Source organism: Ascaphus truei, chromosome 6 (genome assembly GCF_040206685.1).
Source record: "Ascaphus truei isolate aAscTru1 chromosome 6, aAscTru1.hap1, whole genome shotgun sequence".
NCBI classification, from domain to species: domain Eukaryota; kingdom Metazoa; phylum Chordata; class Amphibia; order Anura; family Ascaphidae; genus Ascaphus; species Ascaphus truei.
The window spans coordinates 105,106,352-105,394,709 of record NC_134488.1 but is presented as its reverse complement, the minus strand read 5'-3'; the positions used below and the strand labels follow the sequence as shown (position 1 = coordinate 105,394,709).

The window sequence follows — 288,358 nt, the reverse complement described above, 5'->3', positions numbered from 1 at the left end:
CCTGACCTACTGCAATCAAAGTTCCTATGACTTGGTGCCCCATCCATTGCCAATGGCGCTTGCCTTACTAATGAACTCTATTTTGTCTTCTGGAAAACTGCCAGAGTGGTTCCAGTCTTCAAAATTGGGGACAAAAATGTTGTCTCCAACTACAGCCCAATTTCTTCTCCTAATAGTATCCAAAGTCAACCAAAAATGTGTCCACTGCCAAATAAGCGATTTACTATAGCAAGACAAATTTCCTTAGCCAATTCCAATCAGGTTTTCGCCCAAACCACTAACCAGTGACTACCCTCTTAAAAGTTTGCAATTAGATCCAGTGTGGAATGGAATTGGGACAACTTACTTGTGCAATATTCCTAAATTTTGCAAAGGCTTTTGATACTGTTGATCATGTTATCTTGGTAAACAAACTTCATTGGTCTGTAATAGGGTAACATTCTTTAAACTGGTTTCACTCATACCTAGTGGGTAGATCCCAATATGTATCTATCTCGGGCTCTAGCTCTAACCTCTTGGATTTCACCTGTTGGTCCCGCAAGTCTCTGTTCTGGGACCCCTAATCTTTTCAGTTTTCATTAATGATCTTCCCACAGCTTGTAAGGCAGCTTCAATGCCCATGTATGCGGATGACACAATCTAATATGCACACAGCCATAGCCTCTCCGACCTTGGACACGTACTTCAATCTGATTTTTCAAGATTTGAATACTGGATTTCCCAAAACAAACAGTTTTTAAACACTGACAAAACTGTAACGATGGTATTTGGGGCTAAAGCTAAATCTCTAAAGCTTCCAATGACAGAGCTATAAATCAGTACTCACTCTGACACCATTCTAGCCCCTGTCACTAGTTAAAAAATCTTGGCATATGGCTTTACTCCCATTTAACATTTGGATACTCTGACATCCAAAACCTATGCCAAACTAGGTGTACTTTATAGGAACAAATCCTCCATAAACCCACAGATCAGGAAGCGCATAGCACAGCAGATGCTAATGCTAATTATAGACTATGGAGACATATAGTATAAGGTAGAGCACACGAAACCCATCTTAGCAAACTTGACACCACTCAATATGCTGCTTTGTCCTACATTGGAACTACAACACACAACACTGCAAAATGCTCCAAGACTAGATGTAGAGGTCCAACGAGGGGTGATGGCACACAGCAAATAGAAAAAATGTACAGCTCAGCACAAAAGGGTTAAAATAAAACCAATGTATTACTGTAGATGGGTGACTCTCTTACCCACAATCTGATCCCATGTCACCCATCTAATAAATTGGTTTTATTTTTATTCTTTTGTGCTAAGCGCTACATTTTGTTTCTATTTGCTGTGCGCCATCACCCCTTGTGGGACCTCTACATCTACTATCTACTGGATGGGAGCATGCTATTCAGTCAAGATGCTGTACAGACCCGCGCATCATGCAGTGAGTACTACCCCAATGTGGTTTTGATTCTTCAATATCCTTGATTAATGACATTTTATCATCATTGTCATTACTCTAGAGATACTACCTACTGGTGGTTAGGATTACTGGACAGACCAGCTTCAATCAGCTTAATCTGTTCATATTGTCCCTGCAACTACCTGTAGTAGGTTTGTTTTCCACATATTATGAGTATTATTGTGTTTATATACATCAGATCATTGGATTTAAGAAGTTATTAATTTCCCATATAACAACATTTCGATTGACTCAACACGATAATCTACATGTTTATTGACATTGAAAGATATATATCCTTCCTAATATCCTGTCGCACTGTTTCTTCTGACTTTTTAGTCTAATTTTTCTATTGCCCCAAGAACTAGATTGGCTATCGCTTGAGTCCAGATGCAAAGTAAATTTTTCCTGTCTTACCTTCAAATACATCTGGGAAAGCTACCCGTCTATTTGAACAAGCTCCTCACCCCTACCACACGCAGCACTTATCTGACATCTGACTCCAAAACACTGCTCATGGTCCCAAGGTTCAACAAGGATCAGGTTGCGCCTCCTTCTGTTACCGTCCACTTCATGTCTGGAACAATCTACCTGAGACTCTCAAAGCCACCTCCAGTATAAGTCATTTCAAGACTTCAGCTGTCTCACGTTAAATCTAGTCTATAACTGTTACATACGCTCGTAACAAATATTATCTTTAACTTTCCATGAAATGTCTGTACATATAATGTATAACCTCTGTTTAATTAAATGTAACCATGTATTTGTCATCATAACTCTGTGCCCAGGACATCCTTGAAAAAGAGACATAACTCTCAATGTATTACATCCTGGTAAAATATTTGATAAATAAACGTCAATTTAAAACGTGTACATTAGCAGCATTTAATCTGTGTCCTATGAGAAGCTCTTTCTAACGCCAGACAACATACGTTCTTGTCATCACTGACAGTACCAAGGTATGGAGTATACTGTATGTACAGCATCAAAACCCAAAGGGCATGTGAACGTAACTCCAGGACTCATGTGGAGAAGGAAACACGTATCTCTTAGTATAGCCTGTGAAATGTGGATTGAGGATGCAAAAAGAGGTGAGAAGAAAAGTGTGAGAGATGGAAGTGAAAAGATCAGACATATGGGCTCTTTAACAGATACACAATAAGATATTCTTACAGGTTTAGGAAGATGAGTTGAGGGCGCTTATTCTGGAAGTCAGAGGGTCACGTGGTGATGACTTAGCTCAGATAGTGTCAACTCGCCCTCTTTTCCAAGCACGACAAGGTCTGTATCTTTTCTTACTTTATTTTGGAGAAAGCAGGGAAAAACAGTCTCTTGTGTAGAGGTGTAGGTCTAAATATCTCTGTGTGTGCTTAGTAGTAAAGGGAGGTGAAAAGATAATCCTGCAGCACCATTACAGGGGTTACAGCGAGGTACTCACGAGTCCAGGGGAATGGTGGAAAAGAAATGGCAATGTATGCTGGGTAGTAAGATAGTCTGGGGACAGACCATCTGTGGGCAGAGCAGAGGGGGAGAGAGCAGACTAGCCCATTTGAGAGAAACGCTGGGGCTGCTATGGCAACTCACAGGAGTGTCTGGGGAAGCTACAACATGTAGCAATAATGTTGCATCTTTAATGCAGCAAGCTGCTGGGAGAGGGGAAATGGCACTGTATTTATCACACAAGCACTGTGTTTGTGTGCAGAGCCAAACACATACAGCTGGCACTAAGAAGCTGACAAGCAGGGCTGCGAGGAAAGGGGGGGGGGGTGAAACAGAAGTGCAGACAGGGGTATACCTGTTCCATGACAGCGCTAAGCAAGAAAACTATAACGAAAAGAAAGGATTCCTGGTGCAGGTTTTGCTATAAAAGCTGTGTAATACGGCAGGCATAACCATAAAGGGATCTATGTTAAAGTGGATAAGCAGCGAAAAGTGATAAACTATGAATGCTCATTTGCATGTCATTACCAAGAATCCCATGGCTACAGTAGGAGCACGTATGTTGTGTGATTATGGGGTAAGGCAGGTTTGTGGACATGCCTGCTACATGTGAAAGTGGTCATACAGTAAGTGTTCTTTATCCTTATGGTACATGTTTAAAACTTTTACTTTATCAAGTTAATAAACTTCCGGTGCATTTTTAGTGTATAACACATCAAGAGACCATATGATAGATAACAATGGCATAGTGAATGATAGTTACATGATGTAGTGTGTCTTGTTAACTATGCAAAGGTTATTTGTTATATTTATGTTTTGCAAGACTTTTTTATATGTGAGAGTTGCCTCTTTTAGCTTCGCTGTAGAGTTCTATAGGTATATGGGACAATAAAGATATAAATGCCCCCTACTATATTACGGTATAGCTGTATTTCTTCCACATGGTTGAATCCTCAATCGCCCCTTCACCTTGTGGCCATACTACCTTGTATTCTACATCTACACACGAAGCACCAAGACACAATTGTGGGTGAAAATTACCACAACATTTTATTCACAATCTTAAACATAGATTAGGATAACATTGCCAGCACCAGAGGTCCAGTCGAACTTGTACGCCAGGAACCAGATATACATGCTCAGTGGAACAATCCAAATTCCATAACCAACATTCCATGAGGACACCACCATGCCAGATTGTTCAGCATTGTGTATTAGTGCTGCCTCTACCTCCATGAGAGGACAGCACCAAACTCTGACACCAAGTGCTAGCTGTAGCACCACCTTTCTCTCCATGAGAGGATACACCGCTCTGCCGCATACCATTTAGCTGTAGCGCCAGCTATGTCAGCCTGAGTGGACACCACCACACGCTGTTGCCTAGCACGGGCAGTAGCAGCGCCTCTTCCCATCAATCCACCAACTAGTGGGAATGGGAGAGAGCCTCCTTTCTGACCCAATCTCCAGTGCATTCCTCTGGCAAGGTCTTTCCACTGCTGTGACAAAAAATTTTTTTTAGGATTTCTATACACCTAGCGTATATCTTTTTCTACTTATATATATACATATATATATATTTCAACACTGCCATTAATCCAGGATTACATACATACAAAGGTATGCTTGCAATAGGTTGCCAGGTCCATAAAAGCTTTATAGTACTACTTCCTACCTTACTACTTCCTACGTAAACTTTAATCCATTATTTTAGGGAAGCGGGAGGGTGTTACCAACTGCTCAGATTCCAAAATACGCAAATATTAAAGTTCCTCCCGTCTGACTTCCCCCTTGTGCCACCTCCCTCACACAGCCTTCTCCTCACTTAACACCATGCTTTCCACTTCTCCAACCACACCTGATTTATCATTTATTTCTCTTTAAACTAAGTGCTTTTTTGTCTGGCTTCACGTCATTAAAGGAGCATATGCTCTCCAAAAACAAAATCCCCTAGGTAGGTAGCAGGGGGTCTCCAGAGCTGAACCCCCATTAATTTCAGCTCTGGGACCCCCTGGTCCCATAGATATTTATCTTTGTAGTGGGTGCCGGTAGCAACTCCACAGGTTTAAATGTCCTGGTCACACAGGCCAATAGGAAGCCGCAAGGGATACTGACACGGCTTTAACCCGACATTATGATAGCCTTAACTAGCTCAGCCGAAGCTGCTGCCGGCACCCCCTATGGAGGTAAGTGTCTTGGGAAGCAGGGGGTTCCCAGAGCTGAAAGTAATGTGGCTCATCTTTGAAGGCCCCTTCCTTCAACCTATGAAAAAAAACACAAAAATCAAACCGGTCATGCCGCATTGGGCTTATGGCTCCAGGGCTTCCAGGTCTCCCAAACTGACTTCATTCACTCTATTGTCACGTCATACAGTGGTTAGCTGCAGACAAGGATTCTGGGTAGTGATATAAACAATGAGTACACAGGTGTTTCCACAATACAGAATCAGTGCCCAATCTCACACGGAGTCAAAAAGGATGAAACAACTGTCTTGGAGAAGGTCCAAATATTCTGTACTTCCTTGTTGTCCCAGGCTTTGATGTACAATCTGTGCATGTCCCAGGGAGACCATGTAAAAAAAAATAAGAAGCTAAAAGTGACATGGCACATGTGCTTATTTGCAGGTCACGTGGCAGAATCCTTAAGGTTCTATTGCCGTCACCATGCACATTGTCGGACGTTGGGTCTATTATATCTGGCGAGGCTACATCAGTATATATGTATCTGCTCCATTTATTGTTAAAAGCGCTTCACTCTATTCTGGAGATTCTTCGTTATGATGTCAGGCTGGGAGCACCAGACCGGATCCACTTACGGAGAGGTAGTATATCTTCCAGCATGACTCTGCAATGACTCCAAATGCGGTGGAGATGACTGGTACGTTGAAAGATTGCCTCTATGAACACATATAGTGGGTTGAACACACAGTGTGTGCAGTTCTTGTTCTTTATTATATTACACTTACAGAATCCGTCTATGGTGCTTAACTTACCACCGTCTTATAATGTGGCAAACGGGTGAATTAACTTGCAGGAGTGAGTTGCATTACCTGAGTTCATTATGTTAGCTTGTTGAAGTAAGTATTTTCTACCAATTCCCAACAGATCCGTCTTCACATCAGTATATCAAAAACACTTACAGTCTCCATTTTCAAACCCCACTCAGGGCCAGATACACTAAGCTTTCTTAAATCAGGGTAAATAACATAACTGTAGGTTATCTAAAATAGTAACAGACGTTATTTTCCCTGAGTTTAACTTAAATCTACTAAGCTGGTTATATGCAAAAACAACAGGCATATTATATATAATTGGCATAGAGTTAACATTAGGTTAATTTAGCACTACCTTGTGTTAGCTTTAAATAACCTGACGTTAATTCATGTCTTACCTATGGGCGGTGTTAGCTCACTCCAGACACTGAAATATGGGTTTTGTTGGAGAGAAGGAGAGAGAACCGTATTCTACTAGAGCCCAAAGTTCTATGTATATTCCCCCAAACACTCCTTTAAACAACACCTGCAGAGACACATGTGCACAAAAATCACACATGAGTTACCTGGCAGATACGGTATATTAATTTAAGTAATTTAAATATACTTTGCAGATCCATGTTAGCACTAACGGCTGGAAAAAAAACCCCCAGAAGTTGTCATAACTAACTATCATAACTATTAGTGCCAGAGGGGGCCTGGCAGCAGGGTGCAGCACCCCCTCTGGTACTTGCGATCACTTGATCGCTCCGTCACTGATGACCGAACGGAAGTGGATGAGTCCTCCTCTTCCGTTCCACTCCCTGGTAGATTTTTGTGAACCACAGGAGCACAGAAGATGATACTACAGTACCTCAATAGGACCTCAGGAGTGTCTGATCCCATTAGCTATGTCCATAGGCACCCAAAGGTTTAAGGAGTAGCACTGGGTTAACATTAGGTTTTTTTTGCTTTAGTGCATGGGCTTTACGATTAACCTAGCATTATTTGAGGTTAACGTCAGGTTAAATCGCCTACGGAGCTTAGTGCGTCTGACCTCAGTGGTTTTTAATAATTGATGAACTTAGTGAAATTGGACCCCGAATAATGGACTTCAAGTAATTGCGGCATACTCTCTGCTATTAATATCTGTTTATGCTGTAAAATACAACACTATGTAAAAATTCCTATCCATCACTTACCAATATTCCTCTCCCCGTCTGTTCTTTTGTTTTGTTTTATCATCTACCTTTGTCTTCAACCATTTGTTCACTTTCCTTGTATTTTGCATGTTTACATTACCCATATGCAAATATGTTATTAGCATTCTCTAGCTGTCAGCTAGAATTTGGGTGAGTTTTGTATTAACAGTATTTCTGTGTTGCCAGTTAAATGTTCCTGTACTCACTCATATATAAATAAGAATAACTTCCAGTGTGCTGAATTGTTAACCTGTATCTGTAATGAAATAGATGTGTAATTGTATATCTGTCTATATTTGTATGAAAGAAAGTACAATCAGAGCTTTGGCCTAGGACTAGAGTTTTCACCGGGGCCCACCAGGGTCCACCGTGTCCACGGCCTTGCAAGCCCCCCTCTCCCTCTTACACACCTCCTTGCTCTCTCATCCCCCCCCTCCCTCTCTTTTACACCCCCCGTTCAGTCAATCTACTCCCTCAATACCCCACTCCTCACACTCCCCCACAATAGCCACAGAATTCCCCACCACAATAGCCGCACAATTCCCTGCCCCACAATAGCCACACAATCCTCCCCACAATAGCCACACAATCATCCCTTCCCCACAATAGTCACACAATTCCCCACCTCCAATACATACACACAAAATAGCCACACAATCCTCCCTCCCTCCGACCCACAATAGACACAGACACACTTTTACTTTGGGGGGAGGCCTCCGGTGCGACGCCAGTCCCCCAAGTTGGGACGTGACTGCCAGGCTGGGCAAACTTCCGGCGCAGAAGGGGGGCCCACCGCAGCACCTTAGGAGAAGTGGGGCCTGGCAGCAATCAGAGGCTCGGCAGCCGGCTGCAAAAGGTGGGCCCGACCTCTGACCGAGCCTGGGACAGTTGTCCCAGCTCTCCCCCCTGTCAGTGGCCCTGAGTACTATACAGTATATATATATTATACATACACATCTAACACATGCACATGAAACTTGTATACATTCTAACACATATTTTGACACCAGACACACGCATGTGCCCTGAATCACCATGAAATAAACATAGAAATGTGAATTTTCAGCATCACACAACTAATGATCCCACCATTACTACATGCCAATATCAGAAAAAAAGCCATGTTCTATACATTCTTCACTTTTTCGCTAGGACAATTCTGCCATCTTGTGTCCAATGATTGGATTGCTTGGAAAGATATTGTTTGAATATCAGCAAACAGTACAGAAGGAAAGCTGTATGCTATTACACGAGTAGCGTTAGCATATACTAAACCACTAGCACAGGTTAGTGAAATAGTCACTGCAAGCTGATGTACGAATAAGAATACCTCTTTCTTAGAGAACGGTGACTATCCAGCACAATGGGGGTCATTCATTCAACTGCAATAGTGAGCCTATTGCCAATTTATTGTATGGGGCAGGTTCAGTGTCTGTTCCACTTCCACTCACTCTTCCCACTTCCTAACCTCTATGAGTACATTAAACCTTCCGGCTATACTATGTATATAAAAACACAGTTAATAAAAACACAGATACCCAACAAGCTCTGAGACAAAGATTCCCAAAGCTACTTCCAATGTGACAAAAATACACAGTGCAATACCTATATATTCTCTTGAAAAAAGGGTCATTTAGTTTAACCCTTTGGCCAAAGCGTCTTAAGCCTGCTGCCACTTTCAAGGCATGACTGTAGCAGGTCCTAACACTCCCCGTGTTAAAATTTGTATTAACCTGTATAATTACAGGAAGAATGATCACATTGGATCTGTTGTTTTTTTGTTGTATACTATGTATATCCTTAAATTATAAGCTTTCCTTGGCAGAGATTTCCATTGTCTGATCTTATGTTTCTTGGTCCTATTATAATATAATTCCATATATTGTATTTCTCTTTTGTTAAGCATTGTGTACATTGTTGTTGTTATATAAATGAAGGTCAGAGAGAAGTACAGGCACTACGATCTTTAAATCATATACTATTTGATGCTACTTACCTTACTCTGTATCCAATGGATAATCACCAGGAGTATCAGGACGGCCTGTGTTACAAGTAGCACTACTTCTTCAGGTATTGTCAGAAATCTGCTCATGTTTTTTTAAGTTTTTAATGTTTCTTCTATGTTCTTCTATGGTGTTCTGCTGTATTTGCAAATGCAAATTGTCCCTTTGGCTTTTGTTGTCATTTACCTTATCCACATTGTTTATAATGTATTTACCTTTCATTGTAACTTTGTAAAACGGTGCGTACATTGTTAGCGCTATATAAATAAAATGACACTTACCAGTAGATTTAGCCGCTTTATTGGAGAACATGGTTAAAGCAGCAATCCCGCGTAACTAAAACGCCTTCCCTTTAATTCAGCTTGGAAAAAAGTGAGTCCTCTGGAACTCAAGGGCGCTATTTTCAGTTCGGGTGACCCACCTGCTTCCAAAATGGTGAAGGTAGCAAAAAAAAAACTAGCAGCCGGGATAGCTGGTTTAAGACAAAACTACGCGACTGGAAGTAATGTGTTTTTCTTGCATGCTGCTGTGTTGGTTGTGACATCTTTTAGTATTGGAAATGTTTAGACTTTTCAGTTGCCATTACATTACATCAGGGCAATCATGTGAATCCCTTTTACTGTGGCTAAAAAACATTGAAGTCATTGACTTTGTAAATATTATTGTTACATTGTAAGGTATTTCAACGCCTTATATTGCACCCCTGAGATTTCACATGGAACTTCCACTTCAGCTGTCTTGGAACACATCAGGCTATTGTATTATCCAATCGATTCCAAATGGTGCTGGCAGCCTGTAGGCGGACGCTCACAGAGGTATGCAAGGGAGACTGGTTATGGTGAAATTAAATAAGGCTTTTATTGCGCCTGTTTCCTGTTTCCTTCAGGAAACCATCCAAACAAGGGGTAAACAAAGCTTCTATTCACTTGGGAGTATTTCTAGTGAAATACTATGCAGTCCACAACTCCCTTTAGATAAGCATGTCTCCCAGCCCCAAACATATATCATGAAATGAGCAGATATAAAAAGTTTTATAAATGAAAGTCTTATCTGTTCCTTGTGGTTTGGAGGGAAAATCTTCTCTGGTCATGGTTGCTACCTTTTCCTCAGGGTTTGTCAGCATTCAGGTTTAGAAGTTTCCCCTGTGTCTTGCAAGCAGCCTCTTCTGGTAGACTCAAGATGCCTGTCCTCATGTCAGTCTCACAAGTTGTGTGAGTCAGGGACAATCTCTGCTCTGTGGTCTTAAGATTGACAATCGTTTCTTTAGATATGTCTGTACCGATGTGCGGAACACGCCCCCTGCGGCGTGTTCCTTCCTTACCTGTTTGCTTCTGATCGCCGCCCTCTAGCTGCGAGTCAAGATCCTGTGTTTTTAAGGATTCCGAAGCAAACTACGCCATCTTGCTTCCTGGCAAATCCTGCCCTCCTCCTCCTGACAGGAAGTAAGCCTCTCTCTGACTTTCTCATTGCTTACAGCTGCTGCTTCCTTTAAATAGCACTCAGTGTCTACCTGTCTGGGTTCCTGCAAGTCCTACCATTGTATGCTGCTCCTGCCTGGACCTCCTTGGGATCTTTACTCATCTCCTGTGGATTCTGGAAGACTGGGACAGTCACTCAATTACTACTGAGGTTAGTTTGCTGTCGGGTAGTATAGGTACCTGCTTAGTAGGGTTCACCTTGACGTGGTGGCAGGCTTATAATTCCTTGGCCAATGGATTAGACTAAGAACACTTATGTTTATATTTAGTTTTGCTGCACTCTTCAGTTATTGGCACTATGCCTTTAAGGAGGCTGGACGTCCTCCAGGATGCACTCCACTATAGTGACCTTGTGCTTTGGATACTACCTCCCCTGCGCACGCACTCCCGCTCTGCTGTCAGAGCATGCGCGCACATGCAGCTGGATCACTCGTGTCTCTGAGCCAGGCACCGCACCTCCGGACGCGTCGCGCATTCTCCTGCGTGCGGCGTGGTCACGTGACGACGTGTGCCGATCCCTAGCTGCGCGGCAACTCTCTCCCTTCGTCTCCCCTGCGGTCTCCCCACCTCGCTACCGGGTCCTTCCCCTTCCCTGCGCTTGTGTGGAGAGCACAAGCGTCACAATGTCCAGCTCCTCAGTGAGACTGTGTAGTTCCTTTCTGGAAACTTCCAGGTCTGTGCGGCAGCTGTTGGTCTCATGATGTGAGGCATCCAGTGCCCTGTGGAGTGTCTGAACCTCTTTCTGAGATACGTCCACCTCTGTCCTGGCTAAAGAGTAAATTGTGAGCACATCTTTCTGTAGCCTCACGTTATTTTTCTGTAGCTTTGTGTAATCATCTTTCTTTTGTTTCAATTGTTCACGGAGCATATCACAGTCATGCCTGGCATTTTTCAGGGCATCTTCAGGGCTTGTCAAGGGATCGTCACTCACTGGTTCCGGCTCCACTTCCCTGGGATGGTTGGTTGAGGGTTCCTCACTGTTGGCCCCGGACAGACACTTCTTTGGGGTACACGACTTCTGCCTTGGGCCCTCTGGATATTCAGTTAACCGCGGGACGAATTCTCCATTTTCTCTAGGCTGCAGGGCAACTCAGTCCCCCTTTTCCTCCACAGGATCTGCAGACGTGTCTGTTCCTTCCACGGTAAGTGAAGAACCGCTTTTCTTTTTCCGCTTTTTTGTTTTGGATGACTCCGTCCCATCAGGAATACTGGGGTCTCCTTCTTTATTTGACACTTTAGCAGCTTCATTATATACGCCAGGCTTTTCTTGCAGTTGCTTTAGCTGACAGAAATATTGGGTGATCTGCTGCTCCCGCTCTTTCTCTTGTCGACCATATTCGTCATCATAGAGAGCAGTCTTTTTTGTTCGTGCCGAGTTCAGGCACCCCCACCATTCTTGGGGTGTTTTGTGGATGTGACTCAGTTCGGGTTCCCCGTAAGAGATGTCTTCCTCCTTATTGGACTAGAAGGGCCACTCTTTCGTGGGGTAGGGTTCATTACAGGAACGCTGCATCTTGTCCTCCATTTTGGGGCTCTCAGGTGTAGTTTTCTTCCTGACCTCAGGAGGTGCTATTGCAGCTGTTGCCACTGTATTTGCTAGAACCAATTGTGGTAGTCTTACAGGTGGGCATATTTTGCTTGTAGAGGTCGTGGCTCTCACAGGCATCTCTGTAGACTTTTTCTTTCTTGGATAAGTTTTACAATATCAGCAGTACTGTGCACGCATTTTCTCTCATCAGGTATACAGGATGTGCAGTTGCTAGGTAAAAACATCTATTTGCTTTACACCATTTACTTGCTAGGTATAATCTCTCATTAGGTATGCTGGCTTTGTAGTTGCTAGGAAAAAGCTTCTGTTTGCTTTACACCATTTACTTGCTAGGTGCAATCTCTCTGCTTCAGCCAAATAATGTGATTTTCTGCTTGAGTTCAGTCTCAACTTTGGGTATTATGACATTCACTCTTCACACTTTGAGATACCTTTAACACAGTTCAGCAATTCCTTTTTTATAGTAGGCAATTTTACCCTCAGCACTTGTTTACTGAAAATTCCCCTGCTTCAGCACAGTCTTGCATCAATTTTCACATTTTTCTGCATATACTCCATTCACAACTGGTAGTCCTATGCAGTGTGGCAGCCTTTACTTGCAGAATCAGTACCACTCGTGGGTCACCATCTGTATTCACTGCTTCAGCTAAACATTTGAAAACAACAAACGCCTATCCCTTTTAAGGGCTAACTCACTTCTTGAAGCCTGACTATGGCTGGAAGGCAAACCCCCTATTCCAATTAACATATTACACTTTATTGTGATAGGCAAATAAGGTTTACCTGCTTCAGCAGTCTCTCTCTCTCTCCTCTTGGGATTGGGGAAAAGAGTCCATCTGTGGTTTTGTAAGTTTCAGTGCAGTGTAAGTTTACTGCCTGGGTGTGTATCACTTTAACTATGGTCTCTGCTGCATGAGGTTTTTTTGTTTATGTTGCTCAGACTGTTTGTAGGCAAAAAGCATTAAAAAAAATTCACAACCAAACTCCGGTTTCCTTAACTTCAAGAACCACCTCTTGTCCCACTTCGGACACCATATGTAGGCGGACGCTCACAGAGGTATGCAAGGGAGACAGGTTATGGTGAAATTAAATAAGGCTTTTATTGCGCCTGTTTCCTTAACATCAGGAAACCATTCAAACAAGGGGTAAACAAAGCTTCTATTCACTTGGGAGTATTTCTAGTGAAATACTATGCAGTTCACAACTCCCTTTAGATACGCATGTCTCCTAGCCCCAAACATATATCATGAAATGAGCAGATATAAAAAGTTTTATAAATGAAAGTCTTATCTGTTCCTTGTGGTTTGGAGGGAAAATATTCTCTGGTCATGGTTGTTACCTTTTCCTCAGGGTTTGTCAGCATTCAGGTTTAGAAGTTTCCCCTGTGTCTTGCAAGCAGCCTCTTCTGGTACACTCAAGATGCCTGTCCCCATGTCAGTCTCAAAAGTTGTGAGACTGTTTGTGAGCTATTATTTGCCAAGAATAAAGTAGTACAATCTGCCATTGAACTCACCTTAAAGAAGCTTCTGAGGTTCTCAGTGAAAATTCGCTTCATTAGATGGGTGCAAATAAATGTCCCACTTTTCAGTTATATATCAAATAGACCTCGGTCCGGTTCTTTTCTCAATTTATACAGAGACAAATAAAACCCATATTTTACCGCATCATTTCAGTCAGTTACATCAGGTTCTCAGGCAAACCGTACATACAATATAGAACTTGGTTATAGAGCTGAGAATCTTCAGCTTGGCTGATGTTAAATGATTCTGAATTTCATCATCCAAGTACAATCCTTTTTTACACGTATTTTAACCATCTTAACATAGCAATTACTTGTTTTTCTCACTGTCAGACAAATGTCCTTAGTCAATCATCAACGTTAGAACAATGTTTCTTCATTTAGCAACATTTACTTTGATTTACAAATCTCCCTTGTTCTGTCACTAAGTAACTACAGTATAGGATTAACTTTGTTCCTAATCTTTCATTCTGATTTCTATTGCATTGTTGTACTAAGTAACTGTTTTTAACTACCCCAATATAATTTGTAACTCAATACTACTTTCCTTATTTTAACCAGTTACATGCTGAATATGTGTATATAAACAGTATAGCGTAAATATTATTCCGGCTTCAAATCGTCCTATCTTAATTTTCCCCTTAGTTCATAAATTAACTACTTACTAGCGGGTGGATTTCAAAACAAGAGATCTGTGGGTCTCATAAATCTACTACAACCTCTTCCTTGAATATTAAATGGCTATATGCTTTTTTTTATTGAGCACCTTGTTCTATCTTCCCCATTGGTTGTACTTGTACCTTCTTTTCTTATCTGTCTAGTTCTTTTCAAATATTGTGAGCGTGTATAGGCTTCACTGTAGGAGATCAATTGACACATTCTTGTGTTATGTAATGGAATAGTGTAATTCACTGATATGATGATGCGAGTGTTCGCTACACTTGTCATATTACACCTTCCTCTTCTCCCAACATACCCAGTCATATTAGCCCTTACTACTACTCTTCCACTTCCATTACCTGTTTTATGTACACATTGCTGATCTCCTTCAGTTATTGTTACTGTCCATACAGCTTCACTAGTGTCATTTAAATATGGTGGGTCACATACACATGCACTGTGCCAATAGAGGCCACCTTCTTGATCTTCACATGTATTCGCAACACTTAATTTTTATCCCACAATATATTCCCATAAAAGCATATACATCGTAACGTGAAATAGTGTGTGTCTCATGGTATGTTTACAAAGTTTCTTTGTTTTCTTTACCTTGCTTCCGATCTAGTCTTTCATCTTTGATCCTGGAAACGGTTGCTGTTCCTCTGATGGATCTGTGTCCTTTATCTGTGCTTCTGGTTTAGAAAATCATTTTTCTTCTTCTTTAGCCACTTCTGGACATCTGACATCTTTGGTTCCAAAAAGTGTCAGATACCATGGACCTTTTAATTTGATATGATTAGGGGGGAAATAAATTCTGGGTTGTCCGGTACTTTGTTTCCAAATGGGACTTCCGGGTTTCCAAATCCATCCTTCACCTGGGGAGAAAGTCAAGTACAGTATCAGGTTCTTGGCAGTGATATCTGTTTGTTCATATTTACCTGCCTTTACTTTGTATAATTTACATGAATCTATATATAGTGCTGTAATACACATATACATTACTGTGTAATACTGTACCTTTCTTTGGCTTTTGTGACCCAGTGTAACAAGTTTCTATACTATAATAATGATATTGATACATTTCTTTAAAATGTCAAAATTCTATCGGACCATACACTTTCTTTTATCTAATATTATTTCCCTCCCACCCTGCCCCCCACAAGATGAACTTTACTTTTTAAACCTTGTGCTTAAGATGTATTTTAGTTTCAGTCCTGATTCCTCTAAAAACAGCAAAAAAATAAATAAAAAAATATTTAAAACCTCCATGTGTTCTACTCAGGGGAGAACAATCTTTTTCTCCTGTGCCCCCCTGTGTCTGTGCACCCCCTCTCCCCCCCCCACCCCTCCATTACCTTGGTTCAGACGTTCTGGGGGTCATGACATCACGTTGTCATGGCAACGTGACGTCACATGATCACGAATGCATCATTTGATGCCACGTTGCATGGCGACATCTCCAGAAGCAGTCTGAGCCAAGGTAAGTGCAGTTTACAGAGGCCTTTGCCACTTACCCGACATTTAATTTAACTGCCTTCTGGAAACGTGTGGGGCCTCTGAAAACCCCAAGCCCCCACAGATAATCCCATGCCCCCCAGTTTGCGCACCCCTGTTCTACTTCATATATAATTTGTATCAAAAGATTATTCACATCTTGTAACACAGTATCTCCCAGGCCCAGGAGTTCAAAAACCTGTGCTAAGGTCTGGTAAAAATATGTTGATGAGCTATGGAATTACTATAGGCAAATAGAAGTCTATACTGGGAGTCATGGTGTAAAGAAATCTTAATAAAGGTGAACCCCATTATAACACAGTGCTCGGGGTCCACATAATGAGACCGTGTTATAACCAGGATTGCGAAATGGCCGTCGCACGAAGACTTACCCGGCATCTGAAGCTCTCTCCTCTCTGCAGCTCTCTCCTCTCTCCCTGCTACCTCAGGCTGCGTCCACGTGCGCGACGCACATCTCCAAAGTTGTTTTTTTGTTTGTTTAATAACATTCAATGTTTTATTGCTAATGGACACACACACCTCCCCCCACCACTAATAATTTTAGCATACCCTGCAGGAATCGAACCCATGACCCTTCGAACCCTGCACTAGACGTTAAGTTTGATAATAGAGTCAATGACACCACACAAATCCTACGGTGTAGCAGGTAAAACAAAGCTTCCATTGTCTGAAGGGTCATGGGTTTGATTCCTGCATGGTATGCTAAAATTATTTGTGGTGGGGGGAGTTGTGTGTGTCCGTTAACAATAAAGCATTGAATGTTAAGAAAAAAACCTTGGAGATTTGTGCCACGCACATGGACAAAGCCTGATGAAGCAGGGAGAGAGGAGAGAGCTGCAGATGCCTTGCACGGCGGCCATTTCGCAAAAAAAAACAAAAAACTTGCAGATGTTTTTAAATCGGGAGCCACTCTCAGACTGTGTTATAAGCGGATCCACGTTGCAGCAGATCACGCTATAATGGGGTTTAGCTGTATAATATTCTACACCCCTAATGGGTATTTCATACACTGTACGCAAACTTTTTTCTTTCCGTTCCCCTGCCTTCCCCCCCCCCCTTTCTCACCCTTCCCCCCTTACCTTCACTCCGGCATCGTCATTTGACATCACGATGCCATAACAACGCATTGCCATTTGACCCCACTTTGTCATGGCGATGTATCGCCAGAAGCCGCCGGAGAGCAGGTAAGATGCAGCTGAGGCCTCGTGCGCTCCCCCGGGATTTTATTTAAATGTTGTAGGGAAGAGCGTGGGGCCTCTGTACCCTGCCCCCAGAAAATGTCATGTACCCAGTGTGCACACCCATGCTGTAGAACACAGGCATAGTTTTTGCACAACGGTCAAATTGCAAACATTTTCTTTTAAAACATTACACTACTAAACGTTAAAATGTAATACCACATAGGTTTATCTTTACCTTTAGTATTCTTCAATCCGAAATCATTAAATGTTAGAGAGTGACATAATATTTCACTCCACAGCATCGAATAATTATTTCTTCATGCTATTTACTGTGATCTTCTAGAAACAAATAACAAAGAAAACATTTAGGAAGCTGTCCTCTTTTTCAGTGCAGAACACAGAAAAGATAAGACAATCAGAAATCATACTCCTGATTTGTAGCCAATTAATTAAATACGATCCTAAAAAATTATACCTTGTCATTGATACCAAAATCTACAGTAGATAATTGCATTTCTCTACACTCATATAGTGAGAAAAAAACTTAACTGTCTTGTTTCTTATTCCTGCAAAAAAAAATTTTTTAATAAGAATTTCCTTTTCTATTCTTATATATTCTATTATAACTAAACTGAATATTTTCATAATATATTTAGGAATGCATTCATTTTTTTAAACTGATCTAAAAACGACTTCTTCTTTTTTAGAATTCTAGCCAATTTCTTTCTGGATTAATGGTTAACTTGCATGTCTGTGAAGTGTACAGCTGCATGCATACTGTACCATTAAGGGAAGAAGGATGGTGTCTGCTGCTGCTGCTCTGTGTGCTGCAGATATTTACAAGGCATGTGAGATGAGAATTGCTTTTTGGTTCAGCATCAATCCCTATCCCTAAATTTCCTTGCAGTCTTTATATTTTTGAGGTAGAAGTGAAGAGAAAACTAGGAGAACAGCAAAAAGAAGGAGAACTGGAGGCGACTAGAAAAAATAACAAAATGTATCTAAGCATAATCCTAATTAAAAAGAGAAATCCTAATTAGAAAGAAGTTTCTCTTTTTAATAAGGATTATGCTTTAATAAATTTTTGTTATTTTTTCTAATGGCCTCCAGTTCCCCTTCTTTTTGCTGTGCTCCTAGTTTTCTCTTCACTTCTACCTCGTCACTGCTTACCTGGGGATGCACGCTACCTACGGATGCCTTCGGTTCACCTGTGGATGGTTTCATGAGTACGCCGACCATTGACTGCCATTTTACCGCTTTGTGCATCACTAGTGGAATCTTTCTGGCATTGCGTGGGTCTGCGGGTTCCCGTCGAGGGTCAGATTGTCCCCACCTCTGTAATCGCCTCACTGGCTTCAATCATCGCGGTTGCAGTTTTGCTCTGGTATTATATGTTCCTGGCTCCGGTACCTATAGGGTTAACTGTGGATGTCTCTGCGTGATGTACGCCTGTCTATGGGGTTGGTAGCGTCTACCATTGAGGTTTATTCCTCTATCTTGTCTTTATATTTTTGGTAATCTATTCTTCTCTTTCCACAAAGCATACTCTTTGTATTGTATTCCTGATTTAGTTCTAGGAATTTTGCAACAGCTTCTACAAATCTACACATCCTATCTTCTCAGGTGGTGTTAGGGGAATTTGGCCCTCAGCCTGTCTTTAGATAAAATCCATAGCAAAGACAATGTCCCCAGGGTTACTTACGTAAGCATGTAACAGATGCTTTCTACAGTATCTACATTAGGCATGGGTGTTAGGAAAATCCCTGTTGACTGAGATATATTCGTCCACACTGTCCTTTCATCAACTTTGTGATCCCTTCCTTGAGAGTGCTTAACCTGCACTGCAATAGACCTGGAGTGTCTCTCCTTGATCGCTTTGGTCTTGGTGGCCACAGATATGTTCCTCAGGTTCTAAAAAAATCTGTCCAATATTTTATTGATATAGTCATTTAGATCCTTCTCAAAAACTGATCTACTTCAGGAAAGTATCTTAAATCAACGGGTGCTTTCCCGGTATGCTTCTGGTCCGAATGTGTCTGTACACTTACATCAAGGTCTGGAGGGTTACCTGGGGAGTCTTCCTTGTCATAAGATGCATCCCCTCTCATGGACATCTGTGGGCTTTTCCTTTCTGCATTCCCCCTTCTGGAAGTGTATGAGGCACAGGGCTGGTTGGCTCGTCAAATGAAGATGGGTCTGGCTGGTTCACCATATGAAGGTTTTGCTTCATTAGATGGGTGCAATTAAATGTCCCACTTTTCAGTGATATATCAAATAGTCCACAGTCCGGTTATATTCTCAATTTATTCAGAGACAAATTGAACACATCTTTTACAGTATCATTACATCAGGTTTCCAGGAAAACTGTACATATAGAACTTGGTTATAGAGTGGAGAATCTTCAGCTTGGTTGATGTTAAATGATTCTGAATTCCATACATCCAATTACAATCCTTTATACACTTATCCCAACATAGCAATTACTTGTTTTTCTTACTGTCTGTCAAATGTTTCTTCATTTAGCAACATTTGCTTTGATTTACAAAATTCCCTTGTTCTGTCACTAAGTAACTATCGGATTAACTGTGTTCCTAATCTTTAAAACCGATCTCTATTGTATTGTTTTACTAAGTAACTATTTCTAACTACCCCAAGATAATTTCTAACTTAATATTATATTCCTTATTTTAACTAGTTAGGCTACGGCCCAAGTGGTCACAGTTGCACCCCGGAGCGCCTGCACCTGTTTCAGCCGCGACCTGTGGTCTGCGGCTGTGCTTTCAGAGCAGAGCAGGAGATCTGACAGGGGGGGTATGGCTGGGGCGCGGCCATGACGTCACGCGGCTGGTTGGCGCTCATTGGCTGAACTGCTACCATGACGTGGCCAATGCTTGGTCGCGCATCGCGGCTTGTGCACGCACACACGCCGTCTGGGGCCTGCCCCATAGAGTGTGCTGTGCCTGGTGTGCAACGCGCACGCCATCTCGCACGCTGCCGTGGCCACTGGGTATCTAGCCTTGCAGGCTGACTAAATATGTGTAATGTATAGACACTATAACATAATTATTATTCAGTCTTTAAATCGTGCTATCGTCACTCAGCTGCTGTATTTTGTAATCATTTGTATTAACTACTAGCTGAGAGACCCGACGTTGCCCGTGAGTTAAATTTCCTGCTCCCACCTCTCCCCCCTATTTGTGTGCTCCCCCTCTCCCACCCCCCAGAGGGAGGGAGGGACAGTGGACAGGAGGGGGGGGGGACAGTGGACAGGAGGGGGGGGACAGGAAGGAGGGGGGGGACAGGAGGGAGGGGGGGCAGTGGACAGGAGGGGGGGGACAGTGGACAGGAGGGGGGGACAGTGGGAGGTGAGGTGAGTGAGCGCTGGGGAGGGAGGTGAGGCCTTTTTTATAAGGGGGCTGGTAGCCATGAGTGTTTATTATAGACAGAGGGTGGCCCTCACCCCACACAAAGCATGTCCGCCCACTCTGTCTGACATTGACACACCGACTGGCTATGTCTGGATTCTGACTGACCCCGCAGCGCGGGTAAATCCTGTTGCCTCTCTGATAGAGGGAGCAACCGTCACGCGCCAAGGGCGGCAAGGGGTCGGGTCTTTGGGCAGGAAAACACGCACCTGACAGGAGCTGGGCGGGAACAGACCGCCTCACTATTGGCAATGCCGCCATCTTGTGTGACCTTACGCGAGTGCCCAGCAGAGGGGGTGAGCGCGCGGACAGTGGCGGGTCTTTGGGCGGGAAAACACGCACCTGACAGGAGCCGGGCGGGAACAGACCACCTCAGTATTGCCAACGACGCCATAGCCTGAGGAAAGAGAGAGCGACATCTGGTGGGAGCAGCTGCAGGAGGAAGGGGGTCCTTCTGGAGGCTGCCTGGCCACTGCCTGCCCCCCCCCCCCCCCCGCTGGGAGGGAAGGAAGTGCGCGCGCGCGCGTGTGTGCGTGTGTGTGTGTGTGTGTGTAGTGGCAGTTGGGTGACGTCAGAGCCACCAATCTGATTGGTCCTCAGCCTCTGGCCAATCAGATTCACCGCAGCTAGTACCAACCTTTCGATTTTATATATTAAGATTATATTTCAAGGAAAAGCTTGAGAAAGTTTTGCTGTGTTAGGATACTTTAATTTTTTCACTAGAATTATACATTTACGTTCTTGATAATTTGACACAAATTCATATGTTGGTCTCAACAGTATTACAGTAGTTTGCACGTAGTGCAGATATTCACTTTATTATTCATTTAAATGTGGGTCTGGCGCTGATTACCGGTGTATTGTTTATATAGGTGTAGACGCCCGAATCACTGAGCGCAGTTACGCTGATATTATATCTCTTGAAATTTCCTGATTGAACTTTTCATGTGAGACTACTGGGACTTTGCCATTGGGCTCTTTCCAGCTTTTGTACCTCTGATTTTTCATATTTTTTGGTATTTGTCTATACATATTCTTTTGTACATACTGTCTGTTTTGTACCTATTGCTAATTGCTATCAGTGTTGCATTAGTGTTCATTAAAGATAATTTGGGCAATGTCATGGTTTGCACAGTAGGGATTATTTATTTCACGTTTGGTGTTGTATCTTCAGTACCCAGGTACTATTTTGACTAGTTCGGGAGTTCCGTTGTGTATGCCACCAGCACTCACTGTTATGGCAGCTGGTTATTGTGTATGGGGTCTTCCACACTTTGTTAGCTGTTTTGCGGATGTTGGCATACTTATATATAAATATTTGTGTATTTTGTATGATGAATAAAATGTATTGGATTAACGGACTCCTGTCTGTGCGCCACACGCTGGAAGATTCCGTCTCATTCTTACGAGGGATTTGTTTTGGTGTGTATCGTGTGTGTATTTATCTTCTGTGTAAGCACCACCCCATGATTTCTTCGGTGAATATACGTATGTAGCCCCGGGTTTATTTTTCACTTGTTGACCCCCTTCCGCGAGTGCAGAGTGGTCGCGGGTGCTGCCGGAGGCAGCGACGGACCCGCCGGCACTTCGCAAGGGTGGGGGCCAGTGCAGGGAGCGCTCGGCATCCCTGGAGCTCCGGCGGCGTACCCGGCTAGCGGGGGCCGCCATGACACGTTGCGCGAGCATGCGCGGGATCGCGCATGCGCAGATAGGGGCATGGGGTTAAAGAAGGCCTTAGGAGATCGCGCGAGAGCAGGGTCAGCCAGAGAAAGGTTACGGCGGCCATTAGGCGTTCGTGCATGCACAGGGCAAGTGCGCACGCGGCCCCAATGCTATAGCAGCCTCCTGGGAACTACAACTCCCATGGAGCATAGCGAGGGCGACACCAGGTGTCTCATAGTGGCCAATGAGGGCCAAGGATTCTCAGCCCAGGAGATTGATACTTTTCGCGGGCTTAGAGGAATGGCAGTTGGAGCTGGGAGCAGGAAGGGGGAGGAAGGGTGCAGGGAGCAAGTGGCTCCTGCACCAGGTAAGGATCCCCAAGTCCCAGGCAGGCCCCAATCCCTGTTAGGGTAGTAGGTAGTACTGAGGGACAGCCCCTAGGTTAGGGACGCTGCCCCTAGGTGTGTGAGGGTGCAGGCTTGTCAGTGTCACGGCTGGTAGTGCTGTGTGCGCTGACAAGTAGGCACAGTGTATGCAGCGTGTGCTGTGTGTTGCTGCAGGTTGACTGTGCATGTGCAGTGGGTTGCTGCAGGTTGCCTGTGTGTATGCAGTGTGTTGGCTGCAGGCGTTAGGCTGAGTTAGCCAGAGGGGACCCAGGTGGGCACGGGATAGGTAGTGTGGGTGCAGGGGGTCAGTGACCCACCTGCAAAGGATAGGCTACCCCATAGGCCCTAGGAGTTTCCCTTGAAGTCACCATAGGTTGCTGTGCTGCAGGGACGGCCTATAGTGAGGGCGAGCATTACCCCTTACTGAGTACCAGTTAGGGACAAAGCACAGAGTTGCGGCGGTTGCAGTCATCTGGGACCAGACGGCTGGATACCGTGATATCTGGAGGCTACGTGTTGGAGGCGTCTGACCCTTTGTGAAGTTGTTGCCGATCACCGCCATGACCGGAAGGTATTATTACATCAAGTGCACCAACACCGGTCAACAGGCGCTGATCCCGCCTTAGGCGTAACTCTTTAGGGACACTGAGCGAGTGGCTAAAGAACTGAGCCTATACCAATATACTATATATGGACACGGTGTGTGGGGCACGCGGTGAAGGGACGGAGACGTTGCCCTGAAGAGGGTGGCAGCCGCTAAAGTTATACCGTTAGAGTATAAGTATATGTATGTGTTATTGCTACGTTGCATTCTCATTAGTAAAACCCAGTTACAATCATAGAGTGTTGTATGTTTCTTGCCCAGGGGAATCTCACATCACGGGGATCCTGGGTAAGTGGAGGTGCTGCGCTAACGAAATGTGTAAGTATTACCCCAGGCTCCCAGCTAGCGGAGGCTCAGATCTCCTGGAGCCGCAGGTGTTGTACAGCGACCAGTAGTTCCTTTGGGAGGGTTCAGAAAAAGGGCTACATTTGGAGGCGCTGCTGAGATATCAGACCTGGGGTGTCCGGTAATTTTTTTTTTTTCTAAATTGTCCTATTTTTGTTCGCCATGGGGAAGCCCTCAAGGCAGAGGAAGCCACGCGCTGAATTCCCGGCCGCGCGGGAAAATGTTGCTAACAGTTATCCGGGACTGGCGGGAAACCAAGAGCCCCGCCCCCACACTGTGAGTGAGCACAGTGAACAGCAATCAGCCATGTCTGTTCACCATGAGAGAGGTGACGGCTGCAGTAAAATACACCCTCAGTTGTATAGAGTCTGGTGAACAAGAGGAGTGAATGTAACCGTTATTTTGTGTCCATGCTTACAAAGGGACGTGAATATACCTGGTAGTGAGGACTTTGATGCCTATCAGCTACCGCGTGGGGTGTTCGTGACACAAGTGGAAGGGAAGAAGTGTCTCCAAGGTCCCTGTTCTAAATGTGATTTCCCCGGTTGTGAATTGACCTGGGGACCCCAGTGTGCCTGCTGTGGGGCACGGTTCCTGTGTCCCAAGCTGCCGCAGGCTACAGCACCGTCCGAGGAGGACACTGTTGCGGAAACGGATTATTCATCCCCCGAGAATGAGGTAGACTGCCAGGGGTTACACCCTAATGTGTATGTGCCCTGGCAAGCGCCAGGAATAGAGGACGTTGTGCTAGCGTGCCCCTGCCTGCAAGAAGCCCGTGCTCAGGGAGCCGTCCTGTCTCAGTTACCGCTCGACTTCAAGGAAATCGAGGTGGACGGAGAAACGTTTACACAGTGTTTTAGCCCCACTTGTGACTGTTCTAGAGGTGCACTGGCGTGGGATCCCAAATGTGACTGTTGCGGGGCCTGGTTCTTAAAGCCTTTCATAACCCCGGCTACGGAACCAGCAGAGAAAGAAGAGGAGGAGCCTGACCTCCCTACTAAAGTGAGTTATGCTGGTAATCAGTCTGTCCAAATTCCAGAGGCCTCGGGGACCCGTGTGTCCAGACCCATGTTGCAGACATGGTTCCAGACCCTCTCAAAGGGGACGTCCTAGTGGTAGAGCAGGAATCTCTGATGGCGGAACCTGCGGAGAAAGAGGCGCCTGATGGCTCTACCGAGGTGGGTGAAGCCGCTACCAGTCCACCTACCTCAGCTGTGGAGGTTGTGGAGGAGCCGTGTGCCCAATTGGACATTCTAGACTCCGGTCCCGAGCCGGAGGCGCCGAAAACAGAGCTACAGATGCTGGAACCCCAGATGTTGGTTCCAGACACGGTTCCCGAGCAGGAACCACCGAGGCCAGAACCGCTGATTCCGGAATCACAGGGTAAGGTGTCTATACGTAGAGACAAAACAGAGTAGGGGGAGCGAGGGATGAGTTAGACAAAACAGAGTAGGGGGAGCGAGGTAGACAAAACAGAGTAGGGGGAGCGAGGTAGACAAAACAGAGTAGGGGGAGCATCTATACCCCCATCTTCTTTTGGTTATTTCAGCGATCAACCGCCCGTAGTGATGCGCCTGCCGGCGGACCACTCTAGTGAAGTCACCGAGCCAACTAACTCAGCGGATACAGAGTCCGCTGTGGGCCCGTGTGCCTTACTGTGGCCAGTCCGGCCTACCACCGAGGTACCAGCGGTCCCAGGCTTGGGATAAGTACCTGGCGATGATGACAAGGGTGAATTGACTGCCCCAGGGGTGTCGGGTATGAGCTCCCCGGTGATCGTGGAGTCTGGCGGCTCCGAAGGTGGGGTCATCCGGGCGATGGGCTCACCCCGTCATCGCGTCCTGGCGGAGGTGTCCCCCTTAGAAGATAGCTGTCCAGTGGTGCGAGTGGACCCGTATCTACCGCCTATCGTTCAGGCGAAGACTACCGCTCCTGATCTGAGTGTGAGATCGTGCGCTCCAACCCAAGTGGTCCCAGGACTGGGATCCAACGCTCCCGATGTTCCAGCAAGTAAGTGGACTGCCCCAGAAGTGCCGGGGACCGGTCCCGAGACAGCCAAGGTGGGAACTGACAGCGTCCCCGAGGATCTGTTAGCCACCGTGAATCACGGCAGTGGTAAGGTATATACCCTTTACCCCCTGCCGGGTGAACCCGAGACGGTGAGGAGAAAGACATTGTCCATTGCTCGCTTCCCCGTGGAAGCTTCGCCAGTGTGTAGGAGCAAAGACTGTGAGAAGAAGGATTCAGGGAAGGTTGCCTCCTTTAAGCCCAAAAAGGAGCGCTCCATTCACCATGTAGTGGACCACGGGAAAGGTCCTGGTCTCCTGGCCTACCGCATCCATGCCGCGGATGGCCGGGTAAAGGCCTGGTTAAAGGACATTGTACTATTCCTTCTACGAGGGGGAGGAAGTAGTACAGAGCCGGTGACTGTTACTCCAGAACGTGCTCTTCAAGAGATTTTTCTGGGGGAGGCTCACGGACGCAAAAGTGAGGTACTCCCATCTGATCAGTTAAGGGCACTCCACTATGAGACTCAGCTGGCCTCGGGTATCCACGGGATGTTGTTGGGTACCAATGGGAAAAGGCAAGTTATGTGTGATATGATTTATGCCATGCATTTTTCATTATATAACTCTCTGTATGGTTGCTACCCAAGCGAGGTCGTTGGGATTCTACAAGGGGGAGAATGTAGCCCCAGGTTTATTTTTCACTTGCTGACCCCCCTCCGCGAGTGCCGAGTGGTTGCGGGTGCCGCCTGGAGGCAGCGACGGACCCGCCGGCACTTCGCGAGGGTGGGGGCCAGTGCAGGGAGCGTTCAGCCTCCCTGGAGCTCCGGCGGTGTACCCGGCTAGCAAGGGCCATCATGACACGTTGCGCGAGCATGCGCGGGATCACGCATGCGCAGATAGGGGCAGGGAGTTAAAGAAAGCCTTAGGAGATCCCGCGAGAGCAGGGTCAGCCAGAGAAAGGTTACGGCGGCCATTAGGCGTTCGTGCATGCACAGGGCAAGTGCGCACGCGGCCCCAATGCTATAGCAGCCTCCTGGGAACTACAACTCCCATGGAGCATAGCGAGGGCGACACCAGGTGTCTCATAGTGGCCAATGAGGGCCAAGGATTCTCAGCCCAGGAGATTGATACTTTTCGCGGGCTTAGAGGAATGGCAGTTGGAGCTGGGAGCAGGAAGGGGGAGGAAGGGTGCAGGGAGCAAGTGGCTCCTGCACCAGGTAAGGATCCCCAAGTCCCAGGCAGGCCCCAATCCCTGTTAGGGTAGTGGGTAGTACTGAGGGACAGCCCCTAGGTTAGGGACGCTGCCCTTAGGTGTGTGAGGGTGCAGGCTTGTCAGTGTCAAGGCTGGTAGTGCTGTGTGCGCTGACAAGTAGGCACAGTGTATGCAGCGTGTGCTGTGTGTTGCTGCAGGTTGACTGTGCGTGTGCAGTGGGTTGCTGCAGGTTGCCTGTGTGTATGCAGTGTGTTGGCTGCAGGCGTTAGGCTGAGTTAGCCAGAGGGGACCCGGGTGGGCACGGGATAGGTAGTGTGGGTGCAGGGGGTCAGTGACCCACCTGCATAGGATAGGCTACCTTGTAGGCCCTAGGAGTTTCCCCTGAAGTCACCATAGGTTGCTGTGCTGCAGGGACGGCCTATAGTGAGGGCGAGCATTACCCCTTACTGAGTACCAGTTAGGGACAAAGCACAGAGTTGCGGCGGTTGCAGTCATCTGGGACCAGACGGCTGGATACCGTGATATCTGGAGGCTACGTGTTGGAGGCGTCTGACCCTTTGTGAAGTTGTTGCCGGTCACCGCCGTGACCGGAAGGTATTATTAAATCAAGTGCACCAACACCGGTCAACAGGCGCTGATCCCGCCTTAGGCGTAACTCTTTAGGGACACTGAGCGAGTGGCTAAAGAACTGAGCCTATACCAATATACTATATATGGACACGGTGTGTGGGGCACGCGGTGAAGGGATGGAGACGTTGCCCTGAAGAGGGGGGCAGCAGCTAAAGTTATACCGTTAGACTCTAACGGTTAGAGTATATGTATATGTATGTGTTATTGCTACGTTGCATTCTCATTAGTAAAACCCAGTTACAATCATAGAGTGTTGTATGTTTCTTGCTCAGGGGAATCTCACATCACGGGGATCCTGGGTAAGTGGAGGCGCTGCGCTAACGAAATGTGTAAGTATTACCCCAGGCTCCCAGCTAGCGGAGGCTCAGATCTCCTGGAGCCGCAGGTGTTGTACAGCGACCAGTAGTTCCTTTGGGAGGGTTCAGAAAAAGGGCTACACGTATTATTAGGATGTTACACAGTGTGGCAGCTAGTGTGTTTAAGGTTTGTTTGTTATTTTTGTTTGGTGCGTTACCGTTATTTTGTTATCTATATATATATATTAATCTGTAATGTTTATTTACATGTGGCCTTAAGAATTTACATTTCCGGGTATAATACAATAGGGTTGTGCACTCACGAAAACATGATACTTGCCACCGGTTCTCAGCAAATGTGGTCCTGCAGCAAAGTGGGGCCCACCGGCCGTCCAGAGGAATAAGGAGGTTGGTACTCAAGTGGTCTTGGTAAAAATTACCAAAAGATTTATTTAAGGTAGATCGACGCTTCGGGCCGCTTGCGGGCCTTTCTCTTGGAAAAAGGCAAGAGAACCAAAACGTCAATATACCTTGAATGAATCTTTTTGATACTTTTTTTTTAACAAGACCACTTGAGTGCCAACCTCTTTATTCCTCATTTCCAGGTATATACACAGCCTGAACATACAGTATATTTCTAAGTACATATCTGATTGATTCTTTGATATATGCAAATACAAATGTCTAAGAAAATATGTATATATATTCACTAGGTTTCCACAAACCATACACTACTCCAGACGTTATCACAGTTAGTCCCAGAAGATGCTCCCTATGTTACGTTCTTTCCAATTGATGTGGAGTTAAGGGACCCCATCTGGATAACCTGCCTTAAGTACTCATTGGAAGAGGTGCCCTGTGGAACTTCAATGCTGCAATCACTTTTGAGTTCATAGGCAACTGTGTTCTTGCATTTGTGCCGTGGGGTTTGGGCAGGGGTCATATCTGTGTCTCTGAAGGAGAAGAAGTCATAGTGATCCACTGGAGTGTCCAGGTGCAGCACTGCGCTCAGAAGGGAAACAAAAAACACCAAGAAAGAACAGTGTGTGAATTGCATTAACGTGCTAACACACAACGTAGAACGACAGGCAGCACTAAGATGGAATAAAGGTTGTGTTTATACAGTAGCACAACGAATATAAAAATAATTGATGGTAACATTTGGAGGTTGCAATAAGAAATAGATAATCAACACCTGGAGGGATTACTCCTCTATGAGAGAATAATGACCTCACCCAGTTAGAGGAGATTGGATGAGTATTTATGTAGTGCTTCTGTTATCAATATTGTCTACAGCACTGGTGACATTTTAAAAGTATAGTGTGGGGTGGATTATTATTATTTTCTATCACGTGACAGAATTTAGGCGCGTGTTTACTCGAGAGCTGGAATATTCTTACGGTAAGTGTAAAAAAAGAGGGAAACTAGAGTGTAGGGAAAGAGAGCAGGTGTTTGAGAGAGTAATATAAAAAGAGAAATACATATGCACTGTAGTAGGCTATTTATGTAATAGGTATGTTCTCTCTTTATATTATGTCACTTCTCCTAATTAGGTTTTGCAGTTTAAATTTGACAAACTATTAAACATATCTTATTACGCCTGCCTTTAAAGCAGTACCCGGTTCTGCTCACGTTTCCTTTTTGAGGAGGTAAGTTATATTACCTGCAGCATTTCATGCAGTATTCCCCACCAGGAAAGAAGCTAGCCCTTCTTGCAGGGCCCTAACGGATCTTCTCCGTGTGTGTGTCTTTCACTTGCCCTTCAACTACGTAGTCACACAGTAAATGCAGCATAATTACAGGCTGGGACACACCAGTACAGGCTTCATAATATTGTCTCATTCATCGCATATTGCAGTTTGACATAGTATGCCATCATACATTAATTTCTCAAGCCATTAATATTTTGTGAAAAGTGCTTAAAACTGGAATGAGCTGTACTTGTTACTGGTCTGTTTCTTATTACCAAGGCCGCTGCGGGGGGGCCGGTGGCCAGAGCTGCATGTTGGCCCCTACCTGTGGCCAGGCCCCACTACCGGTCATGGCCAGGCCCCAGCTCTCCATCAGCCCCAGGCCTCTTCCTCGCTCTGTGTCCCACGCCGAGCTTCCAACGCTTGCGGTGCGTGACGGGCCTTTCTGACGTCAGCGCGCTTGAAGTAAGCTGGGCCTCTGCTTCCGGTGCGTGCTGACTTTGGAAGCTTGGTGTGTGACATAGTGTGGAAGAGGCCTGCAGCTGATGGTCAGGCCGGGCCCCCCACAGCCACCGGGCCCGGCCTGACCATCCCCAGGGTAAGTCTATTTTTTATATATGTATTGGGGGGGGGGGGGGTATTTTTATATGTATTGGGGGGGAGTGGGGGTCTTTTTATATGTATTGGGGGGGGTCTTTTTATTATGTATTGGGGGTTAGGGGGGGTCTTTTTTTATGTATTGGGGGTGGGGGTCTTTTTATTATGTATTTGGGGTTGGGGGGGATCTTTTCATTATGTATTGGGGGTCTTTTCATTATGTATTGGGGGTGGGTTTTTTTGGTATGTATTTTGTGGTGGGGATTGAGTGAGAGCGAGGTGGGAGGGAGTGAGGAAAAGAGGGAGTAAGAGTGAGACGCAGGGAAGATAAATACATGTGAGGCGGAGGGTGGGAGAGTGAAGAAGAGGGAGTGAGACAGAGGGGAGAGAAATACATGTGAAGAGGGGAAAAATAGAGGGGGCGCGTGAGGTGTGAATTGGGGAGTACCCCAAACGGGCGGAGATGGGGGAGTGCCCAGACGTAACTTTAGTCCTGGGCCCCGAGAAATCTGTATGCGGCCCTGCTTATTACTTCACATGTTTATCAGGGTACACACATTGAGATAAATATTCCAGTTATAAAGAGCTCTTGGAATGGTACAGAGACATAAAGAGATGACACATGAGCAAACAGGCGTGGGCATTACAATCCAACACATTAAACAGTATTCCTTGGTCTTATTTTTTTCTGGGGTTTTAAAGAATATTATTTAACAATATTAATAACTCGATTGTTAACACATTTCAGACTTATGTCAAAATGATATCTCAATATGATTGCCCCAATGTTTGAATATATTGCAGTTTGATAAAAGATCATTCTGATTTTGGAAATGTCAAGTCGGTACTTGTGAATATTCAGGAGAAAGGAGAATTCCCCGTCTAACCCCAAACCTGTTTCATACTGTATGAAATGTTTCAGTAAAACAGACAGCGAATCCCTGCGCTTCTCACTTTGGTATAGCAATAAATGGGGAATAATATATATATACTAGCTGAGAGACCCGGCGTTGCCCGGGATGTAAATGCGTAATAGGTAGTATTATTTATAAATCGTGGAACAAAAGGTGACTGTTTGTTGTAAAGGTTGGATAATAATATTGAAAAGAAAGATGGAAGAAAATGTAATACGATGTTGTATAAAAATGGTTTATTGTAACCACATCACAGTACAATGTATATTTTGGTGCCATAAGTGATGTAAAAATCTGAGTCGTGTGTCCTGCTAGGGTGTGAGGCGGCGGGTGGCGTGTGGGTTGTGAGTGCTGTCTGCGAGTGGGGGTCCTGCTAGGGTGTGAGGCGGCGGGTGGTGCGTGGGTTGTGAGTGCTGTCTGTGAGTGGGGGTCCTGCTAGGGTGTGAGGCGGCGGGTGGCGCGTGGTTTGTGAGTGCTGTCTGTGAGTGGGGGTCCTGCAAGGGTGTGAGGCGGCGGCTGGCGCGTGGGTTGTGAGTGCTGTCTGTGAGTGGGGGTCCTGCTAGGGTGTGAGGCGGTGGGTCAGTGATGTCGGTGCGTAGGGGCGGGAGGCAGCAGGTGTGTGGCGGCAGGTATGTGTCGAGTGTGGCGGGTGTCTGTTGAGTGCGTGCAGCGGCTGTGAGGCGGTGGGTGAAAGGCAGAGGCGGCCGGAGTAAGGGCGGGTGAAAGGCAGAGGCGGGGGTTGGGAGGCGGTAAGGCGGGCATGAAGGCGAAGGGCGGCGGGAAGGGGAGGAGGGGGTGGTGGAGGGGGGCAAGGGGTGGAGGAGGGGGGCAAGGGGTGGAGGAGGGGGGCAAGGGGTGGAGGAGGGGGGCAAGGGGTGGAGGAGGGGGGCAAGGGGTGGAGGAGGGGGGCAAGGGTTAGAGGAGGGGGGGGAAGGGTTAGAGGAGGGGGGGGAAGGGTTAGAGGAGGGGGGGGAAGGGTTAGAGGAGGGGGGGGAAGGGTTAGAGGAGGGGGGGGAAGGGTTAGAGGAGGGGGGGGGGAAGGGTTAGAGGAGGGGGGGGGGAAGGGTTAGAGGAGGGGGTGGAAGTGTGGGAGGGGGTGGGAGGGGAAAGGGGAAAAAGAGGTGGAGGGGGGGGAAGAGGAGCGGAGGGGGGGGTGGAAAGGGGAGCGGAGGGGGGGGGAAGGGGGGTGATGGGGGGGGGTGGAGGGGAGGTGTGGAGGGGGGGGAGATAAATGGGGAGGTGAAGGGGGGTGGAAGGGAGAAGTGGAGTGAGGGGAGGTGAGGGGAGGTGATCGGGGGTGAGGGGTGGGTGAGGGGAGGTGAAGGCCGCTCACTCACCCGTCCGGCAGGTCCCACGTGGATCTGAGGCGGGAGGCAGCGTGTTGTGGCCGCTCCCCCGCTGTGTCCCGGGCGCTCACTCGCTCCCCCGCTGACTGTAGCGGCGCCGGGGGGGGGGGGGGGTATCGGGGAGACACTGACACTGGAGGGGAGGGGGGGTGGAGGGGAGGTGAAGGGGGGGGTGGAGGAGAGGTGAAGGGGGGTGAAGGCCGCTCACTCACCCATCCGGCAGGTCCCACGTGGATCTGAGGCGGGAGGCAGCGTGTTGTGGCCGCTCCCCCGCTGTGTCCCGGGCGCCGCCATCTTGGGTACTCGGCGCCGCGAGGCAGCCTGCCTGGCCACTGGCTGTTCCCCCGCCGGGGAGGGGTGAGTTGTAGCGCCGGGGAGGGGGGGGCATGTATATGTGTGGGGGGGGGAGAGGTGGGAGATATAGAGGGGGGTCTCGCACGGCCGCTGACACTGGGTGGGGGGGGGGGCGCTGAAGGGGTAATAATAGTGTGTGTGTCCCGCTGACTGTAGCGGCGCCGGGGGAGGGGGGGGCGGGGTGAAAGCGCGGGAGACACGGGGAGAGGAGGAGGTGCGCGCGGGTGCTGCTAACACTGTGAGCTCCGCTAATGTAGGTAACACCCCCCCTACACACGTGTGTGTGTGTGTGTGTGTGTGTGTGTGTGTGTGTGTGTGTGTGTGTGTGTGTGTCTGTCACTGTGTGTGTGTGTGTCCCTGTGTCCCTGTGTGTGTGTGTGTCCCCCTGTGTGTGTGTGTGTGTCCCTGTGTGTGTTTGTGTCCCTGTGTGTGTGTCCCTGTGTGTGTGTGTGTGTCCCTGTGTGTGTGTGTCCTTGTGTGTGTGTGTCCCTGTGTGTCCTTTGGCCCGTCACTCCGCCTCAGGCCAATGAGAGGTGTGCGGGGGCGGGCGGGCCAAGGGACCAATGAGATTTCCCCTAGGGACACCGGACATCCAGGCAGGCATGCATGCATGCAGGCAGGCAAACATACAGTGCTTTCACTAATATAGTATAAGATATATATATATATATATATATATATATATATATATATATATATATATATATATATATATAGTGTTTTTACACTATATATATATATATCCCATTTATTGCTATGCCAAAGGGAGAAGCGCATGGATTCACTGTCTGTTTTTCACATTTGTATGGCCAATCCCTTCGCCAGCTGCGTGCTCCTTCCATGGAGAAGCGCTGTGAATATATATTTGTTTTACATGAAATGTTTCAGTATGCAGGATGGGATTAATAAAAGGTAAAATTGCTTTATTGCTGCCTAGCTCTTCTACCTTCCCACTTACTAGAGTTCTCCAAAGAATATAAAGAAATAAGCAATCATATGCTAATGTTCAATACAGTGTCATGCCTGGCTGCCTGCCTATGCGTAGCCTCATGGGAAACCAATGATATGTTCACAAAAAGACTTTGGTTGGTAACATTTAGAGCAGTGTTTCTCAACCCGGGTGTCTGGGGAAACACTCTGCCGGCTGCTCAGCAGGACATGTCACGTGCTATGTGGAGACCAAGAGACTGCGATCCGCCCCCACTCAGTCTCCTCTCTCAGCCCGGCAGAGAACAGAGGCGGATCACAGCCACCCTGCTCCACACAGCGTGGAACGCACTGGGAACATGGGAGAAAAGAGGGAAGGGGTGAGGGTTTGTTTTTGGGAGATGGGTGAGATAGCTTTGTGTGAGCAGAGGGAGGGAGGTGCAGGCTTTGCGGGAGGAGGGGAAGGTATTTGGGTGGAGAGGTGTATGTGATGGTTTTGTGTGGTGAGGAGGATGATGTGCGGTTTGTGGGTAGGTGAGTGATGTGTGTGTGTGTGTATGAGGTAAGGGGGTACGTGTGGGAGGAGAGAGTGGTCTGTATGGATTGGGGAAGGGCAAAGGTGAGTGGGGTGTGTGTATAAAGTATGAGATAAGTGGGGTAAGTGATAGCGAAAGGGAAGCAGTGTGCTATGTGAGAAGGGGGGCAGGTTGAATGGAGATTGTGTAGAGAAAAAGAGTGAGTATAAAGTGTGAGAAAGTGATAAATGTGGAGTGTATAATAAGGGTGCGAGGGTAGTGGTTTGTGTGTGTGAGGAGGGCGAGTGTGGTGCATGTGAGCGTGGTGTGGTCAGTGAGGTCTGATGAGTAGGGGTGCCCCTGCTCAACAAATGTTGAGAACCACTGATTTAGGGGGTTATTCATTAAACGGTGATAGTGCATATCGCAGTGTGAGGAGTGAAGTGTACAAACAGTCTGCATTTTAGCTTTGTAAACTATATTGCACATAAGTCAAAGGGCTCTTAGTGAATTCATCACCTAATAACGCCATACCTGGGTCTTCAAAGCCTTCTCCGTACAACCTGTGGTGGGAAAACATGTCCTCTTTATGCTGCCGACTATAGATACAATAGACTAGAATAAACAGGCAGGCAAGCACCCCAGCCATACCCAGGAACAGGGCAAGCAACTTGTTAGCTGCTCCAAAATTATTTTTGTTCTCGAAATCTGATAAATAAAAATGTAGTTTAGAATACAGGAATGCAACTTCAAATTCAATAACTGACACTCAAAAATAATATACCAGTGATAATGATTTTATTAAGTCCTTCTTACGATTCTCCTTCTATCTTCCTAAATGTAACAATTTAAAGAAAGCTTTTGATGTTCAAACTGTAAATAGACGTCACCAGAATATGAAAAAAATCCCCAAATGAAAGATAAATACATACAGAATAATAAACATATTAAAGCAGCATTCCATTCTTGGGTCACTTATGAAGCAAGAGGTCCCGGAAGCTGAATCCCGTTAATTTCAGAGGAATGCGACATTTGGTCGCTGCCAAACCTCCACCGGCGCTCCCCCGTCAAACTACTCACCGCTAGGACACCTCGCCACTTGATATGTCACCGCTCTGCTCCCCATCTTCGCTCTGGTCACCGCGGCCTCTTAGATCCCAGCTCCGATCCCGGCTCAGATGTCCTGCGCGGGACATTTAAAGATGGAGCGGCAGCAGTGCAGGATATCTGAGCGGGGATTGGAGCAGGGGGCGGAAATCAGAGTGGTGACGTGTCAAGTGGCGAGGTGTCCTGGCGGGGAGTTGTTCTGGCGGCGGAGCACCAGCGGAGGTCTGTCGTGGCCAAACATCATAGACCAAATTTCAGTGCCGGGGACCCCCTGGTTACTGAGATAATTGCCTTCAAAGGTGCCATAGCAAAATTGACAAATCTTTATTTAAAGCTGCAGTTCAAGCTGCCGTTTTTAAAAAAATATCTATATTTTTTCCCCATTCAATATGTGCATCAATACAATCTGCACACTGACAAGTGATTAGCTAAACTGCAGATCGATTCGTTCTCCTGTGATCGACTGTAATAGATCGCTTGCTCCGGGTTATTTAATTCAGTTCTTGCAAAGCATTCTGGGCAATGTAGTCCTGTAATATGATTGACTGGGCAGTTACTAGATACAATTGGTGCACTGCTAGGGAGTGGGCGGGGCTCAAGAGTCAGAGCCTACCAGAAGGGGAAGGGGGCTGTCACTTTGGAAATGCTTCCTACATTAGGCTGGGGCCATAGAGGGGTGAGGAGTTCCGAGCCGCGCTGACGCTGAGGCTCGCCTGCTGAAATCTGCACGATTTCATGCCCATGCAGGCGAGCCAGCGGGCGCGATCGGAGGCGGGGGGAGACTGAGGGAGGCGGGGCAGTGACGTCGCTGGGCCAATCGCCCGTGACGTCACGGCGCCGACGTCACGGCGCCGTGACGTTGACGCAGCTCTGCGCTGATTGGATGTTTTCAGCTGACAGAGCGCTGAAAAACAGCTTGGCTGTCGGCTGAAAACTCCAGCGCCTCAGCACGCCTGCGGGCGCTCGCGTGAGCCCCCTCTAAAGACATCCTCATGGAGGATGCAGGGGCTCAGCGCGGAGCGTCCGCACGGCTCAGCGCGGCCTGTCCTTCTATGGACTCGGCCTTAGAAACATTACAAATGTCTTTAAAACATTTTAAAAAAAGTTTTAAATGCTACAAGTATTTTCTCATAGTATTGATTTATTAAAACAAACCAGCAAAAAAAAAACATGTAGGATATTCCTTGAACTACTGCTTTAACCAACATCCAGACCCTGAAATAATGCCCTTGGAGGAGAGGGAGGGAGAGAGGGGGAGAGATTTATGTAGGGTAAGAGAGAGGGTTAAAGAAAGGGAGGGAGAGAAAGGGACAGAGACCACTTTTGTAGAGTACCAATGAGTTTTTTTTTTTTCATGTAATTCACAAATCGGGGCTAATAGTTTGCACATTTCTACGCTTTCATAGTGTACATTAACAGCAGCATGATGCATTCCTTCATAGCCACTGCAGTTAATAAGAGGTTATTAACAAGGCGATTTTATATATGTGCATTTTTCTCAACTAATCCAGGCTCTCCAGGTTGGTTTTCAATATTGCACACACCATATAGATTTCCGAATTAGTCCCCCTGGGCTGCGATTGCCTTTTTGCAGCTCTGAGAGTTTATTTAATAGCATGCCAATTTCAATTTCAACCGATACTACATTTGGTTTCTTTCCAGGGCTGCTTCAGTATCCCTTCACCCTTTATTAAATAGGGTAAAGAGGGCCACGGCTCTTTTTTGCAACAAAAAAAAAAACATTCGACGCACACTGTTAGGAGTATATTAAATTGGGCTCTATGTCTGCAGAGAGGAACTTCTCCTGGACTCTTCCTATAAGAACTCCCCAGATTACCAGCTGATGAGTGCACAGCAAGAGAGGTGAAAAATAGCCTGATACATGGATGCTTAGGGTGGAAATGCCTCGCTAAGGATCCATTGTGTTGCAGTGGGCTATTTGCATCAGTTTATACAAAGCCCCAGGAGTCAACACAGCTTGAAGGCAAATACACCACCGCACACTAACTAAATCTGCTTCCTTGGGAAAATAATTGCATATTTGAGGCAGGATGTACTTACAGTATATTATTTATGAATTTTTGCAGATGCTTCTTTGCAAAGATTCGCACTGTTCCTTGTTCTAAATTGGCTACCTGAATGTAACATTTGTACTGTAATTGGATGAGCTGGATGACACAATGGAAGCTGATACTGCAGTTGTTGTTGCTAGTTATTGTTATTTCTCATGCCAGACGTGTTTCATACAGATAACTATTAGTATCAGTCAACATTGTTGAGCGTATATTATTAAGTATATAATGACACAGTGTAGACCTTACATTTCTAAGATGGTAAAAGGACATGATTCCAAAATAGGTTTTCGGACAGTTCTGGATTAATTAACATGGTGCTGATCATCATACTATAAGATGCCTTGAGCTGCTATATTTTTTTTAGTGGGTCATTAATCAACCTCCATTCAAGTCAAGGCTGTGTAACATCAAAAGCGTCACATCATAAGTGTACATCAAAAGTGTCTACAAGAGTTAATCTTGGAGTTGAATTTGGAGGTGAAGATTGGAGGAAGATCTGGATTCTGCATTACAACTTTGCCACTGTGAGACATTAACTTTTAACATCTGTGATTTATTTGTACACTTTTATCCTCCAGTACCTTGGAACTCTCTCCTCCTGCATCTCACTATGCCCTCCCTATTTCTTTTTTTGTTTACTGTTTCCTCACTCCTTTGTGAGCATTTTTGTTCTCTACAACATCCCCACTCCCCACTGTAAGATTATTTATACACCTCTCTCCCAATAACTTCTTTACCCCTCAATAAAAAACACCCACTCAAATCCTCTATTCACACCCTCTATCTACTCCTTCCTGCTGCTGGGGATCTCCCCTAAGCCTGAAGCCAGACATACACACCTGATCTCACTCATGCCTCCCTGCCACCTCTTCCCCTGTAAATGGTGTTAACCTTTTCATTTAACACTGACCTTTCTTAAATTATACCCCACAAATCAAGCATCCCAATAACCTGCACTCATGGCTATTGTCCCACACTCAGTCACTCCTACCACCCATTGTGACCAAGCACTGCCATCTGCAGCACTTACTCCCTGACCTGCTGTCTCTGTAAGTTTCCCATTAAACCTCTTAGGCCTGGGACATAGTAGTGTGAGCAAGGCTGAGCCGTGCTGAGCCGCGCTCACACTCGGCACTGAGCCCCTGCAGCCGCAATGAGAGCGGATTTAGCAGGGGCTCGCGCACGCTTGCGGAAGCGTGTATCTCACCAAGTTTTGGCGCTCGCCGGAGCGCAGGGCCGGTCACGTGAGCGGTTCGCCCAATGAGGGAGAAGCAGCTCCGTGACGTCACTGGCCCGCGCCCAGACCCGCCCCCGACATGCCCACGGACAGCGCGCTGTGTAAGGCCAGGGAAAGCACCGCTTTCCTTGAGCCTCAGCGCGCCTCCGCACGGACACAATGTCTATGTCCCAGGCCTTAGATTGTAAGCTCTTCGGGGCAGGGATTTCCTTTCCTATTGTCTGATTTTGCTGCACTTATTGTATAATTATGATTCCCTGTACTGTATTCACTGTGAAGCACTGAGTACACTTTTGGCGATATATAAATAAAGACATACAATACAAAAGTCAATGGGTGATAACGCATTAACCTGTAATGGAACACGATGAGTCTAGGGATAAAGAGAATTAGAAATTGATAGTGTGATATACTGTTGAACTATCCATTACTTCCACATTGGGAAGTATAAAAAAAATTACAAGCAATTACATGCTTTGCCGTGATTAAAGATGTGTGAACCTTCAATATATGGTCGCAAACCATGCAAAATTGACCCGTTTTAGTTGCGAACAATACACGGCTCAGTGACAGTTCGCTTGCAATACGCCAAGTTTTAGTAAGAGGATATTCCATAAACTAAAATGGGGCTTTTGCGGGAGAGACGGAGAGAATCCTATTAAGTAGAGTACTTTGATATACCTTCCAAAACACTCCTCTGTACAACATGTAGAGAGATACCTGTGAACACACCTGAGATACCTGGGAAATCTGGCACTCTCCCACTCTGCCACTCTGCCACTCTCTGGTAAACAATATCTTCTTCTAAAGACTTGGCAAATTGCTTGTGAACTTTGACTGACCTGTGAATTTTGGCGAAGCTGCTAAATTATGGTGTAAATGAGTGATTTTTGCTAAATGTTTAGCTCTTTTTGGTTCGGTTAAAATGTTTTAACAAAAGTTTGAAAAATGCGAAAAATGTTTAGGAATGCCCGAATTTCTGGTATTCTCTTATAATGTTTCTCTGTCATTACAATCAATGTGACAAGTAAACAAAGCCATTTTATGAATGATTTTACAAAGGGCTATTTTTATGGGGGAACTCATCGGAACTTAGTTCTGTCCCTTTTAGAGAGATCAACAAAAAAATCCATATAATGATAAAGGGATTTATGTATCAACGAAACAGTGCAGCGATTCTATGGAAAAATAACTGCTATGTATCAAAGAAAAAATGATACGGTATTGATTTGAATGGGACTTTTTTCTTTGATGCATATAGTGCAGATATTTCACCCCACAATTGCACTAATTTTGCCTTGATACATAGACATCTATTAATAGGAATAAGCTTTGAACGGGTTGCAGTAAACAAAATCACTACTAATAAATTGTGTGTCTTCCTTCCTTTATTTAATACATTATGATGTCCCCAATTCTTTCCGCCTCTCTCCCCTTCTCTAGCATTCTTGCCTTCTCCTCACGTCAACTGACCTGCTCTCTTTCTTTCTTCTTCTGCTTTCTGTATAAACTTTATAGATATCTGACTCTCCTAATCTGCCACCAGGCTATGTGCATTACGATGTCACGTGCCAGATACATAGACTATCAGGTAGAATTAAAGTGATTAAATAAAAATAAATACAAAAAGAACACACAGGTGCCCATCCTCAGGGTCCCCTTAGTATACCTGCAAAGTGTTAGGTGTCTGGGTTTCATGGTCTTGGAGCTATGACCCAGACAGACAGACAGACAGACAGACTCTCTCTTTTATTATCATTATAGATGGAGCGGGGATATTGACTTAGAACTGATTCATACTGTTTCTGTCACCTTACTTTATTTAAATATGGATTACTTGTTGTAGTTTAGATACGATTTTCTCTTTGCTTAGAGTTCAGGCTTCTTTTTTTCTCCCGACAAAACCATTACCGCTTTTACAAAATATTGAAAGAGATGTTTAATCTCAATACAATGAAGATTCAATGTTGTTCTGAGAATCTCTAACAAAAATACACGTTTTTAACACTTTGAGAGCAATCAGAGATTCACAATGAACTCTTTGTGTGTTGCAGTTCTATCAATCAGTCATACTTGGCTTGAGGAAATAATACATTTGTCTTTTGATAGTCTGCCTATTCTGTGAAGGATAAATGTCTAACCACATGTCTAACAACATGTCTTTTTCATTTAAATATATGATATAAGTATCAGATCAGGGGCGGAACTAGTCAACAGTGGGCCCCAGTGCAAGTGGGGGAAAAAAGCCCCCCTCCGCCTCCCCTCCCCTACCTGTGGAGCAGGTGTGGCAGTAGAAGGGGGTGTACAGAGAGGGGGGGCTTTAGAAATGCCAGAACATTCTGGTAGCTAAAATAATGTCGGAACATCGGTCCGGCTCATGGAGGATAGGCCCCTAAAGGTGGTGGGACCTAGAGCAGTCGAACCAGCTGCACATATAGTAGTTCCGCCACTGATCCTGATAATAAAATCACCCCAGCTGAATAGCTGTTAAAACGAAGAGCTCTATTGCCAAGTTACCTTTTTGGTGATCCTTTTCCCCAACTCGTGTCTCATGAGCAATATCATCACCAGCTGATGTGTTCTCTAATTTTGTGGGCTTCCATATTTTATCATTAATCAAATTGTCTTTGTTGACATTAGTTATGTTTTCAGGTGTTGTCCAGCCAGGAAGAGATGAGAACGTTGAGGTTCCAAGGTTTTCACTGGAGTCTAACCAATCCGTACTGTTTGCATTCCATCCATGAGTGGTGTTATTGGCATCACTGATTAGACTGGGCATGTTGGGGGTGGCTGACAAAGAACCTGAGCTGCCAACTGTTGTGGAGCTGCCCATTTCATTAGAGGTGAGGTGGCTAGAAGGGTTTGATGTGTTCTGTGTAATCTGAAAGGTTTCAGGAGAGGATGAGTTACCTGCAGTTTCATGACTAAGATCAATTCTGCCATTACTGGATTCTGCGAGAGATGAATTGGTGCCACCACCGTTGCTAGTAATATTAGTATCAGACGTGTTGGATAATGTTCCCGGTCGTAAGCTGGAATCAGCAAATGTCAGCTCTGCACTACAGGAGAATAGCCAGATGGACAAAATATAGCATACAATCTCAGCTCCCATCTTGGCTTATCTCTCACCTGTTTAAAGCAAAGCATTTAGAAAATAGAAATCTATTAATTCACTTGCACTGTTTCAAGATTAAACGTTGATTCTCAGAGGAAGGAAGCAGGTAACAGGGTGGCTAGTTTTGTGTAGACAGGCATTGGTCCCTTACTTTTGTGGCAGTCACTAGTCCACAAATACATACCTACACGCCCCCTACGTTCTGCCTACGACATCCACTTTGCCTCCCACCTCATTACCTCCTCTCACTTCCGCCTGCAAGACTTCTCTCTCCTACCACTTGCCATCAGACTCTCCCCGAAGCTTTCAGATGTTCAAAAACTTCCAGAAAACTCACCTTTCCAAAGAAACGTACCGGCCATACTGAACCTCTAACATCCAACTCCTCTCCCCCTCCAGCCAAATTAGGCCCAGCTATGTAGCTGGACCAATCTCCACCCTATGTAAGATCCCCCTCACAAAAAAAACCCTTAATGACTTCAGCTGCCAGACTCGGCCATGTTCTAACCTGAGCTACACTTTATCGTACAATAAGCAGCCACCTTATCTTCTTATTTCAACAATGTCTCTCATTCCCTCTAGATTGTAAGCTCTTCACGAGCTGGGCCCTCATTACCTCTTTGTATCGGTTTGTGCATGTCAGTCCTCACCTGTAAACCGTTCATGTTTTTATAATATACATAACTTTGTACTGCGCTGCGGAATTTGTTGGCGCTTCACAAATAAACGATGATAATAATAATAGAGCATGGAATTACTTGATGATCATGAAAAAGATGTGTACTAGCTCCTGCCACTGGTGGCATCTTGGCCATCGTTAAGCCTGAGACAATAGTAATGCACCATGATTTATTTTTTAATAAATGATGGTGTAGGACAGGGGTGTGCAAACTGGGGGGGGTGCACAAGATTTTTTTTGGGGGGGGCACGGTGGTTACAGAGGCCCTGCGCTCTTCAGCGTGAGGCCTCTGTAACTCACTTACCTAAGTTCAGCCATAGCATTGCGGCGGTGTCATTTGACGCTGGATTAAAGGTAAGGGGGGGGGGGCGCGACACTGGGGGAGAGCAGGCAGGGGGGCACCGCACAGAAAGTTTGCACACCCTTGGTGTAGGATGTTGTACAATCCTCTACTTCTTGCTTCTGTGGCTTCCTCCATAGCATCTTCCTGTTGAACATTGGTAGTTCTTTATTCTATAAACTGCAGTAGTGCCAGATCAGTTTTGACTTGAGTGAGACTCTTCGTGCACCAGCGTCAGATCGACACTATCGCAGTTTATAGAATAGGGGCCCTACCGTTTATATTTCTCTCTCAGTACCAGTACACATTGTTGTAGTACAGCAAATAGTCTACTGGAGTAGTGCCGTTTTCTTTTTTGGAGGAGTAAGTAAACCGTCAGCTTATATCATACTGCGCATACTGAATAATTTGCCTCCCTCTCAGTCATATTATTACTACTAGTATTGAACATTGTCGTTGTAGTATGCCAAATACTAGTATACTGCAGTCACTCCAGTGGCCAAATTATAGGCTTTTTGATCAAACCCTGCATACATAGGGTAGCCTGCCTCTTCTAAATGCTGCTGCAGTTGACCTCCTTACTCTTAGCATGTATACGGCCACCACCACCTCCAACACACCTCACCCTTTGCTATGGAGGAAGAAAGCACACCCAATGGGGCAGTAACTGTCATATAGTCCCCTCCGCTATGTGCACTAGTCCACAATTTTACTATGGAAAATATCAAAAGCAACAACCTCTTGGTACAGGTGTAGAACAGCCAGTAGGAGAAAATGCTCTTCTGAGGTTTTTTTTTTCCAGCAAGGCTTAGCAGATTTTAGTAACTCACTACAGCCCTTGCTCTCTACAAAGCTAAAGGGCAGCATAGCCACTGCTAGCATTTCAGCCACTTTACTACTCAACAAGAGGGGCCTTTCTGTGTGCGTGACGGACTATGCACACCCGATGGAAAGCTTTGCGAAAGTGGGTTGGTGTATTGGACTATGCATAATTAGTACACCACATTTGTCTAACCATGCAAGAAGGTCCCTTTTCCCAAAGCTTATTTGCCCACAATTGGTAGCAGCTCATCATGCTGAAGCAGCCCACACAATCTCCTCATCATCATCATCACGATTGCTACCAAGCACATCCTTATGATGATGACCTTCAAAACCGTACCAGGAAGTGAGCCTTCTCTGATTGTGCTACAGTATGCCATCAATACTGCCAACACCACCTCCAACACATGGACCCCTTTGTCAGGGAGGAGGCACACTTCTCAGTTCTTTAACATGTAAGCTTATGACGGGTCATGTGCAGAGGTACCCAGATGAGTACCCACTTTTGTCTACGTCAGAAACAGGGTAAGAACTGCTCTTACTAGACCTACTGTAGATGTTGCTGCTGCTGGCCAAAGCCTCACTCTACAAGCTGTGCTTCTCCTCTCCCTACCTGAGCTATCTCTGCAGCACACAATGCAACCAACATATTCATTATACTCCTCCACCTCAATAGTTATAAGTTGTGTAATATTGCCTCCTCTCTTCCCCCTCCCCAGCCCCCCCATTGCAACTACAAGGGCCGTGCACTCTTGATGAGGAGGAGGAGGAGGACAAATAACATTGCCTAGCAGTGTGTGCTCTCTCTGAAGCTGACAATGAAAGTGTTGTTGGCGGTGGGCTTGTGAGGTTTTTATTTTTACTTTGACATATAGAATTGCTTTTTGATGTACTGCTAGTTGTGGTGGCCTGTGCTATCTGCTGCTCACAGTGATTATCACTTGCTGCTACTACAGACATTAACAGTTACACCATTGATCACATCCCTATCTCCTAATACCATCAGCAGTAGCAGATTTCAAATGTTGCCACCCGTAAACACTTATCCCGGGCATCCTCCTGCAGTGCCGCGGCATCAAATAATATGACACATTTCCATGACAACGTGACACCATGTGACATTGCAGCGTCATTTGATGCCAGAGAAGGAGGGTGGCGTGAAGGAGACGGTAAGAGACCTTTACAGAGGCCCCGCTCTCTCCTTCGGCAATCAGTCAGGGAGAGAGTGGGGCCTCTGTAAGCCGCCCCAAAATGTTGCCATTCTAGGCCTGGGCCGAATGGGAAATCTGCCACTGGTCACCAGTCACTTCCCTTGAGAGACACACACCTTTTGATACCCTTGCACTCCATGTGGCAGCAGCGTCCTCAGCAGAGCCCCTTTTCCATCTCACACTATCAGTAGCCAGGACACGTGCCTTGTTTGGCATAGATGGCTATTCTCTAAGTCACTTTGTGTGGAACCTTGTTCTTTTCTTACAACCTGTCCCACCCTCATAGGGGTCCGTTTGTCCTGACCCAAGGATGAGTTGGACTTTTGGTATAACCTTCCTTTCGGTTATATATTTCTTTTCACACACACGAAAGTTGCTTCTGGGTGTCAAATACAACTGCTGCTGTTTTTCAATGAGCAGTTACTAGTCTTTTCTCTGGGGTCATTAATAGCCTTTTCCTGCTGCTAACACGGCCATACTGAAACCCACCAGCACTCCATCTTCCCAGGCCCCCTTCTTTTTCCAATATAAACTAGGGCATTTATTAAATGATCCATTATGTATATTTAGAACTGGTATCATCCTTAACGCACAAACACAAGTTTAATAAACTCCAAATGTTTAAAGTGAACTTAATTGAAAATGCCATACCTGATGAATTTTAGAAAATTGTGACTTTTGTATTCAACACTAGCTGCAAAATTAAATCTCTAAAGGATGCTGATCTCTCGTGGAAAACATTGGAGAAGAGGAGTAACCAACACCTGCCGTATGTCCCCTGACAATGTGCTTGTTATTCATTTCTCCCAGGTCTCCCACCTGTTTAGAAAGCCTGTGCTTTTGTTTGTTATTCATTTATATATCTACAGTACTAATGCATCCCTTCTACCCTCAGGACACAAAACAGACTAAATTATACAAATAGTGAGGTTTACAATACGACTGGGTTATTTTTTCTGTCTGAACTTGGACTTAAAAATCATTCATTTAAGTCAATTCCAGACCCAGTTGGCATTACAAATCACTAACCCATACTTTTTGTATGACCACAATAGTCAAGTGAAGAAACGGATCACAACCACATGTAAGAATGAGCAAGCGATCATGAGGAGACACGAATAAAAATTACATTTATTATTTAAGTCTCATGGCCAAAAATAAATAAATAAAACACACCACATGCGCTTTTATCCAGGCACTTTTGACCATAGGCAGAAGACCCCAGTGGGGAAAGGAGATTTCAGTTAGTGAGAGTTTTCTCTCTCTCCCCTCCCCCCAGAAATTAAAAGCCTCTGTAACTAATTCTAAACTAGAGGAAAGGGTTAATATTTGATTTTAAAAATAAAATCCAAACAAGGATTTATAGATGAAATGGAGAGGGATGGATATGGTGTTCCATGCTTTTTTTTTTCTTTTACTGCATCCCATTTAAAAACTTAGTTGCATTGGGAAAGAGAAAAGAATACGAGGTCTGTTACTAAAACATGAATCAGCTCACTATGCAACAGAGTTCTTATTTAAAGAAAGGGGGGGGTGGAAGATAGGAGAGTAGGGATTCAATAAAAACCTGAAATAAATGATTGTACTGTCAGTTAGGGCGATCTTATTTGCTTCTCAGTCTCACTACAGTTTAGGCCTTACAATGTCCCCAGACTATAACATAGAATATTTACAGACTACCAATAGAAGGGGGGGCTATGTTAATCACCAGAGCTGCCAATTCATTGTGAAAATGCATTGAGCGGCGGTAGCTGCATACATCTACATGCACAGCAGCACCACCTGCGGAACCGAACAAAGATGGAACGCATTGGAGAAGCCTTTTACACTTACCACTGCTCTGGTAGAGAAACTTAGCTGCTCACTGTCTGCCTTTAATTTGTGGCAACTGAAAGGATTCTTGGTATAGAGGTATACAAGTAGGCCACGCCTCTAATCCAAGCCAGGTAATGTCTGTTTCTCTCACAGAGAGGAATGCGACAGACACACCCTTTGGGTAGTCACCTGCCTTAGATACTTGAGGCAAGGACTTGTCCCTGGAGTCCTATGACAGAAAGGCAGAACACAGCCAGCCTACACAACAAGTCTTTATTCAACCACACTGTCCTCACCTCTCAATTCAACAGGGCCCTTTCTCTGTTCCCCTTCGGTGGCAGCATAAGAGTTCAAGAGAGGTACCAAAAACACATTGCCTATCTGTAAGCAAGGTAGAGAAAGGACCCTATTGTAGCAGAGAGATTTATTCCCAAGACAAAAACGGAAATTTGAGGTTTAAAACTTTATTTTTATGCCTATAACATGTCGAGAAAAAAAAAAACAAATGTATTAAATAAATACATATTTGCACTCCTTTCCATCACTATGCAGGAAAACATATCTTGGCAGTAGCTACCAGTAATGGGGTCATCATTTCTAATTTTCTTTAACTCCATTAGAATCCATCTGAAACCTCCAATGGCCAACAGGAAGATGGGAATATCAAAAAAAAAAAAAAAAAAACAATGTGTGAAGTTGAAGGGGGAACTAGTGTCGACCAGCGCTGAAAGAAACCCCAAGTCCAGCTAGCAGAAGGAACATGGAAATACTCAGCAGAACTGTGATGACCACCATGCCGCCTGACCGTCCCTGCAGCCCGGATTTCATTTCCCTTGAGCTTTGAGGCATATCTGCAAGAGAAGCAGCACTGATCAGGCGATAAAGAAGTTTGAATCAACAGCCCCTTAATAAAGAAGATTGAAATATCCAACATCCTGAGTTTAATTTTCCAGCCTTGCCTGGATCTTAAGTAAATGTAACCACTCAAACCTTTTTATCAGATTGTTCTTTTCCTGCCATAAAACAGATGGCCGACATACAGTATCTTGCAAACAGGAGCAGAATGTTACAGACTTTACATTATATTTTTTAAGCTGCAGTTCAAGCTGCCGATTTTCTCATTTGAAATTTCCCCCCCCGTTCAATATGTGCATCAATACAATCTGCACACTGACAAGTTGCCGATCAATCCGTTCTCCTGTAATCACCAAAATCGGGTTTTATTTAATTCACTGTTAGGGCTGCACAAGAGTACCCAGGATGCAAAGTTCTGCGTGGAAGGTCATGTGATACAAATAAAAAAACCATGATATGCTGCACACCTTAAGAATTAAACCAAAAAGTATTACCGGTGCTGCTGGTTCAAGGATACCTGTCAAACATCCACTTGACCTGTGAAAAAGAGAGATCCAGCGCTCCACAGATTTTGCAAAATGTTCAAATTATTGCGCCATACATGTGTATGGCGCAATAAATTTGAACATTTTGCAAAATCCGTGGAGCGCTGGATCTCTCTTTTTCACAGGTCATGTGACCAGGCAGGTACTAGATACAATCGGTGCACTGCTAGAAAGAGGGCAGGGCTCAAGAGCCAGAGCCTGTCTCCGAAGAGGAAGGGAGTGTGACTTTGTAAATGGTTTCTATAGAAACAAAAGATGCTTGCTGCATTAGAATACATTAAAAATACATTTAAAAAAAAATAATATTTTTTAAGACCACAAGTTTTTTCTCATGATACAGGACCGATTAAAAAAAAAAAAAAAAAAAATTTAAAAAAATCACGTAGGATACTGCAGCTTTAAATAAAAGTTTGCACACTGGGCATGTTGCCTATTTAAAAAATAAATTTAAAATACAGATAATAATAATAATAATAATAAGAAGAAGAAGAATCTGAACGGACATGCTTCTCCCGAAGAACTAGTTCTCATTCACCGTCAAGACAAAATAATACTCACCACGGGTTTGAAAGGGCTCAGACCAGTTGGTATAAGCGATTTGTATCTTTGCAGCATTATATAACATGTAGCGAATCCTGTAATGAACACAACAGAATACAGCAAATTCCGCAGTGGCCCCACTCACTTGTAAAGATACGCTGCTCCCTCTGATGTCATGAGTTCAATAAGTAAAAGTGAACTGAAAGGGGCCAGTTACAGAAACATGGCGATTACAGGCAGTATTAAGCACTGTAATTAGCAGTCTAATCTATACGAAGCGGAAAGTAGGGGCAAAAAGATCAACATGAAACAATCAATGTGCATCCCAGTTACCATAAAATCCCACACTTCATTGTGTGAAACCAATTAATGTATCTTGTTCTGTATATAGAGTTTTGAAACTCTCGATGAGAGAATAAGTCAGAGGTGAGCAGAAACATTCTGGTCATTGTGATGTCAAACAAGCACAAAATGATAAGCAGATGCCACAGATTAGTCACCGGAGGGTATTACTACTGCTCAAAAGGTGGTGTAAAAAAAAAAAAAATTAAGTTTCAGATCTCAATGTGGCCATTTCTAAAAATCCAAAATGCTCTAGACTTTACAGCCACTATAGTCCACACAACCACCATGCTTGCTGCCCTACAGGGTATATAATGATACAGAGTATTCCCAACCAAATAAACTATACATGTGGGATAGTTTAATTTAACACACACCACAGTAATATTCAACTTTATTTTTACACCAAAGTGGTAAAAATAATAAAGTCAAGCGAGAGGTTAGCAGCAGAAATTATTGGTGGAGGAGGGTGGACTCCAGGGCAGAGTTTATGGAAACCATAGGTGTGTGGGGGGTGTGAGGTGGTGGGGGGTGTGGGGTGGCTTCACTAGAATTTGAATACATTCTTATCTCCCCTCTCAGAAATGCAGGGGGAAATGGTGTCCTAACTACAAGCCTTTGCTTTTTGGATTGCCAGAAATGGATGCAAAATTCATTTGGTGCAGTTCATCAAGCTATGGTGGATAACATTAGTTAAATGATAGATATTCAGTTGCAGGTTAGTTTATAAAGTAATATGGGGCAGCGCCACAAGGGGTTTCTCTGTTGCAATTCAAGTTAGAATCAAAACAAATGAAGTGTTTAAAATAAATGCTCTTAAAGTGTCACACTTAGCTTATATTAGCATTACATGTTTTAGGTTCCTTTCAGGGCCCTTTGCAGAAATATATTATACATTTGTGATGCTGGACTGTTTTGAAACCGGTTTCTATACTAATGTAACCTAGTGCCCCTGGCTATAGCCTTCCACTAGCCTCAACACCAAGTTGGGGTGAACAGGCCGTGTTGGGGTTAAACTCCTGCGCAGTGCCTAGATGGATACTTTTGCAGCCTGGATGGGTACTATGTTGCCAAATCCAGGGGCAAGCCTAATCCAGCAGTTGGAGTGTCATACCTAGGGAGAGTACTGACTTGGTCACACGTATGTGGAGTGATGCCTGCAAGTACCTGGACCTGCTCTGTTATGTAGCAGGGTTACAAGCCCTTTCCTACAGGTATAAAAGCTGACACTCCACCAAATTGAGTGGTGGATGGTTAGTGTGTCTTCCTTCCCTCAGGGGAGTGGGAGTGTTCCCCTAATGCCATCAGGGGGTGAGGGAGTTTAGGAGGGAAGCTTGGGGCCTCAAACCCTTGTATCTGCTTCAGGGAAAATGGAGGCTGTCATACCGTGTACCCAATAAAAGACATCCCTGTACCCAACATGCTGTGTCTGTGGAGAGAAGAATTGCCTGTGGGGACCATCCTGCTTCTAGCAGGATCCTCATGTGATGGAGGTGCTGCACCCTAGGAGGAAAAGCCTGCCTTGTTGCTGCTCCCACTCAACCTCCGCAGAGCAACTCAGACCTCCTGTAACAAGCAGGTGAGCTACAGCACCAGAGAAACACCATGTAGATCTCCCATGGGAGGGGAACAGGTGCTACATTAATAAGAATTTATATCACAACCTAATAATACGTTGCTATGGGGGCTTGATTCAAATATTACCAAGAATTGTGTGGGGATGTTTTTATTCGCCTCTTAATAGACATTTACCTATAACTGCGTCCGGGCAGAATCCCTTGGACACGGCTGCCATTAAGAGTGTCAATGTTTGGCCCAACCTGATATACAAACGGTTCAATCGTTTGATGATCTTTGAACATTGGGCTGCACTGTGGCACATTAAACCCCTGGGGGAGAACGTATGTTCTGTTATCACCTAAAAAGAGGGAAGATATAATCTGGATTAGTACGGTATTAACATTTCTGCTACCTTACTTCAGGGTCGCCAACGTCATACAAACCTCAGACCATGAGGCCTTCATATGGGATTAGTATTAACAGACTCCCGTTATATAACGTAATTTGCAGCAGAACACTCTGGATGAACTCAGGCATTCCATGTTGTTCTTCCAGGTGGACAGTTTGTTGCACAATAAAGCCATCTGGTGGCAAAGCTACCAGGAAATGTGTGTACAAACTACTTGGCATACAGTAAATGCAATTGTTCAAGACAATTGAAAGCTCTATATAGAGAAGCCTTTCTTAATGTTCACTTTACAAATCAACCTCACCTTTAAAAACCCATCTGGTGCAAAGGTTGGGAGCAGGATCATTTTACAAAAGAGTTAAAAGCTGCAATTCACCCACCACTTCCTTATGCAGAAGAATTAGAACCAAGGGTCCTCAAAGATGAACCATTACCCAGGGGCACCCAGGCATCTGACATACTTACCACTTTAGTTGCTGGTGCTCTTCCAGGATATTTAAAGATTGCCACATGGGGCATCCTATAGGAAGTTACTTCACCCTCCCCCGGACAGGTCTTCCTATTGACATGCGGAACCAAAGCCAATTTAATGGCAATTTTTAACTCCCAATAGGGAGGAAAAGCACCGGCAACTAGAAGCGGTTTCAAGTGCAGTCTCTTGAACAAGGGGGGCTTACCTGGAGTTAAAAATGGTACGGTTGAGCTCTAGGTACCCCTGATTCTAATGCCATTAAAAATAAAATAAGTGTATTGGCAAAAGAACAAAATACCAACGTTTTGATCCTTAAAGCAGGATCTTCATCAGGGCAGTATCTGATGTTGCAAGCACTTGTCTATATGTGCCAATGCTTTATTAGTGGTGTGCGTGTGCTGTACTGTAGGTAAGAGGTAGGACCAATAACCTGCCAACAATGTTTTACTACATTTGGATTTGATCTACTTAACAATTTCAATACAAAGTTACTGTATTAGGCATTGGTAATTGCATGGGGGGTGGAACTAGGCAGGTTACCATCAAGCGGTAAACCTGTGTGAGCCAGTTCTGATATAACTGATGGACCCGTAGCCAGGCACCGAATATAGGCCTCACTTTCCACAACAGCCTGAATATGGAGTAATGCGAACATACAACTTCCCTTATACACACACACGGCTCAAATGGTCTCACATGAGGGACCATATTTACAGAGCGGTGCAAGACACTGTACAGGCCACACCACAGCATATCTGGGCCAGGAAGCTCTTACTTCAAAGTAAAATTGGCAATTTCCACTCACCCCCTCTCCCCAATCTAAAATTGAGTTCATTTAATAATTCATTAAATCTCCATAGTTTCCCCAGCACACAATTTAGATTGTAAGCTCTTTTGGGCTGTGATTTTCTGCCCGGTCACACGCTTTTATATAAACAGGATGAAAAAGGTTCGCAGTTGAATTTTGAACTTTTGACAAAAATTTGCCAAAACCAGAGGGTGGGGGGGTTTGGGTGGAAAAAAAAAATCAATGATTTTGTTTGTTAAAATTGTGAAATGTTTGAATATGCGATCAGATACAAACATGCAAACGTTTGGGAGAAAATTTGAAAATTTCACAAATTAAAAAAAAAAAAAAAAAACTACTAAAAAAATTTATATAACCAAAATCAGAGAGTGCCCATCCTTACTTTCAGGTTTGTTTCACTTCTTCTATCAGAACACCCTGTATGCCGTCTATTTTATAAATTACTGCGCACGTGATCTATATCTCTATATCGCGCCGACAGTGTACATAATGCTCTACATAGAGTTTTCAGGCACAAGGAGCCCCTGCCCCATAGAGCAGTCTAATCTTGGGAACAGGGGCACACATACGAATCAATGAAATTAGTGGAAGTAGTGGGATTGATGGGGGGTACCATATACAGTATGGCTTCTTACCTATGGGCTGCACTTGAACCTGTATGGTTGAGGTCGTACGGTCAGCCACGGTTAAATCTAGAGCCTCATACATCCATTCTTCATAAAGGCAGTAAGCTGGACGAAGCCAGAGTAATGTCGATAGTTTGCGATCCTCAGAGTAAAGGGAGATCTTGTATTCTGAGGAAACCAGGAGGCATTACTGTAGCAAACATCAGGATTGTAGGTGAAGCACCAAAGCATAGCAAATACAAGGCTTTTTGACAAGAGCTAAATTTACACATTTTTTATTGTACTCGAGGTTATTATTATCAATAGCACTTATTTAGGGAGAGCATCAAATGGTTTGATTTGGAAAGAATTAGAAACGTACTAAACGTTTCACACAAGTCCGTGCCACTGGAGAATCGCGCAAAACTTTGCAATTATTTCCCCAAACTGGCACCTCAATAAGCATTAGAATTTTACCAGAAAAATCCCTTTTGTTTTTTTTACTGAAGAGAACGGCACCAGCTCGCACAGCCCTTTAAATATATGGGCATTTTGCATAATTTGAAGAAAGTTGTAGATTTTTTGCAAAAAGAAGTTAACCTTGTGCAAACTGAACTCTGAGACCGTAACACACCCTACAAATAATACTTTACCTACTAGTGCACTTTCCAGAGAAAATAAAGAGACTACATTATATGAAAAGTAAAAGCATAAAGAAAACCTTCAAAATGTCATATCATAGCCCTACCTGGCGTTGGCATGACCAGAAACAAGCTACTTGTAGTGCTTTTAAACCCCTTGTTTGCCAAATAAACGTAATCAGTAACTGGATAAAAGGATGATGGTGGAGTTAAGTGGAGATAATAGAAAGCGCTGTTGCCCGAGCAATGGGTGAACTAGCTTTCAGCGATTGAGGTGGTGTGGCGGACGCGTCACAAGGCTGGTTCGCCCTCATTGGCTGAACCACTCATGTGCCGCGTCGTCGCCCGATTCCAAAATCAGCAGCTAATTATACTGGATACTACATATTACAGGACTAAAAATGCGTGTCCTAATAGAGTAGCATTTCAAGGAGATTTATTCACGCCAAGCCAAGGGCACTCAACTCCAGCCCTCAAGACCCCCCCAACAGGTCAGGATATCCCTGCTTCAGGTGGCTCAATCAGTTCCTGTGTTCTGCATAAGTGGCTCAATCAAAGACTGAGCAACCTGTGCTGAAGCAGGGATATCCTGACCTGTTGGGGGGGGCCTTGATGACCGGAGTTGAGCACCCCTGCTCTGTTAGAATAATCAAAGCCATAAAGATATCCGATTATAATACCTGCAGAATATTCATTTTGAATAATTGATTAATAGCAAAGGGATGCAATTTCTAACATTGAGAAGTTTGATACGTTAAGGGAGGGGCTCAGGAGGCTGCCAACAATACACAGAAAGGCAAAACCTGTTACATTCAAGAAAGCAGCCAGCTAATTTAATTCATCATTTAACCCAAAGGGTTAATGGTAAAATTCACCCCCCCTCCCAAAAAAAAAAAAAAAACACACACAAAAAGGGATTATAAAAATAATAAAGTTCACTAGTTACACACACAACTTTAGGAGGTGGAAACTGAAGCATGCAGCAACTATAGGGTTAAATATTCATTCTAAAAATGTTCTTTACTCCTGCTCTATTTGCAATTCTAAAACGAAACATCTACTAAGGCAGGGGTGCTCAACTCAAGACAAGTTTTCAGGATATCCATGCTTCAGCACAGGCAGCTCAATCAGTAGCTCAGTCAACAACTAAGGCTGAGTCCCCAGTCAGCACTGTGGCACGCGCACCTGGCGGGGGGGCGGCGCGTGCACAGCGCTGCACCGCGATCTGCGGTCTGAGGGGAGAGGGAAGGTTTGCGATGGGAGGGGGCGTGGCTGTGGGTTTGCAGGGGCGTGGCCATGACATCATGTGGCTGTTCGCCCTCATTGGATGAACCGCCGGCGGGGGCATGGCCACACCTCCATCGCATATGCCAAACTCAAATTCCGCTGCCTGCCTGAAAACGTGTCGCGCACCGCTGGGGAAAGGTGCGCGACAAGGCAGGGACTGGGAGCGGAGGTACTGGGGGGTGGGGCTTGATCGTACCGTGCGCTGTAGTAGTTAGTGGGACCACAGCCTTAGCCCCTGAGTCGCCTGTGCTGAAACAGGGATATCAGAAAGTCTAATCTCTCAGGGGTCAAGACTCTAGAGCTGGGGGTGCCCAAAGTTTTCCCCCTGTACCAAATGATGCCGCAGTGTCATGTGACATCACGTTACCATGGAAACACATCACCGAAGACAAGGTAGGAGAAGTTACAGAAGCCTCGCGTGATCCCCAGCATTTACATGCCTTAGGGGATAGCACAGGACCTCTATAACCACCGCACCCTCCCTGGGAAACCTCACACACCCCAGTTTGCACACCCCTCCCCTGCTCTAGAGGACTGGAGTTGAGACTAAAGTCTGCCTGCTTCAAATGCCCTCCCTCCACCAGCACCTATCTACAAGTGGTTGCACTTGTATTCCCCGTGTTGTCAGTTAGATAGGGAAGTTTAGGAATGAATGCATCAAAACATGCCATTAAAATCACTTACTATCCAGAAGCATAGATTCACCATTGGAAATACTTATAGCAGATAGCAGGCAGATGCAACCAAGGCAGGACAGCTGCTTCATTTCTACACAATAACCACACACCCTGACCATAGACTTCACAGTCCACCCTATATAGAGGGTGTCAAATCAGTGGTTTAAAAAAATGATCTTCTAATTGGAAACACCTCTTACAAGTGACCCCTCCCACCCGCTCTAGGTCAAATTTAGAAAAGTCCTAGAACAGGAATACAAATGGAGTTGTGGGTATTGTATGTCTCATTAACACACTGGTGTGCAGTACAATGTTGAAGCTGAACACATCTGAATCGCAGGATCAGGATGGCTCAGTGTCAGGCTTAGCATTGCACTGTAAATATCACCATTCTATTCTACTATGGAAATCTGACACTGCCCCTTGTAATAGCCATGAGGTCTATGAATCAGGGCAATTTTAGAACAGAACAGGGCATTTTGAACTTGCACCTAGAGTCTGTATCCAAGTATTTTGCTCCAGTGTTGCCCTGTCTGCCCTATCTTGTACGCTAGGGAGTCAGTAGGAGGAGTTACACGGTGTACAGATTAATAATGAGATGTATCACATTCTGCATCTCTGCACCATTGTTTTTCCCTTTTATTTGCCCATCAAAATCCTCCGCATCTGAAGTAGTTTGAGTCTAAAGCCGCGTCCATGCTGAGCGCAACCACACGGGCGACCAAACACATTGAGGTCTATGCTCGCGTCCACGGTGGGCGCGCGGCCGGGTCACGTGAGCGGTTCGCCCAATGAGGGCGAACCAGCTCTGTGACGTCATCGGCCACACCTCCGACTCTCCTCCTCATTGCCAGGATCTCTAGTCCACAGATCGCTCAGTGACAGGCGCGCACAGCGCCAGGCGCTCTGGCACGCCTGCACCATGGACTCAGCCTTACATACAGCATCAGATGTGAGGAACTGTTTGTATGCCATAGCTTCAAAAATATCTAAACTGCATCCAAATACATAATTATCTATGTTTGTACATAGACCCTTACATGTTTAATGGGTTAAATGTAATTTTCGGGAGTTTCCATGATAACCAAATGCTTCAAAGGGTTTTTAGGAACTTAGTCTTAAATTCCCTTCGTTAAACTTAAGTTAATATCGCACACGTAAAAAAAAAAAAAGGGAATGCAGAGTTTAATTTTTATTAAAATCACTAAAAATGTTATCCTCATAAAATCTGCTCGGTCATAAAAAGAGTTAGCATATAAATTGCAGATACACATCACAAATTGCTTATCGCTAATTTAAGGGGTTTGTAATAGGATTTCTTAAAATACCCTATGGCATCGGTGCGCAAACGGGGGGGCGCGAGACTGACTGCGGGGGGCGCGAAGGCACTTAAATTAAGTGCTGGGGAAGCGGCGAAGGCCACTGTAAGACTTACTTATCTTGGTACCGGCGGCTTCTTAGACGTGACGTCATGATGCCGGAGCCGAGGTAAGCAGGGAGCGGGGGGCGCGGAGAGAGGGGAACTGCCGGCAGGGGGGCGCAGGGAAATAAGTTTGCGCCCCCCTGCCCTATGGCACAAAATAATTTACCCCATTAATGCCGGAGGCTACCGATGCATTGCCAAGGAATTCCTTCAGGCACCAGAGGGGTTAAAACAGCAAAACGTGAAAAATTCCTATGCTGTATGTTTTTTTTCGTTTTTGTTTTTTTAATAAATCAGTTCTATGATATTCGAGAATACTGTCTGCATTTTTTTTAAACTCCTAATGCCCTTTTCAATTATTTTTTTTAATGTACTGATCTTCCTTTCGCTGCACAGCAACCCAAAACTGGAACAACCTACCGGAGACTCTCACATCCAGCACCAGTTTAAGTTCTTTCAAAACTAAGGCTGTCCCACATTTTAATCTGGTCTGTAACTGTTACATACGCCTATAATATACATCTTCTCTAGCTGTGCATGCAATGTATTGTATATAATGTATACCCTGTTCATTTATGTAACTGCATTTGTAACCATGTATTATTTGTCATATTAACTATGCCCAGGACATACTTGAAAACGAGAGGTAACTCTCAATGTATTACTTCCTGGTAAAACATTTTATAAATAAAATAAATAAATAAAATTTACAAAGTCGCATCCATGACCTCTTTTGGAACAGGCTCTGACACGCACCTTTTTGAGCTCTGCACAGATCTGTTGCTGTGCTTCAAACAGCAGACTGTCTTTTACTCTGAGAGCTGGAACAATAATGTGTTACACTTTGTAATATGATGTTACAAAATGTGTTACACTTAGTAATGTTACATATCAGCAGCAACATTTCCCAGAATGCAGCACAAAGTTAGAAGGCGGCCATTTCGTTAGGCACACAATCTGGATTTTGACAGATTTATAACAGAAGCACCAAACAATTGCCTGTTTAGGTAAAACTGTAGAATTACACATTGCTGTCACATGCTTTACATATACAAATAATAAAAAAAAGAATGGGGAATGTAGTATTGCTGCTTTTAGAAACAGCAAAAACACTACAAATAAATCGCAAAATGCATAATAGCAATAAGTGCACATACTCAGCCTTTAGTAGCCCAAAACGCTAGCTAGTGATGGGCTGACCAAGCCTAGCTGGCTACTAAGGGGTTAAAATCCTAATATATTCTACAATGTTAATATTATTTATTTTTCTCTCCTATAGGTTGACTAGTCATAGCCCGCGCTTATAGTGCCGGCGACGTGACGTCGGCCGAAAACAAATACATTGCCGCCGCCGTGTGCGCTTATAGTGTACGCGATGGCGACAAGTGACGGAGCGACACTGCCGTTGCGAAAATCTGAAGCCGGCAAAATTAAATTTTTCAAATCAAATCAAATTGCCGGAATCCCGCGACCCCGCCGCCCGGCGAAACATAACTTTCGCCAGTGGCGACGGCGACGGGTGACGTCACCCGCCGTGTCGCCGTCGCCAACGACGGCACTATAGGCACGGCCTGAGCTTGCCTATGTCTACAATGGCCATTAAATACATAGGCAGATTCGGCTTAACAACAGACAGCCTGGGCTTGGTGATAAAAATTGGCGCTATTTGGGGCGGTCGTCCGATATTGCCAGGTATCAGAGTTTGGTGAATAAGTCATGAGCCAATCACCTTTTCACTTCTTGAGGTCTGGCAGCACCTGAGTGTATGATCGCCCCTGGCTGACGGAAACCAGAGCTGAACCATGCTACTATTAGCTCCTTACTGGTAGCAGTAGCCCCGGTGTTCTGATGACCTTGCAGCTTGACCTCTCGTGACGACTGTGTCGCCAGACAAATTATTTGCGGTTTTGAGAAAAATAATTCAGATGCCATTGTTAATCAAAGAAAATTACTTTTTATGGTGACGGTTACCATGCAAATACATTCATTTTCTACTGGAGACAAAAGTAAAAGTCTAACTTTAAGGATAATTTAAAAAAAAAAACGATTGCTTGATATTGCTTAATAGTAACCTACCTCCTGGGTGCCATAGCCCCTCCTTCACATTGCAATCACGTGATCGAGACATCACTGATGACGGGAACTGGAGTGCCAGACCCCATGATGTGATGGGCATCTAAAGGGTTAAACGTCAGGTAGCATAAAAGAAATGTCCACAAATTCACTCACTAATGTCCTTAACCTCTTCAGTTCCAGAGAAGACGGCAACTTATTGCAAAGCAGGTCCCCTCATGTAGCAAAAGGGTTAAGGGTGCAGACCCACTTGGCAACATTGGTGCTGTGATGAAGTGAAAGCACTCAGCCATGTAACACAAAACATGTCATATTTAAACAATAAGGTGAAACACTTAGGCGCTCCTACACATACAAACAATAACGTGACATATTCAAGTGACAATATTAATAAATCGTGAATATGTTAATAATAAGTGACTTTATGTAGTTGTGTTTTTTCTTTTTGTCGTTTGCATTTCTCCCATGCTCCCCCTGGATTTTTGAAGCACACAAAACATGTCACATACACGGCTTTCATTAGATATTTGTATCTAATACAGGGAACAATGCTGAAACAATTCCAAAGAGGCAGTGAAAAATATTTGCACATTAATATTTCTCCCAAATAGACTTACAGACAAATGTATTATTTGAATAAGGATTTAAATGGAGAAGTTAAATGCAATTAATTAGTTAAACATTTCTGGACCTAGTCATTGTAACTGCACTTTTCCAGTACTGACCTCTGTATAATATGTTCCATATGTCTGATATATACTTGGCCCTCAGCTCCTCAATGGAAGTCAGGGATAAAACTCATGATAGCATCTCCCATGTATTTAGTGCATTGTTGGCCAGCCCTGCACCAGCTATTAATAAGGATGTATAAATACGACCATGTCTGGAGAAGGACAGTGTAATAATGAGTACGACCTCCTAATAGAGAGAGCAAGAGGACAAAGGACCTAACCCAGGATAAATGGAAAATAACTCTAAATGCTGATTAGCCAAGTACTAGTTATGGAACATAAATAAGAAGACGAATGAAGGGAGAGTGCTGGGAATAGCATTGTCTTGTACATATGTATATTTTTATTTATATACCTCGTAGTGCCAAAAAAATAGAATACAGGGAATTACAATACAATAAGTGCATTAAACGTACAAGCACATAATAGCAGAAGGATCAAGTCTATGTGTAGCTAATTTTTATTCTGCTAACACATACACATCGCAATTATTAAAATGATACAAAATACCTTTTTACGTCCACTGAGGCAAATACCATTTTTTGTTGTAAACCAAAATATAACAAATGGTAGCGCTGATGTTACTTGACTGATTGCTTTCAGCTTCAATAGACATTTCCAAGTGGAATTGCCACAGCACCCATGGATGACGTCCTCGGGTTAACTGATTGTATTAAAGCTTTATGAAAATGTATGCAACAACCCTAAGGACACACATAAGCATATTGATGGACGTGCCCTCTGGAAAGGGCTGTGAGACACTGAAGGAACTGAGCCTGCTGAGTAGCCGAGCCTTCCCAGTCTGACGTACCAAAAGTAGCTGGAATTATCCTGAAGAGTACTTCATCGGTGTAAGGATCTCCAACATGGATGCTCCCTGACTTCGCTGCCTCTACCAACATGGCCACCGAGGCAGGAAGGCAGCTCCTGTTTGAACTGGATTGCTCATACCTGTCATCTCTATTTATAAGGCTCCTGTTGGATGTCCTGTTGCTGTTTTGTCTTCCTCCAGACTATTCTGCCTCTCTCCAGTCTTGACCCCCGGAACCAGACTCCACTATTCTACTGATTCAGGATTTAGATCCCAGGTTCGGGTCTGTCTATACTCTCCACCTCTGCCTAGCGGGTCTGTCTCCTTGACAGTACAAAGCGACGTACGAAAACGTAATAAAAGGGGACCCATGTAACCTGAGGGTCCTGAAGCAGTGACTAGGCTATGCAGGACAATATCCAGGGCATCATCACCCTTACTACCCTGCATTATCCTTTTCATTGAACACCACTTACACCACACTTTGCGAAGTAAAAAGTAACCTATAAAATTACAAAAAGGGCTATCCGTTGTCCATATAAATATCCGAAGCCTGCTGCCCAAATTGGATGAACTAAGGGCATGGTGCCTTTTTCAAAAGGCTAAAGCCATCATTCTCACTGAAACATGGCTAACTCCTAAAACCCATGATCAGGGCCGCCAACAGGGGGGGGTCTGCCGGGGTTGGTGTCCCGGACCCTGTGTGTCAGGGGACCCGGCCGCCCGGGCCCCCTTTGCGGCTGTGCCCCTCGACAAATCCGGTCGTCCGGTCACGACGGGCGACAGGATTTGGCGCGCTGGCAATCCGCCAAGCAGCGCATTGTTTTCTATCACAATAAAAAAAATCAAAATCAAAATCCCCCTACCTGATTGGTTTGGCACACTGCCAGGATTTTTTTTTTTGAGCCCACACCAAGCTCTATATGAGCTTGCAAAGCGAAACCTGCCTTTTCTTTAGGATCCTGCATGGAGCAAGTAAGGTAAGTACTGCTCCATGCCTCCCTTGCCTCTCATGCCCCCCTTAGCAGTGATTGCCCCGCTTTGCTGTGATTGCCCCTCTTAGCTGTGATTGCCCCCCCTTAGCTGCAATTGCCCCCCCTGCTCCGATTGCCCTCCCTTGCTCCGATTGCCCCCCTTGCTCCGATTGCCCCCCCTGCTCCGATTGCCCTCCCTTGCTCCGATTGCCCCCCTTGCTCCGATTGCCCCCCCTTGTGCCAATTGCCCCCCTTGCACCGATTACCCCCCTTGCTCCGATTGCCCCCCTTGCTCCGATTGCCCCCTTGCTCCAATTATCCCCCCCTTGCTCTGATTGTCTTCCCTTGCTCCGATTGCCCTCCCCCTTGCTCCATTGGCCCCCCTTACTCCAATGGCCCCCCTTGCTCCGATGCCCCCCTGTGTGCCCGTGTGTTCGTGTCTGTGTTTCCGTGTCTGTGTGTTCGTGTCCGTGTCTGTGTGTCCGTGTCTGTGTGAGTGTGTGAGTGTGTGTGTATGTGAATGAATACAGACACCAACCCACAGTCAGTCATAGTCACCCACCCGTGTCAGTCACTCACCCAAGTGTCACCCACCCAAGTGTCACCCACTCACCCAAGTGTCACCCACCCAAGTGTCAGTCACCGACCCACCCAAGTGTCAGTCACCCACCCACCCAAGAGTTCCCCACCCACCCAAGAGTCCATCAGCCACCCACCCCCTCACCCCCACCCCCACTCTCTCTCTGTCACCCACTCTCTCTCTCTCTCTGTCTCTTTCTCTCTATGTCTCTGTCTCTCTCTCTCTCTGTCTGTCTCTCTCTATCTCTGTCCCTCTCTATCGCTGTCTCTCTCTCTCTCTCTCTCTGTCTCTCTCTCCCCCACATTCTCTCTGTCTTATCTTAACTGCCCTATACCTATACTGAAATAACCTATACTGCTTTCTTCCACATCTGACTCAAGCTTCACACGGGAGACATCGGAATCCCGCCTAACACAGAAGACAGGTAGGGAACACCTCCCTCCAGTATATGACATTGCGGAATGAGGGTACCTGGACATTGAAGGACTCTGGATCAGGTAAGATCCCATGGGATTGCTGCTTTAGAAATTGTGAAGCGGGGGCATCCTGACACTGGTTAAGGGGTTCAGGAAAGTAGTCATTCACATCTGGCTTTTTTTTCCGATTAGTTAGGTCATCTGACATTTTACACACACACACACACACACACACACACACACACACACACACACACACACACACACACACACACACACACACACACACACACACACACACACACACACACACACCTGGTAACAGGGGGCCCTGGTTGTCCCGCATGGGGGTATAGGGGAATAACAGGACAGGCGTCTGGGGTCTTGCCCAAATTCTACTCACAGGTGCAGCGCCTCCATCTCGTGCAGCCCCCAGCTGTATGGGGTGAAGTCTCTGCAGAAGAATAACGTCCCCCTCCTCCCAATAGACTTCACTCTTATGCAGGAGGTATTATAAAAACTCAGGTTGCTTTATTTGGTCTTCCTGTATTCAGCAGCAGTTAATAGTCTCAGCTTTGAGGATGTCCCCCTCAGGATGTCCCTGGACCCACTCCCAGCCAAAGGGCACCGAGAATGGTCCTTGCTCTTCCCCTATCCCCTTGTGGGATAGGAGGTATTGGTTTCCCTCACCACTCCCCGGAGGGAGGCCTCAAGCCTGCCAGAGCCCTGACAGCTTAGTTGGGTAAACCTTGCCCCCCTCACTGTAGAGGCAGACTGGCTAAATCAGGAAGTACAATGCATAAATTACAGATTCAGTAGGCACCACCCCTGTGCCTCTGATTGGACACAAGGCCTGATATCACTACCTTCTCTGACTCACTGCACTGTAATGAGTGGGGAAAACCCACGATTACTCCTGGCAAACCCACCCTTACTAGGCTTTACTGCCAGGAGGAGGACAGAATAATAGCCCAAAACCTATCAGGGCTAGATATAGGATAAAGTATCTGTCGTCTAAATTTAGCATAGGTTGAACTTGATAGACATGTCTTTTTTCAACATCAAATCCTGAGATTATTACCTATTATAAGATTATTAGCTGTTTACAATATTTGCAGTCCCACTGGTATTATGTGCTCATTATCATCTAATAATAATAATTGTTTGTTCTTGTATACCGCTGCTAGTTTTACGTAGCGCTTTACAGAGACATTTTGTAGGCACAGGTCCCTGCCCCATAGAGCATACAATCTATGTTTTTGGTGCCTGAGGAACAGGGAGATAAAGTGACTTGCCCAAGGTCACAAGGAGCTGACACCGGGAATTGAACCAGGTGAACTCTGCTTCAAACTCAGTGCCAGTCAATGTGGGGATTGAGAGAGAATATGGGGGAGGGAACGGAGAGAATGGGGGGTGGGGAGGAAGGGAGAGAATGGGGGGATGGAGAGAGAATGGGGGAGGGGGGAGGGAGAGAGAATGGGGGAGGGGAGGGAGAGAGAATGGGGGAGGGAAGGGAGAGAAAATGGGGTGAGGGGAGGGACAGAGAATGGGAGGTAAGGGAGAAAATGGGGGTGTGGAGGAAGGGAGAGAATGGGGGTGGGGATGGAGAGAGAGAATGGGGGGTGGGAAGGGAGAGGAGAATGGGGAGGGATAATGGGGGACTGAAGGGAGTGGGAGAATGGGGGAGGGAAGGGAGAAAGAAAATGGGGAGGGAAGGGAGAGAGAGAATGGGGGAAGGTAGAAAGAGAAGAGGAACAGGTAGAATGAACAATACAGCATCATGGTGACGCTCCTAGATAAATATAATTATAATATTCATTTTTTAGTAATGCCATTTGTTGTATTAATAATTTTTTTATGTGTCCCGTTTTTTTTTTTCATTTTGAAAATCAGTTCACCCTACCAATAGGCAGACTAAGCAGACTAAGCACCAGCAAAGCAGGGGCACCACAAAACCTGAGATTTAAAAAAAAAAAAAAATTTGATATTTAAAAAAAAAACATCAAAGTAGTCACCTTGGGAAAAATCAAAACTTTTGTTACATTTTCTTACACTCCACTATACTGTATACTCTTTCTCCATTTTTATGTTCTATTTTATAACTTCTCCCCACCTAAACCAGGGGGTGTATTACTAACATAGATCGATATAATGCGAGGAAATCAGATCCTGTCGTGTGATGCAATAAATGTATGTTTAATTATTGATATATTTTTCTGAATTATATATACTTGATTAGTTTTTTTCTTCTTATATATTATGTATACCAAAAAGTGTGGTAACATTGACCCTTTGCGGACAACTTTGGCCCACCATGCAAAAAAAGTTGAGCAATTTTTAATTGAATATTAAACTCGAAATTTGGAAAATTTGTACATGTTGATTTGTAGGTCACAATAGTTGCAACATCTGCCATTTCTACTGTCATTCTCATTTTCAACGTTCGATGTTAGGACCGATGCAATTGTATATGTTAGGCTCGTTGCTGCATCCCTACTACGCTGCCAATGCATGGCTTTACATAACCCCCACATTTCACGCTTAATCTAATTTCAGTATGGTTTTGGGCGACGCGAGCCATAGAAAGGTTAGAATCTCTATACTAAGAATTTGTTTCAAATTGTTTATTTGTTTCAAATTTGTTTCAAAATTCAGTATTTCGTATGTACAAAACTTTTGTCTAATTTTCAATACTTTTTATTTATTTTTATTTACATTGAGAGTCACCTCTCGTTTTCAAGTATGTCCTGGGCACAGAGTTAATAGTTATAACAATACATGGTTACATTAAAAGAACAGATGTTCTACAGTCAATTCACAGACATTTCATGGACAGATAGAGTTGGAAAATTGGGTACAGGGGATAAAGGGCTGGTGAGTTTCAGATTGAAATAGAGAAGCTTTAACATCACCAAACATCAGCGAATGATAGCAAACAGCACACACCCTTTGCCTGCCCTATGGCTGCGCCAAAGGCTGTCCACCTTTGGGCGACGCAGATGTACACTGAAGGGGTTCAGAATGAATGCAGCTGCGAATACAAAGTTCTTTGTCCTCTTGGCTCATTAACATTCCAGTGGGTGGGGTTGATATTCCACAAATGTTAACCCTTAGCAAATGTTAACCCTTAGCACGCTGGTCCGGTGCAGAGGGGAGCAGCTCTTGGGGAGCCCAATCAGGCGTTCACCTTTGGGGCAACGCAGATGTACACTGAATATGTATATTGCAATTATTTTCAAAGCAAAAGTAAGTATTATACAGTTTTATTAGTAACTTTAAAAAACATCATGGTAATAATACCAAATATTTATGCGATCTTTATGAATTTTGGTAAATCAAAAATTAAGCAGTTTTTATTGAATTTGTAAAAAAAGAAGCTATTTTAATTTCAGCATACATGTAAGTTTTATGTCATTTCGAAAAATACAATTTTATTTTATAGTTTAGTATTGTTTTTATTTTAAATTACATATGGGGGGCGTCTCGGCCCTGTGTAGATCCAGCTCTCTTAAGTAGACGTATCATTAGGAACTTTAAGACTTTACAGAGAGGGCTTTTTAATAAATCACAACAGCCTCAATAGGGTCCTGTAAGTTGCAGTTCTGTTTGTATGTCTTTCATTACAGAAGAATGACGTCTGAACTCAAATATATTTATCTCCCAGACTCTAAATGTCATGGACAGAATCAACAAATTTGATTTATGACTCATTATGACTCGCCTATCAGCGCCTATTTTGCTCACAGCTCCAGTGTTCCGTGCTAACAACTCCCAAAAGCCAAACTTTGAATGAATTGTGAGAACTTAATATTTACCACTCAGCACCGATTGAAAACCACTGCAGAGCTGAGGTTCTGTTTACAGATTTGTGTAGATACTGCTGACAATTTATGAAGCAGTGACTGATCTGATCTCAAAACTTCATATACAGTACTGTACACCTTCTATGAATAAATTCATGGTGGCTTAGTAAAATATCTAAAGGCATGAGAAGATTTTAGGTAACCCCTTCATTACCAGGGGGGTCAGCATAGGGGTTAAGAAGTATATGAATAGAAGGAATAATATGGGATAATAATAATAATAATAATAATACGGATGAAGGAGTGTCTCAGTGAGTAAAAGGCACTGACTGAGAACAATGATGCAGAAGTTGAACCAGTGGACACTGGTGTCTGCTCCTTGTGACCTTGGGCTAATCATTTTATCTCCCTGTGCCTCAGAAAGCCAAAAATAGATGGTAAGCTCTATGGGGCAGGGACTCGTATCTGCAAAAAAAATCTATGTACAGCGCTGTGTACACTTTCAGCGTTATACAAGAGAGAGAAAAAAATTATTATTAAATGTTTCTGTCCATTATTTCCATTTTTTTTTATTTCGCACCATGAAAGTATCTGCGCTTTTACTGCTATAGATTCAGGTCTGAGCCCTTTAAATCTGAGATGCAGTATTTCATAACCACAGCCACATTTTCAATACAAAGGCAAATACTACAGACATAAATGGAAAATGTGTGTGAAAGAAGACGTGACCTATACACTTTACAGTGTAAACAGTGTCATGGGAGATGTGATTATATGTAAATTCAATTAATATAATAGTGATGGTTAACAGAGCAGAGATAAAACTGGTGAAAAGTCTAATGAACGATTTCCTTGAAGAGGAGGGGTTTTCTCTCAAATTGAGACAGTGGGTGTCTGGCACATTATGAGTAGATAGAAACGCTACTGATAGGTGGTATGTTTGATCATTTAATAGGTAGAGAACTGATAGGGAAGTAGAATTAAAACAAATATTTGGATGACTATAACATTATTATGTGCAGTGGTTTGAAAACGGAATACATAGGTCCAGATCAACAAAGTGATGCTAACCTTTAGCATATCTCTACTGGGCCATAGTGGGACATGGAAACAGGAAAATCATATAGAAAAGAGTTAGAGAAACCAAGACAGGTGAAGGGGCCAAGTAAGAGAAGAATGACCTTCTCATGGTGATGTTTAATGGAAAGACACTATGAGAGAGTGAGTGTAAGCAAAGAAGAGGCTGGCTGGTGGTGTGACTGGCTGGAGGTGTGACTGGCTGGTGGTGTGACAGGCTGGTGGTGTGACTGGCTGGTGTTGACTGGCTGGTGGTGTTGACTGGCTGGTGGTGTGACGGACTGGTGGTGTGACTGGCTTGTGGTGTGACGGACTGGTGGTGTGATGGGCTGGTGGTGTGATGGGCTGGTAGTGTGGCTGGTTGTGGTGTGATGGGCTGGTGATGTGACGGGCTGGTGGTGTGATGGGCTGGTGGTGTGACAGGCTGGTGGTGTGTCTGGCTGGTGGTGTGACGGGCTGGTGGTGTGACGGGCTGGTGGTGTGACATGCTGGTGGTGTGACAGGCTGGTGGTGTGTCTTGCTGGTGGTGTGATGGGCTGGTGGTGTGACTGGTTGGGGGTGTGATGGGCTGGTGGTGTGACTGGCTGGTGGTGTTACGGGCTAGTGGTGTGTCTAGCTGGTGGTGTGACGGGCTGGTGGTGTGACTGGTTGGTGATGTGATGGGCTGGTTGTGTGACTGGCTGGTGGTGTGACGGGCTGGTGGTGTGACTGGTTGGTGATGTGACGGGCTGGTGGTGTGACAGACTGGTGGTGTGACGGGCTGGTGGTGTGACAGGCTGGTGGTGTGTCTAGCTGGTGGTGTGACGGGGTGGTGGTGTGACTGGTTGGTGATGTGATGGGCTGGTTGTGTGACTGGCTGGTGGTGTGAAGGGCTGGTGGTGTGACTGGCTGGTGGTGTGACGGGCTGGTGGTGTGACCGGCTGGTGGTGTGACGGGCTGGTGGTGTGAGTGGTTGGTGGTGTGACGGGCTGGTGGTGTGACGGGCTGGTGGTGTGATGGGATGGTGGTGTGACTGGTTGGTGGTATGATGGGCTGGTGGTGTGACAGGATGGTGGTGTGACAGGATGGTGGTGTGACAGGCTGGTGGTGTGACAGGCTGGTGGTATGACAGGCTGGTGGTGTGACGGGCTGGTGGTGTGAGTGGTTGGTGGTGTGACGGGCTGGTGGTGTGACGGGCTGGTGGTGTGATGGGCTGGTGGTGTGACTGGTTGGTGGTATGATGGGCTGGTGGTGTGACTGGCTGGTGGTGTGACTGGCTGGTGGTGTGACTGGTTGGCGGTGTGACGGGCTGGTGGTGTGACTGGTTGGTGGTGTGATGGGCTTGTGGTGTGACGGGCTGGTGGTGTGACTGGCTGGTGTTGTGACTGGCTGGTGGTGTGGCGGGCTGGTGGTGTGACTTGTTGGTGGTGTGATGGGCTGGTTGGTGTGACTGGCTTGGGGTGTGACTGGTTGGTGGTGTGATGGGCTGGTGTTGTGACTGGCTGGTGTTGTGACTGGCTGGTGGTGTGACTGCTGTGATGACTCTGGAGACTCCTTCCCCTTCTGCTCCCTCTCTCCCATCTCCTGTCACCCCCTCTACTCCTTCCCACTCCTCTACCTTGCCTTATACCTCTCTCCCATTGCCTCAGCGCATACCCCGCAGGTCTCGCATACCCATGCGGTCCCTGAGCCCCTGATATAATGCACCCCGCTCCCTCTCTCCCACGGTGCCCGCATTGCCTTCCCCAGCTGTGCCCTCTACTTCCTTACCCTCTTCCAGTGTGGCATCTGCCGCGCGCCTGGTTGTGCGGCCAGTGCATGCCCCCTCTCAGCCCCTCCTCCTCTGGGCGCCGTGATGCGGCTGAGTCCTCCTCTTGCTCCCTGAGGGCCGTTTCCCTGGTGCAGCCGGTGCATGCGTCTCTTCTGCCCACAGAGGGCGCGCGCGCATCCCTCTCCTCTGGGCTCGGTTTCCCCGCTGCTTCCTCCCCTCACTCCTTGCAGGCTGTCTCTGTGCTGCAGCCTGTGCGCGCGCATTCTCTCCTTACAGAGGGCGCGCACACACGCTCCTCTTATCCTGGCTGTCATGTCTCCACCTCCCAAACCCTGCAGGCCATTCCCCTGTCTGTCTCTTCTGTCTCCTCCTCTTCTCTTCCTGACCTATCCCCATTGTCTCCCACTTCTCTCTCTACTCCTCCCCTCTATCCTATTGGTGTTCCCTCCTTTATTACCCCTGTCTGTTCACTTCTTCCTCGCTCTGCATAGTTCCTGTTTCCCTGTGTGTAGCTGACCTATGCTGTGCTCCCTCTACGTCCTTGCTGTTTCCTTGTTCCTGTATGCTCTTGGATTTCCCTAGCTCCTGACTCCTGCTTGTCCTGGACTACTCTGCTCTCTGGTACCCCTCTGAACCTTGCTATGCACTCCACTACGTTTACCTCTGGCTTCCTAGGACCTGGCTTGTACTCTGACGCCTCTACTCTCTCTACTCCTGGACATTGGCATACGGACACGACTATTCTCACGGACACCACCAAGCGTTGCAAGTATATTAACAACTCTCTTCCAACAGGCCCAACAACGCTATACCACACTCCAGGCTTGCTCCCACTGCTGTGGGTGTGTGGTGTCATACCGTTCCCACCTCAGTACTGGGGTCCTGTCAGGTCTGATGGCATACAGGCGTGACATTATGCAGAGCCCAACAAACGCAGACCCCCCTGAGGTGGGTACAAGTATTTCCATTGAGGCCTTACAATTTGTTAGCAATCAGCTGACCACTGTCTCCCAGCAATTGGCTACCTTTTCCCTTCAGGAGGGTTCCATGGCTTCTACGCCACCAGTGGCTACTACCTACGCCAGTTCTGGCCCACGGATTCCCTCTCCGAACTGCTATTATGGGGAACCCCACGCCTGCCGCGGTTTCTTAAACCAATGTGAGGTGCAGTTTGAGATGTCCCCCTCCCTGTTTCCAACTAGTCATGCTAAGATTGCATATATATACGCTCTCCTCACCGGGGACACTCTCGCTTGAGCCTCTCCCCTATGGGAGCGCAAATGTGAAGTAACGCAAGATTACTGTAACGGATCCGCACCTTAGTTTGCTGTTTGCTTTGCCTTACAGACATATGCAGCCCTGGAACACTGCTCCTGATCTTTGCTGCAGCTCCACCCTGGGTTCCCTCATTGAGGCAATGCTGTCACACACCCCTTCTGCTATTGGTTCACTGACCTTTAAAGACACCTTTCCCCCCACAATGCTTCCCCGCCGAGCATAACCCTTCTTGGTGGTCACAAGTGTTCTGCCACAAGCCCTAAGGCTTGGCTCTGTTGTGTACTAATCTCTCTAGTTCTATTTCGTAGTTCACGCAGAGGTCTTTTCCTGTTTCCTATGCTGAAGCGGAGTACTCTTCATGTTAACTTCAGATCCCTGTTTCCTGAGGCCGGCTGCTAGTCTCATGCAGTGGCATGTTAATAACATTTACCCTGATTTCTCCAGTCCTGACCATGGCTTGTCCACTGATGATGCTACCTTCTCCAGCCCCGACCCTGCTACATACGACTACAAACTGCGCAATCTGGATCAGCCTGCGCGGTCTAAGGTCGGTGCTTATACAACCCCACCTCAGCCACGCGGTCCGACCCAGGTTTGTGGCGAGCACAACCGTGACAATTACCCATTGTTCAGATGAGAGTTTCAACTTGTCTTTGATACTCCCGCACGGCGTGAGACAGCCGCCTTCTCCCTTTTTCATATTTCTCAGGGCCGAAGAGCAGCTGCCAAATACGCCATTGAGTTCCGTACGCTGGCCACCAAAGTAGAGTGGAATGATGAGGCCCTCACCGCCGCGTACTGGCACGGTCTCTCAGATACGTTGAAAGACGATCTTGCGACCCATACCCGGCCTACGTCCCTGAAAGAGTTAATCACTCTAAGCGTACGCATGGACCAGCGTACGCAGGAATGACGGCACGAAAGACACTGTTCCCATTCTTCTTTCCCACTTGTTTCTCACAGGCCGCCCACTACTCCTCTCCTGGCCCTGGAGGCATCGGAACCTATGCAGGTCGGCAGTCAACAACTCCAGGCAACCGAGAGGGCGCGGCGCCGCCAGAACAAGCTGTGTTTCTACTGTGCCTCATCAGAACATCGTCTCCAGAGTTGTCCCTTGAAGCCGGGAAACGGGCACACCCAGTAGAGGTAGAGGGGCTTCTACTGGGTACTGTCTCTCCTTGCCCCTCTCCTTCTGAAGTTCCCCCAAAGAAGTTTATGCTTCCAGCCATGCTGGAGGGTCCAAACCTTTGCGTAAAGGTTGAAGCTTTCCTCGATTCCGGATCGGGCGGTAATTTCCTGGACCAGAAGTACGCATTAGAGAATCACATTCCCATGGTCAGAAGGAAGAGCCCTGTTGGCCTTGAAGCCATCGACGGACGTCCCCTCCAGCCGGCATTCATCATTTAGGAGTCTATTCCTCTTACCTTGACTCTGGCTGATGGACATAAGGAGGTAATTATCTTCGACGTTTTTCAATCTCCTTCTGTGCAAATTATTGTAGGATTGCCTTGGCTTCAACTCCACAATCCGTGTATTGATTGGTCCGGCACTCTCCCTCTCCAGTGGCCCTCGTCCGCAGATGTTGTTCCCGCAGCGTCTCCCGTGGCTGTACTTGCCGGGCTGGACTCAGTTTCCACCAATCTATCATCCCTACCTGCAGTGTACCATAAGTACTTGGATGTTTTCAACAAGGTACAAGCAGAGGTTCTTCCCCCTCATCGTCCTTATGATTGTCCTGTCGACCTCATCCCTGGGACCATCTTGTCTAAGTCTTATCCGCTCTCCGTTCCAGAGACTGAGGCGATGACTACCTACATTCAGGAAAATTTGGAGAAGGGATTCATCCGTATTTCTACCTCCCCTGCCGGGGCTTGCTTCTTCTTTGTGAAGAAGAAGGATGGATCACTGAGGCCATGCATTGACTTCCGCGGTCTCAATAAGATCACGGTAAAGAACCGGTATCCTCTTCCGCTCATTTCTGAACTGTTCGATCTTCTCCAAGGGGTCTTTATCTTTTCAAAACTTGACCTAAGGGGTGCCTATAATCTCATTCGTATAATGGAAGGAGACGAGTGGAAAACAGCATTTAACACACGTTCTGGACATTAAGAATATCTTGTTATGCCCTTTGGATTGTGTAACGCTCCTGCCATGTTTCAGGAGTTCATGAACGATATTTTCCGTGATGTATTAGGAACTTTCGTCATAGTCTACTTAGACGATATCCTCATTTTTTCTAAAAATCTGGAGGAACACATTCAACACACCAAACTTGTGCTTTCCAGGCTTCGTTCTAATCTTCTTTATGCCAAGATGGAGAAATGCCTGTTCCACAAGACTTCTACTGCCTCCCTGGGCTATATCATATCCAGCCAAGGCTTTTCCATGGACCCAGAGAAGCTGAAGGCGGTCCTCGACTGGCCGCTCCCTAATTCACTCAAGGCGGTGCAGCGTTTTCTTGGCTTTGCCAATTATTACAGGAAGTTCATAAAAAAAATTCTATTACTCTTCCCATCACCGCCTTGACCAAGAAGGGCGCCGACATCTCATCCTGGTCACCCGAGGCCATCTCTGCCTTTGAGATTCTCAAGAAGGCATTCGTCTCTGCCCCCATCCTTCGTCATCCAGATACCTCCCTCCCATTTACCTTGGAGGTCGACGCCTCGGACGTAGGAGCTGGCGCAGTTCTTTCCCAGAGGACCTCTCCTCAAGAGAAACTTCATCCTTGTGGTTTTTTTTAAGGACGTTTTCAGCGGCCGAAAGGAATTATGATGTCAGTAACCGTGAACTTTTGGCCATAAAACTGGCTCTCCAAGAATGGAGACACCTTTTGTAAGGTTCCAAAGAACCTATCGCTATTCTCACCGACCACAAAAATTTGTTATATATTGAGGGGGCTCGTCACCTGGGTTCCCGCCAAGCCCGTTGGTCACTCTTCTTTTCCCGCTTCAACTACACCATCTCATATTTTCCGGGTACCAAAAATGTTAAAGCAGACGCTCTCTCACGTCAGTTCGCCACTGAGGCCGAAGCCAAGAAAGTTTCGGAGCCTATTCTCCCTGCCAAATGCAAAATTTCTGCTAACAACTTCGATGTGTTGGATGAGATCACCAAGGCTCAAGCCCATACTCCGAGCAGGTTCAGGGTACCAGAAGAACATCTATATGCAGCTCCACGCTTTCACCATAAAGTGTTACTTTGGGGTCATTCCTCTAGAGCTGTTGGGCATCCAGGTTTTAAAAGGATGGCAGATCTCATTAAACGGACTTTTTGGTGGCCTAAAATGAATCAAGACATTCTCGAATTTACCACCGCCTGCCCTGTATGTGCCCAGAGCAAGACATTCCATCATAAACCTTCTGGACTTCTTTTGCCTCCTCTCATTCCAGAACAACCCTGGAGACACATTTCAATGGACTTCATTGTTGAATTGCCCGTGTCCAAAGGGATGAACACCATTTTGGTCGTAGTAGACAGGTTTTCAAAACAGGCACATTTTATTCCCCTCAAGGGTCTCCCCAACTCTGCTACCTTGGCTGACGTTTTTTCCAGAGAGATTTTCAGGCTACATGGTGTCCCCATTTCTATCGTCTCAGATCGTGGATCCCAGTTCATTTCCAAATTCTGGCGGGCTTTTTCCCAAAGATTGGGCATATCTCTCTTGTTTTCCTCCTGATATCACCCACAAACCAATGGGCAGACTGAAAGGATGAACCAAACCTTGGAACAGTATCTAAGATGCTTCATTTCAGACTCACAAGATAACTGGGTGGATCTTTTGCCATTGGCCGAATTCGCCATAAACTCCCTGAAGAACGGATCTACTCAGCAGTCACCCTTCTTTATCAACTTTGATTTTCATCCCACTAGTCTTCCTCTGTCGCCTTCCCCTTCTGGTGTTCCTGCAGCCGACTCTCATATCGCCAACTTACAGGAATCCTGGAGAAAGATCCTCAAGACCTTAGAGTCTGCGGTTACCAAACAAAAGGTCAAAGTAGACCGTCACTGTCAAAAGGGTCCTTCCCTCAAACCTGGCAATCTGGTGTGGCTGTCTTCTAAAAATATTAGACTCAAAACTCCTTCACCCAAATTGTCTCCTAGATTCTTGGGACCATTTAAAATTTTGGAGAAAGTTAATCCAGTGGCCTATCGTCTCGATCTACCCCTCACTATGAAGGTTCCGTCCATGTTCCACGTGTCCCTCCTTAAAAAATATATCTCCAGTCGTCACCCCCCTCTCTGAAACCCAATCCAGTGTCCACCCTGGGCCAATAGGAGTACGAAGTACAATCCCTCATTGACTCTCGCTGGTCTAAGAATAAACTCCAATTTTTGGTACACTGGAAGGGCTACGGCCCTGAGGAACGTTCCTGGGTACCCGCACGCCATATTCATGCCCCAAGACTACTCTCACAGTTTCACCAGAAATTCCCCCTCAAGCCGTGGTTGGATCACTCGAAGATTGATCCTCAAGGGGGGGGATACTGTGATGACTCTGGAGATTCCTTCCCCTTCTGCTCCCTCTCTCCCATCTCCTGTCACCCCCTCTACTCCTTCCCACTTCTCTACCTTGCCTTATACCTCTCTCCCATTGCCTCAGCGCATACCCCGCAGGTCTCGCATACCCACGCGGTCCCTGAGCCCCTGCTATGATGCTCCCCGGCCCCTCTGTCCCGCGGTGCCCGCATTGCCTTCCCCAGCTTTGCCCTTTACTTCCTTACCCTCTTCCAGTGTGGCATCTGCCGCGCCTGGTTGTGCGTCCGGTGCGTGCCCCCTCTCAGCAAACGGGGGCGTGCTCCTCCTCTGGGCGCGGTGATGCGGCTGAGTCCTCCTCTCGCTCCCTGTGGGCCGTTTTCCTGGTGCAGCCGGTGCGTGCGTCTCTTCTGCCCACGGAGGGCGCGCGCGCATCCCTCTACTCTGGGCTTGGTTTCCCCACTGCTTCCTCCCCTCACTCCTTGCGGGCTGTCTCTGTGCTGCAGCCTGTGCACGCGCATTCTCTCCTTACAGAGGGTGCGCACACACGCTCCTCTTATCCTGGCTGTCATATCTCTGCCTCCCAAACCCTGCAGGCCATTCCCCTGTCTGTCTCTTCTGTCTCCTTCTCTTCTCTTCCTGACCTATCCCCATTGTCTCCCACTTCTCTCTCTACTCCTCCCTTCTTTCCTATTGGTGTTCCCTCCTTTATTACCCCTGTCTGTTCACTTCTTCCTCGCTCTGCATAGTTCCTGTTTCCCTGTGTGTACCTGACCTATGCTGTGCTCCCTCTAAGTCCTTGCTGTTTCCTTGTTCCTGTATGCTCTTGGATTTCCCTGGCTCCTGACTCCTGCTTGTCCTGGACTACTCTGCTCTCTGGTACCCCTCTGAACCTTGCTACGCACTCCACTACATTTACCTCTGGCTTCCTAGGACCTGGCTTGTACTCTGACAACTCTACTCTCTCTACTCCTGGACATTGGCATACGGACACGACTATTCTCACGGACACCCCCAAGCGTTGCAAGTATATTAACAACTCTCTTCCCACATGCCCAGCAACGCTATACCACACTCCGGGCTTGCTCCCACTGCTGTGGGTGTGTGGTGTCATACCGTTCCCACCTCAGTACTGGGGTCCTGCCAGGTCTGTGGGCATACAGGCGTGACAACCGGTTGGTGGTGTGATGTGCTGGTGTTCTGACTGGCTGGTGTTGTGACTGGCTGGTGTTGTGACTGGCTGGTGGTGTGACTGGCTGGTGGTGTGACTGGCTGGTGTTGTGACTGGCTGGTGGTGTGACTGGCTGGTGGTGTGACTGGCTGGTGGTGTGACTGGCTGGTGGTGTGACTGGCTGGTTGTGTGACTGGCTGGTGGTGTGACTGGCTGGTGGTGTGACTGGTTGGTGGTGTGATGGGCTGGTGGTGTGATGGGGTGGTGGTGTGACTGGCTGGTGGTCCTACTGTCATGATTGCTTTTACATTTTACTCTGGTGTCAATTTGATATGTTATAAGTCAAGTGTCCAAAAGGAGCATTGGACCTGTCCCTTCCTTCACATTACCCTAAGAGCTTAAAAAATACCACGAATCATGAAAAAGACTGAATACAGGATTGGGTTAAGTATGCCCATATTTAATAGCACATAAATTAAACAGTTTGATGTGCAAATCACTGACTTACGTGCTAAATGATTTACAATGCATTCAAGCCTCAGTCTGTACCAGGCTTTTTATAAAAAGGCCAAATACAGTTGTAGCAATTTTTTTTAAATTTTTTTTTAAAGAAGTGAAACTCCATCCTTCATAAATAAAAGCTCATTATCTTTAAACTTTGATTCGCTAATGACAGGAAAACTCAAGAATGACAACAGCAGTTTTTATGTCTTATTTTAACATCTTCTGTTTCTTGAACCAGTGACTCACACCCGGTCTCCGAACAGCAAATCATTAGCAAGCAATTGACGGCTCTCTCTGTAAACAATTAGCCCAGTCACTGCTGCATTTTTAACGAGGTCACCCTTAACCCCGTTGCAAGAGGTCAGAGGGCATCCTGGACATTTGATTTTGATATTGAAAATGAAATACACAGCAACAGGAAGACGAAAATGGGGGGAGAAACGAAGCAAGAGGTCCTTTGTTTCTGCTGACTTTGAATTAAAACTAACAGTATTGGCTGCTCTTGCTTCAGTCCTGACACTAGCCTCGCTCCCATAGCATTGCGAAGCGCACTCTTCTAATTTTTTTTGCATGTCATTATTCAATTCATTAGAGTGTTTCGTTTACCCCCTTCCGGAGGGCAGGCGATCTCTTGAGAAATGAACGCTAACAATAAAAAAAAAGTAACTTTTGCCTCTGCCTCCCTCTCTCCTCCCCCATGTCTCGACACTGGAACACGGCTTGATAGATGTGGAGAGATATCGGAGAGACCCTTACGAGCAAAGGTGACTGAGTCAATTTGGAGCATACGGATACAAACAGGGTTGCGTCACTTCTCATACATATAAATAGGAGACATGGGCAGTTATGAAAGAGCAAAGACTTCATTCCACCCCAACGTGGCATCTGAAAGCTACAAGTCCGGCAGATCAGAAGAAACACGATATTCAGGTAACTCTTATTTGTCTCATCACATTTTGTTCCTATTTAGTACGAGGCTTCCACTAATTTTTAACTTTGTCTCGAGGAACATAAGCCAGGAAGTTTTGATCAGAACTCTTTTTGGTGCTAAAGCTGTGCAGGTCTCTACACCAGCAAAGTGTCGGATGCTCACATACCGTAAACTTACAGAGCTGCTCACCCAAAACACTTTAGACTTGTTTAGGATTTGCCATCTACATGTTCTTAAAATTGAATATTTTTAGTGCAATCTTGATATTTGGTATATGCCACACGACATAGACAATATTTAATTAGCCCTCTGGCCAACGCAGATGTAGAAATAAGAGGCATTTATTGGCTGTCACAGAGTTCTTAAAGGAGAAATCCATGTAATTGCCTACATGTGTGTTTTTGAAATAAATCAGTTCAGTAGTATTAGATAATACTTACTGCATTTAAAAAAAATTATTCAACTCTTAATGCCATTTTTAATGAGTTTTAATGTAATGAGCATCTTTTGATTTCTATAGCAGGGTTTAGCTCACGTCCCCAGCAGTGCAAGATCTTTACAACAATTTCCTGTTTGGGATAATTTGTTGCCAATATGTCCAGCCTCTTGAGCTGCAAACTGTAACAATAGATAATGTTACCTTAGTAATATAGTAATATAAAAATCCATTGTAGCTGCTGAGTTACACTGACTGAAGGTTTGATTGAAACTGAAAGGCAGCCATTTAGTGAACCCAGGAAAGCAGAATCTTTGCTGATCGATTATGGGAAAACGAATTGATCAGCAGGTTAGGTAATTAGTTTTCAATAAAGGTTATCAAAGGCTGCAAATATTAAAAGAAAAATATATATTTTTTTTATTTTTTTTAAGTGCCGCTTTGGTTTTCTCTTTAAGAAGGAGATAGAATAAAAGAAAACAGAGCATTTTATTAAGGGAACAAATATTATGGTGACACAATTAAATTAACGTCACAAGAGTCGTTAAACCCCTTTGTAAATCCTTGTTTGTCTTACAGATGCAGCCACAAATATTAGAACTCTTGCCTTGGAAATTCTGGGGCAGTCTCACAGTAAATGCCTCAACATTGCTGCAACATTTCTGTGAGATTCTTAATGGCCCATCGGATTAACACAGCACGGGTCCCTGCAGTTCCATTCAGTTTGAATGGGACTGCAGGGACACTCCGCTGTGTTAATCCTATGGGCCATTAAGAATCTCATGGAAATGTTGAGGCATTTACTGTGAGACTGCCCCCAAATCTCCCAGAATTTCCCAGATACAAGTGTTCTAATACTCGTGGCTGCATCTGTATATCTGTCTGATTTTCTTCTCTTTGTGTATTGTTTATTTTTACACCCATGTCAGGTTATTGCAATCTCCTTTGGTTCCCAGTCGTTTGACTATATGTATGTCGAGAATTCTATGCACCTGTTGCCAACTCTGTGTGGTTTTCCGGGAGGGTATTCTTGACATACACTGAGTGTGTGTCAAGTGTTTCCCAACATATTTCAGGCATGAATAAAGTGTTGCAAAAAAACAGCCCTAGATTTATCAAATAAAATTGTTTTTCTTTAATAATTCTGATGCTGTTTTTTTTTCTTGCTCCTTTTTTTCCTATATATTCTCCCTGTTGGTGGGGAAAGTAGAATTGGTATTGGTTATAGGGATAACAAATGCATCAAGGACATAAAGCAAAGGGGTTGTGTATAAAGCTATAAAAAGGAGCAGAACTTTACACTGTCATGTTGTATTTTTTAAACACGTCTTATATTTGAAGCAGATGTGAAAGCCAATAAGATTTTTGACAATGAGAAGTGCTACAAAAACAATGAGTTTAGAAACAGATACAAATATGCGGATCTCATAAATTACTCCTAACAACATTTGCCAGATATTTCTACCAAGCAATCAGATTTCCTAAACAAGCTCTTCTACCTCTGATACACCCCGTGCTTCTAGGATGGGTTGTCCAATTGTCTTGCTCTCCCAGAAAATGTGACTGTAGACAATGTTTATACTGTAATTATGTTTGTGTCTTAATACATAGCCCCTCAGGAGTTTTAAATTAACTATTTAATAGGGGCATCCCAATAAACATTACAATAGCTTAATAATAGTTTGTATTATGGTATGGCCTTTCAGTTTCTAGACACTTTAAAGTTAGACTTCAGTGGCATTAATACAGCTGCTCCTGGTTCTGGGGTGGCAGATGGGCAGCACTGCAGCTTTCTGATGGTAGATGTGGTAATAGTATTGTTCAAGGTATGTGAAAATAAAGGGACTTACTTTATCATAACTTTTTCACCCCTGCTCCAAAGTGCTTCATTAAGAAGATATGAGCATTAACAATGTATTCATTTTAGTTATTTTTATTTATTTATAACAATATTTATACACCACCCTGAATATTGGTTAGTAAAACAATGGTGGGGTTTCATATGGAACATTTCATGTGTGGGAGCATTATGGTCGGGCTATGGGTTAGGTGTATTGAGAGCTTAGTTGGTTGGTGGGCATGGGTTGTGGTCAGGTCTCTGGACTTAGTCTTGTCGTGGCATGGTTATGGGTCTGACAGTTATAGAGGCCCTTTTGACATTAAAGTGATATATGCAAATGCTTGTCTAAATTAAAGTGTATAAGTTACTTTATCAATTGTGCAGAGTAAATGTGTATTTCAGTATTAGATGATACCTTTTTTTTTATAGATATTCAACAAAATACACAAATTCCCAATGCTACATCCAAAATGGCAAAAAATAGATAGTTAAATACTTTACTTTGTCTTCTCATAAATAAGGGTCATGTAGTTAATCTCTTTGGCCAGATCCTTATAAGTCTGCAGCCACATCACGGCAGGACCACACTGCAGGTTTTAACACTAGCTGTGAACGTTCTCATTTACCTTTGCAATGGAGGGACAAATGCCTTACTAGACCAACCTTCCCCAGGTGCATGAAAAACCCTGCTACTTAAATCGTAAGGGAAGAGTGAGCTTAAACCCAGGGAGGACGGCCCACCATCCTCCAAACAACTGTTACCAGTTGATATTTACAAACATACACAATCCCTGCAAGCTCTAACCCCAACACTACCACTTTCTGGGTGTTTGGGTTAGAACTTGCAGGGATTGTGTATGTTTAACAATTGATAATATAAGACAAGCTTTGAAGAGTTCTCCCTCTTCCTCGGGTCAACAATTTTGATTTACTGAGATTCCATGAGCTTAACACAGATATAAAAAGCAAGATAACAATCTAAGGCAGAGGGGATGGAGCAGGAATTGCACAGGGGATAGTAACTAAACAGACAAGACAATAAATGGATGAAAGGGATAGTGAGAAATGTGAAAAGCATGTAGGACCACATATCCATCAGCAGTGTTAATGGGGTGGGGTGCAGGGGGGGGGGAGGAGAGGGAGAAGGGTTTGAATTGTAAAATTAACAGAGGCAGGGAGAGACATTACAAAAAATGATGATAGTGTGTAAGAAACACATATCAGCATTAAGTCCTCTTTGTTTAGTATCCACAAACATTATTATTTTGAGTTCAAATGTTTTCCATTCGTGTATGTTTTTAAAAATTCCTTTGAGGATTTTGATTTTAAAGTCATTTATGGAATGATCTGGCTGTGAGAAGTGGTGTCCCACTGGAGTGCGGTATCCTCCTTCTTCATCATGTGTTATCATGTGTCTGTGCAGTATCTCCCTTCTTCATCATGTGTTATCATGTGTCTGTGCAGTATCTCCCTTCTTCATCATGTGTTATCATGTGTCTGTGCAGTATCTCCCTTCTTCATGGTGTGTTATCATGTGTCTGTGCAGTATCTCCCTTCTTCATGGTGTGTTATCATGTGTCTGTGCAGTATCTCCCTTCTTCATCATGTGTTATCATGTGTCTGTGCAGTATCTCCCTTCTTCATCATGTGTTATCATGTGTCTGTGCAGTATCTCCCTTCTTCATGGTGTGTTATCATGTGTCTGTGCAGTATCTCCCTTCTTCATCATGTGTTATCATGTGTCTGTGCAGTATCTCCCTTCTTAATGGTGTGTTATTGTCTGTCTGTGCAGAATCTCTCTTCTTCATGGTGTGTTATTGTGTGTCTGTGCAGTATCTCTCTTCTTCATGGTGTGTTATTGTGTGTCTGTGCAGTATCTCTCTTCTTCATGGTGTGTTATTGTGTGTCTGTGTAGTATCTATCTTCTTCATGGTGTGTTATTCTGTGTCTGTGCAGTATCTCTCTTCTTCATGGTGTGTTATTGTGTGTCTGTGCAGTATCTCTCTTCTTCATGGTGTGTTATTCTGTGTCTGTGCAGTATCTCTCTTCTTCATGGTGTGTTATTGTGTGTCTGTGTAGTATCTATCTTCTTCATGGTGTGTTATTGTGGGTCTGTGTAGGTTCATTCTGGTTTGAGTTTTTTTGGCTGGTTTCACAAATGTAGCATCCTAGATCACATTTTCTGCACTGAATCCTATTTACCTCGTTCCTGGATGTGCGGGATCTTGGCATACATGTTTGCAAAGTTTGCATCATATATTGTTGCATGGTCTTGTGTCATTCGCAGCATCCTTGAGTTTGTTATGAAGTTTTCTGTTGATTGACTTCTATCTGAGGTTTAGCGGTTGCCGGAATACAAGGATGGGGGGAGGTCAGCATGGGTCCCAGATGTTTGATTTATTTCCGCATTCCCTCCAGGGCAGGGTTGTATGGGGCCACTAGTGGTACGCATGTGGTTGTTTCTTTCTTTTTGTATTGGAACAGGTGTTCTCGTGGGGCTTTTAGTGCAGATGTGATAGTTTTGGCAACAGTCTTTGGCTTGTATTCCTTCTGTGTGAATGAATGATTCAGTCAGTGTTAGGAGGTGTCTGTTTCCGTCTTTAGTGTCAGAGCATATGCGGTGATGTCTTAAAGAGGCATCACCTAATACTACGTACCCGTTTACTCTGCACAACTGGACTAACACCACTAATTCTATTTAATATATCAATTGTGAATTGTATAGTTATAATAAGTGTATCATAATTGTAAGAGACAGAACATCTCATCTTATGAACTTTATATCTATGTGCTATGAAACTAAGAACGCAATTCTTACCGTTACATTGATTGTTAGTTAACCTCTGAACAGACTGTTTTAGTGTCCTGGATGTGTTTCATCACTATTATTTTTATTGTTTTCTGCTAATCTGCCGACATCTGATGAATAGACATGTGCGAACCTACCAAGATTCACAGGCGTTTCAATCAAACTTTCCAAAACATTCAAAAAGCCCACAACACTTTTGTTTAAAGCCAAAGATTCTGGTGAAAAGACCCAAATTGTTCGCCATTCATTATTTTGCTTTTTTTGTAAAGTTTAATTTGTCAAATTTCGAAAGCGAAAACAATCAGAAGAAATCGAACAGAGAACGGCCATTGACTTTTTAGCATTAAACTTCTTGCGAACATTTCCACCGGGGTAAACTTTTTTGCCGAATCAAAAGGGGTGAATTTTGCAAAGTTCACTAACGCATCTACTAACGTTCATCTACTAGTGGAGAATAGGCCAGTCATGAGATAGAATAGATAAGCACGTGCAAAGTGTGAGCAGGAAAACAGGTCTTACAATTATCTCTTCATGTTTACTCCTTACAGGGCATGGAAAGAGCTGCTGGGAGAACCTTCCTTCCCATCACAGCCCTTCTGGGGTGCTGCATTGTGTTGTCTTCTGCTGCCATCATTCCTACCCTCCGAAACCCAAACAGGTATGTTCCTCTAACCCAGGTGTGCTCAACTCCAGTCCTCAAGGTCCCCCCCACCCCAGACCCCCCCCCAAACAGGCCAGGTTTTCAGGATGTCCCAGCTTCAGCACAGGTGGCTCAATCAGAGGCTCATTCAAAGATTGAGCCTCTGATTGAGCCACCTATGCAGAAGCAGGGACTCACTGATCCACCTGTGCTGAAGCAGGAATATCCTGAAAACCTGACCTGTTGGGGTTGGGCTTGAGGACTGGTATTGAGCACCCTTGCTCTAACCCACCACATTTGTAATGTTCTCTATAGTACAGGACTTTTTCCTCTGTGCACTACTCTGTGTATTACTAATGGCGCTATATGAATAAAGACATACATACATACACACATACACACATACAGTACATACATACATACATACATAGAGTACATACATACACTACTTTACATGACAGGAGCATTCAAATCACAATGAATGGACCTAAATGCATTTTCAATGACCTTTTCAAAGTGACCCATATGTCGGTCATGTCCCAATTTGTCAGTATGTGGTATCTGTTTTTTTTTAACTATATACCAATTGTATTTTGACTGGTCAAGTCGCATTGTCTTCTCCAAGAGCCATAGGGATTGCTGTGTTTATTTCCAGTTTAGAGTATGGAAATGTAAGACAAGTCAACCCATATGTAAATCAGATTAAAAAAAAGGATAACTTTTATTGATTTAGGACTTCTGCATCTCCTATTGAAACTTGTCAGTCATATGCTAATTTATACAAGCAGTATCTAAAGCTGGGGGTGGGCGGCCGCAAGGGCGACCAACAGGTCCGGTTTTCAGGATATCCCTGCTTCAGCACAGGTTACTCAATCAACGACTGAGCCATTGATTGAGCCACCTGTGCTGAAGCAGCGATATCCTAAATTTCTGACCCCTTTGTATCCCTGGTCTAAAGGTTAACATTCCTAAACCGGAGGCAACAAAATGTTACTGCTCATTGAAGACATAGTGATGGGACTAGGTCTTTTATTTTTAGTACTTCTCCCAAAGTCCATCAGTAATTATCCTGTATGTTCAGTATTAGTATATTCTAGCTGCAGTGATATATTTTGCTCTATTGTGTCTCAAACCTTTTCATTCTTTGTTCTCCTACTCTAGGCTCTGGAAAAGAGATTTCTCTGACCAAACTCTTAGTAATACACGGCTCAACCCCCTCCTGTCCAGACCCGATTCCTGGGACCATCAGCTTCCCTCTATAACTCTGCATGACTGGAGTCTCAAAATGCTGTCCTCTGCTATGGTACCCAATGAACCCTCCGAGGAGAGAGGGAGGAAGCTCATCTTGCAGCCTGTCACCAGGCAGTTCTTGTTTGGCTCTAATGATGTCTCCAGAAAGGCATTGTCAGGTGACCCTGGGCTCAACAGGGGCATCGTTGACCAAAGCTGGCTGTCTCAATGGCCCACAAAGGAGGAGTTGGAGAAAAGAAACATCGTGGTGGCTGATGATGCCGCGTTCCGAGAGAAAAGCAAAATGCTGACTGCAATGGAAAGGCAAAAATGGCTTAACTCTTACATGCAAAAACTGCTGGTGGTTAATTCCAATTAACAGGGGTGTGGGAAAGCTGTTTTTTGTGTCATGTGTTTTCAAACCTATATTCCCTTTCAATAAAGATTGCATTTAGTTCTTGTTTTGATCCAAGTGCAAATATGATGACTGTGTATCTGTCAAGTATGGATGTATGTATGATTTTATATATATAGCGCCATTAATGTACATAGCGCTTCACAGCAGAAATACGCGTGACATAATACAAATAACAAATAATACAAATAACAGATCATGAGAATAAGTGCTTCAGACATAAAAGTAACACTTAGGAAAAGGAGTCCCTGCCCCGAAGAGATAACAATCTAATTGGTAGGTAGAACGTACAGAGACAGTAGGAGGGCATTCTGGTAAGTGCGTCTGCAGGGGGCCAAGATTTATGTATCATGTGTATAGTATTAGCCACGGTGCTTCTCATATGCTTCTTTAAGCAAGTGTGTCTTAAGGTGGGTCTTAAAGGTGGATAGAGAGGGTGCTAGTTGGGTATTGAGGGGAGGGGCATTCCAGAGGTGTGGGGCAGTAAGTGAGAAGGGTTTAAGGCGGGAGAGGGCTTTAGATACAAAGGCGGTAGAGAGAAGACATCTTGAGCAGAACGCAAGAGTCGTGATGGTGTATAGCGAGAAATTAGGGCTGAGATGTAAGGAGGGGCAGAAGAGTGTAAAGTTTTAAAAGTGAGGAGGAGAATTGAGTGCGAGATGCAGGATTTGATAGGAAGCCAGGAGAGGGATTTCAGCAGGGGAGACGCTGAGACAGATTTAGGAAAGAGTAGAGTGATTCTGGCAGCAGTGTTTAGGATAGATTGTAGGGCAGACAGGTGAGACCAGGAAGGCCGCACAACAGGATGTTACAGTAATCGAGACTGGAGAGAATGAGGGCCCGAGTCAGAGTTTTAGCAGTCGAGCAACAGAGGAAAGGGCGTATCTGTAATATTGCGGAGGAAAAAGCGACAGGTTTTAGGAACGTTTTGAATGTGAGAGGAGAATGTGAGAGAGGAGTTGAGTGTGACCCCTAGGCAGTGTGCTTGGGCTACTGGGTGAATTATAGTACTTCCAACAGTAATGTGGAAGGAGGTAGTAGGGCCAGATTTGGGAGGAAGTATGAGGAGCTCTGTTTTTGCCATGTTAAGTTTAAGTCGGCAGAGGGCCATCCATGATGATGCCGCAGAGAGACATTCTGAAACTTTGGTCTGTACAGCCAGGGTAAGGTCAGAGGTTGAAAAGTAAATTTGTGTGTCAACAGCATAGAGGTGATATTTAAACCCAAGAGATATGATTAGGTCGCCTAGAGAAAGTGTGTACAGAGAAAAGAGAAGATGTCCCAGGACAGAGCCCTGGGGTACCCCCACAGATAGATCGATAGAGGAGGAGGAGGTGTTAGCAGAAGAGACACTAAAATTATGATGTAGAGGTAAGAGGAGATCCAGGACAGAGCTTTGTTATGAATACCAAGAGTATGGAGAAGAAGGAGAAGAGGGTGGTCCACAGTGTCAAATGCTTCAGAGAGGTAGAGTAATATGAGCAGAGTGTAATGACCTCTGTCTTTAGCAGCATGGTGTTCATTAGTTATTTTAGTGAGGGCTGTTTCAGTGGAGTGAGCAGTGCGGAAGCCAGATTGTAGAGGGTCTAGGAGAGAATAAGTGTTGAGAAAGTGTAGCAAGCGAGAGAATACAAGACGTTCAAGGAGTTTAGAGGCAAAGGGCAGTAGGGAGACAGGTCGATAGTTAGAAAGACAGGTAGGGTCAAGCTTGCTGTTTTTGAGTAATGGTATAATTGTTGCATGTCTGTGGAGGATGGGATAAAATGTAGGACTTGGGAAGGTTTTTTATTTTTTATTTTCCCAAAGCCTACATTTTACTCCATCCTTCCCAGAATGACCACTGCCAAAGGAGTCTGGTGAATTCCCTTTATGTGAAACTTGTTTGAAACGGGCACAAGCCACTGTACGCTGTCGGACGCCGCTACATGCCGCCACCAGACGCCGCAGACCGGTGACATCACTGCATGAGGAGAAACAGCAAAGGGAGAACGCACTCACAGTGGTTCCTACTTACAGGCACAAGTCCTCAGGATGGATCGTGAGTAGGATTCCAATTTTAATTCACTTGGAGAAGTTGATTCCAATAGGAGATATTTTACACCAGCCCACTTCCAAGCTTTTTAGCTTATGCTGCATTTTATTGTTTTGTATCTTAATAACTTTATTCCAATAGGAGTTTTTCATTGATATAGTGTACTGGTCAGTTATTGTACCTAGCCAGATATATCTATATTGTTACCATTGGTGTTTTGTATGTTGTTTTCTTGTCATTTACATATGTTCATGATCGAGTGAGATAGCGGCAAGAAAACTTTGGACACTAGAAATTGGCGAAGTTCATCTGGATTCACCTACGGGGTTGGTTGGCCACACTACATCTTCTATTAGTTGTCATCTTTGGCGCCATATAGGACATTTGCTTAATTAAGCTCCTTTAACAAAGCCAACATATTAAGCAGTGAAATAACGTAGCACATCTCCTATAGCTACAGTATTTTCTGCTTATGTGAGAGTGACAGAATTTCTAGTAATGATTCCCGTTGTCTCTGCTCCAAATCTTGGTCTTTCTGAATCTCAAGGGACATAAATACCAACGAGTTTCATTCTTCAAGGCCACCTTTATTAGGATGTGCACATGAAACACAAAGAACAACATTGTAGACTTCCCCTACCCTTTGTTTTAAGAGTTACTTATCCACCAGCAATGTGCTGCCTAAGCTTTGTACAAATTTGAGCTTGACCAAGCATATAAAACACACTGTTTTTCCTAATAAAGACGAGGCAACCCATTTTCCAGGTGGACCCTTTACCTAATTTTGTTACATTAATAATAATAATAATAATAATAATAATAATAATATAATTGTTTCTCTTTTTGGTTAAACATAGAGAATAATGATGAGGGATTATTAACTTTTAAAAAAGTACATGAAAAGCAAAAAAACCATGAGGCATTTAGAACGGCAATCTGTAATAGAAGAGATGTCTCCCACAGTGATAGTGAACTGGTGAACTAAGAGTAACACGTCTGTTTCTTTTCTTGTTGAAAATGTAACTTGAAGTAGCTCCAACACCTGGAAAATCAGTTGTTGTTGATCTATATCAGGGGAAGCCAACTTCAGTCCGCAAGGGACACCAGCAGGTCAGGTTTTCAAGATGTCCCTGCTTCAGCACAGGTGGCTCAATCAGTGGCTACATTGTCCCTTTCACAATGTTAAAGGAATCCACCAAAGAGATAATGTAACAATAATACAGACACACCAATTATTTCATACTGACTCTATAGAGGATTTCACGTTGTTGTATCTGTAATATGACTGAAGTTTGTTATGAGGTTTGTTCATATTTCACTTTCTCTTTTAATAGATGAATTTTGCATGTTTTTTTTTTTTTTTCATTTATTCCTGATATTAGGTTGGAGAACAATTATGAGGTTCTCCACGCTGCAATGTTTATTTTAGCCACTTGAGGTCACTATTTGACCAGGTACAGCAATTCTTCCAGATAGAAAGTTTGTACACAAATAAGTGTAACACCTCTTCCCCTCCCCCCTGAAGGAACAGAAGAGGGCCACACAAAAGTGAGCCAATGTCTATTCAAATATTGTTTATCTGCATCTCTCACTTCCCTTGTTTCTCAGGGTGCTGGTATTGCCGCAGGGCTGGTATGGTAAGGATTAGAAGAAATGATTTTTATTGTTGAAAATTTTTATTACATTTTCCATAACAACAAAACATACTACATTTCACCAAGACCACAAAATACCAGTTTACAGTGATTACAATATTCCTTTACATTTAACAGTACACTAAACCCGTAAATAATATACAGTATTACAATTACATATACTTTAGACAATGACAAACAAAAACCTAAATTAAATTTGAAATCAATGTGTTAGTCCTATCTGCATCATGGATTTGTATTTCCCGCTGTACCTCTTCCCCTTTACCCACAGTTCCTTTTGTTGTTTCTTTGCTATACTGTAGGTCCTATGCTATACTGTAGGTCCTACTATACTGTAGTCCTAGTAAATACCATGACGTTTGACCAAAAGCCTCCGGCATCACAACCTCTTTGTCCCTGTCTGGTAACATTTCAATAAAGGGATCCCATTTTGTAAATAATGTTTTGGTCTTTAGCTCTTTATTGGTTTTGGCTTCCATTTGATCTAACATGAATAATTGTGTTAAATATTGGTTTAGCATCTCCACGTTAGGGGGAATATCCTTTATCCTTTGTAACATTATGTTTTTTCTGGCCGCCAATAATGTAATTTCTACGAATTTAGGTATTCTCACCCCGTTATTTATGATCTTCCATTCCTCCAAGTTGCCAAATATCAAAGAAACTGGTTCTTTAACCGCAGTTATGTTAATATTCTGCTGTATATAATCCTCATAATCTTAGGGCAGTCCCATAAGCAGTGTTTTGGGTCTGTTTTAGGTTGTTGGCATTTTGACATTTATTCCTGGATTTGTGTCTATCCTTTTAACTTATATTAAAAGCACAATATGCCCTGTGTGTCAGTTTTAGTTGCATCTCTCTGCACATTTCTGATATGATAAATGTTCTTGTTCTATCTAAACCAGTAAGTATTATATATATGTAACGGATTTTCTGGCCTAGCCTGACCCACCCAATCTCATATTGGCCCCTGTGGTCTAACCAGTCCCCATTACAGTGTAGTGTCTGGTGGTGCACCTGTTGGCAACAGGACTCCTGAGTCTCCCGCATGATGGTGTGTGGGGAATGCCAACCCAGACAGGCAGCTGAGGTAGTGTGTATGAGTCCTACCTATATCCAGTGCAGCGCCTCCACCTCATCAGGATCCCAGCGTCCGCTTGTGGATGGTCCTGGTGAGGAACTCCTCTGTGGTGCTCTCCTCTGTGTAATCACTCCACACTTACACACGAGGGTATGGTTTAACAGGATCATCTTTATTGACATGCGGCGGGCCAGCTGCCCCTCACAGTGGGTGTACTTAGCCTCTCATGTTCACCGCACTTCCCTTTGAAAGGTGTCCTGTCCCTAAATTGGTGGATTCCCTATCTCCCCTCAGGGAGATAGTCCCTGTGCCAGGTCCCTGGTCACAGTCTTATAAGCTGTCTCCTCCCAAACCTGCACTCAGACTTGCTCCTTGTCCCATAACAGCTTAGCAACAACTTCCAACACACTCCCTTCCAACAACTAACTTTTGAGCAGTGCTTTGCCTTATGTATCCTCTGGGGGCTGGCACAACTCTGACATCACTAATCATGGATTCAGAGCATGTGACCACTCCCATCCATACATAGGGCACCTCACCAGGGTGTGAGGGCAAACCTCCATAATTACTGCTGGCATGCCCATAACTTACCAGGGCTTACTGTCAGCAGGAGAGATGACCGTAGCCATTTTACAGCATGGTTACATATTATTCCACTATTTCCTTGAAATCTTTTTTCCAAAAACCTTGTGCAAAATCCTCTCATGAATTTTGTCTTTTACTAAATTGTATAAATCTGATATAGTGTATCTCACCTTTGTGGAAAGACTAAAGAAATGATCAAATACATTATTTGATAATACATCCTTTTTATAGTTCTCCAGTGATCTACAATAATGTGTCACCTGTACATACGAATAACCATGTGAACAAGGTATCTCCCTCTTTTCCTTTATTTACTTATAAAATGTTTTACCAGGAAGTCATTCATTGAGCGTTACCTCTCGTTTTCAAGTATGTCCTTTAGTTCATCAAAGGTAAGGAGCCTCTCCTGGTCTTCCTTCATCAAATGTACTGTGCACCTTAAGCCATTGCCTTCACACAATTGAAAGGATGGTTGATTTTGGCCTTAAAAAGCTGACATTTTGGATTGTTCTTTTACTTTATTTACAGGAACAACATATACACTTCTTCCTTGCATCGCTCATGCATCATTCCCCCCTTCTTTCCATTTGCTTTCACCATCTGTAGCAATCCAATGCTTGGCTGTGGCTGATCCTTCCTCCACTAGGATCCCTAGGCAGGGTGCCCTCTTGCATGAGGATGCTCACCCTATCACCCTATAAGAGCTACTCTGGGGTGATAATCTGAGGCCCTCACTGAGGAACCTCCTATAGAGTACCTGTCCATCCCTTCTTGTGGATGGAACACGCCTCAGGGCCATATAGAGGGACCCTGGTATCTAGGAATTACACTTTCCCTAAACTAAAAAACAACAAAATGGTCCTGATAGTAGCACACATATTTACAGTCTCACAAGACTTACATTATTTAGAATGACATCCCCCATCTTGGTTTCTTCATGGGATCTGAAAGCAGCAATACTACTGCACCGACACACTTTATTCGAGCAAATACCCAGTATGTACCTGGCAGATACCTGGAATGCGCCGCTCCTCACCTCTGACAAGCCCCGTTGCGTTTGCCTTCCCAGCCATGGTTCATACCTGGCTGACGGGCGGCTGATCTGTTAAATGATAATGATTAGGATTTAATAGGCTGCAATGCTTCGCGTGTCTACCAGATGGCATAAATTCATGAATTGTAATGCAGTATATATATATATACTGTGCAGTATTGCAGCCAGCGGGAATAAAATGCTTCAATCCCTGCCTGGAAAATACCTCAATGCACTCGGGCAGAAAACAGTCACAAACCTCAATACACCCAGGTTTACCCGAATTCGTGGGACTAGCCGAGCTCGAATAAAGTGTGTCGCCAGTGTACATTCTCCACTTTTTTTTATTGTTATTTTTATATGTAAAGCGTGTGACAATGTATATAATTCTACATTCTTACCTGAGCTGGCAATCGATTGGTGCTCTTGTTTATAAATCTGTCAAAATCCTTATGGTGTTATTAACATAATGGCTGCTTCGGTCAGTGTAACTCAGCAGCTACAATGTATCCTTATATTACTAGGTTAACAATATCTATTGTTACAGTTTACAGCTCAAACTGCTGGGAACATTGGCAAAAAAGTAACTCAAACAGGAAAGTGTTGCAAAGATCTTGCACTTCTTGGGAGGTGGGCTAACACCTGCTAAGAAAATCAAAGAATGCTTCAAAATTCATAAAAAATTTACATTAAGAGTTGAATAATAAAAAAATATGTACAGTATTATCTAAAAGTACAGAACTGACTTATTAAAAAAAACAAAAAAAAAACACATAAGATGTGACATGTTTTGCTGCTTGAAGCTAGAATGTCCCATCCCCTCTTTATGTACCACTGGTGACATCACCAATCACTATGGCTACTAGGAGAGGTGTATAACACCGCCCACCCCCCCCCCCCCCCCCCCCGGGACATGCCCAGGCGGTAGTTATGCCACTGGCCTTACGGCATCACACAACATACAGGGTTTCCACAGCAGCCAGGAGTTCTGGGTAATGACATTCAAATGAGTACTAATAGTGCACCACTTTTTGCTTCTTATCCATATTAACGTGGATCTCTTTCAGCTTAATCCTGGTATTATACACGGCTTTTACAGCAAAACTAAGGTCACCAAAGTGCATGGCCAGCAGACCTGCTCCCTGACAGCGGCAGACCTTCTCCAAACAAAGTTCCTTCGGCTGTACAAATAGAAAGGTGTTAAAGGACTCATGTCACGTATCCTTTGCATTGGGTCGGTTCAGTGGCAATTTAAGTGTGATCTTTAAATTCCCATTGGCAAAGCCCAACACATTTGTTTTTGGCAGTCTATGTGTATGATGATTTTTTTTTTTTTAAAGGTAGCAGAACTGGCTGTATTGTGTTGAATTGTTATTTTTTAATTACAGGTTTGAAGCTGGGGGTCTCCGGAGATGAACTGTGTTAATTTCAGCTCCGGGACCCCCCAGCTTCCAAAGATACTTCCCTCCGTAGCGGTGCCGGTATCTATGTGAAGTATAAATGTCCCGTGTCACACTGGCCAATGATGATGTCATGGCTTCCTATTGGCCAGCATAATGTGGCACATTTAAACCACCATTATGTTAGGGGAAAGACACCTCCTGTGGCGCTGAGGAAAGGTTTGGATGTGGTTGTAGACAAAGTTCCTTTCTGGATAGATTCCCTCAAGAGAAAGAGAAAAAACAAGCATAAACACTGCAATAGTGCAATACCCAGGGACAACTAGGATATATAAAGAGAGCAATTTAATACATGTTAAAAATGCATTTGTATCACAGCGCTATTTTTCACCTTTATTTCCACCACCATTATGTTAGGCACGCAGTTTCTCTGACTGTAGAGATACCGGCACACCTACGATGGTAAGTAATTCTGGAAGCAGGGGTCCCCCAGAACTGAAATTAACACAGTTCAGCTCCAGAGCCCTCCAGCTTCAATCCTGTTATTATTAATAATAATAATAATTTAAACTCAATGCAGAATATTCTGCTGCTTTAATATGGCATCAACACAAGTGCTTTATTTCTGATTGCTCACACGTTTTAGCCTATAATTAGAGAAATTTGTTCAAATATGCTACGTACATTTTAACACATTTTGGTAGATTTTACCTCTACCACTTAAATGTGGATAGATTTGAATGCCTTTCATGCAGGTATTTTTAAACAAATGATTACAAAGTTGCAAATTAATAACTGTTGGTATTTTCCTTTTTCACATTTGTCAGTATACAATTGGCACACTTTTGGTGCTCAGTCTGTACAAAATCATGTAGAACCTTGTTTACCGTAGGCATTTAAAATAAGCCATTGATAGAGTTTGAGTGACTATTAGTTGCATTTGGTTTTGTTATGTCTGGCCATGTCTTTGTTTGCTGACTGTTCTGCACCTGGAGGTTTCAGAGACCTATGCAGTGACTTGTTACACCTGCTGTGGTATGATGGGGTTCCCACAGTTGTACGAAGTTGTTGTAACGCTCATTGTCCAAGTTTACCTACTGAAGAGCGGGACTGTTATGAGCAGTGTTTATTGTAAAAAAAAACATTTTGGGTATCACCAAGTTAAAATAAAACATATTTAGAAGAGTTAAAGGTTCCTAAAATATATATTCTTTTTTTACATTAAATCTAATTTATTTTAATAATCTTTATAAATGCTACCAGTAATGTTTAAATATCTTCATTTGTGTCCGGGTGGAAGTAATGTTTGACAGCCTATGATAGCAAAGCCATCTCTCAAGGTCACAGTACTATGCATGATCGGTGGAGTCATGGCACGGTGACCTTGTCAGTCATCTAGGGCTGTTTCTCAAGTGTATCCTTCCTCTCCATCAGTGTTCCGCAGAAGTCCTTCTTGCACTCCTACTGAATGATATATGCATTAAGCACACTATGTAGAATTTTTACCGCAGAGAACGTGTCCTTCCTATTTCTAGGATATTGAAGAAAGACTCCTCAGTAATGCCAAGGCTCATGGTTCTCCTCTGTTAGAAAGACTGCTTGGAGTGCTAGAAAGCCCTATACAATTGTTGTTGACTAGTTAATGACTCGCTACTTTAAAAACTGTATTTTCGTCCATCACCATTAGCACCAGAACTAAGGACCAAGAACTATCTCCGAGTAACTTGCCGGACAATTATTCAGAAACAACTGTCAATTCCTAGGGTCATATTTCTTAACTGTGATATGCCGTCAGACTCATTACCGCACCATTACGGTTTATTTAAGTTAATGGCCATAAGGTGTCATGGCTTATCACTCTTTAGTAAATTTGCTGCACAATTCTAGAAACATATTCATTCAACGGATATAAGGTCAGGACAATACTTGGAAAGTGCAAGGGGTGATAAAATGAAGTATTTTGCAGTATTCAAAAAGAATTATACCGAACTTTCAGGGCTTGGGAAGTCATTCTTAAAGATGCAGTTCTACGAAACAGTAGTCAGATTGGGATCCTACCCGGGGACATTGAGCACCACTCATTTTGAATTTTATCACCCAGACTACTACTTTTTTGTTTGCAAACTTACTATTTCACTTCCTTTCAAACTAAAGTGCATTTTTTTTTTAAGCTAAAATATTGCCCTAATGCAGGGGTGCTCAGCTCTAATCCTCAAGCCCCCCACATCCCCCACTCTCAACAGGTCAGGTTTTCAGGATATCCCTGTTTCAGCACAGGTGGCGCAGTTAGTCAGTGCTTCAGCACAGGTGGCTCACAGGCTGAGTCTCTGATTGAGCCACCTGTGCTGAAGCTAGAATATCCTGAATGCCTGACCTGTTGGGGGGCTTCAGGAATGGTGTTGAGCAGTTCTGCACTAATGGGATGTTGTGTCACTACAATACTTTTCAAAATACACAGTGACCACTTTTTATAGGTTAAAATTAGATGAATGATGCTTAACCCCCTCCCCCCCCCCCCCCAGCTTATCACAGTTTAATAGACTCGCATATTTTTTTAACCCACTTGTTGCAAGAAGAGCCTTTGTTTGTAATTAGTTTACTGCAGTATACTGTACCTTTGCTAAAGAGAGTTGTTAGCAGCTCACCTGTGTTTAATTTGTGTCTTCAACAAAGAGACAGGAGACATACAGTATACAGGGGAATGAATGAGATCTGTATAGACACTGGTCACAATCATTAACCCTTTAGTTACTTCCAAGGCATTTCAGCACACTAAAGAAGATATGGAAACTAGTGTTCCAGTTCCTGAATGCAGGGAAGCCTAATCCTGATCATCAGGGGCAGATGTTTCTTTTTTGTCCCAAGACATTTTCAAAATGTTTATGTCCTAGGAAAGGGACAGAAAAAGGAAAGACAAACAGATTAAACTATTAAAAAAGAAGAGTGCCATGTATATTGTAAGTTTATACATATTTATTTACAAACACACTCAAACAGACATACTGTATAACATTCTGTTTTTAGCGAGACGGGACACAGAGGTGCTTAGAAATATATTGTTTGCTAAGGGTCTTTTTGCGTCAGACACTCAAGATCAGCAAGTGCTGTGTAGTGAGTCCTTCTGGCATAGAGTTTCTCATACTTGGTGTCATCACATTGTTGTATCAATCTTTCCACTCTATTCATGTCCTTATAAAGAGGCAAAGGAATAAACAAGTGTCTACTATGCCAGTGTGACATTCACTAAAGGACATCCCTGTCCGGGAAGGAACAGTCAGCAGCACCCAAAATATCCCAAACATTACCATACAACAGAAATATAGGGGCGCAAGAATTTACAATTCAAATGTAAGTATCTAATATATATATATATATATATATCATTTTTTTTTTTTACATTTAATTATTTATTTAATGTTTTATCAGGAAGTAATACATTGAGAGTTACCTCTCGTTTTCAAAATTATGATGACAAATACATAGTTACAAATACATAGTTACATAAGTGAATAGGGCTAAACATTATATACAAGACATTGCATGCACAGTTAGATATAATATATGTTATAGGCGAATGTGACAGTTACAGACCAGATTAAAATGTGAGACAACTTTAGTTTTGAAAGAATTTAGACTGGTGGTGGATGTGAGAGTTTCTGGTAGATTGTTCCAGTTTTGGGGTGCACGGTAAGAAAAGGAGGAGCGGCCGGATACTTTGCTGAACCTTGGGACCATGAACACTCTTTTGGAGTGAGATCTCAGACGATAAGTGCTGCATGTGGTAAGGGTGAGGAGCTTGTGCAGGTAGATGGGTAGCTTGCCCAGAAAGTATTTGAAGGCAAGACAAGAGAGATGAATTTTGCGCCTAGACTCAAGTGATGACCAATCTAGTTCTTTGAGCATTTCGCAGTGATGTGTGTTGTTGTAGCATTGGAGAACAAAATGGCAAATTGAATTGTAGAGGGTGTCAAGTTTGCTAAGGTGGGTTTGGAGTGCCGAGGCGTATACTATGTACCCATAGTCGAGAATTGGCGTTAGCATCTGCTGTGCGATACGCTTTCTGACCAGGAGACTTAGGGAGGATTTGTTCCTATAAAGTACACCTAGTTCGGCATAGGATTTGGATGTCAGGGTTATCAATGTGCATCCCAAATGTTAAATTGGAGTCAAACCATATGCCCAAGTATGTTAAACTAGTAACAGGAGTTAGGGTGGTATTAGCGTTGGTTCTGATCTGGAGCTCAGTCATTGGAAGCTTTAAAAGTTAAACCTGTTCCGAATTATACCCAAATGATCATGCCATAGACTCTCAGGTTGTAGAAGAGAAGATTATTGATAGATAGTGTGACAGAAACCAGGGGTTGGTAATAAACTCCATATACAGGGCTCCCAGGATACTGAACAGTTTCTGTCCTGTCTAAGCTGAACAGGGCAGCCTCGTGGTACAGGCACTCCATTCCACAGTTTGTCTGCTGCCTGTTTTCTGTCACCTGTCATGCTGATTAGAGTTCAGGTATATAAGACCTGTTTCCTGTTTCCTCTGGGCCCCGCCCAAGAGCCTGGAAGGCTGCTGAACTGCAGAGGGGTGAGAAAGCCTCTTTCCCAAATCGCTTCATTCATTCTGTTAGTTTGTCTAAAGACTGCAAAGGTACTTATTTTGTTGGTGGAAGTGGACAAGCCACTTCCAACTCTGAGTCAGGGACATCTAAGTTTAAGTTATCGCTCAGACGAGCAGCTTTTTGTTTGGCTTTGTTTTCTGTTTAAACTGTGGCAGTCTCAGTGCCTGGGACTGAATAAACCAGGCATAGCCTGTTTAAAGGAACAGTACGTGACGTCTCATCATTTAACCTACCCTAAAAGACCGTGTTCTAACAGTCCCGGACAGACGGCGGAGCCCCGGAGTAAGCCGTTTGTCACATATGGTGGAGAATGCGGGCAGAACACTAAAAGGTCTGGGGGTTAAAGAACTTTAAAGAAAAAAAAAAAAAAAAAGGTTTTTTTCTCTCTCTCCAAACAAGATGGAAGACGTGGTGAGTGCGCTGGTACGCAATGTCGCTGTCCAGAGAGACGCGAATGAAGCCCTGCAACAGGCGAATGCAAACCAGCAAGAGACAAACCGCTTGCTGAAAGAGGAGCAACAGCGGTTCGCTCAGGGCTTACAGCAGGAACTCGAGATCCTGAGGGAGACTATCAGTAACCTTCCACTGGCAGCGGCAGCCCCAGTTCCGAAAATGACCAGGGCAAGCCACTACCTTCAGAAGATGGGACCCTCGGATGATGTGGAAGCCTATCTTCTCACGTTTGAACGCACGGCACAGAGAGAGGGATGGCCAGAAGCTGAGTGGGCTGGTCTAATCGCACCCTTCCTAAGCGGCGAACCCCAGAAGGCTTACTTTGATCTAGAGCCAGCCGAAGCTAACGTCTATGCAAAATTGAAGTTCGAGATCCTCGCCCGCCTCGGCGTAACCACGGCTGTTCGCGCCCAAAGGTTTCACGCATGGTCCTTCACAATGGATAAAGCCACCCGAAGCCAGATGTATGACCTCATCCACCTCGCCCGGAAGTGGCTACAACCCGAGATCAACTCAGCAAGCCACATCGTGGAACGGTTGGTCATGGACCAGTTCTTGAGGAAACTTCCCTCTGCCTTACGCCATTGGGTCAGTCGGAGTGACCCCCACAATGCGGATGAGCTTGTGGCCCTCGTAGAAAGGTACAATGCAGCAGGAGAGCACCCACAACCCACAGTCGTGGAGCAACCCCACTACCCGAGGTTCCAGGACTCTTCCAGAGACGGTAAAAGGGTACCGGGGTTAAGGGGAGCTGAAGAGCGGCGACCACCTTCACGCAGCACCAGCAACAGTGGTTCGCACACTAAGGGCAATAGCCAACATGGGGAGCCGGGAAAAGGCTCTAAGTGGGACACAGACTATGTACCTAAATGTGTAAATTGTCATGAGAGGGGCCACACAGCAAAAATCTGCCCACTAAATGATGAGCCCATGCAATGCAACAGCGTGGAACCTTATTCGCTGTTGTCCCAATGTATGGGCCCTAGCCCAGAGGACCCCTTGAATAACCATCTGTGGGCATTTGTAAAGGTTAATGGTAAGAGGGTTCGGGCACTTCTTGACTCTGGGAGTATGGTCACACTAGTGTCCGAATACCTATTGCCCATTAAGAAGAAACAGGTAAACAGTTCACAAAGAGTGGCAATTTGTTGTATACATGGGGATAATCATGAATATTCCACTGTTGATGTTTTTTTTGAAACAGAATTTGGTTCTTTAGATTTCAAGGTGGGTGTTGTACCCAAACTGGCACATGATGTGTTAATAGGGACCGACTTTCCCCATTTTCTAAAAATGTGGTCCCCAGCTCAGAATAGCGCCCAGAGTTCAATAGCAGACCATAACGAAGTGTTAGAAGAAACAAATCCTTTCCCTTTTTCAGAAATGGAGGTTGACGAGGGCCCAAATAAGAAAGGGGAAAAGGAGGAGTGCTGTGAAATTCCCTTCCCCATCACTACTTTGGTAGGGAATACTCCAAATCAAGATGTTGATCAGGCACTTACCACCCCAGTACAGGATAAGACCCTCACTGACCTAGAGGTCAGTCCTGGGAGTTTTAAGAAGGCCCAGTGGGAGGACCCCACATTAGCGGTAGCAAGGGGAAATATACGGGACCAGAATAGTACTCATGGCCAACCAGATAGGTCACTTGCTTACCCCTACTTCGAGGTAGAGAACGACCTAGTATATCGGGTTGATAAAAGAAAATCAGTTACAACTAAACAATTGTTGATACCACGGACATTCCGTAACGTAGTATTACACCTCGCACATAGTCATCCATTGGGGGGACACCTAGGGGTGGAAAAGACAAAAGAAAAGGTTCTCCGAAGCTTTTATTGGCCTGGGGTTCTGGCAGAAATTACAAACTATTGTTCCTCATGCCCAGAATGTCAGATCACCGCCCCGTTCAAAGCATACCGCAGCCCATTGGTACCCCTTCCCATAATAGAGGTACCATTTGACCGGATTGCTATGGATCTAGTAGGACCCCTAATAAAGTCTGCTAGGGGACATCAGCATATATTGGTAATATTAGATTATGCTACCCGATATCCGGAGGCAGTTCCCCTACGTAGCACCTCTGCTAAAAACATAGCAAAAGAGTTAGTACTTCTGTTTTCCCGGGTCGGAATTCCTAAAGAGATCTTATCTGACCAGGGAACACCATTTATGTCCCAAGTAACAAAAGAGCTATGTAAACTCCTAAAAATCAAGCATCTCAGAACCTCAGTCTATCATCCACAAACAGATGGTTTAGTGGAAAGGTTCAATAAAACCTTAAAGAGCATGTTACGCCGGGCGGTCGATAAGGATGGGAAAAACTGGGACTGTTTGTTACCATACCTGTTATTTGCCATTAGGGAAGTTCCCCAGTCATCCACAGGCTTCTCCCCGTTTGAACTATTGTATGGCCGACATCCAAGGGGCTTACTGGATATAGCCAAAGAAACTTGGGAACACGAGGTTACCCCTTACAGAAGTGTAATAGAGCATGTTGCCCAAATGCAGGACCGCATTGCTGCAGTCCTACCCATAGTGAGGGAACACATGGAGAAAGCTCAAGAAGCACAAAGGAATACGTATAATAAGGGTGCTAGGGTCAGAATTTTTTTTCCAGGTGATAGGGTACTAGTTCTGGTTCCCACCGTGGAGAGTAAATTCCTTGCTAAATGGCATGGGCCATATGAGGTCTTGGAAAGAGTGGGAGAAGTAAATTATAGGGTAAGGCAGCCAGGTAGGAGGAAACCTGAGCAAATTTACCATATAAACCTACTCAAGCCCTGGAAAGATAGAGAGGTCTTGTTAACCCTAGTACCCCCAGGTCCGTCAGAGAATCAAGAAACTGACCCAGAGGTTAGCATAGCTGAAACACTGTCCGTGCATCAGAAACGAGAGGTCCAGAGTTTAGTGAGAAGGAACAAAGAAATCTTCTCTACACAGCCAGGTAAAACTAACGTAATTAAACATGACATAGTCTCTGAACCGGGGGTCCGAGTTAACCTTAAACCGTACCGAATCCCAGAGGCCAAGAGAGAGGCTATAAGTTTAGAGGTTAAAAAAATGCTAAAACTAGGCGTAATTGAGGAATCCCAAAGTGGGTGGAACAGCCCTATAGTTTTAGTCCCAAAGCCAGACGGTACAACAAGGTTTTGTAATGACTACCGGAAACTAAACGCGGTGTCAAAATTTGATACTTATCCTATGCCCAGGGTGGATGAACTTGTAGAGAGACTGGGCAAAGCCCGATATCTCACAACCCTAGACCTAACAAAAGGGTACTGGCAGGTTCCCCTCACAGAAAGGGCAAAAGAAAAAACAGCCTTCTCAACCCCAGACGGCCTCTTTCAATATAAGGTGCTGCCTTTTGGCTTACATGGAGCTCCCGCCACATTCCAAAGAATGATGGATAAAATTTTAAAACCACATGTTCGGTACGCTGCCGCCTACCTGGATGATGTGGTAATCCATAGTGAAGATTGGCAGTCCCACCTTCCAAAGGTCCAAGCTGTGCTCGACGCAGTTCGGTCTGCTGGACTAACTGCTAACCCCGCTAAATGCACTATTGGTCTGGAGGAGGCCAAGTATCTGGGGTATTCTATTGGTAGAGGGTTACTCAAACCACAAACACTCAAAGTAGAGGCGATACAAAATTGGCCAAGGCCAGTCACAAAAAAACAAGTAAGGACCTTTTTGGGGTTAATTGGCTACTATAGGAGGTTTATTCCCAATTTTGCAACTAAGGCAACCCCACTAACCGACCTCACAAAAGCAAGAGGACCGCTAATGGTAAAGTGGTCCCCCGAAGCCGAACAGGCCTTTAGAAGCCTGAAAGAAGCTCTCTGTGCCCAACCAGTGTTGGTCACACCTGACTTCTCCAAAGAGTTCGTAGTCCAAACCGACGCATCTGAGGTAGGGCTGGGGGCGGTACTCTCCCAGGAGTCTCAAGGGGAGGAGCACCCCATCCTTTATTTAAGTAGGAAACTAAATCCCCAGGAGAAAAATTACTCCATAGTCGAGAAAGAGTGTCTCGCAATAAAGTGGGCTGTAGAGACACTCAAGTATTATCTGTTGGGGAGAAAGTTCCGATTGGTCACAGATCATGCACCCCTTACCTGGATGTGTCAAAATAGGGAGAAGAACGCTAGGGTGACCAGGTGGTTCCTAAGCCTACAGCCCTTTAAATTTTCTGTGGAACACAGGTCGGGGCACAAACATGGCAATGCCGACGGGTTGTCAAGGATGCACTGCCTAATATCCATGGTCGCTCACCCCTCGAGGTCTGAGCTGGGGGGGAGGATATGTGACAGAAACCAGGGGTTGGTAATAAACTCCATATACAGGGCTCCCAGGATACTGAACAGTTTCTGTCCTGTCTAAGCTGAACAGGGCAGCCTCGTGGTACAGGCACTCCATTCCACAGTTTGTCTGCTGCCTGTTTTCTGTCACCTGTCATGCTGATTAGAGTTCAGGTATATAAGACCTGTTTCCTGTTTCCTCTGGGCCCCGCCCAAGAGCCTGGAAGGCTGCTGAACTGCAGAGGGGTGAGAAAGCCTCTTTCCCAAATCGCTTCATTCATTCTGTTAGTTTGTCTAAAGACTGCAAAGGTACTTATTTTGTTGGTGGAAGTGGACAAGCCACTTCCAACTCTGAGTCAGGGACATCTAAGTTTAAGTTATCGCTCAGACGAGCAGCTTTTTGTTTGGCTTTGTTTTCTGTTTAAACTGTGGCAGTCTCAGTGCCTGGGACTGAATAAACCAGGCATAGCCTGTTTAAAGGAACAGTACGTGACGTCTCATCATTTAACCTACCCTAAAAGACCGTGTTCTAACAGTCCCGGACAGACGGCGGAGCCCCGGAGTAAGCCGTTTGTCACAATAGATAGATAGAATAAGATAAATATATACATTCCTTTAATGAACTAAGCATAAAGCCATGAACACAGAAACTTATAGGCCTATGTTGAACTCTGTTTTAAAACAGTATATACAGATTTTGATGCCAAATGGCAAATAATACATTTGTAAGAAGAATGGCATGGGTCCAACTCATAAATCCAAAATTAGAAAGTCTACTATTGGTGACCTGATGAATGACCATCATAAATCAGCCGCCGTTTGTTATAAACTCTGAATTTCCGTTACAAATGCCTTTTATGTAAAACCAGTGAAGTTGACATTTTAAACTATCCCAGTTAACAGCGTTTTTAGAAGTCCCATAAGTGCTGATCATCTTACATGCAAATCCATGGACTGCTGGCTCAGAAGGGGATCCTTTTTTGGGGTGTGGGAATGATATCAGTGGAGATTACGTCAATTAGACATCCCATTCAATATGGAGTTTGTTGTAGACATTTTAACCGAGCTCTGAATATTAGAACTTTACATACAACATCTATTGTGGAAGAACAGCAATTTTGTGTCACATGGAGATACTCACTTTTGAGGTGTACAAATGGGCATAGATATTTTCTGAAAGTAGCTAAATGAGATTAAGGGGCTTATTCTACATGGAAACAAATGAGGAATTTCGGCTGAAAATATCACGATCGGCTGCTTTGATGGTTATAGAATAAGCCCTGTAGTCATCTTGCAATTGTAAAGTCGGCATTTGCTGTAGTGGTCAGAAAGAACCTCCTTAGTGGAGATGGGAGAAATGGTCAAAAGCCGTTTAGCGGAATTTTCTGAGCATTCCATTCAAACTCCGTTCCACTGGGTTAAATCCATTGGCGGATTGTGACCGTTTTAATCCATGCAGATTAATAAAATAACGCCATTGGATACAATCCGCTGGCGAGTTTTACCAATCCAATCTCTGGATTCCACTATCCGATGGTAGATTTTAAGAATCAAATCCGTGGATTGTTGAATCCACGGATTGGTTTCTTAAAATCCACCAGCAGATGGCGGAAGCCACGGATAATTGTGGATACGGAAGCCCGTAGAGACCAATAGGAGCCTGGAGCCAGGAGTGCCAGTAACCCGACGGTGACCGAGCCCAAGGAAAGCAGGTTCTTGGGTATCGAACAGGAAAGCAGTGGGGAAGGACAGTCCCCCCCGACGGAATGATCAAAGGCACTAACACTCCAAATCGACAAACTGAATGCTACCATAAAAGTACCAATAGAGGCACCAGTGCAGCACCGGGTGGATACAGGGACCAAGGATTGGCGAGGTCCGTGGAGCGGTGCCCTGGGGTAAGACAGCACTTACAAACTGCCGGTACATACATATAAAAAACAGCAATTAAGAGGATACATACAACCAAATAAATCTAATTACTTCAACTAAAGAAGGGTATTATTAATATACCATTTACTGGAAATAATCAACTACTCCATCACCAGGGAGATTGTACATATTGTATTACAAATATAATCACAAGACTTGATCAATTTCTATTAAATATGCAAATATCTATTCCCCTGCAAACAGAGATGGAGGAAAAAAAATATTTTTGAAAGACACCAAGTGGAAACGAAGTATCATTTAAAGATACACAGTGGAAACAAGTTATACTTCCAGACTGGATACTTTTTAACTTGGGTTGTGTCATACATATAATTTACTACACAGTAAGGACCTTTTTTTCTGGAAATCATTTATCCATATGCTATCAAATTACATGTAAAAGTCCTTCTGGTATTAAGGATATGAGGATATGTTTGTTTTATTTATTGCTTGTTGCTGTTAGCTTATGATTGTGTTCATACTTGAACAAGGTTTAGGTTGATCAAACGTACAGCTCGGTGTCATCATTTTTTGTAATATTATGATATTTGTATCTGCATATAGTATTTTCCTAAGAGATCCCGGTACCAATTGTTTCAAAGGAACATCGAGGGTTAATATAATAGGTGTTGTTTCATGCGCTAGGGTGTTTCATTCCTATCCGTTTTGCCCATTCACAAGGGAACTGAGCACCCCCTATTATTCACCTAAGCAGCAGAAATTAAACAACGACATTGTACTGCATTCCAACCACCCTATTGTAGGTAATTTACATTAGCGCCTCCAATATTTCTTTATTCTGCTTTTCCTTTATTGTCAATGCCTTAGCTAATTTGTACAGCAGAACATAAAGATAAAGAGCACCATCTCTCTCTCTCTCTCCTCTCTTCTCTCTCCTCTCTCCTCTCTCCTCTCTCCTCTCTTCTCTCTTCTCTCTTCTCTCTTCTCTCTCTCTTCTCTCTCTCTTCTCTCTCTCTTCTCTTTCTCTTCTCCTTCTCTTCTCCTTCTCTTCTCTTTCTCTTCTCTCTCTCTCTCTCCTTTTCCATGTCTTAGACAGGTCTGCAACCCCGCCTTTCACCATTATCACCCAGCACTTCCACTGCAACAAGGGATTCTGGGAAATGATATGCAAATGAGGATGGGGTTTACCATACTTAGTTAAGTTATGGTGGGTAAAAAAGTGACAAAAACCCTTCACAGCAAAGCATACTGTATATATATATTGTATTGTATGTCTTTATTTATATAGCGCCATTAATGTACATAGCGCTTCACAGCAGTAATACATGTGGTAATCAAATAAATGACAGATAATATAAATAACAGATCATGGGAATAAGCGTGTTATTCATATGCGTCTTTTTTTTTTTATAACTTTCCTTTTTATTTGGTAATACAGTTCATACAAGACATCACCACCCATTAACATACATTACTATATACCCATTTATGTCGGAAAAAAACAAAACTTTGACACATGACGACCGACAGACTAGACAAACTACATGTAAAGACACCCTAATGGGACAGACATGACATACCGGACTGGGGCGAGACACAGGGGGGGGAGGGGGGAAGATGAGGGGGCTCTGGAGGCTGTGTCCTTGAGGGGGAGGCACTGCGTCTTGATATGTGAACTTGCCGCTTCCGGTTTACCGTCTGGCGAGCCCTACTCTATCTGTCTCTATGTCTTTGTCTGGATTGGCCCGTCAAAGGAGAACGCATTCGCTATTATTAGTGCAAAATTGTGGCGGCGTCCACCCCCGGGATGTCTGTTTGGGCTAACTATGGGGCCCATATTTTTAGAAATTTGTGGCCAGAGTCGTTGACCCAACTCGTCAACTGTTCCATCTGGCAGACATGCCAAATTCTATTCCTGATTTGGGGTATCGTTGGTACTTCTTGTTGTTTCCACAATGCTGCGATCTCGCACCGCGTGGCGGTTGCGAAATGCGCAACCAATTTGTGTGTCACTTTGGACACGCCCTGAGGCCGTCTGCCCACTAGGAACAGCCACGGGTCCAGGGGGATCTCCAAATTGAGAATCCTTTGTAGCCACTCTCTGATAGATTCCCAAATCGGGACCACGTTCGGGCAGGACCACAGCATATGTTTCAGGTCAGCTCAGGTCAAAACAGTGCGGGGAATATCCCCTGACAAATTTAGATAGTTTTGCTGGTTAGTACCACCGCATTAGGACCTTATATGCGTTCTCCTTTAACGTGGCACATATTGAGCTTTTAGCTGCCGCTTGCAATATGTGGTTCCATTCCTCGTCCTCTAGTGTCTCTCCTAAATCTTTCTCCCATTGTCGCATGTATTTCAGTCCGGGAGCGTCTGCTGTCTCTGGACAGATCACCTCCCTATACATCCTAGAGGTTAGTCCCCTTGTGTCCGTTTCTCTAGAACACAGCTGTTCGAAATTGGTTCGTGCCGGACGAACTGGGAATTTATTATAGAATGCCCTGACCTGGAGGAATCTAAATAATTCTGAGTTTGGTAGATTTTTCTCTGCTTTAATTATGTTGAACGTCTTGATAAATTTCCTTCCCTCCAGGTTTTTCAATCTTAGATAACCCGCTTGCGTCCATTTTACAAAATTCATATGCTTCTTTAAGCAAGTGTGTATTAAGTTTGGTCTTAAAGGTGGATAGAGAGGGTGCTAGTCGGGTACTGAGGGGGAGGGCATTCCAGTGGTGTGGGGAAGCCAGTGAAAAAGGTTTAAGGCGGGAGAGGGCTTTAGATACAAAGGGGGTAGAAAGAAGACATCCTTGAGAAGAACGCAAGAGTCTGGATGGTGCATAACGAGAAATTAGGGCTGAGATGTAAGGAGGGGCAGAAGAGTGTAAAGCTTTAAAAGTGAGGAGAAGAATGGAGTGTGAGATGCGGGATTTGATCGGAAGCCAGGAGAGGGATTTCAGGAGGGGAGATGCTGAGACATATCTAGGAAAGAGTAGAGTGATTCTGGCAGCAGCGTTTAGGATAGACTGTAGGGGAGACAGGTGGTAGGCAGGAAGGCCGGACAGCAGGAGGTTACAGTAATCAAGACGAGAGAGAATGAGGGCCTGAGTCAGAGTTTTAGCAGTCGAGTAACAGAGGAAAGGGCGTATCTTAGTTATATTGCGGAGGAAAAAGCGACAGGTTTTAGAAATGTTTTGAATGTGAGGGGCGAATGTGAGAGAGGAGTCGAGAGTGACCCCTAGGCAGCGTGCTTGGGCTACTGGGTGAATGATGGTACTTCCAACAGTAATGTGGAAGGAGGTAGTAGGGCCAGGTTTGGGAGGAAGTATGAGGAGCTCTGTTTTAGCCATGTTGAGTTTAAGGCGACGGATGGCCATCCAGGATGATATAGTAGAGAGACATTCAGAAACTTTGGTTTGTACAGCAGGTGTAAGGTCGGGTGTTGAAAAGTATATTTGTGTGTCGTCAGCATAGAGGTGATATTTAAACCCAAAAAATGTTATTAGGTCACCTAGAGAGAGTGTATACAGAGAAAAGACAAGAGGTCCCAGGACAGAGCCCTGGGGTACCCCCACAGAGAGATCAATAGAGGAGGAGGAGGTGTTAGCAGAAGAGACACTGAAAGTACGAGGGGAGAGGTAGGATGAGATCCAGGATAGAGCTTTGTTCCGAATACCAAGAGTATGGAGAATGTGAAGGAGAAGAGGGTGGTCCACGATGTCAAATGCTGCAGAGAGGTCGAGTAATATGAGCAGAGTGTAATGACCTCTGTCTTTGGCAGCATGGAGGTCGTCAGTTATTTTAGTGAGGGCTGTTTCTGTGGAGTGAGCAGTGCGGAAGCCAGATTGTAGAGGGTCTAGGAGAGAATAGGTGTTGAGAAAATGGAGCAAGCGAGAGAATACAAGACGTTCAAGGAGTTTAGAGGCAAAAGGCAGGAGGGAGACAGGTCGATAGTTAGAAAGACAGGTAGGATCAAGCTTGCTGTTTTTGAGTAATGGTATGACTGTTGCATGTTTGAAGGAGGATGGAAAGGTTCCAGAGCAGAGGGAGGAGTTAAAAATGTGTGTGAGCGTAGGGATTATAGTAGGAGCAAGAGGTTTTAGGAGATGGGAGGGAATGGGGTCAAGAGGGCAAGTGGTAGAGGGAGAAGAGGCGATCAACAGCGACACATCCTCCTCTGAGACAGTGGAAAAAGAGTCAAGGAAGGCAGGAGGAGAGTTAGGAAGAGGTGTAGGATGGGATGAAGAAACAGAGGGGATGTTCTCGCGTATGGATTCCACCTTTTCCTTAAAATAGTCAGCAAAGTCCTGAGCGGAGATGGAGGAAGGAGAGGCAGCTGAGGGTGGTTTGAGTAGAGTATCAAAGACAGAGAACAGTCGGCGTGGGTTAGACTAGTGCATGTTGATTAGTGAAGAAAAGTAGGCTTATTTAGCTTGCGAGAGGGCAGAGTTGAAACAGGATAGCATAAATTTGTAGTGATGGAAGTCTGCGAGAGTATGAGATTTCCTCCAGAGGCGTTCAGGGGAATGAGTGGAGGAACGCAGCATGCGCGTGAGGGAATTTAGCCAGGGTCTAGGGTTAGAAGGGCGAGTGCGGCAGAGAGAAAGTGGGGCATGTAGATCAAGAGAGGAGGACAAGGCAGAGTTGTAGTTCCTGACCAGGTTGTCAGGGTCTGTAGCAGAGCTGAGAGAGGAGAGGGAGGAGTGTAAAGTGGACTCAAAGTCAGGTAAGTGAATAGAGCACAGGTTTCTGCAGAACCGGGGGGTAGATGGAGGTGGAGAATGGGAGAAGCGAGATAGAGAGAATGAGATGAGGTGATGGTCAGAGAGAGGAAAAGGGGAAATGGAGAAATCGGAGAGAGAGAAGTTTTTAGTGAAAACCAGGTCTAAGTAGTGGCCATCCTTGTGGGTGCTGGCTGCAGTCCACTGTTGAAAGCCAAAAGAAGAAGTTAGAGAAAGAAAGCGGAAGCCCAAGGGAGGGAGGGGTCATCAATGTGGCAATTGAAGTCCCCAAGGAGAAGAACAGGGGAGTCTGAGGAGAGAAAGAAAGAGAGCCAGGATTCAAAGTGAGAGAGAAAGGCAGAAGGGGGATGAGTAGAGGTAGGTGGGCGATAGATGACCACCACGTGGACAGGGAGAGGAGAGAAGATCTGGACTGTGTGAACCTCAAAGGAGGGAAAAGCAAGACATGGAGGAATAGGAAGAGTTCGGTAACGGCAGAGAGAGGAGAGCAGGAGCCTTACGCCTCCACCCCTGCCATCAGAGTGCGGAGTGTGGGAGAAGGAAAGGCCACCGTAGGAGAGGGCAGCTTCCAGAGCAGAGTCAGACTGAGTGAGCCAGGTCTCAGTTATAGCAAAGAGAAGCAGGGAGTGAGAGAGAGAAAGAAGTCATGCACAGAGAGGAACTTGTTAGAGAGGGAGCGAGCATTCCAAAGGGCACAGGAGAAAGGGAGAGAGGATGGAGGGTGGCAGGGGATGGGTATGAGGTTGGAGGGGCTAACACAGAAGGAGTAGAAGTTGCATGTGGGAGGCGAGGACGAGAGCAAGTAGAAATAAGGCAGGGACCAGGATTGGGAGAGATATCCCCAGAAGCAAGGAGGAGAAGCATGGATAGAAAGAGAATGTGTGAGGCTGATTTGTAGGGGTGTGTTTTAGTGCAGGGTGTATAGCTGTGGCTTGTCAGAGGGCGCAGGTAAGAAAGGAGTTCATGTGAACTGAAAAGTGGGGAAGAAAGGAGAGATGGAGATATATGAATAGAGTTAGAGACATAAGGAGACTGGTGAAAGGAAGTGCATAATTTGAAAATAAGTGAGGTTACAGCAAATATAAAAAATAAAGGTGGCATCACAGCAATAGTAATGTGTTGATGTGCCGTCTGGGATAGATGATATCCTCTTTTCCAACGTTGATCAAATGCAGGAATCAGAAGCAGAAGGTGTTGTCCACTTTTCCACTTCTTTTTGAACTTCCTTTTTAAACTTCAAATCTACTTGAAACATTTCTACTTAAAAGCATATCTGCTTAGAAGCATGGCTGCAGGCAGCAGTGGCTATATATATATATATATATATAATCAAAAAATAAATAGATGATACCGTTCTGTGGCTAACGAAATGCTTTTATTTGTGCGAGCTTTCGAGATACACTGATCTCTTCTTCCGGCGATGTTATAATGAATGAAGCAAGGATAACTTAAAAACAGTGTCTCTTGGAATGTTATCTGTGCTGTTCCTTCCCCCGGTGTGGATGTGTTTTATGGCTAGAGGTGTCAAAAGGTTACTGAAAGCAAGTGAAGAAAGAGTGTGTATGTGTATCAGTCTGAATAAAAAATGAATGGAGAGCCCACAGTATATACAGTGCTTTACACAAGGTGTAAAGGCGTGTGTATACATATATAGTGAGAAGAGAGAGATAATGAACCAGGTGACATTTGCAATACATTTAGCAAAAACGGCAAGCTTTGCATACACATTTTCCAAGCATAAGAAGTCAATATGTACAGTCACATGGCCCTTTATATACTGCCATTTCAGCAAAATCTGTATATATTTTTTTTTTCAAAAAAACATAAAAAATGTAGCACGAAAAATTCTCATAAAATAATGTATGAAATTTGCAGAATCTGCCACACAAATTACACTAGGATTCTATTTTTTTTTAAAGTATCTATATATGAACCAAAATGACTAGAACACATGAAAATAATCTATTTTGTCCCACATTACCTGGTTATAAAATGTACAGTTCTAGCCTATGCAATAGGTCCTAGATACTGTGCAGGTTGAGATACATGGCATTGGACCAATCAATGCTTCACAAATGTTGTCGTGCAGACATGTTGCAGATGGATTTTGCTTTCCAGACTTAAAAATAACCTCTATTCTTCTGACGTGGGATTTATTAAATAAAGTGATGCCTGCGCAGCGTGGAACGCATCAAGAAATGTCGTATTGGAGTGAAAATGTATCTCACACCCCGGGTACTTATCTCCACTAGTGATCCATGGCCTCACTTTAATATGCTGTAAACATTGAGTAAATCTCCTTTAAACTGACATGCATATGCAATTTTATTTACACTCTTTTAAAATAACCAGTTTTGCCAGGAGCTTTAATGTCATCAGACAATGCCCCATAAATAGAATATAGGACTGCTAAAACCCACCCACTCAGCTGCTACTTCTTCATTGTTTATAGCAATGTTTGTCGGTTTGTATTGTAATCCAGGGCGAGCCAGAAGAAGCCAACCTCCTGATCCTCAAAACGTTTTATTATTATTATTATTATTATTATTAATAACCACTTCTCTGCAAAATATTTCAGCAAAGCATTGACAGGTTAAGTCCTATTTTCCATCTTGCTGTAAAGCTTTATTAATGGTTGCTAATTGATAGGTGATACTGTGCTCATTTACACATCATTACCCAGAATCCCTGACTGCAGTGGATGCAGTGTATGCTAAGAGAATGGTGAAACGCAGGGTTGCAGACCTGCCTGAGACGTGTGTTTGCGCTCACAAGTGATATTTTTATTTACTGTACACTGTACAGTGGAGGGTTTTTGTTACCTTTTTTTACCCACCATAACATTTAATGTGTAGCTGAAACCTATCTCAGCCAGTATAAGCAGCCTCACACTGGTAAGGTTACTGGCAAGTCTTTAACTCCGGCTGTGTAATATGGCAGGTATAAATTTACAGGGGTCCATGTTAAAATGGATTAGAAGCAAAAAGTGACCCTGTGCTCATTTGCATGCTAATACCCAGAATTCCTGGCTGCTGTGGAAGCACTGTATGCTGTGAGATAATGGTGAACAGCAAGGTTTGAAACCTGTTTGGGACATGTGAATGTGCTCACAAGTGATATTTTTATTTTCTATATCTACACTGTATTGATATGTCTGTTTGAAAGGTATTTTTGATATATATTTTTCTGGATTGTCTGTATCCAAAAATCCTAATGTTTCTATTTCTTTTTTTTCCCTGCATGCTAAGAGATAATAATGACAAGTAACATTGCAGATCTGTCTGAGCCATGAGACTCTGCTCACAAGTTGTATTTTCGTTTGCTAATTGATAAAGAAAGTGTAGACGTATTAGTTGGATCAAAGCTGTACTTTGAAGTCCTTTCATAAACATTACAGGTACCCCCAAATTCAAAGTATAACAATTATTAAATACATGTTGATCTCCTCTGGATAATATTATCCAATGATGACCCAATTACTGATTTGATTAAAGGATAAAAGGAAAGCAGCCTTCAGTTGCAAATTATACAGTAGGGCTACCGGACAAGCTGTGTCCCGTTCCATGTAACCGTGTGCAAAGGCACCCACCATGTACCACATCATTGTACTGCACCATGTACCGTAGGTAAACTTTACATTACCAGACTCTACCACCACCAGTTTCATTAGCTTCAAGGTTTTGGTCCCCCTACAAAATGCAGCGGTTGGTATGAGCCTGGGCTTCCTTTTTGTGTGTGTCACATAGCGCTTGAGTCTCCTGATTGCAACAAAGCCGAATCACTATATTCCATTCTCTGGGGTCTAGGGGAGAAATTAGAGCGCTCGTCATTCATAAATAGGCCTATGAAGGGCCCCTTGAGTAGTGAAACACTGATGAGATCTCTCTCCTTCACAAAATGTCAAGAAGCTCTTCTGTCAACGGAGGACAGTTACGGCAGAAAATGATGAGATTAATCACAGCATTTACAGCCTAAAGAAGAACAAGACCATCTTGCATTGCATCAACGATTTGCTTAGCTCCACAATCGCAATCCTTTTTTATTTTTTTTTATTTTTTTTAAATTGCTGCATTTAGTGCTTAAAGTAGCAATCCAAGCGCTTTAAAAAAAAAAAAAATAATAACTTTTTAAAAACATTTTTTTATTTTTCTCTCTCCTAGTTGAGCAGAACAGCTGCAGGGAATTAATAGGGTTTAGCTCCGGAGATCCCCTGCTTCAATCCTATGTAAAAAAAATTAAAAAAAATGAAAAGAGGAAAATTATACTTGAATTGCCGCTTTAACTACACCTCAATACCTGTTTTTCTTTGTTTTTTATAATTAGCATTTCATGCATATTGATAACATATTCTGTACAATCCCATGAATATCTCCCAGTGAGGAGTGCAGTAGTGATTATATTTCCTTTAACTGAAGTCTGCTCCCAGACTGATTTTTTGGGCTCCTGAAGAAGTTATTCATACTGTATGTATAGATCGCTGATGTTGACACAGTTCTTTTCAAAAATGTTAGTGTGAATGTATTTAAAAACTAATGGTGCAATTTATTTGAAAAATAACTTTTTAACGTTTTTTCTTTATTCAATATTAAAGAGCATTTTGTAGTATTACAGTATTAAAGTATCACAGTATCACAGTATCACAGCATTACAGTATTACAGTATTAGACTCTCCAAAGGTGTTGCGCAAATCACAAATTTGTGAAGCTCAAGTGAAATTTGCCAAATTTTGCAAAAGCTGCTAAAATATTCACAAACTTTGGGGGTGAATTATGACTTTTCCCAATTTTGTGCAAATGGCATTTTCAGAAAACTTTCCTGAACTACCAAATTTCCACTTTTGCAACATAGTTATTTTGCTCAACTCCAGTAATATGATATGATATTTCTCCTACCATTTTTTGACTCTTTTTCATTACCTTTCTCCACCTTTTTGTCTTTCTTATCTCTTTATGTCCGCTGTTCACTAGGTTCTAATAAGGGGCATCGGAGCTCAATCCCGGCATTGCTAAGGCTTAGTGCAGAGGTGACCAACTGCAGTCCTCAAGGGCCACCAACAGGTCAGGTTTTAAGAATATATCTGCTTCAGCACAGGTGTATTATGTCTGTATGTTTATCTCTTTTTATATAGCGCCAAAGGTGTACTCAGCGCTTCACAGAGAATACATTACAGGAAATTATAATAATACAATATGTGCAGCAAAATCAGACAATAGCCTGTCCCAAAGAGCTTACAATCTAAGTGGTATGATGGGAGACTTACGGGCACAGCAGGTGAGGGAATAAGTGCAGTACATGGCAGTGCTTGGCCACAATGGTTGGCAGGAGTGAATGTGGGTGTGGGACAATAGCCATGAGTGCAGGCTATTGAGATGCTTGATTTATGAGGCAAGTTTTAAGGTTAGTCAGTATTAAATCAGATATGTTAACACCATTAGCAAGGGAACAGGTGGCAGGGAGGCGTGGGTGAGATAAGGTGTATCTATGGCTGGGTCCAGGATTAGGAGAGATATCCCCAGCAGCAGGAAGGAGTAGATAGAGAATGGGTGTGAGTAGAGGAATTGTGGGGGTGCTTTTTATTGCGGGGTAATGAAGTTGCTGGAAAAGAGGTGTATAAATAATGGTACAGTGTATGGGCACAGGCATAAGTGGAGTGGAGGAGAGAGGAAGAAATGTCGATAGGAGGGGTGTGGGGAAGTTGGAGAGAACAGAAACGTTTTGCAAATGAGTTAGGAAACAGTAAACAGCAAAGCAATAGGAAGGGCATAGTGATGTGCAGGAGGAGAGACTTCTCAGGTATTGGAGGATAGGAAGACTGCTAATTATCATAATGTCTTTAGTGCTGTCTTGCGCTCTGGCAGTTCGCTGATACACAGTTGGTATAGGTAGTCAAGCTGTATGTCGTCTGTGTATAGAGAGAAGATAGGGGAAACTGCCTCTAATACACTGATCGGGGCTAGGAGGTATTTTCTGTAATCCTTACCTCTATAGCCTGGTTTCCAATCTGGGCAAAAGTGTGCCGGTGCCGGTATCTTTATCCCGATCCAAGCAATGGTTGATGGGTAATTCAGCAGATGCGGGATTTCCCCTGATAATCCTCTCTCCTGGCGGGCGTCCTGGATGCAGCCGTATAATAGTAAAAAAAGAGAAAATATCCGGAGCCGCTGCGGTGTGCCGATAATCAGCGCACACAAATCCAACTTAAAGAAAAAAGACTTTATTGCTGCACACACATGGACAGGTAAACCATGTACTCCCCCTACGCGTTTCACGCCGCTATGGGCGCTTCGTCTAGGAGTGGGGAGGCATGGACTAAACACATTAAAAAACGGAGAGACCCAGGAAAAAAACAGTTGCCTCTTGTTGATTACAATCATGTAATTCTATATAGCAACCAATGAAATTTAGGGAGATAATTAACTCTCTAATTAAATCTATGTTACACAGGGGGATAAAACAAATCACATCGCAGTGGGAATAAAGTGTCCAAATAGATGGAATAGAAATCCAATGTTAGTACGCATTATAATATGTATTTAATCTGTATATAGTATCCAAAACCACATATATATATATAATATAATGTGATCCTTTGATGGAAGATATATATAAAGACACAACTTGTCCAATGAGAAGTATATATCCAATGTGTAACATATGAATAAAAGCATGGTAAAGTTAGTGAAGCAATGTTATATACGTTGTATCAGAAAGCTGACATGATCTGTGAGCTATTTGTCTGTTAAACACGGACTCTTCATGGCCTCAGACAACTTTTAACAAGAGGCAGCTGGATGGTCCCGGGTCTCTCAGTCTTTTAATATGTGTTTAGTCCATGGCTCCCCACTCCTAGACGAAGCGCCCATAGTGGCGTGAAACGCGTCGGGGGAGTACATGGTTTACCTGTCCATGTGTGTGCAGCAATAAAGCCTTTTTTCTTTAACTTGGATTCGTGTGCGCTGATTATCGTCACACCGCAGCGGCTCTGGATATTTTCTCTTTTTTTACTGCAAATTATCAGAGCGTTTACCAAGTCACGTTCTCACAGCTGCAGGGTTGTTGTTGTTGAAGTGCAGAGTCCAGATCTTCTTGTATTCTTCACCTCCAATTCTAACTCCAATATTAACTCCACAGAAACTTTATATGTGACACTTAAGATGTTAGACAGGTGGCTCAATCAGTGGCTCAGTCGTTGACTGGTTGAAGCAGGGATATCCTTAAAACCTGACCTGTTGGTGCCCCTTGAAGACTGGATGTGGCCACCACTGGCTTAGTGAATCTCCTTCTTTATGCTCTGATGTCACTCCTTGCACATTCATTAAGATATACACATTTTGGAAGCCTGTGCTAGCCGGTATCGTTTGAAGCACCAGTTCCTTGCGTTCACATCACAGCTACATTCATGCCTGCTGGATTTATTTCTAGTAGGTGTCAGCATCCACCTATAAAGGATAGCACCCTTAATATAAATGGTAGTTTCAGGGAAGTCAAATTCTCTATAATTTTATCCAGTTTTATAACTTAGCAAACTTAAGGGTAGCTCCTCAGAAGAGCGCTCATTTTTAAACATTCCGTTAATGTCGATTTAATGTATCCATATCCGTAACGCATATTCCCAAAGGTGCTTAGCGCACCGATGTCCTGGCATTTTCCTTCAAAATAATGCATTGATACATTTTAATGGCTTACTCATATGCAAATCATATGGTAACGAGCAGGTTACCTAACAACAGAGATCCTCAGACCTCTCTGTTCATGTTAGCGCATGGGAATAACACCACGATATTTAGCACCTTCCAAAAGCTGGCGTTGACTATATCCAGAACCCTGAGGAGCATTGAGTTATTTCAAGGAATAGCATAACAGCAATGTAATGATATAGGACTTTACCCTTTCGTTACAAAAAGTTTCATGTGACATACAAAGATATATATTAGGGATCATATAAAGGTCTGAAACACACCATAAACTAGATTATGGTTTTTAGGGATTAAAGTGATATTTGTGTTAACTAATATGGTATATAATGTAATAATGACTGTATAAAGTATGGGTGTACAATTATGTATATCTATACATACCTCAACAATAGAAATTAATATTTCATTTGTATTAATTTACCTTTAAAATAAATGAAGGCTGTACAGCCTGCATTTATTTTATTTGTACATTAATATACATGAAATATGAATTCATATTGTTGAGGTATGTATGGATATACGCTATTGTACATCCATACTTTATACAGTCATTATTACATTATATACCATATAATTAAGTAAAAAAGTTAATAAGTGAAAATGATACAATTCTCAATATTATAACAAGTTTGGCATTAGGTGTTGGTAATGCACATGAAAATATCAGTTAATAGCGCTGCCTTAATAACGCACATTAATGTTTGACCAATACGCATGCGCCGTGTATTGGAAAACGAATCTCAGCGCTACAATCATCCCCGTTCCTACAGGTAACTTAAGGATGCTGGCTTTGCTAATGGACCTTATTTATACCTATGATTAGCTTTGAGGATCCCCATTAAATTAAAATAACATACGTTACCTAACTAGGTAAGATAATATTATTTGCCCTTATTTAGCGCATTTCTGAGGATCTTACCCCTTAGATCCTTAAACCAAACTGCAAAATTTGCAAAAATCATGGAAAATATATTTGATGAATACTACTGTGTTTACTTGGTGGCAAAAGTCTTTTATTTTATGGTATAAGGCAATTCTATAAGGTCCTATTTGTGGCCATTTAAAGAGTCCCCACAAAAATATGAGCCAAACCCCTGAGCCAAACCTGCAGATACAACTTGAACTGATGTTTGGCTTTTATTAAACCTAAAATGTGAACTGAAACGGCGAGAGGTTTGGGAAATCCAACCTCATTATTAGGCATTTGAAGAACAGGCCTATTGTAAGTGATTTGAAAAACACATTTTCAAGAACTGATTGCTTATTTCTGTGTATTTGCAACATATTTTGTAGGCATATTTCCTCTTTTCAAGTACTAACTCTGCATATTATCTTCTGAATTGCATCCTTTCTGTCTCACTTGCTTCATCAAGTGATATGCAGAGTAGTTACTTGGAGTAATAAGAGGCGATAAGTATACATGTATCAAACAACGCATCGCCATCATTTTCTCTGTGTTTTTATGCATCAGTTCAACCATCAAGTCTAAAATGTCATTAACTTTGTATGGCTAAAATTGTATGTGTAAAGCACTGGAATGTTCAAAGGGCAGAGCTGTAGCAATGTACAGGGATCTTTAAGGCTGCCTTTTAAATAGCTCATTGTGTATCCCTCTCTTCTTATAACTCCTAGGCTCACCATGAGAACCCCATGTAGTGTGACAGTACTGGCCCTCTGCTGGGGAATGTGCATTGCAAAGTCCTTGCCGTACATACCTGAGCCTGAACTGAAGAGTGCAGGTGAGTGCTATTGTGAGTGAAAAGTGCTGGGAGACATTAATGTAACCCATGTTGCCCCACCCTGAGGGGGAATCACTGCGATTACCTGGTGCTACCTGTTGGTTCACAGGAAGGTCCTGAGTGTCCGCCGATGGTAGTGGGGACGAACAGGACAGGCTTTAGGGTTCTTTCTCAGTTCTTCACTCGGTGCAGCGCTTCCATTCCACGCAGGCCCCAACAGAGCTGGGTGCAGTCCCTGCAGGAACGCTCTCTGGTACTCTCCCTGATTAACTGCACTCTCAGGCAGGAGTATATAAAACAGGAACAGTCTTTATTCTTCAAACTGATCAGCCTGAAACAGGTACACTTGTATATGTCCCTGGACTCAACCCAGGGAGCTTGAGGCCCCAAAGGTCTAGCCTCTGCTCCCCTATTCCCTGGTGGAATAGGGGGTAGTATCCCACTCCCATGCGGGAGGGGAAGGAAGGTGGCCAGAGCCCTGGCTCCACACCTCCTACTCTCAGCACAGTACAGAACTCCTACTCAACAACTCACTAGAATTTGGATCTGCAGCACCTTGTGTACCCAGGGGGAGAGTCCTAGGTCTGAGCCCCTGATCCCCTGATAGGGCAGCACACAGGCCTTAGGCCCAACCCCCCCCCCCCCCTTGTCATTCAAGGGAGCTCCTTACTGCAGGGGAAACCCCAGATCAACCCTAACACTGCCTGCACATGGCTACACTAAGAAAAAAAAGACCCCCGACAGCAAGTCGTCATCAGGGCTATAGATCGCTAATCAGAATTGTCAGTGCCAGGGACGTTCAGAGCCAGCAAGCCGGTTAGAGAGGCATCACCAAAAGGGCAACGACCCCAGCGAGCGCTGAAAGTATTGCCGCCTACAGTAACTAGACTGCTATTCCAATAAGCAGACAGTGAAGTTGTTTAGAGAGGGTTTGCAGGTTGGATTCTGGATACCGTTTGTTGAGAAGGAAGGGGGTTCGAGCGGGGAAATCTAAAGGCTAGTTAGGGATCATTCAGCTATTGCCAAGAAGAACGTAACAAAGGAGGCGGCATTAGGAAAGATTGCAGGCCCATTTAAGGTCCAACTGCTGCAAGGGTTGAGAGTATCTCACAAAGGGGTGGTTCCTAAAATGGAGGTACCACCGCTGCTGAATAGAAGTCGGTTGTGTATTTAACTTTTCCTTTCGTCATGGAGGGTGAGTTGTTGGGCAATCATTTGACCAATCGGGAAGTGCTGTTCTGGTGTGACAAAAATGGGGTAGTTGAAGGTAGGCAGTCCATGGGTTGGCAGCATGGTCGCCTCCGATGGTAACGCTTTGAGAGATTTGGGACTGGGTTGTGTAAAGAGAAATACAGGCAAACCCCGCATTAACATACGCAATGGGACCGGAGCATGTATGTAAAGCGAAAATGTACTTAATGACGAACAGGACAGGCTTTAGGGTTCTTTCTCAGTTCTTCACTCGGTGCAGCGCTTCCATTCCACGCAGGCCCCAACAGAGCTGGGTGCAGTCCCTGCAGGAACGCTCTCTGGTACTCTCCCTGATTAACTGCACTCTCAGGCAGGAGTATATAAAACAGGAACAGTCTTTATTCTTCAAACTGATCAGCCTGAAACAGGTACACTTGTATATGTCCCTGGACTCAACCCAGGGAGCTTGAGGCCCCAAAGGTCAAGCCTCTGCTCCCCTATTCCCTGGTGGAATAGGGGGTAGTATCCCACTCCCATGCGGGAGGGGAAGGAAGGTGGCCAGAGCCCTGGCTCCACACCTCCTACTCTCAGCACAGAACAGAACTCCTACTCAACAACTCACTAGAATTTGGATCTGCAGCACCTTGTGTACCCAGGGGGAGAGTCCTAGGTCTGAGCCCCTGATCCCCTGATAGGGCAGCACACAGGCCTTAGGCTAAGGCCCCGCTCCCAGAGTCAGCGCACCTGCGCTGCTGACAGGCGGTGCGCTGAGATACACAGACCGCGATCTGCGGTCTGTAGGGAGCGGGAGCCGGAGCGGGAGGTGGGCGGGAGGTGGGAGGTTTGATCGGGAGGTGGGCGGGAGGTGGGAGGTTTGATCGGGAGGTGGGCGGGAGGTGGGAGGTTTGACAGGGAGGGGGGGCGTGGCTTGAGCGGAGGGACCCGCTACTCTCCCCCCCCCCTCCCTCCACGGACTCGGGCTGGAGCTGGAAGGTAAGTTTAAACACACACACGCAGGCACTCATTCATACACGCGCGCACACACACACACAGGCAGGCACTCACACACTCATACACACACACACGCGCGCACACACAGGCAGGCACTCACGCACTCATACACACACACACGCGCGCACACACAGGCAGGCACTCACGCACTCATACACACACACACACACACACACACACAGACAGAGGCAGGCACTCGGGCACACACACACACAGACAGGCACGCACTCAGACACACACACAGAGAAAGGCACTCACCTGCTTTCACTCCACACTCCTCCCCGCTCCCCGAAGCCTCTCCTCCTCCCGAAGCCTCCCCTCCCCATTGGCTCACAGCCACACACGTCACGCGTCAAAGCTAGAAAACACCATTCTCTGGTGTCTCCAGCGGCTGACGCGCTACAGCGTGTAGTGCTCTGTGCAGCCAGTGGGGACCGGGACCGGCTCGCGAGGATTCCCCTGCTGGTGGGGAACTCGCGACCCGCCGCCCGCGCCAACGAGCGCAGCGGGACCGAGGCCTTAGGCCCAACCCCCCCCCCCCCCTTGTCATTCAAGGGAGCTGCTTACTGCAGGGGAAACCCCAGATCAACCCTAACACTGCCTGCACATGGCTACACTAAGAAAAAAAAGACCCCTGACAGCAAGTCGTCATCAGGGCTATAGATCGCTAATCAGAATTGTCAGTGCCAGGGACGTTCAGAGCCAGCAAGCCGGTTAGAGAGGCATCACCAAAAGGGCAACGACCCCAGCGAGCGCTGAAAGTATTGCCGCCTACAGTAACTAGACTGCTATTCCAATAAGCAGACAGTGAAGTTGTTTAGAGAGGGTTTGCAGGTTGGATTCTGGATACCGTTTGTTGAGAAGGAAGGGGGTTCAAGCGGGGAAATCTAAAGGCTGGTTAGGGATCATTCAGCTATTGCCAAGAAGAACGTAACAAAGGAGGCGGCATTAGGAAAGATTGCAGGCCCATTCAAGGTCCAACTGCTGCAAGGGTTGAGAGTATCTCACAAAGGGGTGGTTCCTAAAATGGAGGTACCACCGCTGCTGAATAGAAGTCGGTTGTGTATTTAACTTTTCCTTTCGTCATGGAGGGTGAGTTGTTGGGCAATCATTTGACCAATCGGGAAGTGCTGTTCTGGTGTGACAAAAATGGGGTAGTTGAAGGTAGGCAGTCCATGGGTTGGCAGCATGGTCGCCTCCGATGGTAACGCTTTGAGAGATTTGGGACTGGGTTGTGTAAAGAGAAATACAGGCAAACCCCGCATTAACATACGCAATGGGACCGGAGCATGTATGTAAAGCGAAAATGTACTTAAAGTGAAGCACTACCTTTTTCCCACTTATCGATGCATGTACTGTACTACAATCGTCATATACGTGCATAACTGTTGTAAAGAACGCATGTGTAACAGGCTCTATAGTCTCCCCGCTTGCGCACAGCTTCGGTACAGGTAGGGAGCCGGTATTGCTGTTCAGGACGTGCCGACAGGCGCATGCGTGAGCTGCCATTTGCCTATTGAGTGAGATGTACTTACTCGCGAGTGTACTTAAAGTGAGTGTCCTTAAACCGGGGTATGCCTGTATTTGTTTTCAGGCAAGGCATGTCATAAGTGGAAAAAACAGTGATAGTGCACAGCTAATACCGTGATAATAGTGATGAAATTATATTATAATAGAGTGTATATATATATATATATAAACAATAGTGGTGACCTTATAGGTGTAGCTTCACTTTAAGTGTGTCTGCAGCCCTTCTTGAGAGGTGGCTCAGCACCCCGAGGACCTCGGAAGGCATGTCATAGACTTTACTAACAGTATTGCTAATTCATTCTCACAATTCAGGAGATTGGACCAGGAACGGCTTGGTGGAGTCAAATGTGCTGATCAGTGCTGTGGTACCTGGTGGCAAACCTATAATAGAGTTGATGCAGGCTTCAGTCGCTCCCGATGTGTGGGCTGCTTATGTTGCTGCCTGGAGCTGGGTGAGAGCATTGGCAATGTGGAGGCATTGGTGGTTTATATTTTGGATCTGTAGAGGTGGGGTTTGGCTGTCACGTCAGAGAAAAGGAAGCTAGGGGGCATATCCCATTTCCTTACATTGTTGGGCTTTGAGTTGCCACAAAAGCTTTTATAGTCCATAGGGCAGTTGCAGAGCTTAAGAGACTTTCGGCGAGCCAGGATGGTCAAAAACCCGTATCGCCGGAGTCTTAGAGGGTTTGGAGAAGGCTGTACTTTTGTATGCTGATCACTGTTCAAGGTAAGTTTGTTCAATGTGTTTTTTTTATCTAGCCTTTTTGCAGCAATGAGAATAGGTGAGTTAGTGTGCACTTCCAAGCGGGAAAGGTGGTGGTTTAGATAAGTAGGATAGTTTTCTGGCGGATAGCGTTGTGAACTCACTTGTTTGAATGGTCAAAAACAGACCAATTGGGTAGTGGGTATAGGTTTTGTTTAAACTGTTTGGGGGAGTAATACTTGCCCAGTGAGGAGGGTGAGAGGTTGTTCTTGGAGGTAAGGCCTGTAATAACTGAACTCTTCCTAATTCCTGCTCAGGGGGAACCGTTGTCTAGGTACCAGTTTCAGCCGGTGTGGTGCCTAGAGCATTTAGAACAGAGTGTTGATAGTTTTAGGACCTTTTATGTCTGGATAGATGCTGCAACTGAGACAGCTCGCTTGGGGCCCTGCAGTGATGTCATTTGACAGATAGACAGATGAGAATGAAATCGCTGTCGCAGCTACAGAATGTGTGTCTCTGAGTTTTGGGTGGTGTGTTTTACCTTGTTTATCTTGCACTTTGTGGTTCATGTATTAGATTCACTGGCTGCTATCTGGATAGTTGGAGACTCCTATGTGCCCTGGGCCTAAAAGAAGGCCGTGGTTTCCCCTTTACGGTGGAACTTGGGTTTCTAGGTTGGCCAGGCAATGTTTCTTTTTGATGGGGGAAGAGAATTGGTGTCAATTGTTACAGGAGGTGAAGTAACAACAATAACTAGTGAATTGCAGTGAATAAAAAAGGGGCCAGAATTGGATAGTTGTGCTGCAGTAACAGCAAGTATTGTCTGTGATTCAGAGTTAGAATGTAGGTCCCATTTGCAGCATGATTACCCCATGGCAGTAAAATACTAGCACAAGTACACAACAACCATTATGTGACCGTCCTGCACTTGCAAGAACATACAACACTATACAGCCCAGATGTGCGCCTGGCACGGCTATACTTTGTGGAACCGCCAGAGCCCCCTATTCATTTTGCCGTCTGGAAAAAAAAAGTTTCTCTTTATTCAAATGAATGGGAATAACATTCTCCCCAGCACGGGAAACATGTCTTCACAGCATATAGAAAAGGGCCCTGTGTGATTTAACAGAATGTAGCTGCTATGCTGGAACACATGCGATGGCTTTTACAATTGTTAACAGTGATCTCTGCAAATGTATAGTTACATGTGTTGCACCTTCAGTATAGACAAAAGGGGCAACATTGGTATATAGTAGAACAGGGGTGGCCAACTTAAGTCCTCAATGGCCACCAACAGGCCAGGTATTAAGGATATCTCTGCTTCGCCACAGGTGGCTCAATCAGTGGCTCAATCATTCTGACTGAGCCACTGACTGAGACAACTGTGCTGAAGCAGAGATATCCTTAAAACCTGACCTGGTGGTGGCCCTTGAAGACTGGAGTTGCCCCCCCCCCCCCCCCCCGGGTATAATACATTACATATGTGTAACAGTTGCTTGAACTTGAGATATGTTTATAGGGATCTGTGTTAGACATAAAGCAATGAACGTGTTTGGTTCTGATGCTGCTGGTGAAGGCACATTGGGAGTTTGTGATATATATTTTCTCAACCTGTTATTTCTTTATACATTTTTGTTGTCCAGAAAACCCCGGAGGTGAGAGTGATTCGGCCCTGACATTGGATATGTGTGATCTCATTGAACCTCTTCTGCTCTCATCTGTTGTGGACGTCCAAAATCAACAATATTATCCAAGCTCAGGAGACATCACCACCAGCAGCCGGGGGAAATCGAAACAGTACACAGAGGACATGCTAGCCAGCTTTTATTTCCTAGACCGTCGTCGAAGGCAGGCTCAAGTTGGTTATAATGTCAACTCATTTGGCTTACGTTTTGGCAAACGGGCAACTAAATTAAACTGGAACTCATTTGGGCTGCGTTTCGGCAGTAAGACGCATCTTTCTATCCCCATAAGTGCGCTGCATGAGTTATTCTGTTCTGAATAGTTCCAAGACTAGAAGCCCAGTTACGTCTCATTGTATGCAACCTATGTACAGTTAACATTTGGCAGTAGCTTGCATGTAACAACTATTTTCTCAGTCATGCATCATTATTTCCCATCAGTATATTTCCCAGATGCATGCACTCAATGCTTGTCAGTTGTTAAGACGCGTTACCTAGTAACCTAATTATAAAACGAGAGCCCTCGTGAGGAAGTGTGAGACGCTCTCTAAACTTCTCACAACAATGCTCATGAAAAAAATCCTTTTTAAAATGTACAGCACATCAGCAGATCTCTGTTTACTTGTGAAGCCAGGAGTGTGTAGAACGATTCTGCAAGTTGGTTAAAAAAACATTACCAATTGTTCAATCAACTGCTTCACTGCAGGAGAGTCCTGCATAGAATGGGTATAATAGTATCACATTAAATATAATCTTGTGGTCAGTGCAAAAATCTTTAAATAATGACCGTTTCCACGGCAACTGATTCAGGCACACATGCAACAATAAAAGCAAAGATAGCCGATATATCATCCCACCTGACCATATATTTTGCCTCACAAAAAGTACATCGTTGCAATGTTTGCTCTGGAGCATATGAAGAAGTTGTCTTCACGCGTTGCGGCAAATAACCTTTAAGTTACTCTGTGAAAAAGACCACTGAGTATTTGTTGCACATGTAATAGCTCTCCTGCGTGTCTCTGCTGCTTTCCAACTTCATCACATCATCTACTCAGACATTGTGGCCCATATTTGGTAAGTGGTGCTACACCATAAGACACCTTCCGATACCAGAAGTGAATGGGCCATAAAGGTGTCTTCCATTACTGTATGGTGTTGTATGGCATGGCACGCTTAGTAAGTATGGCCCAATGTGTTTTTGTGTCATTCACAATACAAAGTTCATATTGTATGTAGCATACGTAAGGTGACATAGTCGTGATGCACTGTGCTGTTACCACAATAAAGCGCTTTGTTTTTAAAGTTATTTATTGTATTTGAGTTTTACAGAAAGAAGTTTAAAAAAAATAGAACAAGACATTCATCCTGAAACGGGGAAATAGGTGGTTCACGAGTCACTTTCTTAAGTCAAGTTTTGAAGGTTATTAGTCTTCAGAATTTGACATCCCAGTCTTCAGTTAATAAAGTCAGATAGTATCATGTAAACTTGCCTCCAAATATATTTTTTTAGATAAGGTACGAACCAATGGCAGCATTCAACGGCGACACCGAATGCAGAATAAAGACTACGAACATTTGCTTGTGTTCATTTGAATGTATTTTCTAAGCACGTTATAACACTTCAGTGTCTTCATTAATGCAATTTCATGCATGTCGAATTGACTGTAAATCATTACAAATCAGGGGATTATGGTCTTGTAGTGGGACAATGCAAAAGAGCCGGTGTGAATGCTTGTATTCTGCTATTAGAGCTTTTTTTAAAGCTTGTCCACAGCTGATATATAATCTATGTTGAATATAAAAAAACAGTACCCATAGGCATTCCATTAACATACATAATATATACCATTTACCCTAGTGAAATCTGAAAAAAAAAACATGGCATCTAGAGTTATTCTAGTAATATATATATATATATATATATGGAGAAGATTTATCTTGGGAAGTGATTCTTCCATGAATACAGCAGCCCCCATCTCCTGCAATTACTATTGGTCGAAACAATTTATCTTGATTATATGGTCAATTTATTTTATTTTTTCCATCTACATTTTGCATCTATATTACGTGCTTAGCGCTGTTTTTTTTCTTTGTATATGTATGTATGTATATATATATATATATATATATATATATATATATATATATATATATATATATATATATATATATATAAAATTTATACAGATACTTAATTGAAAAAAAATCATAGTTTACATGGAATTGTTTTGCTACAAATTGAACTAGGATGATAAAACAAAGTAGCAATTACTACAGTCAATTGTCTGCTGAGAATGGATGGGACATATAAGAAAGTGTTGAGCACGGGTTGAGAAGACTCATATTTTTACCAACCATACACGCAGATATACAGGAAACCAGTTAGGTTTACATCTGCAAAGTCTTAGGGTAGAATTTACCAAGCTCCATTAAGGGATTAATGTGACACTACCCCCAGTTAGTCATGTATATTACCTTAACGTTACAAGCATAGCGTTAACTATAACAGACATTAGTCAAAATTAAATGCAAACGATATGCAAATGAGGCGTTATCATAGCCTCACCGATCCACTTAAGTCCGGTAAGGTTAACGCAGAATCTTAACGTTCCTTTATTAAAGTCATGGATCAACTTGTCGTTACTCCCATCCATACTCTGGAATAGTGATTTTGCAGTGTTTGGGTGGCTGGAACGCCACGGTTAAGGATGGTTTGCACTATTTTCATCTCCCCTTTTCTCCTTCTCTACTCCAGCAAATTATCTATTTTTGTGTCTGGATCGGAGTAACGCCAAGACGTACTTAACTTCACGTTACTAGAACATAACAAGACGCTATACTATAAATACAATCAGTTACGTTTGTGCTAATAAGATGTAGCACAGACATTTTATTGTAATTAGCTATGTAAATACTACATTAAGTCAGGAAACATAAAGTCCATTCCTGGTTTATGTAACGTCATGTTATGTTACCTGATTCCATGGAGTTTAGTGTATCTAGGCCTTCGCTCACATTAAGGCCTTCTAAAGTAAATTGGCCTTAAGCGGAGCTAAGGTTTGGCACCACTTCATTAATCTGGGTCTTAGTGTCCCTAAAAACCTGAAATAACCCCTTCACTAATGCAAACTGCTATAAAACATCTTCGGCCCAGATTGGCCAAAGCTGCGTTATTAACATAACGATGTTAAGTACTAACGGGTATTTTCAAAGCTCACTAATACAGTGCTAAGTGCTGCTTTTAGCCATAACAAGCCCTTGCGTTACTGTAATAGACGTTACTGCGAATGATATGCAAAAGAGCAACCTCTAGCAACACCTATCCAGGGCTCTGTTATAGTTAATGCAAGGATTTAATAATGCGTTATTAAGGTGGCGTTATTAAGGTGGCGTTACTCCAATCAAGACCCTGAACTATGGGTTTTGCTTTGAAAGAGAAAGACAGAGAAACCTATACACAAAAAGGACCATACCTGAGATACCTGGGAGATATGCTAATAGGAGTCATTAAAATATACTTTGCATATTCAATTAGCATATATCCCAGGTGTGCGACTTTCTGTGCATAGGTCTCTCTCCACGTGTCGTTTCAAGGTTGCTTTGAGGGGATATATACTGTACAGCACTTGGGACGCTAATAAAATAGAACCTCTCCTCTCTAACGGCTGTTCTTTTTGCATATCATTAGCTTTGTGCATTCACGTTAACCCCAAGGAACAGAGCGTTATGCGCCCTGACTTATCTTTGTGTATCTGGGCCTTAATTAGATACAGTATAGCTCCCCCAGACCGTTACGCTATGATTTAAGAAATCTATGTTCCTTGGCATGACTCTGATTCCTATGCAACATTATTTACTTCCTAAAATTCCAGAACCAGACTTGACTATGTATTTTGTGATAATGCCGTGAAGTGCTAGCACTGCTACCAGGGATGCAATGTTGACAAGGACTTGTACTATGCTTGGGATCTTGCTCAGTAATACTTGCTTTGCTGTAAAAAGTCAAAAAGGGGCAGGGGAATTCATCAGTTTTATATATGACTTTCTGTAGCATTTCCATTTGCTTCCCAGACAGTAGAAATGTGTGAATGTCATTAAATGTGTTTTGTAAATTTCTCTTAAATTTCATATTTTGCTGAATCTTTGCAAAAGGTCACAGTGCTCAACAGTTTTGGCAACTTTGAGCCCTTTCGCCAAAATGTTGTGAAAATGGCAGTATATAAGGGATCATGTGACCTCAATTTAGGGTTATGTGACCTTCAAATTAACTTGTAATGCAAATTTGTTTTTGAAGTTTGAACATTTTTTTAAACAACAAGGCACATTTTTTTCACAAACGTCAGTGAGAATTTCACACATCTCTAGCGGAGTTTAAAAAATATCCCATATTTGTGCAATTTTTTGCACTCTCTAAACAGATGATAAATAAGTCATATGAGTGGAAACAATACAAACTGGAATATTGGGAGAGAAAGGTGACATAAAAGGTCATGCTAAAGTAGAGTCAATCATTGAAAAAAACAGCATTTGCTGCTACAGGAAAAAAAAGTGACCTTGGGTAGGTCCTTCTAATGCAGACAAATACAACAATTTACAATACTCAACAATGCAAAGTGAAAAAAGGAAGCAAAACTATCGCAAGTAGAATGGTAAAAGTGTTAATTCTTTGGGCTGGGGATACACTGATCAAGTTAATGCAGGGAAAGGAATACTTAATCAGAATCATGTTTTGTAAATCTGTAGAGAAGGGATTCAGGTGTTCCCTGCTGCTCAGATAATTCAGGTACATAGTTTAAATAGCATCTAAAAGGTGTTTATGGAATCCACCCACAACTGGGTTGGACATAGGCCCCTATTTCATATGCTATGGTGTTTCTTCCCAGCGCTGGAGAAAAGTTCGGCTCCATTTAAAAGAATAGGATTAAAATATTCTTCAATAAAGGGAAGTCGTTTTACAGAATATTGATTAATTGTTGAATATATTGATTCGTATAAATATATATATAAAACTCAGCTCAGTTCCAAGAAATCTAATTACAAAGATTTATTTGCAGGCCTATGACAAAATAAGGACTAGATTCATTTTGTGATGGAAACATTTCTAGAAAACGTTAATATTAATAATAATGTATCACGCTGCATTCTTCTGTAGTAAGTAACAATATAAAGAGCATTGTCTATGAGACATCATCAAGTTCTCTAGAATTCCACATTTATTAATGCAGCCAATTTCATAACACCCATTAGCAATTAAAATCATTGTTTGTGACCTCCCTCCAAGTTCCAGTTAAATATATTTGCTTTCTCCTGAAGACTGAAGATGATTTTGCCGGAACATTATACTTACAGCACAATCTATGCTGTTTGCAGCAGAAAAATGAATTGTTCTGGGCACAATTTGGATGTGATTTAAATGAACCATGTATCTCAGTTGATAAGTAAAAGAAGTGGTGTATTAGCTGCCCTCAAAAAGCACAAAGAACACTAAAACAAATGTAAATCGCTTGCACTTAGATTGATGGTACTGTCTGATCTAGTCCAAGACACATGGGTTTATTTGGACTGAGCAGTTCAGCTGGTGTACAATTAAGTTTAGCTTTCTAGGCAATAGTGGGGGTAAGAACAGTTAGGAAGCTAGAATAAAGCACAGGCTGGTCTAAACTTGATTAATGGCATGTATAATACTTCATAGGTGATTGATACTTGATGGGCCAACAGAAAAATACTTACGGAGATAATTAAAATGTGTCAACCTTTCTTACACTTTAATGTTTGATTGATTTTAGAGATGTAAATATGTGCATGTATGTACAGGCTGTGGGTGTGTGGGGAGGTGTGTGTGGTGACACTAGGGCTGTGGGGATTCTTCAGAGATGAGCAGGGCCAAATGATCCAGAGCTCCAAGTTCTACAGGAAAAAAGACATTATATTCATTAAAACACAAATACAATAGTAATACTTTTTTTTTTAATCATGACAACCTATGAAAACAAATTAAAGGAGATCCACTTGTCAATGCATTTATTTCCACGTCGCCAGTTACAGGAAACGAGGGTGAAGTGAAACATTGGAGCTTGACTGCAATGTAATGAAATAGGTGGCATCACCTTTCAGGCGGAGGTAAGAGATGAACTCAAGGACAGTTTGAATGGTGTTTTCATCCAGAGAATTAAGCTGGTCGCCTACCAAAGAGCAGAAAGAAACTAGATACAGTAACTGGCAGTTTTTTTGCAACCACATAAAACGTAGTGCATGAGAAGCATCTACTACAACAGCACTGATTAGAACAAACTATATCATTCTGTTAATCATAACTTGTTCCTACTGTATACTACACAAAAGGTGGCACTGTATGCTCATTTGCATGTCATTACCCAGAATCCCTGGCTGTAGTGGAAGCACTGTATGCTGTGAGCTAATGAGGAAGAGCAGGGTTGCAGACCTGTCTGAGAAATGTGAATGTACTGATGTTTTTTATTTTATATACCTAAACTATATTGATATATGTCTGTTTGAAAGGTATTGTTGATCTTTTTCTGGATCGTCTATATCCAAAAATCCTATTGTTTCTGTTTCCTTTTTTTTCTTCTGCGGCGCACTTATACACTTGACACTGCACTTTGTCACTATATTCAGCATTCATATTAAGTCTAAGGTGACCCATATGCACTGAGATCAGTTCACTCCCTCTGGTCTGTACTTACCGTATGTATCTCTTCCAGTTTGGTAAAGGTCTTCTACTGCCTCCCTTTTCCCGGCCAGTCCTCCTTTGTCAGTCAGAGTCCGATGAGCATCTGCCCAAGACAAGAGACGGAAACAAAGATGTGTTCTACCACTTTGTATATACTAAACACCCATCTGCCAACAAAGCTACTACCTCTGACCAGCCTGAAGAATGGACTGCATGGTTTTAATGCCTGGCATCTGTGATAAACAGTTAAAATAAGGACAGAACATAGAACACAGACAGAGCCCAATGCTACTTCCAATGACACAAATACACAGTAAAGTACATATATATATAAGCAAAACATAGAGCGCACGCCCCTTAGTGTAAAACTGTAGCATTTAATGTTGGGGAAGGGTGGATGGAGGGATTAAAAACACTCACAAGGTAAAGGTATATATTAAGCAATATGTGATATATAATCACCACCAGGCATGTCCAAACTGCAGCAGGGAGTCCAAGATTCACTGGAATAGGTCATTCAAACAGCGCTGTCCCTCCGGTTCACTTGAAATCTTCCAAAGTCATTTGGTATCAGAGTTGGCCTTGAATTCACTGCATGTGCTCCCCGGCCGTAAAGGAGCACACAACGTGATGACGTAGTGTCGTAGGTTACGTCCCTGACGCATTTCGTCCCAACAAATGCAATCCCTTTGATAAAGTTGCATTTGGTGTGCAGGCTTAAGATACTTTGGCCAAAGCATCAAACTAAATGACCATATGTTTTTATTATATATATATATATATATATATATATATAATCAAAAAAATAAATAGATGATACCGTTCTGTGGCTAACGAAATGCTTTTATTTGTGCGAGCTTTCGAGATACACTGATCTCTTCTTCCGGCGATGTACAATGAATGAAGCAAGGATAACTTAAAAACAGTGTCTCTTGGAATGTTATCTGTGCTGTTCCTTCCCCCGTGTGGATGTGTTTTATGGCTAGAGGTGTCAAAGGGTAACTGAAAGCAAGTGAAGAAAGAGTGTGTACACTGGCGACACACTTTATTCGAGCTCGGCTAGTCCCACGAATTCGGGTATACCCGGGTGTATTGAGGTTTGTGACTGTATTCTGCCCGAGTGCATTGAGGTATTTTTCAGGCAGGGATTGAAGCATTTTATTCCCGCTGGCTGCAATACTGCACAGTATATATATATATACTGCATTACAATTCATGAATTTATGCCATCTGGTAGACACGCGAAGCATTGCAGCCTATTAAATCCTAATCATTATCATTTAACAGATCAGCCGCCCGTCAGCCAGGCATGAACCCAGGCTGGGAAGGCAAACGCAACGGGGCTTGTCAGAGGTGAGGAGCGGCGCATTCCAGGTATCTGCCAGGTACATACTGGGTATTTGCTCGAATAAAGTGTGTCGGTGCAGTATGTGTATCAGTGTGAATAAAAATGAATGGAGAGCCCACAGTATAAACAGTGCTCTACACAAGGTGTGTGTGGAGTGAGAGGGATATAAATGGTGTGGGTGGGTGTGGAAATGTCATTTAGAAGCAAAGTGGGATGGGGGTGAGCTTGGAACCTGGGAGGAGGAGCCACCCTTCCAATCAGCTGTGACCAGCTTATGTCACTGGAAGTAGCATTGGGCTCTGTCTGTGTTCTATGTTCTGTCCTTATTTTAACTGTATATTGCCATGCCCAGTAGCACTCCGTTTTGACACTCATGCATGTATATATATTGTGGCTACTTTGGGGGTATAAAAGGAGCTTACTGGTTTTCTCTGTTTTGTAATCTTGTCCAGCTGGTCACAGCTGATTGGAAGGGTGGCTCCTCCTCCCAGGTTCCAAGCTCACCCCCATCCCACTTTGCTTCTAAATGGTTAAGTATCACTGCTTTTCACCTTCTACACACGCAGGTCCATGCATGCAGTTTGGTTGCGACAAATCTAATTCAGATTGCTTTTCCTGGTACTATACAGGTAAATAAGAGCTTCAATCAAACTAAGAACTATGCAGCTAATCACAACAGCTTTATTATAAAGTTTTCTTCCTGGTATTATACAGGTTATTAAGAATTTGATTAGTGTTAGGAACTGCACAGATTTGGTCTACCTTGGCGTTTGGTGTGCAGGCTTAAGATACTTTGGCCAAAGCATCAAACTAAATGACCATATGTTTTTATTATATATATATATATATATATATATATATATATATATATATATATATATGTACTTTACACTGTGTATTTGTGTCATTGGAAGTAGCATTGGGCTCTGTCTGTGTTCTATGTTCTGTCCTTATTTTAACTGTATATTGCCATGCCCAGTAGCACTCCGTTTTGACACTCATGCATATATATATATATATATATATATATATATATATATATATATATATATATATATATAGTGGCTACTTTGGGGGTATAAAAGGAGCTTACTGGTTTTCTCTGTTTTGTAATCTGTGATCAACAGTCATAATAATGACACAACGTCTGTTTTGCTCATGGCAAATATTTTTGTTCTCTGCTTTATGAATTATATCAGGGGTGCACAAACTGGGGGGCAAGAGATTTTTGGGGGGCACCTGGCTGTTGCAGAGACCCCGGCTATTCCCCAAAGCATTTAATGCCGGGGGACAGCACGAGGCCTCTACAACTTCACTTACCGTGACTCAGTTGGCTTCGGCGATGCAGCGTCAAATGATGCCACAGGGTCATTTGACACTTCAGACCAGGTAAGGGGGCGCGAGCAGTGGGGGAGAGCAGGCAGGGGGGGTGCCAGACAAAAAGTTTGCTCACCCCTGAATGATATGATACTTTTACACTGTACAATTATCAGGACAGTGACATCATTGTAGATTACTGTATAAATGCACTAACTTGTTCATTTTGTTTTATATACCATTTTATTGCTCCATTAAAGTATTTCACCATTTATTTTATTTTGCCGCAAAATATATTGCGCCATAAGAAACAAACCGATAAATAATATTATGTTGCAGCTAAGCCTAAATAATGATTAAGAGGATCTGTTAAACCAAATTATATTACATTGTGAAGCAATTAGGAGAAGGGAAGAGAGCGATACAACTTTAACAAGGTGTCTATTCCGCAGAACTGGGGGTCCTGTCTGCAGAACTGGGGGTCCTGTCTGCAGAACTGGGGAGAAAAGAAATAAAAAACACCAGCAGGTTTAGCACAGAAAATTAATCCTATTGGAAGCCAGTTGTTGGCTGTAGTTTTGCCCCCGTTCTGCAGCTGGGAGACTTTGGTAAATAACCTCTGAGAGCCTCATTTTATAACCCACTGTAAAGGATTAATATGTGGCTTACAGTTCTACCATTTAATGCACACGCTTGCGCACTACTATTTCTTAGGGCTCCGGCAGCAAAGGTCCTTTTCTTTACTTTAGCGGTCAAATTGTTTGTCCCGTCACCTTCCCCATGGTTCATGATACAAGTTCGTAGCTGGGGCCATGTGGAACAATACGAATGCTAGGAATACAATTGAATGATATTCCAGTATGAGAATTATGGATAATAATTTAAATGCAACTTTAAATGGGCAATCACAAATTCTGCAAGGCTGATAACTATCTATGCGTGCTCTACTGTAATCACGCAAACTCACGGTATTCTTGTTAGTCATTTATATCACTGGGCAATCACGTTGCTAAGCAGCGTTTGACTGTATTTTTGTCACGCAACTACTCATATACCTTTATCTATTTCAGCTGTCAGTGTTTCCCAAGTAATGTCAGCCTTTTACTGTTACCTTTAGCTCTCAAATAAAATCCTATTCCATTATCCCATATTTATCGTTCGAATGACAAAAAGCTATAGGAAGGTGTGGTGTGCTGGCACCAGGGTTAAGCATCTATAGCAAAACTTTGCAATAATTCACAAACATCATCAAAATCGCAGATTATGCTAATGTTCATACCAAAAGTAGAAAAAGAAAGACTGTACTGTACAAAAATAAGATGTTGCAGATTTAAGCTGCAACAGGAGGAAAGAAAAGACAACTGTCTATCTATCTATCTATCTATCTATCTATCTATCTATCTATCTATCTATCTACAGTTGTGTGAAAAATAAAGTACACCCTCTTTGAATTCTATGGTTTTACATATCAGGACATAATAACAATCATCTGTTCCTTAGCAGGTTTTAAGATTAGGTAAATACAACCTCATATGAACAACAACACATGACATATTACACCGTGTAATTATTTATTTAACAAAAATAAAGCCAAAATGGAGAAGCTATGTGTGAAAAACTAATTACACCCTTACTGCTTCCATAGGAATTAAGATGCTAAGTAGCAGACAGGTGCTGCTAATCAAATGCCCTTGATTAATTGATCATCAGCAAGTGTGACCACCTCTATAAAAGCCGAAGTTTTAGCAGTTTGCTGGTCTGGAGCATTCAGGTGTGTGTTAACACACTTTCAGAGGACGCTCCGCTTGGGAACGTCAGTCCATTGCAGTGAGAAACCAAAGAGGCTGCCAAAGTAATGTCTAGCTGTACAATTGTGATCAGGTTAAAATAACTTAACTACACATCTGGCCGTTCCAGATCAGGATGTACCCGTAGTGCCCAACATTTCCAACTGGGAGTCCCAGAAATCCACCTGCTATAGAGATTGGTCTACACTCTGCACAGCAGCCAATAAAAACAGAGTAAGACATTCCCTTGCAGTGTTTACTCCAACACAGAGGATGTTCCAGGACGTTATGATATTGATAATAATGTATGTATGTATGTATTTGTTTTGGCACCGATCTTGGTACGCAGCGCTTTACAATTATTACAAATATTACAATGCAATTACAATAAAGACATAATATTGCAGATGCGATAAGTGCATTAACACAAAAATATAATATTTAGAGAAAGGAGTCACTGCCCCGAAGAGCTTACAATCTAATCAGCATGTGCGGAAAGTGGAAACAATACATTTTAGTGGGTTGTTTAAAGTGTGTATAAGAGTATAATGTAGTTTAGTGAGTAGTGGTTAACCTGGAATATTTAACACTTTTATTGAACAGGTGAGTTTTGAGATGTGCTTTGAAGTTAAAGAGAGAAGTACATTGAGAAGAAGGGTGTTCCAGGGCCAGGGTGCAGCATGTGAGATGGGTTTTGAAGTTAAAGACAGAAGTATAGTTGCTTAGTAGATGAGGTTAACAAACGACATACGTCCATCAAGTTCAACCTATGCTACATTTAGACGACAGATACATTATCCTATATTAGTATTTACAGTATATTGATCCAGAGGAAGGCCAACAAAAAACCCCAGTGAAATTTCATCTAATGATATCTCATAAGAGGAAAAAGTAATTAATGCCTGACACTAAATATTGGCAATCAGATTACTCCTTGGATCAACATCCTTCCCATATTTACTTATTTGGTATATCCCTGTATACCTTCCCTATCTAAAAAGATGTCCAACCTTTTTTTGAAGATATCTACTGTATCTGCCATCACAGTCTCCATGGGTAAGGATGTCCACATTTTAACTGCCCTTACTGTAAATAACCCCTTTCTTTGTTACTGGTGAAATCTTCTTTCCTCCAACCTTAAGGCCTGTTATATACAGCATGCGGCCGAGCGTTCCTATGCGAACGCGCGTGCACGTGCCGCATGCTTATCCCGTATATAGTGCCAGGAGCTGCAGGTAAGGTATATGTGTGTATATGTGTGTGCATGTGTGTGTATGTGTATGTATGTGTGAGTATATGTGTGTGCATGGGTTGTGTGAGTGAAAGGAAGTGCTAGATAAGATTTTTTTTAATGAAATAAACTTTAATAAAAAAAAAATTTTAACTTCTGCAATCATTCATACACAAACACACACACATCCATATAAACACACATCCACGCATACATGCATACATACACACACACACATACATACATTTGAGCGCAGGCAGCGGCGCAAAAAGATGAATTTCCTCATCTTCACAGCTGTCTGTCGGCTCCCCTCTCCCTGCCGTGCGCGCGGTCCTTCTATAGAAAGGCTGACTGACGTCAGCCAACTAAAAATCCGCGCTCATGGCACTATAGAATGTGCCTAAGGGATGACCCCGAGTCCTTTGTACTGCCCTTGGGATAAATAGTTCTTTTGAAAGCACCTTGTACAGTATAGTCGCCAAATATATTTGTATATACTTATCATATTCATTCTTAGAAGTCCCTTGTATAATGTAAACAAATGTAATTTAGCTAGCCTCTCCTCATAAATCAGATTATGCATCAGGACGTTTTTCCATTGCAACAATTCTAGGTGATAATTTACATAAAAAATAGAGTTATCATATAACATGGACTTAATATTCCATGGGCTTTATATTGTTGATTAACTCTATTTACACCTGCATTTACAATGGATGTCTTTACACAGACCATCAGACATAGCTTTCCATCAGGGCTCCACAGCTCTATATCTTTAATGATTACCAATGTACCTTAAATCACCTGTATTATTTACAGGTGGGTCAGAGGAGGGGCTATTTATACCTGTTACCAGCTTGCCCCTATTACACTCCTTGAGAAAGGACTGCATAGCCTGAAACGCGTGGGAGAATTGTCCTATGTTTTCATGTTTTTTGTTTTTTAATATGTAACTAATAAACTTTTTTAATTTTTTCTCTACCTGGTGAGTTGATCAATGCCCTCTTTTTTTGGATTTTTGCTTGTCTACCAATTTTTCTTCACTCTTATGCATCCCCTTTGTTATACTTCCCTTCCATCCATTGCCCATGTAATGCAAGATAAGATCTTGTTTGCCTTTGCAGCTACTGCATGACATTGGGCACTATTTCTAAGACTACTGTCTACAAGCACTCCTAAATCCTTCTCCATCGAGGATTCTCCAAATATATCCCCATTTAATTTGTTAATTGCCTGTTTATTCTTGTTTCCCAAATGCATAACCTTACATTTATCTGTATTAAACCTGATTTGTCATTTACCTGCCCTTGTTTCCAGTCTATCAAAGTCCTTCTGGGGAGAAATGAAATCTTGCTCTGAGTCTACTACTTTACACAATTGAGTGTCATCAGCAAAGGTCGAGACTTTTCTCTCTATGCCAATCTCAAGGTTATTAATAAACAAGTTATAAAGCAGGGGTCCCGATACCAATTCCTGAGGTACTCCACTGACAACTTTAGCTCAACCTGAAAAGGTTCCATTTACGACAACTCTCTGTTGTCTGTCCTTCAACCAGTTTTCAATCCAAGTGCAAATATTTTTACCTATTCCAATTTGTTTTATTTTGTACATTAACCTCTTGTGTGGAACCGTATCAAAAGCCTTTGCAAAATCTATGTAGACCACATCAACTGCATTACCCTGGTCTAAATTCCTATGCACCTTCTCAAAGAAACTAATAAGGTTAGTTTGGCATGACCTATCCTTCATAAATCCATGCTGACTATTACAGTACTAATAATTTTATTTTCCATTAGGTATTCCGGTACTAAACCTTCAAGTAGCTTCCCCACTATTGATGTTAGGCTTACAGGTCTGTAAGTCCCCGATTGTGATCTAGCTCCCTTTCAAAATATAGGCACTACATCAGCTTTACGCCAATCTTGTGGTACTGAGCCTGTGGAAATGGAGTCCTTGAATATTAAATGTAATAGTTTGGCTATTACTGAACTTTACTCCTTAAGAACTCTTGGATGTATGCCACCGGGGCCAGGTGCCTTATTTACTTTAATTTTATCAAGCCGCCTATGAACTTCTTCCTCAGTTAACCCATTATTCATTAAAATTGAGGTTGTGGCTTTCTCCTGCGGCACTGTTATTGCAATTGATTCTTCCCTTGTAAACACAGAGGCAAATAATTTGTATAATACCTCATCTTTTTCCTTATCTCCAATAATTTGCCTGCCCATCTCACAATGAAAGGAACCTATATTTTATTTTCTAATTTTTTTCTTATTAAGGTACTTAAAGAACTTTTTGGGGTTGACCTTACTTTCTATTGCAATCCGTTTTTCATTTTCCAATTTTTCCTATTTGATTGCCCTTTTGCAATTTTTGTTACATACCTTATAATTCTGATATGATGCCTCTGCCCCTTCTGACTTTAAGAATCTAAAAGCCTGCCTCTTGGTTTAGACTTGTTTATTTTATATTTCTTTACCCAAGTGTATACACTGATAAGTGTGCTCAATGTTTTAAAGACTGCCCATTTATCTTCCACATCTTTCCCTGAAAAAACATCATCCCAATTTATTCCGTGTAGATTAGTCCTCAGTTTATTAAAATCGGCATTTCTAAAATGTAAAGTCTTTGTTGAACCCATGTAATTGTGGTTTTTGATAATTCATTTCAAATGAGACCATGTTATGATCACATTTTCCCAAATGTTCCCAGACTTAAATATTTATTATTACTTCTACATTGTTTGATATTACCAAATCCCGTATTGCCCCTCACCTGGTTGGTTCCTCGATACTTTGGGACATGTAATTGTCTTTAAGCACCCCTAAAAACCTGTTTCCTTTTATTGTAATGCTAATCTCATTGCTCCAGTCTATGTCTGGATAATTAAAATCCCACATTAAGCAAACATGACCTACTTTGATGCATTTTCCATTTGCAAAAGTAAGATAAAGTGGCCATTACTCAATCAAAATTAACTTTCACGTTTCCAGCTTTGAAATGATCAACTATTTCACATAGATTGTAAGCCCCCCAGGGAAGGAATTTCCTTTCCTATTGTTTGACTTTTTTGCACTTATTGTATTATTATAATCAGTGGTTGACAAATCACCAAAAAATCTACTCGCCACCTAGTACCAAACGTGTGCTGCTTGGGCCAATATTTACTCGCCCGGGGGATAAATCCACTCGCCCGGGGCGAGCAAATGTATAGGTTTGTCGAACACTGATTATAATTCCCTGTACTGTATTGTCTTTGTAAAGCACTGCGTACACTATGGCCACTATATAAATAAAGATATACATACATATTGTAAAATCTTCTTACCTCCTTCACAGATTCCAATTCAAAGTGGATCCAACAATAATAGAGAAGTAGTCATGCAAGCCACTATTATATAATACAGGGGTGTCAAGTCCAGTCTTCAAGGGCCACCAACAGGCCTGGTATTAGGGATGTTCCTGCTTCAGCACAAGTGGCTCAATCAGTGGCTCTGTCAACGGCTGAGCCACTGATTAAGTCACCTGTGGTGACTGGAGTCTGGAGGACTGGAGTTGACACCCTGACATTAGGTCTTTTCAATTACATTCACTAAATATGCATATATGCATCATAAGAAATGTAGTATGCTTTGCAATGACTCTTTATTAGGACAAAGAGTCTTACTGTGTACAGGCGTAGACTTTTAGGGGCCTATTTTATAAGCCTTCATAACCCACTTATCGAGGCCTTTTTGCCCAAAATGCCTACTGCTATTCTGTAAGCCTCGATAAGGGCATAAATTGCCCATCTTTTCATCCGTCCTAAACAGATCGCTGGGTGAGCGGCGATAATCCACTTATCGGCAGGTTCTGATACTCGTGCAATTCTAGTAGCCTTGATTAGTTTATCGAGGCTAATCGCGGCTCTAGAATGGTGAGTTTCTCCGAAAATCCTCACACCAGGAAATGTTGGTGTGAGGCTGGGGAGAACCTGCTGAGAAGGCGGCGAGAGAGGGACTTAGAAAACAAAATGCATTTTCCCTGCATCGGATTGATGCCAGGAGTCTCCGGAGCTGAAGCACATTAATGTCAGCACCGGAGACCCCAGGGATGAATCCATGCAATAAAAATGCATTTATAGGCAACTTCATTACCTTAGAAGTGACTGCTAAGGCAATGAAGGGGTTAACTAACAGTGCCATGTTTATTGTGGGTAGCGGGGGTGGTGAAGGTGGTATTTGGCCCTTGGTGGGTGTTTAGGCCTTGCGGGGGTTTGCAGATGGAGTTAACCCCTTCATTACCTTTGCGGTTAATACCACTAAGGTAATGAAGGGGTTTAACCCTCACGCTACAACCCGGTAGGCCTATACTCCATCCTTGGGGCTACTACCCCTTTCACCCAATCCCTCTACCCACAATAACAAAAAATACACACAACAACCTTACTACCCACCTCCTCTACCCCCAACAACCCCCCACAACACATACAGTACATTAATGGGCAAAATAACTATTATCAAGATATGGATAATAGCCCATTATAAAATCCAACATTAGCCAGCCAGCATTAATGAAGTAAATACAAATTTCAACTTACCCCTACCATCATGAAGGGCGTCCTCGTCAGCATACTCCAGTTCCATGTCCTCCGTTGCCAGCAAGAGTAAATTAAAAAATACAATCTAATGGCTCCTAGCCCCTTAATCACTTTAGCGGTTAATAACCGCTATAGTAATTAAGGGGTTAACCCAGGGGCGCGCAAAGTTTTTTTGCTGTGCCCCTGCCTGCTCTTCTGCATTCTGCGCCCCCCCCCCCCCTTCCCTCGCGCGGCATCAAATCATGTCACGTGACGCGCAGCATCATTTGATGTGTGTGACGTCACGTCACATGATCCCTCGGAGTTATTTGACGCCGCATTGCCATGGACATTAGTGACGCCAGCAGAGTGAAGGTAAGTTTTAGAGTTGCAGAGGCCTCACGCAATCCCCTGGCATTTAATTTTAATGCCTCGGGGAAGATGCCTCAGCAACCGCCCGTGCCCCCAGAGAAATCCAGCGTCCCCCACTTTGTGCATCACTGGGTTAACCCACCCACTCCTGCTACCCACCCGGGAGGCCTAACCACCCAGACCCACTCTACGCACCCTCTAACCATTGATAGGCACAGTGGTATATCATACCCATATAATATGGGCATGATAAGCCATTATAGCAGTCAATGGTCAACCTAATAAAAATAATTAAGGCCAACAATACACAATAATAAAAGAAATATACAAGCACCTTAACACCACAACAATAAAAAGAACTAAAAAGCCTCAACTACACATCAATTACATTAATCTAGCAGTAAAACAGCAAAATAATTACAGTTATGTTATTCCAAAACATAAGAATAGAAATAAATAAACACCTATCCAACCAATCAATTAAAGAAGCAAAACTACTAGCCAACCAATCAATTAAATAAATAAAAGCACTAGCCAACCAATCAATTAAATAAATAAAACCACTAGCCAACCAATCAATTAAATAAATAAAATCACTGGCCAACCAATCATTTAAAGAAATAAAAGCACTAGCCAACAAAACAAATTAATAATTTAAAACGCTAACCAATCCTAAAATGTACTAAAAACAAGTCATCCAAATTCAAACCAATTTAATCCAAACAATAAAAAGACTGAAAAAATAACAATCAATTCAAAGCAAGCATTTGCCAAAAAATGCATTGGCTGCCACTGTATTTATCTGTACTCCTGAAGAAGCGCTAATTAGTGCGAAATGCGTAGAGGATTGCTACAGTGTTCCCCATGTCTACATTTTTAGTTAGATTGTGTGACTTTATGCGGAATTGGAACCTCTTCAAAGATGTTTTTTATTGGGAGTGCAGCTCTAGCTAAGCTGTATACTCCAGCGAGATATCCCACTTGACCCGGAAAGAACGTTCCGAGTTCACTTCTGGTTTGCTAATCGTGTGGTGATCCGGTTTGTGTCGAGTAGAGGGGTTCACCCGGAGCTCGCTGCTTTGGCATCAGAAGTGTGAGGATCCTTACCGTTTATGTGGCTGTACGAAATTGTACGTTTTTATGTTCACCGTGTACTAATAAATGTGGAATATCTCCCTAACGTTCTGCCTTCTCTGGGCTCCTTTTGTTTTTTCATGTTCTGGTATAGCGCTGCTAGTTTTACATAGCACTTTACAGAGACATTTTGCAGGCACAGGTCCCTATTTTTTGGTGCCTGGGGCAGAGGGAGATAAAGTGACTTGCCCAAGGTCACAAGGAGCCGACACTGAGAATTGAACCAGGTTCCCCTGCTTCAAACTCAGTGCCAATCAGGGTTGTTACTCACTGAGCCGATATTTATTTTACCTTATAGAATAGGCCCTTAGTCTTTACTGCCCAAATACTCTTCTGAATCTTTTTAAACGTGAGAGCAAATGCTAAAATCAAAGCAGAATAAAGCAATACTTACGAGGACCAAGCAAGTAACCAGCGCTGTTCAATGTCCATCCTCTTTTGTCTTTTGGCTAATAAATCATAGGAATGACATATGAAAGAAAAATAGGAGAAAGAAATGAAAAATAATGTCAATATTTAAGAAAATACATTAAACGCATTAGCAATCATGCAATAGGGGAAACGAACATTTAGGCCTAGATACTGTGACAACGCAGCCTCTTTGCAGGGTCTTTTCTCCCAGAGGAAAGCCAGGAAATAAAGGGTTCACTTATTATTATTAACAGGGCACAAAACATAAACAAGAACAAAACACCCAACTCCTCTGTGGAGTGCTAACTAACACTTTGTTACATACTGACTACAAGTGTCACCGTTACTCTTCCTCAGGAAAAAATGACTAGATTCTTTAAGATTTTATATTTTATATTGATCCATAAAGATTTTTGGGGATATACTGAAAACATGACCTATTGGTGGGGGGAGGGGGGCTTCAGGACTGGAGTTCTGCACCCCTGTCATAATGTGTTCTTTTTTCAAGGTCAAGCTTCTGCAAAACCAGTGTCACACTGATGTGGTAAAGAGGTAAAAAAAACATTGAAAGCAATGTCAGGAACTTGGTTCTGTACTTTGTATCAATATGACACCATTTTTTAAGTAAGGAGGTTTTGGTAAATGATCCATTTATAGTGTTGGGGCTATGAGGCAACTGACCTTGCTACTTCCAGCAATGCATTTCAAAGAAATGTGCAGGTTCCATTAATGAAGGAAAAAAATCAAATAAGTAGAGCTTTTTCTCACCATCAATGTGTAGCCAAAGCATTCAGTCATCAAACCACAGAGAATGAGAGAGACGCACAGCAGGGCCCGAGAATTCCTCATCTGGAGAAGACAAATGCCATTCAGAGATTCCATTTCTTGGTTATATAGAAACAAATGGAGCGGGTTAAGAACCACTGCTTTATATATGTTCTATAAGTAAAGATCAGCGCATATTTTTAGAGTTGTCAGACTTCGAGTATCCAAATCTGTGAGATTTGTTGAGTTTTAGTCCCAAAATTAGACTTTTGCAATTGACATCTAATGGGTGAAAAATCAATAAAGTGGAATCAAAATCTGTGAGACTCACAGAAAATGAGTGAGCGGTGACAGGTCTGATTTGTGTAATTGAGTCAACAGTATTCTAATTATTTATGTGTAAATAATATATAGCACAATACAATATGGGAGGCATGAGACGGCGATGAACATATGGATATGCATGTGCAGTGACAGGGCAACTGTTATTATCTGCTCATAAACGATGAAGAAATGTATTTTTGTAATTTCTCCCAGTAGTGATCTGTTAATCTCTCAATGTGTTTTATAACGATCATGAATAAATATTTGTATTTGTTTTGCTGCATGATTCATTACTTTAAAATAAGCTTATTGGTACACTGTTGAACAGAAAAACATAGCCATATCTCTGTTAAAATGTATTAATATATACAGCAGATCCCTGCAGGGCCGCCAACAGGGGGGGTCTTCCGGGGTTGGCGTCCCGGGCCCCCTGCTTGGCTGGGTCCATTATATTAAAAAAAAAATGGTGCCAATTTCCCTGTGCGCATGCGCAGACCCGAGATCCTGGCACGCATGCGCAGGGCAAGCAGGGTCTCCGGTCTGCTCACTGTGGTTCTGTCCCCCCCCCCCCCGCTCCGAATGTAGGACGGAGGGGAAGCGCCGTTGTGAGCCTGCACGCAGCAATTAAGTTTCCCCCGCACACGCCAATTGAGCTTCCCCGCGCGTGCCAACCCTGCTTCCCCTTTGCCCGCCTCCTGCGCCCGCCTCCTGCCACCAGAAATTAGCCACCAGTCTCGCCCCCCCCCCAGCCGCCCACATCCTGCGCCACCCCTCCCCCCAAGCCTACCTCCCGCCCGGGCAACAGCCGCGGGGATATCGGAGGCAGTGGGGAAGCGTCTGGTGGGCAAGGAAGCAGCACCCACCTGGTCAAGGTCAATCACCCAACCGGTCAACGTCAGTCACCCACCCAGGAAATCACTCACCCACCCACCCACTCACACATCCACCCACTTACCACTCACTTACTCACCCACCCACCCAACCAGTCACTCACCCACCCACTCACACACTCTACCAGGCAGTGACCCACCCAACTCACCCACCATGGCAGTCACTCACCCACCCAGTCACTCACCCACCCAGTCACCCACTCACCCACCCAGTCACTCACCCACCCACCCAGTAACTCAGTCACCCACCCACTCAGTCACTCACCCACCCAGTCACCCAGTCACCCACCAACCCACCCACCACCCAGTCACTCAGTCACCCACCCAGTCTCTCAGTTACCCACCCAGTCACCCAGCCAGTCACTCAGTCACCCAGCCAGTCACTCAGTCACCCACCCACCCAGTCACACAGTCACCCACACAGTCGCTCAGTCACCCACACAGTCACACAGTCACCCACCCAGTCACTCAGTCACCCACCCACCCAGTCACTCAGTAACCAAACCACTCAGTCACCCACCCACCCAGTATCTCAGTCACCCACCCAGTCACTCACCCACCCACCCAGTCATTCAAAGTCACCCACCCAGTCACTCAGTCACCCTCACTCAGTCACTCACTCACCCACCCATCCACTCACCCACCCAGTCATTCAGTCACCCACCCAGGCAGTCAGTCACCCACCCAGGCAGTCAAAGGCAGACAGTCACCTGTCTTTTGTTGAAAATATTAAAATAAACAGATTGCATTGTAATGTTTTTTTCCGTATTACAATAAGAAAACAGTTAAGTTAAAGTTGCGCGCTAAAAAATATTTTTTTGTGGTAGGTGCGCTATGAGTTCGGGGGGCAGGGCGGGGGGGGGGCTGCTCCTTTTATTTGTCCTGGGCTCCATGATTTCTGTTGGCGACCCTGGATCCCTGCAGTAATTTAAGTTAATAAGCAAATATTGCATTGATAAGGACTACAGCAAAATCTGGACCATCATTGCATTTTGATCCTTTCAGTGTTCAATTTAAAGGGGAATTAAGAAAATTAATTCAGCACATTGCAAAATAAGTTTGATGTGTTATCAACTACTGTAACTGCAAGGATATTAAACCCTTGGCTCTGAAAAGGGCTATCAAACACATTGTAAAGAGGTTTACAGAAAGAGAGGACACTGCTTGATACATTACAATCTAACAGGACCTTGAACTTCTCACTTGTCTTAAAGAGGCCCCCGGGTGACATTATGCTTTTAAAAAAAATAAATAGATTTGAAGCAGGGGGTCTCCGAAGCTGAACCGCATTGGTTTCAACTCCGGGCACCTACTGCTTTCAGAGATAATTACCTCCGTAGGTTCTGCCAGTAGGAGCCCTGGCTGTGTTCACAATATGATGGTTTAAAAGTCCTGCATCCTGCGTCCTGAAGGCCAATTAGGAGGCGCAACATCTTCTATTGTGTCGTCCTATTGGGCCCACATGGCGCGGGAGCTTCAAACTGCACAAAGATACCGGCAGTATCTGCAGAGATAAGTATCTCAGGAAGCAGGGGGTCCCTGGAGCAGGAATCAACGCGGTTCAGCTCCGGAGACACCCTACTTCAAATCTATTTATTTTTTAATTCAATCAATGCCGCCTGAAGCGCTGCTATAAAACGTCTACACACATTAGGAAATTAACACTTTTAGCATTTTTGTTGGATACATTTTAAATGGTAAATTTCTTGGAGCAGGGACCTCTTTACCTGCTGTACCAGTGCATTATTATGCAGTCCTTGTTTTGTGTATTGTTGTAGCCCTCACGCCCTATCATAGTGCGCTGTGGAATATCTTGGCACATTGTAAGGAAATGACATTCATAAACGGTAGCAGTATTTCCATTTAAGTGCTTTGAAAAGAAGCATGTTCCAGTAAAGCTGAGCATGATTGCACAATTCCAGCCTGTTAAACACTCTTATTTTATTTTTGTTTGGATAATCTTTTTTTATTGGAAATGTTACAAACTTATACATATCTTACATTTACATTTGCACATTGTGTCTGCATATAAACTTTGGAAATCTGTTTACATCTTTGTTGCTTGCACACATTGTTGTAAATTCCATCTTATTTAAACTTTTTAACATAACAACATTTTGATCGAACTTCGTTAACTATTGATGCTCCTGCTTATGTCCTCAACACGGAGCAGCTGATGTGTGAGCTACGTGATGTTCTGTCCTCCCACCATAATACTGTCGGTCCCCAGCCACCTGTGTCTATAAGACTGTGTTTATAGTAGGCGCCTGCGTGGGTGCGGCGGAGTGCATGGCGTCGCGCGTGCCTCTTGGTCGAGCGATCCCTGCACTGTGATCCGAGGCGTGGCGGAGGCGTCACTGGGCTGGTTCGCCCTCATTGGCTGAACCGCTGACGTGACACGGCCGTCGCGCAAAAGTACAAAATAAATAGATGGAGCTGCTGCACTTTGCTCGCGGAGCGAGGAAATCGCAAGCGCCGCCGCACTCACTATAATCGCGGCCTAAGCTTTGTCGCCTGCCTAAATGTTTGTTTATCTGTTCCCTTTGTCTCTCTCTGCATTTATCTATTGATTTCCTCTATGGTTTGTTCTGTGTTGCTAGATTAGGTGCTCTGCTCGTGTTTCTTTTGTCTTGCCTGCTTGTATGAACCGGTGTTTTTGTCCCTAGGTTTAATTGGGTGGATTTGTCTGGGTTTGGTTATGTGGCTTCCATGAGTAGCGCAACCAGAGGGGGTGCAAGGGTGCATTTTCACCCCCCCCCCCCAAGAATTGCTATCACACTTAGAGGCCCCGCCCTCATCCCCACAGCAATTAAACCGATTGCAGTGGGACAGAGCGGGGCCTCTACAGGAGAACAGCCCTTCTTCATTCGCATCACGTGGTCAGGTGACACTGTATCGTCATGACGTAGCAACGTCATGGGACAACGCGTTGCTGCATCACGTGATGGAGCATTCTCATGGCAACGCATCACCACGTGACATGACGCCACGATTTATCTCTGATAAATAGTTTGCATTTGGGCAAAGCCAATTTTTCAGGGAGGAAGAGGGGAAAAAATGCAAATTTGTTCGGAAATTTGAGTCGAACTTTGGAAATAATTTTTTCATCCAAGTGAAATTCGAGCCAAAACCTGAGAGCGCATAGCGCATACTCAGGGGTAGATCCTCAGAGACCCGTGAATTGTTTAACATTACGTTATCGCCATTTAGCGTATCGATATCCATAATGCGTATTCCCAAAGGTGCTTAGCGTTACGATGTCTTCGCGTGAAAAATAGCGGACCGCACAATTTTTAGCGGATGTCTGGCTTACTCATATGCAAATAATATGGTAATGAGCGGGTTACCTAAGAACGGAGATCCTCAGACCTTCGTTAATGTTAGTGCGTGGGAATAACACTATGATATTTAAGACCTTCCAAAAGCTGCCCACACCCACATCCAGACCCTGATTATCATTGCGTTATGTTTGGAAATAGCCTAATAGAAATGTACTGAGTATAGGACTTAACCCTTTCATATCACAAAATTACACATGTCATATAAAGATATATATTAGGGATCATATAAATGTCTGAAACACATCATAAACTATAGTATGTTTTTTGGTGATTAAAGTGATATGTTTCTGTGATTTAATAAGATATATACAGTACTATAATCATGACTGGATTAAGTATAGGTGTTCAATCTTTATCTATACATATTTCTACAATAATAATTAATACTGTACAAAGAAAGTAAATGAAGGGAGGAGACTAAGTAACAAAGCAAAAATGTCAAAACAAATACAGTTATCCCCATTATAGCAATTTCATCAGCTTTTGGTAATACACGAGTAATGCATCTTTTACGCATGCGTTAATTACTGCCAGGTAAAGTTTTGCCAATCCGCATGCGCAGCGTATTGGTTAACGCATCTGCGCCATGAAGATCCCCGTTACTGGTGCTGCTACATTTATTAATGGGCGTCATTTTTGCATCTCATTCGCTCTGAGGATAATTGTTAAAGTGAAGAAAAATAATGTCCGTTCTCAATTTGTTTAAATGAGCATTATTAGCACCAAAGTGATGCACTTCTGTGGATCTACCCCTTAGTTGTTTTTTTCCCATTAACAGGACAAACATTTGAAATTACACACAACAAAATGCAAACTTTTGCAAAACAAAATAAAAAAACTAAATATTTTTAGACCCAAAACCAAAAGACCAGTGAAAGTTCCCAGTGAAAGTTCCCAGTGAAAGTTCCCAGTGAAAGTTCCCAGTGAAAGTTCCCAGTGAAAGTTCCCAGTGAAAGCCTTTGTTGAAATGAGGCGTTATCACTCACAATGCAATCAGCTGTGCCACGGTAGTGTAATAAGTTGTAATATCATTATGCTTCTGTATCTTTCTATGTAACCTGTGTATTTGGCTACCAACACTCACGATAATCAACTTTGTTATAATGAATCTTACATCAAAAGGATGGCTTATATAATTATATAAACTGGAAAATGTGTATAATGGATAACCACAATGCAGAATATATGGCCTTTTTGTATCTGATATTTTTGTATGTTTTGAACACCAATTAGGGAAATAGCCTGCCTCCCCTGATTGAAGAAAACTCCACAATATTATAGATTTTGTCTCTTAACAGAAGATCACTGAAAATGCATCTTCTTTCCAGACACATGCACAATGCCATAAGGTCGCAGAACATCTATTTCTGAAGAATTTTCTATGGCAACATTAATACAGATTGAAATAAGGGTTACAAATGGTTGTACTGTGCGTGAATACAATATAATACATTCCTTATTCATAATGGCTCAACGCTCTTCAAGCAGCATTTTTAACAAGATTGAATTAGATTTATACTGCAAGAACAGAAAGAGAGATTATTTTTACAACAGATTCTTTGATATGGTATTCACAATACTCCAATAAGGGATATTGGGGCTTAATCAGCGTTACTGACATTCAAGTCAATGGCAGATCACACCGTTAAGCTCTGATATACCCAGGACTTTGTAAATCCCTCACCCCCCTACATTCTTTAAAAGAAGAAAAAAAATGTAAACCCTTATACAATCACTTAAACAGTATACACCGCACATTCCTATGCTCTCATTAGTAATCGTATCCTTGCAGAGCAGTTTTGAAATGGCATTTTTTTTTTAATTGGTTCAATGAATGGCTTCATACAGGCGATTCTGCAATGCAATGATTGCAGGTATCGCGCTTAACAGTGCCGACAACTTTTGCAAACTGACCTATTCCAGAACAATTGAAAGCTTAAGAAAAGAGAGACGTACCTTACTTTCAAATGTCGTTTGGTTGTCTGGATGAAAATTCAATATACTGTATGAATGCAGAAAGAATCTAAGTTACAATAACAGATTATTCTTTCTATATTTGTTTCTTTTTTTAAGGGTGAGTCGCCTCGAAGCCCGCTGTTGGATTCTGCCACGCGAGCTCTGTGGTTGTAAGTCTGAGGCACTTTGGGGGATATTTATGCAGGGAAGAAAGATGTAAGTCCGCATAATTTTTATCATTATCCAGAAGGAGGGGGGAGAAGGAGGGAAGGAATAACAGACAAATACGCAAAAAGGTTTATGATTAGTTGAATGCTATTATTTGCCCTTTCAACAGGAAAATAACTTTGATAGCTATAATTACCTATAATTGACTTCTAAATTATGCCACTGGGTTGTACGTTGAGTATTCATTTACCGCCTTATCTTTTCCACTCTCTCTATGTCCCCCCCACAACCTTTTACTTGAGATTTTTTTTTTTGGTCTTACGTCTACTTAAGAGGATTTGTTCTGACATGATCCATCCACTGTCCTGCTCATGCAACCGAGATACTTTGTCGAAGGACGTGAATGAGTGGCATTTGGTATGTATGTATGTATGTATGTATGTATGACTTTATTTATATAGCGTCATTAATGTACATAGCGCTTCACAGCAGTAATACACGACAATCGTATAAATAACAAATAATACAAATAACATGTCATGGGAATAAGTGCCTCAGACATAAAAGTCACATTTAGGAAAAGGAGTCCCTGCTCCAAAGAGCTTACAATTGAATTGGTAGGTAGGAAGAACGTACAGAGACAATAGGAGGGTGTGTAGTGGTAAGTGCGTCTGCAATGGGTCAAGGTTTATGTATGAGGTGTATAGTATCAGCCACGGAGCTTCTCATATGGTTCGTTAAGCAGCTGTGTTTTAGTCTGGGTCTTAAAGGTGAATAAAGAGGGTGCTAGTATGATATTTAGGGGAAGGGCATTTGGTAACATGAACATGAACCAACTCATACAATATAATTTAAAAAAAACGTCAATATCTACAAGTGAGATTCTAAAGACTTCTAGGAGGCTAGTAATGCTGGATAACAGTGAGACCATCTTCCACTGAATAAGACAACAATCCACAAGGATGTTGTTCAGGGGGTATATTGAGTGTGAGGATCATAGAAACATATACTGTATATTGTTGACAGACACGAACCACTTGGCCTCCCTAGCCTCTATCACTTCTGCCTGAAGGCAGAATCCGTTACACGAATCCGCTACAGATTCATACTTCCTCACATATCCTATTAACATGCTTCACAAAAATACCTCGTTATAGCATTTCTCATCCTCTGACAAATACTTCCACTTAGTATCCTGTACATACACGTGATATATCCAAAAGTTACTATCCACAGTATCTCTGCTCTTGTCCCAGCTTTATATGTTGAGATCCTTTAGTCTTCGCAAGCACGTTTTATGATGCAGACGATGCTCCTCTCTCTGAGCAGCCAGACGCTGTGATGTACAGATAAACGATGTGGTGATAGTGGTAGCATTGCATATTCAATGATATGCTTAATGATGTTTCAAAGTCACGCAGCTCGGAAAGCTGTAGAGGAGAAAGAGCTATGTTAAGCAAATGTGCATGTGCTTTAATGCACATGCTGCTGATGGATCAATGCAGCATAGTTTTTAGTACATTCCCTTTCCCAGCTAGATTTAGCAAGCCCCATGGTATTACTGTATTCAGACAAGGGAGCAGCTCAGTGAGTAATGACACTGACTGGTACTGAGTTTGAAGCAGGGGAACCTGGTTCAATTCCCGGTGTCAGCTCCTTGTGACCTTGGGCAAGTCTCAGGCACCAAAACAAAGATTGTAAGCTCCACGGAACTGTGCCTGCAAAATGTCTCTGTAAAGCTCTATGTAAAACTAGCAGCGCTATACAATAACATTATTATTTTCATATCTTTCACTAATCTGGAACTGTGGCCTCTACACTGAAATTCTACAGTGAAGTAATTTGTATGTATGTCTTTATTTTAGCAGTTAAAGTTGTTATGTAAAAGCACTTATCATCTAGGATATCTATAACAGTCTGCACTGTTGTGCCATGTTATGTGTGTGTTGCAGGGGGGGGGGTGCCATGTGTGCGTGTGAGTTGCAGGGGGTGGGGGTTCCAAGTGTGCGTGTTGCAGGGTGGTCCATGTTGCGTGTGTTGCAGGTGGGGGGTATCATGTCATGTGTGTGTTGCAGAGGGGTGCCATGTTGTGTATGTGTGTTTCAGGGGAGGGGGTGCCATGTTGTGTGTGTTGCAGGGGGGGGTGCCATGTTGTGTGTGTATTTCGGGTGTATTGCCATGTTGTGTGTGTGTTGCAGGGGAGGGATGCGATGTTGTGTGTGTGTTGCAGGGGGTGCCATGTTGTGTATGTATGGGGTGAGAGAAGGATGAGGATAGGGGTGAGAGAAGGATGAGGATAGGGGTGAGAAAAGGATGAGGATAGGGGTGAGAGAAGGAGGAGGATAAGGGTGAGAGAAGGAGGAGGATAAGGGTGAGAGAAGGAGGATAAGGGTGAGAGAAGGAGGAGGATAGGGGTGAGAGAAGGAGGAGGATAAGGGTGAGAGGAGGAGGATAGGGGTGAGAGAAGGATGAAGTAAGGGTGAGAGAAGGATGAGGATAGGGGTGCGAGAAGGAGGAGGATAGAGGTGAGAGAAGGATGAGGATAGGGGTGAGAGGAGGATGAGGATAGGGTGAGAGAAGGAGGAGGATAGGGTGAGAGAAGGATGAGGATAGGGGTGAAAGAAGGAGGATAGGGGTGAGAGAAGGAGGAGGATAGGGGTGAGAGAAGGAGGAGGATAGGGGTGAGAGAAGGAGGAGGATAGGGGTGAGAGAAGGAGGAGGATAGGGGTGAGAGGATGATAGGGGTGAGAGAAGGAGGAGGATAGGGTGAGAGGATGAGGAGGATAGGGGTGAGAGAAGGATGAGGATAGGGGTGAGAGAAGGAGGATAGGGGTGAGAGAAGGATGAGGGTAGGGGTGAGAGGATGAGGTTAAGGGTGAGAGGATGAGGGTAGGGGTGAGAGGATGAGGGTAGGGGTGAGAGGATGAGGATAAGGATGAGAGAAGGATGAGGATAGGGTGAGAGAAGGATGAAGTAAGGGTGGGAGAAGGATGAGGATAGGGGTGAGAGAAGGAGGATAGGGGTGAGAGGATGAGGAGGATAGGGGTGAGAGGATGAAGATAGGGGTGAGAGGATGAGGATGGGGTGAGAGAAGGATGAGGATAGGGGTGAGAGAAGGAGGAGGATAGGGGTGAGAGATGGATGAGATAGTGGTGAGAGATGGATGAAGATAGGGGTCAGAGAAGGATGAAGATAGGGGTGAGAGAAGGATGAAGATAAGGGTGAGAGGATGAGGAGGGCTGAGAGAATGAGGAGGGGAATGAGAGGAGGAAGAGGATCGGGGTGAGAGAAGGATGAAGATAAGGGTGAGAGAAGGATGAGGATAGGGGTGAGAAGGATGAGGATAGGGGTGAGAGGATGAAGAAGGGTGGGAGGATGAGGAGGGAATGAGAGGATGAGGAGGGAGTGAGAGGAAGATGAGGATAGGGGTGAGAGGATGAGGAAGGGGGTTTGAGGAGGAGGAGGAGAGGGGTTGAGAGGATAAGGAGGAAGAGTGAGAGGATGAGGCGAAGGGGTGAGAATGAGTAGGAGGTGAGAGGATGAGGTGGGTAAGAGAATAAGGAAGGAGAAAAGGGGTGAGCTGATGAGAAGGGAGGAGGATGAGGAGGGAGGGTGAGAGAGAATGGGGGGAGAAGAAAGAATGGGGGGAGAAGAAAGAATGGGGAGAGAGTGGTGGGAGAGGATCAGGGTGAGAGAAGGATGAGGATAGGGGTGAGAGGAGGATGAGGATAGGGGTGAGAGAAGGAGGAGGATAGGGGTGAGAGAAGGAGGAGGATTGGGGTGAGAGAAGGAGGAGGATAGGGGTGAGAGATGGATGAGATAGCAGTGAGAGATGGATGAAGATAGGGGTGAGAGAAGGATGATGATTAGGGGTGAGAGAAGGATGAAGATAAGGGTGAGAGGATGAGGAGGGGTGAGAGAATGAGGAGGGGAATGAGAGGAGGAAGAGGATTGGGGTGAGAGAAGGATGAAGATAAGGGTGAGAGAAGGATGAAGATAAGGGTGAGAGAAGGATGAGGATAAGGGTGAGAGGGTAAGGAAGGTGAGAGAATGAGGAGGGGAATGAGAGTAGGAAGAGGATCGGGGTGAGAGAAGGATGAGGATAGGGGTGAGAGAAGCATGAGGATAGGGGTGAGAAGGATGAGGATAGGGGTGAGAGGATGAAGAAGGGTGGGAGGATGAGGAGGGAGTGAGAGGAAGATGAGGATAGGGGTGAGAGGATGAGGAAGGGGGTTTGAGGAGGAGGAGAAGAGGGGTTGAGAGAATAAGGAGGAAGAGTGAGAGGATGAGGCGAAGGGATGAGAATGAGTAGGAGGTGAGAGGATGAGGTGGGTAAGAGAATAAGGAAGGAGAAAAGGGGTGAGCTGATGAGAAGGGAGGAGGATGAGAGAGAGGATGAGGAGGGAGGGTGAGAGAGAATGGGGGGAGAAGAAAGAATGGGGGGAGAAGAAAGAATGGGGAGAGAGTGGTGGGAGAGGATCAGGGTGAGAGAAGGATGAGGATAGGGGTGAGAGGAGGATGAGGATAGGGGTGAGAGAAGGAGGAGGATAGGGGTGAGAGAAGGAGGAGGATTGGGGTGAGAGAAGGAGGAGGATAGGGGTGAGAGATGGATGAGATAGCAGTGAGAGATGGATGAAGATAGGGGTGAGAGAAGGATGAAGATTAGGGGTGAGAGAAGGATGAAGATAAGGGTGAGAGGATGAGGAGGGGTGAGAGAATGATGAGGGGAATGAGAGGAGGAAGAGGATCGGGGTGAGAGAAGGATGAAGCTAAGGGTGAGAGAAGGATGAAGATAAGGGTGAGAGAAGGATGAGGATAAGGGTGAGAGGGTAAGGAAGGGTGAGAGAATGAGGAGGGGAATGAGAGTAGGAAGAGGATCGGGGTGAGAGAAGGATGAGGATAGGGGTGAGAGAAGCATGAGGATAGGGGTGAGAAGGATGAGGATAGGGGTGAGAGGATGAAGAAGGGTGGAAGGATGAGGAGGGAATAAGAGGATGAGGAGGGAGTGAGAGGAAGATGAGGATAGGGGTGAGAGGATGAGGAAGGAGGTTTGAGGAGGAGGAGAAGAGGGGTTGAGAGGATAAGGAGGAAGAGTGAGAGGATGAGGCGAAGGGGTGAGAATGAGTAGGAGGTGAGAGGATGAGGTGGGTAAGAGAATAAGGAAGGAGAAAAGGGGTGAGCTGATGAGAAGGGAGGAGGATGAGGAGGGAGGGTGAGAGAGAATGGGGGGAGAAGAAAGAATGGGGGGAGAAGAAAGAATGGGGAGAGAGTGGTGGGAGAGGATCAGGGTGAGAGAAGGATGAGGATAGGGGTGAGAGGAGGATGAGGATAGGGGTGAGAGAAGGAGGAGGATAGGGGTGAGAGAAGGAGGAGGATTGGGGTGAGAGAAGGAGGAGGATAGGGGTGAGAGATGGATGAGATAGCAGTGAGAGATGGATGAAGATAGGGGTGAGAGAAGGATGATGATTAGGGGTGAGAGAAGGATGAAGATAAGGGTGAGAGGATGAGGAGGGGTGAGAGAATGAGGAGGGGAATGAGAGGAGGAAGAGGATTGGGGTGAGAGAAGGATGAAGATAAGGGTGAGAGAAGGATGAAGATAAGGGTGAGAGAAGGATGAGGATAAGGGTGAGAGGGTAAGGAAGGTGAGAGAATGAGGAGGGGAATGAGAGTAGGAAGAGGATCGGGGTGAGAGAAGGATGAGGATAGGGGTGAGAGAAGCATGAGGATAGGGGTGAGAAGGATGAGGATAGGGGTGAGAGGATGAAGAAGGGTGGGAGGATGAGGAGGGAGTGAGAGGAAGATGAGGATAGGGGTGAGAGGATGAGGAAGGGGGTTTGAGGAGGAGAAGAGGGGTTGAGAGAATAAGGAGGAAGAGTGAGAGGATGAGGCGAAGGGATGAGAATGAGTAGGAGGTGAGAGGATGAGGTGGGTAAGAGAATAAGGAAGGAGAAAAGGGGTGAGCTGATGAGAAGGGAGGAGGATGAGAGAGAGGATGAGGAGGGAGGGTGAGAGAGAATGGGGGGAGAAGAAAGAATGGGGGGAGAAGAAAGAATGGGGAGAGAGTGGTGGGAGAGGATCAGGGTGAGAGAAGGATGAGGATAGGGGTGAGAGGAGGATGAGGATAGGGGTGAGAGAAGGAGGAGGATAGGGGTGAGAGAAGGAGGAGGATTGGGGTGAGAGAAGGAGGAGGATAGGGGTGAGAGATGGATGAGATAGCAGTGAGAGATGGATGAAGATAGGGGTGAGAGAAGGATGAAGATTAGGGGTGAGAGAAGGATGAAGATAAGGGTGAGAGGATGAGGAGGGGTGAGAGAATGATGAGGGGAATGAGAGGAGGAAGAGGATCGGGGTGAGAGAAGGATGAAGCTAAGGGTGAGAGAAGGATGAAGATAAGGGTGAGAGAAGGATGAGGATAAGGGTGAGAGGGTAAGGAAGGGTGAGAGAATGAGGAGGGGAATGAGAGTAGGAAGAGGATCGGGGTGAGAGAAGGATGAGGATAGGGGTGAGAGAAGCATGAGGATAGGGGTGAGAAGGATGAGGATAGGGGTGAGAGGATGAAGAAGGGTGGAAGGATGAGGAGGGAATAAGAGGATGAGGAGGGAGTGAGAGGAAGATGAGGATAGGGGTGAGAGGATGAGGAAGGAGGTTTGAGGAGGAGGAGAAGAGGGGTTGAGAGGATAAGGAGGAAGAGTGAGAGGATGAGGCGAAGGGGTGAGAATGAGTAGGAGGTGAGAGGATGAGGTGGGTAAGAGAATAAGGAAGGAGAAAAGGGGTGAGCTGATGAGAAGGAAGGAGGATGAGAAAGAGGATGAGGAGGGAGGGTGAGAGAGAATGGGGGGAGAAGAAAGAATGGGGGGAGAGTGGTGGGAGAGAGAATGGGGGTACAATTTGAAAAAAAGAAAAGAAATCCGAAAGTGCATTGTGAAGGGGGGGGGGTGGGGTATTTATTTGTATATTGTAAGATGGTCTCTATAAGGTATAAATCAGTCATATATATGTGACTGATTAATACCTTATAGAGACTATCTTACAATAAAAAAATAATGCATTAAAAATGTTCTTTAAAAGCAGGAATATTTCGCCTGAGCTGTTTTGAGGATAATAATTTAATAATAATGAGTTATTGATATGTTGGTAACAGGGTCAGTGCAAGGTAATTCGGCGTCCTAGGAAACACCTTCAGCCTTGCGCCAACTTCCCCCCACCCCCCCCCCCCCCCTTCACAATGCACTTTCGGATTTCTTTTTTTCAAATTGTACCCCCATTCTCTCTCTCACCACTCTCCCCCCATCCTCTCTCACCACTCTCCCCCCATTCTTTCTTTTCCTCCCCATTCTCTCTCTCACCACTCTCCCCCCATTCTTTCTTTTCCTCCCCATTCTCTCTCTCACCACTCTTCCCCCCATTCTCTCTCTCCCTCCTTCCTCATCCTCTCTCTCATCCGCTCACCCCCTTCCTCCTTCCTTATCCTATATATGTATCCATATATATATATTGCAAACCAACACACTGACAATAGCATAATCTGTAATCCGGTTCAGTATTCATCATTTCATGAGATTTGTTTGTTTGTTTTTTTATGAGAGAAGAAAGTAAATGTTTAAACAATCTTATCAACCCTTTTATCGCCAGTAATCTCATTAGCTGCCTCATTTTGGGCCATATTTATTAAACAGTCTTCTGCCATAAGACATCTTCTGCCGCTAGAAAGCACTTTACAGCCCATTCACGTGGATGGGCTATAAAGTATCTTCCAGATGGAAGGTGTCTTATGGCAAAGACTCTTCAGTAATGGTAACAGCAAGCCATACCATTGCTTTAGTCACAGGGTCCAAACAGAGCAATTTGTGTTGGAGATGCGATTAAAAGAATTATTTTCACATAAAGGACATAGGACATAGGAGAAAGTAGCTTCACGATTGGCTGTCAAACCCACCATATGTATATTAAGTAGTCAATAGTTTTATCCACTTTAAAGTCATGACGCCTACAAGTTGGCGATGCATTGTCAGATAATTGACTGATGGTACAATGAATGGCAATCCTAGAAGATAAGTGAATTGTGCTAGGCAGAAAGCACACAATGCGGGAGAAAAGAGGATACATTCTGAAGCCTTCTGTAGGAGGACTCTTCTTCGGTAATTGTTTTGGTCTCCAAGTACTCCAACAACAATGCTAACTATGAGGCATCATTTGTATTCCTACTGATTTCATTTTGTGATAAGCATGTAGAGGATAAGTTAGTAAGTGGGGCCCCAGAATTAAACTTACTCCCATTCAAGCTCTTGTTAAGTGACTTGGGCATTTATTCAATTATGTTCAATTAGGCAACAAAAAAAGACATGGGTGAATAAAAGCATAGAAGACACAGAATAAATGGACTGGTATGGAATTGAATTAGCACATATGACATATATACCCATTAGATTGTAAGCTCTTTGGAGCAGGGACTCCTTTTCTACAATGTTACTTTTATGTCTGAAGCACTTATTCCCATGATCTGTTATTTGTTATTTATATGATTGTCACGTGTATTACTTCTGTGAAGCGCTATGTACATTAATGGCGCTATCTAAATAAAGACATATATACATACATACATACATACATACATGTACTATGTCAGGGGTGGCCAACCTGACTGGGACTTGGAGCCAGAATTTAATTATCTGTCTCATAGTGAAAGGGCCACAATAAGAAAAAATTCAAATGAATACCTGTATACACTGACACAGAGCATAACCTGACCGTGTAAGTGTGTAGTACTGTCAGGTTATGCTCTGTGTAAGTGTGTAGTACTGTCAGGTTATGCTCTGTGTAAGTGTGTAGTACTGTCAGGTTATGCTCTGTGTCAGTGTGTAGTACTGTCAGGTTATGCTCTGTGTCAGTGTGTAGTACTGTCAGGTTATGCTCTGTGTAAGTGTGTAGTGCCGTCGGGTTATGCACTGTGTCGGTGTGTACTGCGGAATATAACAGGATGGCACTATGCACTGACAGAGTATGTAGTCAGTGGCACTACACACTGATACAGGACATAACGTGATGGCACTATACATTGACACAGGACATAAACTTATGGCACTATACACTGATACAGGACATAACGTGATGGCACTATACATTGACACAGGACATAAACTTATGGCACTATACACTGATACAGGACATAACTTATGGCACTATACACTGATACAGGACATAACTTATGGCACTATACACTGATACAGGACATAACTTATGGCACTATACACTGATACAGGACATAACTTATGGCACTATACACTGATACAGGACATAACGTATGGCACTATACACTGATACAGGACATAACGTATGGCACTATACACTGATACAGGACATAACTTATGGCACTATACACTGATACAGGACATAACGTATGGCACTATACACTGATACAGGACATAACGTATGGCACTATACACTGATACAGGACATAACGTATGGCACTATACACTGATACAGGACATAACGTATGGCACTATACACTGATACAGGACATAACATGATGGCACTATACACTGATACAGGACATAACTTATGGCACTATACACTGATACAGGACATAACTTATGGCACTATATACTGATACAGGACATAACGTATGGCACTATACACTGATACAGGACATAACTTATGGCACTATACACTGATACAGGACATAACGTATGGCACTATACACTGATACAGGACATAACGTATGGCACTATACACTGATACAGGACATAACTTATGGCACTATACACTGATACAGGACATAACTTATGGCACTATACACTGATACAGGACATAACTTATGGCACTATACACTGATACAGGACATAACTTATGGCACTATACACTGATACAGGACATAACTTATGGCACTATACACTGATACAGGACATAACTTATGGCCCTATACACTGATACAGGACATAACTTGATGGCACTACACACTGATACAGGACATAACTTATGGCACTATACACTGATACAGGACATAAACTTATGGCACTATACATTGACACAGTATATAACCTGACAGAGTACAAGTAGATGGGGGTGTAGGGGTGACACATGTGAGAGGTGGTGATACATTGGAAAGGGGGGGAGAGGGGTGAAACATTGGGAGGGAGGAAGAGGATGTGATGCAAAGTCACGAGGAGGGGACAAGAGGGGGTGACAAATAGGGAGGGGGTAAGAGAGGTTAACGCGTGTAGGGAGTGACACATGGAAAGGGGGTGGAAGAGGGGTGCGATAGGACAGATAGGGGGACAGGTGTAAAAGGGGGAAACAGGAGGAGCAGGGGGGGGAAGTCTCTCCAATCAGCACCACATGGAGCTCTCAGCAGACAGGGGGTATACTCACTGTACCCTGTGCTACTAGGGAGCCCACCAGGGGTCGCTGGTCTATAGGAGCTAAGGAGAGGAGCTCTGGCTTCTCTTCTTCTATGACTCTATGGTCTCTCTGCACTATCTGCAGTTTGAGCCCCCAGTTTTTTTTCCTTTTCAGGGGCCTCACATGAAGCACTGAAGTGGCAACAGGTTGGTCACTCCTGTACTATGTTGTTGATTAATAAATATATTGCTAGGTATCATGACAGGTACTGCTAAATGAGCACTGGGTATACAAAACAAAATGTAGCGCTCTTTCCCCCACCCCATGGGAAATGTGGCGGCTACTGAGTGTGTGGTGCTTATCCTGTGGCTCACAGGAGGCCTGAACCTCCGCAGCTGGGAGCCCTGGGTGTACCTGATCCATCTGGTGACAGCGCCTCCACCTGTGAGAGATCCTGACAGCGCCGGATAAACCCTTCACAGGACCCAATGCAATAAGATCACACACTTGTATTTAATAACAGTTTACTGAACACAGGTACAACTAGATACTGTATATCATTACCCCACATACAATATAGGCCTCGTACGGCCGTAGCCGCACCTTGCCCTCCAACCGTAGTGTCCACCCCTGATGGGGTTTCACCCAACCTCCCTGGTGTCCACAAGAGCCAACCCACCAATGTGTGAGACAGCGCTGCCCACAGTAACTGAAAGTGTTATAGTTGGTGCATGTTGTGCAGTACCTGCTCAGGTGCTCCAGCACCTGGGTATGGCCGAAAAGCAAAAGGGATCCAATGATCCAGCAACGTTGATGTCAGCAAAGCCTCCGCCTCTGCTTGGGGTGAACTCCGGTAGGAGGGTCTCACCTTTGATAGTCTATGATAGTGTGGTGGTGGTCCTGCCCCAGACAACAGTCGGCAAATCGCTGTGCGGCGTCTTCAAATGGCACTATACACTAACTGTATACAGCTACAGGGGAAATGTCCCTAGCTAGGTGTTTCCCTGTAGCAGCCACAATCTGATTAGGTGAGTGGGGCCTATCTTGTACCTAAAGGGTTAATCTGGCCAAATCTGGGTGCCACTGACATTCAGACCCTACCTTCCCTTTCTCTGTCCTGGCTCCAACTGTCAGTCCCTCTAACCGCCAGAACTCCAACTGTCATAATTCTAACTGCCATGCATCTCTCAGCCCTATTAGTTGCCTGGCAATATGTGGTCTAAAGCCCCTAAGGCTACTGGGACTTGTAGTTCCCCTGCTGTGCTACACTCCTAATGGCCGCCGCTTACGCTTGCTACTGCGCATCCCCCCCTCCCCCCTGCAATCTCCCCAGTCTCCGCTGCCTATGGAAAGGCAAGGGACAAACAGGGGACCCAGGCTATACAAACATTATTATTCTTATTGTTTATTTGTAAAAAGCTAACAGATTCCACAGCGAGGTACAATGGGGGTAGTACAGAGAAAAATAAATTACATAAACAGATTGACATAAAAGTAAGGACAGACAAGCACAAGCAGATACAGAAGGTAATGCGGGCCTGCTCCTGAGAGTTTACAATCTAGTGGGTACAAGTAGGGTTGCCAGGTGGCTTCGCCAAAAATACTGGACTCAATGGTGAAAGGTGCGTCAGGTCACTATGTCCAGGGAGGAAAATACCAGACACATACATGTCCAGTATTACATTACCTCTCATTTTTTACTGGACAGAGTATCCAAATACAGGACAGTCCAGTTCAATACCGGACACCTGGCAACCCTAGGTACAAGGGGCAATGTTGAAAAAAATGGTACAGTGGCTGCTCATTGTTGGACAGAGTATGCCTCAGGGTGTATTTTGTCCAACCATATAGCTGACCCCAATAGGGCTGGAGGGGTAGTGGTGGCTGTTAGGGGTATGCCAGAGAAGCTTCCTTAAATAGGTGAGTTTTCAGATTGTTTTTTTAAATGCCTGAATGCTGGGGGAGAGTCTGATGGTGCATGGTAGGGAATTCCAGACAGAGGGGGCAACGTGGCATAAGTCTTGTAGGCAGGAGTGAGATGATGTAATAAGGCTGGAGGAGAGGCGGTTGTCATGGGAAGAATGGAGAGGACGTTTAATGGTATATTTGGGGACGAAGGCTGAGATGTAAGGGTGGGCAATGTTATGAAAAGCTTTGTAAGTCAGAGCTAAGGTTTTACATTTAATTCCAGAGGCTATGGGAAGCCAGGTAGGGATTCTGTTGTGTCATGATTGAGAAAAGGGTGTAACATAGCGATATTTGGAGGTGGAGACGGGAGTAATTAGTGAGGTCTTGAATGTGAGGAATGAAGGAGAGGGCAGAGTCAAAGGTGACACCTAAGCAGTGGGTTTGGTGTGTTAATGAGATTGCGGCACATTACCCCATTATACATCCAGAGGCCAATTAACCCCTTATGCCCTTACATACCCCCAGTCCCATTACCCCCTTATACCTCCCCAGGTCCATTGCCCCTTGTATCCCCTCAGGTCTATTACCCTCTTATACTCCCTCCAGGTTATCGTAATAGCACCCCAGCCAATTAACTCCCTATATCACATTACCCCCTTATAACCACTACTAATACCCGCAAAACACGAAAGAGAAAGGATCCCTATCAATACACACTCTACTAATTGAAAAAATAAATAAATTTTATTGATATAGTACAAAACAACAAAAAAAGGCATTTAAAAATCTAGTATTAGCGCTAATGTGTCACGTGACAAAACAAATCTCTATTTTGTAAAGGGATTGATGATTCAAACCCTTTGGGTGTGCTTTAACGTGTGAGATTACACACTTATTAACCACAATGCTGCTAGATAAATCCCAAACTCTAGTGTTGTTTTTAAAATAATGCTCTAGTACTTATGATGTATCATAGAAGAAAGGTAATCATTATTCTAGTTTCTATTATGTTAGAATTCTAACTGAAAGCAAGAATTGCCCTGTATAGTATACAGCACATTGAAAGTAAGGACTCCACACAATGTTATTCTATTACAGGTGGAACAATGGGAGATCTGCCTTTCAAAAAATACGCGCTTGTATTAATATATCGGAAGGGCACAGAAGAACAATTGAGCCTCCACCGCTGAGTAGTATGTTACCCCCCTGAATAGTTACACAAGTACCATTATCCCCTTATAGCCTCCTCCAGGCCCTTTATACCTCCTGCATGCCCATTACGCCCTTACATACCCCCAGGCCCATTACCTCCTTATAACCCCAAAGGTCCATTGCCCCCTTGTATCCTCTCAGGCCTATTACCCTCTTATACTCCCTCCAGGACTTCGTAATACCCCCCAGCCCAGCCCATTACCTCCTTATACCCCCCCCCCAACTTCCCTGAAGCCCATAACTAATTATACCCCTCCAGGCCCACTAACTCCTAACTCCCCCAGGCACATTACCCCCTTATAACCCCTCCTAATACCCCCCAGGGCCATAACTCCTTATATCCCACCCCCCACCCCCCCGGGCCATTACCTCCTTATATCCCCCTCCAGGCCCCTTACCTCCTTATATCCCCCCCAGGCCTATCACCTCCTTATAGTCCCCCCAGGCCTATTACCTTCTTATACACCCTCCCCCCCCCCCCATGCTACCCATACCTGCGTGCGCTGAGGGGGTGGGGGCATCCTGCTCCTTATATTTGTCCTATTTCTGTTGGTGGCCCCGGGTGTGTCAGAAGAGATGAAGTGAGGAAGAACATTATCAAGAAATTGATCTGTTGTCCAGGGGGGTGATAGATGACAGAAACATTGGGGGGAGGGGGGAGAAAACAGAGGCACCGCGTGAACTTCAAAGGATGAGAGAGTGGGCGAGGAACAGGTGTATGACATGAAATGTGCAGCATGGACAATGTATACCCACTCCACCGCTCTGTCTGTTCCCTGGTCTGGCGGTGTGGCAAAGGGAAAGATGATCATAGGTGAGACCAGCAGAACAGGTGGTGTCTGGGAGGGTGAGTCAGGTTTCTGTAATGGCAAGGAGGTCCAGAGTTGGAAATCAATGACTTGTATCACTGTGCGTTTATTGCAGACAGATCTTGCGTTCCATAGTGTACAGGAAAAGGGAAGGGAGAGGTGTAATGGGGATGAGGTTGGACTGATTGGCAGTTAAGAGGAGACTTTGGGATAAGGTGTGGAACGTGAAAGGATTGGTTGAGTATGTGGATAGGGCCAGGATTAGGGGATGTGTCACCATACAGTAGGAGTAATAGCAAGGAAAGGAAGAGAAAGTGGGAAATAGAGTTGTTCGACTTATTTTTGAAGGATGTCATGTGAGAAGCAGATGGAGTTGATGGCTGCAAAATGAGGGAGATGTCAGTAGAGAGTGGGTAATTAGGAAGGAGGTTTAGAGGGGAAAGTGTGGGAGCTAGGGATAAAGCAAAAGTGCAAGAGGGAAGAGGTAAATAAGGGAGAGCAAAGTAACAGCAGTCCAAAGCTGAGAGGGGCTGAAGTGACTGTAATTGTTTAACATGAAGTGTTTCAAGTTTGGGGTGTTGGCAGATGCAGTGCGGAAACAGCAGCAAGCTGAAGACACCTCTGATGCTGCCACCGTCATAGGACTATTGCTGCTGATCCTTGATGTCGCCGCCACCCTGCAGGGTAAGTGCCAAACCGGGTAGAACCTTTCATTTTGGCCGGGTACCCATTACCCGTTTTTTTTATAATTGGGGACCCGGTCCAACACTAGTCCACACACTCTCCCCCAGAGGGAAGAGGACTGGAGAAGGCCCAATACTCAGCCTCTCCAATGTGTGACCTGCCTTCCTCAAGTGGGGAAAAGCACTGCTAAATTTGGGCGGTACCTGACCTTAAGTACTGCCAGGAGGAGGGCACCAGGTCTGGCTCATGATTGGTCATGCCCAGGCCTGATGTCACCACCACCCGCTGTCACTCAAGTGCAGCTCCTCGGAGGGGGAAAACCCCATAATAAATACTGGCAAGGCCTGCTTGTACCAGGACTTACTGCCAGGAGGGAAACAAACTAGTAGCCACAGATGGCATGGCTACACTTACATATAACGCGTCAAACATATTCCGCAGCGCAGTACAAAGGGGGAACAAAATTATATCAACTAGATAAACAGAATACAACAAAAAGAAAGGTGCTGGAAAAAGTGCTTAAGCTTAGTAAACATGAAAACAATACTGTGAAATGCACACTAATAATTCAAGAGTGCAAAGTAAACTCATATAAATGAGCCAAGGCCGCCCGGAAACACTAACCAAACCAAATCCCCCTCCCCCCACCCACTGGTGACTGAGGAGAGAGAAGGAGTTGTTTTGCCACAGTTGGACTCACATGCTTGAAACAAACTGCTGTGTTGTAAGTGGCATTCTGGTTTTATAACCAGATCATCTTCAACAAGCCATCTCCATTTTTATTTTTATAGAAACTAAGTTTTCAGTATTTTTAATAAATGAGTTTAATTGTTCATTTAGCTTGAGGTTTGTGTTTTATGTTGATGTTTGACATTAGAGTTCTATGTGTGTATGTTTTTTATGTTACATGTCATTTTAACTAGCAGAATACACTATGATTTTTCTTTGTGTTTGATTTTACATATCACGTGACGCCATCCACGAAGTCTGCAAGCCAGTCCAGGTGCATATGATTGGATCACCCTACAAGGACTATATGCCACCTACTTATTAGTGCATTTGGACATTTGGTTGGACTGTATCTTTAAGGCGCCGGTTTGTATCTGTTTTCTACATAAACAGAATGACATATAAACAAGAGCAAACAGATACAGAAGGTAATAAGGACTGTGCTTGTTAGGGCTTACTATCAAGAGAGAATAGGGTGCAGAGTTGAAACAAAAGGTAAAGTGGCTGCTCATTGTTGGACCAAGTATGCCTCGGGATGGAGTTTGGTCCAGCCTCATACTGTAGTTGCCCCTGCAGAAAAGGGACACTCCAACGTGATCCAATGTCTATTCAAGTGTTGCTTATGTGCATGTGATGCTCAGCATCTCTTATTTACCTTTTCTCTGGGTGTTGGCATGTGTGCAGGACTGGTATGGTAAGCAATAGCAGAAGTCGCCAGGAACTTTTTTTTAAAACTTTATTCATAGGAACACATACAAATGTCTTCCTTGAGGTGCTAATGATTCATCCCCCAAAGAGGCACAGCTCTTGCACTGTAAAGGGCACTCCACTGTTAGAATTATGGCTGTTCTCAACTCCACTGGGATCCCTAGACAGGGTGTAATCTTTCATGCAAGATTACACCCTATCACCTATGACAGAACCAATAGATTCTTACCCCCTAGTAATTCTAAGGTGCTACTCCAAGGCCCTTACTAAGGAACCTCCTTTGGAGTACCTGTCCATCCCCTCTAGTGGCTGGAACACGCTCAGGGCCAAATAGAGGGGCCCTATCTTTAGGAGTGGCTCTTCCCTAGCTGGAAAACAGCAGTGATCCTAGCACTAGAACATGTAGTTACAGACGGTAACAGGACTTACATTATGTACAACGAGAACCCCCATCTTGGTCTCCTTCTGGGATCTGAACCCAGAATATTCCATCCCCTTTTTATATACCACCAGTGTCATCACAAGTCATTATGACTATTAGGGGAGGGTTATGGACATTGTACATAGTAACATTACTTAGGGACATCCCAAGGCACCTTCTAGAAGTTGGGTGCGGCTAGGGTTTGCATAGCCATCCTACCCCATGTGATGGATAGAGGTGATACACTCTAGCTGTACCTGCAGTAAACCCTCTAGGGCCCTTAAGTACAGTTGTTAGATATGCCTTTTCATTATTAAATTATAATTCATCATTGTGTGATTGGCAAAGACAGGTGCTACTGTACATAGATTATTCCCGATAGTAAAGAATGTTCAGTAGTACAGTAGTACAAAAAGGTTATTTGAAGTAAAGAGGAGTGGCTAATACCAAAGTTAGATTCAGGGATTGATGATGTGATAGACAGCTGTCTTGTGCTATCTGAGAAGTAACTTAGATTTACTATAAAAGATATATATATATATATATATATATATATATATATATATATATATATATATATATATAAGATCTGTGATATTTAAGGACTACAGTATGACAAAATTAATTCTGACAATAGTCTGAGCTCCTTGAAAGATAAGGAGCTTAGAATAGAATAATCTACGTATATAATATTCTCTGCTTAAAAAAAATGGCAGATTTGGTTAGTACTGTAAGTCAGACATGATAACATCAGAAAAAGAATTTTATTTTTATTTATTATTTTATAAAAATGTTTTACCAGGGAGTAATACATTGAGAGATACCTCTCGTTTTCAAGTATGTCCTGGGCACAGAGTTATAAAAAATACATGGTTACAATAAAAGAACAGGGTTATACAGTCACTTCACAGACATTTCATGGACAGATAAAGTAGGAAAATTGGGTACAGGGGTTAAAGGGCTTGTGAGTTTCTGATAGAAATAGAGCAGCTTTAACATCAACTAACATCAGCGAACGGCAGCAAACGGCTCACGCCCTTTGGCTGCGCCAAAGGCTGTGCGCTTTTGGGGCAACGCAGATGTACGCTGGAGTGAACAAAAAGATCTTTCCTTTGTGTCCCCTTGGCTCATTAACATTCCAGTGGGTGGGTTTGCCAATTCAACAAAGATCAAGCACATGTTAACCCTTAGCATGCTGGTCCTGTGCAGAGGGGAGCAGTTCTTTGCATAACATCAAGATCAGACAGGAGGATTTACCAGGGGAAGAATTCAACAGGACAGGACATTTAAAGTAGAGAAAAGAACAGATAGCATCCAACCTCTTTGAAAAGCATATGACATTTGATGTGAACTACCATATATCTGCTATACGTAAGTCATAACATTGGACTAATAAACTTGACTTTTGAGTGCTAAACCGAATGTGGAATTATTATATCTAGCTAAGGTATAATGTATTGAAGACGTTTTAACAAAAGTAGTTTTCCCACAGTGGTGCTACATATGCATAATAAATGCTGATTTAACAATGTACTCAGACATCAACAGCAAATGAAATAAAACATATAGAACATTTTCTAAAACCACGCCAAACAATCATTTTAGAGCAGAGAAGAAGAAGCACATTTAGTAATGAATTGAAGGCATCCTGCTCAAAACTAGATTAATCTCTCTGTGACTTTGAGCCAAGCCACAAACTTTACGTGAACCACAAACATAGAAGATTGTAAACTCTGAAAGGGATTATATCCTTGATTGTGTAAGTTCAATATTGTAAAGGATTGCACGTGTGGTATCCAATAGGAAAATGGTTGTTATTCCCTGAAGAACACTTCCTAATTTAGGAAATGTCTGTCCTCCAATAGGTGAAATAGTGGCACAAAGAACCCCCTAAGTTCCTACACGCGCTCTAGTACACGCGCTCACTGAGTTTTCTTGGTGAGTAGTGCGTTAGAAAAAGTTCAAAATAAATACGGTTGGATAGTCTTCTGCATGTTTTGTACAAGCCTCTGCCAGTTAAGTGGAGGCACTAGAAGTATTACGATTTGTTAAGTAAGAACCATGGAAAGCATGCCTGAATAAGGTAAGAGTACACTTCTCTACTAGGCAGGCTCTGGTATGGGGTATGTAATTATAATGATAACAATAACTTTATTTCACATAGTACTTTTCTCCCAATGGGACTCAAAGCGCTTCACAATTACGGCACGTGGTATGCGGCACATATGAATTTTGACAGACACAGTCCCTGCTCAGATGAGCTTACAATCTATGATTTTGGTGCATGAGGCACTGGGAGATAAAGTGACTTGCCCAAGGTCACAAGGAGCTGGCAGTGGGAATTGAACCAGGTTCCACTGTTTCCCACTTAGCGTCACTGAGCCACTCCTTCTCCAGAGTCTTTTCAGGTATTCAGCTGAGGAATAAAGAAAGGATAACCCAATCCCGGGTAGGTAGAGGTGAACCAGAGAAGTAGTGCAAGCTCGTACCTTAAGCCCCAGGTCCTGTCAATCTACATACTTCCACTACCAACCCCATTATTGGTAACCAATCTAGCAGTTGTGATTAAACTGGACAGGTTGTCTGAGTGCTGTCCAGTTGTACATTGTTTCTGTGCAAGACGGTCCCAGTTTCAGGGTCTGCCACCTGGCATAATTAAATGATGGTTTTATATACAATTATAGAGTCTGAGAACAAGTACTCTATTTGCCCAGCGTCACAGCCAGCTGCAGTGCGAAGTCTTTGGTAACACCACATCCATGCTGCAGTGCATATTCCTTCTTACTATACATACACTGTAAATACTCTACATACCCTCTTACAAATATTGCTTTGTGGCTTCCAGAACCTGTACACTGCCTGAATTATGCCAAGTCGCTGTCTCTGCAAAGGAAAAAAGCAAAGGCTGTTTTTGTTGTTACATCCTGTTAAATTAAACTACTTCAATTGCCCAAATCTACCAACTGTGCCAAAGTTAAGTCTAATACATAAGATCTTCTACATTTCCTTGCGGGAGGTTAAGGGCCATGTTTGTATTTCAATATGACGTAGAGCAGGGATGTGCAAACCTTTTTGTCTGCACCCCCTTGCCTGCTCTCCACGCCTGACCAAAATACCTTTTCTCCGGCGTGCTCTGACATCACAACATCATGTGACGTCGTGTTGCCATGGCAACACGACATCATATGACGCGTCACCAGAAGCCGCCGAAGACAATGTAAGGGAGTTATAGAGGCATCACGCGCTCCCCCAGCATTTAATTTAAATGTTGTGGGGAAAAGCGCAGGGCCTCTGTAAGCACCGCGCTCCCCCAAGAAAATGTTGCCCCCCCCCGCCCTGACATAGAGAATGGGAAATGGGGGACCTCTTTTAAATGAGTTTGTGTTGCAAAAGCATGGTATTTAGCTGCTGAATGGAACCAAACAGAGATGTTCTGTATGAGTGATACCCACGGCTGTTGGCCTTTGTCTCATCTCAAAGATTCAGATCTATAGCATCGGACTATCTCTGCTAAACATGTACCTAATGTTTACTCTTAACATTGTCCTCAGTTTTTAGAAATTGGACGTCAAGAAATACAAATGACAGGATGGTTCATCGTGGCAGAGGAGGAGGCAGAGACGTCTGTGGCCGTGCTCATCATCTTTGTTTCTGCTAAAAGCCCTACATGGCTTTGATAGGAGCCCACAGAGCAGCGAGAAAGATGAGACAACGAGTGAATTAATTGGAAGTCGTCTCTCCACTAGCGTCCTTTATCATAATGATGCTTCTTCAACAAGAAGGCACTCCATTCAATTAAACCCTCCAGTGAGCATGGAAAAAGAAAGAACAAACACAGATTAAGAACATAATTAGCTGAGTAATTTCAGCACAGCCAATAATGATTGTGTAGAGAGCAGAGGAAACTGTTCAACAACATGTGAGGTCAAAGACAAAATAGCACATCCTGCATTAACCCTAAAGGCATTTTACTTGTATTTCTGTTTTATGAGGACAACAGCCAAAACACCTGTATGTACCAATTCCAGACAACCAAAGAAGACAACTATGCTATGTTGTTTTGTCACTTACCACACAACTCTCAATGACATTTTGAATGTATTATAATGTAACAAGCATTTTTGTTTCTATAGCAACCATTTACAAAGTCACATCCTCTTCCTCTTCTGAAAAAGGCTCTGGCACACCCCTTTTTGAGCCCTGCCCTCTCTCTAGCAGTGCACCAATTTTATCTAGTGACATAATTTTCCCCACAGAACTTTGCATCTTTGGTCCTCTTCTGCAGCACTGCAGCATTTTGTGAACCCTCGAGCCGAATCTTCGCTGATCGATCACAGGAGAATGGATCGATCTGCAATTTAGCTAATTACTTATCATTGTGTGGATTATGTTGGTGCACATATTGAAGGGGAAAAATAAATTTAAAAATCAGCAGCTTGGACTGCTGCTTTAACAGTATGTGGGATTAGGGTGCTATCGTTTACTAAGCACTGTTCAAAATATAATAACCCCTGTCTTTTAGAGATAAATTCATGAATGTGTTATTAATGAACACAAACGATAGCACATATAACACTTTAGGTGTATCTACCCCTTAGATGCAGAAGACTTTGATAAGCGTTTTTATTTTATCAGTTATACAGTAGTTATAGCCCCTGCTACAAATGTGTTTATACTGTGAGCAATAAACAAAGAAGTCCAGAGCAACATCCAATGTGACAAAAATACACAGTGAAATACCTATATATCTCTTGAAAAAAGGGTAATTAACCCTTTGGACAAAGTGTATAAGCCTGCGAGCCACTTTAAAGGCATGACCATAATATTGCAGGTCATGTGGCTCGAAAGTGGCTCGCAGGCTTATACGCTTTGGCCAAAGGGTTAACTAAATGACCCTATTTTCAAGAGACATATCGGTATTTCACTGTGTATTTTTGTCACATTGGATGTTGCTCTGGACTTCTTTGTTTCTTGTTTTATACAATTAGCCACGCCCAGTAGCACTCCTTATGACACTTATTCACATATATATTCTGTGGTAATTGCAGGGGGTTTCTGAGAGCTTGTTGGGTATCTGTGTATACTGTGAGCAATGCAGAGTTGGTCTGCTTCCCCTATCACATGGTGTGATGAGTAATGGGAGATGCTGTGCCTGGTCTGCTGGCAACACATGACAGAAGATTTGGGCTTGGATGGCAGGAAGACCTGCTGTATTGGAACGTTGGAGCAGGCTGTCCGTTTGAAAGACACAAAAAAAAAGTCCAACTTCTATTCTAATACAGAGAACCAGAGAGACAGCTAGTGACAGTCTGAGACGAGACAGATATAAGTAGTGCCATTCTGAGACCAGACACAGAGACAGTCCAGGTGACAGTGAAAAAGTTTTAAGAGACACATTATCACTCACACATGGAGAGCGAAAGTGAGTTATGAGAAGAACCCACAGCAAGAAAGATCCAGATACTTGCCAGACTGTTAATGCGCCACTGGTAACAGGCAGCCGAGAGGCCCTTCCATGCAATTTCAAGTATCCTTTGTGTACTACACACACCTCACATATGTTTCACCCTTAACAGGCCTGCAACGCGAATACACACCATCTAAAAAATAAGAGCTCCAGTGCCGTGCCAGCATTAATATGGACCTATTTGTCTGCTACATTGAACGCTGGGACTATACAATGGACAATAGAGCAGTGGCATTACTTATTGTGTAATGTATACTGTACATATTGTGTTACGTAAATTGTGGTTAATCTAAGGGTGAGGATCGCCGGGTTGAGGGTGCCAATGGGCTATAAAGCACCAGTAAATATATACACAGGTCTTGTCTGGTTGTCTGTTTGGTCTGACTATGGTGTGCGAAGGGAGAGTGGACGTTATAAGAGGGGTTACATAGTTCTGGGATTTTAAAGCCTCCAAACTTAGAAGTTCAACATAAACAAATTAAATGACATCTTCATACATTTATATAATGTATGTATTTTTGCTCATCACTTTCTCAATGCAATCTTTCTTGTTCCTGGCTTGATATACTGTACTGTAGGCTGTTATTCCAATTTACTGTCACATTATATCAGGGGCTGGCTTGCAAAATTTGGCCCGGGGGGCAAGCCCAACAAACCGGACCAAGAATCAGACAGCCTACACACCATACACAGACACACGCACCCCAGATACATGCATCATACACAGAGCACACACCCCAGATACATGGATCATACACAGACGCATGCACACCAGGTACACGCACCATGCACAGAAGCACGCACACCAGGTACACGCATCATACACCGACACACGCATCATGCACAGAAGCACACACACCAGATACACGCACCATACACAGAAGCACCCACACTGGAATAACTACCCCCTTCACCCACCCCCTCTATCCCCAATAAAACAGGTGCTCTGGTTTAACCTCTTCATTACCTTAGCAGCTATGGGGTGCCAGTATCACCCTGCATTGTTTATATTTGATAACCAACAAGATTCAGTCTAGTGCCCCATCAATTCAGACAGGGATTGGAGTGTAGTAACATCGTGAATATGCATCTAGATATACAGATTCAGTATAGTAGTATAAACACTGCTGTCAGAATCACTCTACTCTTTCCTAAATCTGTCTCAGCGTCTCCCCTGCTGAAATCACTCTCCTGGCTTCCTATCAAATCCCGCATCTCGCACTCAATTCTCCTCCTCATTTTTAAAGCTTTACACTCTTCTGCCCCACCTTATATTTCAGCCCTAATTTATCGCTATGCACCATCCCGACTCTTGCATTCTGCTCAAGGATGTCTTCTCTCTACCCCCTTTTGTATCAAAAGCCCTCTCCCGCCTTAAACCTTTCTCACTGACTGCCCCACACCTCTGGAATGCTCTTCCCCTCAATACCCAACTAGCACCCTCTCTATCCACCTTAAGACACACTTGCTTAAAGAAGCATATAAGTAGCACCGTGGCTATTACTATACACCCGATACATAAAGCTTGGCCCCCTGCAGACGCACTTACCAGAACGCCCTCCTACTGTCTGTACGTTCTTCCTACCTACCAATTAGATTGTAAGCTCTTTGGGACAGGGACTCCTCTTCCGAAATGTTAATTTTATGTCTGAAGCACTTATTCCCATCATCTGTTATTTGTATTTTTTGTTATTTATATGATTGTCACGTGTATTACTACTGCAAAGCGCTATGTACATTAATGGAGCTATATAAATAAAGACATACATACATAGACAAGTTTCGCTGTATTAAGGTGATGAATCAATAATGCAGATTCAGTAAAACGGTCATGGGTAAAGCCAAGGTCAAAGTTCAAATGAGCCAATGGGCAACTTGTTAGTGGGCAAGGCTGGAAAACATGCAGCACCTTATGTACTTATGTATATTTTAATATTTAACATCCCAAGACAGCTTCCAGTCCATTCACTTGAAAGTGTTTTGTAGCATAGCACCATTTACAAAATATGGGTCAGCATGGGAACAAACAAAAGCACTATTTGGGGATGAAAAAGTGTATCCAGTTGTTTAGTTCATCTGTGAATATTTGTTTCTTGTCGCGACGGCATTTCAGGTTATCAGGTTATGCACCGAGTGCCACCACACAATATTTTTTGTGCCTTTCCTTGTTCAACAAATTCTTACATTTCAAATGTGGGACATTAATGATTGATTTCAGTAACTATGACTAATTTGACTGTATTCTCAATGAAACGGACAATGGACAACAAGACCAATAGAATTAATATGAATTTAAATATGAATTTACTGATCAATGCATTTAATGTACGAATGGAACTGACCCAGCTATCTTGCACAGCCATCTGATGAGTTTATCATGATAATGACATAGGGAATACTGGGACCATATTTGATTGCCTAGAACTGACAGGTTCAGTATTTTTATTTCATCTCAACTTACATCTTAAGAGCATACTGTAAATGGAGGACTTGTTAGAAACATGTTTAAATATCCTATTTTTGTATGATGGAGTATATACTCATGCTAATAATTGGTTAAGGGCTATTTGGGATGTCGGGTACCGTTTCACTCATCATCATCCCTTCATTGTAATCATCTCATGCCAATGGGCAATTATTAGAAACTTATCCTACTCCTTGCAATTTTCACTGTTTCTGCTGATCTTTTCTCATGTTAATACTTCTGTGCGGGGCACAGAGTCAGATGAATTCTTAGCAACTGGATCTTAATGATGCACCTGTAAAAACGGTGAGCATTCATCTCTGTTCATTGTTTGCTATTAAAATGTAAATCATGGTCACCATTATGTATCAGTGTAGTTCATGTTTGGTTCTTTCTTTCTCTTCCTCTCTTGATATACCTCCTCATTCTGTCTCTAACCTCGCCTCCTCCACTCTCGAACATTATTCCCATTCCTCTCTTCCACTCTCGGTTTGCCTCTCTATCTCCTGGTTTTTACATCTGTACATTTCAGTTTGTCTCCCACATAATGAGAAAAAAATGCATTGTCTACATATCATTTTGAGATATTTTACATACATATAGACATGTGCAAATGTATATCATATATACTGTATATGGCTTTTTTTCAGGGGGAACGCAGTTCCTGTACCTTTTTGAAGTGAAACTTCCTTAGTGGCACCTCATTCGTAATGGGGCAAAAATGGATTGTGGAGACAGAAATGAAACGGATGTGACGTCAGTGCTGGCAGTTGAGGCCGGGCTGTGTTCTGGCTCAGCCCGACCCCAACACTGACATCACACCCGCTCCACAAATCAGATGCGGCGGCGGTGGCGATAGCCACCGGCGCCGCTCCTAATGGCCACCACACCCCCCACACAGCCGCTGACATGCGGCGGCGGCGGCGATAGCCACTGCCGCCGCATCCCCCACACAGCCGCTGACATGCGGCGGCGCCGCTCTCCCTCACCCGCTCCTCCACACCGGCAGCCGTCCTCCTCAACGCATGCGCAGAGGCTCTGTCCATATCCATATTGTGGATGGCAGGTTTCGTGTGTGTGTGGTGTGGTTGGCAGAGGGCGCTGCTGCGAGGCAACCGGTGATTCGCTGTCACGCAGGGGGGTGGGGGGGGAGGAGAGACTCAGGCAGAGCTGCCGTGGGTCCGCAGCTCTGCCTGTCTGTGAGGGGAGTAGGAGAGTCTCAGGCAGAGCCGCCGCGGGTCCGCAGCTCTGCCTGTCTGTGAGGGGGGGGAGTCAGGAGAGAGGGGGCAGGACACAGAAAGAGAGACACACATACACTGACAGACACACACACATACATATACACACACACACTGACTGACACACATACACACACACACTGACTGACTGACACACACACACACACACACACACACACACACACGTACACACACTGACTGACACACATGCACACACACTGACACACATACACACACACTGACTGACACACATAGACACACACACACACACTGACTGACACACATACACACACACACTGAATGACACACATACACACACACACTGACTGACACACATACACACACTGACTGACACACACACATACACACACACACACACACACTGACTGACACACATACACACACACTGACTGACACATACACATACACACACTGACTGACACACACACTAACTGACACACATACGCACACACACACGCACATGCACACTGACACACATATGCACGCACACTGACTGACACACATACACTCACTGACTGACACACATACACTCACTGACTGACACACATACACTCACTGACTGACACACATACACACACTGACCGACACAGAGATACATTCACACAACACAGAGAGAGAGACATACACTGACACACACACACATTGACTGACACACACACACACACACACACTGACTGACACACACACACACTGACTGACACACATGCAAACACTGACTGACACACATGCACACACTGACTGACACACATGCACTGACTGACACACACACTGACTGACACACACACACACACACACTGACTGATACGCACGCACACTGACACACATACACACACTGACCGACACAGAGAGACATTCACACAACACAGAGAAAGACATACTGACTGACACACACACTCACACACTGACTGACACACACACACACACACATTGACTGACACACTGACTGACACACATGCACACACTGACTGACACACATGCACACACTGACTGACACACATGCACACACTGACTGACACACATGAACACACTGACTGACACACATGAACACACTGACTGACACACATACACACACTGACTGACACACATACACACACTGACTGACACACATACACACACTGACTGACACACATACATAATCTCTGACTGACACACATACATACACAAACATACATACATGCTCTCTGACACAAATACATACTCTCTGACTGACACACATACATACTCTCTGACTGACACACATACATAGTCACTGACTGACACATACACTGACTGACACATACACTGACTGACACATGTGTGCCGAGCACGCGCGTTATAAGTCAATTTCTGTGACAAAAGTCAAAGAAGTTTCACTTACTATGCGCGTGCACAGCACACACAGCTTTTTTTTTCATAGACCACGTGGTATATTTCTGGCATTATTGTTATAATCTAAATAAAATGAATTTTTCCTGTTCACCATGGCAGTGGGCACGTAGGGTTAACTCTATCCTAGGCTCAGTAGGACAGGAGTTTGTTATTTTTTAATAGGACTCACCGGACTATAGCTATTGCAGTTAAGCCACAGAGTCTCAGCCTCTCTTCCCCTGAAGCTCTGTTCAACGTACCGTGGATGGTAGAAAGACGGAGGCCCGTGTGACCGGGAAGACTTAGCCAATTCAAAGCAGCATGGACACAATCAATAAAAGAGAGGTGGGTACTACCGATCCTTTCTTTTGGGTACCACCTGCAGTTCAAGAACAATCCAAGAAGGGATATATTCTTAAAGACAACATATGCACAGACAAAACCGAAAATAAACCAAATTAGTTTTATCCTGAAGGAGTTATTACAGGCCAACGTAATAACAAAGGTTCCTCAAAGACAGAGGAGAAAAGGGATCTAGTCCCAGATCTTTTTGGTGGAAAAAGCATCAGGGGGTTGCAGAGCAGTGTTGGATCTAAGAACCGTAAATACCTACTTACAGGTAAGAAAGCTTCACTATATATCATCATCATCCAAGAAGTAAAACCAAACGATTGGATGATATCAATAGATCTAAAAGATGCCTATTTACACATCCCTATAGCAAAGAGACATCAAAAATGTAGGTTGAGCCAGATCTTCCCCGGGACCCCAGATTTGTGCTGGAGGGGATGCGGACAAAGAGGAGATATGGCTCACATCTGGTGGAATTGTCCAAAGATTCAGGTGTTCTGGGTCATGATCAAATCATTAATCCGAGAATACCTGGGGGTGGAGGTTGAGATGGACCCGCTGACCATGGTGCTGGCTAAACCAATTGACGAGCTAGAGACGGCAGAAAACAAAATGACAATACACGTACTCACGGCAGCTCGCTGTTGTGTGGCAGCTGCCTGGAAAAAAATAAATCCACCATCCAAACAGACAATACTACGAAGACTCCGCGAAATAAAGTCAATGGAGCTCCTTACAGCAAAACTAACCCAAAAAATGGACAAGTTCCATAAGACATGGGAAATATGGCCAGGTGTGTAACAGACTACTATGAAAGCTATCGGAAAAAACTAAGGGGCCAATTGGGCTGGTCCCCCCCTTCCCCCCCTTCTCCCCTCCCTTTCTCTCCCTCCCCAACTCTACTTTCCTCCCTGAAAATGTGCATATAAGGGGGGACTCCATTTTGATTGCTGGATAACCATTTTTCTATAACTATTCTGTACTAACATTTAAGTCTCAGGAACTAACCACATGCTATATGCCATACGTAATTGTGCTGTCCAGGCAGGTCTGAGAAAATGACCTGACCTATCACCCACTTATCACTAGCTGAACTGTATTTGTTCAGACTTATTTTTTGCCCTGTAGAAACAGGAACTTCTTCCCAGCCATATTGAGCATGAGTTACACAAGAATGCATTACTCAACATACTGTCCTAAAGACTGACATTTCCTTTAACTGCCTCCACGTTCGGTATTAAGGCCCCTTCCCAGACTATAAACTGTCTATGCTGTCTAACTGTTATTTTGCTGAGATAGACAGACTGTAAATTAAAAGAGGAAGTATGTTCTCATATGTGTGTTTTTTCTATGCTCAAGTTTGCTATATAAACTGGCTGTATACCCTTCAATAAACAGGAGAACAGTTTTTGACAAAGCTTCACTGTCTGACTCAATTACTGCTTTCCTCCGAGCCCGTCCACCATTTTGTTTTCCCAGATCATCAGTGCTTTAAGAGTGGGCTAAATCCTCCGGAGGTTGAAAGTCATCACGAGTCGGCAGACGGTGTATTTTCACGCTAAGACGTTGGAGAATACAAGGGCACATTTTCACTCCCCCTCTCCTTTCACCCCTCTCTCTCCCCCTATCTTTTCTTTTTTCTTCCCTGACAATAAAAGATGCACACAAAGAAGCGGCCGCTTCCATTTTAATGTACCTAATGGGGGAGTATGTGAATAGGCAATACTCAACACAACTAGTCACATATTTAACTTGAACAGGTACAATGATTCCTGAATATTTACTCTGTTGTACATGACAGTTAGTACTCCTCCAATGTTTGTATAACGAAATGTATGAAATGTGTGTATTTTGTGAAAAACAATAAAAAAAATTGAAACAAAAAAAAAAGGATGACATGACAGATAGATAAGGAAACTCTATGAAAAGTGTCTTTGATTAGGTTGTCCCTCTTTAAAAGTCTATATAAATGTGCTTTTGTCAAATGATATATACATTGGACCACTTTAGCATTCTGTATCTTCTGCATTATGTCTGTGTACTGTTGATATTAAAAATTAATAACACTGTAGTCATCAAAAACAAAAAAAAAGGCTCAGATTTGCAATAAATCAGGAACATTACCAATATACGGTGCTGCCGTTTGGACTAGCAACATCTCCCAGAATGTTTACAAAGGTGTTAGCCCCAATGAAAGCAGAATTAAGAAAAAGGGGCATGGAGATTTATCCATATCTATATGATATTCTGATAAAATCACAAAAACAAGAAAAACTGCTACAAGACAGAAACATTGTCGTGTCACTTCTAGAACAGCATGGCTGGATCATAAATATCGACAAAAGTCAACTAATACCAACACAGTCTTTAAAATTCTTGGGAGTAGAATTTCACACGGCAGGAGGAGAGGTGCGATTACTATACTCAAGGATCCAAGACATTGGACTCCAGACAAGAACGCTCAGAACAGCGAACATCTCTTCAGCAGCAGACTGCATGAGACTCCTAGGAAAATTTGCTTCAACGTTAAATGTAGTAAAATGGGCAGGTCTACACATGAGACCATTACAACAACATTTCTTACAGCAGTGGAGCGGAGATCCCAAGGATGTAAAAAAAAAATATACATATACCCACACACTGTAATGCTGTGCTCACCACAAACAAGGCGGGACCCCAGTGCTGAGGTGGGAATGGGTATGAACGCTGCTCACAGCCCTGTGGGCACGTCTGGAGAGTGGATGATTGAGATAGCCGGGTCAGGAATGGAGAGGCAAGGGTGGTCTTGATACTTGTCGAGGTCGGGATCGGAGATAATAGAATAGTCGAGGTCCAGGTGCCATGGTCAGGGTTGGAGAGATACGGAGGGTCAGAGGTAAGCCGGGGTCAGTAAGCCAGAGATACGGAATCCAAGAGACAAGCCGGGTTGGTACACTGAGAAGAACAAGGTGAGGCAAGGCTAAGCTAGGAACACCAGGAGTGGTGATACACAACGTAACACGAACTATGCTCAGCCAAAGTGCCAGTGGCACAGCTGAGCATAAATAGAGAGATGGACCAATGAGAGAGAGGGGAGCGGAGCGGAGGTGTGCCCCTACGGAGGCAGGGATAGGTGGAAAGGTGCAGGAGACAGGTGAGGATGGTAGTAGGCAGATGAGCAGCTGGAGCGCGTTGCACGCACATCACGTGTGCACAGCACGCGACACTGACGCGCGGCGCAGTCGGGACCAGTTCCCGCTGCGTCCGCCGATGCTATTCGCGTGCATGCGCGCCATGCGGTCCGTGGCTCTGCGCGAGGAGGCAGGTAAGGAAGGAGCGTGCCGTATGGGGACGCGATCCCTGATTCCTTACACACACAAAGAATGAACTAAGATAGTGGGAAAATGCCCAAAACCTATTAAAGGGACATCCATTACACCAGATACAATGGGTAACGATCACCGCAGATGTAAGCAGCGCAGGTTGGGGAGCCCAGATGGGAGACCTACTGGTACAAGGTACTAGGACAACCAAAGAACAGCAGTTACCATCAAACCTGCTGGAACTCAAGGCAGTGCAGAAAGCACTGGAAGCATTCCAAAGCCAAATAAAGGATGGAAATATACAAATAAAGTCAGATAACAGGGCTGTGGTAAAATATATAGCCTAGCAAGGAGGAACAAGAAGCAAAAGACTGATGAAACTAACATCAGAGATTCTATCATGGGCAGAAGGCTATGTTACAGATACTAATTTATAAGTGTCAATGTTGAAATAGTAACGATTATTAAAGGAAATGATACACATCCAGAGCCAACCCTAATAAAGGCACAGAGGTTATTTTACATGGAACCTAAGGCCGCGTTCACACAGCGGGCTTCGCGACGCTGCGTGCGCGCCTCCATCTGCTTGGCGATGTGTGATCATCCCCAGCAGACGGAATGATCCGACATGCGGGGGGCGGCGCAGTGTCACGGGCGCAGAGTGGCGTGTGTGTGTATACGTGTGTACACAGAGAGGGGGGGTCCGCACTGAGAGAGGGGGGGTCCGCACTGAGAGAGGGGGGGTCCGCATTGAGAGAGGGGGGGTCCGCATTGAGAGAGTGGGGGTCCGCATTGAGAGAGGGGGGGTCCGCACTGAGAGAGGGGGGGTCCGCACTGAGAGAGGGGGGGTCCGCACTGAGAGAGGGGGAGTCTGCACTGAGAGGGGGGGTCCGCACTGAGAGAGGGGGGGTGCGCACAGAGAGAGGGGGGGTCCGCACAGACAGGGGGAGGGGTCCACACTGAGAGAGGGGGGGTCCGCACAGAGAAGGGGGGTCCGTACAGAGAGGGGGGGTCCGTACAGAGAGAGGGGGAGGGGTCCGCACTGAGAGAGGGGGGGTCCGCACTGAGAGAGGGGGAGTTTGCACTGAGAGTGGGGGGTCCGCACAGAGAGAGGGGGGTCCACACAGAGAGAGGGGGGGTCCGCACAGAGAGAGGGGGGTCCACACAGAGAGAAGGGGTCCGCACAGAGAGAGGGGGGTCCACACAGAGAGAAGGGGGTCCGCACTGAGAGAGGGGGGTTCGCACTGAGAGAGGGGGGGTCACCCCCCATCCCCACTGCTGAGTCTCTGGTCAATTTCAGCCGCCAATCAATGTAAACGTCTGGACATTGATTGGCTGCTGAAACTGACGTCACACTGCTTCAGCCGGAGATCACAGATAGAAAAAACTCCCGCGACTGCAGCAGCGTTGACGCTGCACTTTGCAGCCAATGGTAGTTTCAATACTGAACACTACCATTGGCCACCAGGAGTCCGTCACGAACGCGCGCGCACGTCGTGTAGCGCGCTGTGTGAGCGGTGCCTAATAAGTGAACAACGAATAAACAATCAAGAAGGAGAGGGGGAGGGGGTAGAGGGAAAACAAAGGGAACAATACAGAGTGTAAAAACAAAAGGGGGGAGGGGGAAAAAAATAGAACAACGTATAACACATGTTAAGGTCAAGGTATTGAAATATAGGGGGGGAAACGTATCGGGGACTACAGCAACCCTTCTTCAGGCCTGTTCCCACGGACTGGGATAGTCTGTGGTACTTCCCTAAATAATATACCTCCACCCAACACACCTCTCAAAGTAAATAACAAAAGGCTTTTAAACAAGCCTATGACAGCTGCACCCTAGTGCTAATTAGTCAGAATGGCCTCATTGTCAGGAGAATACAGAGATACCTGAGATTAAACCTTAATGAGCTGACCCTAGTACTATATTATAAGGAGAGAATAACTCTCTTCAAATGGAGCAGCACACTGCACATATAGACACGACACAGAAAATCCTAGAGTAAACTGCAATACATCTGTGAGAAAAGCAAATTGGTAATCCGAATACTTTTCAATGTGCTGCTTGTCAGCAGTTCTCCTGCACTCTCTGCGAGAGTACATTATGATTTATACATTTATGAAGTATTACAGATTGGACATTCAGGCTTCAGCTGACGCATGCTTTGGTCGAAAAGTGCTACAGTCTAATCAAATGAAGTGGAAGACTGTAATAAATAAAATGGTTGAAACTGATATTGGCATTTGGGTTTTGATTTGCCTCCCTTAATAATACCGCTGGGGTATTTCCCTACGGTGCCCACTGCCAGGGGGAACAGGAAAGGAGAAAATGTAACCAACTTATCGTCATTTTCTTTTCCTGGAACCATGGCAGTGGGCACATAGTCACCCTCCCTATGTATTTTTCAGCTATGGGACAATCCAAAGACTAACTGCAGGGAGTGGGAGCCTACCTGCAAGAATTCAATTTCCTGTCCAACTCAGCTGAGGGTAGAGTTAACCCTACGGTGCCCACTGCCATGGTTCCAGGAAAAGAAAATTACGGTAAGTTGGTTACATTTTCTCCTTTCTAGGTTTCATCAAACAATTTGAATGTTATTATTATTATTATTATTTACAAAAAAAACTAACAGATTCAAAATGATTTTTTTTTAATGTACTGTAGATAAATGTGTATATTACTGCACATTTCCAATTTCCAAGTATAATTCCCGGTCCGCCCGTCCCATCCTCACGTCAACGTTCCCTTGCCTTTTTTTTTCTTCTAGAAAACCGTTAAATACAGAATGTGTACATATGCCCACATATTGATTCTGTACGTGTAAATACCGTATATATCTATTTCTATAAATAGATGATAGAGATATAACTCTGTGCCCAGGACATACTTGAAAACGAGAGGAAACGCTCAATGTATTACTTCCTGGTAAAAAAAATTATAAAAAAATAAATAAATATACAGTAGCTTTAACATTTTTTAGATAAAATGTGATTCTTCCATTGAGCATTTTACAGTCATTTTCAAGCAGCAAAACATGTCGTATGTTTTTTTTTTAAATAAATCAGTTTTGAAGTATTAGATATTACTTAGTGCATTTTTTTTATTATTAGTCAACTCTTAATGCCATTTAGGAGTTTTATAGCATCCTTTGATTTTTTTATAGCAGGTTTTAACCCATCTACCAAGTAGTGCAAGATCTTTGTAACACTTTCCTGTTTGCAATAATTTATTGTCAAAATTCCCAGCAGTTTGAGCTGTAAACAGTAACAATAGATAATGTTACCTTAGTAATATAAGGATACATTGAGTTACATTGACTGAAGCAGCCATTATGTTAGTAACATTATAAGGATTTTTACAGATGTATACCCTGGGGACCTGACCCCCTTCACCCACCCCCTCTACCCCCAACAAACTGGGTACTTCTAATTAACACCTTCATAACCTTTAGCAGCTAGCCACTGAGGTAAAGAAGCTACTTTAATTTTATTTTAATTACTTAGTATTGAAGAAGGGGATCTCCGGAGCCGATTTCCCGGGATCCAAGATTAGAGATTTTACAGCTCCTCCTCCCCCCTCCGCCCCCGTGTCGGAGGTCTTCCTCATCAGCCCCCTCCTCTATTTCCCCCCTGCCGGTCCTCTCCTTGTCGCTGGGCCCCTCAGCTCTCCCCAGCTGCGGGTCTCCCTCCTGAGTCATTTATGATGGTGTGTGCCGGAAGCTTAGCCCATCCGGCGCATTCCGGCACGACGATGTCAGAGAAGCCCAGCGCACCGAGGTCAAAGAGAGAGACAGGGAGAGTGAGGGAGAGGCCGGCCCGCAGCTGGGGAAAGCCAGGACCCAGCGGCAATGACCTCTGGCCGAGCCCCACTTCCAGCACCAGTCGGCCGGGCCCCCCACAGCCACCAGGCCCTGGATACTTGTCCCGGCTCTCCCTCCCTGTCGGCGGCCCTGCGTAATATGAATTAAAATAAAATAAAAACAGCACGATTGCCTGTTAGAGCTGTGCAGGAAGAGGGACCAATTCCTTCTGCTCTCACTGCTCAGCTCTTCCAGACTGGCGGCGGCGGCCCTGTAGGATTATCACAGCGGGAGTCCCATTCAGAAGCAAAGACCCCGGCTGTGTTAATCCTGATGGGCAATTGGTCTGTCCGTGGGGAAGCCGCAATCTGGCCGTGGCAGGCTGCATTTCACTTGCAATTTCCTTGAGGAAAACTGCCTAATAAAGCTGAATGTATCTGTATGACAGGAGCACCAAACGTTTGCCACCTTAGGTAAGAATGTAGAATTATACATTGCCACTTGCTTTACATATACAAAAAAGGGTATGTAGCACTGCTGCTTTCAAACCATTTTTTTTTTTATGATTTAGTGGATTCCAGATACATAAACTTGAGAGGAAAGAAAGAAGATCCGGCGCCACTGCAAGTGACAAGCATCCAAGCTACTTCCGGGTAAGTTGAAAAAACTTTATTGGCACATTACACACACAAGGCTACACCACGATCTCCCCCTTACCCGGAAGTAGCTTGGATGCTTGTCACTTGCAGTGGCGCCGGATCTTCTTTCTTTCCATTCATCTTCTCAGAAGGCTGCACACAGGATACCGGAGAGCAGAGGAGAGCAGAGGAGAGCAGGACCCAGATCGGAGAGTCTTCATAGGTAAGGGATTTCCCTCCCAGCACCGATTTTTCTAGAGGTCCCCTACTGCACCCTCATTCTCCATCCTTAGTGACTACCCTGACACCTACGGGTGCTTAGACCAACCACCGGAGTGCAGGACAGTCTCACTCTTTTCAACATGGACTTGAGAATCTGTTCCTCACAAGAACACAAATGCACATATTTTATTTTAAAATACAGCTGTGATATTATTAGACTCTCCCCAGCTTACTTGCATAATATAAATGGAATTAAACCACCCCAGTGTACATCTGCGTTGCCCCAAAGGTGGACAGCCTGATTGGGCTCCCCAAGAGATGCTCCCCTCTGCACAGGACCAGCGTGCTAAGGGTTAACATTTGCTTGTGCTACAGTATGTGGAACGTCAACCCCACCCAATGGAATGTTAATGAGCCAAGAGGACAAAAATAACTTTTTGTTCACAGCTGCATTGAAAATCAATCACCCCAGTGTACATCTTCATTGCCCCAAAGGCGGGCAGCCTTTGGCACAGCCAAAGGGTGTGAGCCGTTTGCTGCCGTTCACTGATGTTTGGTGATGCTAAAGTGATGTTAAAGCTGCTCTATTTCAATTGGAAAATCACAATCCCTTTATCCCCTGTACCCAATTTTCCAACTCTATCTGTCCATGAAATGCCTGTGAATTGACTGTGTAACCTCTGTTCTTTTAATGTAACCATGTATTGTTATAACTCTGTGCCCAGGACATACTTGAAAACGAGAGTTAACTCTCAATGTATTACTTCCTGGTAAAACATTTTTTATAAATAAATAAAATACATTTTAAAAATCCAATGAATTAGTAATGTTTTCTTTTGGTTCTACACTATATATATATATATATATATATATATATATATATATATATATATATATATATATATATTTGTTATTATTTTTTTGTGTACAAGCCAGATTGACTAAATGGTAAGTAATTCGGCCATACAGTTTCAACAATACAGTGTGTAGTAAATCAGGCCTCATGTTGTGGAAGGTAATAAGATATCCAATGGATAACAACATAACAGGCTTAATATGTGTAAGAAAAGATTACAAGAGTAGCATTGATAGTAAATGAAGGGCACTTCCCTTTATTATGATTGTAAAGATTCCCAAATGTGTACTTCCCCAGAACAATTTGCCTCTAATTCTTAACCATTTCAATGAGGGGCTGGGCTGCAACTGATGTCCATTCTGCTGGCTCCTTCTCCAGGGAAAATATTTGTTTAGCGGTTCCAATTTCTGCAAAACTAATTAAATTATCATTAGGAAAACAAGAAAGGAGGTATTTTTCTTTGGTCGCACTCATACTCTGCTTGGGCTTCCATTTGGAAATAGGACATGTGTGATAATAAGTGCTATTCTGCAATGCGAGGACAAAAAGGTTGATGGCAACTGTGAAAAGAGCCAGGTCTCAGGTGGTAAAGTACCTTGGATTAATGGAGCTGTACTTCCCTAGCTCTACAAACCTTCAGCACTGCTGGCGGCTTCTTTATCCCTCTCCATTCACACTGAGACTTGACAATAAAGTGTTAGGGAGACACATTTGGCCAGCACAAGGTGGATTTACGCATTGTGCATGTTACCTGTTTGGTAGGGGTTAAGATGTGTCTTTAGATACATATAGATTACCTTCCTAACCTATTCTTCTTGCTACTTCAGTAGAATAAACTCATTACATCAGTCAGTTAGTTAAAAATCCTAGTTAAGTATGAGCCCCAGCACCTGGTACCGCTGACTGAAGAAAGGGATCCATCTGGTCCCACGCCGTCAGCGATGGCGTTTGCCTCTACGTGGAGTGGTATCCAGCTGGAGGGTCCCATTTTATTAGTCTCTGCCCTGCGGTGGTGGTCTGAACTCAAACCACAGGCTTCAAGTCTCTGCACGGAATCTGCTGTGTCCCTGACACTATTCAACTACAGGGGCAGTGTCCCAATCTGATGGGCTGGTCCCTGTAGCAACCACAATCAATGTGGGAGTTGGGGCCTAGCTGGGGCCTATAAAGGGGGTCTCTGGCCTAGCTCAGGGGCCACTGACACCCTGACCACACCCTCACCCTTCCGTGTCCCAGCTCCGACTGGCGTGATGTGCAGAGCATGCCCAATGTATATCTTTGGGAGCAGGGGATCACCGCAGCCCTATTGGCTGGTGCGCACCATGTATCCCATGTCCCAGAGACTCATGAGACATGTAGTCCCTGCCTGAACCTTCCCTTGTTGTCCGCTGCTTGCGCTTTCCAGTGCGCATGCGTGAAGCTCCTCCAATTGCCGGCGCAACTCGGGGCATTATGCTCATGTGCTAAACGAAATGCGTATGTGTGCGCACACACATGGGAGCTGCCGCAGACCTCGGGCAACTCGCTCGCCATCCTGAGCAACTGTCAATCAGCCTGCAGCTCCTTGACCTCTCCCCGCACTCTCCCCAGCCTAAGCTGCTGGTCGCAGCCACAGCGAGAGGTAAGGGGATAAAGGGGGACCCAGAGGGGACCTGGCCACATTCTCCCCCTGGTGAAAGAACCAACGACCCCGCTTGAGAACGACATAACTATAAACATAAGTTATATAATAAAAATTCAACTTAAAGCTGCAGTTTGTGCAATATCCTGCATGTTTGTTTTTTTAATAAATCAGTTCTGTAGTAAGAAAAAATACTTTTAGCATTTTCTGTTTAAAAAAAAAACAACTTTGAAAGACCAATTTTCTTGTATTCTATTTTAACAAGCATGCTTGTTCCTATAGCAACGATTTACATTCCCATATTTAAAGATGTCGCCAAACTTTGCCAATCAATAGACGGAGAACGAATTGACCGGTAGCTATGCAGTTTTTTTAGGTAAGTAGAGATTGCCCACATGAAACTATAGAAGTAAAAAAAAAAAAAATGGGAGCCTGAACTGCAGCTTTAACACGGCAATGGCTTTAAATCAGATTGTACATTTCAGTAAACATGACAATCACAGATCGTATCTTACTCCGAGACCACTGCTGAGATTCGTAGTGGGGTGCCCCTAACGAATCATAGGCTACCTGGTTGGGAGGATGCCTCACTCGTTGGCTTCTGCGAAGCTCTTCCTCAACTCCCTCTGGGGAGTAGTAATCATAAGCTTGAGGCTCTGGCTCTCCAATTGGAGGTACAACAGTCTCTGAAATGTCTCTGGCGGGTATGAAACAAAGACTCCTGGGGTCCAGGGGAAGGCTCGTTGGAGCCGAGAGGGGTTCATGCGGCTAGGGCCCATTACCTGTTGCTCCTTCTGGGAGGTGCCCCTTGACTTCTGGGTGCACTATGAGAGGGTCCTTCCATAGGATCCTCGGTTGGTTTGATTACTGATTGCGAGTTCTCTTCAGATCCCTCTGGCTCACTGGTGTAGTCATTATCTCGGGATCATTATCTCCCGCTTGTGATATAGGCAGTAGGTGGTTATGGTGCCAGATCTTTATCTTGCCATCCCCGTCACGTATGCATCTGGTTGTGTGCCTCGCCCCTCCCAAAGTTGTGAAATATGTTTATGTGGTTACAGGTGAATTTGATGTTCTTAGTGAGGTCAGCGGGGCCGGGTCCCAATAATATAATGTAATCAATAAATGCTGTGGTCAATTATAAACCCATCATTTTGGTGGAGTAAGTTATTTTACTTGGCGGTGCAAAAAGGGTAAACTACAGCTGAGTTTAAATGGGTAGGGGGTGGTGGACTTGGCAAATGCTTGGTCATCTAGCTTGCGGTTCTCCTCAGCTCTTCAAGTTAGATACATCAAGTTACACACATGCAATAATACTGACACTGAAGTACAAAAAATATCAATGAAAGTGTATTGCAAACTGTATTTTCCACTGGTTCCAGGATACTAATCCCTCTATTGTTGATACTGAAGTGCTTAGGATCAAGCTTGTGGATTAAGTACACTGAAACAAATGTGGGTGTGGAAAAGAAAAACAGCAATTAGAACTGGATCTCAAGAATGACGGAGTAAAGATGGGAGAAATGATCTCAATGCTTCCACCTACACTAGACTTGAGCTCTGTGAACAAATCCAGTGATTTACATGACCTCTAATTACTGGAGGGCGAATGCTTAAGAGGGAGGACAAAACAGAGGAGGGGGTGGTTTAAAGGTCCATTTAGTACAGACCCTTTTAGTAATGACGTACCTGTAATTTTGATTTCTAGAGTTAATTGACGTGAAAGAATAATTTACTGATTTTGTTACTCAAGTGTAATTGGACTCATTTTTGTTGACAAAAATAGTTGCTTGTGTTCATAGCATTAAAGAAATACACACTGGATTTTTTGGGAGCTTAAATTAACTAACTTCTAATTTGGGGATCATACGATGCTAGGGGATTAGTTTACTCACAATTACCCCCCACTCCTGACGAAGCACGCAAGTGCGAAATGCGTAGAGGTCACGTGAGGTGGTTTAGCACTTATCCATTGGTTGGTGTCACGGACCGGGAGAGTTCAAGGTGGTTTTGCACACTAGTTCACGGTGACTGCAGTCCGGACGCTTAACTTCAACGGTTCTCACCGCCCTTCCTCCACTGATCTCCTGATCTGGTGACACCCATTACTTATTGTGCTTATTATCGTTTTTTGTTATTGTTGTATTTTCTTTGAATATTAGTGTATTTGTTGATTTTTGTTATACTACTATTTCTTTTGATTGCTGTCTTCCACATTCGTGTGGACATTTCGAATATATTAAACCACATTTTCCATCTGACCCCAGTGCGCTGCGTGCTTTTTTTTTTTCTTTTTACTCACAGTTGCCTCTTATTAGGGATGGGGGGGGGATACATTCTTAGTGCTCTTTTTAGGAAATGGGTTCATTTACCCATTTACCCATTGCAACATTGTCACAGCCCCATATTTCCCATCGGTTCCGTGGCTAGAATAGGTTAGAAACATTTCAGGCTATTTTAAGTAATAATTGGGTTAATTAATTTTTGATGACATATGGTTACCAGGTGTTTTCTGAGGAAGAGTAGACAATAAAGGTAGAGTGCATTTGCATCCCACAAATCTGCATAACATCAGAAAGATCACCCAGAAAGATAATATTCCCATTTAGGGAGTCATTCGTGATCTATTGCTGGCATTTCTTAGACATTTACATCAGGATAATGAATGAAAATCAAGATCAGCGCATGCCACTCCATAGCATAAAACCATCTTCTAATTGGTACAAGTGAAGATGGATTAAAAATTCTCACAGAGGACAATTGAAGCAATTACCAGAGAATTGTTACGTGGTGGCAGTTAGAGAGACGAATCACACGAGTTCCATGGATTCAGGTAGTGTCATGGCAAACTTTTCATGTACAGTAGTTCAGCCCCTCATGCATGATTGGGACGTTGATGATCCACCAATGCGTTCTGTCGCTATGGCTACTTTCTCAAGAGATAATGGAGCTTATGGTTGAAAGCTTATTTAAAGGCCCATGTTGTCAGGGTAACTAATTGGTGTATGATTACACTTGGCTGTTATAAATAGAATTTATAAATTTGGACTATAAATTAGACATTTCCTTATAAAATATGTGAAGAAGTTCAAATATTGGTTTTTTTAGATCTCAATTTGCTAGGGGCCAAATAATTTTTGCTATTTCTAGCTTTCTTATATATGATATATGGATGATCTAGAATTTTAGATTTAAGACTATTTCAATGTTTGCAAAGAATCTTTCTCATTTTATTAATAGATTGGTTTTATTTGGTAATAAAAAGAGGTGGTTCATCGTTGCAAATGGAATTTTCTAGTCCTATCTCTTTTTAGATGTTTCTAAAAGTGCTTTACATTGAAAGGATCTTGCTCTATTACTGTTCTAAGAGATTCTTATCATTGGCTTTATCTAGTAAGTTGTATTGGAGAATAGCAGACTATTGATCAAATTTAATATGAATCAAGCATTTACGTCATAGACAAATATATTGGTCATAAGGTATATTTCGCAGCCATCGTGGATGATGGTTGCTTGTTGATTCCAAATAGTTATTACAAGAGACCACTTTAAAAAAAAGACATCAGTATCTATATTAGTTTTCACCCACAGATAAAGTCAGATCAAGGAATTCAATATAATTAGTTTGAATATTATGAGTAAGACCCATCTCATTGTTGTTAAAGTGTTCAAACAACTACTATAAACTTGTGTGATCCCGTTTCCATATAATTATTATATCATCTATGAAATGGCCATAGAAAACCAGACTCGCCCCAATGGGATTGTTGGTCCACATATGACTTTTCTTCCAAAATTCTATAAATAGATTGGCATAACTGGGCGCCAGTGTGATCGCCATGGTCGTGCCACACAATTGTAATTAAAAAAAAAAAATTATGATTTAAAATAAATTGGATACTATACTATACTTTAAAACGAAAAAAATCTTTTCGTGGAGTAGGAATTTCATTAGGATCATCAAAAAAATGTTTTATTGCATTTATGCTCTTGGTTGTGATCTATATTTATGTAAAGGGCTTGTACATCACACGTAGCCCATAAATAGTTATCATTCCATTTTAATTCTGCAAGTAAGTTGAGAATAAGTATCTTTAATATATGACCTCAAATTTGTCCCATATTTTTGCAGGAAATTATCTAAATAAACTGCGGTAGATTTGATGTCAAAGACTCAATCCCTGATAGTTTCAGCCTCTTTGGGGGTTAACAAAAGACTTATAAACTTTAGGTAGGTGATAGAATGTAGGACATTTTTGATGTTCAATTTTTGAGTATTAGTAATTTTTGTTGATCGAAAGATTGTGTAAGAAAATTCGAAAATGCATTTTGATACTCAAAGGTTGGATCAAATTGTATAGAAACTCCTCCGGTGGGAGGCAAGGCAAAGCACAGCCGGAGAAAGAAAGAAAGTGCCAATAAAGATGTTCTAGCTTACATCAGTCCCCCGGCATTTCTTTCTCCGGCTGTGCTTTGCCTTGCCTCCCACCGGAGGAGTTTCTATATTCCTGTCTACCACAGAGCACGCCGGGCTGTTCATACAGAACTCGCTTCACCGGAGCTCGCAACCCCCGCCGGTCACGTGACCACCCGCTGTGAAGGATCGCACACAGCAGGGTAGGCGGCAGAAGAGTGGATCAAAGGGCCGCTTTCAAACGGAGATCCCAGCTGATATCCGCCGAGCTGTGACCAGAGGAGTACTGGAGGAAGGAGCGGCGAGAGGATCGTGGAGCACACGGCACTACACATGTCTATGTGAGTTTCTTTTTATCTTTAGTCTAACTGGAGCTCACTCTGAGCCAACTGCTGGAAAAGATTTATCACTAGTGTGTAGTTTGCCTGACCCCCATCCCCAGTCATACAGCGAGAAGGCTCAACAGTGTTCATTGCTTCTGAGCGCCTGAGGGGTTAACTGTTGTTCACCCATACATACCGTGGATCAAATTGTAATTTTCTTATAAAACTTACAATTAAAAGTTTTATTTAGATAATCTTGTTTTTCTTGTATACCTCCTTCTTTGTTTGCATGTCTGATAATGATGTGGATTTAATGATAATTCTCCTAATGCCTTTCCTTCACCAAAAGAAAGATAATTTTTACATTTATTCTGATGACAAAGAACTTCAAGCCATTGAATATATTTTCCTGGGAGCAAATCAGCCAACATTGCCGCTATTATTTCAGCTCTTAAGCGGAGATAAGCTATCTTTTGCCCTTTCCTAAATCATTTTGGTCCAATTATTTATTCTCCTTGCCTGACTCTGTCCCAGTCTGTCTCAGTATCTTTAAGTATGATGGGACAAATAAGGCGTTGTGACAAACTACTCCCTTTATGTAGCACTGCAGTTGGCCCAGGCTCTTCCCGACACAGTCTTCTAGGGTTTCATTTGTATAAAAGGGGAACAAACATGTGTATACACACAGGGGGCACTCAGCCCTCAACCTTCAGCGGTTTATTTTTCCATTAGTGACACTAAACATTTTAAACACTCTCACTTTAAGAAACAGAAGAAATCATAAAAAGAAACATCTACAGTACTCTTGTCAGGAGTCTAAGGCCTCGGCCAGGGTTCCCGCTGGCGTGCTGAGGCTCAGGGAAAGCAGGTGCTTTCCCTGGCCTTGCGGTTGCTTTCCCTGCGCGCCGTCAGGGGCGGGCCGGGGGCGGGCCAGTGACGTCACGGAGCTGGTTCGCCCTCATTGGGTGAATTGCTCACGTGACTGGCCCTGCGCGCCGGCAAGCGGGGAAATTTTAAATTCTGGTAAGACCTACGCTTCCTCGCGCTTGCGGAAGCGTGGGCGAGCCCCTACTAAAGCCAATCTAATTGCAGCTGCAGGGGCTCAGTGCTGAGCGGGATCGAGCGTCAGCACGGTTCAGCGAGTAAGCGCTTACCATGTCCGAGGCCTAACTCACATGCATATCCCTATCTGCAATGTTGGTTAAGCCAGTTACCAACTTTAAATAACATACAGATATGACATTGAATCCTTAACTGTCAGATGGGGACACCGTCCCAATAGATTCTCAGATGCTGCAATACATGAGGGGGCATCTACCCCGAACTGGATCCTGGGGAGTAGCAGCGTCCTCCCAGCCTCCAGGCTCAAGAGAGAGAGTGAAGCAGCCAAACTAACTGCAATATATTCCTGTTCCTCAATTAGGAGAGCAGGTGAGGGAAACCAGAACCATTGTAAAGTCTGGTATGGATTTCCTATCCACCAGCCTTAGTGACTGTGAATCTGTGAGGCGGATCACATCCACAGTGTCTGCACTTTCTTCTATAAATCAGACAGAAAGCTGCCCACTATCCTGGGACTATATCACAACCTGATGACAGGTATTCCACAAATATATTATTTATTGATGATGTTATCTCTACTACATAGGAAAACAGACATACAACTTTTAAACAGAGAAATTTCACATTTTATTTGGAGTGGAAAAAAACAAAGAATTAGTTTAACAAAGTTTAAAAGCCTAAGGGTAGAGGTTGGAGGGATGTTCTCTCCCAGATCTAGAAAATATTTAACAGCATTTGTTTGTTCAGCGTTGCAAGGGAAGGGTTTACAAGAGATAATGTCTTGACGGTGCTCCTACAGCTATAACAGCCCTGGACCAATCTGGACAATATTCCTCAGGAAAATGTTCTTGAATATATGCTGGTCAAACATTATATGAACTCGATCATTCTGGAACATCCTAATGTTATTGTTTCTGGGTGCAGAGATACCGATCTGAAATTGGCCCCCTCATTTCAGTTCAGGATTCAAAACATATACAAACCTACAGTATACAACACATATACAAAATCTAGGAAAGACGGAAATCTGGAAAGGTTTAATGCACAACTGGAGGAGAGATCTAAAATATTTCCCAACCTGGATTTTTATATTACAGTTATTTAATAGATTAAGGAAGGCAACACTGGCAGTACATTTGCATTAAAGGCATTTTACAATCCTTAATAGAGCACAGCTTCAAAAAAATAGACCTGATGTTTCATACATTGTTTCCGTGAATGTCGCAAAGTCAAACATTTCTGGAATAGACTTTATTTTGTTATCGGCAAGGTGATGTATTATGGCACGGGAGAACATCTCCAATCCTCAAGTACCCCCAACAGGTCAGGTTTTCAGAATATCCCAGCTTTAGCACAGATGGCTCAATCAGAGGCTCAGTCAAAGACTGAGCCTCTGATTGAGCCACCTGTGCTGAAGCAGGGATTGATTGAGGCACCTGTGCTGAAGCAGGGATATCCGGAAAACCTGACCTGTTGAGGGGTTTGATGACTGGAGTTGAGCACCCTTGCATTATAGATTATTGGATTACTCAGCTATCCCTCTATAGCTCAGTTATTTTCTCAAACAAACAGGTTGATTACAATGTTTCCTCTGTTGCTCGACTGCTAAAACTCTGACCCAGGCCCTCATTCTCTCCCGTCTTGATTACTGTAACCTCCTGCTGTCCGGCCTTCATACCTCTCACCTGTCTCCCCTACAGTCTATCCTAAACGCTGCTGCCAGAATCACTCTACTCTTTCCTAGATATGTCTCAGCATCTCCCCTTATGAAATCCCTCTCCTGGCTTCCGATCAAATCCCGCATCTCACACTCCATTCTTCTCCTCACTTTTAAAGCTTGACACTCTTCTGCCCCTCCTTACATCTCAGCCCTAATTTCTCGCTATGCACCATCCCGACTCTTGCGTTCTTCTCAAGGATGTCTTCTCTCTACCCCCTTTGTATCTAAAGCCCTCTCCCGCCTTAAACCTTTTTCACTGACTGCCCCACACCCATGGAATGCCCATCCCCTCAGTACCCGACTAGCACCCTCTCTATCCACCTTTAAAACCCACCTTAAGACACACTTGCTTAAAGAAGCATATGAATAGCACTGTGGCTATTCTGAACACATGATACATAAAGCTTGGCCCCCTGCAGACGAACTTACCAGAACTCCCTCCTACTGTCTCTGTACGTTCTCCCTACCTACCAATTAGACTGTAAGCTCCTCGGGGCAGGGACTCCTCTTCCTTAATGTTACTTTCATGTCTAAAGCGCTTATTCCCATGATCTGTTATTTATATTATCTGTTAATTATTTGATTACCACGTGTATTACTGCTGTGAAGCACTATGTACATTAATGGCGCTATATAAATAACGACATACAATACAATGTTTAAATAGGAGGTGTTTTATGCAGTTGACAGTTTAGTAATATACTCTAGCACAGGGTTGTGCAAAGTTTTGGCGCTGCGCCCCACTGCCACCGCTCCTCCTTTGCTCGCGCTCCCCCTCCCCTTGCTTTCCTAGAGCATCAAAAGACGCCATGGGTCATGTGACGTGAAGTCAAGTTACCCAGCGGCGTCATTTGACGCCGCATCGCCGCAGCAACGAGTCTACTGAGCCAAGGTAGGATCGAGTACAGAAGCCTCGCGCTGTCCCCGGCATTTAATTTAAATGCCTTGGGGAAGAGCGCGGGGCCTCTCTATGCGCCGCACCCCACCCAAAAAAAAAATCTTGCGGCCCCCAGTTTGCGCACCTGTTTGCGCACCCCTGTTCTAGCAAACCTTTAAATACTTGTTTTAAATTTAGTGTATAACAGGCTAATTGTCATATTCTATTAGCTTGAATTTCTGAAGATATCATGTTTGTATTTAGGTTGACAAAACATACTGTACAAATGTAGCCAGACACGGTTGCATAGAATTTACAAATGATGAGCACTCCGCTGCAGAGGTTCGGGAGAGTCTGCAGAAGAGTCATTGTGACGGTGAAGGGGTAACCAAGCCATCAATAAAGGTATTATGCCCGGCTGGTTACCTCTGAACCATATTTGTGTGTTTAGAGTGTCAGCTCTTGGACCCATGGGTTGTACATGAAATGTATGTGATTGTGCAATGATAAAGAATTTATGTGTGTTTTACCTTTCCAGGAGTGCTAACCAGTGGAGATTCCCAGACTATGAGTTTCAAGGAGGGTTTTGGGGACATATAGCCACAGACCTTTGGTCAAAATCCTCCCTTGAAAACAGTTACGCCAAGTTCCTTGCTTCAGCACAGACCAGAAAGGTAAAAGGGACATAGGGATGTCAGGTGTCCCTGACACAGTTACGAGGTCCCTAGGTTATGGGGGATACTCATGTAATGCCCAGGTTACCCAGAAGCTGTATAAGACATAATTTACCACTAAGTTCCCTGCTTCAGCACAACCCAGAAAGGTAAAGGGGGCATAGGTAGGGATGTGAGGTGTCCCTGAAACAGTCAAGGGGTCCCTAGTATAAGGAGGGATGCACAGATCACCCTGAACCTAGTATAGAGGTTCAGGGGGTGCTCCAGTTATATATAAGACTTTTGTTAAGGCTTTGTTAGAGTCTAAAAGTCAGGTTTTGCAGAGTGTGAGGCATATGGCTAGTGGGACTAAAAAGTACAAGTTCTCATTCTATCCCTCATCACCAAAAAGACTTAGACATTTTAGCAGCATAAAAGTGTAAGGTTTATACTCGATTAAAGCAAGGATCAGAGGGTGTTATACTGTACTGTATGTATAAAAATCCATGCATAGTAGATCTAAGTTAGTTTTAAGTTTATATATATCCACTTGAACAAATGACCACCAGGGGTCACTAAAGCCCTATAGAGTTGCACTCAGAAGTCCAGATATCAGGAAATGTAAGCATCTGTATATCAGGACAGGTCCCTGTCTGCATCTCCCACTACCCCCCATGGGTAGAACTGGACTGGGGATCTCCCCCGCCCCCCCCCCCCCCTCTTGGGGAAACTCCCAGTCCCCAGGAGGAGTCAGCAATCCCCCTAGATAGGGATAGACTTCCACCCTTACCCCCTATGGGGTAAGGCAGAACCGACTCAGGAGGAGTCAGCCCTAGTTCTCTAGCCCATAGCTAGCACTGGAACTCTCTTCCCCCCTGTAACAGGGACTTATCCCTGTTTAAATAAAGCAGCTTCAGAACTCTGAAAATCCAGCAGAGAGATAGTTAATTGCTGCCACTCAATTAACTAGTCTCCACCTGGACTAATGAGAAGTCTGTAAAAAGCCTCATGTGAGACACATGAGAGAGATTTCCTTAGCTCACATTTGGGCTGACAGAAAGAGAGCAGAGAAGCCTGCACACAAACACTGTCTTGAGCACAAAGGCTGTGCTGAGATCAAGACACACAGACACCTATATTTCCTGGACACAGAGGACCCAGGAACCTGCCAGAGACTGACATGGAGGGCCACCTGCTTAATGTTCTTCCTGAGATTTTGGGGTGATAGGCTGGTAATGGGGATATCCCTCCAGTCCTGCAGATAGGGTCTGGGGAAGTAAGTTAGGCCTTACAAAGGGATAGGGGTTTGCTACTTTGTTGTTTATGTATGTTTTGCCTGGATAAAGCCGAGATAGAATTTCAACCTAAAACAGTCGACATTTGCATACCTCTGCACACATCTCTTACATATGGTGTCAGAGTTGGGATGAGAGGTAGCCCTTGAATTTAAAAGGGGCCCCGGAGACTACCTGTGATTTTTTTGTGCTTTTGCCTGCATACAGTTCCTGCAAACAGCCTGAGCAACAAAACCAAGAATCACGTGCAGAAGTGACCAGATTTAAAGGGCTACACATTGAGCTACAACTGCACTGAAGAAAGCCACAATGCCACAGATTGACTGGGAGGTCTGCGATACACTACGACCCAAACAAGGGACTGATGCTGTGACCAGAGTCTACCCCACCATGTGTGGGGAAAAAAACCATGGTATTTTAAAATGGCCGCCCAGCTGAAGTCAAATACAGACTCTGCAAGAATGGGGAAGAAAATGTGTTGCTGGGGTAAAGAGCCCAGCCACACAGAGCAGTGTCCCTTCAGGCCTTATTCGGATGATCCCTATGTGGCCCCAGAAAAGGGCAGCAGCCAGAGGAATATTTTTTTCAACGTGCCAAGGACTGCAGAAGCAAACAATGTGCTGTGGTCACAAGGAAAATGCAGACGTTTTTCTTAGCAAGTGCACATCCAGTATCACTGATGAGAAAGAATGTGTGCACAGTACTACTGATGTCTCAAAATCTGCAAAAGTAAAGAAGAAGAAGAAAAAGTCTACAAAGACACATGTGAGAGCTACAAACTCTGCAGGCAAAGTCTGCTCACCTGTAGGACTACCAGCTGGAATTCTAGCGAATACAGTGAAAACAGCTGCAATAGCAAGGCATTCTTGTAATGAACCCTACCCCATGGAAGAGTGGCCCTTACGGTCCTATGAGGATACGGAAAAGGATGAAGATATCTCTTATGGGGAACCCGAACCAAGTCACACCCACAAAACACCCCAAGAATGGTGGAAGTGCCTAAACTCGGTACGCACCAAAGAAACAGGTCTCTATGAACCTATAAGGGATCTGTCTGAACATTCAGAATGAATGCTGACAGGAAGTGGCATCATCTGGTCCGAAGTCACCACGGCCATCTTGCTTCCTAGCAAATCCTGCCCTTACTCCCCTGACAGGAAATCAGCCTCTCTTTGGTTGTCATTGCCAGCAGCTGTCTCTGGCCTTTAAAAGGCAGGCAGATGCTACTAGTCTTTGCTCATGCAAAGTACTGGTTACCTTGTCCTGTCTGAACTCTCCCTTGCCTTTGTTTTGCCTGCTGCTTGTCTTGACCTTGAAACTGAATCTGACTACCCCTTGCCTGCCCCCTGCCTCGACCTCGGAACCGGACCTGACTACCCTTTGCCTGCCCCCTGCCTCGACCTCGGAACCGGACCTGACTACTCTTTGCCTGGCGCCTGCTGCCTGCCTCAACCTCGGAACTGGACCTGACTACCCTTTGCCTTCTGCCTGCCTCAACCCTGGAACCGGACCTGATTACCCCTGCATCCCAAGCCAAGGTCGGTGTATTACTCCCTACCTCTGCCCTGCGGGTCCGTATCCTGTCTTGCAGTCAGCAACATTACATGTTGCACGAGCCATGCAATGGACCCCGCAGAGGTAGCGAATGCCGTTTCCCATCAGGGCCAGCTTCTGGGAACCCATGCCACCTGTCTAGCTACGCTGGATCAGAAACTGGATTCAATCTCCGCTACTCTGCAGACCTTGTGCAGCCACCTCAGTACCCCCAGCGTGACCCCATATATGCCCACGCCTTTAGTTCGTGACGCTGCACCAGTATCTGTGGTCCTAAGGGAGCCCCAGATCCCGACGACTCATGTCCTCTATGGAAGGCTTTCCTCGGCTTGCAGAGGATTCTTGAAACAGTGCAAAGTGCAGTTCGACACACAACCATCATCCTTCTCTACCCACCACTCTCGAGTGGCATATATCTTCTGCTCTTCATGGATGAAGCATTAGCTTGGGTGTCACCTCTTTATGAAAAGGGTTCCCCCTTGTTGGATGATTCTGTCAATTTCTTGCAAACCTTCCGGACAATCTTTGATACCCCCGACCGTGCGGCTACAGCTGTATTTGCACTTCAACAGTTAAAACAAGGCTCTCGCACTATGGGAAAATATGCTATCGAGTTTCGGACCGTGGCAGCGGAGACCGATTGGAACGAGGGGGCTTTGAAGGCTGCTTTCCATCAGGGCATTGAGGAGTGGCTGAAGGACAAAGTTACATACAGGGACCTACCCACAGATCTGGAAGGACTGATCACCCTTTGCATGTCCCTGGACCTTCTGATGAGGGAGAGACGTCAGGAGCAGGATCATTCTCACAGAGTCCGGTCTCTTCCGCTGACTCCACCTATTCAGGCTCCTTCCAATGAAACATGGAACAAGCAGTGTATGGGAGCGGGACATACCATATGTGGAGAAATAATGAGACAATATCTGGTGCAACACTGTTCAGTATGTAGTAAATAATCCTAGATGGTTTAAGAAATCTACAAAAGTTATACTCACATATGTGTGAGTTGACTGAGCATGTCACACACAGTAGATAGGTGTGCAGGAACACCTCTGGGATGGGGGGAGCTGTATGGGTATGCTATGGTAGGAGACAAAGGCACACCATAGCACAGACTGTATATGTAGAATATGTAATGAAAAATACCCTCACAAATGCGCACTTACACTTTGTGCAATAAAAAAAAACATGGGATAATTAACCCGGAGCGAGGACGATCTCACCACTCCTCACTCAGTACATCAGGTCCACGCCGATAGACACGAATGCCAAGCGGGTGCTGCTCCTTGATGCGGCCACTAGAAGCAACAAGACCACTCCACGAGGCTCTTTCCTGATGTGGCTCCATCTCCTCCTGGATTCTATGCGTTTCGCTATATTAAATAGCTTCGTCAGGAATCCTATCACCCATAACAGCTGACTGCCCTAATAAAGAAAGGCGAGGGTCCCCATTGGTTCCCGACCGTGGTCTGCCAGATGCCTATTGGCTGCTATGGATTATTTACACCAATGGCGCCACAGTATGCAGAGCACTGCACCAATCAGACAAAACCCGGTCGGGACAACCACAACTAAACCCTGAACAATGTGCGTTCCCTCCTCTATGTTTACATCCCTAAGTGGGTGGGCATCACAGACCGGGACACTGGTATAATTTATATACTATTGTGTGACCCTATGAAACATAAAATAACTTACTCAAATATACAAGGACACTGGCCTAATCTGTACATGTTACATGATAAAATTATGTCAAAAACAATCCTAAAGTTTATACATATGGATATTTAAGCACTTAAAAGACAAAGACAACAAGCTTGAAAATGCAGCAAACTAATCACCCTATGATTACCTACATGACCCTAATCACCCTACATGACTATCTATTCTAGAAGTCAGACTAAATATGCAGAGATTGTTAATGTTCCAGCAGAGGGAGCCAGGCAAATAACATGGAAAAGACAAGATGTAAAATACAATGACATTAATTATAAAAAACCTTAAGGGACAGACGGATACATTTATATTGTGTTATATTACTCCTCAAACATAATAATGTAATACATACTCCATCACAACTCCGCTGGAGGTGGACAAAAAAAAAAAATCTTATTGTATACATAACAATATTAGATAAGTTTATAAGGTCATTGGAATTTTAGAATTTAACTATTTGCTTAAAAAAGCCTTAAAAAGCTCTAAAAAACATAAAAAATGTGCATCAATAAATAGAACTATATTAAAATGTAAATATTTAAATTTCAATTTGCACGTAAGGCAGACGGAATATGCTATACTCCAGGGTTGCAGTGTGGGGTAAAATCTATCACCACTTCCAATATCCACAAAAGGGCCCATTGTGATAATGTGAATGAGCATCTCCAACCCTAAATCAGACCAAGAAAACTCCTATGTCTCTGTCTGCGTTCATCCCTAATGGAATTAGAGTTTTCAACTTGTGGATCCACAATGTTTCTTTCTTTGTTAGATCCACATCGTGATTTCCTCCTCTCCAATGCTTCCTAATATGTTCGATTCCTTTATATCTCAGACCAGTAACATCCGCCTGATGACACAATTCAAAATGTCGTGACACACTATGGGTCGCTGGCTTTCGTTTTATGTTACCCAGGTGTTCTAAAATCCCGACTTTGAGAGGCCATTTTGTCTTCCCTATATATTGGAGGCCACCAGGGCACTCCAATAGATATATAACATATTCGGTAAGGCATGTAATGTGACTCTCAATCTTAAAGGTCTCTCCAGTTATATTAGATCTGAACTCCTTTTTCTCCTCAGATTTATTCTTACAGGCTTACATGAGAAACAGCCATAAAAGCCCTTTATAGGATTTAACCAATTAACATTGGTAGCTCCCCTTTCCATAAGGGCACTGGGCACTAGATAGCTTTTAAGATTCTTAGATTTTCGGAAAATCCCTCCAGGAATATCCGGAACCGAGTCTTTCAAAACAGGATCGTTCTTCACAATGTGCCAGGGCTTTCTTATGATCTGCTTCACTTTCTGTGCATCTCTATTATAGTCAGTTATAAATTGACACTGATATACATATTGAACACACAAAAGACTAAGACAATCCCCGAAAGCAGCACTCTAAATATACGACAAAATAACTGATAGCATAATACCAAAAGACCAGGAAACTAAAGTCAGAATAGAAAATGAATAGATTTTAATAGCGAGCAAAAGAACACTAACATTTAAAAACATATACACACTAGGGGCAGCAAAAAAATACAAAAAGACTGTGACTGACTAAAATGTACAAAAATCAATAATGCTGTGTAACAGGGGAGTAATCCCTGTTCAAGTAATGTGCCTTTAATCTAGCAGTGTGGTGGTTAACTGCTGGTAGTCAGTTAATAAACACCACCTGCCTGATTTAGATTGCTTACAAAAGCCTGTCTGTTGAGACAGGAAGGGTGTCTCCTTAGCTCATACCTGAGCTGAACTCGGGAGAGAGAGCAGAGATTGTCTTTGACTCTCACAACAGTCTTTGGCCCTGCCAGAAGAAACAGCAGAGCTGCTTACAAGACACAGGGAAAACTTCTAAACCTGAATGCTGACACATCCTGAACCAGAACCAGAGAAGATTTTCCCTCCAAGGAACAGATAACACTTTCATTCTTAAGAGACTTCTTATATCTGCTTATTTCATGCTATATGTTTTGGGGTTGGGAGACATGCTTATCTAAGGGAGTTGTGAATTAATTCCATAGTATTTCACTAGAAATACTCCCAAGTGAATAGAAGCTTTGTCCCCCCCCCCCCCCCCCCCCTGTGTTTGGATGGTTTCCTGATGAAAAGGAAAAGGCACAATAAAGCCTTGTTATAATTTCACCTTACAAAAGTCTCCAATTGTGTACCTCTGTGAACGTCCGTCTACATATGTGTCCGAAGTGGGACGAGAGGTGTATTTGAAGTTAAAAAGGACCGGAGATTTTTTATGTGAAATTTTTTTTTATGCTTTTTGCCTACAAACAGTTGGAGCAACTTAGAAAAAAAAATCTCATGCAGCAGAGACCAGAGTTAAAGTGATACACACCACTGAAACTTACACTGCACTGAAACTTACAAAACCACAGATGGACTCTTTTCCCCAATCCCAAGAGGAGAGAGACTGCTGAAGCAGCTAAACCTTATTTGCCTATCACAAAGTGTAATATGGTCATTGAAATAGGGGTTTTGCCTTCCAGCCATAGTCAGGGTTCAAGAAGTGAGTCAGCCCTTAAAAAGGGATAGGTGTTTGTTGTTTTCAAAAGTTTCGCTGAAGCAGTGAATACAGATGGTGACCCACGAGTGGTACTGATTTTGCAAATAAAGGTCGCCACACCGCATAGGGCTACCAGCTGTGAATGGAGTATATGCAGAAAAGTGTAAAAATTGATACAAGACTGTGCTGAAGCAGGGGACTTTTAGCAAACAAATGCTGAGTGTAAAATTGCCCTATAGGGGAAAAGGGATTGCTGAACTCTGTAAAAGGTATTTCAAAGCCAATTGCTGAGTGTTGAGTCACCCAGCCGGGAATGAAAGAAATAGTCCACTGCAAAGAATGTTTTTTTTTCTGCAAGTAAAAAAATCTGCCTATATATATCTTGGGAGCAAAACAGACACCCAAAGTGTGACGTGTGAATGCCATAATACCCAAAGATGAGACTGAAAATTACTGAACTCATGCAGAAAACCAAATTCTGTTGCTGAGGCGGAGGGATTGCACCTAGCAAGTAAATGGTGTAAAGCAAACAGAAGTTTTTTACCTAGCAACCACACATTCAGCATACCTAATGAGAGATTATACCTAGCAAGTAAATGGTGTAAAGCAAATAGATGTTTTTACCTAGCAACTGCACATCTTGTATACCTGATAAGAGAAAATGCATGCACAATACTGCTGATATTGAAAAAAAATTACCCAAGAAAGAAAAGTGTACAGAGATGCCTGTGAGAGCTACGACCTCTACAAGCAAAATATGCCCACCTGTAGGACTACCACAATTGGGGGTTCTAGCAAATACAGTGGCAACAGCTGCAATAGTGCCTCCTGAGGTCAGGAAGAAAATTACACCTGATAGCCTAAAAATGGAGGACAAGATGCAGCGTTCCTGTAATGAACCCTACCCCACGGAAGAGTGGCCCTTCCAGTCCAATAAAGAGGAAGACATCTCTTACGGGGAACCCGAACCGAGTCACACCCACAAAACACCCCAGGAGTGGTGGGGGTGCCTGAACTAGACACAAACAGAAAAGACCGCTCCCTTTGATGACGAATATGATCAGCAGGAGACAGAGCGGGAGCAGTGGATCACCGAATATTTCCGTCAGCTATTACAGTTGCAAGAAAAGCCGGGTGGATCCAGTGACGCTGCTAAAATTTCAAATAAAGGAGACCCCAGTATTCCTGATGGGACGGAGTCATCCAAAACAAAAAAGCGGAAAAAGAAAAGCGGTTCTTCACTTACCATCCGCAGATCCTGTGGAGGAAAAGGGGGACCGAGTTGCCCTGCAGCCTAGAGAAAATGGAGAATTCGTCCCGCGGTTAACCGAATATCCAGAGGGCCCAAGGCAGAAGTCGTGTACTCCAAAGACGTGTCTGTCCGGTGCCAACAGTGAGGAACCCTCAACCAACCATCCCAGGGAAGTGGAGCCGGAACCAGTGAGTGACGATCCCTTGACCAACCCTGAAGATGCCCTGAAAAATGCCAGGCATGACTGTGATATGCTCCGTGAACAATTGAAACAAAAGGAAGATGGTTATACAGAGCTACAGAAAAATAACGTGAAGCTACAGGAATATGTGCTCGCAATGTACTCTTTAGCCACGACAGAATTGGACAGTCTCAAGACTGAGCAAGATACTGCAAATGCTACTATTTCCGCCATGAATGAAAAGCAGAGCCAATCTGATAAAATGGTGGCTACGCTAAAGCGAAAGTATGAGGAGGCACTGAAGCAGATGACAGTCTTAAAGCAAGAGGTTCACACTCTTCGCATAGAGCTGAATGCCTCACGACAGGAGGTCAACAGTGTCTGGATAGAGGTGGACGTATCTCAGAAAGAGGTTCAGACACGCCGCAGAGCACTGGATGCCTCACATCATGAGACCAACAGCTGCCGCACAGACCTGGAAGTTTCCAGAAAGGAACTACACAGTCTCACTGAGGAGCTGGACATTGCTAAAGAAACGATTGCCAATCTTAATACAAATCTCCAAGTCTCCCAGAAGGAGCTTCAGACCCTCAACCTAGAGAATGATGTCTCACGCCAGGAGACTGTCAGTCTCAAAGCAGATGTGCGTAAATGGAAGGAGGACTGCAAGGAGGCCCTGAATAATACAGAGACTGAAAAAGGAGAACATTTAAGATTACAAAGAAACAACGTAAAACTCAAAGAAGAAAATTTTAATTTGACAAACGACGTCAAGGAAAAAAATGAAAAGCTGCACGAGCTTAAAGAAATAAATAGACTTTTGGAAGGTGAGAAGTTTGAAGCAGAGCACCGACTGAAGAACCAACTGCAAGGTCTGCGTACGCACCTCAAGAAGGCAGAGGAGAAGCAGCGAACTCTGCAGGATGACAATCTGCAGGCTGTTAAAGAAATTCAAGTGCTGCAGGAACGTCTGATGACCCAGTATGTCCCCACAAAGCAGCATGAGAAACTGAAGGCTACCCTGAGCATCACCAAAGCAACGCTAAAAGCCAAGCTTAGAACCCAGGTGACGCGGCACAAAAGGGAGCACAAGAAGTTCCAGAAACTGAAACAAGTAACTGTGGCCCAAGCAAAGAAGTTCATAGTGCTTCACAATGCAATAAAAATGTGGAAGCAAGCTCAGAGAAAGCAAAGCAGGCAGATAAATTCCCTCAGAAGAGACATGCAAGACGCACTCAAAAAACAGGGATCTCTCGTGGATGAGATTACAGTCCTACAAGGACAAGTATTGACCCTGACTAAGCGTCAGTATCCCACAGCCTCAAAAACCCATGAAGACAAGGGTACAGTGAGAGCTGGGAATACCGCTCATCTGAAAGACAAGGTTGCAAAATTTGAACCACCTAAACAAGCACTAGCAAAACCTTCAGCCACCCAGCAGGCAACAAAAGAAGGTACACGTGCTGAATTAAAACCAGAAGAATCCTTAGCTGATGAAGCTGAAAAGATGGGACATTCTCTGGAAGTGGGTGTGGAATTGCAACTTAATCTCAAAGGGGCTGAACTAGCAACCCCATTGAGTGGGAAAAGGGCAGAGAGACAGCTTCAAGAGCGGAAAACTCAAAGGGCTGTTTTTAAACGCTCTGCAACAGCTGCCATACAGTATGCCTACAATAAGACGAGCACCCGACGCGAGGGAAATCTCATGACCGCGCACATAGAAAAAAGACTATACTTGGAAAAAGTCCTCCTCGAGCGACTGAGGGGTGCTGATCTCAAGCACCTTCAGGAGGAGACACGAATAAACTGGAGAAAGGGCTCCAATCCCAGCAGGACTGAGGGTTCTCTTCCTCCATCCACTCTCATTCAAGTCACAGAGATATATAGAATGAGAGTGGAAGGATGGGCTTTGGCCGTGGCAAGCCCGAGCTTCCCACAAACAGGGGAGGTATGTAACAGGGGAGTAATCCCTGTTCAAGTAATGTGCCTTTAATCTAGCAGTGTGGTGGTTAACTGCTGGTAGTCAATTAATAAACACTACCTGCCTGATTTAGATTGCTTACAAAAGCCTGTCTGTTGAGACAGGAAGGGTGTCTCCTTAGCTCATACCTGAGCTGAACTCGGGATAGAGAGCAGAGATTGTCTTTGACTCTCACAACAGTCTTGAGCCCTGCCAGAAGAAACAGCAGAGCTGCTTACAAGACACAAGGAAAACTTCTAAACCTGAATGCTGACACACCCTGAGGGAAGGGAGCTGAACCAGAGAAGATTTTCCCTCCAAGGAACAGATAACACTTTCATTCTTAAGAGACTTCTTATATCTGCTTATTTTATGCTATATGTTTTGGGGTTGGGAGACATGCTTATCTAAGGGAGTTGTGAATTAATTCCATAGTATTTCACTAGAAATACTCCCAAGTGAATAGAAGCTTTGTCCTCCCCCCCCCCCCCTGTGTTTGAATGGTTTCCTGATGAAAAGGAAAAGGCACAATAAAGCCTTGTTATAATTTCACCTTACAAAAGTCTCCAATTGTGTACCTCTGTGAACGTCCGTCTACATGCTGAAAAATAAATCAAAAGCAAAAAATGTGTGTGCACAATGAGCCTGATAACTATATAAAGCGACACAAAGAAAGCTGAATATTTAAAAAAAAACCTGGTAAAGACCTAAGCTAAAAAAGTAGATAACTAAGCTAAGGCCATAAAGAAAGGTATGGCATAAATAAACCTATATACAAAAATGATGTACATAAGAAAAATAATAACTTAAACCAAGGGGGAGGCACAGGGGAGACAAAATGAAACAAAGACTCAAACCCTGAACAGCAATACAAAATATCAAAATCCAAAAAAGATGCATACAATGCCTGTGGTGGCTGCACAAAAGCAAGTAAGACACATGGCTGTAGAATCACAAAAAGCCAGTGCTGTTTGCACATATGAAACAACCTAGAGTAAGGGTTCCATAGGAGATAATGACTCCAGATAGCAGAGAAAATGATACTCGGCTGCCATATAGTGATGATGGAGTCAGTCCCACAGAGTTAAACTCCAGGATGTGTGGAAATAAGTCATACAGTCCACAGGATAAGCACCAAGATTCACGCCAACAAAATAATGAATAGCTGCCTAGAGTGGACACTCAACGCGTTTCAGCCAAGGGAGCCTTCTTCCCAGAGTGGAATTGTGGTAATTTGGGGGGTTTCTGAGAGCACGCTGGGTATCTGTGTGAACATTAAAAAATAAACACAAATCAAAAGCCAGAAATAAACCATTTAAAACACCACCAAAAATGCCAGCACACAAAATCCAAACAGAAAATAAATATCATTAAAAAAAAACCAAAGAACCAATATAAATGTAAAATACATACAAGCAAGCATTTGCCAAAACAACCATTGCTTCTTACTGTATGTATGTATAGCCGTAAAGGGCCATACATAAATACATAAGCAATGAATGTGGGCAAAAAAAAAATGCAATCACAATTCAAATTAAATTAAAAATACCTGTAAAATAAAAATAACATACATTCAATTTTTTTCCTTACCTTTAGAGGTCTTCACCCTCTGATTTCTGGGGACACCGCACTCAAACAGGAACTGGCCATATGAAAAATAATCCCAAATCCTTTTCTTCTTTCTTTTAAATTTGTAATCCATTTGGGAGTCTTTCGGGGTCTTCTACCTTCTTCTTCATCTTCTTCTGTATCTTCTCCTTCATCTTCATCCAGCACACCCTTGTCCTTCTATTGGTGGAGGAGGTCCTCCCTCCTCAGCTTCTTGCTGTCAAATGAGGCTGCAAAGGCTTTTATAGGCCTATGACGTCACATTTGAGGCAAATGGTTCACACGCCATCTGATTAGCCAGTATAAACCATGTGCCTTGTTTTTGTTTTTTTGTAACGTCATGTAGAGGAAATGAAGCCAGCCAATCAGAGTGGCTGTGCTTCCTTTCCCTTTAACATGACGTCACCAAAAGCAACATGGCTTCCGTCACATGGTACTTGAGCCAATCAGATTGTGGGAACTATATCCCCAATCTGATTGGCTGAAGTAGACCGTGTGACAGAGTTTTTTGGGGAAAGGATCTGACGTCATATAAAGAGAGTGGTCTACATGGTCTACAACAACCAATCAGGTTGGTACCGCAGGCCAGCGGGGACCCCCGGACTCCCGCGGGGATCGCCCGAGGGCCCTGGACTCCGGGGATCAGCCAAGGGCCCCGGACTCCCGCTGGGATCACCCGAAGGCCCACATAAAACCGCGGGGATCACCCGAAGGCACACAGACACCCGCAGGGATCACCCGGGGACACCAGCCGGCCTGTAGTATCAATGCTGTGCTGAAAAAAATGTAAACAATGATTTTCTCACAATCTGCATCTCTTTTGCACCAGCCTTTAGCTGGTGAAAAGAAATGCTGTGTTTTTTAAGTACGATACACTTATCACTGTTTAGTGAATCCCGCTGTCTGGCAAGAAACGGCGCGTTTGGTGTTTTTTGCCTGATCGGACGATTTTTTTTCCACTGACTTTTTTTTTTTCCTGAAAAATGCCTTTTAAGAGTGATACTGCAGTGTTATCACTGCTTAGTGAATCGTGCTGCACGCTGTATCGGTCTTAAAATGACTTTTCACTGCTTATTTCTTCTTAAATCAGAAAGAAAGCTGCCCGCTATCCTGGGACTAGTCACAGTATCTAAAACTCCTGAGGTGAATTCCAATGGTGAATAGATGAACAAAAAGAAAGAAACATCTGGGAGTAGTGGATGGTGTAAAAAATACACGGATAGGGAAAATATAGTCCCAACCCGGCCGAGAAGTGCCTAAAACCCATAAAATAATATCCCCCTACATACACTCACTACAATCACAACACTCACTACATCTAAACCCAGCCAATGCCGGTCACAAGCCCGGATGAACAATGGGGAGTGTTGGTTCCCGTGGCCACAGAACTGGAAATTTAGCCAAGAACCCAATGGCAGGACAACAAATACGAAGCGTGGAAACACTAGACGTATTGAACATCCTGTCGCTGGCCTCTACAACTCATCGCTCCCTACCTTATAGAAGACTAGCTGATATACCCGGCGTTGCCCGGGATGTAAATTTGGGTGGGCGGGCGACAGGGTTGGCCTTCCCCCCCTTGACAGCTAGGTGGGTGACTGAGTTGACTGAGCGTGTGGGTGGGTGGATGGGTGACTGAGTGGGTGGGTGACACTTGACTGAGTGGGTGGGTGGGTCAGTGACTGGGTGGGTAACTTTGGGTCGGTGGGTGGGTCGGTGACTGGGTGACTTTTTCTGGGTGGATGACTGGGTTCGGTGACTGGGTGGGTCAGTGACTGGGTTGGGTGGGTGACTGGGTGGGTGACTTGACATGACTGGGTGGGTGACTTGACTGGGTTGGTGACTTGGTGGGTGACTGGGTGACCGACTGGGTGGGTGACTGTGTGACCGACACTTGACCGACTGGGTGGTTGGGTGACCGACTAGGTGGGTGGGTGACCGACTGGGTGGGTGGGTGACCGACTGGGTGGGTGGGTGACCGACTGGGTCGGTGGGTGACTGGGTGGGTGGGTGACTGGGTGGGTGGGTGAGTGACTGGGTGGATGAGTGACTGGATGGGTGAGTGACTGGGTGGGTGAGTGACTGGGTGGGTGACTGACTTTGGTGACTTGGTGGGTGGGTGACAGGGTGACTGACTGGGTGGGTGACTGGATGACCGACACTTGACTGACTGGGTGGGTGACCGACTGGGTGGGTGACCGACTGGGTGGTTGACCGACTGGGTGGTTGATCGACTGGGTGGGTGACCGACTGGGTGGGTGACCGACTTGACCGACTGGGTGGGTGAGTGGGTGAGTGGCTGGGTGGGTGAGTGACTGGGTGAAGGACTGGATGGGTGAGGGACTGGTGGGTGAGTGAGTGACTGGGTGTGTGAGAGTGACTGGGTGAGTGAGTGAGTGACTGGGTGGGTGAGTGACTGGGTGAGTGACTGGGTGGGTTTGAGTGAGTGACTGGGTGGGTGAGTGTGAGTGCACAGACAGTCACCAACATCCCGACCGGAGGAGGAGTTTCGGAGGAACCATCTGGCCTTTCTTAGCAAACAGCGGAGGTTGGGTGAGCACACTGAGCATTGGCTCACTATCGGCACCCCTGAACATCAAATCCTCCCACGATCTGTGTACCATCTGGTGCCATTCATCTGGTCGTAGGACTGTGATCTCTAACCAGGATTATTCACTATCCTGTTGTTACCCCTCTGACTCTCATCTAGCAGCAACTTGCTACAATTACCTTTCACCAGTGCAATATATCACATTGACTTTTATATTTCAGTACATTTTTATGATTATCATTATCATTGGTTATTGTTTTTTAATCTATTGTTTTATCATCATAAAGGTGTTCATACCATTACCCGTTTGACTGCGCTTCCCTTACTTTTTCTTTTTTAAGGCTGAGTTCAGACAGGATGCAATGAGGCGTGCGCACGCACATTCGCCACTCTTTCGCTTTGGTGTGTGGGAGTTTTCAAACTGAAAACGACACCCGGCGGCAAAGTACAGCGTTGACACCCCTGCACTTGAAGGAGACAACTGAAGTTGTAATTTCAAACAGCAGCCGCGTCACGTGTACTATGCCAGCCAATCACAAACACTTTCTTTTTTTTTTATTATTAAATGGCTGATGTGGTCCCGCCTCCAATCGCGTCATTCTGTCTGCTGGGGATGAGCACACATCCTGATTGAATTTATCATCATTAAAAGTGGATTCTTTAATTATTCTTAACTGTTGTGGTATCCATTCTTTATCTGGATTTTCTTGAAACAATATATATTCCCACCATTTGTTAATTTCATCTTTCCATAATTTGTCACGATCAATTAAAGCTGTTTGTTTTTTTTTAAATTGGGATCGATGTCACTTTGTGATTGGTTTAATTGGTATCCATATCTCTAAAAATTGGTTAGTGAAATGTGTCGAATAGATGCAAATAAAATGTACAAAAGAAAAGCTGCGTGAATTTGTATGGTCTGAGAGAAAGGAAAAATAATAAACGAAATCAGCACTAACCTAACATACCTCCGCCACATACTCATTCTCGAACGAGTGCTTTAATTTTATTCTGTAAGTATTTTTAATCCATCTTCACTTGTACTGCTTAAAAGGTTTTACACTGCAGCTGCCTGTGTTGTTCTTTATTTCTTTTAAGATGCCTTTTCAAGACTGTGTCTCTAAGCAGCAGCTGGATCAGGCTCCCTTGTTGGATCTCTTTTGCCCCAGTGGATTAAAACATTAATTACCAGCTAACTACAAATGATTGGAGCCTAAGGATTAATCTATTAACGTCCAGCTAACTATGGCAGACTGACCAATATTACTAATTGGGACTAATCCATGGACTTTATTTTCTGGATTTAAGTATCTTAATTTTTTCGCCACAAATAACCAAGGACAGAATGAAATGGGCGTCAGCTGCTTCCACCTATTATATAGAACCCTCTTTTTTCCTCATGCACCAAAACCACAAGTAATAGTTTAGACTAAATGAAAGGGTGTGTCTAAAGGTAGATGTTTAAAGGAGCATGCTTTTTGGGTAAGAAAGACCACTCACTCCTTTATTCTTAATGGTATCATTTACTCAGTATGTACTGTATATTGCACCTTCAATTTCTGCAAAGCCCATCACCTCTCCAAAGGTTTCTGTAACCTAATTCTTGATACGATTGCCCCTCTGTAACATAAATGTATCTGCTCCCTGTCCCTGTGTAACATAAATGTCTCTGCTCCCTGTCCCTTTCCAACATAAAGGTCTCTTGCTCCTTGTTCCTTCCCTGCTACACTGGAGACAACAGGAATTGCAGGCTATGCCTGTGCATTTTTCAAGAAGTCTCAGGAAAATTGTGAGTTGGTAACTAGGATTAGTTCTAATGCACTGATTAGAGTTAATACTATCCAGCACGTATCACTTGTGTATCAGGTTAGCGGTCATAATGTGCATCGTGCCAGAGCTATACAAATCCCACCTGCTGCTATGCAGACCTGTTGTAACCATTAGCTTTATAGCCTATGTGTAATAGTGTTTGTTCTTCTAATCAAGTAGCATTGTTTGCTGGTTTAAGAGATATTTTTTCGTGTGATTTCTGTCAACATTTAAACGTGGAAAAGAAGGGTTTTCATTAATCCTTTCGCTGCCAGAGCAGTGGTCAAGTTAATACATTTGCACTAGCAGCAACACAATTGAATACTTGCAGAAAACACCGGACAGCTTCCCCGTGGTGAGGGACACATGTAACTGAACTTTTATCATGCAACTTCCTCCGCCTGGGAATGCAGCACCATACCGCTGCATTTCCTGATATTCTTGTTGTATTTGCATTATACGCAAATGGAATAAAATCAAAACCAAACAAAACTCAGAATACAACATTTAGCCCCATCCCCCATAGAATTGTTTTACATCAAAAGTTATTACAATGGAAGAGATACACAATACTCTTAAGTTATGAGCAAGCAGTGAAAATTAAATACAAGCAGCTACATAGAGCTGTAGTGCGCCAGCAGCGCTTGCGCTGCACTTCCTGCATGTGCCCGGCAGGCTGTGTAATAACTTGTGTACATAGCACACAGGGAGGTGCTGGTGGGCGGGACTCGACGCCGTCAATCCCGCGTTCTCTGCGCCGAACACCGGCTGCTGATTGGTTACCGACCAACAGGAAGAAGCTGAACAGTGCGTGTGGGCACTTCCGGCTCCCTGGTGTCAGCGCTGCGGGAGGACAGATACAATGCTGCAGAATGGGAGTGCCTGAGGAGCTGTGACCCCCCCGGGGGACACCCAGCGGCGGCCAGGAAGCCTGGATCCGGGAAACCGCAAGGCAGAGACAGGCCCCAGAAACTCCGATAGCCGTTACCAGCCGGGTAAGAGCCTCCTCCCTCACCAGCTGTAAATACTCTGCACCCCTCCCCTAATTAACTGCTGCAGGATCTGGTCTCTCTCTTCCCACACACCGTAACCAAGCACCCCCTCCCCTATTCACTTAACCAGTGAGGACCCACTTGTCAGGGATTGGCCCTGTGTAGGTGACAAGTCGTTGAGTTTATGTCTGGTGCTAATCATCAGGAACTGGACCCATAAGTGATCATTAAGACCCACCGCGTTGTCTCAACAGTGATCAGTCACCGTTTGGTTAATTCGGGTTTCATTAATAGAGACCAGTGAGTGGTGTTAGTGGTAGCATCAGGTACAGCTGAAGTTTTTGTATCAGGTGTAGGGAGGGGCTGAGGTTTTGCCTGGATCTTGTCTTGGGTTCTGTAATAGTTAGTCAGACGTTTCCCTATAGTTTGTAAACCATGTTAATAAAAATCGAATATATACTATTAAACAAACTGGTAGATCAGGATTTTGTTCAAGTAAAACTAGCAGTATAACAGTATTTTATGGGACTATATAACATCAGAAACATTTCGATGTACTGGTTTAAAAATGTCAATTGATTTGAGATTACATTGTGTCCTTAGCATGCTTCTCACAATTTAGCATTCCTATTACCTATAGGCTTCTATGTCAATTACTTTTTTTATTTTTATTTAAAATGGTATTCATCAGTTTTATGGTACCTAAAATAAAAATGCTACTTATGAGCACATTCACAGGGCTACAACCCTACATTTCCCCATTTGCTGCTAGAATTTCACTTTCTCCCAAAAGTCTCTGCTCATCTCCTCAAACCCTTCTCCTGGCTTCCCATCAAATTTCAGATCACCTACAAACGTTGTTCTTGCCTTCATGGCTCTCCACTCATCTGCTTTTTCCTACATATGCGCTTTGGTCTCTTTATGCCCGTGCTCTATCCATAACGGTCTCCTCTCCACCCCTTTCACCTTCTACCTTTCTCCCTCACTGTCGTAGGCTTCGTCCATGGATACCGCTTGCGGGCGGAGGCTCGCTGAGGGAAAGCGGTGCTTTCCCTGGCCTTAGACAGCGCGCCGTCCGGGGGCGTGTCGGCGGACGGGCCAGTGACGTCACGGAGCTGGTTCGCCCTCATTGGTCGAACCGCTCACGTGACCGTCCCTGCGCTCCGGCAAGCGGGAAAATGTTAAATTTTCCTAAGACCGATGCTTCCGCGCGCTTGCAGAAGCGTAGGCGATCCCCTACTAAAGCCTCTCTCATTGCGGCTGTAGGGGGTCAGTGCCGAGCGTAAGTGCGCCTCTTACGGGCGGAGGCACGCTGCACTATCCATGGACGCGGCCTTACCTGTGGAATGCTCTAACACTCCGTATACGCCAAGCACCCTCTCGCCCCACCTTTAAGACAAATCTTAAAACTCGCCTACTAAATGAAGCATTTCAATAGCCTGGACTTGTGGCCAAAGACTGCCACCTACTGCTTCCTTCACCTGCTGTCTCGTCTCCCAACATACCACTTAAGACTGTAAGCTCTCTGGGGCAGGGATTTCCTTTCCTATTGTCTGATTTTGTTGCACTTACTGTATTATAATTCCCTGTACTGTTATTTGTCTCTTGTAAAGTGCTGAGTACACTGTGAGTGCTATATAATTCAAGATATACATACATTATCTCTTAGTATACTATGCTTCCACTGCAGCCAATGATTCTGGGTAATGAAAGGCAAATGCACATTCAGTGTGACTCGAGTAGAGACATTAGACCTCGGACATGGTGCCGCAGACCCTGCACGCTGGGCAAACGGACTGCCTTAAAGCAGTGTTTGCGTCCATGGGGAAGCCGGAGGGGGCGTGCGTTGTGTGAGAAATCAGTTAAACTGATTTCTCAGTGCGACAGACGGGTCACATGAGCGGTTCGTCCAATGAGGGCGAACCAGCTCAGTAACGTCACTAGGAACGCCCCTCTAGCATGGACAGGGAAAGCACTTGCTTTCCCTCAGCCTCTGCATGGGAGAAGGCACCATGGCCCCAGCCTTAGGCCTGGTCCCCGCTGGCTACTGCAGCGCCCGCAGTCAATGGCGCCGGGCCCGCTGCGAGGGGGGGCCACAGCGCTGTGGCGAGAGTTGCTCCTGCTCTCAATAGAATTGAGAGCAGGACTCGCGACGGAGTGCTAAGCCACGCCCCCCAGCGGTTCAGCCAATGAGGGCGAACCTGCCGGGTGACGTCATGGCCACTCCCGCCACGCGCCCCCTCCTCCCCCCTCTCCCCCCCCCGGTCTCTCTTCCTGCAGCTCACTGCAGACCGGGGAATCGGCTGCACGCGCCACCAGTCTCGCGCGCGTGCAGCAGAGGTACTGGGGCCTCAGCCTTAGGCCCGGGCCATAGAGGGGTGAGGAGAGCGGATGCGCGGTAACGCTGAGGCTCGTCTGCTTAAGTCAGCGCGATTCCACGGACTTGCAGGCGAACTAGCGTGCGCGAAGGGAGTCGGGGGAGGTGGTTGGAGGCGGGGCAGTGACGACGCTGGGCCAATCGCCCGCGACGCACTGACGTCAATGTCACGGCGCCGACGTCACGGGGCTGTGACGTTGACGCTGCTTAAGGCTGATTGGATGTTTTCAGCTGACAGTGCGCTGAAAAACAGCTTGGCGCTCGGCTGAAAAATCCAAAGCCTCCGCACGCCTCATTGAGGATGCAGGGGCTCAGCGCGGAGCGTCCGCACGCCTCAGCGCTGTTTGTCCTTCTATGGACGCAGCCTTAGGCTGCACCCACGGTGATGCAGAGTGCGCGCTTGAACCAGTTCTCTGATGTCATGGCTGCGCCCCCCCCCCGAGCGCACAACTGGCTGGCCACAAATCCCCCAAGAAAGATGAGCGCCGAGCTCGAGTCCCTGCGCGCTCGGCATCACCGTGGTCGCAGCCTAAGAAACAATGCATCTTTAGCAATAAAAGATGTTAGTAACCGTACATATAGCACCTGTTCTTCAAAGGGGTCGTGAAAATGTACATTTGCTTATAAATACTTCTTTATATCTATCGCATTAAATTCAATATACTGTAGATGTCTTCCTCCTCCATCAGGAAGAGTTCAGCTCCATTCAAATAAATGGCACTAACATCGCTTTACAGCATATTGAATAGGGGAAATAGGATTTGTAGTGGAAAAGTAAAATAATATATGCACAAATACATTAACCAAGTTGTTTTAAAGCTACACCATGTAAAATGTTTTTTAAAAGTGTTTAATCAATTTTAGTGGAATAGCTTGTATCCTAATGTATATCTGCAGTCTAAGGCCGCGTTTATAGTGGCGTTGACGTCACCCATTGGCGAAAGTTGCACTTCAAGTTTGAGCGACGTTGCAAGCTACAAGGCCAGTAATGTCACCAAGGGGGAGGGCAGAGTGCAATAGGCGGTTTAGAGACAGTCACATGTGGCGACTGTCTCTAAAAAAAAAAAAAATCAAAACACGGACTACAGAATTTTTGGTCGCGCCTACTATAAGCGCATGCAATGGATTCAATGTATTTGTTTTGGAGCGACGTCGTGTCGCCGTCGCCAGGTATTATAAGCGCAGCCTAAGGCATTTCCAAATTCGAATAGAGATTTGTATATCCATTGTAACTAGTGTTATACGGGTCAATTTTTATTTTTAAACAGGTACCCAGGCAAAATGAAACATGTTACCCAGACGGAAGACCCTGTCAACCTCTGGGACCAGCAGCCGAAGTCCTTGTTCATCCGGCGGGAGCAGCAGGAACAAAGCACACAGCTGATGCCTGGGTGACCCGGAGAAGCATGTGACCGAAGCAGGAGGGTTCCTATTGGACAGCTGGGGAGGAGCCGGCTGTCCAATAGAAACGCTCCTGCTCCGGTCACATGCTTTCCTGGCTCACACAGGCATCAGCTGTGTGCTCTGTTCCCGCTGGATGAACAAGAACTTCGGTTGCTGACACCGCCACAAGGACTTCTGCTGCTGGTCACAGATGTCGCAGCGGTCTTCCTCACCGGTCTTCCGTTGCCGGCTGCAGGTTGGTGTTTAACTATTTCCAGCTGCCTTGAAATTACCTGGTGCTGGTCTCAGCCCCCTGCTGCCGGGTCTGGGTAATTTCCGGGTAGCTGAAAAAACGCCGGGTACTGAGAATTTTTAGCGTACCCGGTACATCACTAATCGTAACACATCAAAAACATAAACCTGCTTAACATTTATAGTCGTAGGATTGATGTGGTAAACGTGATGAATTGTCTCAAACCATAGCCCAGACTCTTTATTCTTAACCTTTATGTTGCCGGACGATCGGCAGCACCCAAATGTCACTGGACTTTCAGGCTCGCAACCATGTGAATCACACGGTCGTGACCGGATGCTATTGATATGGTTGGAGGGTTGAACACGATATAACCCTGTAACGAGCTTTAAAGCAGCAGCTGCCGTTAAAAAAATAAAAAATTTCCCCTTAATACGTGCATCAATACAATCCACACAACAAGTAATTAGCTAAGTTGCTGATCAATCCGTTCTCCTGGGATCGATCGGCGAAGATTCGGCTCGGGGGTGCACTCAAAAAGGCGTGTGCCATTCTCTTTTAGAAGAAAAAGGGGTTGTGACTTTGTAAATGGTTGCTATAGAAACAAAATGCTTGTTACATTAGAATACATAAATGTAATTTCAGAGTTTAAAAAAAAAATGCTACAAGTATTTTCTCTACAGAACTGTTTTTGTTTTTTTTAAACACATGCGGGATATTGCTTGGTCTGCAGCTTTAAGAGCATAGCATACAGAGTGCATTGAAGGAGACTTTTTTATTTTATTTATTTTTGGCAGGATCAACAGCAGTCATGTTACTGTGTGATTATATAGGTGTTCATAATAAGCTGCTGCTTTGAGGGATAACTGGTAGGTATTTGTTTAGATGGCTGTTGTGTCAGACTCATCTGACAATATAAATGTCACTAGTGCTGTAGTGGTCACCAGCCTCTTTCATGAGAATTTGTATAAGTTCATAAAGCCACATTTGTGGTTCTGTGGTGGAAAGTACACAGCTCAAATGTGATGTACAGATGTAACCAAAGTTATTGCGTCCACTAGTGCGAGGGATGATGCAGTAAATGTATACGTTAAAATGGTGAATGCCCTTTTAATACAATCACTCTATTGATCCCTTTTATATAACTGGATTGGATGCTGGATGTTCTTCTAACATACAGTAAGGACCTGGTGTGCAGTTTAAGCCCTATATGAGGGTGGGTATTTGTTTTAAAGCACTTCCCCCCCCCCCCCCCCCCAGATTCATCAAGCTCCATTACAGGTTAACGTACTCGAACAGGCCCATTTTGATTTGAATGTGTGTTAACACCCTGTGTCAGTACTGTCCCACATCATATCAAGTATAGCAATTTTTCCGAATAAGAATAAGCCATAGTTTGAGTTTAATCTAGGCGTACAATTCTGGACAATGTCAGTCTACAGTAGTAGAGCTATACAACATTAAGTTTACAATAAAATGATTGAGATCTGAATTTTTCTACTTGGTAGTCCGTATTTAATTTAGGATACCCTGACAAAGGACGGCTGCATTTCATTGAGATCCCCTGCCTGGTTTCTTTTTTGATTTTATAGTACAAACCTGTCGTCTTCCCTGTCTCCATCTGATATGTTCTATAGTCCTAGACCGGAATAAGACAGGTTTGTGCTGTTTCATTAGAAGCAGAAACCGGAGTAATTAGTGAGATACTAATGCATGTCAGCTTTCCAGCATCACACATGAATTGCCAAACCAAAGATGACTGCCTTCTGATTTCATAAGCGAAAGTGCAGATCGTTAATCATTCAATTATTAACTTCCTACAGTGTACATATGTTTTTAAGCATACATCTTAAAGGGTATATAGCCTGCAACAAACCTACAACTTCAGCTCTTCTTAAACAATGTTGAAGAAGCAAAATAATTTTGGATAAGGAGCCACATGTTTTGGCCCACGCCTAAAATCAGCATCTGGTTTTCCCTCTTTCTGAGATGTGAACCCTGTGAGGGTGTCTGTCTCAGTGTTTTGGAGACAATGGGAGTGTCGGTAGTGCATGAAACCTGCTGTGTGAGTTTTTTTTCCCCTGGTTTCTGTGCGAAGTACTGGCCTATAGCTTCCAATTCTGTTTCATAAATTGAAGACTGTCTGATTAAGTAGAAAGCAAGTGTTCTGGAAAATGTGACACCAGGTAGGTAGACATGAACATAATTAATACTGAACAGGTTTGAATGAAGTTAGAGTCCATTGAATTCTTCTTCAATTTGCTTGTGTGAGACTACTTGCTTTGCGATAATTGGCCATTGCATAAACGGTTTATCTACAGTACATGGGATCATGCATTTTGCTGTTTTTTCTGAGGTTTTTCTACTCGATGTATTGCATGTTTGTCAGTAGAATGTTTGCAGCTTGGACGTCCATTACCTCTTGCTCCCCTTGTTTGAAATCCTGAATATTTAGAGTTTTAATGACATACAGTACTAGTTCTTCCTCTTACAATGTGTATCCAATTGTCTTCCATGCCTCCCAATTAACCAAGACTACAATGACTTTACATTTCTATACTTTGAAAATGTTTTTATTTATTAACATTAGCCAATAAAAATTAGATAATTTTATTTCACAACTTTTTGTTGCTTATTCTACCCACACCTGTTTAGTTAAAGCTAGTGCTAGTATATGAATCTAAAGCACTGGAACTCCATGGGGTTGTTTCAACACATTCCCTGACACGTGATGGCTAAATATAAACACAGTTTGCTTGCACATTATTCTTCATGCTTGTTTTGATTACCGTGGCATCAAATAAAGTAGTTCAACATCGAAGTAGCAAATAACTGCCTCTTACATGGAGTAGTTTTATGGTTCTTTAACTTTTTTTAATAGATTTTTCTTTCATCCTCATTTATGTCGGCAGTCCCTGTGCTGGTGAAATGACTGAATACAAGCTTGTGGTGGTCGGTGCTGGTGGCGTGGGGAAGAGCGCGCTAACCATCCAGCTCATCCAGAACCACTTTGTGGATGAGTACGACCCTACCATAGAGGTCAGTATAGAGGCACTTGCTCAATATCTCACTACTGTAGGTTAGTGTTGCTACACGTGTAACATTGAGATGGAAGGTAGAGTAGCATATTTTTCCTGTGGGGGGGTATTCCCCCTTTCTTACTTGCTTACTATTCCATCTTTGCAGGACTCTTACAGGAAGCAGGTTGTTATAGATGGTGAAACATGTCTCCTAGACATTTTGGACACTGCAGGTCAAGAGGAGTACAGTGCCATGAGGGATCAATACATGCGCACTGGAGAAGGATTCTTATGTGTCTTTGCTATTAATAACACAAAGTCCTTTGAGGATGTGCATCATTACAGGTCAGACGTGTACTCTGGTTTCAGTTTCCATTCTGCCATTTTGTTTGACCTGGATTTAAAATGAGGATCTGCATAGCACTTGGTGAACATTTTGGATGAACAGCATGTGCAGTAGAATAATTATTTCAAACCCCTGAGAAGCACTTTCATACCTGCCATTTGTATCTCCATTTTTCTAAGGTTTTTCAAAGATCTCTAAACAGTGTTTTATTTTTAGAAGAGCTTTTTAAGATTTACCTTTATTTTAAGATGAGAAAACAAACTGAAACGTTCTTATTAATTGTCTGTAATTTTGCTTTGAAGTATTCAGATGAAATAAAAGCAAATCAAGTGTGAACTCGGAAAAGGACAATACTTTATTTTCTTTTTTTTTCCCCCTGTAATTGTTAGTTTGGAAAACTAGACCCTGAACATCATTGCTTTGGCGGTTCCCAATCTCATACTGTTTATTTACTTAAAAATTTGAAATAAAATAGATGTTTTGTATAATGAACTGGAAGTTATGCTTTTCTTCAGTTTTTTTTTTTATTTTTTTATTATTTTATTCTTATTTGCCACTACATAAATGTAACTTACTCATTTTTATTCTTCCAGAGAGCAGATCAACAGAGTTAAAGATTCCGATGATGTCCCGATGGTATTAGTTGGTAACAAATGTGACCTTCCATCACGAACAGTGGACACAAAACAGGCACAGGAGCTGGCAAAAAGCTATGGGATTCCATTCATAGAGACATCTGCCAAAACTAGACAGGTTGGTACCAATATCATGACACAGGGGTAGACTGATTCCAGGACAAAGGGCAGATGAGTATGTGATGATTGCTGCAAACCAAATGTAAATTAACTTCCTAACTAATTTTATATAAACCTTTTTTTAAAACATGTTTTTGAAATATTTATGAATGTGAGGTTAGTTTGGCCAGAACATTGTAGACAAATGCTAAAAAGGTCTCAGAAATGTGACGGGTGCTACCCCTCTTGATGTGGGAACTTGGAATTAAATGTTTTTACAAAAGGGAAAAGGATACTTAAGCAGAAAGGGCTTTCACATCCTGTTGCTGCCATTAACCTATTGGAAGGGGGTTTAGCTTGTAAAGTTACAATTGATTTTGACATATGACCCTGTTCTCATGTACTTTCCCCTTTTTTCTTTTTGCTGGTATTCTTTCCACAAAGGGAGTGGAGGATGCTTTCTACACTCTTGTACGTGAAATCCGCAAACACAAAGAGAAGATCAGCAATGGGAAAAAGAAAAAATCATCCAAACGGAAGTGTGTTCTTCTGTAAAGCGAATGCCATCCTTGGGGTTGGAGCTGGGCGAACGCCACACCAGCTCAAAGCAAGCAAAATGCGTGGACTTTTTGTAATGCAGTGGAAAGAAAATAATTGCCATAAAAATCAACTCTTATCTCCTTTTTTAATAGTTTTTTTTTTTTTAACCAAGAAAAATACATAAACCAGACCTGAGGAATAATGGTCTTCAGACTTTCTTTGAAGTCAAAAACCTTGTGTAATATAACAATGTACAAACTTTATATCCAAAAGGACACCTGCAATACCCTCAGTACCTCTCTTCCACGTCACACCAGTAAAAACCTTCCCTGCTTTTTTTTTTTTTTTTTTTCTCCCCCCTCCAATTCCGGGAAAGAAGTTAACCCTGTTGCTGAGGAAAATCTCCCATGCCTTTTGCATACAAAAACAAAGATGAAAAAATCAGTATTTTTAAAAACCCTAGTACAAAGGAAATTCTAGGACTTGTGTAAGGGTGTGTTGAAAAAACAATAGTTAATTGATATTGTCTGAAAATGGGAAATATACTAGAAATAAACAAAGTAAAAAAAAAAAATCCCCACAGCCTGAATGATTTATTTGTGTACTCTTAAATGCTTTTGTAATTGACAGAAGAATGTAAGATGTCTCTTGCACAATGGTAAAAATATCCACCATACTTTTTGTTTTTCTTTTGTTAGAAATGCTCGGGCCCTTTTCATTTTCGTATGGATAGTAGTGGGAATTGACTGGAAATGCTAAGGGAATGCTGGCTTCTAAACTGTATTGAAGTAAAAAAAAAAAAAAAAAAAAAAGACTTGTCAATCATGCCTAAAACAACCTTAAAGCAGCAATCCCACCTAGGATTTAAAATATATATGTACGTACACTTAATACAGGGGGGAGCTGAGCCGTGCAGTTTTTAGTGCCAGGGTACTTCTGGCTACTGAGAATTGCAGGGGCTGGGCTCCCTTTTGGAGAAGCAATATGGACATTCAAATATCTCAGTTCCCTCGGACCAATAGGAACCTGCAATGTCATCAGTTGTGGCTTATTAGCTGCCACTGTCAAAAATAGGTTCTATGGAGGGAGAACCAGTACTTGCCATTGCAAATATATTTTAAAGAGGGGTTCCTGGCACAAAAAATGGCGAACTTAAGCTCGAAATAGCTATCTGGTGCCAATGACCCAATGACATAAAAAAAAAATCTGTTTTATAATATTGCCTGGATTGCTCCTTCAAACTTAAAAAGCAAGACGATTACACAATGTGAATGGGCATAAATAGCGCACACCAGTATACGCGAAGATATGCATAATGCATGCCACCTTTTTCTTGGGGACCTAAAGGCATTCATGATATGAATTGTTGCATCTCTTGACTCATGTGGTCATCGTACCTTCAGTGATTTCTGAAAAGTAGGAAGCGGTTGCATTAGGTCTTAAATCCCTGAGTCATTGACCATCATTTTGCACCTATGGTAGGGATTCTATAAAATAGTCAAGCATACAATTTTGAATTGGTTTCAAAAACGGAATGCGTCCTTAAACTTATGGAAAGCGCACTCTGGCATATTAAATGTATCTGTTCCAAAGTATTAGCTGTTCAGATGGCGTAGTTAGTTTGGTGGTATTTCATGTCTAAAGAACCATAGAATTTGATTACCCCCCTTGTTAAAATCTTATTTACTGCTATACCTGTCAAATATATAATTGCAGTAATTAATAATCTGTCGTGACTTGCATTTTTTTTTTCTCCCACTATGGTTTAGGGTTTGCTTAAAGCCTAGGGGTGAAATGAAGACCAGGCCCATGTGTCGAGCAGATATACCAGAGCTATTGGTTGTAAGAGCTATGGGGAGGGAAGCCACTTAGGCTAGTTGAGGCGACGGTAAACTTGCATCTGAATAGGTGAAAAGTGTGGTGGGCAAATAGAGATGACCTGCTGCAGTAGTATTCGCTACTACCTAATGTTAGCTGAGATACGTTCCATTTTACTTTGCATCAGGCACTGCCAAACAACCCTACATGCCTAAAATACACCCTTTTCTACATTTTAAACTTAAATGTAAGCAGTCCATTATGCTAGAAAAGTAACATATTAAAGCAGAATTGATCTCCGAGATCCCATATGTAAGGTTTTATGCTAGTATTTAGGTGTTTTGAATTACACACACTACCTGCAATTTACAATAACGTACATAAGCATAGGGTTTATCACCTGGTGAACACTGGTTTATGGTGCTATATAGGACTGGTTTGTTATTTAAAAAGGTGGGGGCTTCAGGTACCGCAGGTGGATGTGAGGCCACATGACTCCCTTCATAACTGTCCAGATGTGCTCGCCTGACCATATTGGGCACAATAGAAGGGTACCAAGAAGAACAATAAGCAGCAGTAATCCTAGCACTGAGCTGTGCTCTCGGAGCTGTATGCAGAACTGTTCCAAAGGGTGACCTTGATCTGTACGGAACCTAAAGACAATGGGAATGTTGTGAGGAATATGGCAAAAAATAGTCATAATTAGGTGCACTCCCCCCCCGCCCCCCCCAATGCAAAACTATATTGAAAGGACAGACACCCTAACTTATTTTCCTGTCTCTATTTTCGCATTCAGATATGGTCATACAAAGCATACCATGTATGCTTAATGTGGCACTGCCTGCATTCGTGTCGTCCAGCTCTGTTCATACCAGCCCTTAAGATAAGTGTTTTGTTTTTTTTAATATATATTTCTCTTTTGAGACCTTAAGTTGCAAGAACGGCTTTGCAACCAACTTATTTATTAACGCTGCACAGTGGAAGAAAGTTCTCGCAGCAGGTACTACAGAAATGGATATTGCTGGTATTCAGCATTTCATAATGGCATATTTTTTAATTGATCAAACTTTAGTGAATGTAGCTGTTTTGTGAGTGATCAAACAGTTAAACATAAGTAGCTGATACGTTTGAATCCAGCCGGCTCAGAGAAAAGCAAAGCATGTTCATTTTTCACATGTTACAAATCCGGTACAACGATTTACTTTTAAGCTAATATAATTCAACTGATACAATGCATTAAAAAAAAAAATATATATATATATATATATATATATATATATATATATATATATATATATATATATATATATATATATATATATATATCCTGCTATGTGGGATGACCCCTTTAATCCTCTACTTACAATATATTACAATGCTTGCCAGCCGAACTCATTTGGCCACTAATTATACAGCTTCTCACAACTAGCTGGTATCTAGATTTTTCCAAAATTAAGCTACAACTTACCGTGGCACCATGCCACCAAAGAAGGTGTATCTGGGGTGGGTCAGGTTGTGTCTTCTGAATGGAATCAGCTGATTATTCACAGGCAGTAAAGACATGTTGGTTCTGCTGAGAAATTGGTCTTTCACATAGCCTTTTAAGTAGGTACAATATCAGACTTACAAATATTAACAGTAGCACAATCAGGGCTGGATAAGGGGCAGTGTGGCCAGGCACTTGCCTGGGGCACCAACTGAAAACGCCGGGCACCTCACCACTTTACTTTTTGACATGCGCACTCAAGCACCTACTTTAAAGGTCCCGAGTCCTGCGCACCCTCTCAACACTGTTGAGGCACATTTAAAGATGGTGCAGCAGCAGCAAGGGATATTGACGAGGGCGCTCAGCCACACGGGACATACTACGTGTGATGTAATAGATTTGTAATTTTAGTATTGGATTCAAATTCACTAAAAATTATACATAATGCATGAAACAAGTGCCAATTAAAGAAGACACTAAAATATATTCTTCAGGACTGAGTGTTATTGTATCTTTTCACAGTTTATACAAAAATTATATTAAAATACATAACAATAAAATTGTTTAAGGAGTGTGAAAAGGAGATTAGGTTATCATATCCCAGAACAGAATTAGGAAACTTACTGTAGAAGTGATGTGGTTTTACAAACTCCTATACAATTGCCATACATTCTACATTCAATAAAAGATTACACAACTTGCAAAAATGTTTTAAACAGCAATACACTCACCCATATGCTGGTCCTCTTGCAGTAGCACTTCCAGGACAATTCTGGCTTATCTTAGGGAGGGAAATAGGTAGGAAAATGCAGAACTGTACTAATATTTTAATTAAACAAGAGTTGGTGAAGACGTGGTGGCTGCTCATGTTCCACAGTTATCTTAAATTATTTCTTACTCTTAATTATTAAATGTATAAGGGATCAATAATAAAAGGGACTCAAGAGCCTTAGGATAAGGCAGAACGAGCATTAAGCAAACAAACAAGAAAGCTGGTGGAATGAAAATACTTTTTTGGATTTATTTTTGCATTATGATGTTTTTTTTTTTTTTAATGTTGGTGCTCGGCTATCAGAGATTTAAGGGTTAAAAAAGAATTTAATAAAAAGTGTAATTTATGCAAAGCAAATGATGTTTTTGACTTGCTCTGTACCTTTCTGTTTTGCTGATAATCGATCTCATCTGCTCTGCTTTCTAAAGAAAGGTGGTCCCCTGACTCATTTTCAGCCTTTTCCATGCCTTCTTCACTGTCTTTTGCACTGAGTTTGAGGGGGGGGGAGGGGAGGGGAGGGAAGTGTAAACCACCATGCTACATCAGTTCCCAAAAACATCTCACCACATACCTCTGAGTTTATAATATATAGAGCACTAGGGATTTGAGTTACCTGGAAATCATACAGTTCCGAAAAGGGTTACCAGCCAACGGCATCACGTTTATCAAAGGAAACCCTCCCACGCAGGGTTTTGCAGCAAGGAGACTAATCTAAATGGACCCAATGTTGGTAATAAAAGTGACACTTTGAGAAATGAATTGATTTCAAATGTTGCAGGTTTGAGCCATGACGAAGTGACACTAGCATACTTATGCATGCAGAACGAGAAAAAGCAGAGTGAAACTTTCTGAGATGGGTTGGGAAACAACTTGGCAGACTACCTTTAAAAAAAACATGTATGTCCATGTTCTGTTAAAGTAATTACAATAGAGCGGTTTCAAAATGAATTTCAGGTGGTACATAAACCACAGACCCTACGAGCGGGAGACAACGCAGGCAACATTTCTTTAACATGACCGGAGTTCAGCCTTGCTAATACTGCCAGTAAAATACTCTCTCCATCTAGTAACTAGAAGAAATACTTTTTTATGTTTCATATATTTAGCTATTTATTAAATAACTCGGGATACGTAGAAGGAAAGGCGCACCGCATCCATAGATAGGGCAACTCCAGATGTGCAATAAACACAATTTTACTACATCTGGAGTAGTCTTATCTATTCTTGGTCCACTGATGCGGATGCTGTGCTCCTTTCCTTCTACATATCCTGATCTCTACCATTGAGGATTGCACGCTGCAGAGTTTTTCCCTGTCTGGATTTCACTGTCAGGTAAAGGGCAACAGCCCCTCTGTATTTACCTTTTCAGTGCCTGCTGTTTTATTGATCTAAACCCTTCTGGGTATGTAATTACTTACTAGGTGACCAATCTCTGTGGTAGCCAAGTGGGCACCACTAGGTCCCTTAATCTCCCTTGGGTGATCTCTGTTATTATACAGTTAATATGGACATTGGGACTATACTCTGAATATATTGTTCTTATACAATAGAGCTCTTACTGGTGAAGCACCATCTACCAAATCACCAATATTATTAAATAACTCAAATGATATTTAAAGTTCATTGATTAATTGTGAACAATATTTTTCCAATTCTATCAATACCTGAAAGTGTTGAATGGGGTGAGATTTTTTTTTCGTGGACTGTAAGTTTCAAATGTATTGTTTTCACTGGTCCTAGTTAACTACCCAGTCAAGGACATACTTTGTACTAGAGCAGGGCTTCCCCAGGGACCTGAGACACACCAGGTTTTAAGTATAACCGATGTAACTGCACCTTATTTGCATATGAATAGAATGGTGGAGATTGCTTCTAAAACCTGCTGAGGTCAGAGATTACAGAGGAGAGATTTGGAAACCACTGTTGCAGAGGGAAACATAGTTTCTAGCCACCTAACTGCTGTCAGCCAATGAATAGGAACGTTGTATTACAATGTTTAAAAGGCAAAGTATGACTAAGCAATCACATTTTAAACATTCATTGAGGCAAAAAAAAAAACACAACCAAAACATACTGTACTGTGTGATGCCTCCAGCTGAAGAATTGGGAATCCCTTAGTAACTTTAAAAGATCGCATGTACAGACTTGGCTCTCGAAAAAATATACTTTATTATAACAATTCTAAGAGTGCATGTCATTTCCCAGAATACCTAGCTGCAGTGGTAGCAGTGTATGCTAGGAGATAATGGTGAAAAGCAGGGTTGCACATCTGTCTGAGATAGTGTTTTACTGAGTCCTAAAATGTACCGGGTACACGGGGAAAATTAGCAATTTTACCGAGCCGGGTACCCGGCTGGGTAGCATACGCTTACCTGCAGCCGGCGGCGGAGGGTGAGGAAGACAGCTGCGGAGGGTGGGGAGGACCGCGGCGACATCGTGGAAGCAGCGGCAGATATCCTGGTGGCGGTAGCAGAAGACGTCCTTGTTGAGCCGGTGGGAACAGCGGAAGACAGCTGATGCCGGTGGGAGCCAGGGAACAATGTGACCGGAGCAGGAGCGTTCCTATTGGACAGACAGCTCCTCCCCGGCTGTCCAATAGGAACGCTCCTGCTCCGGTCACATGGTTCCCCGGCTCCCACGGCATCAGCCGTGCTGTGTTTCGCTGCTCTCACCAGCTGAACCAGGACGTATTCTGCCGCCACCGGCACCAGAATGTCTGCTTCTGCTCCCACGATGCCGACGTGGTCTTCTTCACTCTCCGCCGCTGGCTGCAGCTAAGTGTTGATGTCTTCATTCGGCTGCTCGAAAATTACCCGGCGCCGGTTCCTGCCCCCTGCTGCTGGGTCCGGGTAATTTCCGGGTAGCTGAAAAAGTGCTCGGTACTGGGTAATTACCCGGTACACGGTACATCACTAGTCTGTGACATGTGAATGTGCTCACAAGGGGTATTTTTATTTGTTATAGTAAAGTATATATTTTTAAGTACCCAGTCTTTACATGCTATTTTGTATTGTTTCCTTTATTGTTTCACCAGCAATAATGTTGCCATGTTTATTTTACACACACAATACCAGTTTAAACGAATCAAATATTTAAATGTTTCAACAGTTCATGTCAGGTTAAAAAGAAAATATTCGGTTTAAATCTCCTATAAGCGAGGAGAAGAGAGTGGCACTCCGGAGCAGGGGTGCGCAAAGTGGGGGGCGTGAGAAGGCATTTAAAATAAATGCCGGGGCTTGCGTGAGGCCTCTGTAACTGTACTTACCTGGCCTTCCAACAAAGCGTCTCCATGGCAACCCGTGCAGCAGGGGGGCGCAAGCCGGAGAGGCGACAGAGGGGCGCATGCCAGAAACTTTGCACACCCCTGCTCCAGAGGACTGGTACAAAAATGTATTCAAACTAATTTAATATTTTTGTACTAGTCCTACGGAGTGCCGCTCTCTTCACTTATAGGAGATTTAAACCCAATATTGATTACGCCGGCGGGCAATGGGGCATTTTATGAGAGAGTCAGTAATATGCACCTTATCTTCCTTCATTTGCAGCTTAAAAAGAAAAACAGGTTGATGGCTCCTTTTATTCATTATTTTCTTTAAAAAAATATGTGACCCTGCATTTTAAGAACTGCATTTATATTTCTCAAACAGTGTACAACATGCTAGAATTAATTGTATACTACACAGCATTACTTCACACTTGCTTGTTGTAATAGCTCAAGGAGGAGACTGCCCAGCTGCCCATCACGGCAAACTATAGATGTATTGCTGTTTAAGCACAAAATATACAATTCTATTTCTACTCCACCTGTTAGTATATAGCTTTTCTTCCTTAATACATACTATCCAAAATGCCAACATCATTTCTGTAAATAATACATTTCTCATTGTCTCTTCTGAGTCTACAGGTAACAGAATGTAATGGCCTAAGTATGCTTGTGGAGTATAATATTTAGACCCAGGCAGATAATACCTTGTCCTCAGGTGGTGGAAGGGCTCCTTCTCTTTGTAAATCTGCAGCTCTCCATTTAACTTGCTCGAGTGGGTTTCCCACACACTCTTCAGTTGAACCAGGCAGCTGAGCCTCTGTAGCAAGATATCACTCTGTTTTTCCAGCTGGCATTGTAAGGTCTGCATATATAAAAAGAAACGCAATGATTAACATTCTGAGGAGTTTGCATAACGAGCATGAACTATCAAAAGTGGATATATGTTTATTGATTATCTGCAGCATATTACCAAAGAAGCATTTGTCAGCTGTTAAAGTGGCCAGGTCACATAATCAATGCAGCTAACCAACTTAGAAAAATCCAATCACCCCTGAAAGACTATATATATATATATATATATATATATATATATATATATATATATTGTGACAGAAACCAGGGGATGGTAATAAATTCCGTATATAGGGCTCCCAGGATACTAGACAGTTTCTATCCTGTTTGGCCTGGGAGTGCAGCCTTATAATACATACACTCCATCCCACAGTTTGGCAAGCGCTGGAACTGAGGGATGAGAGATCCAGACCAGAGTTTGTCTGCTGCCTGATTTCTGTCACCTGTCATGCTAATTAGGAATCAGGTATGAAAGACTGATTTCCTGTTTGCTCTGGTCTCCCCACAAGAGCCAGGAGGCTGGAAGGCTGCTGAACTACAGAGGGGAGAAGCCTCTTCCCCAAACAGGTTCAATCTTTCTGTTCATTTGTGTAAGACTGCAAAAGTACCGTGTTTTGATGTTGGAAGTGGAAAAGCCACTTCCAACCCTGAGTCAGGGATATCTAAGTTAAGTTATCGCTCAGGTGAGCAGCTTTTGTTTTGATCTGTTTTCTGTTGTATGCACTGTGGCAGTCTCAGTGCCTGGGACTGAATAAACCAGGCATAGCCTGTTTAAAGGAACAGTACGTGACGCCTCATCATTTAACCTACCCTAAAAGACCGTGTTCTAAACAGTCCCGGACAAACGTCGGAGCCCCGGAGTAAGCCGTTTGTCACATATGGTGGAGAATGCGGGCAGAGCACTAGGGGGTCTGCGGGTTGAAGAACTTTGAAAAAAAAAAAAAAAAGTTATTTTCATCCTCTGCAAACAAGATGGAAGACGTGGTGGGTGCGCTGGTACGCAATGTCGCTGCCCAGAAAGACGCGAATGAAACCCAGCAACAGCTGTTAATAGCCCAGCAAGAAACTAATGCAAACCAGCAGCAGACGAATGCAGCCCAGCAACAGCTGCTAATAGCCCAGCAAGAGATTAATGCCAACCAGCAACAGGCGAATGCCAACCAGCAACAGGCGAATGCAAACCAGCAACAGACGAATGAAGCCCTGCAAAACGCGAATGCAAACCAGCAAGAGACAAACCGCTTGCTGAGAGAGGAGCAACAGCGGTTCGCTCAGGGCTTACAGCAGGAACTCGAGATCCTGAGGGGGACTATCAGTAACCTTCCACTGGCAGCGGCAGCCCCAGTACCGAAAATGACCAGGGCAAGCCACTACCTTCAGAAGATGGGACCCTCGGATGATGTGGAAGCCTATCTTCTCACGTTTGAACGCACGGCACAGAGAGAGGGATGGCCAGAAGCTGAGTGGGCTGGTCTAATCGCACCCTTCCTAAGCGGCGAACCCCAGAAGGCTTACTTTGATCTAGAGCCAGCCGAAGCTAACGTCTATGCAAAATTGAAGTTCGAGATCCTCGCCCGCCTCGGCGTAACCACGGCTGTTCGCGCCCAAAGGTTTCACGCATGGTCCTTCACGATGGATAAAGCCACCCGAAGCCAGATGTATGACCTCATCCACCTCGCCCGGAAGTGGCTACAACCCGAGATCAACTCAGCCAGCCACATCGTGGAACGGTTGGTCATGGACCAGTTCTTGAGGAAACTTCCCTCTGCCTTACGCCGTTGGGTCAGTCGGAGTGACCCCCACAATGCGGATGAGCTTGTGGCCCTCGTAGAAAGGTACAATGCAGCAGAAGAGCACCCGCAACCCACAGTCGTGGAGCAACCCCACTACCCGAGGTTCCAGGACTCTTCCAGAGACGGTAAAAGGGTACCGGGGTTAAGGGGCGCTGAAGAGCGGCGACCACCTTCACGCAGCACCAGCAACAGTGGTTCGCACACTAAGGGCAATAGCCAACATGGGGAGCCGGGAAAAGGCTCTAAGTGGGACACAGACTATGTACCTAAATGTGTAAATTGTCATGAGAGGGGCCACACAGCAAAAATCTGCCCACTAAATGATGAGCCCATGCAATGCAACAGCGTGGAACCTTATTCGCTGTTGTCCCAATGTATGGGCCCTAGCCCAGAGGACCCCTTGAATAACCATCTGTGGGCATTTGTAAAGGTTAATGGTAAGAGGGTTCGGGCACTTCTTGACTCTGGGAGCATGGTCACACTAGTGTCCGAATACCTCTTGCCCATTAAGAAGAAACAGGGAAACAGTTCACAAAGAGTGGCAATTTGTTGTATACATGGGGATAATCATGAATATTCCACTGTTGATGTTTTTTTTGAAACAGAGTTTGGTTCTTTAGATTTCAAGGTGGGTATTGTACCCAAACTGGCACATGATGTGTTAATAGGGACAGACTTTCCCCATTTTCTAAAAATGTGGTCCCCCGCTCAGAATAGCGCCCAGAGTTCAATAGCGGACCATAACGAAGTATTAGAAGAAACAAATCCTTTCCCTTTTTCAGAAATGGAGGTTGACGAGGGCCCAAATAAGAAGGGGGAAAAGGAGGAGTGCTGTAAAATTCCCTTCCCCATCACTACTTTGGTAGGGAATACCCCAAATCAAGATGTTGAGCAGACACTTACCACCCCAGAACCGGATAAGACCCTCGCTGACCTAGAGGTCAGTCCTGGGAGTTTTAAGAAGGCCCAGTGGGAGGACCCCACATTAGCGGTAGCAAGGGGAAATATACGGGACCAGAATAGTACTCCTGGCCAACCAGATAGGTCACTTGCTTACCCCTACTTCGAGGTAGAGAACGACCTAGTATATCGGGTTGATAAAAGGAAATCAGTTACAACTAAACAATTGTTGGTACCACGGACATTCCGTAACGTAGTATTACACCTCGCACATAGTCATCCATTGGGGGGACACCTAGGGGTGGAAAAGACAAAAGAAAAGGTTCTCCGAAGCTTCTATTGGCCTGGGGTTCTGGCAGAAATTACGAATTATTGTTCCTCATGCCCAGAATGTCAGATCACCGCCCCGTTCAAGGCGTACCGCAGCCCATTGGTACCCCTTCCCATAATAGAGGTACCATTTGACCGGATTGCTATGGATCTAGTAGGACCCCTAATAAAGTCTGCTAGGGGACATCAGCATATATTGGTAATATTAGATTATGCCACCCGATATCCGGAGGCAGTTCCCCTACGTAGCACCTCAGCTAAAAACATAGCAAAAGAGTTAGTAGTTCTGTTTTCCCGGGTCGGGATTCCTAAAGAGATTCTATCTGACCAGGGAACACCATTTATGTCCCAAGTAACGAAAGAGCTATGTAAACTCCTAAAAATCAAGCATCTCAGAACCTCAGTCTATCATCCACAAACAGATGGTTTAGTGGAAAGGTTCAATAAAACCTTAAAGAGCATGTTACGGCGGGCGGTTGATAAAGATGGGAAAAACTGGGATTGTTTGTTACCGTACCTGTTATTTGCCATTAGGGAAGTTCCCCAATCATCCACTGGCTTCTCCCCGTTTGAACTATTGTATGGCCGACACCCAAGGGGCTTACTGGATATAGCCAAAGAGACTTGGGAACACGAGGTTACCCCTTACAGAAGTGTAATAGAGCATGTTGCCCAGATGCAGGACCGCATTGCTGCAGTCCTACCCATAGTGAGGGAACACATGGAGAAAGCTCAAGAAGCACAGAGGAATACATATAATAAGGGTGCTAGGGTCAGAATTTTTTCTCCAGGTGATAGGGTACTAGTTCTGGTTCCCACCGTGGAGAGTAAATTCCTTGCTAAATGGCATGGGCCATATGAGGTCTTGGAAAGAGTGGGAGAAGTAAATTATAAGGTAAGACAGCCAGGTAGGAGGAAACCTGAGCAAATTTACCATATAAACCTACTCAAGCCCTGGAAAGATAGAGAAGTCTTGTTAACCCTAGTACCCCCAGGTCCGTCAGAGAATCAAGAAACTGACCCAGAGGTTAGCATAGCTGAAACCCTGTCTGTTCATCAGAAACGAGAGGTTCAGAATTTAGTGAAAAGAAACAAAGAAATCTTCTCTATACGGCCAGGTAGAACTAGCGTAATTGAACATGACCTAGTCTCTGAACCGGGGGTCCGAGTTAACCTTAAACCGTACCGAATCCCAGAGGCCAAAAGAAAGGCTATAAATTTAGAGGTTAAAAAAATGCTAAAACTAGGTGTAATTGAGGAATCCCAAAGTGGGTGGAACAGCCCTATAGTCTTAGTCCCAAAGCCAGATGGTACAACAAGGTTTTGTAATGACTACCGGAAACTAAACGCGGTGTCAAAATTTGATACTTATCCTATGCCCAGGGTAGATGAACTTGTAGAGAGACTGGGCAAAGCCCGATATCTCACAACCCTAGACCTAACAAAAGGGTACTGGCAGGTTCCCCTCACAGAAAGGGCAAAAGAAAAGACAGCCTTCTCAACCCCAGACGGCCTCTTTCAGTATAAGGTGTTGCCTTTTGGCTTACATGGAGCTCCCGCCACATTCCAAAGAATGATGGATAAAATTTTAAAACCACATGCTCGGTATGCTGCCGCCTACCTGGATGATGTGGTAATCCATAGTGAAGATTGGCAATCCCACCTTCCAAAGGTCCAAGCTGTGCTTGACGCAGTCCGGTCTGCTGGACTAACTGCTAACCCCGCTAAATGCACTATTGGTCTGGAGGAGGCCAAGTATCTGGGATATTCTATTGGCAGAGGTTTACTCAAACCCCAAACACTCAAAGTGGAGGCGATACAAAATTGGCCAAGGCCAGTTACAAAAAAACAAGTAAGGACCTTTTTGGGGTTAATTGGGTACTATAGAAGGTTTATTCCCAATTTTGCAACTAAGGCAACCCCACTAACTGACCTCACAAAAGCAAGAGGACCGCTAATGGTAAAGTGGTCCCCCGAAACCGAACAGGCCTTTAGAAGCCTGAAAGAAGCTCTCTGTGCCCAACCAGTGTTGGTCACACCTGACTTCTCCAAAGAGTTCGTAGTCCAAACCGACGCATCTGAGGTAGGGCTGGGGGCGGTACTCTCCCAGGAGTCTCAAGGTGAGGAGCACCCCATCCTTTATTTAAGTAGGAAACTAAATCCCCAGGAGAAAAATTACTCCATAGTAGAGAAAGAGTGTCTCGCAATAAAGTGGGCTGTAGAGACGCTCAAATACTACCTGTTACGGGAGAAAATTCCGGTTGGTCACAGATCATGCACCCCTTACCTGGATGTGTCAAAACAGGGAAAAGAATGCTAGAGTGACCAGGTGGTTCCTAAGCCTACAACCCTTTAAATTTTCTGTGGAACACAGGTCAGGGCACAAACATGGCAATGCTGACGGGTTGTCAAGGATGCACTCCCTAATATCCATGGTCGCTCATCCCTCGAGGTCTGAGCTGGGGGGGAGGATATGTGACAGAAACCAGGGGATGGTAATAAATTCCGTATATAGGGCTCCCAGGATACTAGACAGTTTCTATCCTGTTTGGCCTGGGAGTGCAGCCTTATAATACATACACTCCATCCCACAGTTTGGCAAGCGCTGGAACTGAGGGATGAGAGATCCAGACCAGAGTTTGTCTGCTGCCTGATTTCTGTCACCTGTCATGCTAATTAGGAATCAGGTATGAAAGACTGATTTCCTGTTTGCTCTGGTCTCCCCACAAGAGCCAGGAGGCTGGAAGGCTGCTGAACTACAGAGGGGAGAAGCCTCTTCCCCAAACAGGTTCAATCTTTCTGTTCATTTGTGTAAGACTGCAAAAGTACCGTGTTTTGATGTTGGAAGTGGAAAAGCCACTTCCAACCCTGAGTCAGGGATATCTAAGTTAAGTTATCGCTCAGGTGAGCAGCTTTTGTTTTGATCTGTTTTCTGTTGTATGCACTGTAGCAGTCTCAGTGCCTGGGACTGAATAAACCAGGCATAGCCTGTTTAAAGGAACAGTACGTGACGCCTCATCATTTAACCTACCCTAAAAGACCGTGTTCTAAACAGTCCCGGACAAACGTCGGAGCCCCGGAGTAAGCCGTTTGTCACAATATATATATATATATATATATATATATATATACAGTGCTTGACAAATCACCCAAAAATCTACTCGCCGAACCAAAAAATCTACTCGCCACCTAGTCCCGCCCCCAACCCCGCCTCTAGTCCCGCCCCCAACCCCGCCTCTAATCCCGCCCCCAGCCCCGCATTTAAAAAAACCCATAAATGAAATAAATTTAATAAATTTCTAGTAAGAACATTCGTTTTTGACATAAGTTTATTTATTGTATTACATTATACTACAATTAGTCCTTGTTTTGTGTGTGTGTATGTGTGTGTATAAATGTCGAATCTAGAAAAAAAAGCCAGATGTGAATGACTAGTTTCCTGCACCCCTTAACTAGTGCCTGGATGCCCCCGCTTCAGAATATTTAAAGCAGCAATCCCACCTGGGATCTTACCTGATCCGCAGACCCTCAATGTCCAGGTACCTCATTCCCACAATGTTATACATTGGAGGGGATGTGTTCCCTACCTGTCTTCTGGGTTACGGGGGATTCCAATGTCTTCTGTTTGAAGCTTGAGTCAGATCTGGAAGAAAGCAGTATAGGTTATTTCGGTGTAGTATAGGGCAGTTAAGATATACAGGGTAAATAAAATATCCAGATCCAGATTGTGAGACAGAGAGAGGGTGAGACAGAGAGAGGGCGAGACAGAGAGAGGGCGAGACAGAGAGAGGGCGAGACAGAGAGAGGGCGAGACAGAGAGAGGGCGAGACAGAGAGAGGGCGAGACAGAGAGAGGGCGAGACAGAGAGAGGGCGAGAGGGTGAGAGACAGACGGAGAGAGGGTGAGAGAGAGACGGAGAGAGGGTGAGAGAGAGACGGAGAGAGGGTGAGAGAGAGACGGAGAGAGGGTGAGAGAGAGACGGAGAGAGGGTGAGAGAGAGACGAGAGAGGGTGAGAGAGAGATGGAGAGAGGGTGAGAGAGGACGGAGAGAGGGTGAGAGGACGGAGAGAGGGTGAGAGGACGGAGAGAGGGTGAGAGAGAGGGTGAGAGGGAGAGAGAGGGAGAGACAGAGGGAGAGAGAGAGGGTGAGAGACGGAGAGAGGGTGACTGTGGGGGGATGGGGTGACTGGGTGGGGTGATGGGGTGACTGGGTGGGGTGATGGGGTGACTGGGTGGGTGATTGGGTGGGGTGACTGGGTGGGTGATTGGGTGGGGTGACTGGGTGGGTGATTGGGTGGGGATTACTGACTGACTGGGTGGGGATTACTGACTGTCTGACTGGGTGGGGTGACTGGGCAGGGGGGTGGGATGACTGACTGGGTGGGGGGGTGACTGACTGGGTGGGGGGGTATGACTGACTGACTGGGTGGGGGGGGTATGACTGACTGACTGGGTGGGGGGGTATGACTGACTGGGTGGAGGGGGTATGACTGGGTGGGGGGGTATGACTGGGTGGGGGGGTATGACTGACTGACTGGGTGGGGGTGTATGACTGACTGGGTGGAGGGGGTATGACTGGGTGGGGGAGGGGGTATGACTGGGTGGGGGGGTATGATTGACTGACTGGGTGGGGGTGTATGACTGACTGGGTGGAGGGGGTATGACTGGGTGGGGGGGTATGACTGGGTGGGGGGGGTTATGACTGACTGGGTGGGGGAGGTCATGACTGACTGGGTGGGGGGGTATGTTTGACTGGGTGGGGGGGGGGTATGATTGACTGGGTGGGGGGGGGGTATGATTGACTGGGTGGGGGGGGGTATGACTGACTGGGTGGGGGGTATGACTGACTGGGTGGGGGTGTATGACTGACTGGGTGGAGGGGGTATGACTGGGTGGGGGGGTATGACTGGGTGGGGGGGGTTATGACTGACTGGGTGGGGGGGGTTATGACTGACTGGGTGGGGGGGTATGTTTGACTGGGTGGGGGGGTATGATTGACTGGGTGGGGGGGTATGACTGACTGGGTGGGGGGGTATGACTGACTGGGTGGGGGGGTATGACTGACTGAGGGGGTATGACTGACTGGGTGGGGGGGGGTATGACTTACTGGGTGGGGGGGTATGACTGACTGGGTGGGGGGGAGTATGACTGACTGGGTGGGGGGGAGTATGACTGACTGGGTGGGGTGGGGGGATGACTGACTGGGTGGGAAGGGGGGATGACTGACTGGGTGGGATGGGGGGATGACTGACTGGGTGGGGGGATGACTGACTGGGTGGGGGGATGACTGACTGGGTGGGGTGGGGGGATGACTGGGTGGGGTGGGGGGATGATTGGGTGGGGTGGGGGGGTACCTTTGGTGTCCTACACGTTCTCTCTCTCTCTCTTACACACACACACACACACACACTCACTCACTCACTCACTCACACACACACACACTCTCATACACACACACTCTCTGTGTGTGGGGGGGGGGGGGTAGCGGATGCAGCCACAGGAGCGGAACCGGAGGGCAAGCAGGAAATCCCCTGCCCCGCGCGAGCAGCCACGGGGACAGGAGCGGAGACCAAAGGGGAAGCAGGTTTGGGAGGGGGGGGGAACATTCCCCGCTGTCATCTCCTGCCCTGGGCGTGCAGCCACGGGGACAGGAGCGGAACCGGAGGGCAAGCGGGACGGGGGAGTGGGTGGGGGGGAAATCCCCTGCCGTCATCTCCTGCCCCGCGCGAGCAGCCACGGGGACAGGAGCGGAGACTGAGGGGATGAGAGGGGAAGCGCGAGCAGGAGACAGGGACCGCGCACGCGAGGAGCAGCCATTACTTACCCCTGCAGAGAAGGGCTCCATTCCGCGTCACGGCCAATCAGCCAGGAAGATCTTTTTTTTAATTTATTTATTTTTTTAAATTTGTGGGGGGGTGGGGAAGCGGAGACAGCCACGGGGACCGAGGGGAACACCCCTGCTGGCATCGGGAGCAGCCACTGGCACTTTGGGAAAGCGGGGACCGTAGGGCAACCGGGACGGGGGAACATCGCCCGCTGTCATCTCCTGCCCCGCACGAGCAGCCACAGGGACAGGAGCAGAACCGGAGGGCAAGCGGGGCAGGGGGGGGGGGGGGGGAGATGGGGGGAGAAATCCCCTGCTGTCATCTCTTGCCCGACAGGAGCGGAGACTGGAGGGGATGAGGAGGGAAGCGCGGGCAGGAGACAGAGACGGACTGCGCGCGCGAGGAGAAGCCATTACCCCTGCAGAGAAGGGCTCCATTCCGCGTCACGACCAATTGGCCAATCAGCCAGGAGGATATTTTTTTTGTTATTTTTTTTTTTTAATTTTTTTAAAATTTGCGCAGAGCAGGGGGAAAAAGTAGCTGGCCACGGGCCAATTTCCGTTCGCGCCTGGCGAGTGGGCGACCGGGTTTGTCGAGCACTGTATATATATATATATATATATATATATATATATATATATATATATATATATATATATATATATCTTTATTTATATAGCGCCATTAATGTACATAGCGCTTCACAGCAGTAATATACCTGACAATCATATAAATAACACATAAAGGGGAGAAGTGCTAGACATAAAAGTAACATTTAGGAAAAGGAGTCCCTGCTCCGAAGAGCTTACAATCTAATTTGTTGGTAGGAAGAACGTACAGAGACAGTAGGCGGGCGTTCTGGTAAGTGCGTCTGCAACGGGCCAAGGTTAATGTATGAGGTGTTAATGATCATCCATGGTGCTACTCATATGCTTCGTTAAGCAAGTGTGTTTTGAGGTGGATAGAGAGGGTGCTAGTCTGATATTGAGGGGAAGGGCATTCCAGAGGTGTGGGGCAGTCAGTGAGAAGGGTTTAAGGCGGGAGAGGGCTTTAGATACATAAGGGGTAGAGAGAAGATATCCTTGAGCAGAACGCAAGAATCGGGCAGGTGTATAGCAAGAAATTAGGCTTAAGATGTAAGAATAAGCAGAAAAGTGTAAAGCTTTAAAAGTCAGGAGGAGAATTGAGTGTGTGATAAGGGATTTTATAGGAAGCCAGGAGAGGGATTTCAGCAGGGGAGATGCTGAGACAGATTTCGGAAAGAGTAGCGATTCTGGCAGCAGCATTTAGGATAGATTGTAGGGAAGACAGGTGAGAGGCAGGAAGGCCAGACAGCAGGAGGTTAAAGTAGTCGAGACGTGAGAGAATGAGGGTCTGTGTCAGAGTTTTTGCAGTCGAGCAACAGAAGAAAAGGCGTATCTTGGTAATATTGCGTTTGGAAGAAACAACAGTTTTTTGCTACCTTTTGAATGTGAGAAGAGAATGTGAGAGAGGAGTCGAGTGTGACCCCTAGGCAGCGTGCTTGGGCTACAGGGTGAATGAAAGTACTTCCAACAGTAATGTGAAAGGAGGAAATAGGGCCAGGTTTGGGAGGAAGTATGAGGAGCTCTGTTTTTGCCATGTTAAGTTTAAGGCGGCGGAGGGCCATCCAGGATGATATAGCAGAGCGACATTCATAAACTTTAGTCTGTACAGCCGGTGTAAAGTCAGGGGTAGATAAGTAAATTTGTGTGTCATCAGCATAGAGGTGATATTTGACCCCAAGAGATGTGATTAGGTCACCTAGAGAGAGTGTGTAAAAAGAAAATAGATTTGTATATTTATATGTATAAATCTTAGGTATGTTTCCGTACAAAGGTTCACCTGTTACAGGGTTGCTAAGCAACAAAAACAAGAAGGGGAGGAGAGACAGCGAGGAGGGGGGAGGAGACAGAGAGACAGCAAGAAGCGGAGACACCAAGGGGACAGATGGATGATGAAAAGGAGGGAATGGAGAGAAGTGTGCACATGGGGCAGGAGGGAGTGCAAAGAGAGGGGAGGAGAGACAACAAGGTAAGTAGCAGAAGTAAACAGAGAGACAGCAAGCAGAGGAGGAGACATGAGTAGGAGAGGAGGCATTGCAGTGTGCACAGAGAGGCGCAGACACAGGAAAGCAGAGAGTGGGGAGAAGAGAGTGCAAAGAGGAGCAGGGCATAATAGAGAAGAGAGTAAGCTGGGGAAGCGGGCAGAAGAGACAGCAAGGCATTACAGGGAGTGGTGAAAACAAAGTAATGTTTAATTAATAACCTTTAAGACATTCACCTTTGTTGACATTCAAAACACTACATGACCAGAGTCCCAGCTATCCAAAAGGGCTTCTAGTTCCCAACACTCCAACTCGCTCACTTATATCTGCAGGTGAAGGACTCCTAACAGTTCCCAGAATCTCTTTGACTTCCTTTGGGGCCGAGTTTTTGGTCACGCTGTTCCCACTCTTTTTGGAACAGTCTCCCATGTACAGTTTGAGAGGCCCCCTCTCGGGGAATCGATAAAAAATAGGCTCAAGACCCACCTGTTTACCCAGACATTTAATTAATTAACCACAACCTGTCTGGCATTTAATAACCACAGTATCATCCCATCCTGTATTGTATCTTTCCTTGTGTTTGGTCTCTTTTATAACCTTAATGTTTTCTTCTTTTTTCCCTTTTTGTAACTGTGAAGTCCCATTAGGAGACAAGCGCTATATAAATAAAGGTATAATTATTAGTATAACTGGAACATTACAGCAATACACGCAGAAGAAGTCCCAAAAAGCAGACTTTGTTTAGTTTTCCTTACCTCACTTACATATTTGATTGAGTCATCTGGCCAAGAAATCTGTTGGAGCTCAGCAACAAGTGCATCTGTTCCCTGTTTGAGCTGAACAAGCTACGAAGGAAATTAGAAGATGTATTTGTAATACGCAATGTTTTCTTCACAAGTACACAGTCGTGTCATCATCTCTTCATTGTTGAAGAGAAATGCAATGTTCAGCAACTGACCAATATACTGTAACTGGCTTCTTTAAACACATCTAATCACTAGAGATGTTTGAAACTATCCAAAATGCATTTGAAAATGTGTAAGTTTCCCCCCCCCCCCCCTCCCTGCAAATTTTGATTTCTTGTGAAAAATTTCACCAAGCCTTAAAGGGCTAATAATGTTAGGAAATGAGTCTAGGATTTCGCCATCTAAGAGATAAATGTGGTGTATGGGCCCTATTTATATACTCAGCATTAAGCAATTCTAGCAATTTTAGAGAATTATGCCACTGAACATATTAAGTTTGCAGTACACATCCAAAAGCAGGTTGCAGACCTGTCTGAGATGTGAATGTGCTCACAAGTGATATTTTTATTTACTGTACACTGAACGGTGGAGGGTTTTTGTCACTTTTTTAGCCACCATAACTTATATAATGCGTGGTTGAAACCTATTCCAGCTTCACATTGCACAGCCAGTATAACCAGTCTCACACTAATGAGACCCAAACAGTTAAAACAGCTGTCTGTGAGCAGGTTTACTGGCTATGCTGAAAAGCTGCGTAATACGGCAGGCATATGTTTTATATGGATCCATGTTAAAATGGAAATGAAGCAAAAGATGACACTGTGCTCAATTGCATGTTATTACCCAGAAGCCCTTGCTGCAGTGGAAGTATTGTTTGCTAAGAGATAATGGTGAAAAGCAGGGTTGCAGACATGTGAATATGCTCTCAAGTGATATTTTTTATTTGCAAAACACATTGACTAATTCTGACAAGTTCACAGCTGAAAAAGGAAAAATGATGCTTGTTTTGTGACTTTGTGTGAAGGTTTCGCATATCTCTACTAATTACTTAAAATGTGACATTTTATTTCAATTCGAATTGCCAAGGACTGGAGGTATCAGGTAATTAATAACAAGCACACCACCTCTCTCCATTGACGAAACAGGAAAAAGGAGATTGCATTTTGTCTGTGGCGTGGGAGGGCAGGTCGTGCTTAACTTGTAGTAATTTCACACAGACTAAACGAAACGAGTCTGCCGCTCAACCTAGTGGATGGGCAGGGAGGGGGGAGAGGGGGCGAAGGGCAGGGAAGGGGGAGAGGGGGCAGGGAGGGGGGAGAGGGGACACGGAGGGGGGAGAGGGGGCAAAGGGCAGGGAGGGGGGAGGGGGGAGAGGGAGGGGGGAGAGGGAGGGGGGGGAGGGATGGTGGGAGGGGGAGGGGGCGAAGGGGAGGGAGGGGGCGAAGGGGCGGGAAGGGGCTTTAGGGGGCGAAGGGGTGGGAGGGGGCGAAGGGGCGAAAGGCAGGGAGGGGGCGAAGGGCAGGGAGGGGGCGAAAGGCAGGGAGGGGACGAAGGGCAGGGAGGGGGCGAAGGGGCGAAGGGCAGGGAGGGGGCGAAGGGGCGAAAGGCAGGGAGGGGGCGAAGGAGCAAAAGGCAGGGAGGGGGCGAAGGGCAGGGAGGGGGCGAAGGGCAGGGATGGGGCGAAAGGCAGGGAGGGGGCGAAGGGGCGAAAGGCAGGGAGGGGGCGAGGGGGCGAAAGGCAGGGAGGGGGCGAAGGGGCGAAAGGCAGGGAGGGGGGGAAGGGCAGGGAGGGGGCGAAGAGGGCAGGGAGGGGGCGAAGAGGGCGAAGAGGGCAGTGAGGGGCGAAGAGGGCAGGGAGGGGGCGAAGAGGGCAGGGAGGGGGCGAAGGGCAGGGGCGAAGGGCAGGGAGGGGGCGAAGGGCAGGGGCGAAGGGCAGGGAGGGGGCGAAGGGGCGAAGGGCAGGGAAGGGGCGAAGGGCAGGGAAGGGGCGAAGGGCAGGGAGGGGGCGAAGGGCAGGGAGGGGGCAAAGGGCAGGGAGGGGCCGAAGGGCAGGGAGGGGGCGAGGGGGCAAAGGGCAGAGAGGGGGCGAGGGGGCGAAGGGCAGGGAGGGGGCGAAGGGCAGGGAGGGGGCGAAGGGCAGGGAGGGGGCGAAGAGGGCAGGGAGGGGGCGAAGAGGGCAGGGAGGGGGCGAAGAGGGCGAAGAGGGCAGTGAGGGGGCGAAGAGGGCAGGGAGGGGGCGAAGAGGGCAGGGAGGGGGCGAAGGGCAGGGGCGAAGGGCAGGGAGGGGGCGAAGGGCAGGGGCGAAGGGCAGGGAGGGGGCGAAGGGGCAAAGGGCAGGGGCGAAGGGCAGGGAGGGGGCGAAGGGGAGGGAGGGGGCAAAGGGCAGGGAGGGGCCGAAGGGCAGGGAGGGGGCGAGGGGGCAAAGGGCAGAGAGGGGGCGAGGGGGCAAAGGGCAGAGAGGGGGCGAAGGGCAGGGAGGGGGCGAAGGGCAGGGAGGGGGCGAAGGGCAGGGAGGGGGCAGAGGGTAGGGAGCGGGCGAAGGGCAGGGAGGGGGCGAAGGGCAGGGAGGGGGGGGCGAAGGGCAGGGAGGGTGGGGGCGAAGGGCAGGGAGGGTGGGGGTGAAGGGCAGGGCCGGTGGGGGTGAAGGGCAGGGCCGGGGGTGAAAGGCAGGGCCTGGGTGGGGGTGAAAGGCAGGGAGGGTGGGGGTGAAGGGCAGGGAGGGTGGGGGTGAAGGGCAGGGAGGGTGGGGGTGAAGGGCAGGGAGGGTGGGGGTGAAGGGCAGGGAGGGTGGGGGTGAAGGGCAGGGCCGGGGGTGAAAGGCAGGGCCTGGGTGGGGGTGAAAGGCAGGGCCGGGGTGGGGGTGAAAGGCAGGGCCGGGGTGGGGGTGAAAGGCAGGGCCGGGGTGGGGGTGAAAGGCAGGGCCGGGGTGGGGGTGAAAGGCAGGGCCGGGATGTTGCGTGAAAGATCCCTTCCCCTGCGTTTAGTTACCTCGCACCGGGCCGCGCTTCTCCTCTTCCTCCGGGTACCGGCCGCCCTCCTCCTCCTCGGGTTCCTCCGGCGAAGCGGAGCTGAGACACTCAGATGAGGAGGTGGTGTGGGCAGCCGGCTCGTACAGCTCCTGACTGAGAGAGCCGGAGGAGCGCTCTCGGGGATGGTGAGCTGGGGGCGCGGCCTCTAGGCCTTAAGGTGAGAGCGGAGAGATCGTGCTCTTGGGGGGGGGAAGTGGGAGCAGTCTGTGGGAGGGAGCACCGGGGGAGAGGGTGAGCACCGGGGGAGTGGGTGAGCGCCGGGAGAGAGGGTGATCTTTGTGAGGTCCCGCGGAGTCGTGATAGGGGGTGGTTCCGTTGTTGCGGGCCAGCGCCGGGAAGGGTGGAGGGGTGAGAGGGTGGATGGGCGTGGGTGGGTGGGCAAGGGCGGGCAGCCGTTGAGGAGGGCCAGAGGGGGGTGTGTGTGTCTGTGTGTCTGTGTGTGACCGGCCAATGAGAGGTGTGCGGGGGCGGGCGGGCCAAGGGAGCCATCTCATTGGCCTGAGGCGGAGTGACTGGCCAAAGGTCCAATGTGATTGCCCCTAGACACAGGGAGACACAGTACAGACAGGCAGACATACATACAACGGAGGTAGAAAAATGGATTGGCAACAGACTGCAACGTCCAAAAAGCACCCTCAGCTCACCAGATGTGGAAAATTAAAATGCGTTTATTGAACTACATAACATAAAAATTAAAAAGGACAAACAAAATCCAAAAACATACATACAACGGTTTGAGAAATATATATATAGATGAGCAGTATAGGACTGCAGAGTGTAATACTCAGAACATCAAAAACGACTAAAGGACCATAGTGGTCCCAAGAGACCCCACTAATATAACAAAAATAATACAATTTTATTAACACATATGCTTAAATATTATCAGACACAATGTAATTAAAATACAATGTAAATAAAATCCCCTCAGTGAAAGCGGACCTACTGAGTGGTGGATGATGGGAGATCAATGCCAGGCAGAATTCCCTGTACAGTCACTTAATTAGTAGTTGCCTCAAATATTGGCAATAATAGTGATAGAAGGACCCTGTGCTGATAAGGATAATCAGCAGAATAAATATCATGTCCCTGTACAATCCACTGCTCAAAGGGGAGTGGAGATGACGATGTGGAGTGCTACTGGACAAGGGATAGGGGTAAAAGAGGTGTATACCTCGGTATGTTGCTGTAAGTGTGGTCAGAAGTACTGAGGCATTGTTGTAAACATCCTCATGATAGCCGGTAGCAAAGGCAGGGGTATGGATGGAATGATGACTGAAGTAACAATGTCACTCGCTCCACTAAGCGTATCCCCCTACAATGCCAGTCGTCTATCACTGCGTGTGATGGCGTAGACCACCTAAACCTAGAGACCAGGTATTGCTACCACCTCTACCCTTCTATCGCTGTGGTATAGCTGCTAGCGTGGGGTTGTGCTATGGAAGCACGTAATGGGCTGGCAGTATGGAGGGGGGGAAGGGGGGTATATATATTTATTTTTTATTATTATTTTTTTAAACATAACTAATTGCTGACATAGTATTATGAATTTATGAATGCAATATAGTAATTTCTGTGATGAATTATTATGTGAATATGAAGGTTATTATGACTGTTAAGGAAATGGGAATTTGCACATGAAAGATAAAGATCGTGTGGAAAGACATGTACTTCATTGCCACTCACCAGTAACTCTGTCATAGCCCAGAAGTCATCAGAAGTCATCTCACTGTTCATGTCCTGCAGGAGAGTAGAGGAATCTGAGCATCTGAATATCCCACACAGAGGACTTGATAGCCCAGACTTCATATTTCGTCCTCGCTGGAAAAAGAAAAACATTAGATGCCACCCAACAAGGCCTCATGGCTTGTAGGTTGGTACTTAATTTTTTGGTTATAATTAGTGATGTACCGAGTACCCCGAATTACCCGGTGTTACCCAGCACCTTTTCAGCTACCCGGACATTACACCGGACCTGGCAACTGAGAAGTGGGCCCGGCGCCGGGTTATGTCAGGGTAGCTGAAAATCTTATTACTTACCTTTCAGCCAGCGACGGACAACATCTAGGAACAGCAGCAGCGGTCCTGTGGCGATGGCAGCATCGGAAGTGGGGCTTCAGCCGGCGTAGGAGCTGCAGGAATCCATTACACAGCACCGCAGCAGGTAAGCAGTGTGAGCCGGAGAACCACGTGACCGTAGCAGGAGCGTTCCTATTGGACAGACGGCTGTCCATTACGCCGGCTGAAGACACTTCTGATGCTGCCACCGCCACAGGACCGCTACTGCTGTTCATAGATGTCGCCGCCACCCTGCAGGTACGTGCCAAACCGGGTAACCGGGTACCCAGCCTGGTAGAACTATTGATTTTGGCCGGGTACCCATTAACCATTTTTTTCCAAAATCACTACCTGGTACAACACTTGTTATAATCCATAATCTTGTGCATCTGGTTTCCAACCACTACCACCATCACAATGCAGAACCAGTGATGAGGCTCAAACGGAGTCCACAAAAAGACAAAACCGCTGTCTGAGTTGGTCCACTAATTCTGCATCTCTGTTAAAAGCAGCAGGCAAAACTCGTGGCAATCCAAGTAATAAAATAGATATGAAGCTAAAAGGTGAAACACCCACTTATTTGCATGTTGCTACACAGAATCCTCGCCTCCAGATTATCTACTGCAATGTTTTTCAACCAGGGTCCCTAGGAACCCTTGGGCTCCCCGGGTGTACCTTAAGGGTTCCCTGCAATATTCTGGTCAATTGAAAATTGTATCAAATACAGAAGAATTTACAATGTATCTGATCACAGAGTTGCGGTTCCTCAGAATTTCACTTAGGGTCCCATAAACAAAAAAAGGTTGAAAACCACTGATCTACTGTCTGACAAATGACGATTTGACGAAGACCTGCAAACGGTCAGGTATTTTATTTTCTTGCTGTTTATAATCTAATTTCTGACACGCTTGCTGCATTCAAAAGTCTACAAAACAAAATTAACAATTTGTATGAGTATTGTTTTTACTTTAGGTAGGAATGAAGCTACAAAATCTCCAACCTTCTCACTTTCATACATTCCTGGAAATAGAAATCTCTTTGAAGTCAAATAATACTGTTGATTCCAATGTTTGCAAAAACTTACACTGAATGCCTTAAGAAGTCTGTTCTTTTACAACAACAACAAGAACATTTGTGACTCAACACTAATAGGGTAACAATGCCTATATATATGAAGATAAGCTGGAAAAAAACACTTGTAAAGATGTGGTTATACATTAGTGTTTTCCATATTACAGGAAGTTATTTACATACGATTTGGAGTTCCTGATAACCTGGGCTGTGTGTGAGCTTTGCACACAGCAATTGTGAAATCCACCCAGAATCCCTTCCTTTAAAAAGCCTGAAATCACAGCTTTCTATCCGTAGCACTAAAATGATATTTTTCTATTTCATAAACAATTGCAGCTCTTTTCTTTCTGAATATTATGGATTTGTGTTTGAGAATAATTTTGGCGGTGGTGTTTCCAAAACAGAGCTGCGAGTTTACCTTTAGTACATAAAGCTGCAATCCTCCCATAAATGTAAATAGAAATAGTAATATGTCCTGATTGTGTATACAATAATCAACTGTTTTCTCCGGAAATCTTTTTTTATTGCATTCGAATCATGGGTTACCATGGAAACCTGTTAAATATGTATGAATAGCAGTGGGAATTTTACGTTCCTATTACTGTAGACAACAATAAATGGAATCCACAAACAGAGGCTATTTCTGCTTTAATTTAACTTATGTGCCACTTGATTAATGTAGTCTTTCTTACCTCGTGCATCTCTTCTATCTCCATACACACAGATAGCACTGACGCAGCCTGAAGAGAGCTGGATGGCTGGTTCTGAGAGTCATCTATACGTCTTTAAAGACATGGCAAGAGATTATACCATTTCTAGCAGTTACCACCCAGCACTTAAACATTTCTGTACACATTACAGTCTAGATACTGTCATTGCTCATGGTAAATGTAACACCCAGAAAAACTTGGGAAAAAGAACTCCTGCCTCAGCCTAATTAATAAATGGAGGGTACAATGGGCTAAGTACACAATTGTTGAAACGGAGAGGGAGGCTCAGCCCTTGACTGACTTCGCTTCCAATATGATCAAAGATTGAGACTCAAGCTACTTCCAAAATAGGTTGATTGAATGCATTTAAATGGAATATAAATGTGGGCGCATATAAACCAACAGTCGTTTTGTGTAACAACACTTCGTCAAGGATGTAAGTGCATACTGTGACGGTAGGAGTAGATTTGGCTGCTTTTAAATAAAGGTTACACACGCCATTACCCCCCTGCAAACACTGAGTCACTGATTGAGGTACCTGTGCTGAAGCAGGGATATCTTGAAAACCTGACTTTTTGCTAGATCTTGAGAACCCCTGACTTATAGTGACATTTTATACATAGCCCCCTCTATGTCCACTTTTCCGGCTTTGATTGCGGCTCTACTGAAAAAAAACATGAATGATGAAGAAATCCCAAGGTACTGAAATCTAAAATCTAAATTGTGGACAATTGTACTAGTCCCTGAAAACTAAGTATGTGATTAATCCAAAAAGAGAAATCTCAAAGGCAATTAGTACAAACAATATATATTATTTTGGCATCTACTATGTGGTAGTAAATCTTTATATTTATCTCAAGCTGTATTTGGGAATATTGATTTCACAAAGGAGTGTTCTGTACTATAAGCAGAGACCTTAGAAGTGCACTAAACCTCCTAATAGACCATAATAGAAACTCCCTTTACTAATGTTTATATACAGTATATGTCCCTATTATCCTTTCCTAAAACAGTAGTGGATACATGGAACATAGTTGCAAGTGGTTTTGGTGGCTGGGTGCAAATACAGCCAAAGACATTCAAGAAATGCTTGATAGATACGAATGAGTCCTACATGTTGGGAAGTGCTGATTCTTAGAATAGATAATAGATTATTTTATAGCAAGCAGGGCAAATAGGCATACTATCTGCTTTCAATTGTTATGGTTCTGTGTTGTGATTCCACGGCCCCTATTCAAGGTGCTGTGAAGCCACTTGTCAGCTCTGTTCCATTAAAATGAATGACACACAGATTGTCTTCAGCACAGACAAACAGCTCAGCAATATATTGAATAAGGGGCCTACAGTATATGTAATATGTACAAAAAAATCAATTGACAGCAAAGCAAGAAATCAAAACCCTAGAAAAGAAAACCTTCCTCCAAAGATTCGTACTGTCGTTCATGCTACATGCTGTGTATGGCTCCAAGGGGGGGTTTTCTTCTACAATTCTACACTACCTTCTCCAGGATATACTTACATGGCTTCATGTGTCTGAAACAGCTGTTCTTGTAAACATTTATTTTCCATTTTAAGCTCCTTGAGAGAATAAGATATATAGCAAGATCAAACTTTTTATTTAATTACTTATACAGAAATATATTAGTTATTAACATTACTGTACTATCAGTATGTAGAACATGTGTAAACTGATTTTGTAGAGCACAACTCCAGCTGCCTGACTAAAGACTAATGTCATTTAATTATCTTTCATTATTTCATCTTTCTGAATCAATATTTGTATTTTAAATTGTCTGGCAAGTTACCGAGATGGCGCCAAAATGAGAGAGATTCATGTATATATACAGTACATATATGCGTGTATGTAAGGAGAGAGAGAGTGAGTATTGAAGTCAGAGCACACAATAACAGTAAGGCTGCGAACATAATCAGTTCTCCTGTGCAGATGTGTGAAAAACTAAGTACACCCTTACTGCTTCCATAGGAATTAAGATGCTAAGTAGCAGACAGGTGCTGCTAATCAAATGCCCTTGATTAATTGATCATCAGCAAGTGTGACCACCTCTATAAAAGTAAAAGTTTTAGCAGTTTGCTGGTTTGGAGCATTCAGGTGTGTGTTAACACAATGCCAAGGAGGAAAGACATCAGCAATGATCTTAGAGAACCAATTGTTGCTGCCCATCAATCTGAGAAGGGTTATAAGGCAATTTCCAAACAATTTAAAGTCCATCATTCTACAGTGAGAAAGATTATTCAAAAGTGGAAAACATTCAAGACAGTTCCCAATCGTCCCAGGAGTGGACGTACAAGCAAATTCACCCCAAAGTCAGACCGTGCAATGCTCAGAGAAATTGCAAAAAACCCAAGAGTTGCATCTCAGACTCTACAGGCCTCAGTTAGCATGTTAAATGTTAAAGTTCATGACAGTACAATTAGAAAAAGACTGAACAAATATGGTTTGTTTGGAAGGGTTGCCAGGAGAAAGCTTCTTCTCTCTAAAAAGAACATGGCAGCACGGCTTAGGTTTGCAAAGTTGCATCTGAACAAACCACAAGACTTCTGGAACAATGTCCTTTGGACAGACGAGACCAAAGTGGAGATGTTTGGCCATAATGCACAGCGCCACGTTTGGTGAAAACCAAACACAGCATATCAGCACAAACACCTCATACCAACTGTCAAGCACGGTGGTGGAGGGGTGATGATTTGGGCTTGTTTTGCAGCTACAGGATCTGGGAACCTTGCAGTCATTGAGTCGACCATGAACTCCTCTGTATACTAAAGTATTCTAGAGTCAAATGTGAGGCCACCTGTTTGACAGCTAAAGCTTGGCCAAAATTGGGTCATGCAACAGGACAATGATCCTGATTCAGCAAATCTACAACAGAATGTCTGAAAAAGAAAAGAATCAAGGTGTTGCAATGGCCCAGTCAAAGTCCAGACCTCAACCCGATTGAAATGCTGTGGCTGGATCTTGTAATGCCGCCACCCACGGCGCCCGCTTCAACTCTTACCTCCGCCGCCGGGGCGCGCGGCGTCCGGTCCCGTGGCATCTCCTCTCTCCCTGCATATCCTGCTGTACATGCGCGCCGCTGGGGCAGACCCCCGCGCGCTTCTACAGCTCCTGCTTTCCTTCCCGACAGACTCACTCTGCCCCTTCCGTCACGCGTGTCACGCGCACGTGCCACTAGGTCCACCTCCACTGCCTCCAATGTACTTGTTCCTCCCACACCTGCCCTGTATCCTGCCTCAGCCCTCTACCTTCATCTGACATCACCGCTGGGGGTTCTCATTGGCTCCTATCAGTATATAGTGCTACCAGCCCTGAGCTGATTGCTGAGCATAGTCAGTCTCTGGTTGTGCTTGCTACAAGCTACTTCGCAGTCTGCTCTTGTCTTCCGTTACAGACCCTTGCTTGAATCTGGACTCCCGACCTCTGGCACCCTCGAACCCCGGCTCGCCCTATGGACTTCTACCTTCTCCTCTCCTCGACTTTGGCTTTGGACTCCGACTACTCTTGATCTCTCGGACCCTGAATCTGGCAAGTACCTCTACGATTCTACACTCTCCTGCCCCGAACCAGGCTATCCACACTACTCTGCTTACCGGACCCGCTCACGCGGCTGTAGGGAGGTGGTTTTCCTGTATCCCCACCTCGGCCTCGCGGTCCAGTCCGGTTTGTGGTGAGCACTCCTATAGTCCCGTGACAGATCTTAAGAGAGCTGAGCATAAACAAATGCCCACAACGTCAATGAACTGAAGCAACGTTGTAAAGAAGAGTTGGACAAAATTCCTCCACAACGATGTGAGAGACTGATAAAGTCATACAGAAAACGATTTCTTCAAGTTATTGCTGCTAAAGGTGGTTCTACAAGCCATTGAATCATAAGGTATACTGTACTTAGTTTTTCACACATGGCTTCTCCATTTTGGCTTTATTTTTGTTAAATAAATCATGACACTGTGTAATATGTAATGTGTTGTTGTTCATCTGAGGTTGTATTTGCCTCATTTTAAGACCTGCTGAGGAACAGATGATTGTTATTATGTCCTGATATGTAAAACCATAGAATTCAAAGAGGGTGTACTTTCTTTTTCACACAACTGTATACACATGTACCTCAACCCATACCAGTACCACCCCGGTATTAACCCCAGGAGCTCATATTCTTCTGAGTTTTTTCTCCACATGTGAGAAATTACAAATATTATAACATGCTGCCCACAGTTAAATATACTTAAATATGTAAGACATTTGAACTGAACTGAAAGTCTTCTGCTGGTAGAAGCAGCCTTGGAGTGATCATATTACTTATTTGTGTCCTATGCAATAAATATTTCCACGTGCCATTTCTTATCCTATTAGTTTCCTACTCCTAGTTTCCTACTTTATAGCTGGATGGCTAAAAATGACATCCTTATTACTTTCCAAAAGTATAAAGAAAAGAAATAGGCTTTGGCAATTAGTCAGTAAATAGGTTCTATAACGTTCTCATAGAAAGTAGGTTAAAAAGCTTGGAAATTGGAGCAAAAGAGTACAGGGTTTAACAAAGAAAAACAATCATATTATTCTTAATTGTATGTGTTTCTTGGTATGTTTATGTGATAAATATGGTGCTATCTTTCTAAACAACTACCTGGTTGTATCTAAGTATTTAAAATGATCATGGACGCTTAGTGGTCAGCAGAACACTAAATAATTTGTCAAATACCATTGTTCTCAGGATATTCCAGATCTATTAGTCCGGACAATCGTAAATACATGCAAGTTTCCTGCTTACCGCACTTGCAAATGTATTAGAAAAGTTGACATTGAACTTGAGTGAGTGATTATACCTTTAGGCTGATGTACAGTAACCTATTAAAATCCACTTTCACAGTTTAAGGATTGACCTACCTGTATCATAGCTTTGTGTTCCTCTAGTATGCCCTGAAGTTCTTCTGCTTGAATACCTTTCTGTAAAAACAAAATATATACTGTATATATATATATATATATATTTTTTTTTTTTTTATATATATATATATATATATATCTTACAATTTGTTGTATACTTCTAACTAGGCACATACATATATACATATATATATATACATATATATACACACATGCATATATCTATATATTTACTTAAAGGAGCAGTAGCCCCCATATTTTACAGGGTGGGAAGCAGGAGTTCCAGGGACCCTCCGGTTCCCAAAATACTTACCAGTGAAGTTACCAGGTATAAATCTCCCTGGTAAATTCACTAGTAAGTATCTCGGGAACAGGAACATGGGGAGAGGGGGAATCCCCAGAGCTGAAAATAGCGCAGTTCCGCTCCGGAGGACCCTCTGTTTACAATCCTGTGTAAAGGAAAGAACGGAGGTTAGTTAGGGTGGATTGCTCCTTTAAGTATATCATTTATTAGATTTGCTAAACTAAATATGGGATTTGTTTCCGTACCTTGTATCAATGCATAGATACTATTGCATATTTTTGAGTTTTGAACAAACTTGGCAGACAGCCAAATGCACGCTTGGACCAAGACCCTGCAAGTTTGATTCTTATGGACGCAGCATATCACTTCATCGTGAGTACATTCTTGAATATATGGCAGGTATCTCTATGTACTAGGATATATATAGGACCCATTGATTCTCTATATAGAGTGTGAGTCTAGTCCAAAGCTATCCTCCACAAGATTTGTAAAATCATTTTGCCACATACTGTACTTGCTAAAGTGTCAGGTTTATCAAGATCATCATACTCATTGAAGGAGTCTCCTTATTGCATAACAGTTTTCTTCATATTTCTAGTGTATCCCATTCCCTTAAGCCCCAGTCCACCCCGTGTAGGGAAACCCGCATATGAGTTTTGAACCACTATAGTTTTGTCCCTCAGCCTAGAAAAGGACGGGGCATATGAATAACAGCACTGTATACTTTCACATCATGTACAAGCTCTGCCAGTCCTAGTTTTGTATTCCTGATTGCAATACAATTCCATGTGAAAAAGCTGGAATGAAAGGACACAGCTGTATTTGCACTAAGACTGCAAAGAAACCGAGCTGCTAAAAACATTTGTATTGTATTGTATTGTGTGTCTTTATTTATATAGCGCCATTAATGTACATAGCGCTTCACAGTAGTAATACACGTGGTAATCAAATAAATAGCAGATAATATAAATAACAAATCATGGGAATAAGTGCATTTGCCTTAACACATGGAGTATGTTACTTCCTTTATTAACTGTTTGTTTCAGAAAATATAAACAACAAGACTATTCATTTTGCACATTTTACTTCCACTAAAGATATCTCAAGTGCAGTATACAAAAACCCGAGGGAGAAAGTGATGAGAGAAATATAGATGCTGTTTCTTTTTCCCACAATCGTTGCTCAGAGACATTGAAGAATGAACACACTGTATTCCCATCATTACCATTACTGTTCATAATTCATTATCATCATTTATATATAATGCCTTAATATATTCTGCAGTGCAGTAAAAGACAATTGCAATAAACTATAAAAAAAATATTACAACTTTAACATAAACTGGTAGAATATGCGAAACTGACACTGGTTAAAGGAGATTACATCCATCTTTCTTCCCCCATGTTTTGGTCGGCTGATGTTCTTGATGTTTTCGAATCATTAAAGTAATACTAGAGATGCTTACATTTGGCAGCCATTTATCCTGATTTGTTATTCGCTAATGGTGGCAATAAATGGTCTCATAACCTACAAGAATCAACTTTATTGAAAATAATGATTATTATGGAGCTTTGGTGACATCTGGTGGATATGTACTACACAGCACTATTTCCAGAACTATGAGACCCGCTTCACAAAGCAGATGGTATATTATTTTAAATCAGCAAAACAGGGTGCATTGTGTTTTAAAAAAAAAAAAAAAAAAATTTCATTACAGGATTGACACAGGGGTCTCCGTAGCTGAGCTGTGTTAATTTCCGTTCCGGGGACCCCCTGATTCCAGAGATACTTACCACCATTGCGGTGCCGGAATCTCTGCAGTCAGAGAAACTGCGTGCCTAACATAATGGTGGTTTTAAATGTCCCATGTCATGCGGGCCAATAGGAAGCTGTGATGTCATCCATTGCGGCTTCCTATTGGCCAGCGTGACCAGGCCATTTAAACTTCACAGAGCTACTGGCACCACTTACGGAGGTAAGCATCTCTGGAAACATGGGGTCCCTGGAGCTGAAATCAACACAGTTCAGCTCCAGAGATCCCCTGCTTCAATCCTGTAATTCATTTTTAAAACGCAATTGTAACAGGGACTTATCCCTGTTTAAATAAAGCAGCCTCAGAGCACTGAGAATCCAGCAGAGAGATAGTTAATTGCAACCCCTCAATTAACTAGTCTCCACCTGGACTAATGAGAGCTCTGTAAAAAGCCTCATGTGAGACACAGGAGAGATTCCTTAGCTCACATTTGAGCTGACATAAGGAGAAGGAGAGCAGACCACAGTTTTTCCTGAGTATACAACTATGCTGACAGAGGAAAGACCAGACTGTTATTCCTGGGAGCGATTGGACTGCAAAAGCCTACAGCTACAACAACAGAAACAGATAAGGAGACTTTCTTGTTGGACTGTTGTGTGTATACGGTATATATTTATATCTATGTTTGGGGTGGTAACCAGCATAGCTAGCCACTCAGTTAGAATGGGCTGGAGTAAAGGTTTAGTTATTCTCCAAAGTGGAGTAGGCCTTTATTTTGTTTCTTTTTGTATGTTTTGCCTTGTTAAAGGAACAGGCACAATAAAGCCGGGATTTTATTTCACCCTAATCTGTCTGCATTAAATGTACCTCTGCACACATCTCTTACAGCAATGCAGCCTGTTCTGCTGCTTTAAGATGGCTACTCTCAGAAAAACAAGGTCTGAAGTTATAGGGGTAGGTGTGCCTTAAAATAAAATAGTGATGGGAAGAACATTCATGAAAGACGTTTCTGGTGATATACTGTACTTCACCCTCCACCTGTAAAGCTGCAGACCAAGCAATAGTCTACATGTGTGGGTTTTGTTTTATTTTATTAATAAATCAGTGCTGTACTATGAGAAAATACTTGTAGCATTTTTTTCCCCTTAAACAACTCTAAATTACTCTAAACAAGCCTTTTTTGTTGCAACCATTTACAAAGACACAGATACTGAGTTACAGAGACTCATCTGCAGTCATTTAGTGAATCCCCGAGCCAAATCTTTGCTGATCGATCACAGGAGAACGGATCAATCGGCAACTTAGCTAATTACTTATCATTGTGTGGCTTGTATTGATGCACATATTATAGGGGGAAAAAAGAAAAATAAATTTAAAAAAAACTCTCCTCTTTAACGAAGCATATGGGTAGCTGCGCTGTCTGATATTACACATCTCATATGCATTGAGCTTGGCCCCTTGCAGACGCACTTACTAGAGCACTTCCTTCTGTCTTTGTAAGTTCTCCCCATTCACCACTTAGATTGTAAGCTCTTCGGGGCAGGGACTCCTTTTCCCTTTGTTACTTTTATGTCTGAAGCACTTATTCCCATTATGTGTTATAATATTATGTCACGTGTATTACTGCTGTGAAGCGCTATGTACCTGGATGGCGCTATATAAATAAAGATATATATATACATATAGGCAGGGCAGAGGTGCAGCTGGAAGAAGAAGAACCAACTCAGAGAGGCCAGATGAGGCTGCAGGCCTTAGGCTAAGGCCATACAGCCTTCTCCCGCGCGGAGGCGTGTGAAGGCTGTGACGTCACCCGCGTGTAGCGGGTGCGTTTACTGTCCATGGTAGACGCGCCGTTGAGGGCGTGCCTAGGGGCGAACCGCTCACGTGACCTGCCTGTCACGCCAGGAAATCAGTTTCAACTGGTTTGTTGCGCAACGCGCACCCACTCCTGCTGGCGCCCACGCGGTCTACGGGCATGATCAATGCTTTTAGGCAATGTGATTGCGCCCCGCGTGTGTCTGTGGCAGTATGGACCTGCCCTTATGTTAAGAAAGAAGTTAAAGTGCAATACACTTTTTACCCACACAAGCAGGCTGCTAGAAGACACTGATACAGCTACAGGTGAAGTTCCCACAGCCAAATAATTACAGTGTATGAGTGATCTAAGTAAAATGGGACATATCATCATCTCAGAACCGCAAACATTTTTCACAGAGCAATAGGTACCACTGTGGTTCCTCGACTCGTGCTTGATGGAGGTACCTACATGCTACTCCTATGAAAGTCTCCCAAACTATGTAGCTTCCCACACACACAAAAACGAATAGGTAGAGATGGTCTTACAGGACCCACAATCAGGTAGTGTTACCTGCTAAATAGGTACAGTCGGAGGGTATGTCATCTTTAAGCAACAGAAGATACTGGGCTCTCTCTGCTCTAAGTTCTGTAAAGTCCCAAAAGCTGCTGCGGCAGACTCTCCAGCACCGCACACCCTCCCAAAGTACACACTTACTCACTTCAGCCAAAAGCATGTCTTTATGCAAAAGGAATCCTTCATATTCGCAAAGCTGGTGCTAAGGACAGAAAGACACGCAGGTAAGTAACACTACACATCATTTACTGTGTCACCTAATGAAGCTAATGCCATGAATGCCACTTACCATGAGTCTGACATTTTCAGCACTTAGGCCATCAATCTTCCCCTTGGCTTTTTCTATCTCAGTGAGCAGCTTATCATTCTACAGGACAAATGGTATTATTGATTGTAGTTAGTGGTAACTTCAACTGGCTATCTATGTCCCACATATATGTGTGTCTGTCTGTCTGTCTTGTGTGTGTATTCCTATAAAAAATTAGGGCATGTACAGAACACAAAGGTTTCTGAACAGTGTCAGGTAGGATGTCTTTTCTATGTAATGTCACATGCCTTAATATAGGCAATAAGCGTTGTTTGGAGACAGCATTTGCTAGTCATAAAAAAGGTAAAATTCAGATTGCAAAATGAGCAGAGCTATTAAAATACGATGTTGTTTTCCGATTAAACAGAAAATCCATTAAAATGGGAAGAAATGTTAAAAATGTGTAGAACAAAAGCTAGTATCTATGAAGTAATTGTAGTGTAAGAAAAACAATATTTGGAGCGTGCAGAACAATTAGAAGATGCAGCAAAATATCTCAGCAAGCCCACGCTACAATAGTGACCATTTTAGAATGACCTCTTCCTGGAGACTCTGCTTCTGGATACTTAGTGACTGCTTCTCCTTTTCCTGTAATTAAAAATAAAAACATTATATAACAACCCAGAATTTGGTCCAGGAATGGGCAGCAATAGGTTTGGCGACTGGAAAACAGCAGGTGTCACAAGATTAAAAGATGTAGGTTCAGAGGGATTTCCCAGACGCTTTGAATATTTACACAAAGAAAAGGCTATCCCAAACAATCAGTTCCTCCAATACCTTCAATTAAAGGCCTTCTATAACAAAATCCGACCCCCCGAATTGCTAACTAGATTTGAGTCACTTTGTTTAGCAGACAGAAACATTTCTGGTCTGATATCTAACCTGTACGGATACTTTGTTAGCCCTCCTCCTAATACGAATCAAAAACTGAAATACATGATCCAATGGGAAAGGGATCTGGGGGAGGAACTAGACATGGAAGACTGGAATATTTTTCAGACAGTTGCTACATCCTCAATGTGTATCACAATCAGAGAAAATGCCTATAAGGTTATGATGAGGTGGTACTTGACCCCCACGACGCTAGCTAAATTCATCCCAGAGTACCCAACTATATGTCCGAAGGGATGTGGAGTACAGGCCACATTTCTCCATATGTGGTGGGGATGTCCATTCATATCAGCTTATTGGCTGGAAATCAAAATGTGGTCAGTTTTTTTTGGCTTGGACCTCCACCTAGATCCCTGGTTATTCCTATTAAACAAACCATATCACCTCCTCACGAGACATGAGAATAAATTACTGTGCCACATGTCTTCAGCCGCAAGACGAGAACTAGCAGCAGTATAGAAACAACCAATTATTCCCTCAATGCCTAAAGTTAAAAATAAAGTCTGGCAGATTTGCTGCATGCAAAAATTGGTTAGTCTTAACAACGATACCTGCGCAGATTTCCAGAAAGTATGGTTACCTTGGATTTTGGGTGCTGGACAACCAAAAATTAATATCCACCTAATTTTGTTGTAAAAACTGCTATATATACTGACTGTGTGAATGAATATTATAAGATGATTTTTTAGGTAAAATTCTAACTGGATATGTTCTTTCCCCCCCCGTCTTTATTTTTTGTAACCTTCCTTCCCTATTTTTTATTTTCTCCATTTTTCCCCTTTCCCGAAAATTTTTAATAAAAATTGAGTTCATATATACAAAACAAAAAAAAAAAAATCCAGAATGTTCAAGACACCAATGCATTTCCAAGTTCAAAAACATAAATAAATAAATAAAAATAAAAAACATTGAGGAAATTTCCATTCTAACAAATCCCTTAATTGTTTACGGTCAGTCTTTGGCTCATATTTACAAATTCATAAGACACCTTCCAGTGCCAGAAAATACCTGCCGAAGGGGTTACCCCACGAAACGTTGTGCCGTTGTATCTGTTTGCTCTAATAAACTAATGCTGAAAACTGTAACCGGTTCCTGATTGAATTCTGTGTGCGATTGTTACGATGCGTGGAATACGCCCCCTGCGGCGTGTTCCCTCCTTACCTGTTGCACTTCTGATCGCTGCCCTCTAGCTGCGAGTCAAGTTTATCTGATGTCTGTCTGTGTCCTGAACTCTTCCCTGCTCCCGCAGAGGCCACGCCTCTATTCCGCCCCTGCTTTGTCTTCACTACAGGAAGTGACTTCTAGCATACTGGAGCAAGCGACGCCATCTTGCTTTCTGGCAGGTCCTGCCCTCTTCCTCCTAACAGGAGGTGGGCCTCACTCTGACTCTCGTTGCTATCAGCTGCCGCTGCCCTTTGAGTAGCACTCAGTGGCTACCTGCCTGGGTTCCTGATAGTGCTGCCATCACATGCTGTTCCTGCCTGGATTTCCTTGGGGCCTTTGCTCACCTGCTTTGGATTCCCGGAGGGCTGGGACAGTCACTCGTTCTACTGCTGAGGTTGGTTTGCCGTGCGGGAAGTGTAGGACCTGCTGAGTGGGGTTTGCCTTGACGTGGTGGCAGGCTTTCAGTACTTTGGCCAGGGCATTTAGCTAAGGAACCCTTACTTTGTGTTTGGTTTTGCTGCACTCTACAGTTGTTGACACTGTGCCTTTGGGGGGGCTGGACGTCCTCCAGGATGCACTCCACTATTGTGGCCTCGTGCTCTGGACTCTATTCCCCTTTGCTCCTCACCAGTGGCACACCTCACGCCCCCGCGTTGGTGCTTGAGGGCGCGTGCATCTTCGCTCTGCTGTCGGAGCATGCGCGCACGTGCAGCTGGCCTAGCCGTGCCACGGAGCTTGGCTCCGCCCCTCCGGATTCTCCTGAGCGCACACGTGAGTACGTGCGCCACTACCCAGCTGCTATCCCTTGTCTCGGGTCTCCTGCGGCTTCTCCCCGCCTCACTATCGGGTCCCTTCCCTTCCCCGGCTTGTGCGTGGGAGCACAAGCGTCACAGCGGTGGAGAAGATTCTGTTTCTATGGTCCCAGAAGACAATTTACAGCCCATTCACCCAAATGGGCAGGTAAAGTGTCTTCTGGTGCCGGACAGTCTTACGGAAAAGCTTAAGTACATGCCTTTGTGCTGTAACTGAACCCAACTCACAAAATGGTGAGCAATCAAGACACAGAAATAAAACAGAATTTATACACTGCAGTATCTATCTGGGCCATTTCCTTTTCTAAGATGTATAACACCCTTTTCAAAATGTATAAAGCCTTCACATGTTATAGAAACTTATAAGGATTAGAGGAAAACAAACACCACCATTAAAATTAGACTGCAGCTACACTGGCTATGACTACACAATTTTAGCAAACTAATGATCTCCAAAATTACTGATGCCCGACAACTGTCCTTTCAACCTCTTCACCCACCCATATAAAAAAAACTCTCCTTAGGAATCAGAAGAGAGACGTCTTAAATGTATGAACTTTCAGTATATATGACACTGAACGTCACAGGGACTGCAATGTAGATATTATTTGTCAGTGCCTCGGAGGTATGCTTCTTTTGGAACAGCATAAACCTGACATGTTATACAATTCATGTGATGTTTGACCGAGGAAGAGGACAAATTTGTGCTCATCTAGAAGAATCAACACCCTGAGGGATTACAGAACAATCTCTATACATTACATCTTCTCAGATGCTTAGGGTTATCCCATATTTTAGTGAGCAATACAGCAACTTAGAGAATAAACAGGGGTGGGGGGAAAGCCATAACATAGTTTAAAATATCAGGTCTTTCAGCAGAATGAGGGATATTATAGTTAAACAATTACAATTCTGATAGTTGTCATATGCGGACAACCAAACACCCTGCTGTTTCTGCGTACATTATTTTTATAACACGCACAGTGTCCTTGTTGGAGATTTCAAATTCATGACCAATCTTGAGCAAAATATAAAGAGTGATGTGTATATTTTAGACACTACCCAGAATTGTACCAACCAGTTGTTTTTTCTGTGAGCTCAAGTCACCGATTTTTTCTTCTAGACTTTTGGTGACAGACTTCATGTCTTCAAGTTCATTGCGAACAGATCGGGAATAATGCACTGCCTGCTGAGAACTGAACACAAGGAAATTCATAAAACAATGGGCGTTGGGCATGGTTTAAAATGCATACAAGAATGATCACAAAACTACTCAAAAGGAAAAAACAGTGTCTTGAAGAAACTTTAGTTGCAAACACCTCAAATCTGGCTGTCATTTATAAAGAATCCACCTTGATAGATTCAATAATCATGTAAGACTGCTGGAAGAACGCCCCCTGGAGATCTAACCATTCCTAAAGTTGCAATGCCCCTTACAATTCATTCTTTAACAAATCTGAACTGGGGGATACTAAGATGGGAGATGGCAAATTGAAATTCACTAATCCTGGTAGACAGCCTGGGGTTTCCAAAAGCACTTACAAGGTAATGGCCATTAATGACTAATTTATCAACAGTCATTTTTTGAAACCATACAAGATTTCTCGAAGTAATGGTCAACATGGCCGTAGATGATGGAACCTTCTGATTTGAAAAAAAATTAAAAAAATAAGCAGATCACACTCATCTTTGCAATTGTAAATGCTTTCTATATTCACTGTCAGGTATTATTATATTATTTTAACCCTTGGATATTTTCTCTGACAAACCCGTTTTTTAAATGCACTTTCTTGTAAAAAGAGATTTTTCAGTTCACCTTCCAATAATTTATATCAAGAAAGTTAAAGTAGGGGTCTCACAGCAACGGTTTTGATGAATGTTCCCTAATTTCTTGTACAGGCAGAGTATATTTGGTCCTGTTCCTGGAAAAGACCCACCTTTTCAGTTTGCTCTTCAGATCAAAGATCTCCTCTGTCAGGTGGGTGTTGTTCTCCTCTGCTAGTTCAAGGCTTCGCTGAAGTTTGGTTTTCTCATCGATCATTTTTCTATTGGCGTAGTTAAGATCTTTAACTTTGCTCATTAGATCAGAGTGTTCCCCCCTTCAAAGGAAGTAGAGTAATATATATATAAATAAAGCAGAAAATAGCCGTGTTAGTCCAGTTGCGATAGTGCAGAATAAATGAGTTCTTCAGTATTAGGTGATACCTTTTTTTATTGGACCAACAATGAAAGCTTGTCCTATGACATAAATTGTTAGTCCAATAAAAAAGGTATCACCTAATACTGAAGAACTCATTTATTCTGCACTATGTATATATATATATATATATATATATATATATATATATATATATATATATATATACACATATACATAAACAGTATATATATATATTATATAATAACACAAACAAGTATGGAGAAATTCATACTGGGTATTACCCAAGAGGCAGCAAAAAGAATGAATGGGTTCGAAACCAAACAAAAGTCTGTGACATTATCACAAGGGTGAAGAAATTAAAATGGCGGTGGGCCGGACATATCACGAGAAGAAATTACCATCGTTGGACAAAGATGGTACTCGACTGGATTCCAAGAGAGATTAAAAGACCAAGACAACAACCAAACGTAAGATGCGATGATGACATCAGAAAATTTGTTGGAGCAACGTTGAGGAGAGGTTTGCAACCGCAGTACCTGGATGATCATTGGGGAGGCAGTGGATAGAAAAGGGCTGAAGATGATGATGATATATACACATAAATAGCAAAAGAGAACAGACACTCCAATAGCGCTATTTGATGTTGTTAGTGTCTGTTCTATTTTGCTACTTATGTTCCAGTAAACTATACAGTGCACCCACACACTAGCCTTTATATTGGAGATATATATATATATATATATATATATATATATATATATATATATATATATATATATATATACACACTGAGTTAAGTTATGGTGAGTAAAAAAAGTGACAAAAACCCTCCACACTTTTTTTACTCACCATAACTTAACTCAGTATGGTAAACCCCATCCTTTAGCTTCTCTGCATACCCAGTTAACCAACCCCACACTGATGAGACCCATTAAGGTCGAAACAGCTGTCTGTGGGTGGGTTTTCTGACCTTTCTTTGACACTGTCCCTTGGCTTCAAACACTTAACACCCGACCTTATCTACAGTAAATATCTGTTTTTTTTTTTTTCTCTCTACACTGTTTTAGCATTGATTCCTGTGTAAATCAGTATTGCTTGACCTGAAGAAGAGAGGAGAACTCTCGAAAGCTTGTCCTATGACATAAATTGTTAGTCCAATAAAAATATATATATATATAATCAAAAAAGAATAGACGATACCGTTCTGTGGCTAACAAAATGCTTTTATTCTTGCGAGCTTTCGAGATACACTGATCTCTTCTTCCGGTGATGTTACAATGACTGAAGCTAAAAAGGGGGTTTAAACTTAAAAACAGTGCATACTGGAATGTGATCTGTGTTGGAAGACAATCCCTCCCCCATGCAGTTTTATGGCTAGAGGTGATAAAATGACCCTGAATATCAGTGATGTGAGAGTGTGTGTGTGTGTATGTGAATATAAATAGGTAAAGAGCCCACAGTGTACACAGCGCTTTACAAAATGTGTGTGTGGAGTGGGGGGGGGGGGTGTATCAATGTTGTGGGTAGGTGTGGAAGTGTAAGAGGTTGTGGGTAGGTGTGGAAGAGGATGTAACAGACGAGAATCATCTTCAGAACAATATGCAGGAAACTATGTGGTCCCTATTGATATATAGGGATGGAATTACATGGAGTGTATGTGTAAGAGACAGCTGTTTGTGCATATATATATATATATATATATATATATATATATATATATAGCGCAGTATGTACGGACATGGCCTTAGCACTCTTGGGAAGAGAGTTCTCATGTCAGTAATGACTCATAAAATTTCAGTCTCGAAATCTTAGCTATCGCTAAGTGTCCCGAACAGTTGCATAAATTTGTATTCATGCAGCCGTCTCTCTTTCGGTGTTCTGAGATTACCTTTGAGTATGGCCACCTTCAGATCGTTCATCTTGTGGTCAGAGCCAGAGAAATGTTCGCCGACAGGACTATCTCTGGTTCCGCTTGTGATGCTGTGGCGATGCAGATTCATTCTCTTGTTTAGCCCCTGTCCCATCTCACCTATGTAGTAGCAGCCCCCTGGGCATTTCATGCACATGATGAGGTACACGACATTGCTGGTGGAACAGGTGAACCTTCCTCTGATTTTGTACTCCAGATTCCTGTTTGGTATTTGTATTGTGCCCGCTGTGTGGAGCATTGCACATGTTTTGCATCTTGCGTCCTGGCATGGTCTTGTCCCGCATTCAGTGGGCTCTTTACCTATTTATATTCACATACACACACACACACTCTCACATCACTGACATTCAGGGACATTTTATCACCCCTAGCCATAAAACTGCATGGGGGAGGGATAGTCTTCCATCACAGATCACATTCCAGTATGCACTGTTTTTAAGTTTAAGCCCCCTTTTTAGCTTCATTCATTGTAACATCGCCGGAAGAAGAGATCAGTGTATCTCGAAAGCTCGCAAGAATAAAAGCATTTAGTTAGCCACAGAACGGTATCGTCTATTCTTTTTTGATTATTAAAGCTCGGCTAACACGGTACTGATACCTCTGCCTGGCTGTGCTCAAAGCTGTGACCATGCAGCAAGCTTAAGCCTATAGGGAACCATGTTAAAAATGGTTTTTGAAGCAAAAAGTGGCACTGCATGTCATTTCCCAGAATCCCTTGCTGCAGTGGAAGTGCTGTGTGCTGGGTGATAATGGTGAAAGGTGGGGTTGCAGACCTGCCTAAGACATGCAAATGAGCATACAGTTGTATTTCCATTTGCTATATATATATATATATATATATATATATATATATATATATATATATTATATATAATATAACACCAATAACACCATATAATGTGTAATATGAATCTACACTTACATGAATTTCTGAACATCCCCACCATATCCCTCAAGCTGGGCACCACTGGAAATCTCCTTCTCTTCTGGGACACAAAGAGGATACATTGAAATTGTGTAAAATATACAGAATGACACAAGCATATTTATCTATAGATTAAAGAAAAGGTAACATTTTAACAGACCTACAAATTGTTACATTGTATAGTTGCCTGAAAAACCATATTGTACTAATTCTTCTAAAATAACGTTCACATTAGCAGAGTTTGTAATCCTGCGCTTCTTTATTATTATTAATAATAATAATAATAATAATAATAATGTTATCCTTGTACTTATGAAGGAATACTCCCTAAATAACAAAATCCCAACATTGGTAATACGGAGGAAAACAGAGAAAGTGCACCTGACAGAAATGCAAATGGTACGATCGTACAATAAAGTAATCCGTTTAGATGTTACGGCCCATATTTACTCAGCTGTCTTCTGCCATGAGACACCCACCGGCGCTGGGAGATACTTTGCAGCCCTATGGCAGAAGACTGCTTAGTAAATATGGCCCTATGTATTTATGACATTACAAATATTTACGACACAATGAAAACAGTCGGAATCCGTTCTCTGGATTTTTAATACTGGTTTCACCAAATCAGATCCGCACAACAGGATCCGAAGGCGGATTGGGTACTAAAAAATCCAGAATCCAATTCCCCGAAATGAGAGAGAGAGGATTTCTATAAGACCTATATTGAGTTGACATTTAAGGCACCTTTACTATTTTGGGCAGCAGCGTGTGCAAAACCAGGTGCTGGGTCGCACCGCTGTCCCAGCATAATTTTTATATCTATGTAGCGGTCATGTAAAATGGCTACAGTCATCTCTCCTGCTGACAGTAAGGCCTGGTAAGTTGTGGGCATGCCAGCAGTAATTATGGAGGGTTGCCCTCACACCCTGGTGGGGTGCCCTGTGTATGGATGGGAGTGGTCACATGCTCTGACTCCATGGTTAGTGATGTCAGAGGTGTGTCAGCTTCCAGAGTGTACATAAGGCACAGCACTGTGTCTAAGAGTTAGTTCTGCTAAGTGGAGGAGGAGTTCTGGCAGGAGTTCAAGTTCTAGTACTAGCCTGAGTTACTGAAAGTTCTGGTTATGTTATAGTAACTGAAGAGGAGACTGTGTCCAGGGACCTGGCACAGGAAAGTGATCCCTGCGGGGATAGGGAATCCCTATCTAAGGAGAGATACACCTTTTAAAGGGAGGCACTGACTGGATATGAGTGGCTAGATATCTACAGCGAGGGGCAGCTAGCCCACTCAGACAATAAAGATGTTCTCAATCACAAACCCTCTCGTGTACATGTGTGGAGTGAATGTACAGAGAGGAGCACCACGGAGGAGTTCCTCAACAGGATCATCCCCATGCGGACGCAGGGACCCTGATGAGGTGGAGGCGCTGCACTGGAACTAGGTGAGACTCAGCACACTACCTCAGCTGCCTGTCTGGACGGGTTCTCCCCACACACCATCATGCGGGAGACTCAGGAGTCCTGTTGCCAACAGGTGCACCACCAGACACTACCACACTGTAATGGGGGCCGGTTAGACCACAGGGGCCAATGTGAGATTGGGTGGGTCAGGCCGGTTCAGAAACACCGTTACATTTGGAGGCGAGCTGCTGAGATCAGATCTGTCATCAGGACAGGCTCTAGCTAGGCACATTGGGAAACAGGGAGAGAGTCTGCTGCCACTCTGTGCTGCGTAGGGACGGACCTAGGGGTGGTCAGGGGGCTGACGGGATATTGTCAGTTCACAGGGACGACCTAGGGGCCTGAAAGGAGTGAGGGGTCTGGAGCCGGGCTATAGCTGACCGAGTCACTTTGAGGCAGTGCTAGTTGGTAGGACGCCAGAAGGGATAGCCTGTTAACATGGTCAGGAATCCTGGAGAGGGTCTGCGCTAGGCTGACCAAGAGAGGTAGACGCCCCAAGTACTGCATGGCAGAGCCAGAGTACTCTAGCCCATTCCAGACACTTACCATAGGGAGCACAGACTGGGAGGAAGGAGTCACAGCAGACACTGAGAGAGTGACAAGAAAAAAATAAAAACCGGGCGCTTCTCAAAGTGAGTAATTAAATAACTATATAATATACGTGACAGTGATGTATAATTAATAATCTGTGCACAAAATTGTGTTTAGTGACCTTCACCAGTGTATGAAAAATTATATAATTATTAAAGTGCAAATACAATGAATAAAAAAGCAGCTCTACACCCTTAGGTGGGAGGTGTGGGAGGTGATTGTGCTGAGGAAACCGGGAGACAACTGCTGGCAAACCAGTAGGAGACGGACACACCAGGCAGCCTCTTCCGCCCTGACTTACGACACCACAGGACGTGACGAAGGTACCAGTGACGTATGCGGAAGGGCTCCTCCGCTCCAGGAACAACCGGCGTTCTCCATTCACAGCTGTCCTCTCCCACGAACCAAATTTTATTACAAAATGTGAGTGTATTATACATATGATTATCGATTGCTGCCAATACAATTTTAGACTATACTACTCTATTGTGTGTTCTCTCTTTCACTTTTACATACCCCTGGGAGGATAACTGAACCACCATAATACAAGCTTCCAGTATCAGCATACCACTCTGAGAGATTTCCATTAAAGGGCTCCCATCAGAGAGAGAAGGGTCTCTGATACGCTTATATTTGATAGTGCAATCTGTGAGTACCACTACTACAGAGAACATTTTATTATATATTTATATCATTACCATCTGCACTATTGTATTTATTTTTCTTTTTCATAATACTGAGAGAGTGAGCCTAGCCTGAGGTAGTGCAACATGAGTCCTGCCTAGATCAGGTACACAAGTGGTGGTGCATCTGAGCAATCTTTATTGTACTGGTGTGGAGGCTGCCCCGCAGAGCGGAGCCCCATGTACGATAACTGTTACGAGAGAATGGAGGATCCGCGTGGTGCGGAGAACACAAAATGGCGACCAGAGGCTGATGGGGAAGGCACCCGTGGCGTGCGCCCCACTGAAGAGCAAACTGTCGCCGAGTTATCTTTAACCAATCTGCTCTGGAGTGGAGCGAAGGCCGTGGCTGCCCCGTTTTTATCCTGTCTGGGACACCGAGGGGCCACCCTTGAGGAGTGTGAGGAAATTGTGATAATTGGGGGAGAACCCCGCGAGGAGAGCAAACAAACTGACTTTTTGGGCTTAAAAGCCAACCAAAATGGCGGTTCCCGCTTGCTAGGGAAACCGCATGGGACAGTCACAGAGAAAATGGCTGATGCAGAACTTGCAAACAGCTGGCCGGGAATGGCGCGAACAGCAGAGCCCCGCCCTGATGGGGGGCATGGCGCGAAAGCTATGGCTGCGCCTTCATGGACAGTGACTCACTCGGCCCCTGTGCTGAGTCAACCACTTACTCTATGGGACCCTCCCCTGATTTCCACCAGGGGGAGTGACTTTCAACTATGGCCTGTGGGAATGCACCCACTGGGCCCAGGGACTGATATCCAGACGGCGCCACTACAAAAAGTAGTTCCGGCCGCGGAAATGATTTGCAAGAAAGAGGGATATTTTGCACGCAAAGCCGCTGCAAGGAGAAGGCGGGAACTAGCCGCGGGAAAAGAATCCAGCTCTGAGGAAACTGGCGCGAAAACGCAGACCGCGCCCACCAGGACTGAGAGAGGCGCGGCCTTAATTAAGGGGCATGATATTCCCCTGTGGGATCCGCCCATAATTGCAACCCCTGGGGGCGGGTTCCAGCTATGTCAGCGGAAGGAGGAGCCGAAGCAGGAAGTGGCTGGCCCAGAAGCTTCTACCGGTCAGTCACGAGGAACCACTGACCTGGAGAGACCCACACTGAAAGTGGTCCCCACCAAGAGAATGGCCTGCCCCTCCGCTGTGAGAACTATGGTCTCCACCCAGCCCTACTCAGTACCCGGCGGGCTACTAGTAGTAAGGGTGGCTAACACCGAGACGGTGGTCGGGCTCTGCCTACAATGCGGGCTGCCCGGAGGCACTGTCAACACGGCGGCACGTTGCCCACATTGCGGGACATTATATCTGTGGCCCATGCCCACATTTATACCCATTCAACCTGCTGACCCCCCGGGGGATACGGCTAAGCGCTCCGCCGAGTCCCCTGGCGCACTGTGGCTCAACCGTGCGAGTCCCGGAGAAAGGGGACTGGAGTCGACCAAGTCGGCTGGGTCAGTATCGACCGAGGCGGTCGGGTCGCTCCCCGACCGCGCAGAGAAAAGACTTTCGCCACGCTCGGTGACCCCGAGATCCGGGAAGGGAGATTACTCAGATGAGGACCTCCGTGAACTAGCGGTGGCGAAATCGGGATCCAAGAGGGACCCAGGACGGACGACACCCCGTGGGGTGAGTGGCAGCTGTCAGAAAGACAGAACGTCCCCCGCAGATCGGCGAGCCGAGAGACGGAGTCCCTCCGCCTCAGAACGTGGCGGCGACGGACGAGAGACGCCGGCACCCCTGCGGACGGGTAAGAGGAGTCCCTTCACTTACCTTGCCCCAGCAGACGGTGTAGGAGCAGAAGGGCCGTGCCAGGCCCGAGGCGCACGTGGAGAGACGGCATCACTTCCGGTGAAGACGACGGCGGAGCTTCCGGATGTCGTCATCGAAGAAGAGATCCCGAATGGGGGTCCAACCCGCGATGACGGCGTTTCCGGTTCCGGGGAGGACATCACTTCCGGTGGCGACAGCGGAACCGCTGGGAACAAAGCAGCGACGCTTCGGCGATCGGGGGAAGGTCCCCGATCATCTCCAAGGCCCAGAAGTTGGATGGGCGATCCGAGGACTGAGGAGGGTGAGATATCCTCATTGGACCAGTCTACGGACAGCCAGGAACGGGTCGTAACCCCGTGGGGTCCTATCACTCGCCCCTATGCCCCATCCCCTGGCCTAGATAAAGCCCCTGCCCCTGTCACCTGTTCCACGGGATCCCCGCCTAGCCTGGAACTCATGGACATACCTTCGGGGGGGGAGGAGAGACGGACTGGGGAAAGACAGCGCAGTGGCGCTACGGAGGGGGATTCTCGGGGAGGGGGAGAGTTGAGAGTGGCCGCGGTAGGCCGGTGGTTGCCCCCTGCAGTTCCTGCAACGGTGAAAAAGGCCCCGGGATCTTATAGGTGGTCTGTACCGCGATCTGAACGGTCGTCGGGGGTATTTTCCCTGGAAGATGATAGGGAGACAGGGGGGTCACATAAATTTAGAGAGAACCGTTGGTGGGCCCCACTATTCGAAGGGTACTCCGCGTGGATGGACCGCACTCGGTTCCTCATCCGGCGAGAAGATGTAGTGGATTACTGGTGGGCTGTGGGAGAGTTTACACCTGAGCAAAGGGACAGAGAGTTGCAAGAGCGGTGGCTGCAGATTGAGCATAGGGAGATAGAACCCATGGGTGCTAGTATCCTATCAGACCCCGTGGACCCTGATGAGCCCCTATCATGGGTGTTACCTGGGAGGGCAGGTAAGGCTGACCTGACTAGGATAAGTAGGGCCGAGCGGACCATAATGGCTCGGTATAAATCATCCCACGGGTTGGAGTACCCGTATGTCCCTGAGCCTCTTATGGACGAAATAGAGGAAAACAGAGATAGGTGGCTTAGGGAGGCCATTGAAATGCATTTAGTAGGAAGAGGAAGTGCAGTAGTAGGGAAGAAGGCCGAGGAGCGGATAGAGCACTTAGTGCGTGTATGGGGCATTGGCAGAAACATTTATAAACACAGGGTGACATATAGGCCCGAGAGGGGACTGCCTAGGCACTATCACGTCACGGTCCTAGACATGGGCGGTAGAGAGGTCAAGAAACCTGACCCGAGTCACTATTTTTAGGGGGTACTAATACATTACGCGGGTTCGTGGCTGCTGGTCGGGGCGGGCTTGGCGGAATGTACTGTAGACATTTTGTTATGTACCATGGAAATTTGTATGTGAAGTTAACCTAATTATGTGTTGTATTTCAGTGCTTCCTGAAAAAGGGTATACAAATTTAGGTCCCAGCGAGGCCGATGGGATTCACCAGGGGGAGAATGTAGCGGGCATGTAAAATGGCTACAGTCATCTCTCCTGCTGACAGTAAGGCCTGGTAAGTTGTGGGCATGCCAGCAGTAATTATGGAGGGTTGCCCTCACACCCTGGTGGGGTGCCCTGTGTATGGATGGGAGTGGTCACATGCTCTGACTCCATGGTTAGTGATGTCAGAGATGTGTCAGCTTCCAGAGTGTACATAAGGCACAGCACTGTGTCTAAGAGTTAGTTCTGCTAAGTGGAGGAGGAGTTCTGGCAGGAGTTCAAGTTCTAGTACTAGCCTGAGTTACTGAGAGTTATGGTTATGTTATAGTAACTGAAGAGGAGACTGTGTCCAGGGACCTGGCACAGGAAAGTGATCCCTGCGGGGATAGGGAATCCCTATCTAAGGAGAGATACACCTTTTAAAGGGAGGCACTGACTGGATATGAGTGGCTAGATATCTACTGCGAGGGGCAGCTAGCCCACTCAGACAATAAAGATGTTCTCAATCACAAACCCTCTCGTGTACATGTGTGGAGTGAATGTACAGAGAGGAGCACCACGGAGGAGTTCCTCAACAGGATCATCCCCATGCGGACGCAGGGACCCTGATGAGGTGGAGGCGCTGCACTGGAACTAGGTGAGACTCAGCACACTACCTCAGCTGCCTGTCTGGACGGGTTCTCCCCACACACCATCATGCGGGAGACTCAGGAGTCCTGTTGCCAACAGGTGCACCACCAGACACTACCATACTGTAATGGGGGCCGGTTAGACCACAGGGGCCAATGTGAGATTGGGTGGGTCAGGCCGGTTCAGAAACACCGTTACATCTACTATTCTCATCTGTATCTAATCCAGCTATTACCATATCACACAAGTATCTCAGGTATGTACTCCTTTTTGTGCACAAGGAACATGCACGCAATGGCAACAGGATATGGAAGTGGTCTGCTTTTAAAGGAAGCCACGGGGGGTGTGAGCAGCTCAAAAGTATGCTGTGGAAGTTGTGCTGCCCAGCAGGTTCTAATCCTGTTCCTATTCCCATAAATTCCCATAGATGTCAACTCAATATAGTTCTTATGGAAATCCTTTTAGGAAATGTGAGATGCGAGCCATTTACATATACTTTGCATATCTCATTAGCATATCTCCCAGGTACCTAAGGTGTGCTCCTTTTTGAGCACAGGGGTCCCTCCCTATGTTATTTGGAGGGAGGTTTCAGGGGATATATAGTATATAGAACTTGAGACTCTAGTAAAGCTGATTTGTGTCGAATATATATTTCACGGATTCTTTACAGATTTTCAGTAACAGAAAAAAAATACAAATCTGGTTTTTTTTTTCTGACTGATCCACGGAAATCGGCGGCTGAAAGGAAACGGCCAATTCGTGGCGGAATTAAATTCCAGCGAGAATGTCATCCCCTCTAGAGAACAGGACATGTAAGTCTTAATACGTCATGATAACAGCTCTAGTGCGTGACAGCAAATATAAAGTGGTGTCCCAAGCCAAAGGGGAAGGTTAAAAAAACAGCCCAACTCTATGGTATAAATCACAGTCAAAGCTCGTAACACTATTTAGTTAAAATGTTTTTAAATAAATATCATGAGAATATGCAAAAGGATTCTCAAGATCCTCTTCTCCCTGTCCCTCAAATATGAACTCCGTACTGTATACAGCCATATATAAAGACACTTAAAAGACAACTGTTTGTAATTAAAAACACCTACCAGATGGCAATCGGCATAAGTCTTTCATTAATTTCTCATTTTCCCTTGTTCCTTCTAATGCCCTAAATACCAATAAAATGTGTATTCAACAGTCAGCTGCTACATATATTCATGTATTGCAAAAATGTATGCAATCATCTACAAACAGTGCTAAAAAAAAAAAGCAGCAAAAAATGATTCATATTGATCTGAGATTAAGAATGAAATCTCATGTGGTAGTTTACACAGAGGGGGTGGAATTAAATGTTTTTATAGGACAAGGATTCCTTTATATACCAAATATCAGTGGATACTTTTGCCAAGCTTCTCTTCTACACCTGTCTACTAAATAATCCTTTAATACATTGCTCTGGGTCCTGGGGTATATGGCTACTTTAGAATTGAAAGAGTAAATACAGGCAGTCCTCGTTTTACAACGCTTCGCTTTACAACGAATGGCTTATCCAACGCATACCTATGTTCATTTTTACAATGCCAAAACAGCTTATCCAACGCTCTTACGACGCTTTGCAAAGTTGTTTATGTGTATATAATATATTATACTATATTATACTAAATAATATATTATATTTTTATATTATATTATATATTGTTATATTATATATATAATACAGTATATGCACTATATAATTTATGTGTGTGCTGCATATCTTATTGTCTGCGTAAAATATTTTGTGTATTTTAGCATTAAAAATGCCTTCAGGAACGGAACCTTTCATTTAAACAGTGTTCCTATGGGAAAACGTGTTTCACTTTACAACGTTTCGCTATCCAACGCCATTTTGAGTAACGCATTGTGTCGGATAACCGAGGACTGCCTGTATACAGTATAACACATAGTAAATAATTTAATCCCACTGAGCAATTGTGACATTGTTATAAGTCAAACTCTTAGAAAGTCTAAGATAATGCCATAAGACACCTTCTGGAGCTGGAAGACGTCCTTTAACCCATTGATTTGAATGGGCTGGGTGGTGTCTACTAGCAACGGTAGGTGTCTTATGCCAGAATACTGCTTCGTAAATATAGGCCTTCTTCTATACTTATTTATCATCTAGTTTCAATAACATATATTTTGCCTACCAAAGTGTTAGCAGAATTCTACCAAATTGCTGGAAACTAGACAGGACTGATTTGTTTCCCCCTTCATCACTGCCAGAATCCTCATGTCATGTTTATATTTGTTAGTTAGATTCAAGATCAATTGCTCTATCCATAGTGATAACTCCAAAAGTCCCTGTGTTTAGCAGCGATTTTGTTCCAGAAATCCTGATGAAAAATGATGGGGCTGGCAAGTATTTCTGCCAAGGATCTAGAAGCTCAACATATCAAGCAAATTGTGTGGGGTATTTGGTAGAGAAAGAAGACTGCAAAATCTCAGCAGAATGTTTGAATGTTAACTCATAATTGATTGGAATAAAATGCATGATAGACCAATGCATTGTTGCGTGACTGTAGAGCACCTAAGAAAATATTGATTCTCCAAACACATCATACAAACCCATCCTGACAGCAGCTGGCGATCCACTCTCTCATAACCGTGCGGAATGTTTGCAAATCCAGGATGGCTCCCTGGTTCTCTGGGTCCAACATTTTACAGAGACATTGGAGACGATCTCCATCACAGCTATGATCTGTTACACTCTGCAAGTATTCAATTATCTGGAACACTGACACCTTTCCTGCAGGTAAAGGAAATCTGGGGATCAGCATGCACCATTCTCAACTCATTTTTATTGTCCCACATATACTATGGGGAGTGTAGAAAGGTGAAGGCAATACAAAATATTAAAGGTATTTTCAAACACAGGCAGCCACATTATTAATTATTCATTGAAAAATGTAATATTATAAGTGTTGTATGGCTACAATTTTACAAGTTTACTTGCCTTGTCCAATCCAGAAACATCTAAATCTGTGCAGAAACAATAAGAACACTTAAGCTTATTAGCTCTGAAAGATAAGCAACGGGCCTCTTACTCACGACACCGATTTCAAGGATATTTACTTTGCTACAAAGAGACACGTGGGACATCAACATCTCTTCAACTTTGATGGAGACATTCGAGATAAACCCAGTGGCAGATTTCCCATTAGGCCTGGGGCGGAAAAATTTTGGGGCGGCAAAAATGTCCGGCCCCATATACATTTTCCGCGCTCTCGGGCCTAACAGGCCTGATGGGAAGTCACTTACATATGCCGGGCGCCTCCTTGCTGTCTCCTTTCTGCCGCCCTCCTCCTCCTTCCAATTTGCAGCGTCAAATGACGCCGCGGACGTCACCACCGCTTCTCAATGCTATGGCAACATGACATTACAGCGTCAAATAACGTCATAACGTCGTGTTACCATGGCAACGAGACGCCGTGTGATGTCACGTTGGTGACGCCCACGGTGTCATTTGATGCTGCGAATCGGAAGGAGGACGAGGGTGGCAGAAAGGAGGCGTCCGGCATATGAAAGTGCTTAGGGGTGGAGGATTTCGAAATCCACCGCTGGATACACCTCTCAAACACTCCATAGAAACGTTCTCCTCCACTCCAGAAATATCAGGGACTATGTCAGGGTCTGCCTAGACATCCTGCTCCCAGCCACAGTTCCTTTGTCTTTCCACCATGTGTTCTGCTGTTTACTGTCTGCTCTGGGTTTTCATCTATCTCCTCTTGGTGCTCCTGTCCCCTGTCCCTGCCTGTCTCCTGTTCTTCCTGGCCTTTACTTTGTGTTCCCTGTCCTCTGCCTGAACCTGTCCCTGTATTTTGTTCCTGTCCCTTAATAAAGGCCCTTGCCTGCACTAGGCTTGTCCCCGTCTGTTCTTGCCCTGCACCCGCCTCGGTCCCTGTGGATTTCCTGCTGCCGACCCCTGCCTGTGACCCCAACCACGATTTTTTCTGCCTGCCCTGGACCCCTGCTTGTGACCCCGACTATGATTATTGCCACCTGCCCTGGACCCTTGCCTATGAACCTGACGCCTCCTTGCCTGCCCTCTGCTCTTCCAGCCACTGAGGTTCTGTCTGTTCCTGAAGTCATGACAGACTAATACCTCGCTCTCATGGCCATACAGTGACTTCAGCGGCACCTACTGTAACACCGAACACTACTCACACAGAGATCACAAGACATGCTTCTTATACCAAGAGACAACATGGATATCCACACCTTACCTTTTGTGCAGCTTACTCTTTATAACAATAATATTGGTACAAACATTAACACAATTAGATGTAGATTTCTATAGAGTAGACCAGCAGTGGCCAACTCCAGTCCTCAAGGGATACCAAAGGTCAGGTTTTAAGGATATCCCTGCTTCAGCACAGGTGGCTCAATCAGTGGCTGGGGATGCAGACCAATATAACAGAGTTAACAGCAGGAGCAAGGATGTCCGAAGCCCATGCTCTGAAAAGGTACTCAGTCAGGAACATCTTTATATATGAGATAAACGACTTACCTTACAAGATAGTTGGGTATAATAGCTCTATATATGGTTGATGAAGAAACTGTTTTTAGTCCCCAATATTGTTTGTGATGTTGAGATGATGTATTGAATGAGTCAGCAGCACTGATTTTTTTTTCTTACACTCATACATGTATATTTCTACTGTCCACTACACAGTGATGGGGTTGACTAAATCAGCCGATGACAAATAGCTTCTTACCTCTACCATCTGGATCACATACTTGAAATGCACTATCCAGCATTTGGTCCTCAGAGGATGAATTGAGACTGTATAGCAGGCAATCCTGAGAACCATCTGAAAGGGACAATGATGCACAGTAGCTACGTTACTGCACCTCTAACCCAAATAAATGAACAATAGTTTCCTTAAATACCATATGTGCCTATATTACCCACAAACAAACATATCAAAGTACAAATTTGATAAACAAAAACCTGTATAACAGCTTTTTAACTAAAATTAACAACCTTGTGGTAGGCAGGCCCAGGGATTTTACAAGTCACTCCAAGTCAGATTTATAAAAAAAACCTTTGGTGTATTCTCTGTAGCTAAAAATTATGACACTTGCCATCTGTCAGTTTAAGGGGTGAGTGGTCACGTGATGAGTGTTAACTCGACTTGGCATATCTTGTAAGATTTTTATGAGCTGCACACCACAATGTTATTGATACCTTGTGGGAGTCTCCTTGTACTTTTTGATTACCATTTGGGGGAACTACAATTCTCTAGCTATGAATCGGCATTTAAGAGAGGAACATTCTGATCACTAATGGGAATAACAAAATAAACCAAATTTTATGGAACAAAAAATAACAAGGGTAGTGTTGAGTGGTTTGTTGGGGATCAGATGGTTAAGTGAAATGTTCACATTATTTCAGTAACATATGGATCTCATGATTGTTGAGAGGTTCTTGAATTAAAGTATGGCTTATTTCAATGCAGCAGTCCATCATATGTTGTTTTCCCAATAACAACACCCTTCCAGACAAGAACACAGCAGCTTCATATTGTGTTGCTATGTTACCATTGGGTGATTGGTAAGTCGGTGTCTGGGTGTCTTTGAGCCTGCAGTGCGGTTATCATGCTCACCGCATTACTTCCGGGACACTAAAACTGAAAATGTGCTTCTTTCATTTCCGTGAGAGCAGTTATTAATTCATTGGCAATTTTGTGACTGAAAAAATAACACTTGGTAAGGTGAAATGAATGCACATTATACAGCTGTATTGTTCATTTGGCTAATGCAATTTTATTGACAGATCCAATTATGACTGCAACATGCTGCAAAGACATGCAAATATTTCCTGAGGAGATAGACATTTTCTTATCACGCATAATTAAGCCTGAGTTTATATAAACATTCTGGCAAATAACATTTCAATACCAATATGCTGTATTTCCCCCGCGTTGTTCTGCACCACTGCTGTGATCTTATGATTAATAACGTACTGTCAGAGCATGTTACGGCGTCCTCTGGATGGAAACTTTCTGCAGACATTTCTCTTGTGCGATGTTAGCCCTGAGGTAATGAAATATTCCCCTACAATTTAAATTTAAAGAGTTAATGGTTACATGGCACAAGATTGTTGTCTAAAATTCTAGTCTGTGCATCACCAAAGCAAATAAAAGTGTATTATTTCATATCTTTATGGAGGTGTCCAATAGCAGCAAAAAGAAAAACGCTCTTTTTAAAGTTAAATGATAACATTTCAATAATCTTGTCTAAAACGAGGACTGCATTCTCACACTGGATAAAATGACATGTCTTACTCTCCCTCTGTGCCTCCCATGTCTTACTCTCCCTCTGTGCCCCCCATTTCTTACTCTCCCTCTGTGCCCCCCAGTCTTACTCTCCCTCTGTGCCCCCCACGTCTTACTCTCCCTCTGTGCCCACCACGTCTTACTCTCCCTCTGTGCCCCCCACGTTTTACTCAGCCTCTGTGACCCCCACGTCTAACTCTCCCTCTGTGCCCCTCATGTCTTACTCTCCCTCTGTGCCCATATCTTACTCTCCCTCTGTGCCCCCATGTCTTACTCTCCATCTGTGCCCCCCATGTCTTACTCTCCCTGTGCCCCCCATGTCTTACTCTCCCTCTGTGCCCTCCCGTCTTACTCTCCCTCTGTGCCCCCCATGTCTTACTCTCCCTCTGTGCCCCCCGGCTTACTCTCACTCTGTGCCCCCCATGTCTTACTCTCCCTCTATGCCCCCCATGTCTTACTCTACCTCTGTGCCCATGTCTTACTCTCCTTCTGTGCCCCCCAGTCTTACTCTCCCTCTGTGTCCCCCACGTCTTACTCTCCCTCTGTGACCCCCACGTCTTACTCTCCCTCTGTGCCCATGTCTTACTCTCCCTCTGTGCCCATATCTTACTCTCCCTCTGTGCCCATGTCTTACTCTCCCTCTGTGCCCCCCCATGGCTTACTCTCCCTCTGTGCCCCCCATGCCTTACTCTCTCTCTGTGCCCCCCATGTCTTACTCTCCCTCTGTGCCCCCCCCCCGTCTTACTCTCTCTGTGCCCCCCGTCTTACTCTCCCTGTGCCCCCATGTCTTATTCTCCCTCTGTGCCCCCCACGTCTTACTCTTCCTCTGTGACCCCCACGTCTTACTCTCCCTCTGTGCCCATGTCTTACTCTCCCTCTGTGCCCATATCTTACTCTCCCTCTGTGCCCCCCATGTCTTACTCTCCCTCTGTGCCCCCCATGGCTTACTCTCCATCTGTGCACCCCCATGCCTTACTCTCCCTCTGTGCCCCCCATGTCTTACTCTCCCTCTGTGCCCCCCCCGTCTTACTCTCCCTCTGTGCCCCCCATGTCTTATTCTCCCTCTGTGCCTCCATGTCTTACTCTCCCTCTGTGCCCCCCCGTCTTACTCTCCCTCTGTGCCCCCGTCTTACTCTCCCTCTGTGCCCCCGTCTTACTCTCCCTCTGTGCCCCCCAAGTCTTACTCTCCCTCTGTGCCCCCCCCCCCCCCCCGTCTTACTCTCCCTCTGTGCCCCCATGTCTGTTTGTACCAGTGATTCGCAGCCTGTTTTCTCTCAAGGCGCCCCTCTTCATAATGTTTACCTCCTGAAACACCCTTACAATAGTGCAAACAGCTGCACAGAAAAATATACAGGCCAGACACACATCTGCACCTCTTCACAGCTCACTCCTGTCAGTGTTGTTTCCCCTGATTGGCTGCATTACCCAGCAGCAGCCAATCAGGAAGGAGAAAATAGTTCAGCCCCCTAGCAACTGCCCTGCTTTCTCCCTGCTCTGTGAGAAATGCGAATTACTGCAGCACCATTTTGCTCCTCTCAGGGAACCCCATGGTGCCAGGGAACCCCTGTTGAGAAACACTGGTCTATACCTTTCTAACCCCCACATGCCTGTCTCCTTCCATCTTTCTACCCCTCATGTCTCAATGTGTCTTCCCCTGTCAGTACCTCTCCTCTGCCTGTCTCTCTTCTCTTGTGCCCTCCCTGTAACCCGCCCTGCTCCTCCCCTGTAACCCGCCCTGCTCCTCCCCTGTATGCCGCCCTGCTCCTCCCCTGTATGCCGCCCTGCTCCTCCCCTGTATCCCGCTCTGCTCCTCCCCTTACTGGTCTTCTCTGATAGTCTGTCCCACCCCCTAACTCTTCTGATTGGTCATATCTTCCTATGTCCCGTGTTTCTCGTTCTCTGATTGGCTATTTCTCCTATAAGGAACAAAACAATCACAAAAACCTCTGGGAGTCAGAGGCTCCTTTGCTTGAGCGCGGGACCTGTGACAGCGCGAAGCCCTGAGCAACAGCATCTGTGTCACGTGCCTTAATGCTATGTGAAGATGAGATAAAATAACACCCGCCCCTCAAAAAAATAGTTTGGCCTAAATGAAGGGTTTCCTCCCCTCCTAGTGCTCTGATCACCTCATATACACACACCCCTGTGACTTGAGGGGGAGGCGGGCATTGGGGGTAAGGAGGAGAGGAGGGACCCTCCATAATATATATATATATATATATATATATATATATATATATATATATATATATATATATATATATATATATATATATATATATATATATATATATATATATATATATATATATATATATATATATATATATATATATATATATATATATATTATATATATATATATATATATATAGAATATATATATATATATATAGAATATATATATATATATATATATAGTGTTCGCGAAACCTATACATTTGCTCGCCCCGGGCGAGTGGATTTAACATCGTGGCGAGCTCCTATTGGCCCAAGCAGCACACGTTTGGCACTAGGTGGCGAGTAGATTTTTATATATATATATATATATATGTAGCCAAGTCCCCTCTGGCTCCCAGGTCCTCCGTTTCCCCCTCAATTACCTCCGCCACGGTGGGGGCTGTTGCGGGTGGCGACGAGCTGTCCGGCGACTCCCTTTGCAGGGCGCCGCCATGTTTGTTAGGTTCATGCATGCGAGGAGGCTCGCGCATGCGCAGAAGAGTTGCGGCGGCCATTACTATAAGTGAGGAATGGCAGATGTGGCACTCCAAAGCTCAGGGCCTTCCCAAAGTTGCGCAGATGCGAGCAGCGGTGGCCATTACCAAGTCGCGCATGAGCAGTACAGATAGCGCACACGGCGGCAATAGGAAAGGGCTCCGCAAGGGACTACAATACCCAGCAGCCACTGGGGCTGCTAACCATGTGACGCCAGGGAGCCAATCGCGCGGCCAGATCTCATGCAAGGAGATGGATACATTTTGCGCGCTGGCACCAGTGAGGCAGTCGGAGCTGGGACAGAGTAAGGGTAGGGTGTGCATGTGCAGGGAGCAAGTGGCCCCTGCACTAGGCCAGAGATCCCCCCCCCCCCCCTAGGCCCCGACTCCCCTCAGCTTGTGGTTGCTGCAGAGACCGCCCCATAGGATAGGGACACGATCCTGTAGAGCCAGCTTAAGTGAGGGTTACAGCCAGGAAGTGTGGATATCCTGGCCACTGGTGACAAAGGTGAATCACTCTGCAGCTAGCAGAGATAAGAGACATTCCAAAGGTGGAGCACTCCATGCGGGAGCCATCCACCGTAGATACAGATTACAACGTGGGATTATCCTTCTGGAGCAGGGATCTCAAGTACAGCATCGGGGCGCCCGGGTGTGGACACACCCTGCAGGTACCTTCACCACAATACGTGCACCACCCTTCAACAGAAATTAGTGGGCAGCACTGTCTCACACTTGGGTGGGTGGGGGACTCCTGGGTACATGGTGTTGGGGGAATAAGGTGTGGGGTTAAGGCCCTGCGAGGCAAAGTGGTAGTTGTACCTATTGGTAACCATAAGAGTGTTGAGTTATACCTGTGCCAGTAAATGTTATTGTTTTATACACAGTGTGTGATTGAGATTACTGGGTCCTGTGAGGGGCTCCTCCCACTATGCTGGGATCCCTCACAGGTGGAGGCATTGCAATGAGAGTATTGGGTTATATCACCCCGACCTCCCCGTGGCGGAGGCTTAGGCCCCTGTAAGCCAACAGGTAAGCGTAGCATCCATAGCATATACCCCAATCTCACTTAGGGGGGGGATACATAGGCTACATATATATAAGTGTAGCAGGGTCATCCATGACTACTATTCTGCCTAATGTGCTGGCAGTAAACCCTGGTACTATCAAGTCGCCAGTTGTTGGTATGGGGTTTTCCTCCTCACCTTTTGGTACTGCACTTGAGTGACAGCAGAGGGTGGTACATCCTGTTGTAGCTGGGACAACGGGGTGCCCGCCTCCTGTATGTACTTAAGGACAGGACCGCCTGTCCTGTTAGAGTTGTTCCTTCTCCTCTGAGGAAGGCAGGTCACACGTCTGGGAGCCTGAGATTGGGGCCTACCCATGTGCTCTTCCCTGTGGGGAGGAGTGTGTGGACCATACCTCTGCCTTCGCTAGGGAGGTGGGGAAGAGCTAGGTGTGGAAGAGCTAGGACGGCTGCGGGTGCCCTTGGCCTGTTGTGACGGTCCACGGACCATCTTCAGTGATATCTGACCTGACAGACTGTAACCGGCAGAATACTGCTGTGTAACTGTTACTGCAGAGTGTAGTAATAAACCCGTTCCTGTTTTACAATATACCTCCTGCCTGGTGCGTGACCTTACTGGGGGGAGAGGTAATAAGTTCTACCATGGGAGATCACCTTAGGCTGCGGTCCCAGTAATGTCTGTGACACGCGCGCCCGCCGGGGGGGGCGGCGCGTGTCACAGCGCTAACCGCGATCTGCGGTCTGTGAGGAGAGGAGAATCTTGCGACGGGAGGGGGCGTGGTCGGAGATTTGCGGGGGCGTGGCCATTACGTCACGCAGCTAGTTCGCCCTCATTGGGTGAACCGCCGGTGGGGGCGTGGCCACGCCTCCGTCGCTAGGAGTAAACTCAATTTTATTGAGTTGTGAAAAATCCTGCCGCACGGCGCGGCTGCACCTTCTGCGTCACGGTGCGTAGTGGGCCCAGCCTTAGGTTCCTGGAGCCTACGGCAGATGGAGGCCCTGCACTGCTAAGGAGATATGTGGGGTATGAACCCCAGAAGCCTGTTTCTGTGTCCCCACTACCATCGGCGGACGACTCAACCCTCGTTGCCAGCAGGTATATACACCATACACCCTGTAATGGCCCCTATCTGCTATTGGGTGGGGGAAACACCGTTACATAAGTAACCCATTCAAACTATATAAATACAAATTTCCCCTTTCAATGCCCCCCTGATCGTTGCCTTCAGTGGAACGGCGATGCTCTCCTGGGGCTCCGTCTGCGGTCTGACGTCTGTAGATGTTGCGCTTAATCTGGAATGGTGTTTCATGGCTTTATAATTACTGTAGAGACTTTTTGTTGTTTATAATCTTATCGAACACGAATATTGTTGTTTTTTTTATTTTTCCACAGTCTCATCTTGCCTTGTATATGTTCAATATCTTTCTTTCAACTGACTATTGCATTTTTTCAAAGATTATTGCTTCTCTGAGCTTCCCTACATTCATCCAGCCAACATTTACCTGTTCCTATTAACGGTATCCCAAGTGGTACATTTTTGAGACAAATGATAAATTGCTCTACTGATGATTACTTTGAGGCAGAAGATCTAGCTTGGAGATTTCGCCAAAGAGGCTTCTCTTGACCAAAATATACATATGGGATATATGAAAAACAAACTTACATGAGAAGTAACCTTCTTTTTGGGGATCCTAAGAACAAATAATTGAATTCACTTCGATTTGGAAGTGGCTATGGCACGCATTGGGGAACCCTGCGAAAGGTACTACAGAAGTACTGGTATATTTTATTACCGGACCCAGCGTTGAGAAAACATTTAAATACATTTCCGCAGGTTAAAGCTAGAGCACCTAATTTAAGAGTTTTACTAGCGAAGAGTCGTTTCTGTCCTAACCCTGTAACGTCTGCTTGCAGTCCCTTAAAGAAAATGAAAGACTGCTACCCCTGCAGGGGATGCAAAGCCGGCAAGTTTATAAAAACAAGTAAGAACATTTCAGATAAATGTGGCAGAGGGTGCTTTACACTTAGGTCCTACTTCATTGTAAAACAAAAAGGTTCATTTACCTACTGCAATGTGATTGTAAGAAACATTATGTGGGTAAGACTAACAGAATTAGGGAGGAGGATCCTTGAACATGTTTGTGATCTAAAACATATCAAAAGCGGTGTTGTACATGATTAAAGTGCTGAGCATCAGGGAAACATTAATTCCCTGGGGTCAATGAGGAGATAATGGGTTGCTCAAATAGTTCCGGGCACAAAACTTCAATAATGGTATCCAAAGAGAAAAGTAATCCACTCCAGCAGGAGCAGACACAAGACAGCACTCAAAGGTAAGTAAGAAAACTTGTATGTTTATTTTTGAATACAAGTTTTCTTACTTACCTTTGAGTGCTGTCTTGTGTCTGCTCCTGCTGGAGTGGATTACTTATTTTTCTCTCTCTATCTATATATATTACTAGCTAATATACCTATACCCGGCGTTGCCCGGGCAGGGGGCATGGAGTGGAAGGGCGGGTGGGGCCAAGGGGCGTGGAAGGCAAAGGGCAGGGGGGCAAAGGGCACGGAGGGGCAGGGGGGCAAAAGGCAGGGGAGGCAAGAGGGCAGGGAGTGAGGGGGCAAAGGGCAGGGGGGGCAAGAGGGCAGGGAGGGAGGGGGGCAAGGGGGCAGAGGGGCAAAGGGCAGGGGGGCAAAGGGGAAAAGGGCAGGGGGCAAAGGGGAAAAGGGCAGGGGGAGGGAGGGCAGGGGGGCAAAGGGGAAAAGAGCAGGGGGAGGGAGGGCAGGGGGCAAAGGTCAGGGGGAGGGCAGGGGGCAAAGGGCATTGGGAGGGAGGGCAGGGGGGCAAAGGGCATTGGGAGGGAGGGCAGGGGGGGCAAAGGGCATTGGGAGGGAGGGCAGGGGGGGCAAAGGGCATTGGGAGGGAGGGCAGGGGGGGCAAAGGGCATTGGGAGGGAGGGCAGGGGGGGCAAGGGGAAGGGGGGGGCAAAGGGCAAGGGGGGCAGGGAGGGTAGGGGGGCAAAGGGCAGGGAGGGTAGGGGGGGCAAAGGGCAGGGTGAGTCTTGGACGCGTTAAATAACCCATTCCCGTGCGTTTCCTCACCTTGCACTCGGCCGCACTCCTCTTCCTCCGGGTACCGGCCGCCCTCCTCCTCCTCCACCTCGGGCTCCTCCGCGGAGAGGCTGAGACGCTCCGGTGAGGAGGTGCTGTGCCTCCCGCGGGGAGAGGCGGAGACAGCCGGAGGAGAGGTGGAGACAGCCGGAGGAGAGGCGGAGACAGCCGGAGGAGAGGCGGAGATAGCCGGAGGAGAGGCCTGTGTGAGGGGAGAGCCGCGTGCTCTGTGTGTGTGTGTGGGGGGGGAGAGCGGGGGGGGTGAGCGGGGAGGGGTGAGCGGGGGGGGGGGTGAGGAAAAAGCACGGGAAAGCGGGAGACCCGGGGAGAGGAGGAGGTGCGCGCGGGTCCCGATGAGCGCCACGGTGTGTGTGTGTGTGTTGTCACTCTGCCTCGGGCCAATGAAAGGTGTGCGGGGGCGGGCGGGCCAAGGGAGCAATCTCATTGGCCTGGCCCAAGGTCCAATCTGATTGCCGCTAGGGACACAGGGAGGGACACAGGGAGACACATACAGACAGACAGGCAACGACACATAGGACACTTTGAGACATATATAGTAGATTCTTAGTTGGAGTGAGTGATACAGTCCTACTAGCGAGACGTCTTGTATATGTTTCAGTAAAATCCCTCTGAAGGTCACAGCCGATAATGGTGTCCCACACCTTTGCAGCCTCATTGGGGGCACCGATCAATGTAAAACAATCTTCAGTAAGATATAGTACTCACATACCTTCTTGGGTTTGTGAATATTTCAATCCTTTACCACTCCTTGAATCTCTGATGAGGCGTGCCAGCCGTAGGTAAGTAAATCCAGGTTCAAATGCAAAAAACAGCAGCACACAGCCCAGGGAGCAAGGGTCAGGGTAATAATAAAAAATATTATATATCACCAAAAGGAGGTACACAGACCCTCCTACGCATTTCACATGTTGTGGGTGCTTTATCAAAGGAGTGATGATTCAGTAAATATTTTTTTATTATTACCCTGACCCTTGCTC

General features: G+C 44.4%; 6 protein-coding genes and 1 long non-coding RNA gene across 22 annotated transcripts; 3 read left to right on the top strand and 4 right to left on the bottom strand.

The window, feature by feature from the left end:
* Nucleotides 1–28,199: 28,199 nt before the first annotated feature.
* On the bottom strand, nt 28,200–46,358 carry GFY (golgi associated olfactory signaling regulator). The gene is made up of 4 exons (XM_075603207.1): nt 46,308–46,358; nt 40,825–41,188; nt 34,423–34,596; nt 28,200–28,546 (listed from the first exon to the last, which is right to left on the bottom strand). Exons 2-4 carry the CDS (start codon nt 41,138–41,140, stop codon nt 28,317–28,319), a joined length of 720 nt encoding a protein of 239 aa, XP_075459322.1. The 5' UTR covers nt 41,141–41,188; nt 46,308–46,358; the 3' UTR covers nt 28,200–28,316.
* Nucleotides 46,359–46,829: 471 nt separating this feature from the next.
* LOC142496531 (uroplakin-2-like) lies at nt 46,830–50,483 on the bottom strand. Its single transcript, XM_075603206.1, has 3 exons — nt 50,324–50,483; nt 48,248–48,324; nt 46,830–47,140 (listed from the first exon to the last, which is right to left on the bottom strand). Exons 1-3 carry the CDS (start codon nt 50,431–50,433, stop codon nt 46,998–47,000), a joined length of 330 nt encoding a protein of 109 aa, XP_075459321.1. The 5' UTR covers nt 50,434–50,483; the 3' UTR covers nt 46,830–46,997.
* Nucleotides 50,484–76,940: 26,457 nt separating this feature from the next.
* On the top strand, nt 76,941–84,386 carry PTH2 (parathyroid hormone 2). Its single transcript, XM_075603205.1, has 3 exons — nt 76,941–77,024; nt 82,659–82,768; nt 83,912–84,386. The coding sequence occupies exons 1-3, from the start codon at nt 76,941–76,943 to the stop codon at nt 84,357–84,359; spliced, it is 642 nt and encodes a 213-aa protein (XP_075459320.1). The 3' UTR covers nt 84,360–84,386.
* Nucleotides 84,387–128,344: 43,958 nt separating this feature from the next.
* LOC142497569 (galanin peptides-like) lies at nt 128,345–212,201 on the bottom strand. Of its 5 annotated transcripts, none has more exons than XM_075605559.1 (6): nt 212,147–212,201; nt 143,357–143,437; nt 142,572–142,626; nt 130,444–130,533; nt 129,847–129,921; nt 128,345–129,646 (listed from the first exon to the last, which is right to left on the bottom strand). In XM_075605559.1, exons 1-6 carry the CDS (start codon nt 212,147–212,149, stop codon nt 129,588–129,590), a joined length of 363 nt encoding a protein of 120 aa, XP_075461674.1. In that variant the 5' UTR covers nt 212,150–212,201; the 3' UTR covers nt 128,345–129,587. The 5 variants fall into 5 exon arrangements, with proteins under 5 accessions (XP_075461674.1, XP_075461671.1, XP_075461670.1 ...); XM_075605556.1 differs by lacking the exons at nt 128,345–129,646; nt 212,147–212,201 and adding exons at nt 151,180–151,462; nt 161,116–161,485 and having other exon boundaries at nt 129,731–129,921; XM_075605555.1 differs by lacking the exon at nt 128,345–129,646 and having other exon boundaries at nt 129,731–129,921.
* Nucleotides 160,492–167,299, top strand: LOC142497570 (uncharacterized). Its single transcript, XR_012802274.1, has 3 exons — nt 160,492–160,576; nt 163,377–163,471; nt 164,885–167,299. It is a non-coding gene; the product is annotated as an uncharacterized LOC142497570 (long non-coding RNA).
* Nucleotides 212,202–214,446: 2,245 nt separating the features above from the next.
* Nucleotides 214,447–223,467, top strand: LOC142497568 (GTPase KRas-like). The gene is made up of 5 exons (XM_075605552.1): nt 214,447–214,653; nt 221,576–221,702; nt 221,850–222,028; nt 222,623–222,782; nt 223,208–223,467. Exons 2-5 carry the CDS (start codon nt 221,592–221,594, stop codon nt 223,316–223,318), a joined length of 561 nt encoding a protein of 186 aa, XP_075461667.1. The 5' UTR covers nt 214,447–214,653; nt 221,576–221,591; the 3' UTR covers nt 223,319–223,467.
* On the bottom strand, nt 223,432–282,214 carry KASH5 (KASH domain containing 5). 12 transcript variants are annotated; one of them, XM_075605546.1, is made up of 22 exons: nt 281,884–282,214; nt 280,199–280,289; nt 278,948–279,043; nt 276,798–276,978; nt 275,297–275,358; nt 267,536–267,599; nt 264,460–264,621; nt 263,601–263,718; nt 260,193–260,243; nt 259,638–259,715; nt 259,494–259,550; nt 254,921–254,980; nt 251,543–251,601; nt 250,006–250,096; nt 247,871–248,005; nt 243,165–243,254; nt 231,349–231,506; nt 227,761–227,866; nt 227,339–227,388; nt 226,590–226,694; nt 225,522–225,774; nt 223,432–224,081 (listed from the first exon to the last, which is right to left on the bottom strand). In XM_075605546.1, exons 2-21 carry the CDS (start codon nt 280,245–280,247, stop codon nt 225,567–225,569), a joined length of 1,980 nt encoding a protein of 659 aa, XP_075461661.1. In that variant the 5' UTR covers nt 280,248–280,289; nt 281,884–282,214; the 3' UTR covers nt 223,432–224,081; nt 225,522–225,566. The 12 variants fall into 12 exon arrangements, with proteins under 12 accessions (XP_075461661.1, XP_075461656.1, XP_075461655.1 ...); XM_075605541.1 differs by having other exon boundaries at nt 223,432–225,774; nt 281,761–282,214; XM_075605540.1 differs by having other exon boundaries at nt 223,432–225,774; nt 281,813–282,214.
* Between the last annotated feature and the right edge of the window lie 6,144 nt (nt 282,215–288,358).

What these genes read in the sequence shown, in the direction of transcription:
- GFY (XM_075603207.1), bottom strand. Translation starts at nt 41,140, where the DNA reads ATGGGCAGCTCCACAACAGTTGGCAGCTCAGGTTCTTTGTCAGCCACC. An exon ending in GGAAAAGGATCACCAAAAAG is followed by an intron (nt 34,597 to 40,824) that starts GTAACTTGGCAA and finishes TTTATTTATCAG; the next exon opens with ATTTCGAGAACAAAAATAAT. An exon ending in AGAAGGCTTTGAAGACCCAG is followed by an intron (nt 28,547 to 34,422) that starts GTATGGCGTTAT and finishes TTCTGAGCGCAG; the next exon opens with TGCTGCACCTGGACACTCCA.
- LOC142496531 (XM_075603206.1), bottom strand. Translation starts at nt 50,433, where the DNA reads ATGTTCAAAGATCATCAAACGATTGAACCGTTTGTATATCAGGTTGGG. An exon ending in CTGCCCGGACGCAGTTATAG is followed by an intron (nt 48,325 to 50,323) that starts GTAAATGTCTAT and finishes TGTTCATTACAG; the next exon opens with GATTCGCTACATGTTATATA. An exon ending in TGAGCCCTTTCAAACCCGTG is followed by an intron (nt 47,141 to 48,247) that starts GTGAGTATTATT and finishes CTTCTCTTGCAG; the next exon opens with ATATGCCTCAAAGCTCAAGG.
- PTH2 (XM_075603205.1), top strand. Translation starts at nt 76,941, where the DNA reads ATGAAAGAGCAAAGACTTCATTCCACCCCAACGTGGCATCTGAAAGCT. An exon ending in AGAAGAAACACGATATTCAG is followed by an intron (nt 77,025 to 82,658) that starts GTAACTCTTATT and finishes TACTCCTTACAG; the next exon opens with GGCATGGAAAGAGCTGCTGG. An exon ending in ACCCTCCGAAACCCAAACAG is followed by an intron (nt 82,769 to 83,911) that starts GTATGTTCCTCT and finishes CTCCTACTCTAG; the next exon opens with GCTCTGGAAAAGAGATTTCT.
- LOC142497569 (XM_075605555.1), bottom strand. An exon ending in GCTTTGGCTACACATTGATG is followed by an intron (nt 142,627 to 143,356) that starts GTGAGAAAAAGC and finishes ATGATTTATTAG; the next exon opens with CCAAAAGACAAAAGAGGATG. An exon ending in AACTGGAAGAGATACATACG is followed by an intron (nt 129,922 to 130,443) that starts GTAAGTACAGAC and finishes GCTCTTTGGTAG; the next exon opens with GCGACCAGCTTAATTCTCTG.
- LOC142497568 (XM_075605552.1), top strand. Translation starts at nt 221,592, where the DNA reads ATGACTGAATACAAGCTTGTGGTGGTCGGTGCTGGTGGCGTGGGGAAG. An exon ending in AGTACGACCCTACCATAGAG is followed by an intron (nt 221,703 to 221,849) that starts GTCAGTATAGAG and finishes CCATCTTTGCAG; the next exon opens with GACTCTTACAGGAAGCAGGT. An exon ending in GAGGATGTGCATCATTACAG is followed by an intron (nt 222,029 to 222,622) that starts GTCAGACGTGTA and finishes TTATTCTTCCAG; the next exon opens with AGAGCAGATCAACAGAGTTA.
- KASH5 (XM_075605541.1), bottom strand. Translation starts at nt 280,247, where the DNA reads ATGTCTGCAGAAAGTTTCCATCCAGAGGACGCCGTAACATGCTCTGAC. An exon ending in GCTCACAGAAAAAACAACTG is followed by an intron (nt 260,244 to 263,600) that starts GTTGGTACAATT and finishes TTTTAATTACAG; the next exon opens with GAAAAGGAGAAGCAGTCACT. An exon ending in ATTATCAGCAAAACAGAAAG is followed by an intron (nt 227,389 to 227,760) that starts GTACAGAGCAAG and finishes TCCCTCCCTAAG; the next exon opens with ATAAGCCAGAATTGTCCTGG.